The sequence below is a fragment of the Parambassis ranga genome, chromosome 14 (genome assembly GCF_900634625.1).
Source record: "Parambassis ranga chromosome 14, fParRan2.1, whole genome shotgun sequence".
In the NCBI taxonomy this organism is placed as follows: Eukaryota; Metazoa; Chordata; class Actinopteri; family Ambassidae; genus Parambassis; species Parambassis ranga.
Genome location: NC_041034.1, coordinates 8,290,303 through 8,535,921, shown reverse-complemented (window position 1 = coordinate 8,535,921; position 245,619 = coordinate 8,290,303). Strand labels below are relative to the sequence as shown.

At 42.3% G+C, this 245,619-nt stretch overlaps 29 protein-coding genes, 2 long non-coding RNA genes and 4 other non-coding genes across 60 annotated transcripts; 17 read left to right on the top strand and 18 right to left on the bottom strand.

Annotated features, from left to right (window-relative positions):
• Positions 1–16,305: 16,305 nt before the first annotated feature.
• On the bottom strand, positions 16,306–26,413 carry LOC114446681 (salivary glue protein Sgs-4-like). Of its 12 annotated transcripts, none has more exons than XR_003671770.1 (9): positions 26,273–26,413; positions 25,803–26,123; positions 23,435–23,578; positions 22,157–22,375; positions 20,585–21,626; positions 20,229–20,372; positions 20,044–20,186; positions 18,205–18,963; positions 16,306–16,500 (listed from the first exon to the last, which is right to left on the bottom strand). XR_003671770.1 is itself a non-coding variant. In XM_028422396.1 (7 exons), the coding sequence occupies exons 5-7, from the start codon at positions 20,621–20,623 to the stop codon at positions 18,384–18,386; spliced, it is 948 nt and encodes a 315-aa protein (XP_028278197.1). In that variant the 5' UTR covers positions 20,624–21,626; positions 22,157–22,375; positions 23,435–23,578; positions 25,803–26,123; positions 26,273–26,413; the 3' UTR covers positions 17,510–18,383. The 12 variants fall into 12 exon arrangements, 1 of the variants encoding a protein (XP_028278197.1); XR_003671767.1 differs by having other exon boundaries at positions 20,044–20,372; positions 20,585–20,970; positions 21,330–21,626; XR_003671761.1 differs by having other exon boundaries at positions 20,044–20,372; positions 25,803–25,988; positions 26,056–26,123.
• LOC114446684 (uncharacterized) lies at positions 25,533–26,017 on the top strand. The gene is made up of 3 exons (XR_003671771.1): positions 25,533–25,571; positions 25,694–25,750; positions 25,941–26,017. It is a non-coding gene; the product is annotated as an uncharacterized LOC114446684 (long non-coding RNA).
• A 1,306-nt stretch (positions 26,414–27,719) lies between the features above and the next one.
• On the top strand, positions 27,720–31,237 carry LOC114446680 (spidroin-2-like). 2 transcript variants are annotated; one of them, XM_028422394.1, is made up of 11 exons: positions 27,720–27,801; positions 27,879–27,920; positions 28,078–28,528; positions 28,618–28,629; positions 28,712–29,173; positions 29,344–29,391; positions 29,510–29,575; positions 29,702–29,737; positions 29,905–29,928; positions 30,130–30,195; positions 30,690–31,237. In XM_028422394.1, exons 2-11 carry the CDS (start codon positions 27,882–27,884, stop codon positions 30,731–30,733), a joined length of 1,248 nt encoding a protein of 415 aa, XP_028278195.1. In that variant the 5' UTR covers positions 27,720–27,801; positions 27,879–27,881; the 3' UTR covers positions 30,734–31,237. The 2 variants fall into 2 exon arrangements, with proteins under 2 accessions (XP_028278195.1, XP_028278194.1); XM_028422393.1 differs by having other exon boundaries at positions 28,709–29,173.
• A 2,181-nt stretch (positions 31,238–33,418) lies between these two features.
• LOC114446679 (LIM domain kinase 1-like) lies at positions 33,419–40,479 on the top strand. Its single transcript, XM_028422392.1, has 15 exons — positions 33,419–33,689; positions 35,594–35,732; positions 36,355–36,464; positions 36,614–36,784; positions 36,877–36,982; positions 37,054–37,325; positions 37,404–37,593; positions 37,687–37,773; positions 37,864–37,995; positions 38,086–38,145; positions 38,228–38,293; positions 38,415–38,601; positions 38,822–38,877; positions 39,015–39,172; positions 39,368–40,479. The coding sequence occupies exons 1-15, from the start codon at positions 33,646–33,648 to the stop codon at positions 39,927–39,929; spliced, it is 2,340 nt and encodes a 779-aa protein (XP_028278193.1). The 5' UTR covers positions 33,419–33,645; the 3' UTR covers positions 39,930–40,479.
• Positions 40,480–42,787: 2,308 nt separating this feature from the next.
• On the top strand, positions 42,788–46,530 carry LOC114445784 (septin-5-like). The gene is made up of 13 exons (XM_028420994.1): positions 42,788–42,833; positions 43,128–43,150; positions 43,761–44,126; positions 44,247–44,343; positions 44,424–44,510; positions 44,614–44,737; positions 44,827–44,961; positions 45,038–45,155; positions 45,251–45,352; positions 45,439–45,535; positions 45,631–45,793; positions 46,253–46,355; positions 46,459–46,530. The coding sequence occupies exons 1-13, from the start codon at positions 42,788–42,790 to the stop codon at positions 46,528–46,530; spliced, it is 1,533 nt and encodes a 510-aa protein (XP_028276795.1).
• Positions 46,531–46,930: 400 nt separating this feature from the next.
• LOC114446083 (max-binding protein MNT) lies at positions 46,931–58,454 on the bottom strand. Its single transcript, XM_075353429.1, is given in 8 exon segments — positions 46,931–50,162; positions 50,275–50,467; positions 54,420–54,531; positions 54,652–54,693; positions 54,783–55,374; positions 58,185–58,326; positions 58,328–58,397; positions 58,399–58,454. Coding segments are annotated over 8 exon segments (2,025 nt in total). The 3' UTR covers positions 46,931–49,344.
• A 3,696-nt stretch (positions 58,455–62,150) lies between these two features.
• Positions 62,151–71,409, bottom strand: LOC114446397 (lissencephaly-1 homolog B). Its single transcript, XM_028422029.1, has 11 exons — positions 71,232–71,409; positions 67,492–67,780; positions 66,431–66,515; positions 66,278–66,352; positions 65,909–66,115; positions 64,915–65,083; positions 64,521–64,623; positions 64,124–64,352; positions 63,753–63,854; positions 63,524–63,680; positions 62,151–63,413 (listed from the first exon to the last, which is right to left on the bottom strand). Exons 2-11 carry the CDS (start codon positions 67,521–67,523, stop codon positions 63,340–63,342), a joined length of 1,233 nt encoding a protein of 410 aa, XP_028277830.1. The 5' UTR covers positions 67,524–67,780; positions 71,232–71,409; the 3' UTR covers positions 62,151–63,339.
• Positions 71,410–72,362: 953 nt separating this feature from the next.
• Positions 72,363–80,764, bottom strand: LOC114446481 (clustered mitochondria protein homolog). The gene is made up of 29 exons (XM_028422125.1): positions 80,717–80,764; positions 79,487–80,493; positions 79,193–79,332; positions 78,932–79,103; positions 78,701–78,841; positions 78,490–78,620; positions 78,246–78,400; positions 78,011–78,136; positions 77,772–77,919; positions 77,439–77,531; positions 77,107–77,325; positions 76,789–76,964; positions 76,390–76,701; positions 76,192–76,307; positions 75,955–76,056; positions 75,768–75,868; positions 75,534–75,686; positions 75,306–75,368; positions 74,985–75,232; positions 74,822–74,906; positions 74,585–74,738; positions 73,764–73,903; positions 73,566–73,646; positions 73,351–73,476; positions 73,134–73,255; positions 72,938–73,031; positions 72,718–72,852; positions 72,567–72,640; positions 72,363–72,480 (listed from the first exon to the last, which is right to left on the bottom strand). Exons 2-29 carry the CDS (start codon positions 80,478–80,480, stop codon positions 72,363–72,365), a joined length of 4,719 nt encoding a protein of 1,572 aa, XP_028277926.1. The 5' UTR covers positions 80,481–80,493; positions 80,717–80,764.
• Positions 80,765–82,914: 2,150 nt separating this feature from the next.
• On the bottom strand, positions 82,915–86,301 carry ccdc92bb (coiled-coil domain containing 92Bb). Of its 2 annotated transcripts, XM_028421437.1 has the most exons (4): positions 86,169–86,301; positions 85,762–85,910; positions 85,635–85,682; positions 82,915–83,989 (listed from the first exon to the last, which is right to left on the bottom strand). In XM_028421437.1, the coding sequence occupies exons 2-4, from the start codon at positions 85,889–85,891 to the stop codon at positions 83,280–83,282; spliced, it is 888 nt and encodes a 295-aa protein (XP_028277238.1). In that variant the 5' UTR covers positions 85,892–85,910; positions 86,169–86,301; the 3' UTR covers positions 82,915–83,279. The 2 variants fall into 2 exon arrangements, with proteins under 2 accessions (XP_028277238.1, XP_028277240.1); XM_028421439.1 differs by lacking the exon at positions 85,635–85,682.
• Positions 86,302–86,833: 532 nt separating this feature from the next.
• LOC114446036 (F-box only protein 40-like) lies at positions 86,834–90,416 on the bottom strand. Of its 5 annotated transcripts, XM_028421434.1 has the most exons (10): positions 90,171–90,416; positions 90,031–90,088; positions 89,615–89,656; positions 88,952–89,498; positions 88,352–88,881; positions 88,062–88,241; positions 87,729–87,970; positions 87,480–87,611; positions 87,118–87,391; positions 86,834–87,046 (listed from the first exon to the last, which is right to left on the bottom strand). In XM_028421434.1, the coding sequence occupies exons 3-10, from the start codon at positions 89,615–89,617 to the stop codon at positions 86,834–86,836; spliced, it is 2,121 nt and encodes a 706-aa protein (XP_028277235.1). In that variant the 5' UTR covers positions 89,618–89,656; positions 90,031–90,088; positions 90,171–90,416. The 5 variants fall into 5 exon arrangements, with proteins under 5 accessions (XP_028277235.1, XP_028277236.1, XP_028277233.1 ...); XM_028421435.1 differs by having other exon boundaries at positions 89,937–90,416; XM_028421432.1 differs by having other exon boundaries at positions 90,031–90,416.
• A 95-nt stretch (positions 90,417–90,511) lies between these two features.
• LOC114445979 (F-box only protein 40-like) lies at positions 90,512–93,775 on the top strand. 2 transcript variants are annotated; one of them, XM_028421350.1, is made up of 7 exons: positions 90,512–90,593; positions 90,707–90,760; positions 91,004–92,170; positions 92,444–92,730; positions 92,817–92,948; positions 93,024–93,372; positions 93,462–93,775. In XM_028421350.1, exons 2-7 carry the CDS (start codon positions 90,758–90,760, stop codon positions 93,681–93,683), a joined length of 2,160 nt encoding a protein of 719 aa, XP_028277151.1. In that variant the 5' UTR covers positions 90,512–90,593; positions 90,707–90,757; the 3' UTR covers positions 93,684–93,775. The 2 variants fall into 2 exon arrangements, with proteins under 2 accessions (XP_028277151.1, XP_028277150.1); XM_028421349.1 differs by having other exon boundaries at positions 90,535–90,624.
• Positions 93,776–94,958: 1,183 nt separating this feature from the next.
• On the top strand, positions 94,959–99,161 carry aifm5 (apoptosis inducing factor mitochondria associated 5). The gene is made up of 18 exons (XM_028422124.1): positions 94,959–95,059; positions 95,543–95,652; positions 95,900–96,009; positions 96,094–96,138; positions 96,331–96,412; positions 96,523–96,635; positions 96,713–96,799; positions 96,873–96,964; positions 97,139–97,269; positions 97,352–97,467; positions 97,544–97,615; positions 97,709–97,772; positions 98,043–98,119; positions 98,252–98,369; positions 98,513–98,611; positions 98,720–98,795; positions 98,887–98,991; positions 99,128–99,161. The coding sequence occupies exons 1-18, from the start codon at positions 94,959–94,961 to the stop codon at positions 99,159–99,161; spliced, it is 1,632 nt and encodes a 543-aa protein (XP_028277925.1).
• A 1,176-nt stretch (positions 99,162–100,337) lies between these two features.
• LOC114446398 (protein LIAT1) lies at positions 100,338–102,709 on the bottom strand. Of its 3 annotated transcripts, none has more exons than XM_028422031.1 (3): positions 102,660–102,709; positions 101,871–102,029; positions 100,338–101,304 (listed from the first exon to the last, which is right to left on the bottom strand). In XM_028422031.1, exons 2-3 carry the CDS (start codon positions 101,962–101,964, stop codon positions 100,892–100,894), a joined length of 507 nt encoding a protein of 168 aa, XP_028277832.1. In that variant the 5' UTR covers positions 101,965–102,029; positions 102,660–102,709; the 3' UTR covers positions 100,338–100,891. The 3 variants fall into 3 exon arrangements, with proteins under 3 accessions (XP_028277832.1, XP_028277833.1, XP_028277831.1); XM_028422032.1 differs by lacking the exon at positions 102,660–102,709 and adding an exon at positions 102,171–102,233; XM_028422030.1 differs by lacking the exon at positions 102,660–102,709 and having other exon boundaries at positions 101,871–102,164.
• On the bottom strand, positions 102,674–102,745 carry trnaw-cca (transfer RNA tryptophan (anticodon CCA)). The gene has a single exon. It is a non-coding gene; the product is annotated as a tRNA-Trp (tRNA).
• A 3,094-nt stretch (positions 102,746–105,839) lies between these two features.
• On the bottom strand, positions 105,840–105,911 carry trnaw-cca (transfer RNA tryptophan (anticodon CCA)). Its single transcript has one exon. It is a non-coding gene; the product is annotated as a tRNA-Trp (tRNA).
• Positions 105,912–106,727: 816 nt separating this feature from the next.
• Positions 106,728–113,707, top strand: LOC114446748 (uncharacterized). Its single transcript, XR_003671777.1, has 2 exons — positions 106,728–107,040; positions 113,167–113,707. It is a non-coding gene; the product is annotated as an uncharacterized LOC114446748 (long non-coding RNA).
• A 1,636-nt stretch (positions 113,708–115,343) lies between these two features.
• LOC114445889 (trafficking regulator of GLUT4 1-like) lies at positions 115,344–117,369 on the top strand. Its single transcript, XM_028421198.1, has 3 exons — positions 115,344–116,148; positions 116,313–116,439; positions 116,516–117,369. The coding sequence occupies exons 1-3, from the start codon at positions 115,747–115,749 to the stop codon at positions 116,527–116,529; spliced, it is 543 nt and encodes a 180-aa protein (XP_028276999.1). The 5' UTR covers positions 115,344–115,746; the 3' UTR covers positions 116,530–117,369.
• On the bottom strand, positions 117,361–123,179 carry LOC114445888 (Golgi SNAP receptor complex member 1-like). The gene is made up of 9 exons (XM_028421197.1): positions 123,099–123,179; positions 122,285–122,402; positions 122,044–122,119; positions 121,692–121,799; positions 121,497–121,588; positions 120,385–120,459; positions 118,278–118,307; positions 117,965–118,047; positions 117,361–117,760 (listed from the first exon to the last, which is right to left on the bottom strand). Exons 1-9 carry the CDS (start codon positions 123,139–123,141, stop codon positions 117,636–117,638), a joined length of 750 nt encoding a protein of 249 aa, XP_028276998.1. The 5' UTR covers positions 123,142–123,179; the 3' UTR covers positions 117,361–117,635.
• A 1,177-nt stretch (positions 123,180–124,356) lies between these two features.
• On the bottom strand, positions 124,357–125,370 carry cryba1b (crystallin, beta A1b). The gene is made up of 5 exons (XM_028421613.1): positions 125,332–125,370; positions 125,117–125,235; positions 124,844–124,985; positions 124,610–124,752; positions 124,357–124,504 (listed from the first exon to the last, which is right to left on the bottom strand). The coding sequence occupies exons 1-5, from the start codon at positions 125,368–125,370 to the stop codon at positions 124,357–124,359; spliced, it is 591 nt and encodes a 196-aa protein (XP_028277414.1).
• Positions 125,371–129,011: 3,641 nt separating this feature from the next.
• unc119a2 (unc-119 lipid binding chaperone a2) lies at positions 129,012–138,580 on the top strand. Of its 2 annotated transcripts, XR_003671713.1 has the most exons (6): positions 129,012–129,612; positions 135,995–136,108; positions 136,204–136,303; positions 136,396–136,568; positions 136,996–138,138; positions 138,248–138,580. XR_003671713.1 is itself a non-coding variant. In XM_028421205.1 (5 exons), exons 1-5 carry the CDS (start codon positions 129,351–129,353, stop codon positions 137,106–137,108), a joined length of 762 nt encoding a protein of 253 aa, XP_028277006.1. In that variant the 5' UTR covers positions 129,012–129,350; the 3' UTR covers positions 137,109–138,580. The 2 variants fall into 2 exon arrangements, 1 of the variants encoding a protein (XP_028277006.1); XM_028421205.1 differs by having other exon boundaries at positions 136,996–138,580.
• A 31-nt stretch (positions 138,581–138,611) lies between these two features.
• slc13a2 (solute carrier family 13 member 2) lies at positions 138,612–143,773 on the bottom strand. The gene is made up of 12 exons (XM_028421218.1): positions 143,515–143,773; positions 142,826–142,954; positions 142,594–142,730; positions 142,225–142,463; positions 141,979–142,150; positions 141,773–141,895; positions 141,482–141,691; positions 141,285–141,385; positions 141,086–141,201; positions 140,839–141,000; positions 140,618–140,755; positions 138,612–140,108 (listed from the first exon to the last, which is right to left on the bottom strand). Exons 1-12 carry the CDS (start codon positions 143,611–143,613, stop codon positions 139,983–139,985), a joined length of 1,752 nt encoding a protein of 583 aa, XP_028277019.1. The 5' UTR covers positions 143,614–143,773; the 3' UTR covers positions 138,612–139,982.
• Positions 143,774–145,982: 2,209 nt separating this feature from the next.
• On the top strand, positions 145,983–148,943 carry vtnb (vitronectin b). 2 transcript variants are annotated; one of them, XM_028421737.1, is made up of 8 exons: positions 145,983–146,171; positions 146,800–146,916; positions 147,013–147,246; positions 147,457–147,596; positions 147,706–147,862; positions 147,960–148,118; positions 148,204–148,530; positions 148,626–148,943. In XM_028421737.1, exons 1-8 carry the CDS (start codon positions 146,105–146,107, stop codon positions 148,763–148,765), a joined length of 1,341 nt encoding a protein of 446 aa, XP_028277538.1. In that variant the 5' UTR covers positions 145,983–146,104; the 3' UTR covers positions 148,766–148,943. The 2 variants fall into 2 exon arrangements, with proteins under 2 accessions (XP_028277538.1, XP_028277539.1); XM_028421738.1 differs by having other exon boundaries at positions 146,015–146,171; positions 146,800–146,920.
• A 1,321-nt stretch (positions 148,944–150,264) lies between these two features.
• On the bottom strand, positions 150,265–150,338 carry trnat-agu (transfer RNA threonine (anticodon AGU)). Its single transcript has one exon. It is a non-coding gene; the product is annotated as a tRNA-Thr (tRNA).
• Positions 150,339–155,869: 5,531 nt separating this feature from the next.
• On the top strand, positions 155,870–162,879 carry aldh3a2b (aldehyde dehydrogenase 3 family, member A2b). Its single transcript, XM_028422131.1, has 11 exons — positions 155,870–156,038; positions 156,858–157,020; positions 157,111–157,342; positions 159,673–159,758; positions 161,174–161,382; positions 161,475–161,592; positions 161,665–161,806; positions 162,030–162,196; positions 162,295–162,394; positions 162,468–162,706; positions 162,804–162,879. Exons 2-11 carry the CDS (start codon positions 156,859–156,861, stop codon positions 162,816–162,818), a joined length of 1,470 nt encoding a protein of 489 aa, XP_028277932.1. The 5' UTR covers positions 155,870–156,038; position 156,858; the 3' UTR covers positions 162,819–162,879.
• Positions 162,880–164,119: 1,240 nt separating this feature from the next.
• ca4c (carbonic anhydrase IV c) lies at positions 164,120–167,427 on the top strand. The gene is made up of 8 exons (XM_028422123.1): positions 164,120–164,171; positions 165,683–165,730; positions 166,088–166,252; positions 166,340–166,485; positions 166,637–166,729; positions 166,830–166,896; positions 166,976–167,139; positions 167,239–167,427. Exons 1-8 carry the CDS (start codon positions 164,120–164,122, stop codon positions 167,425–167,427), a joined length of 924 nt encoding a protein of 307 aa, XP_028277924.1.
• Positions 167,428–167,643: 216 nt separating this feature from the next.
• On the bottom strand, positions 167,644–171,882 carry asl (argininosuccinate lyase). Its single transcript, XM_028421393.1, has 16 exons — positions 171,735–171,882; positions 171,345–171,539; positions 170,886–170,969; positions 170,729–170,785; positions 170,524–170,621; positions 170,344–170,421; positions 170,175–170,252; positions 170,041–170,093; positions 169,878–169,940; positions 169,673–169,787; positions 169,457–169,541; positions 169,133–169,192; positions 168,956–169,039; positions 168,782–168,862; positions 168,596–168,702; positions 167,644–168,488 (listed from the first exon to the last, which is right to left on the bottom strand). Exons 1-16 carry the CDS (start codon positions 171,747–171,749, stop codon positions 168,341–168,343), a joined length of 1,401 nt encoding a protein of 466 aa, XP_028277194.1. The 5' UTR covers positions 171,750–171,882; the 3' UTR covers positions 167,644–168,340.
• Positions 171,883–172,449: 567 nt separating this feature from the next.
• LOC114446478 (CAAX prenyl protease 2-like) lies at positions 172,450–174,766 on the top strand. Its single transcript, XM_028422122.1, has 8 exons — positions 172,450–172,586; positions 172,659–172,761; positions 173,095–173,178; positions 173,641–173,719; positions 173,800–173,967; positions 174,106–174,177; positions 174,393–174,455; positions 174,546–174,766. The coding sequence occupies exons 1-8, from the start codon at positions 172,450–172,452 to the stop codon at positions 174,764–174,766; spliced, it is 927 nt and encodes a 308-aa protein (XP_028277923.1).
• A 6,998-nt stretch (positions 174,767–181,764) lies between these two features.
• LOC114446312 (endosialin-like) lies at positions 181,765–184,913 on the top strand. Its single transcript, XM_028421835.1, has 2 exons — positions 181,765–182,200; positions 183,120–184,913. Exons 1-2 carry the CDS (start codon positions 181,777–181,779, stop codon positions 184,835–184,837), a joined length of 2,142 nt encoding a protein of 713 aa, XP_028277636.1. The 5' UTR covers positions 181,765–181,776; the 3' UTR covers positions 184,838–184,913.
• An 819-nt stretch (positions 184,914–185,732) lies between these two features.
• Positions 185,733–185,814, bottom strand: trnas-gcu (transfer RNA serine (anticodon GCU)). Its single transcript has one exon. It is a non-coding gene; the product is annotated as a tRNA-Ser (tRNA).
• Positions 185,815–185,945: 131 nt separating this feature from the next.
• Positions 185,946–192,557, top strand: dpp3 (dipeptidyl-peptidase 3). Of its 2 annotated transcripts, none has more exons than XM_028422433.1 (19): positions 185,946–186,029; positions 186,863–186,994; positions 187,123–187,267; positions 187,376–187,465; positions 187,575–187,712; positions 188,007–188,081; positions 188,320–188,410; positions 188,546–188,676; positions 188,894–189,024; positions 189,227–189,285; positions 189,511–189,705; positions 189,779–189,891; positions 189,993–190,085; positions 190,205–190,267; positions 190,368–190,492; positions 190,823–190,943; positions 191,193–191,372; positions 191,773–191,935; positions 192,032–192,557. In XM_028422433.1, the coding sequence occupies exons 2-19, from the start codon at positions 186,870–186,872 to the stop codon at positions 192,172–192,174; spliced, it is 2,181 nt and encodes a 726-aa protein (XP_028278234.1). In that variant the 5' UTR covers positions 185,946–186,029; positions 186,863–186,869; the 3' UTR covers positions 192,175–192,557. The 2 variants fall into 2 exon arrangements, with proteins under 2 accessions (XP_028278234.1, XP_028278233.1); XM_028422432.1 differs by having other exon boundaries at positions 185,964–186,029; positions 186,823–186,994.
• Positions 192,558–192,892: 335 nt separating this feature from the next.
• Positions 192,893–196,177, bottom strand: LOC114446043 (ras and Rab interactor 1-like). Of its 2 annotated transcripts, XM_028421445.1 has the most exons (7): positions 196,027–196,177; positions 195,683–195,763; positions 195,345–195,545; positions 195,136–195,256; positions 194,784–194,856; positions 194,610–194,701; positions 192,893–194,300 (listed from the first exon to the last, which is right to left on the bottom strand). In XM_028421445.1, exons 3-7 carry the CDS (start codon positions 195,543–195,545, stop codon positions 193,036–193,038), a joined length of 1,752 nt encoding a protein of 583 aa, XP_028277246.1. In that variant the 5' UTR covers positions 195,683–195,763; positions 196,027–196,177; the 3' UTR covers positions 192,893–193,035. The 2 variants fall into 2 exon arrangements, with proteins under 2 accessions (XP_028277246.1, XP_028277244.1); XM_028421443.1 differs by lacking the exon at positions 195,683–195,763.
• Positions 196,178–196,492: 315 nt separating this feature from the next.
• rbm14a (RNA binding motif protein 14a) lies at positions 196,493–203,615 on the top strand. Of its 2 annotated transcripts, XM_028421852.1 has the most exons (9): positions 196,493–196,534; positions 197,162–197,341; positions 198,111–198,295; positions 198,382–198,561; positions 198,653–198,762; positions 199,101–199,370; positions 199,453–199,676; positions 199,883–200,260; positions 202,768–203,615. In XM_028421852.1, the coding sequence occupies exons 1-9, from the start codon at positions 196,497–196,499 to the stop codon at positions 202,769–202,771; spliced, it is 1,569 nt and encodes a 522-aa protein (XP_028277653.1). In that variant the 5' UTR covers positions 196,493–196,496; the 3' UTR covers positions 202,772–203,615. The 2 variants fall into 2 exon arrangements, with proteins under 2 accessions (XP_028277653.1, XP_028277652.1); XM_028421851.1 differs by having other exon boundaries at positions 199,883–203,615.
• A 4,566-nt stretch (positions 203,616–208,181) lies between these two features.
• Positions 208,182–229,668, bottom strand: LOC114445805 (phosphatidylinositol-binding clathrin assembly protein-like). The gene is made up of 19 exons (XM_028421035.1): positions 229,056–229,668; positions 219,144–219,286; positions 217,479–217,554; positions 216,977–217,079; positions 216,638–216,731; positions 216,441–216,552; positions 215,869–215,984; positions 214,455–214,496; positions 212,597–212,682; positions 212,023–212,125; positions 211,613–211,737; positions 211,391–211,488; positions 211,072–211,185; positions 210,939–210,969; positions 210,708–210,849; positions 210,022–210,045; positions 209,592–209,648; positions 209,335–209,454; positions 208,182–208,683 (listed from the first exon to the last, which is right to left on the bottom strand). The coding sequence occupies exons 1-19, from the start codon at positions 229,183–229,185 to the stop codon at positions 208,669–208,671; spliced, it is 1,731 nt and encodes a 576-aa protein (XP_028276836.1). The 5' UTR covers positions 229,186–229,668; the 3' UTR covers positions 208,182–208,668.
• A 1,826-nt stretch (positions 229,669–231,494) lies between these two features.
• On the bottom strand, positions 231,495–235,175 carry rab38c (RAB38c, member of RAS oncogene family). Its single transcript, XM_028421396.1, has 4 exons — positions 234,747–235,175; positions 234,109–234,239; positions 233,378–233,515; positions 231,495–232,547 (listed from the first exon to the last, which is right to left on the bottom strand). Exons 1-4 carry the CDS (start codon positions 234,937–234,939, stop codon positions 232,386–232,388), a joined length of 624 nt encoding a protein of 207 aa, XP_028277197.1. The 5' UTR covers positions 234,940–235,175; the 3' UTR covers positions 231,495–232,385.
• Positions 235,176–235,512: 337 nt separating this feature from the next.
• Positions 235,513–240,255, top strand: LOC114445925 (ras-related protein Rab-39B-like). The gene is made up of 4 exons (XM_028421247.1): positions 235,513–235,867; positions 236,476–236,709; positions 238,650–238,920; positions 239,021–240,255. The coding sequence occupies exons 2-4, from the start codon at positions 236,495–236,497 to the stop codon at positions 239,174–239,176; spliced, it is 642 nt and encodes a 213-aa protein (XP_028277048.1). The 5' UTR covers positions 235,513–235,867; positions 236,476–236,494; the 3' UTR covers positions 239,177–240,255.
• Positions 240,256–245,619: the final 5,364 nt, after the last annotated feature.

Here is a 245,619-nt window from a genome sequence, read left to right as displayed (position 1 = left end):
ATATAATCCTGATTACACATAGCATACAAAGAATTCAGATGGTCAATTTGGCTCATATTTTAGTGAAAGTCTTTTTTATTCAGGTGAAAAATAACCCTTTACTGTGATAATGATAAGGTCACTCTCCATTATGCCTCCAGTACTGGGGTTAAAAGTGTACAGCAAGATAGCGTAGCACTGACAGCAACAGCAAAGGAAAGGGTGAGGCATGGCGGACAGGAAAGAGCTTAGCAGCGCTAACATTTGAGTTCAACGTGAAACGGAAGTGAGTCATGCACGCTAATGTGTTTGCTTTCATGGTGGATTGACTGCAGGGTTAATGAACATGTTCCCCTTTTGGGCTGCAGCCAAAACTGTGGAGGCAAATAGACAGAGGTGGTTATCCTCAAGGCCCCGTCTGTTTCTGCCTCCTCTTTACTGTGCTGGTTTTGGTTTCATCTCAGATACTGATGACCAGGAGAGGAAGCATGAAGCAGATCGAGCATGCTGTCACAAAACCAAGGGGCTAAAGCAGCATGTTTGCCAAGCTTTGCTTTGTGATTATAGACTGACGACACTGCTTTGTCTGAGGTGCATGTGAATGCATACTGAGAGTCAAGCCCAAAATAAGTGGAAGTTTTAAACATTTTAGTCTGTTTACTGATGTTGAGGAGTAGTAGTAGTAGTAGAAGACTGGCTCTAGAGAAAGCTGGGGTGTACAGAGTTGGTCAGTTAGATCTCATACCTACTTTAGGTCAGCCTCTTGAGACTTAGCTGCTGCTAGCTACAAACCAACTATTGACCTGTGGTTTTGGTGTATTATCTCAAGAAACACATAATGTACCCAAAGTTGTGTGCTGTTTATACACAGTTCCATGATAACACATAGACAACCCTCCAAGAAACCTACTTCAAGTCAGAGGTCTAACCGTCACTGAGCTCCACTCCTTGACACTGTCACAACAAATGACATCCTGTCTTGTCCTTCACACTCCACTTCCATCACACAGAGCTGTGCAAAGTACATTTGTTGTCACAGCTAATAATTATAATTAAAAGCGACTGTTTATTCCATATTTTGAATTTGCATGTGTGTCAAAGAGTCACTGTGCTCTGTTTATGCTTTGTGGTGAGCACAGGCCTCAGTCTGTGCTCAGACAGACATGAATCTATGACATCATCGACTCTCAGTCCTCAGGGAGAGGGGCATAAATCATTCAGTATTTGCCAAAATAATATTCAGCCCTTATGGATAACATGCTGAGAAGTGAGCCATGCTGTCTGCCTCTTTCTCTCTCTCTCTATTGTAGACTGTAGATGTGATGATGAGTGAAAGTGTTTACTTTTCAGAAATGCCTCCTTGACATCTCTGAATACGTGGATATGGAATGCAATAAAACACAGTGGATGTAGACGCCACAAAATGTTGCACTCAGTGTTGTGAGTTATTACAACCATCATAAGAGACTTCAGTCTTAAAACAAGAAACATATTTTCAGTTTTAAGCTGCATAAAAGCACAAATGCTCAATAAAGACTCACCGTCTCTGCCTGGTCTAAAACATCAACTTCGTCAGCGACCGACTTTTATTGGCTACCACCATGAAAAGAATCAAACACACACGCAGCATGTTTCACATAAAGATCACAGACAAATTGGGGTTGAGTGGAAGGTGTGACACCGACACAGCTGACTTATGTCACCTTGCCTGCAGAGGCACTGTTCATGTTAAGTGCCATATGTTCTATTACAAATGCTCACATTAAACATTATAGTAGGTCATAGGTAACAATATGGTATCACTTTGGCTAATGTGCTGTAAATTAAACATCCATAGTCGGGGGGGATTCAGATATATTCCCCCGCCAGTGACATCATCTCTTCCTGTCTCCGCTGCCAGCCGCTCTGACCCTACACACAGTGCATTCTGTAAGTGAAAACTCCCCCTAAACGGAGCGGCAAACAGCGTCCAAAGCGGTTTGACGTAGGTGATATCCTTGTCAGTACCTGTGGCAGAAACAGGGGAGCTATTCCTGCTCAAGCTGTGTGTCATAATCCTGAACAGAGCAAGGTGTGTGGAACAGGCATGTTATTGTCAACCCCTATGCTGTAAGACGTCATCAGTACAGTGCAGTTTATAACTCATGGTCAAACAGTTTGATTGGGTTTCTTCAGTCCTTAACAATTTAATAAACTGAGAAGGAGAAAGTCTGAATGACAAGAGGGTTATTCCTTGTTACAGAAAGTCTAGTAGTGCTCAAGGACTTCCTCACAGGCGGTTCATCAAGTACTTAGGGACTTTATTTAGTACTCTTCCATGTAGTAGAATGTGTACACTGTCTTCTTAGCTGTGTAGTATACATATTTTGACAGACTACTGTTATTTCAAACTGAACTCATCAAATAGTAAAAATAGACAAAAGCCAGATTTGACCGGCTGATCTCATGGGCTAAGGCTTCGGTCATTATTATGACAGTCCTTAAAAAACACTTTGACGTGTAGTGTTTCCCTCCAGCTTTCTCAGCCACATCTTTCACAAACCATCGATTTGCACAATTTGGCCACATACACCAAGCAGTGGATGTTACCTTGCTTCACAGTGAGAACAGACAGTTTGTCCATGGGGGACTGGAGCCGCTGCCGTCAACAGGTAAGAGAAGGGGTACACAGTCTGTCACAGGTCTGAGACAGAGAGACAAACAGCCAGTTACAACAGAGTACCACATTAACATAAATGTCTTTAGTATGTGAGAGGAGGCAGTGCTAACCACCCCACCATGCCACTTATACATTTAAAATGCAGACTAAATAGCAGCAGAGTGACATTTGTTAGCCTTAAATGGCAAAATGATTTTTGCAGGTCACTTGGCAACAGCAGAAACACATGACTTTAAAGGTAGGGTAGAAGATTTTGAAAACTCAGTGAGTCTGCCAGATTTCGAAAGTAAACACATGCCCCTTTCTCTCGGAGCTCACGCCTCCCAATCACATGGACACGCATTACCTGAAGACTGTGATGTCAGCCATCATGCACGTACCTCTCTGGTGCGTGCAGAGCAGGAAGAGAGTGACAACCAGCCAATACTCCGCGCAGGGTCCACCCGGAGGATTGGCTGATGTTTTTAGCATTTTATAGCTTCCACAGATGATTAATATTCTTCGTTTTAATGCGAAACTGCCAAACTAATTGGTTGCTATCTGATTGTAAAGAGAAGTTACACTAATTTAACAAAAAGTGCATCAGAATGAAATCTCCTACCCGACCTTAACCTTTGATATAGTAAAACATGTGGAAATAAGAAAGTTGTAAGCAAACAGTGGATGAATTGAACATCTGTGTTGACCATACTAAGTCAGCCTGCCATGTGGTCCTGAACAGATAACGTACAGTTGCTTATTGCAGCTGATATGGCAGTTTGAGAGAATTGAGGCTGAACCAAAGGTAGAAAAATGTAGCCAGACTTCTTAAATAACTTCTAAATAACAGCTTTAAATCCAAACATCAGTCTTGGTTTTTATTTTTCGGGGGAAGTGTTCTTTTAAGTGTCAGTGGGAATCCCAGCGACCTCCACATGGATCTCTATCACTACACATTACGACAGAGAAAATGATTGAATTAAACAGTGATGGAGGTAGTACACGACAGACATTTCCCACAGTGCAGTGAGGTCATGGCTTTTTGGTTTGTAGCCTGCAGAGACCTCCACAGATAATGGCGCTTTATCTCTAAGCACATAAAGAAAAGACAACTTCAAGTCTCCACCGATTTGTCTGCTCTACAAATAGAAAACAAAAAATACTCATGGAGTGCAGAGGCAGTCTGTTTAAAGTGATTATTGCAGACAAGTACTAAATCAAGTATGAACAGCTGGGTCTCATCAGGCTTCTGTGTGTGGTTAAACAAAAAAAATCTGAGTGTTTGCATTAAAAACCACTGTTAATCTCTAGTATACCAAGTTCTTAGGAAGCGACCACTACAGAGTTCGTCTTTACTTCTGCTTTCTCACAACCATCTCAGAGGGGTGGTGGCCTGGTCCCTAGAGCAAGCTGCCATCCAACAGAGCATCATGCAGGTGGGCTGCTGAATAATTTATATGCTAAACCAATGTTTATGGATGTTAGACACAAACAATCTAACGTCCAATTGAAAGAAAGTAAAAGAAGCAACGCTAAGACACAAATTGGCTGCAACTAAACAACATCCCTTAGCATAGGTATGTATGCTGTATGTCAAACCAAAGTTTCCACCCAGGGAAGGAAGGCATTCTGTCACCATCTATGATTAATGGCCCGAGCCAAGCAGACAGCTCAGATAGTCTATAAAAAGATTACAGTAACTTTATTAGTCTTATTTTCCCTCTTGCTTCTAAGAAACAGCCATCAGCACTAGTCATAGTTTCAGCATTTAGGTCACAGCTTAAGCTGCCAAAATGTCTCCACTCAACATTTATATCACGGCTGATTCTATGTATGGTCAGGAGAAGAGGACATATTGCAGGTATGCACCACAAGCAGAGCTCATAAATCCTGCTGCCAGCACATGAGTGGCAGCTCAGTCCGGCTGTCTTACTCTCCGCTCTCTGCTTTTCTTTTTCAGACTCTCTCCCTCTCTCTCTCTCTCTCTCTGTCTCTCTCTCTCTTTGCAAAGTAAATAAATTCTCTTGTTGTATTCTGGACCTGATTCAAAGATCAGACACTTTACAGTCATGGCTGTGGCATGCACTGGCAGCGCACACATGTGACATACACAGCCCTGCACACACACACACATCCATGTGTAGAAGACAGGGGAGTTTTGTGTTTACTGTCAGGGTTTAGACAGGAAAAAAGATAATTGTAATTACTGCATTAAGTACGAGTTTAACCCAGTTTATGATCACATCATTAGTTACTGTTTTAACCCCCAGGGTTAATGACACACTTTCTCAACTTTTGACAGCAAAAAAGGGACGCATTTACTTTTGTATGCACCCTTATTGTCTGTTTAAAGCAGCTCATAGATTAATTTTCTATCTTAATTAATTTAATTTAATTTTAATCTTTTTTATTAATGTTATTATCACAATACTGAATTGTGATAATGAACTTGCTCCTGAAAAACCAACATGATGGAAGTAACGTGTTTGCAGAGGCGCCCAGGTCAGTGTTGCTGTTCTCACACATAGCAGCATCCTCTTACTCAGATGCAGTCTGGCTCAAACACAGGGATGTTATGAGGGCTGTAAGTGGGGTAACCTTTAAAAAAACAGAGCCAGGGGGTGGAACTGAGACTTTTGAAAACACTTCCATTTAAGTCACTTTTGTTGAAATTCAGTTAGTGTGTTGGCCTTTTATCTAAATGTACTTATACTGTAGCTTTAACTGTGCATGCAGCTGTATCTCATCGAGTGTGGACAAGGTATATTCTTTGAATATAGACCTGATGCCAAAACAGACAATATGTTTAGCATTACTTACAATGGTTCCATACACAGGGTTCCACCTCAACCTGTGTGCAGATGTAAGCATGCAGGCTGGCACACAGACTGCATTCCCACAGCACATTTTTTAAAGTGAGTGATACAGGCATTCCATCTGTATGAACACATTACAGCTGCCCCCTGTTTGCTAAACCTGCCAGCCCAACTGAAGCTGTGGTGGTCCTGCTCTGCTGTATGACATTCATTTAGCATCACATGTTTCTCACTTCAGTCCCATCTGAGTCGTTTATTACAGATTCTTTTCTAGTGTGAAGTCTTGTTTTATCTTTCTCACAGTAGTAAGGACAACAATAAAACTGAAATCCTAACAGGTTTCTGTGCCAACTAAAATGTCTCGGCTGAAGCTGGCTGTCGTGCACCAATGATGCATGTGCTGTATTTGAGTAATGTGTTCAATCTTGGTTGACTGTATCCGATACGCTGGGACACAGTGTGACTGTGCAACATCATGTGTGACGGACCCACAGGCTGTGCCATCAGTCCGCTGCAGCCATGGAATTTAGATGGAATTAATCACAGCGATAAGAAGCTGACACACGCAGGTCACATGGTCTGCATGAATCCACACAGTCAGCACCTAGAGTGTGGGTCTGTAAACATCAGCACTGGTGAGAGGTGAGAAGATTGTTGTAAAGGACACATTGGTAGGACCTCTGTGCCAATTAGTCAATTATAACAGCCATGTTATTGGTCAATGAAGGAAATATTAAAAGTCCAAGCCGTCACCTCACGATGTCTTGTCTAACCCACAATCGCACACAATGACACACAATGACACAATCTTCCTGATAATACTGTACATGTTGGATGAGCTATCAAATACTGTAGCTAATACAACGCTTCCATGATGCCACCACTGCTGTTTGGAGTCCCTGCAGGAAGATCCAGGAGGCTCCAAAGGTCGCAATGTACAGCTGTCACTAAAAGGGAACGTATCAATACAGCCAGAATTGTTTTTCAACCAGGCTGTAAACATGTTTTGTTCTGCTATAAAGCCATTTTGACATGAGTCTCTAAAGATTGACTCATTTTGGGAGCCAGCCCCTTGTGGCTGTGGCATGAACTACATTCTACTCGCCTGCAGTGCTAGTCAGTGTTTTGTGTTAAACACTGCATGCTTAGGCAAACTGTTTACTGTAGAATAAATCCAAAATGCTTTGTGGAAAATGTGTTTTATGTTTATCAATGGCTTAGCATCCTCCACCTTGCTACCACCTGACTTGAAGTGGTGGCTTTTGGTCCTTAGAACGTGTACCTATGATTTTCTTTAAGAAAAAGCATTGGCAGCAACACCCAGTAGCCAATTTGCTCCCACATATTGTTGCAGTGACTTCTGTATAATAAATCGAAATCTACAGTACAGCTCTGGGGACAAACGGAGACAAGCATGGCTACATTTCTTTTAGAGCAGTTAAAAGAGATGCTAAGGTCTGAATATTTGCCTAATATGTTTAAGTAGTGTGGTTTACTGCAGGTCTGCACTGCACAATTACAAACAAAACTGGACTTACATGTTCATTACAGCATGTTAGTAGTGTGACATCGTGCAGCACGGTGAACCTCTCTGACCTCCTCATGATTTTACATTCCTTGGTGGTCATACCCTGTAAAAACTTAATAAAACATCATGAATCATTTTTAGACAAGACTTTCATGACTTCCATTGGCAATTACTAGCTATCAGATATCAACGCCTGCCTGAAAAACAATGCAATTTTCTGTATCAGTCCTAATGAGGTGCACCACTTGTTCACTTGGAAAAGGACCAGGACATGTGTTTGCAGGTGGTGTGCATGCAGTCTGATTGGCAATTTTAGCACCTGACAAAACGGAGAGAGCCAGGGGAGAGATGAACATAAATTACTCCAAGCATGCTTAAGGTGAAAACTGTGTTAGACTCAAACATACACACACGCTATCGCTGACTGTGTCCTGACTTACAGACCTAACCAAAACAAACTGCACTGTATCCACCATCTCTCAGACCGTAACTAATTACAGGTGGACTGCAGTGTGAGATAACTGATAGATGTGAACTGTGTCTGCAGAGGTTGTGTTGAGTTTTCAGTGTGCTTGCTTAGAAGCTAAAGACGCTATCAGATCGGGCAAGATGATAGATGAGCCCCGCTGTCTAATTGGAGGCCTGTGATGATGTCAGCAGGAGAATGAGCTGATTTCCGTGTCATAATTGCCTCCATGTGGTCGCTTTGGTGCTGATGTTGTGGTGATGACAAGAGACGGACTCATCATCAGGGTGCTCGGCTGAGTGATTCTCAGTTAAATAGGGAGCGGAATGACCTAAGATTGCATGATGGGGGTTGCTGTTGCTGGGGTGTAGCATTACATTTAACACATTTTGACCCATGCATGACAGTGTTGGCACTGGGCGTATGTCAGCTTTATGCTGTCTCCCACTGAATCTGGAGAAATAAGGAAATGAATGGGAGGCTGTGTCAGAAATAACTGAAAGCATAAAAAGTCTTAAAGAACTATTTAAAAAATATTTTGGTCACCCTAATTTTCTGAAAGAAAAGCTAAACTTCAACTTAACTTTAGAGCTAATGATTATTGTGATGTCATTCTCTTTTGAATGATGGAAGTATATTTGTTGAATTACTATAAAAAGATTGTGGTAATTGGCAAAGGTAAGAAACCAGTTAGCCGGACAACAGCATCTAAAGCAAAGATCTCTGTATGTGGCTGTATCTGCTCTTCACTTTTCTCGACAACTCATGTCAAGTTGTATGTCTGGCAAGAGGTGAAGAGTTGACCTCATCATTCCACTTACATCAGTACGCCTGACAAAAGTTCAACGCAAAACATCTGACGGTGAGAGTGACACACACACACACACTACACTAAAGAAACTTGGCAGGAAATGGTGTTCTCTCGTTTTCCTGTCCTGGTATCTGAAATTCAATCTCTGACATCACAGAGAAATCGCCCTGTGATTTATGCTGAGTTCACAGCCGCGCTGCACAGCATGTGTGACTTTGACATTCTATCAGATACTGAAACTCAGATCTCACAGTGAAGCCAGGAGTAACACACACACAGTGTTCTGACCTCTTAGTCCCCTCACTCTTCTCTGCATGACCTCTGTGCCCAGGTTTCTCCCGAGCCACTTGTGTCTTTCAGTTTTTTTTGTGTTCTCTCGCTGCACACTGATGGATCGTCCCTTCATATGTCACAGTGCTGCAGTGTTTATATAAGGCACGGCTCTTGATTTGGTGTTGTTTTGACCCTCTAGGGAGGAGAAGCCTCTCCCCTCTGTGCCGAGGGTCGCTGTGAGTCATGGGAAGGGGCCTGCTAGTAACGTGCAACAACACTGTGTGTAACTCATCTGATGTGACACTCCTGCTACATTTTGTGATATAAAACATGTGTGATTAACTACCTTTTGTGTGTCAGTGTGTGAGTGTGGATGTATGTCTACATTAACTTTTTTATCTGTGCATGACTTTAGGGGATTGTAAGTGCCCCATGCTATCATGATGCAATTCTGCCTCAATGACTTAATTAAAACACTTAAGCTAATGCTAACCATTTTTAGTTTAAATGGTCGTCAGTTTAAATTGTCTGCCTCATGTGGGATTGCTCGTAACTAGGTCATACTTTAAGTTACTTTTTCTCTGTTTGCTGATCTGGAGATGAGCACTTTGGTGTCAAATGCAGTTTGAAATGATTGTACAGGGGTCCTCTGAGAATACAGACTACTACCGGTATGCTTGTCCTAAGGTCCACCTCTCTTCATAGTGAATTCCAGGCCTAATAGACAGAATGGGCCGAAAAACATCACAACACCAGAGGTCTTAAACAGTACGGTGAGATTAAACATCTTAAGTAGTTTCTCGTGTCAGATGCTGCATCCAACACAGACTCATCAGTAATAATGCAAACTGCTGCTGATCAAACAGAGAAATATCAGAACACTACCACCACTCTGTCCGCTGGAAATTTTAATTTAATAACACTATAACATCACAGTGTTTCTGACCTTTGACCTCTTAGACCACTTCATCAGTTTTTCCTTCCTTCCAGGAAGACGTGCATGCCACCACTGATCATGCCGCTCTAGTTCGTCACGGGGCACTGATTGGCACGAGCGACTCTTTTTCCAGTGCACAGCCTGACAGCTGATAGATTGGATTGGATTGTTGTGTGAACAAATTGCAGAAGAATTCAGCTTTTTTGCCTTGTAACTCAAGGGGGGTCATGAGACATCACGCTCAGAAGAAAACACTGGCCAAACAAATGACAAAATCTCTGGTATAAAAAATGACAATTTATGCCTTGTAAAGATTTTCATAATGCTCTGCAGGCATCTAAAAAATATTGCTGCTACATTTCACAAGGGAATAAACGACCTCATAAATACAATAATTGTTGCACACCTGGCTACACAGCACTTATAAAAAGCCAACAAGCCTCACTAGGGATAAAACGCTACAAGCCAATAAGGCCACCTGCTGACTAGCACTGACAGTTCCAGATGTTACACTTGATAAGGAGACAAATACCTCCCAGATGGATCCATAATAATGGCTACATCCCACTGTGCAGTGAAAATGACTTTTCTTCATTACAGATCATTATGTGCAACTCTCTCATTGGCAATGTCAGCGTTGCCACTAGATTTGAAGGTGAAATATTTTGTTACAGATCAGTATTATTCAGACTGACATTCACCTGCAGTCGAGCCAATTTATCAAGCCAAACAAGCACACATCTGAGAGAGCACGCCTGGTCTGGCCTCTCCATCTCTCCCTCCCTCACCCAGAGGGGTAAATCACCAGTCTGGATGGGGGTGAGTCGTCCTCCACTTCACACACGCCCATATATAGGCAGCAGACGTTAGGTAAACGTAGGTAGACGTTAGGTAAACTCAAAACAGGCAGTACTCAGTCAGCTGCTTTATTTGTAACACCGATACGCTTCTGTGAGTTGGCAAAGTTGTGGACATGTTGGCACTGCGGGTCAAGCTGCGTGGATGGATGTGGGAAGTGGACAGCAGGTGGATGAGAAAGACCGGGTGTGTCTGTAGTCATGATGCCTGTCAAAGTGTATATGAATCACACTGTTACTGTTACTGTAGACACATAACCAACATTCACACCTTAACTTTGTTGGCAACGTGGCCTGGATTTCTGTGCCCAGTTTTAAGAGAGGTAATTCCTTCTTATTCCTCAGGGACCAACAGGCCAAATGCAGGCAACATGATGTCACGTCTACGCGTTTCCACTGTACAATAGAATTTGATAGCAGCACTAAAACGACTCTACCAATATACATTTTGTAGCTCTTGTACCCACAGTTAAATCAGAAGCAGAGACAGACATACTTTACAGAGTATGCAGGTATCAGTTCCTCCTTTTTATACCTCTCTATCTTTATCTAGTTTAACTTTAGGATATTAAAGAGAGTCTGTTAGAAAGTCAGCTGCTGCGTTAAGACGTGACAACACTTCCGTCATCCTCTCACATTCGTGCCTGAGTGGAAGCTCAGCGTGCAACTGAAAGGATGCAGAAGCATGCCCTGTCCATCACAGAACTAATAGGCTCATATTTACAGGTTTACACGCCACCTCACCAGACCGCCATGCCTGTACCTGAATTGAATTAATTCAGTGTTTAAGAAAAACACTGAATTAATGTTTCTCTCCGTATTTACATACTATGCAGGTGTGAGCATAATTATGTTACCACAAAGGACTGACTGTAGTGGAGAGTAGCATTCAGAATGAGTAAACGTGTAAAGACATGTTTTTTCTTACTGTAAACACCGACAGTAAAACAAACCGACTCCTGCTAATACTTTCTTTGTTTGTCTTCTGTTCTCTTTGTTTTTCGTTTTATTGTACAAAGGCCTGAAGATGTTACGGGAGAAAAAAAGGTACTCTATAGGTTTATACGTCATGTTAAATGTATCACATGCAAAAGCACCATATGGCTGACATTACAAAGTGTGTCTGTTTATATGCAAGTCTTGACCTCACACATGAAATCGTGAGCAAAATAAATACATATAGAGCTCAGAATGTACTTTTCCTTCTCCCCTCATTCTTCGTTTAATATTACTCCAGTATTATTTCACTGCATAACTATGTAGTTCCATCAAAGTTAAACACAAAGCATACCAGGTCTGAAAACTGAGCAATAAAACTACACTCTAAGACCAATTATGGGTGCTCAGGTAGCACATACACTCCCCTTACAAACTTGTGCAGAAATACAAATATACAATACACTCATTTACTAACTGAGCGATTTTGGACAGAGCTAGGAGCCAAAGGTTTCTACATGATCACATCACACAAACATTTGCCACTTTTAAGACTGGTGAAACTCAAATCAGCCTCTGCTGCTGCATCACTCAGTCAAACTGCACTGCAGGTGGGTTTGATCAGATTTCTTTTACCTCTCTGCTCCAGAAGCAGCAGCACTGGGTTTGCCCTAACTTAACCAGGTGTTGCCACAGGTTACAGAAGCAAAAGAAGGATTTTTATAAAGAGCTATAAAAATTGGCGAGTAGCAGTCACTTGGTAGGAACATTGAACTGTCTATACCAACCTCTGGCATCTCTGTACTTCAATGTCATTAGCTCATTTACTTTTTTTTTTTCCAGGCCCATCACCTTCATCCTTCAATCCTGCCAGACTCAGACATCGACACTCAGGACCTGGGACAGGACCAGCCAGCCCAAACATGGAGAAAAATCTCTGCATTACTGCTAGTCAAAATAAAAACACCGATTGTTTCCAGGTATCCTGACTTGTGTGGCAGCTGGGACAGCTGGACATGAAAACAAAAACGATTTGTGAGTTCATGTTACTAACGAGTAAGTTGACAGGTCTGACTGACACCTCCCACAGAAAACCTGGGTAATTACAACACCTGTCACATGCAGCTACACTGCATGCAATCAGGTATCCTGTACAAGACAGTATGTTGTTACTAAAGTTAGGAGGCTAATGTTAGCTACTGTTATACAATAAGGTAAGGTGCTTGGGTGAGATCATAAACATATTATTTGGATTTTTTAATGCAAAATTTGTCTTGAGTTCACAGGTTACAATCAACCCAGAAATTTGGAGAGTGTGTACATTTCTTTAAATTCTTAAAGCTTTAAAGGTGATATTTTTAACAAAAGGTAGAACACCACATGCTTGAACTAACCCTCACTGTAACATTTTTGCCTGTTCTTTATCTGCTCCTTCCTCCCTCCCCTTTCCTGCCTCTCTTTTACTTTGCTGTAAATCTTTGGTGACGCCTCGCCTCCCACAGACGAGTCTTACTCAAGCAGAAAACATGATGATCAGAATGTATTCACCTATTTCAGGTAATGTTTTTAAAAAACAAAAAAAAAAACTTAGCAGTAAACTGATATTTGCCAGACTACCCCCCACCCAACACACAATTAACTACATCACCACACACCACCACCACCTTTCAGTCTCACGGTACCGTTTCATTTCTAGTTTCTAGTTTCTTATGAAACCTAAGTCATTAAAAGTTTATTTTTATCTTAAACATGACACTGTTTGGGAATCAAGACACACTGGAAAAGTAAAGCAGTGACCTCTAATTTTTACAACTCGCAGACTTTCTTGTCACTCACCCCTCTTCTCTCTTGCTTTCTCTTACTCTCTCCCACCCTCTATACTCTCGCTTTTTGGCAGCAGGGAAGCATATAAATGCAGCTATACAGTCATTGGGGGGTTAGGACAACCCATTTGCTTTAATGAGGTGAACCAGTGTGTTTTCTCCCTCCCTCTCCCCCCCTTTTCCTTGTCTATCTTTCTCCGTGTGTCTCTTAGCCAATTACACTCTGGCCTGTTTTGCATCCCCCTTTTTCTGCTCTCACTCATTCTCCCTCCTTTTTTCTGAAGGCCTTGTTTAGTCCTGATAGGCTTGCTGGGGATAAAACCTGGAGCTCAGGAGGGGAGAGGGACATTTTGGAGCAAGATGGCACGAGGGACGGTGGTCACATACCTACATGGAGTTCTTCTCCTGGCTCTGTGGAAGCCCTCACTGCAAGGAGGTGGGTGTATCTTCTACTGCATGTGCATGTGGTACTCAGCAGCACCTGTGGATCAGGTCTCACATTAAATTCATGTAGCAGAGGGATGCAGCAATTAAGATACTTTCTTAACTGAGTGTTTTCTATTAAACTAAGAGCTACTGCATGGATGATGATGATGATGATGATGATGATGAGCTTGTGTAGGACTGAAGCCGAAATTTGTGCAATTATTATTCACTTTTTTTTCTAATATGCACACTTGCAAAAAAGGTCATTTATTCTATTGTGGCTTGCTGTAAAGTGACAATGTTTTTTGCAGCATTGTAAATGGGTCAGTGACATCATCAATGTTTATCATCGTCCTGATAACAAAATGTTGGCAATTAAGGGATTCCAGAACTTTCTGTCTATGTGTGTAACTTCCCATGTTGCATATTAAAAAACACTCTTTATGTTTTAGGGATGAACATATTTAAGTCGGCCATGTAAACATGTATTATAAGACTGACACTCCTGTGACCTCAACAAGCCCAGGTGTAGTTCTCATCTCGGCTTGTTCTACTCTTGAGGCACGAGGTCTGGACAACAAGGTGATAGTTAAAGCTTTTAACAAGGTGCTAGACGCTATTAAAGGTTCTAATTACAACCATGTGTTCCAGACATCCTTTTCTCCAGATCTCTTTTTGTTGTCTTGTCTGTTGGAGCTGCAAGTTTGTTATGCAAAAGATTTCCTTCAACTCTGGGTTGTGCTGGTTTAAAGGTTTGTCCAGGCTGTTTTTATTTGTGATTTGATATTAGTACAAGGTCAGGCTGAACCACTGCACACCCACAAGGGAGTATAGACACATGACATTGATGGTCTATTTTCTTTGTCATTTTGGCAAAACTTAACTAGGGGAAAAACACACACAATGCACCAGGAGGTTTGGTCTTAATTACAAATAATGTAGTGCTGATAGGAAATGAGAGGTAAGAGGTGATAACAGGATGTCATAAACAACAGACCCCAAAGATACTGCAAGACACTACAATACTCAGTGTGACATATTTAATCCTAATTACAGGATAATTTGGGATAAATCCACAATTGATTTATCTGAAAATGATTGACGGCATGCAGTCTCTACGCCGTCAAACTGAGAACAAAACCCATCAACCAATCGACCAGAAAATTACAGACACATTTTAGTTTTCACCACAAATGTCAACCTGCTGAGGTAGGTGTAAGAGGAATCACCATGTCATGGGCCACGGTTTGATATGAGCAGAGTAATAAAATGCATTATTTAGCAATTATATCAGAAACCTCTCCAGCAAAAGCAAACATACCCCTAGTGAATGTTTGATTGTACCTCCAAAAACAAGAAAAATTTTTTGGCGAGAGCATGTCCTGCACTGTCCAGCAGGCAGAGCTGCATGACCGAACAGTTTAGTTATTTACTGTGTGTTGTTAATGCGTTGTACATGGCATTACTCTGAGATCAGTAACCCACATTCTTCAGGAATCCCTACAGACTTCTTCTTTTCACATCTGGACTGTGGGATCTTAAAAAACGTTTCCTTTTATAGTTGTTCTCCTCTCTGTGTGTTTCTATTTTTAGCAGTCATGATTTGTAGAACACAACATAGGTGCAGAAAAACGTGAGAATCATGACCAGAGCAGGATGCCTTTCAGATGAAGCAGTGTGCGTTATCAGCTGCAGAAAAAGTCAAGACTCTGAGCCCAGCACTGATAATCGCTGTACACAAGCAGGCACACAACTTGACACACACACTCTGTCTCTCTCTCCTGAGTGGCATCTAATCCTATTTGTTAATCTAATCCTTGTTATGTAGATAAATTTAATGGGTTAAGTGCTGGCAAAGGGGAGAAAATGATGCCTCGTTAGCTCTGGCTGATGACTCATAAATTCCACAAATTCTGTCATCTGTTAGGACACAATGAAAACACTTTTCCCCAATTAACTGTGCATACACCACTGATGGAGAAAAGTGTCAATTAATTTCATGAACACTGGAACACAATTTCAGCAGACTGGGTAAGATTGAAGTACAAATCAAATCTAAACTGGCTCTGTTTGTATCAGGTATATACATACCAGCTGGTGGTGCAGCAGGAGGAGGTGGAACTGGTGTAGGAGCTGGTGCAGGGCCTGGAACAGGGTTTGGACCAGGTGGACCTGGAACAGGATTCGGCCCTGGAGGAGCTGGGGCAGGATTTCAGCCTGGTGGTGGAGGTGGACCAGGTGGAACTGGTGTTGGTCTAGGAGCAGGAGCTGGTGGAGGTAGATGTTATATGTCAAATACAATGGCACACTTGTTTGAATGGTGGAGACACTTTTTACATGTATCAGTATATACAGTACAGTATGTATATGTAGCCATCAGCATTCCTTTCAGATGTAGCTCAGATGAAAAATGATACCTTTACTCTAATGATTTTGTCATCACATATACAAGCACTGCATTTCAAATTTTCATTATCTTTTGTTTAAATGACATCAGATACTGGAAGAGTTCCAGGTTACAAGCCAGGCAAAACAGAAGGCATGTTACAGATGATGAAATCCTTATGTTGCTTTACGTCAAAGAAACAAATGGGACTGTGTTTGTATATGATGTTTCTGTACTGATGGCTAGTCTCTCTACTATCAGAGTGTGTTTTCACCTTATAATTATCGTATTCCTTTGGTGCTCAAGGACCTGCAGGGTTTGGGCCAGGAGGAGTCAGACCGGGAGGGGTCGGACCTGGAGGACTTGGACCAGGTGGAGTTGGACCAGGAGGAGTTGGACCTGGTGGAGTTGGACCAGGAGGGGTTGGACCAGGTGGAGCTGGACTAGGAGGGGTTGGACCTGGAGGATTTGGACCAGGAGGATTTGGACCGGGAGGATTTGGACCTGGAGGATTTGGACCAGGAGGGGTCGGACCGGGAGGAGTAGGACCAGGTGGAGTCGGACCAGGTGGAGTCGGACCAGGAGGTTACAGACCAAGCACCTTTGGTCCTGGACAGGGTGGGGCTGGTAAGAAAAATAGAGCGATTTATATGTTTACACCATCGGCAGAGAAAAGTTTGCAGATTTTTAACATGTTTCCTGTCATCGCTGCCTTTTAACAGGTGGAAAACCTCCAAAAACAGGTAAGACCCTCTGCCCTGGCTGTGAGTACTAAAATGGAGATTTAAGATTGTGTGAGAAAGAAGCTTCTCAGCGACAACATTATAAAGAACACACAGTGAAAACTGTTCCATAATTCTATTACTATGCAACTTTAGGAGCTGGCTATGGTGGTCTTGGAGGAGGGCTGGGTGGAGCTGGTCCAGGTGGTTTTGGACCAGGTGGACAAGGTTTGTCAATATTCATCTTAAATTTCCATTCCTGGGAGGACTAGACTAACAAAGTCAGGATTAGTTAAATGTCAATAAATGTTTGAATTTAGCACAGGAATGATTTATATCGGATAGTATGACTGCTGACCAAGAACATTTGTCCACCATTCTGGTAATTTAGTTGGTAAGATTCATTAACACAATGTATATTATGTTATTATATATGTTATGTATATTTACGTGCATCATGTGACCGTCACAATAAGGGGAAGTCCTCTGCACTGCAAATATTATTCCTGTGGTCAATTCAATGCAGCCGGATAAGGACTGCATACATGTACCATTATTTCATTTCCTCATTACCTCAAGGTTATAAGCTATTGTTGGGGGCCACCTAATCTCACCCACACACATATGCACACAGAGTGATAAAGCATAATGTATTAGGCATGGTAAGCCTCTGATAAAGGACGGAAGTCATCACGTCAGTCAGAAAGACAGATTTGCTTTGGAATTTCAGGCCTCTCTGTTTTTCATCCCCTAAATGTGTAAGGTGTCTACACAGGATGAAGAATGTTGGTGATAACATCCAAATGATTCTTAGAGGTTAAGCCTCGGCTTTGTGGAACCTTTTGAAATCCACCCATTATCCTGGTGGGTAGAAAATAGGTCACTGTAAGCACAGGAAAAAGAGTCACATGTCATATTTTCCAGTTTACCAAAGTTTGGCCATCTCAGCCAAACACACTTTCATCCACAGCAATGTACAGTTAGTGTGTGTGTGTGTCCACAATAAAGAACAGGATGTAAACATCCAGGCAAAGGGAGGCGCAGAGGTATAAATACAATTACATTTCTAACTAAGCATAACTACAAATAATTACAGTTGCTTATATTACCTCACAGGTAAAATACAAACAAGAGACACAGAAAGATTCATGTTATTCACACAGTCTTCTGTTTCCTCTCTGCAATCATGTAAATATTACCAACATAACAGTCCTAACATACACACTTCAAATAAACACCTTCACACAGAACAAGTTAATCCACATGAGGTTTCTGTTAGGTACATGTGTTAACAGTACACTTTGAAAATTATGTTGCAGAGAAACACAGTCAGTTGATCACTGTCCGATCCAGAATTTGTTGCATGAAGTTTGCACCAACCAATTTTAGCACCAGCCCTTTGTGATTCTCTTTTTTTCCTACTCACTAGGATATGGAGGTTTGGGTGGAGGAGTTCTTGGAGCAGGAGGCCTTGGCACTGGCCTAGGTCAGGGAACTGGAACAGGGTACACTCCTGGAGGTAATTTTCCTACTATATGTTGCCCTCTCTGCATAGCTTATGGATCTCATTGATCCTCATACTACGTTTTTTCAACAACATGCTTACCTTAAAGTGAAACTAAACAAAGCTGTTTCCTGATGCAGGTGTTGGTTATGGACCAGGTGGTGGTGTTCAATACCCAGGAACTGGTGGAACTGGTCCCAAACCCCCCAAAACAAGTAACTACTGATTGTATTAATAATCAGCATTTCATCGCTTTAATCACTGAAATTTGTTTCTTCGCTTCAGGTGGTTCTGGAACATCGCTTGGGGGAACAGGTTATGGGCCTGGGGGAACAGGATTTGGGCCTGGAGGGACAGGTGTTGGGCCTGGTGGTGCAGGGTTTGGACCAGGAGGAGCAGGATTTGGGCCTGGTGGTGCAGGGGTTGGGCCGGGGGGTGCAGGATTTGGGCCTGGTGGTGCAGGGGTTGGGCCAGGAGGAGCAGGATTTGGGCCTGGTGGTGCAGGGGTTGGGCCGGGAGGAGCAGGATTTGGACCTGGTGGTGCAGGGGTTGGGCCAGGAGGAGCAGGATTTGGACCTGGTGGTGCAGGAGTTGGGCCTGGGGGTGCAGGATTTGGACCTGGTGGTGCAGGAGTTGGGCCTGGGGGAACAGGATTTGGACCTGGTGGTGCAGGAGTTGGGCCTGGGGGTGCAGGATTTGGGCCTGGTGGTGCAGGAGTGGGTCCTGGGGGAACAGGATTTGGTCCTGGTGGTGCAGGAGTTGGGCCTGGGGGAACAGGATTTGGTCCTGGTGGTGCAGGAGTTGGGCCTGGGGGAACAGGAGTTGGTCCCAGTGGTGGCGGAGTCAGTCCTGGTGGAGGTGCTGTGCCAGGAGGAGGTACAAGAGATAAAATTATCAATATTATACCATATATGTATTCTACCAAACACAAACAGTGATATTTTTCAGGCATTGAATATAAATTCTGAACTCCAAGGATTGATAAACAGATGAATAAAATAGTACGTGTTGCTACTTGGCCTCCTATGTTGCGTTACTAAAGTGACATGTTTACATGTTTCAGCTCCATTGCTCCCACAGACTGGAACTACTGGGGGTTTGCCAGGAGGAAAGACGGGTGGCAAAGCATCAAAACAAGTTCCAGGTACACTATCAGCTCAGACTATAATTAATAAAGAAGGCTAAATTCTAAGCATGAGTTTTGTATCACAAAGGCATTGGAATACCTGGACTCTATCAAGGTGGATTTGTACCAGGTCAAGGTATGTTGTTTCCAGCATGTGATCACTGTGAGATTGTGAGAAAAAAGTTCTCACAGTGTCTTCCCATCTCTTCTGGTGAGGTTTTGGGGGTCGTGGTGTTCTCCCTGGAGTGGCTACAGGATCTGGACTAGGGCTTCAGTCTGGTAAATGTGCTCTATATTAATAGATCCAGTAACATTATGCTGTCCATGTTTGAAAGTACAGTGTTGCTTAATTCCTTGCAGGATCAGGAGTACTAGGTCAAGGGGGTGTTGGACCAGGAGGAACAGGAAGTAAGTGTTATAAACTCCAAAACCTACAAGCTGTAAAATATTACAAGACGTTTACTAATAACGAATGTGCATCAGTATTTTATATAAGCTTACATCTTACATTAGATGGTCGTGGTCAGCAGCTGCCTGGGGTTTTTCGTGGATACCCTCTAATCTCACCAAAATCAGGTACACAAGAAGCCAACCATGTACAACAATGTAACACTTGTGTGGTGCCTTGATTAAATAGAGACACGTGTAATAGAACAATTTAAAAAATCTATTTTTTTTAATTACAGGGGCAGGAAAATCAAAAAATCCAGCCAAAGCTGCAGCTAAATATGGTAAAGTCTTTGTTGCAAAATTAACAGGCGTGTTGCATTATCATCATCTAACAAGAAACTGTACTGACATTTTCATACACCTACTCTTTTTCCTGAAGGTGGCACTGGAGCTGGGGCAGGTACACTTGGACAAGGAGGTGCTTTGGGGGGCGGTGGTGTAGGACTTCCTGGAGGAGGACTAGGCAGCACACCAGGATTTGGAGGAGGAGCTGGAACAGCAGCTGGACCTGGATTCGGAGCTGGAGCTGGGCCTGGGTTTGGAGCTGGACCTGGATTCGGAGCTGGAGCTGGGCCTGGGTTTGGAGGCGGAGCTGGAACAGCAGCTGGGCCTGGATTTGGAGGTGGAGTTGGACCCGGGTTTGGAGGCGGAGCTGGAACAGCAGCTGGGCCTGGAGGTGGAGTTGGAACTGGCCCTGGAGTAGGCAGCAGCATACCTGGCTTAGGTAAATTCCTATTATTGTGGAAATTGAACATGATTCTTAGTTTACAGAAAGTGTTTACTCTCCGACGGTGTTTTGTGGCACAGGTTATGGTCCAGGCTCAGCCAAAGCACGCAAATATGGTGAGACTATTTGTATTTTTGCTTTTTTTTTGTAAAATACCAAAAGCCATGATGAATACATACTAGTGTACACTCAAACTGTTTTCCAGGCACTGGAGGCATTGGCACAGCTGGAGGACTCGGAGACGGAAGACTAGGTGTAGGGCCTGGCTCTGGAGTTGGTTTTGGTCCAGGTAGTGCTGGTATTGGCCCAGGTGGTGCTGGCACTGGTCCAGGTGGTCTCGGGTACAGTGCTGGTGGTGCTGGCACTGGTCCGGGTGGTCCCGGCTACGGTGCTGGCACTGGTCCAGGTGGTCTCGGCTACGGTCCTGGTGGTGCTGGCACTGGCCCAGGTGGTGCTGGCACTGGCCCAGGTGGTGCTGGCACTGGTCCAGGTGGACTCGGCTATGGTCCTAGTGGTGCTGGTATTGGTCCAGGTGGTCTCGGCTATGGTCCAGGTGGTGCTGGTACTGGGCCAGGAGGTAATTATAAATCCACATGTTTACAGAAATTTAGCTTGTAATTATGCAACATAAAAAAATTAAGAAAATAATAATCAGAGGCTGAATTTTGTGAAGTAATGCAATAGACGCGACATGTGTATTTCAGGGTATGATGCCAGTGCCAAAGCTCGTAAATATGGTAAGACTTATTTTATAACTGAACAACTGAAGGTAACTGAAGGTTATGTTTAAAAATATGACATGCTGCTCCACTCATACTGCAGGCATGTTAAGTGGGGCACTGGGAGGTCCAGGCACAGGTCCTGGAGGGGTCAGGCCCGGCGGTTTCGGCACTGGTTTAGGATATGGACCAGGTGGAGTTGGACCTGGTGGTGCAGGTACTGGCTTAGGACCAGGTGGAGTTGGACCTGGTGGTGCTGGTACTGGCTATGGACCAGGGGGAGTTGGACCAGCTGGAACTGGACCTGGTGGTGCTGGAACTGGCTTAGGACCAGGAGGAACTGGACCTGGTGGAGCTGGACCTGGAGGAGCTGGACCTGGAGGTGCTGGCACAGGCTATGGACCAGGGGGAGTTGGACCTGGTGGTGCAGGTACTGGCTATGGACCAGGGGGAGTTGGACCTGGTGGTGCTGGTACCGGATATGGACCAGGTGGATTTGGACCTGGTGGTAAGACAAACAAGACTGCATATATCTAGCTATAGCTAGATATATCTATATATCTAGCCATATATATATATATATATATATATATATATATATATATATATATATATATATATATATATATATATATATATATATATATTATTATATATCTATATATCTAGCTATAGATATAGATATATAGATATATCTATATATATCTAGATATAGATATAGATATATATAGATATATCTAGATATAGATATAGATATATATAGATATATCTAGATATAGATGTATAGATCCAATGGCTAATTGAATATATATATATATATATAGATCCAATGGCTAATTGAAAAATGTGTGTTTGCAGGTTATGCTGGTGCCAAAGCTCGTAAATATGGTAAGACAGAACAGAAATATTTTGTGAAATGTAATGATCTCCACAATTAAACTGTAAATTAATAAAATTTGCATTAGCAGACAGAAAATATAACAGCTGTGATGACAGCGCTTAGATCCATTATTCCTAAATGTTTGTCACTACAATCTAGTTTAGGTTCAATCATCTCTTGGCAGGGGTTCCTGGAGGTGCTGGAGGTGCCCTGGGTGCAGGAGGACTTGGTGGAGCTGGGCCCGGGCCTGGCCTCGGAGTAGGAGCAGGGGTTCCAGGACGAGGCACTGGAGTGACGACTGGTGGTGGACCTGGATTTGGCATCCCTGGGACACCTGGTTCAGGTGTTGTAACAGGAATTGGACCAGGTGGCTTTGGACCAGGCGGTACGGGAGGTAAAAAAAAAAGAGAACAACAACGCATTAAAAATAATTATTCACTCGACTTCAAAAAAATGCTTGAATTATGTAATCATTGTTGATATAAAAACTGTGCAGTCCAGACACCAGCCTTGTCAGACTTACAGGACTAGACCTGGTGGTATTCACAAAAACATTTTGTCTTTATGTAAGCAGCAGGTGGTTATGGTGCAGGAACTGGAGGATTTGGACCTGGTGTTGGACCTGGGACTGGTTACGGAGGAGGTTATGGCGTTGGACCTGGGGCTGGTTATGGAACAGGTTTAGGAAGCATTTCTAGTTGTGTTCAAGATCAAGTTTTGTCAAAGCCACAAGACTCAAAGTCTCACAAGTTATTTGTTATCAACAGGTTATGGACCAGGATCAAAACCCAGTAAATATGGTATGAGTGTTTTCTCTTTTAATCAATAAAACCAGATGGACGGGAAATCAAAATTCCAGTAAAAGTACATTTATTTTCATATGATTTATTCAAGGTCAAGTTGGAGCTGGTGCTGGAGGTGTGCTTGGGGGTGGAGCAGGACGAGGTGGGACATGGTTGTAATAACATTAAGCATTACAAGCAGAGAACATTTGTTTTCAAAGTTAATTGCTGATATTCTTTCCAGTCATATCTAGTGTATCATATGTAAAATGTAAAATTAATGTAAAACTTGTATAATTTTATAGGTACTTATGGACCAGGAGGCTTTGGGACAGGTGCTGGAGGTACAGGTTGGTGTTCAGTTGTGCCTTTTAGTATAGAAGTGTTTAATTATTGGTTATGAGATGACATCTCTGAATATTAGTGGAGTTGCAATCCTGGTTCTGTGTCTTCGATTCACTGGTTTTTGTTTTTTTAGTTGTTAATTCTTATCTAGTGTCTTATTTGCTGTGATCCTCAGGCTATGGCACAGCTGGATCTAAAGCTGCTAAGTACGGTAAGGTGTAGTTGCCAGGACTCTTTGTCAAGTAGAAATTATGCACACAACAGATGATAGTATATATAAATACATATATATAATAGGATTACCTGGTGGAGTCACACCAGGGACAGGAGCAGGAACTGGAACTGGTACTGGCACTACAGGAGCTGGTACAGGGACCGGCACTGGTGTTTCAGGGAATGGCACTAGCACTGGCAGCGGTGTAGGAACAACTGCTCCCAGTGGTAAGTCTGTTTTCAAGATTATAAATTCATATTTTAATTGAATATTGACATTTTATTTATGAGTAACCATCTACCTCTGTTTGTTTAGGAGGAAGAGCTGGAACTGTGGGAGGCACACCAAGTCCAACATCTGAAGGTATGTGTGTTATTGTTTGATTTTTCTACCTATTGAAAACAGTTGGGTTAACTGAGGTAAAATGATTACCTATTACCATGAAAGTCATTTCTCTTCTTTACGTGCTGCACTATTCTGAAATCTCAGTCTTTCTAACATTATTCCAGCTGATGGCAGTGCTGGTAGTGTGATAGAGGGGTCTGGCAGTCCTGGAGGAGATGGTGAGTGAAACTTGGAATCATGAGAACATTTTTATACCTTGAAATCATCCTCATGTTTTATGCAGTTGGCATGTGACAGCAATTACCACAAAGATTCAGGTCAAGGGTTGTAATGATCAGACGGTCACAGGCGGTGCTGCACAGATTCCAGGGCCAACACTTTTTACAAACATTTTTCCATATGGTATGGTATGTCCAGTTGAAATATGCTCCCCACTGTGAGCAGGATTTTATATTAATATTCATGCAGGAAGTACTAGTGTAGCTGGCAGACCAGTGGGCACAGGAGGTGATGGAGATGTCCTGGGTGGAACAGGAATCCCAATCATTGGAGCAAAACCAGGTATTTGTCATTCGTGCAACAGTTTCGAAATATACACAAATACAAATGCTGTTTTTTTTTGGCTTCTGTTTAATTCAAAGCTTTTCAGGGAATATTAACTTCTGTTAAAAAGTGTCATCTTATCTTCTCACTTTTCCAGGCATTAATGGGTCCACAGTTCCAGGTCAGAGATGTTGCATGTTTGTTTGCACAATTATTACATAAACAAGTAGCTGTGTCATATTGATTGAGGATGTCATGTTGGTCTTTTTATTCTTCACTTGCCCTATCATACCCCCAAAACCATCCCGCAGAAACAGCAGTATTTCTTTTGGTGCAGACAGTGCCACCATGTGGCTATGGCTATTAATGAAGCACTTTTCTTTTTCCACAAATCACTTCATACATTTTACATTGAAAAAGAAAATTACCCCAAATCCAACAAACAAAATTGAACAAAATATAAAAAACTTGAAATGCCCTTCAAATATCATTATAGTATACTCATGTTATATACATTTTGTATTTGAAAGTTTAATTTATATAATGTAATTCTCCATAATTCCACCATAAGACTCAATTTATCTCATAGTTCTGTGCTCACAAACCTGGACTAATGCATCATCACAGGTGCACTTCAACCTTTTTTACATTAACATGTACATCTGTGGTCGTATGTAGGTTGCTATGTGTGTGTATATAAGAGTTTTTATACTGTGTATTTATTGTCACTTCTTTTGATACATGTTGCTACTACAACCTAATGATAAATTAATTAAATCTTAAGACTGACAATCTTGTTGCCACATCCTACAGGTGCAACAGAAGCTGCCCCTGGTAAGTAATAGAAACACAGTGAGAGCTTAGCTTATTTTATTTAGATAAATTACATTTTGAAATGGCATGATAATCAGTGGAATGGCAAAATGAAAATAGCACCACACACTGCGTGGCTGTCTCACATAAAACGGATGCATGAGCACGAAACATATTCAAAGAGCATTTATGTTTGAGAATTGAGAGATTGCCAGGTTTGCAATAAAATCTTTTTTTCTGTTATTATAGTTGCTGGTGGGCCCGTACAGCCAATTGGTATGTAAACCTTTACAGTCTCTAAAAGTAAAGTTATTGGTAGTGTTGATTTTTCTGACCAATATTTATACTATTGTTTCAAACAGGTGGGGCAGGCACTGGTGAGTGTCATTGGCTCACACACTTTTCATGTTACTGTTGGAAAAGCTATTGTTAATTTTCAATTACTTAGTGACTGTCCCTGGCTTTTGTTTCCTTGGTTTTCATTCTCTCTCTTAAATTCAGGTGGCACAAGACTTCCCCCTGGAGGTGAGATTTCCTACCTGACACTTATAGCACACTGCACAGCAATTTTACACCTGTCATCTTATTCGATATTAAGAAATTTAGTGAATTGATTTCACCCTTTTTTTTTTACATGATGTTTGCAGGTTCAGGTGGAGATCTGAGTGGGGCACTACCAGGTGCAAAACCTCTCAAACCCCCAGGTATATCAGAAAAAAAATAAGATAAGCTTCACATATGTGTGAAATCACTTACCACATCTCCTGTAACATTGAAGTGATGTAATATATCCAAGGGCGTAGATTTAGCATGGACGAAGATGACGCTTCCCCACTTTGGTTAATTTTACTTCTATGCTGATGACAGGTCTGGTCTTCTGATCTTTGTCTGTAGGTGTCCCCAGAGGTGACACACCCGGTGAAGGAGATGGAGAAGAAGGGCCTGATGGAGAGAGGGGTGGTACAGGAGGCACAAGTGGAAGGGAGGGGGGAGTATCAGGGGGTCCTACCAGTGCAGGAGGAGCGGGAGGTGTCTCAGGTGGTATAACAGGACCGGGTAGAGGAGACAGTCCTGCAACTGGAACAGGAATTGGATCAGGAGGTGCAGCTGGTGGAGTAGGAGGAACACCAAAACCACCTAAAGGTATTTATATTGCTATCTGAATGTATAAAGAAAATTAAAAGGACCAAAAGTTTAATATTACTTTTTAAATACAGAATATGGACCTTTTGGTGGAGTTGCAGGAGGAGCTGGAAGTGGCCCTGGATCAGCTGGAGGTGGTCCAGAAGGAGTGGGAAGAGGTCCTGGAACTGTTGGAGGAGGACCAGGAGGGGCAGGCTCAGTACCTGGAGCTGGAGGGCCTGGTGGAGTAGGAGGAGGAGTCCAAAAACCTGGAAAAGGTGAGCTGCTTTGTTTTGGTGCCTAAAATACAGGGCGATAAAACAGTGACAAAGATTTTTATACTTTTTCCATCACAGGTTATGGTGCTGGAGGAGCTGGACTTTTACCAGGTGGAGGTACTGTATGCTATCTGATACTACCCACAAAATCACTGCAAAATCATCACAAGTTACTGCAAAGAGATGTCCTTAACAACCTAAAACATTTAATTTCCTTCATATTTCTTAGGTATACGATACCCAACTGGAGCTCGCCAAGGTGCAGGAAAAGCAGGCAAAGGTTCTATAAGCTGTCATACGTATCTCCTCTTATAAAGCTCAGCAGTGAAAGAAATTACATGACATAGCCAGTGTTTATCTTTCCACCAGCATATGGGGCTTTTGGAGCAGGAGGGCCTGGAGGTTATGGAGCTGGTCCTGGCGGCTTTGGTACTGCTCCAGGAGGGTATGGTGCAGGACCTGGAGGTTACGGGGTTGGGCCTAGTGGTTACGGCACTGGACCTGGGGGATTTGCAGGCCAAACTGGAAGCAGAGGTGCTGGAGGTGGTCCTGGAGGTGCTGGGACCCTTGGAGTTGGAACTGGCCTAGGAGGAGTAGGCAGTGTGGGAGGAGTAGGAACCAGTCCTGGTGGAACTGGAGGATTTGGAGGAGGTGTGGGGCCTGATGGTGAGTTGACATAATAATTCAAATAAGTATGTTTAGTTTGACTAAAAAAGTGTACCCTTAATTTAAACAGACTGTAACTGGCTGATTGTGTTATATGCTCCGTTAACCAGGTTCTAGATATGGCACAATTCCAGGATGGGGCACTGGCACTGGAAAACCACCAAAAAGTAAGACAAGAATAGACACAGAAGTATTTATGGAGAGAACTGAAAATGAACATTATTTGTTTTTAGGTTATGGAGCAGCAGCTGGTGGAACCGGGGTTGGGCCTGGTGGCTTTGGCACGGGACAAGGTATTGGGCCAGGTGGCCCTGGTGTTGGTACTTATGGGCAAGCTGGCACTGGACCAGGTTTGTATGGGCCCAGTACTACAGGAACAGGACAGGGTGGAGTCATGACTAGGCCAGGTGGTTTTGGACCTGGAGGTGCCGGCACAGGACCAGGCAGCTATGGACCTGGTGGAGCAGGAGATATTCCCGGAGGTGCTGGCACAGGACCAGGCAGCTATGGACCTGGTGGAGCAGGGGCTATTCCAGGAGGTGCTGGCACAGGACCAGGCAGCTATGGACCTGGTGGAGCAGGAGCTATTCCAGGAGGTGCTGGCACAGGACCAGGCAGCTATGGACCTGGTGGAGCAGGAGCAATTCCTGGTGGTCAAGGATTAGGTACAAGAAAACCTCCCAAATCAGGTATAATGATCTTGTATTAGAAGGACATTTAATAACCATGTTATCAGATGTATTCAAACGGGTAACTCCTCTCACAGGCTATGGATCCTCCTCACTGGGTGGAACTGGCTATGGACAAGGTGATTAACAACTGTCTGTAAAAATGTACAAGGAGTTGTCTAATCATTACACACGTCTATCATGCAGGAGCTTTGCACAGCTCTGTTTGAAAAACAATACCAAACACTACTGTTACACATTTCCTGATAAAACCAATGGCTCTTTTCCTGGGTGCAGGAGCTGGACCTGGAGGAACTGGTACAGCACCTGGCAGATACGGGCCTGGTGGCTTTGGGCCTGGAGGCTTTGGACCAGGCGGCGCTGGCACGGGAACAGGTGGCTTTGGACCAGGCGGCGCTGGCACGGGAACAGGTGGCTTTGGACCAGGCGGCGCTGGCACGGGAACAGGTGGCTTTGGACCAGGCGGCGCTGGCACGGGAACAGGTGGCTTTGGACCAGGCGGCGCTGGCACGGGAACAGGTGGCTTTGGACCAGGCGGCGCTGGCACGGGAACAGGTGGCTTTGGACCAGGCGGCGCTGGCACAGGGAACAGGTGGCTTTGGACCAGGTGGTGCTGGCACAGGAGGTTTTAGACCAGGTGTCACTGGTGGTTTTGGGCCAGGTGGTCCAGGGACAGGATTTGTACCAGGGGCCCAAGGATTAGGAAAAAGAAAACCTTACAAATTTGGTACGTAAGGATCATGAGTTAGGTGATACATGAAAGAGGTGAGACACCAAAACATTGTTTAACTAAAAACTTTCATCTTCTTTTTCCAGGTGCCAGTACAGGTGAGCATGTCAAGATGACAACTGCTTTTTAAAAAATGTGCGTGGCATAGGACTGTACTCTACATGTCATATTTCTCAGCAGGAGTTCTAGGGGGAGGTGTAGGAACTGGTCCAGGAGGAGCTGGTGCTAGACCTGGTGGTTATGGTCCGGGAGGAATTGGGACAGGCCCCTCTGGGACTGGGGGAACAGGCCCAGGAGGTGCTGGAACTGCTGGCTTTGGACCAGGAGGTGCTGGAACCGGTGGCTTTGGACCAGGAGGTGCTGGAACCGGTGGCTTTGGACCAGGAGGTGCTGGAACCGGTGGCTTTGGACCAGGAGGTGCTGGAACCGGTGGCTTTGGACCAGGAGGTGCTGGAACCGGTGGCTTTGGACCAGGTGGTGCTGGAACCGGTGGCTTTGGACCAGGTGGTGCTGGAACCGGTGGCTTTGGACCAGGTGGTGCTGGAACCGGTGGATATGGACCTGGTGGTCAAACAGTTGGGTCAAGAAAGCCTCCTAAAACAGGTTACGGTTCATCGTTGGGTGGAACTGGCTATGGAGCAGGTAAAATTCTCAAAAGCATTATTGCACACTTCTGCACAGTAGTCCAAGTTAACTGTAAAAAAAAAACTGGACTGCGTATCAGGTCTTCATGACCTTTCTGGGAAACATAAACATTGTGTTACTCATCATCTACAAGATGTAATTTACTCAATCACACCTATGTCGACCAGGTGGTGGAGTAGGAGGTCTTCCTGGTACTGGAATAGGAGGTACTGGAGGTAAATAAACAAGAACACATGTAATATTATTGTGATTTGGAGCAGAGCTCATACCAGATTATTAATTTGTAAAATGTGTGATACCAAATGCTTGATTTAGCTACACTTTCCTGTTCAGGTGGTGTAGCTGGAAGTACTGGAGGAACAGGCCTAGGTGTAGGTGGAGGACCAGGTGGCTTCCCAGGTCAGGTTTAACAAAACAGTAGAAAAATATAATATATATATATATATATATATATATATATATATATATGTAATTTAGTTTAAGACAGTATTCCTTAAGACTGTAATGTGTTCTATGTTCCACTAGGGGGTACTGGTGGAGGGGCTGGTGGAGGCTATCCTGGTAAGACTTTGAGTGCATAACACTAAGTACTAAAGAGAAAATTCTTTTATCATGAGTCAGCATAATTATTTGTGTTGGCATATTCCCATTCTTGTTGCTCTGATAACAAAAAAATATGTGAAGCAACAGTTGTTTATTATGACTTTTTTCTGGTTGTTGTTTGTTAGGATACCCAGGGGCTGGGCAAAAATGTAAGAAAACCGCTTTATCCTCTGAAAATATGCACGCTTCAGTTATCTCCAGTCATTTAGATATGCTATACACAAACAGTACATATATGCCATCCTCCATAATTTCCTTGTTTGCAATAAAGCAAAAGATTATTATTTCTGTGTTTGTTAAATTATCTGCATTATTACTTATTTTTTTTCTTTGTCTTTCATGTTCTTCAGCCAAGGCACAGAAAGCAGCCAAATATGCAGCCTTGCAGGCCTTACTTGGAGCAGGGGGCTACAGAGGTAAATAAAATAATAACAAATCAAAAACATATGCAGAGTATTGTTTTCCAGTAAGCCTTGTGTATTCACAATAACTCACTCAGACACATTTCAAAACAGTTACACATGCATACAGCCTGTTGTCACATTTCCCTGGTTGCACAGTTCTCTTTCTGGCTTAAATGTTGCACGATAACGATATAAGGCAGTTTCTGGGTAATTTACCACCCTCTTTTATACACCGATAGAAAAATGGATTCTGCAGAACGGATGTTAAAAAACTTGCTTCATACCACAGCCACAGGAACTTTGTGGCTGTGGTTAATACAAACTGAGCCTGCCATCTGAGTTAATGCTAGTGGGAATCTAAACTGACCAAAACTGACAGTGTGTTGTTAAGTGTTGTTTTGTTCAGCATGTGATTTCATATTAAACTTATTGACTGCCTTAATCATAGTGTATCCATAGAGAATGTGTGTTGGATATCAAGTGAAGAATAATTCTTTGATTCTTAGGTGCTGGCTGTCAGGGTAAATACTGCAGTCGAAGGAGGAAGTGAGAGACCTACAGACAGGAAGTGACCTCATTAAAACAACAGTGGTGCTATCACATGATCCCAGATTGTAAATGTCATACCTAACCATAGGAGCTAAAGTTTTAACACATTCCATGTTATATTTTAATTTGAGTATGTTCTCCACCTGTTAGCATTGTGTTTCCTTAAAAGAAGGTGAAAAGTGGTTATATTAATCTTTCCAAAAAATTAAATTAAGAGCTGTATTGTTACATGAACAACAGAAGAAATGGCACATTGCAGGAAGGTGAGCTCTAGTTCCAAGGTTGAGAATCACTAACATAAAACTATTGGGGCCAAGCTGTATGAAAATAGTTGTTTGTTTCTTGTTGCTGCGTTGAATATCATTATTGTGTTCCTGTTTAAGTACCAGAATCCTCTGGGTTAAGACTGATACCAAGGACTCCCTCAGGGCAGCTCCTTCAGACCTGTCTGCATGCTGACACACTGTTTAAAAAACATTTCACCAAGGCTACACTTTTATCCAGTTAGACTGGATTTTTTTTTTACTTTGAGCAGTTAATTCACTGTTTTTAGCTTTTACATCAAAGTTCAAACACTTGTTTCCAGCAATGCGCATAGACAAAAAGACAGATGGCTGCTTATTTGAGGAATGATGAACAGAAGGGAATTAGAGTGTTCTATGGTATGGTGTTTTGACTTTTGGCTATTAGCTGATGCTTCCAGCAGCCTCTGTTGATGTTAACTAAAGTCATGCTGAAGGTCTTCACTCATGAGATTATTCCACTCTGTTCAACAACATTAAAAGCACTGTTATAACAATATGAGTGATATTAGAGGAAAAAGAGGGTTAACATGCATTTTTGCTCATTGCTGGAAGGACACTGTTTGTCATGTGGCTTAGTTTTACCTTCTACATAAGAACTCAAACTAAATGTGAGGTAGTATGACATGAATACATGAGTGCATTGAAATAACATCTGAGGAGTACTTATTACTGTGTTTTTCTTCTTTTGATGTACCTCCTTTAACACTGTTGAAAAAAACGTTTTTTAAATTATGCTGAGAAATCTATTTAGTCTCATTTTACAAATTCAAGTGCATTAATGCAATATGAAATATTTGAATTAGTCACTTTGTGTGCGCGTTTGTTACAGTTGTTAAACTTTTGTGTACTAATATGATGAATATAAATGCTCTGTTTTGTACATTGTCCTTGAATGTGCGCTGAATCACATTGTAGTCTGTGATGTCATAAGGATAAAACAAGAGCAACTGAATCTCATTTTGCATTTCAGCTCACATTTGTGTCTCTAATGTGTAGCTCAAAATGTGTTTTTGACATCTGTGTTTTTGATGTGGCCTATGAAGAAAAGTATGCACTTTTGTTTGTACACTTTCTGACAATGCTCTCTGAAGTAAAGAGATGACCAATGACATTTGTTCATGATGTTATTTTTTGCAGCTGGAATTATTTACTGTGTTGCACACATATAAGAGCCTGCATACAGAGGAGGGTGTAGGCCGTAAACTGCAACTTGAATAACCACAAGTTAAGCTGTAAAGAAAAAAAGGAAACAACAAGCTGCTACTAGGTCAGTCCAGACAAGGGAGAACAGGGGTTAAACATACATAGCTATTTCACACTTTTTTTTGTAAAACTGGGCTAGGGGTCGCTTAAACTCTGCTACTCTGCTGACTAACTAGTAAGACTAGTAGTGGCAATGTATTAAAAAATCCTGTCAGTCAGGAACAGCCTATAAGGACGATGAAGCTACTGAGTATCTTGAGTCAGGTGAATGTGGGATCTTGGCCACAGAACAGTGTCTTCTGTCACAAGGTCCAAATGATTTATGACAGCAAAACCGGATACCTACCTAAGGGAGAGGACTTAACATAATTTAACATGAGGACTGTTACACAGCCCCACTACTTGAACAGTGCAATCAATGAAGATTCATCACATCACAACAAGGCTGCCCTATTTCAAATGCAGCCACAGACATGTGCTCTTTGGTCGCCCAGCAATAGGTGGATCAAACCTCACTCAATATTTAATGTACACTGGCAGTTTTGACCACCAACAGAATACAGCAGACTACTAACTGAAATCAATAATTGGATCAACAAGTCCTGTCATTTGTCATCAAAAGACATGTGACAGTGACAGAATGAGATTAGATTATCTAAAACCTAACATCATGCATAACACCTCTGCTGTGATGTGCATGAAGCTATAAATGGACTGGACTATAGAAAAAAAAAACATGTCCTAACAATGTTTATTACTGTGGTGTCAGTTACACTAACATGCTTAATCCAATGGTCTAAACCTCATACCTAGCAGTACTAATGGTTTTGTTGTTGAGCTTTACCAGAATTCTCCCCTTTGTTTGTGTGATGAATAGAGAGCTTTACTGTTGGACATTGTGGTAATTGGGGCATTCATAAAGAGATTAAGCCTGTGCTGATGAAAACATTTCCCATCAGAATTTCAAAACACACACTCACTAGCACTCTCACACCTCCTCCACACCCATCTGGATTCACATTTAGCCCTCTTGCTCTTGGTGGACTCTGCAGACATGTGTAACTATATCTTGTCAAGGTCTACATACTAGAAGTAACAAGAGGGGGAGGGCGGAGCAAAAGTCTATACTGGGATAGGTCTGTTTCTCAGCCCCCAGCAGGGGGAAGCTGGCCAGCTTGTGTCAGTGGGTCAGACTTTTTTTCCTTCACACTGCTACTCGGCACAATAGATAGGGGAACTCATGACCACAGGAAGCCTTTGAACAAATGAGAGAGAAGCAGAGTAAAGGACTAAACGACAACGCCTGCTACCGGTTACAGCAGATAGTCTGCTCTGCTTATGAACACATGCAGCGAACTCCTTTCTTTTAGGGTGGATTGTGTGATCAGTCAACTGTCAGGGCAGGATGTCACGACGGGACCAGAGGTTTCGGAGAGGAATGAAGGGACGGTAAGAACCACCATGGACATTAATAATGAGTGAGATATGGATGTGTTAGTGAGAGTGAGAGAAAGGAAAAAGAATACAAGCAAATTGTAGCTTCTCATCTGCATGCACAACTTCCTCAAACGGTCCTTCATGGCAAATACGCCCAAAACCCCCACTTTCACATCCACTGAGATTGTAAATGTGTGAGTACTTTATGAAACTGCAACAACAGCAAGCTCGGCTGGTTATCTAAGGTAATTGCGACACAACCTACATTTAGTCGTATCCTGTCTGATTTAACATTTATACAAGAAGTAAAATATGGCTGGGGTAACATCTCTGAAACAGTCAGGACAGGACAATGCAATAACATCAAAGCAAATATTTCCCATCAACAAATGTTTTTAAAAGGAAGTCCAGCAGGACAACACAAACAGAACAGGGAGGAACTGCTGCACTATTAGTGACAAGAAAACAGAGGTGTAAGAATGGATAAAGACTGGACAAATGAACAGAAACGTGACGGCGAAATGTGAGCAAACACAAGGGGAGTGAGGATAAATTCTTTGGATATAGTGTCTGGGCTGAATCCAGGGCTTTCTCAAGACCAGATGTCTAAAACACAATCACAGATGGGACGCTTCCACATCCATTGCCAGCAGCACAATAACAAAGACAGGAGGTCAAAAATAAACCTGCAGAAGTCTCATCGTTTCATTACTTCATTATTTCCTCAACACTAAATGAGAGGCAGGTCTAATGGATCAGTAAAGGCTGTAAAAAAATACTCACATTTTGCATTTTTCTAGGTTTTGCATTACCAGCAGCAACACAGCCATTTCAGTAGTGGGTGAATTGTCACAGCAGAGACACTAAAGTCTGACAATTTACAAAACCACAGCAGTAGTGACTGATCAGTACCAACATTTACAACGTAAAGTGGTACAAGAGTGGGATCATGGTTATAATTACAAAGGTTTTAGGAGAAACAAATATGTCTGAGTAAAATGTTATCCTTGAGCAACCTCAAAGACGACGAAGGAAGTCTTTTCCTCCTATTTACCTTTTTATTGTTAAAAAAAAACAGCATGACATTTGCAGTTGAGGTGGGGAGAGAGGAAACATGGACCAGTACACAGTCCAGGAAGTCACCTCCCACTCCGGTTGTAGCACTAGAGAGATAAGGAAGCTGGGCTTTTATTGTACATTAGATATTATTCTGTTTCAGACAGGATGTCACTATAGGTTTAGAGGATTTAAAGGACTGAAACTAAAATGCTGGAATGGTCTTTGGGTGTTTTTAAGTAGCAGTTTTCATCATGTCTGCACATCGTTTAGTTCTCTTGTGCAATTCTGTGTCGGTGTGCCAATGCGGAGGCCACATTAAGTTAGTGTTTTTTGTGAAGACATGTGACTGCCCAGTAAACCTACATGACTAGTCCTTTTGTAAGAAGAATTTCATTTGGCTGCTGGCAGTGTGTGCTCTCTGACACAGTGACATCAGCAATCTGACATCTATAATGCATTGCTTCACACCATCCCTACAGTAACTGTATTTCCTCCAGGCATGTGTTGAAGAAACAGCAGCAGCTCAATGTCTGCACTTAGTCTCCACTAAAAGCATCTTATTCAACACAGGAGGAAAAAAGGAGTAGGGTATCAGTGAAATAGTATACTATGTGTTAAAACAAAAAACTGACGACAACAATTCAACGTCCAACTGACCTGGAAGTGCGAGCCTGTGTGTCACAATCTAGCGGGTCGACTTTCTTCACAAGGCTCATGTGTTCCATCACCAATGAGGCTCATGTTACTTCACTTTAAATGCCACATGCCTGTGATGCATGCACCATCCTATGGCCTAATTTAAATCTGCATTTCTCTTGTTCATCATTGTTTAAACAAGAACCTCTCTTTTTTGCCAGGTGCTCTGAGTGTGGCTGCATCCTGTCTCCCTGGTACTATGAAAGAGAGGGACAGCTGTACTGTAAAAAGCACTACTGGTCCCGTTATGGAGAACACTGCCATGGCTGCAAGGAGACCATCTCAACAGGACTCATAATGGTATCATGAGCAACAAATAGCACAAATGAATTTATGCAAAGTACAGCATAGTAATGTGCAGGACACAAACTTTGCTGTATGCAGGGGTCAGGACTGAGGAAAGCCTCACTTCCTGATCAGTTTTCCCCTCTGCACTGATTTTGGCTAACATTTTGTTAGAATTAGTCACAACAGAACAGTTCACTTGAACAAACAGTCCTCAGCCGAAGTCTGTTCTTTCTCTTTCTATTTTTAACCCCTAACAAACAGATTGATTGTTAGTGAACTAGTTTAAAATACTCACTTTATTGATCATTCAGAGCAGCTTGTTGTTTAAACTGACAACTGTTCAGACATCCAAATGTACATTTGTACTATTAACCAATTAACAATCAAATACCACAAGGTGAATGCAACTACTACAACTAGTAGTTCCCCCCGATATGAAAGCTTCCTTTCCCCCGCCTTTTGAGTCTCAAACTGGAGGATATCCTCTGAAAAACATCCTTCATCCAGAAGCGAGAAACACATGCTATATTACAAAGCTCCACAAGCTAACTAAGCCAAACGTCCTCTTGCAAAAATAACATTAACAACAATTTATTTGCTTGGCTTTTTCCACACAACCTCTCTGCATAAACAGGTTGCTGGAGAGCAAAAGTACCATCCAGAATGCTTCACTTGCATGAGCTGTGAGATGGTCATCGGAGACGGAGACACCTACACGCTTATCGAACGCACCAAACTTTACTGGTGAGTAGGATGCAAAGGAGAGTATATTAAAAATTATTTATAATATTATTAAAGCTGTTTTACAGCCTTATATTTAGACACTTTTGTGAAATTTCTTTGAGTCACTTTGAGTTTCAAAATGACATTTGTGACGGGATTTGTCTCTGCAGTGGCCACAGTTTCTGTCAAGGTCTTGTATCCTCTGTGAGGTCAACTTCTTCACACACCAAAAGGCCCCATATGGTGGCTCTATTGTCTCTCCCTCCTCACGTAGGCCGATGTGGCCTGACTGTAGCCACAGATGTCAGCCAAGACAAAGACCCTGTTGTCACTGTGACAGAGTGAGTTTATAGAATTCTGTATTGAACCAGCACTAACCTCCACCTATTCCTTATATTCAGTCTTAAACCTTCAGTCTGTAATTTTGTAACAGGTTAGATTCAGCTGTCCTCACTTCTGACCTGCTGTCCTCAGTCCATGGTGGCGATCGAGTACTAGAGGTCAATGGCATCCCAGTTCGTAATATTTCTCCAGACGAGGTAGGCTTCAAACCATTCAGCAAGTTGGTTATGAAAAGAATCACAGTCAAGGTCAGTTTTCTTTCCTCTAGATAAACCGCATAATCCAGGACACCAGCAGACCACTGCAGCTGACTATTGAACACAACCCGCAGCCTCGTCATGATGTTCCTAACTTAAACAATCCAACGGATAATGTCAGCTGTCCAGAACCCTGTGTGTGTGACAAACTTGCTTCATCCAGGAAACTCCCTAGCCTAGAGGAAGAGCCGAGTCCACAGGAGGAGACGGATGAACAACTTATGTTGAGGCTCTCTCCTACTCAGCACCAAGACACCACAGGAAAGCGATCCAGAAATATAATGTAAGTGCCGACTGTCAAAGTTGCCTGGATCTCTTAATCTTCTCCTTTAGTCTGTTTAAGAGTTGTTGTCTTTCTTAGGCGCAGCTGTAGTATAGATAAATGTCCTCAGTCCCACGGAGCGCTGTCACTTTCATCTCAGAGGAGAGACATGGTTCGCTCAGAGTCTCTTCGTGTCGACCCTGGAGATAGGACCCACCGCATATTCAGACCTTCAGACCTCATCCATGGGGAAGTGCTTGGAAAAGGCTGCTTTGGTCAGGCTGTTAAGGTAGCCTACAGCAATTCATTTCCCCAATTAATTGTTTTTCCCTCACTGTAATGGGAGACTGTCAAAACATCTGATCAACTTGTCGCTCTGCAGGTTACACATCAAGAAACAGGGGAGGTGATGGTGATGAAAGAGCTAATAAGTTTTGACGAAGAGACACAGAAGACATTCTTAAAGGAGGTAAGTGGTAAACAAAGCAGAAGAGGGCAGGTATTTGATGATGCATTAGCAAGTGCTTATTTAACCTAACTTTCTTCTTAACTGTTACAGGTGAAGGTGATGCGCTGTTTAGACCATCCCAATGTGCTGAAGTTCATTGGGCTGTTTTACAAAGACAAACGAATACATTTTGTCTCTGAATACATCAAGGGAGGAACCCTACACGAGACTATCACAAAAATGGTGAGTTAAAGTCAGTTTACAGTTTAATTTCTCCACATTTGTCGATGAGTACACATACTCAATATGAATGCCACAATATGGTTCTTGTAGGATAAGGATTTCCCCTGGAAAATAAGAACTGGATATGCCAAAGATATAGCAGCTGGGATGGTGAGTATTTCTGTCCAACACAGAAATGAAAAGATTAATAATGTACAATCTCTTCCATTGTAATGCAATCTCTCATTTACAGGCATATTTACACTCAATGAATGTCATCCACCGAGATTTAAATTCACACAACTGCCTTGTCAGAGAGGTAAGCAAGCGTACCAACCACATCCATCAAATAAAGTCTGAAACAAAAGCAAGCGCACAGCTCCTTCATTAAACACACTAACACATTAACACACTTCTTTATCTCTCTCTGTTTGGGATAGAATCAGTCTGTTGTGGTGGCAGATTTTGGACTGGCCAGACTTGTGATGGAGGAGAGGAATCAAAGCAGAACATGTTCTCTGGAAAGGCCGGTGAGGGGGACGCTGTCAGAGCTCCGCAGGCCTGACCGAAGAAAGCGCTACACTGTGGTGGGAAACCCCTACTGGATGGCCCCTGAGATGATTCACGGTGAGTGCACACATTCAAATTCAAAAATCCTTTTAGTCCCCAGGGGGGACCTAAAGGTTGACATTGTCAGCTTAATAGTAACATTTTTGTTTTGTAGCCTGACTTAAATTTGGTCATTTGAAATTGAAGGAGACACAATAAACATTGGACTTCTGCATTTACATCAGTAAAAAATAAATATAAGATTCACATTTTTCGATATTCTCTGTACATCTCTCAGGGAAAATCTATGATGAACGTGTGGACATCTTTTCATTTGGTATCATGATATGTGAGGTAAGAACATCCAGACAGATTGATTTTAAAAAATTAAAATGACATGGTTCAAGAATAAAAATAAAGTAATTATTTATCCAATTTAAAAAAATATATAAACGTTTTACAGCCAAGTATCAATCTCTGTGTCCTTTAAGATCATCGGCAGAGTGAGTGCCGATCCTGACTACCTTCCCCGGACAAATAACTTTGGACTAAATGTGGCTGGCTTCCTGCAGCACTGCCACCCTTCACAGTGCCCTTCTGCCTTCCTGCCGGTGGCTGTCCTCTGCTGTGACATGGATGCTGACAAACGGTATTGCACAAAACCACCACAGCTTAACTGTAACTTTATGTCAAGGAAATGGAGGCTATGTGGCAATTTAGACTGTGACGAAGTGCATATGTTGATTTAAAACATAAACGATTCAAACCATTTTAACTTTAGTTAACAGAGAACATGTAATGCCTCACACTATATCTCATCACTTATCACTTATTTGCCTTTCAGTCCGTCATTTTCAAAGCTGGAGGAATGGCTGGAGAACCTGCTGATGCACTTGGACATCGGTCTGCCTGTGCTCTCTGAGCTAGAGCAACTCTGTAAAGCCTTCTGGCAGAATAACAGCTACCAAAATCACCCTCTGGACCAGGAAAACAGTCTTAGTTCTAACGAAAAAACCCAGAGTTCACTGAGACAGAGTCCCAGCCCGAAACAATGTTCAGACATGGATGCAAATAATTACGTAGAGCCTAATCACATTACATCGAACCAGCAGAAAAACATCACAGCTGAGATTCATTCAAATGGGGAGCAACACACACACAATGTTCTTCAGGGGGAGACTGAGCCACAAGACATGAACCAGCCATGTTCCAGGTCTACAAGCACAGACTTGTGTAAAACAGGCTCTGAAACCTGGGAGCACAATGGCGTAACTAAACAACCAAATGCCCAGGAAGAGCCCTCACAGCCGCTAAAGGTCAAAAACCCGCTAGGTCTGTCAAACAGGCCCAGAAGGTCAGGCAGTGCAATGTGGGACAGTTCTACAGAGGACAGCTCTTTCCTTTGACTGCTTAATCGGACAGGACAGGATTTACAAAGACATGTGTGCCTTTTTAACCAACTGGAAGACAAGTGGAAGAGTCTGCTGGAGACTACGCATGAAAAAAAACTTCAGAGAGAAGATTTATATGGGATATTTTGCATGACAAGCAGCAATGTTTTGTGTGTAGCTTAATAACAATTGCATCACGTTGCTCTCTGAACCAGTATTAATAAGTTTGCACCTAGAGCCCAACTGATACTGGATTTAGTTGTTTTAATTTAATACATTTGCATTGTTAAGTGTATTATCGTTTAAGTAATGTGTCAGTGCCCTCTCCTGGACAGGGCAACACTGTTTATGAATGACCTCAAACACAGCTTTGGCAATTCTGTCTTACAATATGTCTTTACTTACTGCCATATATAACAACTAGCCAATTTATCAACTGGGCTGAAGGTTCAACTTTGTCCATAAGCTGTGAAACACATGTCACTTTATACTTAAAGCTACATTACATTATTTATCAGAATGTCTTACTAAAGTGTAGATAGAACAATAAAGAGATATACTCTTATTAAGCTTGTTTGTGAAAACGTATTCAACTTCAACCAATTCTGTGCTTCATTAACCAGCTTGAAAAACTCTCAGGTTGGTAAAAACACTCAATTGTTCTAAAAATCAACAGAGATGTTCACTAGTCAATTCTAATAGGTGCAGCTAATGTGGCTAAAGCCACTCAGCTAACTGTAAATTCATAAATTCGTAAAAGAAACACATAAAGAAAGAATAAAACTGTTGTCTAGTATGTGTCTTATTTACTATTTTATGTTCAAACCAAAATGCTAGAAGATTATTTTTTCATTTGTTGTACAAAATTGATTAAGTTAAATTATGACACATTGACACTTAACTAGCTAAAGAGGCTATGGTTCCACATAATCACAAATATCAATATAAAAACTAAAATTGAGTTACCTTAAACTGCATCCACAGCTAGAGAGACGATTTGTGTGCTCACTGTGTAGGAAATGCTGGCTTTTTAACCATGATATGTGGTTAAAAACACAACTTCTGTCATGGATACATGGATATATGGATTTACAACTTTTAGCTAGCATCATGACAAAACTCACTGTTTTTACACCGCTGTATTTTGTGAGGTTTTACCGGATATAGGCCTACTGGCTGAAGACTCAAAACCGAGCTGGGTTACCAATAAATCCTCTTCCTCCTCTTCCTCCTCAGTGAAGTCCTCCTTCCCCACCTTGCATACACCTGTCCGCTGTTTCCACCGAGCTCGCGCTGCTCTTCTTCTTCTTCTTCTATTGAAAACAAAGTTGACCAAACTGATGCTGTTTTATATAAATAAAAAAATTCATCTAAAAAATAAAAACTACAAAAACTATATATCATAGCATAAATCATTTGGGTTGTTTTTATTTTGTTTATTAGAAAATAGTTTGCAGATAAAGTGATTAGGAACGTTATCATTAGCTGATGAACGTCTGTCAAATTTGAAATTATTTGGCTCCCTCTAGTGGCTCATTGAAATTCTGCATCTTTTATACCGTCTACTGTTTACTTTAGTGTCTGCCAGGATATGCAAATAACAGGTTTCTGTTATGAAATTCTGCGATGAAAATTGTGCAAAATTCTGAATTTAATTCAATTCAGTGAATTAAAATTTAAATTGACTTCACCCTACAGGTTGTTGAATTGAATTGGAATTGAAGTTTATATTTTTTACTACAATTACATCTGTACTGCAGAGATTGTTGGATTCTCTGCTTCTCTATAGTGCTGTGCCCAGACCTCTGCCTTCAAGGCTACTTTGCTTTCACGTGATATGTCAAGATTCAGGATTTGGACTTGCACAAGCAAATGAGAAATAGTGTGATTAGATGGTCTTTGTATTTCAAAGAGAGCAGGGTATAAGGTAATACAGTATATGCTTGAAGTGGTGAGTAAAGTGTAATGTATTACCGATTGATTCAGAGTTCCCAATGAAAATACATGCCCTGGTCATCAAAATAGAAGAAAGATTACAAATCTGGAGATTTACCTCGAGGTGCTGTTTGGAATTTGAGGCCGCATTCAGACCGGGCAGTGCAGTAGTTGCAGATTTCTCGGTGGTTTCCATGTGTTGTGGGAATTAGCTCACCAAACTGAATGAGCACAGGTGTCCTGTTATGTGTGTTGTCATTTTGCTGCAATTACAAAAATCAAAAGTACAAACCAGCTCTGGCCCTCAATAAGCTCATTTCACTAGAGTGTACTCCAAACAAAATGGCCTAAATGTTTGGACAACGTTTTGAAGGCTTGGATACAGCACAGTACTCTGGGAAATGAAGTGCTGTCCTATCATTTTCCACAATTTTGACTCTCACTCAGGCACTCTGTAGAGGCCTTAATCACTTTTTGGCAGATGGGAAAACAATCCTTTATGTGGTGTATTGACCCTTTAAAGATGTGTTAACAGGTACAGATGGGCTGGTTGGATTATAATCTGTGAAATATCACAGACAAGAATGAAATGAAGTCATTCTGAGGCAGAATGAAGTATATGCGCCGACCCCACCCCTCATTAATCGATCTTTATCACTTAATATCAGATGGAGCGCCAGATCACAGATAACACAACAATTATGTAGTGAATGAGATTTTATTTTACCGAGTAGTTCATGAATGAAAATGTCGTTTTTTGAATGGAAGTCAGTTGCTTTGTGGAGCCAGCCCCTGTCGGCAGAGAGCTGTACTGCAGCTTAAATCACTTCCGCATTGGCCTCTTTTTTTTTTCAGCCCGGGTGTCTGCCGCTTGGCCTGGACGCGCTGACCCGCCGTCCCCCTGAGCTGCAGTCAGGTTGTAAACCGGCAGCAGCAACATGGAGCACATGTCCTCTCCGGTCAGATTTCGCAGCAATAGAAAAGGTAGGTCTGTTAAATTACAGTTCTATACAGCCAGGCTGCATCAGTGTATGTTATTTAATATTACTATATTATTATATACTATATAATTATTATTCAGCACAGATATATTCCTGCACGGAGTTGTGTTTACGTATGCTGCTGTACATGTTATTTACTCCATTTCTATCTTAACTGTACGATACACACTTGTTTATTTAGTTTTTTCACTAGCATAGCTCAGTTTAATGTTATTGTTTTTAGGAGGATATAGTAACTTTATAATTCACTAATTTCCCCCTTTCTGTTGAAAACAAGCTGCAACTTTATCAGAAAAGGAGGTATGACAAGTGTATAGAATAGTAATTGTTAGATATAGTGTTTGTTAGAACCTGTGTGTGTGTGTGTGTGTGTGTGTGTGTGTGTGTGTGCTTAAGAGTTAAGTCCTCCACCCCACACAGTCAGAGCATTAGAAGCTGGGTTAAGCCTGCTGCAAAGGTTTGTGGGTAATGAGAGCTGACAGGTAGAGAGACGCCAGATGAACCCTGATCAGGCCAGCAGGAGCGTGGGCCGTGCTGTTGTGCTGTCTTTAGACGGGGTCAACACAACATGTTAGTGGAGGCTGCTCATGAAGAACACATGGTTGAGTGTGGGGTGAAATGTTTTACATAAATGAGTATATTTTAGTGAGTACACCCAGTGTTTACCTGACGTCCTGCACCGGGCTGCCTCTGTCTCTGTGTTCTGCCTGGACAGATGGGTGAAGGCCTGTGTAATGGTATAATGGGATGACAGGTCAGATCTAATCAGTGGAGAAAGGGTGTAGTCAAACACAGCAGCAGAGGACATGCTCATGATACTATCCATGTCCAAATCCAAATCTATCCAAATGATTGGTTAACGAACAGATAAAAGAAAAATGAAAGATCACCTTTCTGTCTTCTGTCCTAGTTGGCCAGTTTGTCCATAAAGCACCAAGAGGACATGAACTTTCCTTACGCCATGAGGGATCTGCCTCCTGTCGCTCAACAGTGCTCATCACCAGGCCACCGTGAGGCAGACTTAACTGGGGCGGCGACCTACAGCAGGCTCCACAGCCTTCCTGGAACTCCCCCTCCATCCCGTGCCTTCGGATGCCACCCCGGAGGCTCGCCGACACTCCCTCCCAGACTGAATCACATAGCGCTGGACGCAGACTTTCAGCCTATGGTGCTCAGGAGGCAGCTTGTCTCTCAGGGGTCTCTGGACTCTCCACTCAGCCCATCGTCACGTCCACGCAGCCCCTGGGGACGCTTTGACCCCTATGACTCTCCAGAGGTAGGTTTCTTCCAAGTTCCAGGTTACATTTGGACTGCATCTATGGGGAACTGAATAAAACCTTAAAATATACTCCTGTTAGAAGCAGCATTTGCATTAATATGTAAGTGTTTCCTCCAGGATCAGGACAAGGAGTACGTAGGTTTTGCCACATTGCCAAACCAGGTTCATAGAAAGACTGTGAAAAAAGGCTTCACATTTACACTGATGGTGGCAGGTGAGTCTTTAGTGGGAACACTTAGTGGCAGGATTCACATCATCATAAGCAGTTTCTGATGATAACATTCTACTCCGTAGGGGAGTCCGGCCTTGGTAAGTCCACATTGATCAACAGCTTGTTCCTCACGGATCTCTACAAAGACAGAAAAGTTCCCAATGCAGAAGGTGAGATCCGTTTTTATGTTGCAAATAATAAAACATTAGCTCATATCTTTCTGCTGCACAACCTGATGCTTCTGCTAGAACTCCTTTGTGTGTGTGTGTGCAGAACGGATCAGTCCAACAGTGGACATCATCAAACACACCATTGGCATTGAGGAGAAAGGAATCAAACTGAGGCTCACCATCATAGACACACCAGGGTTTGGAGATGGCGTCGACAACACAGAAAGGTGAGGTCATCAATATGTGCCTGCTGTTGTTACATTAAATATTTGAAAGTTACAGTCTGGCTCACTGATATGACGTGTGTTTGCATTAGCTGGAAGCAAATAGAAGACTACATCGACCAGCAGTTTGAACAGTACTTCAGAGACGAGAGTGGGTTGAACAGAAGGAACATCCAGGACAACAGAGTCCACTGTTGTCTCTACTTCATCTCTCCATATGGCCATGGGTATGCTGGCGTGCTTTACTTCTTCACATTGAACCCTTTTGGCCTGTTTTTAAATGTTTGTGTTTCCTCTCATCAGTCTTCGGCCTCTGGATGTGGAGTTTATGAAGGCCTTGCATGAAAAAGTGAACATAATTCCTGTTTTGGCCAAAGCTGACAGCCTGACACAAGCAGAGGTGTGCAGAAAGAAGATGAAGGTGTGTCTCCATGTTTCAGATTTAACATTGTCTTGTTGTAGTTTAGTTCTTTCCACATCAGACTTTACTGTTTCTTTTATGTTTTTGTTCCTCAGATCAGGGAGGAGATCAGGCAGTTTGGGATCAATGTTTACCAGTTTCCTGAGTGTGACTCAGATGAAGACGAAGACTTTAAGATGCAGGAGCAGATACTTAAGGTTGTCCAGCCGATTGGTTATCCTGTCATTGATGGATCATGGCATTTCATTCACTGACAGTTTATTGTTTTGACTTCCGTCTATAGGACAGCATCCCATTTGCAGTAATCGGGAGTAATGTTCAAGTGGAGAGTAAAGGTCGCAAGTTCAGAGGACGAATCTATCCCTGGGGTGTTGTAGAAGGTATGACAGTGGATGTGGAGATATTTAAACTTAGTCCGGCACATTTGAATGTGATAAAAATGTTACTCATTGCTGTTGCTTTTTGATGTTACCAGTGGAGAACCCAGCTCACTCTGACTTCTTGCTGCTGAGGAACATGCTGGTGAGGACGCACATGCAGGACCTGAAGGACGTGACGCGGGAGACGCACTATGAAAACTACAGAGCCCAGTGCATCCAGAACATGACGCGCATGGTGGTGCAGGACAGGAAACGCAGGTGGGAAGCACACTGATTGGTGATTGGTCAGAATTCTGTATGGTAAAAGCCGATCTCAGTTTCTTCTAAGAGGGGCTGTGTGAGGTGATAATCAGTGTTATTGTTATTGTTTTATTATGTATTATTCTTAGAACAAGTTGAAGGTCGGGGACATCCAGATTATTTGAGATAAGAATGTCTGTTTTTGTTAATGGAGTCTGGTGGCATTTAGAGAACAATGTGGCAGCTGCACGTCTCTGTCAAGATGGCCGTCTGTAGGTTGACCTTTTTGTGAGATTGGCAGCCTACTCTTCCACAGCCGTCCACTTTTTTGTCAGTACTCCTTCTCTAACCAGCCACCAGTATGAAGAGGTGCCTCATGCAGCCTTACTTAAAAGAAACTGAAGTATGCTTAAACTTCATGCAGAACATGTATTACATGTGATGACTGAGACTCACCTGCATGTATGTTGGCTTTAGTTTGTTAGAGAGACATCGAGAGGGAAGTGAGTCAGAATTCCCTTTACCTCTGGCCATCGTTGACACTGAAAAGGAGAGACTCATCTTTGAGAAAGATGAAGAGGTATGTTTCACTCACTCACTCACTCACTCACTCACTCACTCACTCACTCACTCACTCACTCACTCACAGAGAGTCACTCTATGATTTATGTCTCTTTTTGTAGTTGAGGAGGATGCAGGAGGTGCTGGAGAGGATTCAGGAGCAGATGCAACACAGTCAAACAGGCGGCTACTGATTCTCTCTTAATTCACTGTCAGACAAGAGGAAGAGGAACACAGGGAGGAGGGCCTGACGATCAAGGAAACTAGGTCTGTTTGCAGTTAGAATGGCTGGAGTCATGACTTAGCAAAAAAAAAAAATGTGAATATTATTATATTCAACCAAAGACAGAGTCACCCTCTTCCAAAGCTATTACTTTAATTACAAGTGATTTATTGTCGTTTCAGGAGGACTTCTTTATTAGAAACATTGGTGATGTAACACTGCCATCTAGTGGTTGTTGTAGGTATTTAACTTTTTCATGCTTTGTGACTTGACTCCTGATTTTGTATGTTTTTTAAGGATAAATAAACTTTAAAAAAAAATCTGGTTTATAGCTTTACTCACAGACATTAACACAGGGGCAAGATATGTTGTAAATGTAATAAGATTTATTAAGAATTTTTTATTATTTCATCAGCATATTTCTTCATCATTAATATGTTTTATTTATCACCATCATTGTTATCTTAAACAGTGGACAGTTAGATCTAAAAGGCAGCCCAAAGTGTACAGGCGATATATAACTTAAAACTTTCTCCATAGGGAAAACATGTTTTTATATTCATATATAATATCAATGTAGCATGAGGTCCAAGATTCTGCCCACGTTATACAGTATTGTACATGGTCCCAGAAATAAACATGAAAACAAAACCTTTAAACGAAAGAAACTAAAACGGCAATCTACATGCAAAACAGAAACCAAAAAAAGAAACGAGCATTTGAAAATTTCAAAGATACATACACTCATATGCCAAAACGTGCGAACAATCACAAATTTACAAAACTTTCATACATACGTACAAATATTACAAAACTCAAATTCATTAGACGTTATTATGCTGTCAAGGAAAGAGCAACAGCTTTTGTTTCTTTTTACTTTTTCCCACTCTGTCTCAGCTCAACTCACAAAAAGGAAAAAACAAAAGAAAGCGATGACAATAAATCTTTGTCTCTTTCATTCGCTCAATGTGTACGTGTTTCGCCAGAGTTGTCACAGTGTTCAGGAAAACTGAGTAAATAGGCACACACGATAGCACCCGAACAGGCTCATACCATAAATCACCTCTGTGTAGAAAAATAACCTGCTAGCACACACACACACACGCACATACACACACACTTCATCATGCACAGGGCAAACTGGATAACCAAAAAAAACAGAGCCATGCTACAGGTACGATAGGATTAACTATAGTACAGAATATAAAACATATTGGATACAGTCACGTGTACAGACATAACATACAGAGACAGCAGAAGAGGCAAGGAGCAGATTCACACTGACTACATACACTGATGGGAGAGTCTGGTGCGACATGTACTGTGTAGGCTGGCAAGAAGGCTGTGAGTCTTGTTCACATAAACATACACAACATGAAGACAAACAGAAGTGGGTGTCGCAACACATATTCCTCTTTGAAAAAAAAATATTTTCTGACCTGGAGCCGCTTTAATAATTTTCCAGTCTTTTTAACATTTTTTGTGCATAAATCCAAACTTTCTTGACCAGTCTTAATCTCATCGTTGGTCCAGATGTTATAAAAGCTTTGCAGGAGTGTGTGTTGTGCCCCAAATGTTGTGTGCGAGTAACATCGGTATGAGGTCGGGGGTGAGGCAGCAGAGGGAGCTGTTGGTTTAGATTGAGAAGAGGAAGAACGCCTGTATTTTCCCCACATAGTGTGTTGAGGGAGCTCACATCTCTCACAATGAGTGACAGCAGAAAAACAGTCATTGACGGTTTGAGAGCAAGTTGCAATAATTGTCTGTGTAGATGCTTATTCAGTACAATGAATCCAAACAGCCAATATCAGGACCTCTGTTGGAGTTTTGGAATGATTCGGGCAGGTTTCCTGAGCGCTCAGTGATTGGAACTGATTCAGTGAAATTACCTCTGAACTGTAGCACTGATTTCTCACCGTGACATCATTTCTATAGGTCTTCAATCTGACAGCAGAGTCTTTGAAACAACCACAGATAAAGGAACAGGTTACCACATCAAAGCTGGCATAAATATTAGTAACAACTCAGCTCAAGCTTGCTGCAGGTTCATGAGATGGCTTCTCCATAAGGCCAGCAATAACAGACTCCACTGTATGTTCCGCTCAACTTGACTGTTTTGACATGTTTGGACTGGAACCAAAGCAGACGTGTTTCTTTACTTCTGTCTTTTTAAGTGAATCCAAAATGATTACTGCATTATCATCGAATTGGCTTCACCTATCAAGTGTTATGTCTGAGACACAGCCTTCTCTCCTTCTGCTCTCAAGCACATCAGTGACATTACTGCTCATGAAAAAATGGGCACATACTGTATCACTACGGTAACAGCCCAAAGACAACCCTCTCACTCACTCTCTCATGCGATTTCCCCTCAATAGTTGAATGACTAGTTAAGGTAAGTCCTTGATGCCTGAGTGTGAACAGCTTATTATGTTAGTGCTTCTGGTTGTAAAGGAAGGGGAGAAGGAAGGAAGGAAAGAAGGAAGGAAGGAAGGAAGAAAAGGTCAAACCGAGTTCCTGTCTTTGCAGCAGACAAATGTCACAGTCTTGTTCTTACAAACAATGGCCTTACCCACTGACTCTACTTTAATGTTATTGTTCACAAACTAACAGAGCTGCGACCAAAATATCTCAGAGGATATTCACAAAATGTCCAAAAAAGTTGATGCTTTTTCTGTAAGTGTCTGCCAGAGATTCTCTGCTCTTGATTATTGAGAGGAGTATAAATGTTCAGCTTCTCCCATCTTCTATCCATGAGTCCATCCCATCTTTTTTTTTTGCTTTTTCAGGCCAGTTTGAGTGTACTGACAGGAAAGGTTGGGACTGTAACCATGGTCACAGGGTTAAGGACAGCAGCCTGTCCAACTAGCTGGGGGTGGGGGGCCAGCACTGCTGTGGGTTTTCCTAGTGATGGGCTCCCCTGGCTCACCACAGTGGCGCTGTTCACCTGGGGTCCGTTAGTGTTAGCTTGAGGATTAGCCTGGACGTGCGGCAGGGTATGGTGGGTGATGGTATGAGTGATGTGGCCCACCATGGTGGGCTGGGAGACAGACACGCCCTGGGGATAGAGAGTTGGGAGGTGGGATGTCAGGGGAGCGCCCAGGTGAGCCACCGGGTGGACGGTGATGTGTCCGATGGGCTGGGCGGTTATTTGCTGGTGTGTGGCAGTGGCAGGGGCACCTGGAGCTGCTGTAATTGGTTGAGGGTTATTGGCAGCGGGGCCAGGTGAGGGGGCAATGTGTGTTAGGTGTTTGTGGTTGGTTGGAAGGGCATGATTAACAGCCTGGATTACTGAAGGGTGGGAGACAGCTGCGTGAGCTATGACAGTGGGCTGGACCTGCACAGCTGGGGGCTGAATGGGATGAGATGATGGTGGCGGACCTGGGGCTGGAGCAGGGGCGATAGCTTGAGGGGGAGGAGGACCAGATGGGGAAGAGGTGGTGAGGACTCCAGAGAGAGGGAGAGTGGCGTGCTGGATTGACAGGTGAGGAGTGAGGAGCGGCTGAGCTTGTAAGATGGGAGGTGCTGGTTTGGGGAGAGGCGTGGGAGCAGGCGGAGCAGGAACCTCCTCGTCTATGTCCTGCTCATAATTGTCTTCTCCTTCTGCAGATCAGAGAGGAAACATTTAGTCACTGATATAATTCAATAAATAAGCAATAGTGTTGCGTGTCTACACTCAGTTTAATGCTTGTGTAAATACTATTGTTTTTTTTACCTGAGGCGGTGGATGTAGAGGCCTGGTCGTCCTCTGGCTGGATGGTCTGACGGAGGACTCTGTCGATCTCCATGACATCCATACACTGGCTGAGCTCATTCTTTAGCTCAGCAAGCCGCTGCTGTGTAGCAATCTTTTCTCTCGCCAAGCGCTCCATCTCATGCTCATACTCCTTCTCCTTACGCTTTAATGTCTTTCAAGGGGAGACACAAAAAAGCAGAGTACACATAAAAAATACAGTTTCGCACAGGCATATTTATTTAAATGAATGAAAATGGTGTATATATATTACACCTCAGCCACAGATGATCTGATGCACAGTTGTGTCACAAATAGCTCAGATACTGCTTTAAATACAAAAGGAAACAGTCAGTGTACCGTGTTAATGATTCCAGATCATTTCCAGTGTAAAATGTAGCCAGATTATTGAGGTTTTCCTTGCTCTAGTGTCAGAAATACATTCTAGGCTGTTCTCATTGTTTTGACTACATACAGAGCAAGCTGTGCTGAGAAGACTGCTTTACAGGAGTGTAATGCAAAGAATACAACAGTACTAGATAATGCCAGAGTTGTATGTGTATTACTAGACTTTTTCGATTGTTCACAGAAGCAATCTTATACAACAATTGAAGATAAATGTGATGTGGTTGCATTGGAAAATACACAAAAAAGCCATTGTTTTGCAACGGGTCACATGATCGCACACATTCTTTGTGTTGATTGCAGAGCAGTGTTTCCAATGATTCTAACACTTGCTAGGTTTCCTTTTTAACAAAGACGCCTATCCTTGCTAACTTTAATCAAGGATGCTGTGTAATTAAAAAACTCAACATTATTTGTTTCCAGGGAGATAAGCAGATGATTATTATTTATTTGCTAAAAGAGTGGACATATTTTATGTGACACAGAGGAAGAGCCTTTATTGACACCTAACGGCAAAGGAACACAACAAAAAAGGACACTTCCCTGTTTTGGTAATGGCATCAGCAGAAAGTGCCTCATGTATGGTAGATGCTATGAAGCTGATATCTGCTTTAAGTATGCAAAGTCCAGACAGCTGGTATTTCAACACAAAAAAGACCAGCTTTCCTATTTGTTTTTAATACTACCCCAGATTCATACACAGCAGGAAGACATGCATGTAAATTCAAATGTCCACATCTAGTTAAGCTCCTCCTATTTCCAGGATGTCTTTGTTTTTAGGTGGGAGAGTCTTGCTGTGTATTATCAACAGGTCAGTAGCATTTTTTTTAATCGTGTCTAAATAATGTCTACAGCACAAACTAAATATGTGTGCCGATTAAATTAGAAAAACAAAAAGAAAAGAACACTTAAGAAGGTTTAGAACAGAGGAGCAGTTTTTCCAGTCCCACCACACAGTCTCTGTGACCCAATTTCTGTGTGGGTCAGCTGACTCATGTACACCAAACAGTACGACAGGCTAAAGACATTAACACAGATTACTGGGGAGGAATGACGGATAGGGAGGAAGGAGAGTGGAGGTACAGGAGAAAAACAGGAGGGCCCATGAGGGTGAGTTGGGAAAAGAAGGGGAAAAAGGGATTACAACATGAAATAAAAATCAACCTTAGTCATATGTCAAGTCACTTCCTCACTGAAAACTAGAGCTCCAGTTTAGTCAACACAAATAAATGCTTTGCAGAAAACGGTTTCCAGACATTCAAGTGCAACAAAAAGAGAAAATAAGGCTGGAAATACAAGAGAGAAGACATACAGGCCACATGATTGTACTACAGGACACTCACTTCAGTGAGCAAAGCTGTTTACTCTGCAGGCACGTGATGGCCTCACACGCGAGCCCACTCTCCTCACCACTTCTGTCCAAATTCTCAGCCCTCTTTGCATCACTGCTAGTGATGCAGGCCTTGTGGAGATCACCTAACAGCTCAACATGTCTCATCCAACACCCTCCCTTCTGTGTGGCTCCACATGCAGCGCACACTCATTGAATACATTTACAAGACTTCAAGACTAAACACAACACTACTGATACACATATAGTCACAGTGACTAACCAATATTCATTTAAGGCTACCTGGATCAAGCTGCCCACACAAGCACAACATCAATGGCTATCATTTCAAGGTTCTGCCTCATAAACCCAGACTCCATTATTCTTGCAGTAAATCGCCAAGGAAACAGCTGCCACCCATAGCCGTTTCCTTGGCAACCTCATCTGTGAGGATTTGGCTGCTTGAGCAGTTGGTTTAAAAAAAAAAAAACATAAGGAGCCACCTAATTGGGTGGAGCATAGGGGCAATTACATATAGGGAGTGATGTGTGGATGCTCGCCAGTCAGGTGCTTTGGTACATACCCAACCCCCCTCTTTTCCTGCTCTACGATTTCATCCCACACTGCTTCTCCTCCACCCACTCCCTCATCCAGCACTCCCTCAACACCCTTCCCCCGTTCCCCCCCTCCTCCTCCGCTTCATCTATGGTTTCTTTATCCTTCCTCTTTCAACATGTCTTCTCTAATAAAAAAGGTGATTATTATCAAGTGTGATGACATTTGCCCTGACAGGTGTCTTTAGCTTAATCACATATGTACGTATATATGTGCATCCGATATGAGGAGAGCGCTGACAAAAAGAAAACGCCGCAGGAATTTCTGATAAAAAAATGGACGAGGTTCTCAGAGCTCCTACAGATGTTCCAGCATCCACAGCCACTGAGTACATTTCTAATATAAGCAGAATTTGATTGGTTTAGTCTTACTATACTCTTCCTTCTCTCTCTCTCACACACACACACACACATACACACACACTTCCATGCAGACAGCCACAGAGGAACTACAGTGCCCTGGCCACCTGCCGCCTGTTGCCATGGTTACCTAGTGTTCTAAAGGCAAGCGACAGTGGGGTGACACAGGACAAGACAAAGAGGAAAATTAGGTTGAGACGGACAAAATGCTGATAAATCTGTTGCAAATCTGCATCGAATGGGTGAATGCTTCCCTTAGCTTTATGCCTCCGTCTCACTCCCTGCAAAAGGTGCAGAGCGGATCGGACAGGGTTGAGTTACAGTGACGTCATCGGGCTTGCGCTAGCCATGTGCTCAGATCTCACATGGCTCAGGAAGAGGGAGGGAGATGGAGGTTTACAGGTTTACATGAGGAGAGGTGCCGAGGAAAAAAAGGAAGGAAAAAAGATGGGCAGACGGGTTTATATGCACCGTGGTCTCTTGGTTATAATTATGTTTTTAAAATATCTGTTGCACATGTAAAGGTTTTCATTTTATCCCAGTTTTAAAAAAACCTGGATACCGTACCCTGAGTGGGGTACTGTGACAAAAACCAGGATACTATGGTATGTAAACACTTTACCCTCCTTTCTACAGATGATCAAGGCTGTGGAGCAGAGACATAAAGTCACCCTTGCATGCTTTATGCTAATAGAAAAAAACATGTAAATACAATTTCCTTAATATGATCAAAGACTACAAACGCATGCAAACCACTTATTAATCACCATTAATATTGTCTTATGGCCTAATTATAGCTCCTTCCACTGAACTTGTGAAGTTGTGAAGCTTCAAAAAAATCCACTACTGCATTGACAGCAACCCAAGGCTTCAATTCATTACTTCTAAAGTGGAGAAATTCTCCCTCATCTACTGTTGCAGACTGAAAAACTACAATGCTCTTGCATCTTTTCATTGTTTTAAGCTCTTGTTGTGACAGCCACTCCTTTCTTCATTTAATGCTTCAGGCACAAAATAACTACAGGCCAGAGGTAACCAATATTTCTACCAGTTTAAACAAACAATTTATTATAGCTTCTCGAACGTAGTGTCATTGCATTGTATAGTTGTATAGAGTCAGAGAACAGTGTTTATTCACAACTTTCTAGGCTGACTCATTACTTTACAAATGACATATCATCGTCACAAGAGACCAACCAACACAAAATGGTTAACAACACAGGCACTGTGTATCGGTTACACTGGACGAAAGCCTGCACCATTACCAGAGCTCAACCAATCAATTTAAAACCAGGAGAGGTGAAAATGCTAACCAGGAAATAACAGGGAGCGCGTTGCATCCACAATATAGTGGAGCAGAGAGCTACATTATAGATTGCTGGGGAAAAGCTGAATAAGGGAAATAAAACCTTTCATACCTGTATGTAACGCAAAGCACTGCGAAGCACACTGAGGTTGGACGTTTTCTTCTCATCAACATTAGGAACATTCTTCTTCAGTGTCTCAAAACACTCTTTGAGGTGCGCTCGCCTGAAAAGTCAGACGCGTCATGCTTGTGAATATTCACTTGGACTAAGAGGTTAAGCAAGATGTTATTTAAAGAGACCTCCAGACTCTTTTTTCATGCTTAAAAACGTAATAAAGACTAACCTGTTCTTCTCCAGTTTATTGTGCACCTCTCTTGTCCCTGCCCTGGAAACAAAAAAAATACATCATCAAATAAACCACAAGCTCAGTCTTCCATCAGCTTTATAACACACAGAAAACACATGCAAACTAACCCTCCGGGTCTCCTCTTTCCTTCCATCCCCCTCATGTCCTCCATCGTCACTCCATTAGGCCGCAGCTGAGATGTGGGTGGAGCTTGATGAGGAACCAGTGCTTGTTGAGAACCAGGGCCATTAGTGCTGATGGTGGTCGGGTACTGGATCTGAACCTGAGGCTGTGAGTGGTTAGGCTTTACACCAACCACTGGCTGATTTGTGTCTACCTTCACCTGGGAGGCACACAACAGCTGACGAGGTGCCGGCTGTTGCTGCTGCTGCTGTTGTGATGGAGAGGAAGCATTCTTGGCTGGTTGAGTACTGTTAAGAGGTGTCGCCGCTGCAGCAATTGGCGTCGTAAGTGGTAGAGGTGGGACCGAGGGTGTTGCGGTGACAACAGGAACCATCGGGATGACAGCAATGGGGACTTGGGACGGTGGGAGAGAGGGGGGCGGAGGGGCAGGTGGGTGATGCAGCTGTTGACAGTGAACATCTTCACTCCAAGTGATATGGTTGGGTTTGACTGGCTGAGGTGGTGAGGTCACGAGTTCCACATGTCTGGCCTCAACCTCTCTGTTGATGAGCTCCTTCTCTTTGCGCTGCTCTTCCTCTGTAAGCAGTAAAGTAAAACAATGGTAAACACCATAGAGAGAAAACAGGATTAATTGTACACTGTGTCCCCTCTGTTCAGCCCATTATGTGACAACACTGAATGCACACCAATATTGAACGAACAGAATGCTTGAGACCTATTTTGCAAATCATTTTTTTGGGAATTTTTATGAACAGAGTTTTCCTAATCTGAGCTCCTTTGTTGCTGTGTGAATGTCACATTGATTATAGAGTGAACATCTCCACAGTTTGTGCACACAAAAACACACTAAACGAATGATGTCATCTGGGAGTCAGACAGTGGGGAGGGAGAAATAATCACAGAAATTGTGTCTGCGCCTGTTTCCTGATGGGACTGAACACCCCTCAGTCTGCCCTTTGAGTGGACCATTCCAGCACTGAGCATGCTCTTAGCCCTGCTCTACGTCAGGGCGTCTGACCAACAGCAGAGGACTGTTGTCAAGAAGCCACGGGGCAGGGTCAACGAGAATTTGGCGCCATGACAACATATAAAAGAAGCACTGTTGTACTGCAAACAAAACCCAAAAGAACAAATATAAAAGCCAATCAGTATGCAGTCACATTAACATGCACACATAAACACACTTAAGGATATGAGTGAGTAGTCACTGCACACTGTTGCAGCCTCACTCAAAGTAATGTGGAAAGCCCCCAGTCACCATGGAAACAGCAACATTAGAAACAGAAGATCCCAGGGATTCCTCAAACCTGCACGACACCAACACACAGCCCAGCCATCTCCAGCAAAATAGAAACTCCGCATGCCAAGATGCCTGACTGTGTGTTAAGTAACACATTCATTTGTTCTCTACATGAGACAGCAAACCCTTAATGAAGTTCCTATCAGTGTTCATAACAGTATTAATGGTATTATTATTCATTTTTTTACAGCGTGTTGGATGTGTATTTTCTTTGATCATTCAGTTCAGCTGGATTTGTTGCATGAGGCTTTAAGTGAGTCTGGTCTGGATAAAATCTTATCAGGGGCTGTCTTGAATAAAGACATTTTGGTGCCTCCCTCAAGGCCAGGGATAAGAAGTGAAAGCAGCAATTCAAATCTTCAAGCAGAACAATTCTGAGTCAGGAAAGCCTGAAACAGACCCTGAACCACAGCATAAAGAAGTGGAACAATTGGTTGATAAAAGGATTGGATGAAGTACTAAAACTGAAACCATTTCAAAACTTGCTCAACTGCTTTGCAGATTTTTCTAAGGAACAAAACGTTTCCTGTGGTTTGAGATTCTCTAGTTTGAGGATTCTTTGCAACACATATAAGGACCGAGTATTTTAAAGGTTTTGCACTTTAATTCCAACAAAACCGAAACAGGAGACGTGTGTAGTGAATACTTTCTTTATTATAGAGAAATTTAACAATAATCTTGTTTCAAATGTTGCTATTGTTTTGGTGCATATGCCCATAAAAATTCAACAAATTGTCAAAAAAAGCAATAGATAAATAAAAGTAATAACATCCGGTACGACCCAAATGGTGCATGTAACGCTTGTAGTACAATCCCGACACACACACAAACACACCATGCTCCAGATTGCCAAGCGCACGCAAACGTAAATTACATAACTTCTGCATTGAGAGAGGCTGGGCTGGGATGGGTGAGTGGCGGGGTGTTGCCCTACTTACCCCCCCTTTCTGTCTCTGCCTCTGACCCACCACTGTCAGTAGGCTGAATGAGAAGGGCGGGGACGAGGGGGGAGAGAGAGAGAGTGTGTGTGTGTGTGTGTGTGTGTGTGCACGAAGGTGTGTATCTAGGGAATTGAGGGGGGTTGATGTGCACGTGGTCGCTGTGGGCGGATCCTAACACACGGTAGGGTAAAGTATAAGGGGGGGAGGGTGGGGGTTGGTTTGTCTGACACGTCATCAAAGGGGGATAACACACAAAAAGCAGACCCCCTGTCTCCCCCTTTTTACCAAGCCGCTGATCATTATGTCGTAGAAGACATATCGTTTAAAAAAAAAACTACAAAATCAAAGCAGAGGTGGAAAACGTGTTTGTAAAGATCCCGCGCGGATATACAAATGGGAAGGGGAGAGCGCGTGAGGGCCCGCCCCAGTGTGTGTCATAAGATAGCTGAGCAATGTCAGGGTATTATGTAAAGAGCAGCCACTGCTCGCCACCGCCCTGCCGGTGCTCGACAAACAAAAAAAACTGGGCCAAATCGATTAAGAGCAGCTCTTTTGTAACCAATATCAGCGAAACTCTGCACAAATGATCATTTTCAGCACCCATTATAAATATTTCTTTGAACAGGTTTCAGTATTTAAGTGCATATGGTGTATATATAAAGTGCACATGCAGTTTTAGCTGCTTCATCAGTTTTATAGGAGAAATAAATGGACTTCGGTTCCTGACAGGAACTCCTCTGCTCTGTCTGACACACACGCACACACATGCGCGCGCGTACGGTGAGTCACTTGAGTGTTGAAACTGTGACACTCTCACACACGAGAGCGCGCAAAGTAGTTCAGATAAACAACTTTAGCCGTTTCCGCATTAAAGGAAGACAGCATGTGCATTAACTTCACACTGTGGGTCCAGTGATAGTTTGCAGTAACTGTTTTCTCTCTCTCTCTCTCTCTCTCTCCCAGGCAGGAACCCAGCGCGATAAACCAAACCTACAATCGCTTCCGTTCCTCATAGGCGGGTCGGTTAAAAATGCAAGCACAGCCCAAAGATCGGTTCCTTTAAAGTGCAGATCAGGATTTTGTTCATGTGGTTATTCGGTGTCATGTGCGTTCAGCACGGTGTCCCGGCCTGCTGCTCTACTTACCACGTGTGATCTGTTGTTGCTGGGCTTGCCATTCCAGATATCTGGCCGCCTCCAAAAGTGTATCGATGCTCATTGCGCGTAAACCCTCACGGCAGGCGACCCGGTGGCTCGGGACGAAAGGAGGAAAAAGACCGAGGGGAGAAGGTAGTGTCCCGGTAGTAAGTGCCGTGTGCACGGTTCACACCCGCACAGCCTTTCGTCCCCTCGCGTTTCTCCTGAAAGTGTTCTGGCAATTTTTAATCCGGCCAAACGGAAAGTAGATCCTCGCATACGTAAAAAATAGGATTGCAACAAGATGGCGATGCGAGCACGGGAATACACACAACAAGGCGAGTCGTGTTCTCGTTAAGGCCCGCCCCTCCCGGATTTCTGCCCCGCCCTGTTACTACGACCTCTCACAAAACCTGGCGACCGCATCACTCCCTGATTCGCCGCGCTGCCAGTCTCAGCCTTTCACAACTCACAAAATTAATATAAAACGGTCGAAACCTCAATTAAAAACGCTGCTGGAACAATATGACCTTTAGCATTTTTCAGCAAATTCCAATATTTCCGTGAAATGTGAGGAAGAAGGAGTCCGGGTTTCTGTCGCCACACTTCCGTGTTTTCGTTTCCGCCTCTGGCCCGCAGCGCATGAAGACCGATCAGACGCCAACCAGCCAATCAGCGCTCAGAACAACAAGGCATGGTGCTGGTCCACATGGGCACCCGCCCGGCCCGAGCGCGGCACATTTGCATGGCGAGAGCGTGACTGGCCACCCTGCTGTCTCGGGATCAGAGCTGCCAGTCAAACACCACGGGGGCGGGGCTTATTAGTGTATGTGGGTGAGTGCTGAGGAGAAGCAGCTGATCACAATGTACTCTGTGATTATTTAGGAGGTTGGTGTTAAAAGCTTATTTTGAGCCCCATTGCTACTACATTTAAAAGTATGTGAGGATCCCTCTAACTTTATTTGCCAAGTCTATAAGGTGACAATGAGAACAAAAAAAAAAGAACATGTGAGGTCTATAATTTGTTGTTTGTGCTTTTTACATATAAAAACAGTTCAATAGTTGTTCCTGCCAGATAACTGCATTATTTTTATTATTGCATGTCTACTGTTTGTGCCTCACACACACATAAGTAATTGCTGCATCACAATGATTCTCTGCAACTACCTGTTCCATCCCTTTTGTGTTTATAGGTCCACTTTTGAATATGGTGTTTTTCATGCTCTAACACCACATACTCTTTCACATGATAAAAATATTAAATCTTATTTGTGTGTATCATAATTTATGGTTTATGTCACGATTATGTGTTTGTCTGTATGGATGCACACATATAGCTGCATGGTAACAGTCTTTGATTGGACCCCGCTCAATGGTATATATCCTCCGCACAGATCACAGGTCTGACAGTCTCAGCCAATCAAAAGCAGTGGTTCAGAAGTACATTACAGCTGGCTTTGCCATGCGGCACACACTGCCTAACACCATCATGATGCATGGTGTTAACTTTTTGTATAGGGGGGAAAAAAACTCATCATGATGATAAAGACTTGCGAGGGAGGGTCATTTTGCAACAGGCTGACACATCATGACAGCATCTATGAAAGAGGATGAATCAGAAAAGGAGGAGGAGGGATGAGAAAGCTGCACCACATGGTAAGCACATGAGCTACATGAAAAAAAACTCTATAGGGGTGTAACTCATATACAGAGGGGAAAAAATAGGAGGGTTGCTTGGAGAGACAGGGAAGGTGGGAGGGATGTGAAGAAGGGACGGGTTGACCCAGTTAGAAGTGCTGCATCACTAGTAAATCTACAGACAAGAGACAAAGAGAAAGCAATGCAACACAGGGGGAGACAGATAAACTGCACTGTCAGAAGTAAATGTCCAGTTGTCACAAAAAAAATCACAATCAAAACCCTTTTTTGTGATCTGAATGCTAATGAAGCCCAAAAGCTCAAACTTTCATTAGCACCACTGTCAAATAATAATCAGTCAGTTTTCTAGGGGAAAACATTAAAACTGTGAAACTTCAAATCTTGGATTAATCTGTGTTGAACATTGACAGTGATTCAGAACTCTTGTTATTTATTGTACAACCCCCGTCTGATGTCTGGAAAAGGAGATTGGAGAAAAACAAAAAAATAAAAAATAAATGATTTACTCTCTGCAGCTTCCCTTTAAAACCAGTATGTTCAGGTTTATTATGTTTTCCATGACATTCATGTGACCACTGATCTCTCCTGCATAGTGTAAGGAGGCACTTCTTTTTTTCCTTATAGGGACATGAGCCTCTCAACATTATGTCACCACTAGAGAGCGCCACATGCTATAATATACCCATCCTTCAAAATCTCCCCGTCCTCCATTGGCTTTGCAGGGATTACAATGCTGATCACGTAAACTATAGTGAGACTCATGTAAGCTATACTGGGATGACACACAAACCTATATATTAAGGCAGACCCTGCAGCCGTCTGTGAAGCCGTCTGCGCTGGAAAAGCTCATATCTAATGGCACCTGTTAGTAAATAAAAGCTATATGAAACCATTCAGTCCTCTCTGAGGGAATCAATACTGCAGCATCTGATCCGACTGATCTATTGTATACACTGACCTTGAAACCTCTTAGCACAACCTTATCACAGCAGCTTATTAGAATCAGCCCTGGCTTATAACTCTGCAGCTCCTTTCACTTTCTCTCTGTGGCATAGATCAACAGTCAGACAGAGAGCAAAATAGGTGACCTCTAAGAAATATAAATGAGACCCTGTTTTGATGTCTTTGGTTTGCATGAGGGAGAAAGTGTGCACAAGGCATTAGGGAGAGGTGGTGGAGAGATGTAGGCCAATGTTTCTACTCCAGTACCTCTGTTAAGAAACAGGAGTTTCAGACGGCCAGAGATTTTATTATCCTTTTATTAAGTCCCATGAAGCCACTTCTCACTTCTCTGTGCATACTGTGTTCCCATTCTTATTACGCTTTTCCTATGTGAACTTTGTGCTGTAATCACTTTCCTTTTTGGAGATGAGCGTGTGTCCTTGTGCTGCACCACTCCCTGTTTTCTCCACCCTTGCAGGCCTGCAATGACGGAGCAAGGTGCGGTGGTTGGTTGCGCTTGCCGTTCTGGCAACTGTTGCCAGGATACCGCAGAGCATAGAGAAAGAGTAATGGCTGGATGGGTGAGCGAGTAAGTGTGTATGTGAGCACAGAAGTAGGCTGGGGTACCGTACATAATTGATAAAGGGGCCTGAACTGTCCCTGCTGCCTGCTCATGTCGTTGCCTCTGCCGTTTGCTTTTAGCACAAGTACCTGGGCTGTACCTGAAGAATAAACATCAGTGAGCTCACACATTATATCACACCTCCCTTTGTCTTGCTACTATATCCCTTAAATCTTACTGTTCACAACTTTCCTTAAATTGCCAGGGGACTGATATGTTCCTCATCCGTTTGCATTAATAACAGTCAGTGGTTCCTGCTAAGGCAGAATTTGCTTAAAGATGCTATGAGGCCAAACACCAGACCAACATCTGTGCAGCTGAGCCTGGCAGTTATACATAAATAATACTTGCTGTCTAGAGCAGCACTTTTTCAGATTTTGCATGGTGACCCATTTCTTTCTTAACTCTTCAGGTGTGATGAGCCAGTTTTCAGACTAAAGGAAATTTAACAATGCCAAAATGTAGCTTTGACTGTCAGAGTGGCACTGGTTTAAAACACCTGAACCCTCACTACAAACCTCTCACTTAACAGCCATTACGGATATATATACAAAAAACTGCAGAACACAATTTCCTTGTTGTGCAGTCACACCTTCCCTTTCCTACAATAGGCAAATGAAATGATATCAATGTGGACTGGAAAGTGTCCTGCAGTATCTCTCCCTCTGAAATGCTGAGGTATTAAATTCCGTCTCACTTTCTGAAGTCTCACATCAACTTCTTTCCTCAAAGGAAGCACACGAATAGATGAGTTATATTTACAGAATTTTTATTTCAATATGTTGCAAACAATGACATCCAGATATATTGATACACAACTTTTACTGTGCGTGTATGTGCATTTGTGAGTGTATGTGTGTGTAAAGAGAGCAGTGAGACCACAGTAAGCAGAATGAAAATCCCGAGTGAGGGAGCCCTCATTGGGTTATAACAAGGCAGAGATAGCGAGCAAGAGGGCACTGGGCAATTCTCTGGGGCGACAAACACACACACAAACCTCATAAAAAGATGAGCTGACATTTTCTTTTGTAAAACACACTTTTGCTATGGGGCATGTGCCTATGCTCTCAGCAGCGTATGGATCATTAAGGTCCTGTGAGTGTCTACTAGAAAGCTTGTAGTTTTAAGAGATGACGTTGTATGACTAACCACAGTGGGTGATAAGCTTTGCCACTTCTTTCTCTGACCGTCAGAGCAGAGATGGCTGGGGGATTCTCCTGTCATAACATACAAACACACACACACAACATATGCACACATGTACACGCCCACAAAACTTTATGTGATTCAGCTAGGGAGCTGCATCCTGCTTTTATAGTATCTTCAGCTTGTTATCATTTTTTCCTGGACAGCTTCCACTTTTTCATCCTTACTTTCCTCACACCTTTTCCATCACCAACCACGCAGTGACAGACCACAACAATGGAGGCATGGAGTACAACAAAACTAAAAACCTAAACCCCTACAACAAGGGGTACCACTGGTTTCCGTGCACTGTCAGTTTACCAGAGTCTACCTGTGCCAGCACACACAGATATTTTACCCTTTGACCCGACGGGAAGTCATGACAACAGTATGCAAATTTGCAAATTTAACAGTATAGAATTTTTTGTTGGATTCACCATGCAAGGATACTTCTTTTCAGAGTGTGTTTATGTGTCAGAGATTGCGTGACATTTATTAAGCGTACCCTACATCCAGAATAATTTACACAAAAGGACAATAGTCATCTTATAAGGGCTGGACCAATGTAGGGGGAGGAGGGAAGAAGCTGGGAGAGAGGAAGGGGGTCAGGGAGAAGGTAAAGAGCCTTGGTCAACTATGGTTTGGAGTGCGAGAGTTGAGGGGATGGGCTGAGCTTAGAAGGAAGGGGGTGGTGTAGGGTGAGGCTATAGGGCTGCTTTTGGGGGTAACAGGACAGGGCAAGAGATGGAGACAGTCTCAGCGGCACTCCCAGACTTTGACTGTCTGATCGACACTGCCCGTCACCACGTAGGGAGCAGTCTTGTGGAAATCTACAAAAAAGGAAAACACGTGTTATGTTTACTACCAGAAATACTTTTCTTCAGCTCGGATTAAGGTCATACAGATGCAGAAGATGCTAAATGAATCATTAGCATCTTACCCAGAGAGGTAACAAAGTGTTCATGGGCACACAAGGTCTTCATGCAGCGTTTGTTCTTGTAGTCCCAGATCCTAATGGTTTTGTCGTCAGCACAGCTCACTATGAATCTTCCTCCAGGATGAAACAATACCCCACGCACCCAGTTGTCATGTCCCACCTAAAGACACAAGTCTGATTAACCTCCACACACCAGACTCATAATCACCAAGACAGGACTTATAGTACTCACCAGAGTCATGAGGCACATCCCAGTGCTTACATCCCACATCTTAATTGTCTTGTCTCTAGAACCAGACAGAAGGAAGGGGCCAGGTTTTCCACTTTTCTTGCTCTGAAAAACAAAGACAAGAAAAAAAGACTGTTACATCACAATATTTCCAGATTTAATATCCATCACCCAAGGCCGTATATGTTAGCACACTAAACTTAAGACAGCTACACCAAAGCATATTTTGAGTCAGTATGCCAACATTAGGGCTTATATCAACACTTTGCTATGTGTGAGCACAGCCTTAAAGAGCTGCTAGTAAGTCTGCAGTCTGAGCTATAAACATAGGTGCAGATATGTATATTCAGTGGTTAAGTACCAACCATATTTACCTCTGAGCCAGTGGCTTCCAGGACGGTGGGGTGAGCACTGTCAGGGGCCCAGGAGATACACTCTACCACATGTTCATGTTCCCGCAACTCAGCTTTGCATTCTTTTGAGGCAACCACCCAGACACGCACAGTCTGATCATTGGAGCAGCTGGCTATCAATGAGCCATCCTGATTGGGACGCACCATCCTCACCCACTCCCTATGGCCTGTAAATGTCTTCACACAATACCTGCAGATAGACATATTGTTACAGTATCAAATACCTGTTTCAGCACAAACTTTAACTAATGTTAAAAGTGAGGGTGATAATTTAAATAACTGACATCAAAGGTGAAAAGGAAAACCAAAAAAAAGTTTTGTGAGTTTAAGTATATTAAGGTAAAGCAAAGTCACTTACCCAGTAGCCACCTCCCACATCTTCATGGTCTTGTCTCTGGAGGCAGACACTATGTGATCACCATTTGGCATGATGGCTACGGATGACACATTGTGATCGTGGCCTGAACAACACAATCAAGAGTTAGCGTTACTGGTCTGAATTCATCTAAAACTCAATGCAAGTTTTCTGCATGAAAAATAAACTCTTTTCTTAGAAATAAGTTAACTTCCTAAAGACCAGCCTATGTCATTCACTCGTTGTTCATTATGCACAAAATCCAGGATTACACAGACTGAAATAAGATTGTTACATCAAGAATCAGACTGGATATAGCCAAAGTTTGTGCATTAGTTACCAATTTTGCAGGTGCTACTTTACTGTAACTGGGGTTATGTCTGTAAATGCTGCTTACCGTGCATTGTTCGGATGCATTCAAACCCCTGAAAGTCCCAAAGTTTGATGCTCATGTCAGCTGAACATGAAGCCAGCAGCTTTCCTGTCTGGTCGAAGGAGATGTCCTGCACAGAGTCTGTGTGGCCTTTGAGGGTGCGCTCAAAGTCTCCTGCTTCATAATCCCAAACCTAAAATTAAAGACAACAGTCAGCAAAGGACCGCCAACCCCAACTATCTATAATTGCAAAAAGGGACTATGATATTGATAAAAAATAAAATACGATATAACATATAATAATATTAGTTATAAGTAAATAAAACAGTGTACTTGTGCAGTTTAATCAATAGGCTTTAAGACAGGGTTTAAGAAAAGAAAAAGAGCCCAGTTGAAGGATTTTCAAAATTTCCCATGGTGCTGTGCACCGGGATTGTTGCCTCTAACAACATGAGCATCAGCCCATCTCTACATAGATGAGCAGTGACAAAGCAGAAAAAAAAGAGAGCGAGGAAGGAAGGAAAGCAGAGAGGGAGGAGGCTGAGGGAAAGTGTGTTGAAGCAGAAGCACTGAGGATAAAAAAGGGAGAGCAGCCTCAGATCTGCAGTATAGCTTTGATCTAAAGGGTCAGAGCTGCAGAGACTACGTTGTGGTGCGTTGAAATGCTCCCAGATTCTGTTTATAAATGATGCTGTGCATACATCCTTCACTGTGCTTTAGGACACAGACATTTTCAACGTGGTGCCCTCATTAGAAAACACACTAAAAAAAGATAACATCTTGTGATGAACATATAAATGCATTAATTTACTGGGGTGATGCTAATTAATTCTTGAAACGAACTGTAGCACTGTACTTTGGGGCTGCTTATGTACAGCAAGGACATCAAGCTACATGTAATACAATCTCTTTTAAACCTGTTCAATTTGTCACATGAAAGTAGTGCTTTAAACTGAATAAACATTGTGAGGGCAGTACTGTATCAGATATGGTTATCAAAGTATAAACAGAAACACACCTTTATGGTAGCATCCTCAGAAGCTGTGACCATGACAGAAAACACAGGGTGGAATATGACGCGTGTGACTGGAGCACGGTGACCACTCAGGGCATATCTCTCTGGGGGTCGGGGGATCCATTCCTTGGGATCTCTCTTCTGACCCACTGATCCTCCATGTGTCATCTCCTCCTTTGCCTCATTCAACTTTGACTCCAACTCCATCACCTGTAGTAACGCCACATCAAAATACAGGGAAGCAACAGGTTTAGAAGCTCTCAGCATATGTTTGTTCCCATTAAAAATGAATGCCATGATCAAGAATGAGCATCTATATACAAACCACTTCAGACAAACTTCAAATATGTTGCATGAATAGAGATTCTTTACCTTCTTCTGTAATCGAATAACTGAGGTCCACTTCTTTTCCAAAAGGCCTGCATACTTCTTATCTACCTCTTCGTTCTATAAAAAAAGGAAAGGACACTGAATAGAGATTCACCTTCCTTTTGGTAAATTTTTTGTGCATTCATCTTTCCTCACCATATCTAATTCTGCTTCTTTCTTGAAGGTGGAATAGGCTTCCTCGTATCCATTGGAACGAAGATAGTCAGCTATAGCCCGGTTTCTAACAGAAAAAGCAAAGAATAAAGTATTTTTTTAATTCTCAAGTGATACAATAAAACATATCAGCTCCACCTTAACACTAGTTCCTCCTTAAAAGAATAGTAACCACACCCTAACAGATGGGCACTTGGATTCAAGTTTCACAGTTCCACTTCAAATGTCAGTCAATTTGAGCATGTGCCAAAACAAATTATAACCCTTCATTGGAGAAAACAAAATGTAAGAACCGATTCACTGTGTTTTGTATTGCTATGGAAACCAGAGACTCGCCACAAAGACAGCACTGAACACTGAATGTGGACGATGGAAAGAGATGGCAACCCACAAAGACATGGAAATAAAGATTACGTACAAACTTACACTGACGAACATACACATGCATAAATGAGCAGAAAGGCTCTTTCTTTGAGATGAGGGCTAAATATTTCAAGAGTAATGGATCTAAATTTAGGCTACAGGTATTGGCTACTTCGAACGACTGATAATTGTAACCCTGAAAAGCTGTTACAGAATTTGTGCCATTTAGACTGAGGTGGATACTGGGGTGCAGCAGTTACCACTGCACAACACTGCTCACATTAACCAGCCATCTTTTTTGAATCCCTTACCCATCCCCCTCACATCTTTGCTCCTGTCATGTGGGTTATGAAATATTCACTAAGTAGCTATCAACTGAAGCACCTTCATGCTCACACCTCCTCATACTTACCTCATTGTATACAATTTATTGTTAAGGAATGCAGTTTCTCACAACATCTGCATTAACTTATTCTGGATGAACTCATTCCTGATTTCTCTCAGGAGGAGAAAACATGTGATGTACATCCCTTTCTTGTGGCTTAACTTAAAAAAAAAGCCAGCACTTGAATGAAAGCACTTCTTTTTATCAGCACTATGTGTGTGTTAGTCTGCATATCTGTTCTGGCTTGAATGTGTAATGAGCCTGCATTCCCACATATTTACATCAGGGCACTCACAGTTCATCTCTTTGTCTCTGTGACAGCACCATGGTGGCTGCCGTACTCTCCCTCTCGGGGAGGTGAAGATGAGGTGATACGGGAGGGGAAGGTCTGACTGGGAGTGTGTAGTGGAGAGGTGTCCGATCCCTCAGTGATGTTTGTCCTTTAGAGACTCAGAGGTGGCAAAAAGAGTTCCACGCAGAGGGAGGTGAATCTGGAGATACCAATGTCAACCAACTGTCAGGACGAGGATCTGCAAGTATCCACAGTAGCCCGAATCTCACTCACTCATCAGATGCGCCATCACCTAAAGAAAGAAAAAGAGTTGTGATTAAGAAAAGAAAAAAAGAAGAAAGAAGTCAAATGCTTTGGCTGAAGCAGGTACAACAAAAAACTGAAACAATGTTATCATCCCAATAAATAAGCACAGATCAACAGTACCCGATGAAAAATCAAAACACACCATGCAGCGATTGTGAAGCCAATAAGAGTATTCACTTCCTGAGCCTCAACACTGATGGCACCTGGGGCCACAATAGCACTAAGCTGCTTAAACAGCTAGACCAGACAACCTAGAGTCTGTGTGTATGCTTTCAAGTGATAGAGACCACAAGTCCTCTGTAAAGCTGACAGTGCAATGTAAAGAAGGGACTGGATGGTAGCTAAAAGGATTAACTCCAGACATGGAGAGGACTTCAACAGCACCCTGTCCTTGTCTGCTTGCATTGTTCTTGCCTGTTCCGCTGGCCAGAGTGCTTCAAGAAAATAAACAGTTAAATGATGCTTCATTGGAAATTGGTCCTAATATTTTATTTGTACACATACAGGTGAGTAATCTCTTTTAGAAGAAGCACTGCAGCTCCAGTAGACAGAAAAGCACATAACAGGCAAGCACCTGAAATAACCGAGAAAGAACTCCCCATACCTGCAAACCTGATGAGTAACTGAGCTGACAAGACAGAGAAAGTGGTTTTACCTGAACCTGAACCAAAATAGCCATTTGACCAAAGAGAACAACCTCCAAACTATTACATAACCAAGAAAATCTTTAGCTTAGCTGCCTGAGACTTGAACTTCATCAATAAATGCCTTAAAAAGACCATAAAGAGAACTGGTTTGAAGTAACTACTGACTGTATGAGACCCATTTTATAACACTAAAAAGAAGTCTAGCAAGAGTCCACCAGTTATCAGTTAAGTGGTTATCTTGGCTCAGTGCTAAAATGAGAGAAGGTGATCAAAGTCATAAATGACAGGTACAAGGTCCAGTCTATAAGTCATTATCAAAAGGAAATAATGCTGATTGCTTTGCATGAAAATACACACACATCAAAGGAAGAGGAAATCCAAAATGTTTGTAATGCCATCACTGAATATGCATTTCACTTATACAAGTCACCTCTTACGCACAGATTCAGTGTTTATTCAAGGCTATAAATTATTGAACTTAAAGGCACGGTTTAGATGTAGTAATTAAAGTTCAAGGCTGGTGAAAGAAATTAATAATACTAAAAGATGTGAAAACATTTAAGAAATCGATCTTTAATTTTCACTTATGGGGGAATTAGGTTTGTCTAATTTTTACAGGAGAACATAAAAAGCCAATATCAGACAATGATCACATAAACCAGCAAAAAATCTTCAACTAAGGCAGCCAAGTCAGTCCTACATACGGTTTGATAAATCAATATTAAACCTAATGACAAATCTTGTCACCATATTTGACTGGCTACAAGTGTCCACATGGAGATTCCATATGTAACAAGAAAATCACATTTATTTTAGCTGCCAAAGGAGAAGACCAAGAAGGAGACCAAAACATCAATCAAAAATGCAGAAGCCTCCTGTGCCTTCCTAGCTACTCATGATCACCACACCAACAAAACAACATGGATACTTCTCCTGCTCCTTCAAGAATGAGCAGGTCATAGTGGTCCAAACAGCAAAATAGACAGACTTGGCTCCCATCAGGCAACAATATCAGAATGTGATGTCAGTTGTGTCTTATCTGTCTTTTTGACTGAAGTTTTTAGTTTAAAAAGTGTGATGTATAGGTGTGACACATACTCACTCCACAAATGAACCTTGCATCATTCCCCAAAACTTGTCACTTCTTATGGGTGACCTTCAAGACAAACCCTGCCAAGTCACTGCTAGCCCAAACTAAATCGCAGCATAATGTTAACATACTAGTCAAAATTCATTATGACAATTGAAATTGAAAAGTTAGGTAGCCCACAATACTAAGATTTAATTGTGTGAAAGCTTAAAGACACAGTAACTTAGCCTTAATCAAAATGTTCTTCAGTATTATCCAAAACAACAAAATTTAAATGGAATATAAACCCCATTGATCTTTGATTTTGTATTTCCATCTGTAATATTGTGAAACATATATAATAAAAGCAATTATAACCCATATAAAACAAAATGAGTGGCAGTGCAGAGAAAATTATTCCTGATTTACACCCTTCACTGCATGTTCTACAGCATCATCTTTTGAAGATAAATATATAAGGAAAAACATGCTGAAGTAATCAGAAAACGAAAAAAGCAAACAAAATTTTACAAAACCACATGCAAGCATTTAATGCTATGCAATGATGCCTATGCAACACCAACTCGTTGGAGAATATTGGGCATGCAATTACTAAGTAAAATTTAACTTATAAGACTATTTATAGAAAAAGTAGTGTGAAGTGAAATCTAAAGAGTCCTGCTCATTGTCAGTACTGCGTACTGATCCCTTCAGTCGCCAACCTGAAGACAATTCATCAAATCTACCTTGCATAAAATACGAAAATAACCCACATTTGCTAAATACAGCTGTAATGTTTTGGGGAAAAAAACATCTGGGTTCAAAATCTGGCACGGGTGACGTCTTTTTAAGCTTCTATGGCCACAAGGGCAAAGTTGCAGCAATGGCTCAGCAACGCCCTTCCCAGCTAACATTAGCTTAGCACGATAACGTAGACGATAACAGGAGCTGTCAGTTTGAGCACATCAGATTATACCACATAAGGTTAACATACCAAAGCCACAAAGGACGTTGGTCTATGCCAATATATGTATATATAACGTTACTGAAAATAGGATGATAGTAACTCTTAACAATATATAGGGGAAGAGGATATACAACCCAAGTTTGATTAACGTTATGGGGGTGTTAGTTCACCATCCCAGTGCAAAACAACACTAGTATATCTGTTTATTTACACAGTGCATACGGTTTCAAGTACCAACACGACAAACGCTAAAAAATTATTTCAATTTTTGCATTAATGATGCATTTCCCAGTAACACCAGAACACTTCTATCCGCTTCTGAAAAATATGGCAGTAGGCTGATAGTACCAAAGTTAGCTTAGCGGGCTAACATACCACGTTAGCTCACCACCATTCAACTTCCATAAATAGGCGTAGCTAACGTTAGCCAAATGCCCAGCTGGAGCTCACAACAAGTGCCTCGTTTCCAGACATGTACTGACCGAGAAGCGCAGTATTGGGTTTAGGATCACAATCACATCCAGTAAAGACGACTACTATCACACTTACAGTTTATCTGGCCACCTAACCGCTAAATCGATCCGCTTATCTAACGCAAACTTTGCTGCTTAGCTTAGCTTAGCTTGCGGCCTCTCCGCCATTTTGAGATAGGAACGGGAAAGCGCAGACACTGCAGGCAATTCGTCGTCAAAATAACAAGTGTTTCTAAGTGACAAAACAAAAACATATAGTCGCAGAAACGCTACAAACATACCCATTGACAAATGTAGGTTCTCATATCCTCCTCCGGAGTCTCAATATGCAACAGGAAACACTGATTTTGTTGTAGTATTATGACTTTTCACATCACCCAGCACGGACGGTCAGATTTTTCTCCTCTTGGTACCACCGCAGTTGCCCGGCCCCAGCTAACGGTCGCGATTGGTTATCGGCGGCGCGCACGTTGAGGTAAGTGGTGGCGCGCAGCGTGCACATTTCACACTTTTTATTAAAGGAAGAGTACACCATAAATAAAACCTACATACACTATTTGTATTCTAAAGCGAACTGTACAATTTTACCTAAATGGGATGTACAAAATAAGATAAATCATGCTACTGCTCCATAGATAGTGAGTTAAACAACTTCCTGTAAAATGTAACAAAATCTTCAGTTGCTCGGCACTTACTATTATATGGCTATTTTATCAAATTCACAGCTTCAAGTTGTGTTTATGTTTGGGGAAATACATAAAGCACAACAGCAGTTTTCATGAGGTACCAGTTTCAGCAAGAAACCATAAAATGCTCAAGTTTACTGTATGTCTGCAGTCAACGTGGTGTTAATCAGACAGTGGATCAGTACACATCCATAAAGAATCCATGAAATTACTTTCATGTTCAGGCTCAAACAAATCATCTACACGTGTTTTGAGAAATGATAGTGGCAAAAGTGTGACACCCAGTGGACATAAAGGCAACTGAATGATGAGTATGCACTCAAGAAATGTACATATTTTATTCTTGGTGTATGTAGTTTGTAACGTAATGTGCTTTTCCATTAATCAGGCAGTATAATTGGTTATTTTATTTAGAATGCAGCAAAACAAACAGTGTAGTAAAACTGACAAATAGTTATATAGTTAAACATAACTGTCATCAAAGCTACGAAGTGCTGAGGTCATTCATGGATTCTAAGTGTTACTGCTAAAGTTAGAACATGGTTTAGATCTTGCTCCATTCACTGTTCAGTGCTAAATAAACAACAGCAGAAAACACTCCTTAAAAACAAGACGGCTGGAGCTGGGCAACCTACTTATTAATGCCAACATTTTGCTTGTTTTTCATTTGAAATGGCCCCATTGTCCACAGTCCAGGTGTCCTATTGTAGGTGTCCTGTTCAGGGTTCAGGGTTGCTGTCTGTTGTCAGCAGTCCTCGAGCCATTTATGTCCTCTAATAACCGATTTTCCAGCTCTTCCACTTTAACTTTCACCTCAGTCCTCAAGTCTGCAATTTCTTTTGCACTAAAAAGAGAAAAAAATCAGACAATTATCATTTTATACTTAGATTTGATCAGAATTAGCATTACGTTTTATTCTTCAGTGTTTACCTAAGGGGGATCAGAATGATTCCACATGTCAGGTTGAGCTGCTGGAGGATTGTAGGAAGGCTGGGTGTTGAAAACTGCACAGAAACCTCAATAAGATAAAGCATCACACAAGCAAACATATTTATGTTTGTTCACTGTTTAGAATACAAACCTTTGGAGGCGGGATACAGGCACTAGGTGTGTTGCTGTAGATGTGGTTGAGGGCTTTCTGAAGGATCACAGCCTGCTGTGTGAGCTTCTTCAGGTACTCTGAGCTTTTCTGGGTGTTGTCATGGTTCTCACCAACCTTCATATGTGAAACAATGAAGTCTGTCAGTAAAGATTTAAGGTAACACCAGCTAATATAGTATTCCAACATTTTAAAAACATACCTGACTCTTATATATGGAAAAAGCCTCCTTCTCGTGCTGCAGAGCTAACCGGAACTCTCCCTTACTCTCATACACAGTGGCGATCACATGATTACTGCACAGAAGCCAGACATGAAGAGGCAACCGTTATGAAAAGGGAATGAATGAATGGAGCCATGGCCGTGGCTTCTGATTAGAAGAATCCAAGCAAACATACCTGTGTGCATACTTCAGTGATGTGGCACCGTGGTATTTTGAGGTTAAAATTAAGGCGTTATGTAGAAACTTCAGGGAAAGCTCATATTCCATCAGTCCATGAAGTACCAGACCAAGCATACTCTAACAATGGGTGGAACAACAGGGACATTTAATGACCGATTTTCAGCACATGAACTGAACTAGCATAGGTATAAATGACAGTGGACCCTCTTTACATCCAGCAGTGCAACTTGCGGATGGTCTTCTCCAGTGACAAGCAAGGTGAGGTGTCGAGCACGGTACAGCAGCTTCAGGGACGTCAAGGGCCGTCCACCAGCAAAGCAGTACAGGGCCAGATAAGTCTGAATCATAAATAAGAAATATACTGACACATGAAGATAATTAACATACCGATATGACTGAGGATTGATGAAAGTGTAATGGAACTCACATAATCCTGTATGGTCTGTGGATGGTCTATACCTTGTACTCTCTCTGTACACATAACTGCCTTTTCCTGGTGGCTGAGAGCCTGTGAGACATACACAAGTTACTGCAAACATGGCTTGAAAGAGTGTGTGTTTTGTGGGTGACAATTCAGTTAAGTACAACATGAACATGACATGAATGAACTATAATGCATATTTACATCCACACTGTCCCCCAAGATGTAGCTGATCCGTCCCAGCAGACGCAGGCACATGCACACATCCTCATGTAGGACCCCGCATACGCTGCTGAACAGAGTCAGGGCCTGACTGATCAATTCATGGCCATCTTTAAGAAGCCCTTCAATCAAACATACAAACACTAATCACAAGCACTGCAAATACAGGAATTCATTATCCCTGTGACTACATGTAATATTGTGTTAAATGCCCTAACAAAACAGACAAACTGTATAACCTGGTGTTTTAAGTGGGGTCATGTTTGGAGTTAATTTGAATGATTCCTGATTGACAATGCAACATAATATCAACTATATAAAAACTGGTCATATTTGCCACAAATCTACTAATGGTAATAGGGGGCAATATCTGTAGTCCTAATATAGATTTAAACAGGTGCAGTTTCAGCCTTTAAAATACAAAAATCATCTCCCTGGTATAATTCTCGTACATAGAAGTGAAGTGAACAAACTCTTTAGTATTGCATTGTTTGTTTTTACTTCCTCACATACACAAGGAAGTTACATTCCATCTAAAAAGGATGTTTAAATGTAAACCACACCAAATATTTTAGTTAAGAACAAGAACAATACAACATCCGTTTTTGTTGCTGTTGCCTAGCACCAGTGTCCTACAAACGTGCACACTGGTATTATTTTACTTCCCAAGGCAATAGTATTACTAGTAACTAACTAATATGTGAAATTTTAAGATATGTTAAATTTTTGCTGAGTCTGTTCCAGGTGTAATGCAGATTAGCCACTGTGTGCTTTGAGTTTGCAGCAGCATGTTTGCCTCTCACCCTGCTGTATTGCCGCCTGTGCCTGTTGGACCAGCTGTGTGGCATCAGTTGATGTAGGTTTGAGATGGTGAACCACAGGGAACATGTTGACAACATCTTCCTCACTAAACACCGGCCTGTGTCGAGACTCAAACACATACTCCCTCAACTGTACCTAAATACAGAAAGAATTAAAAAGAGAAACAACCTGGCTTTAAAGCTATATCACTATAAAGAGAAGCAGCACAGATGTCTGACCTGTATGCCTGTCTTGATGGCAGTCTCTCTGAGTAGGGACATCCTCTGAATGCCGTGCTTTTCTATGAGTTCATCTATACTTTCACTGAACACAAAGAAGACAACAGTGTAAAATAATGCAGCTAACACCCAGTCACACACACACACATACACATACACGCACCTATCAATTGTGTAGTAATAATAATCTTGAGCTTCAGACCGAATCTTGCCCCAAAGCTCGCCAGGAGTCACTTTAGCCCACACACTGTCTGTCAACAAGGTGACTCGACTCCCATGACACCGCCGCCGGCGACTCCTGCGACGAGAGAGGAGCTCATCTGAGCAGGTGTCAGGGAGACAGGAGGAGGAACCCAAGAGGCAGTTCAAGAAGTGACTGACAGCTGCAGAGAAAGCTGCAGGTTCAACATCCTGGGAGAAAATAAAATGTACGTTAGTTGGATGCTAGAGAGTAAACTACTAATATTTGACTTAATTGGAGCACCTGTAGGTAAGTCTTGAAGATGTGTTTAACGCTTCTGATGACGATTTCACTGATAGAAATTCTCTGTGAGAAAACAGACAGACAGTTTGTGGCTTTTCTGGCATCAAAAATATGTTAGCGAAAACCTTTATTTGTTTTGACTTAAGCAATTTTAACGATTTTTAAGAAAAAACTAAAAAACCTTCTTTCTAAAATTACTGTACATGCATCATGTTGTTTTTAATGTACCTGTACGTGGCTGAGTCTCTCTCTGTCTTCCATCTTGTTCAGCTCCATGAGTACAGAACCCAGATATCGTACATTCACACCCCGCTGGTGCAGCACTGAAGTCAGGGTAGCGCCATCCATTGGCATTGCTGTATGGTCAAGACAGTCCCGCAGCTACATCAAACAAACAACACACATCTTCTGAACATTCTGCACATGATAGAGCTGAACATTATTGCTCCACACACAACTCACTACTGCTGGAATCTGATGAGACAGCAGAAAAGCTGCAGCATCCCACAACAGACGTCTCTGCTTCTGAAGATCCTTGACACTCTCAGAGGAGAAACGAACACCTGAAGGATACAGACAAAGATTTAGCCTTATAGTCTGATATTTAAAAAGAGAAAAAACTTTACGTGACGTTTCACACAAGTTTCACCTGGAGAGCAGACATCGGGATTAAAGCGGATGTCAAAGCATGAGTCGCTCACTGATCCTACAGCTTCACAAGCTTTCTGGACCACTTCTCGTCTCTGTAGTTCTACAAAAGTAAATTATGAATACATTATTAACATGCTAAATACAATCAACAAATATTCACCACTCATTCATGAGTTATATTTGCCTTCCTTAAGCACCTAATTCCTTAAGCATGTTAGTGATTAGTGTCATTCACCCATGTCAGCACTGCCTGTGGTTTCAGTCCTCAGCTCTTCGCTGTGCTCTGTGGTTTTATCCTGTTCTTCCAGCTGGCTGAGCTCGTGGGACACTATCTTCACAAAAAGCTCATACCTATAAAAACACAAGACAAGAGAAATGTAACATCTTGTCTACAAGGCTCAGTGTAAACACTCACCGATCTCATCTTCCTCACCTGTACTGGATGAAGGCCTCTATCAGCTCTGGTCTTAGGCTGGCCAGGCTGTGAGGATGTAAACGTGGGCAACCAAAGTTTTGACACTCCTTTGGTGCGTCATCCCTCATCCCTTCTGTCTTTGAGTACTGGAAGTTCAGATCCGGAGGGAAGGTGCGCAGAAGGTCTAAAATGTATGGTCGGCCATCATTACCCAGGATGCCTATGGTCCCAATGCCAGAGCAAAGCTCTATTGGGCAGTCGTTGTGGTCCAGCACCTGGTGTCGCTGGATCTTAAGTGGTTTACTGGCTTTATCCAAAAGCTGCAGAAACCTACCATACAAATTACATCTGATCAGCTGTTGATTGAGATCTAAATAAACTAAAATATAGGACTTCAAGGTTTGAATGTGTGTTTACCTTGGGTGTGTAAACACAGTTTTTCCATTATCATTAGAGCCATAGACTACACTCTGCTCCTGAGTCTTCTCCAGAATCCCAGGAACAATCGTCTGAGCAATGACACGGATGCCACGATAATCCACCACAGTTGTCCCAAGTGTGTGCAGCCCCTCAATGTCTGCAGCTGCGTAAGCCTTTGAACCAAGAACAGGCGTTTCTGTGACTGATCTTATAATGTGCCCATACAGCTGTTTATTCCTATATTTCTTACATAACCGTACAGATCTACTAAACTTTTAACCAGACCTCCATGCTCATGCTGTTATCACTGTGTACCTGTGCTCCTCTAAGGTCACAGATGGCAGCAGCGTGAGCAGCAGTATTGCCCCCTAGTGGCTGGTAGTGCGCAGACATATCAAACCCCAGGCTAAAGAAGAGGTTGTTCCACACAAACATCTGCATGTGAGGTAACTCCCCTGGATTTAATGGCATGACGTTGCCATCAATAATGGCCACAGCGCCTCGTGTAGCAGCAGCAACAAAATCACTGTAAGTCTGGAAAGACAGAAACACACTTAAGTCCCAAAACAAGACAAGTAAGATCTTAATATAAAAGCATATGTGAGTCTACTTCTGCAAATCCTAAACAGACATAGAATAGGTCTTACTTTGAATATGCTCCTCTCTCTCTGCAGGCGCTCCTGAAGCGAGCTCCTGGGGAGTTCCCTGCATCCCTGCAGCTCCTCATTCCAGTCCCGACTCTGAGGTCACAATGCACAACCAGCATCAGCATCTTTTCACTACCAGCTGTAAATGTAAAATGAAATCTTTATTTTTGTGGACAGATGCATGTGTTTTCAGCTACACTATTCATTATGAGAGATAATTAACACATTTGTGCCCTAAGGCAGCAGGACTGGGTTGTCATCTTTCTCCACCTTATTCAACAACCTTATATTGTTATAATTCTATGCATTGTTTCCCTGTTTTGTATGTGCAACCTGCCCAGCCGTGTGCTCATCCTGGCCCATGCGAGTGGTGTGTGTCTCCTCCGCTCTAACACAGTCTAGTGTGTGGTCTCCATGAGGGGCGATCCAGGTAAAGACCTGAAAAGGTGCTGCGATCCTCTCATAAGGGTGCTGCTGAACTCTAAGTCACATGACAGAAAAGAGTTTTCTTGTTGCTGTCAAGCTTCACATACTCTTTGAAATTCTGACAGGACTGCACACAGTTTGCTCACCTCTTCTTCTGCAGGGTGCTGAAGTTTTTTTTGAAAGTAGGACTGACTTGACTCAGCAGATCCACAAGAGAGTGGCAAAGGATTTTGGGAACTGCAGGTTTAGGATTGAAGTTGAAAGCAGTTGACCTAGAGGAGTGGGAGAATAACATGAGCATTTACAATTTTTTATCATCAAAAATCAATTACAATATGTAGAACATCAGGGAAATCATTGGTGCAAAATCTCAACACTCACTGGTTGAGGTAGAAACCCCGTGTAGAAGATGTAATGTTGAGTTCTTTGTCCTCCATTGTGAGGACATTGAGATACATCAGGTCCCCATGCATCTTCCTGTTTCCTGGAGGAGGATTCCAGCTGCTCATGGTCAGGACCCGCAGACACTGTAAAGGCTGCAATTCGACTCTTGTTTCACTATTACTGAACACATGTTTAAATATTAAATCAGCCATACCAACAATTATAAAAGTTAGTCTCTCACCTTCCAGTCATCTCTGACTGGCTGCAGAGGAGCAAGTGGCCGATCCTTACATCCAGGCAGAACATATTCTGGGGGGCTGCAGTCAACAGACTCCTTCTCAGATGTTCTCCTCTTCCCGCCATTTTCACTCTCTGAATATAAACAAAGAAAATATTGATGTTTCTCAGACAAAGTTAGATTAGAAAGCAGAGACATTAGAGAACGACATTACCTCTGTCTCCTCTGGTATAAAAGGTGAGGTAAGACAGTGAACTGCAATTCACCCCATTGTATGCGTCAGCAGGGTCGAGGCTCCTCAGAAGATCACGTACGTGCCTGAGGTGCAGGCGAGCATCACGCACAGAGTAACAATCTGCAGATAGACAGGTAAAGCTTAGTTTATTTTAGATAAATTATAAATGTAATGCTGTATATTGCACAGTGAGGTGAAGTTCCTTATTACCTTCTACCACCTTGATGAGTGCTCCATTCTGGATGCCTGGGATGGAGCACAGTTCTGTAAGACTATTGAGTGCCGTGCCTCCCAGGTGAAGAGAAAAACAAGTGCGATGGCAGGTAATCTCATGATCCATGAGGACCTGGTGCAGTTCTGCCACCAACATCTGGCCAGATACCTGAGCGCAAAGGAAGGACAGAGAGCTGGACAGGAGTGGCATAAAGACACAGTGAGGTGTCTTAAAGAAAATAATGACTGAAGCAGCACCTGGAGTTCAAAACTTTCAGCTCCAGGAGACTGAATTCTCACAGTGAAGCCTGTCTCTTGGAGATTCACTATGTCCTGGACGGTAAGTTGTTTAGTTTCACCATCTTCCTCTGGGATTTCCTCAGTTTGACTTAGAGGTGCTATAAAAGAACAAATATATGGCGTTACAATAAAATGTCATATATTACATTACATAACAAATCATTACATTTCAATGTAAAGGAATCTATCATTTCCCAAAATGTTTATCTAAAGAGACAATTAGAACATATATAAATAAACAAATTCACACACCTTTAACATGTGGTGATACCAGAAAGAGTCTGTCAACAAAAAACAGGGTCATTTGCTTCCTCTCAGATCCTTCTTCGTCTTCCACTTGCAGCCCTAAATCCTGCTGCAGAAGGATCTTCTTGTCAACCACTTCCTCTTCCTTACACTGAATACGCTCTGCAGTTAAAATGGACTGATCTGTGCTGTGATCATGTATGTCTGCCTTGCGTTCAGGCAGCATCACTGAGCTGCACTCTGATTCTATTCTTTGTTGCAACTTGAAGACCTGCTCTTCCTCATCAGGGTTCTCCTCTACTAACCCAGTGTTTCCTAAAGCAGTGGTCTGTTTTTTCGCCTTTTCTGGTAAATGTAACTTTGCAAAAACATCTATGTCAGAGCAGATTTCAGAGTCCATCCTCTGCTTTTGTTTCTTCAGTTTAGCGTCAGTTTTTGAGCGTGTCTTTAGTGATGGTTGTGCTTGCTCTAGTATGTCATGTTCATCTTTTGTATTTACTTCTCTCTCCACAGTCTCTTTAATGCGCTCCGGTATTTCTGTTTGTGTCTGAACCTCTGCCTGCGACTCTGTCTGAGTTTGAACCCCCATACCGATCTGTGTCTCCACTTCCGTCTGTGTCTCAACCTCAGAATAACTTCTGTCTCTTCTCTCTTGTCCTTCACCTTCTAGCTCACCCGCCCTCGCTCCTTCTGCCTCTTCCTCCTCAGACACCAACAGACACACCATTGGCTCCACCAGCGTCACTTCTCCTCCCGGGTTGCTGCTCAGGATGATGTCAGGAAAAAGGAAGTTCTCTGGTTCGAGGGCCGGGTTTGTTATGGCTAACATGTCCCCTGGCAGGCTCGGCGATTCACAATCACTGTCTTCGCTGGATAGAAGAGGGGATCTTTCCACCTCACCTTGGACTGGTGCATCCTTACAAATAAAGTAGTTTGACAGTGTGTGACAGCACTGGAAGATGTTTCCCATAGTGCCTTTGTCCATGAAACAGCAATACATCTATACAGGTGACCTGAAGGAGAAAGAAATTACAGTATTCAGGTTTTTGACTCAATTACTGGATCCAGTGAAACTCTTTCAATATTAAATGCATCATTTGTTTTAATTAGACAGCTAAGTATGAATAGAGAAAGGCTTTGTCACTGTCACGTGTGTTTGTGTGGCAAGCAGCTTAAAGCTTTAGACAGCTGATGACAGGATGATTATGAAGTGTTCCTGCAGCGGTGTCACCTTACACTGAAAAGGCCTGGAAAACCTTGGAGGCCAAATCCCGTCAGTGTAACTCTGGAACAATGTTGAATGTAAGGAAATCCTGGAAAAGAGGTAAACAGCTAGAGTGAATTTTAGAGTCTTAAAACTGCTATATAGCTACATAAAACCAGCAGAAGATCTAAAAACAACATATTTTTATATGTAAGTAACCCACCTTATTTAAACTCATGACAACACAAAAGTGCAGCAGAAAAATGTGAGCAAATAGTCGAACAGAAAAAAAAACTAAAAATACTATGTAAAAATGTGAGTCCTACCAGCCAGCGTGGAAACAGTCTGTCAGTCATCTTCTCCACCTTCTTCTGCTTTTGATCCTGCTGAAATCACACAGCTAAGTTTCCCCGGGTGTCTTCAGGAGCTCACCTGTCTTTGCTGAAAAACCACGCTACACAAACTATGTGTCAGCATGTGCGTGTGTGAGTCTGCCCTTCATGGGTGTAGAGGAACAGTGACAGAGCCTGCAGGCCCTCTCCTCACTCACATAGTACCCGTCCAGGCCCAGAAGAGGGCAACCTTTCAGCAGCTTGTGATGTAACTTCCTGTATTCAGACTGGTCCAAGCATTCTCTCTATCAACCTTGAGCATGTGCAGATGGTGTATAAATAGAAGCAGCAGTAGCAGCATGAAGTCTGCCACCTGTGAAAAACTACACAATGCATGACACAACACAACCACCTCCTCCTCCTCAAATACAGAAAAGTGCTGCAAACAAACCTCGCCGCTTTGCGTCACACACTTTTTGGCATGAGCTGGAAAGCAGCTCTCTGGTTGCCATGGCAGCACTGCAGGGAGACTATTGACATTCTGAGCACGGTCACCAAGACAACTGTGGGAACATTCTAGAGAATGGGACATTTGCTAGGAGACATCTTGCGGGATCCACTGGTAATTTAGTAGTTTGAAGGTTTGTCTTTGATTGCACTGCAATATTTTTAGGTCCACTAATGTTGCAGTGGGGCTCTCACAGCATGTCAATTCCTAAATTTCAGTGAGACTGTGTCATCACAATCCTGCATGCCTTTTCAGAACTTTCCTAACTCTATTTTCATTATGTCAAAACAAGCCTAAAGTCTTTAACACAGCTGTTTGTGTTCCATATGATTGTACACATTATGTCGGCTGTAGAGTTCTTCCTACCCCTGCAGAGTACAGTCATAGATTGTACTCCCACTTGGTGCTGTGATGTGATGTGATGTGAAAGCTTATGTTTACACTTCGAATCCCACAACTGATCATTTAAAAACAATATATGATGTGAGATTTTATGCAATTACACATAACAATTACATGACACACATGCCTATATTTTGTTATTATGTTAATAATTTAATCACCGCTTTAATGAAATTAAATGCTTAGTTTGAACATGTCCTCATACCTATTTTAAAATATTTATCAATGGCTAAATTAAAATGTTACCTATAGTTGTCATGCTAGAAAATCGAATCACTCACTGAACAAATTGTCAAATTACTAATAGATTAATTAATGGATTATGAGTGTATTTTATAAATGTAACATCAGTGAAATGTAACACATGGTGTAACACACCTGCCATTAAACAAATAAAAGACAATATGAAAACACAGAAACTAGCTAGCCTCTCTAGCCAGTTAGCTTACCAGGTTGTGGTGGCTACCAGACAGTTCAGGGGGAAATAAATTAAACTTCTTAAATTAAAATTATTTTACCTGCTTGGTTGATTATAGTAGGTGGCAGTTATGCATGTTGTTGGATGCCACCAGCGATAGTGCTAGATAGAAAAACAACACAAACCGGCTAACAAGCTAGTAGCACAATATGTTGCTAATCTTTGACCAACCTTCACCTCCATCATCCGGCACATCCTCATGGCAGCAGAGTTGCAGTTAAATAGACACACCAACCACACCATGGCGTTACAGAAATTCAGTCAAATAATACTGCAATACAAAAAAACTTTTTAAATTTGTATAGATATATATATTTTTTATGGACATTATGAAAATAGCTACTTCAGTTTCATGTTGGCATCATGCAGGCATGTTTATGGGACACTGTTACAACAGAAACACACAACATGACCACAGAAATGCTGTTTTGCCCTTGCTAGGCACATTGCATGAATTTAATAAAGTGCAAATCATACAAAATGTCCCTAAGCTTTCTAGAGTATCTGCCTGAACCTGGAGTGCAGTGAGAAAATAGACTGAACTGTAAGGTGTCAGTGTTCATAGACCCAGAGGCAAGGCTGCTAGTTAAAGGCAAAAGCTGTGATCAGCAGTGTTCAAATCAAAAGGCATCCATATAAATCTTCAAACCTTCCTATGAACCATCAACGTGACATTAATACATCTATGTGTAGTTTGGATCACACACACACACTCTTGTGCAACTAACTCTAAGTATCTCTCTAAGTCTCTAAGTATCTATCTCACTTCCTGAACTCTACAAACAATCACATGGTTACATCTCTCATTTTCTAGAATAACTGCATCTGATGTTGGCCGACACCTCCTGGAAGACCACCTAATGCCTCTGTCTTTATCACAGAGCAGTTTCTCCCTCTCCTGCGCCCATGTCCACCCTCCGGTGCACCCCACTGTCCTCTATATCTTCCCACTCATCCTCTGTGTCCTGCATTCTAATTGGGCGGTTCAAGCGAAGGAGGCGGTATCTAAGAGGTACTAAAAAGAGGGCGGGGTCAGGCATTGGGTGTGGCCTCTGCGGTGCTGTCACTCTCTCCTGCGGGACACAAGCTCTGACTCTCTCCTCCCTCATGCTAACACGCCTCCTGTGCCTTGCTTCTGGTTGGATGGGAGAGGCCGGAGGAGGTGGAGATAAAAGCCAGTCCGAGCCCTCCCCTTCAGCATCTTCCTCCTCCTCCTCCTCCTCATCTTCTTCCTCTTCCTCCTCTTCTTCTTCCTTTGCTCTGGCCTCCTCCTCTCCCTCTGCAGCAGACTCTGCGCTTTGCCGCTGCTGAAAGAGTTTTAACCGTGCGGAGTGCAGCTCATGGCAGAGATTTGTCGTGGTATCATTCTGCCGCTGCAGCTCGCGGCTCAGCAGTGTGATCTTGTGGCTGCGACGTTTCAGCTCCTCAAGGAAACGGCGCTCTTCTTCCCTGATGCTCCTTCCGAGCAATGACGCTCGCGCTCGGCCGGCCCGCAGCTCCCCACGTGCAGCGACCATCATGCAGTGCTGTTCCTCCAGGAGTCGCTCTGCGGCCTCACAACGTGCCACCAGCTCGGCTTCCTCCTCTGAGAAGACATACAGAAACACACTGTTCACCACACACACATATCATCAAGTTTCTTTTACATTTGTGCACTTATTTTACATTTTACACCATTTTGTTTTTCTTCACTGACTTCTTTATATTTGCAAAGGTGTTGCAGGTGTTCGTGCCCTTAAAGGTAGGGTAGGAGATTTTGAAAACTCAGTGAGATTCGAAAGTAAACACACACCCCTTTCTCTTGGAGCTCACTACAAAGCCACGCCTCCCAATCACATGGACATGCATTACCTGAAGAAGAGCTGCGGTCTGTGACTTCGGCCATCATGCACGTACCTCTCTGGTGCGCGCAGAGCAGGAAGAGAGTGACAACCAGCCAATACTCCGCGCAGGGACGTCCCGGAGGATTGGCTGATGTTTTTAGCGTTTTATAGCTTCCACAGATGATTAATATTCTTCGTTTTAATGCAAAACTGCACTAATTTAACATAAAGTGCAGCAGAATGAAATCTCCTACCCTACCTTTAATTAGGTGAAATAAACATCTTAATATAATTGTCTGCAGTTTGCAATGTCACCACTAGGTGCCAAAAATAGCACACTGGTCCTTTAAATCCTGCAATTGCTGCCTGTAACTGAAATTCTACAGTTACGCATAAACTATATTTATTATGGCTATATAGAGTGATGATAGTCAATACAGCTTAATAGTAATGTATAAGATCTCTCTTTCATATAATAGACAAAGCCATCACAACACGATAGGCAAACCAGGCAATTGCCTAGGGCCCCGAGCATGAGAGGGGCCCCAAGACGGACGGTCAGTTAGTCCCACCATTCATACAGCTGTTTTGGCCCAGCGACACGTTCACCGGGCCCTGTGACCCAGGGCCTGTGTCCGTGCTGCTGTCGCAGCAGAGAGGGCTACACCTCTCTGCTTCGAGTAGCAGCATTTTCAAAATAAGGGATGAAGCTGCAGTGATGATCCTGCACTGTGGACAAACTTAATAATAACAATACTAGTCATCATATCTTGTGTTGTCAGTGGTGGAGTAAGTACTGAATTTTGGTACTTAAGTGAAAGTACAATTACCCAGCAAAAATATACTCAAGTAAAAGTAGATGTGCTACATCAACAATCCTACTTAAGTAAGTCTTAAGTACTTACTTTTAATTTCCAAGAGTTTAAATCGAGACAACTGGACTCAAGGATTGTGTTTTTTGAAGGCGTTTCGCCACTCCCCCAGTTCAGTAGAACTGAAGAAGCCGCTTGGGGGGGATACATAAAAAATACATGAAAAATTACTTAAGTACAGTAACAAAGTACAAATACTTAGTTACTTTCCACCACTGAGGACAGTCTTCAGAGAGTACATATTTCTATGATATATTTTGATTGTGTTGTAAGTTTTTATATTTCCTTAAGATAATATTTTCATGTGTGTTGCACATTATTTAAATAAAAAGGTTGCTTATATAATCATCACTGTACATGTCTTTGTGTGTGGGGCGGCATTTCTATAGCCCGTAGGACCCCAGTGTTACCTTCTTGCCCAGGGCCCCTATAATGTCCAGCAACGGCTCTGATAATAGATAGTCATCCTTACACCATTGACATCTCACTCCTTCTCTGCATCTCAACATCTACATATCAGACCGTTGTTTCTTACCTGCTGTGTTTCTGTCAGGAAACCTGGAGTCCAGCTCACAGCTCAGCTCTGCTCACAGACAGACAGACAAAAGATAAGACAGGCTGACACACACAGATGCAGAGCAGCAGGTCACCTGTGGACTCACCGTGACAGCGCCTCTTCAGGTGTGTGATCTCTAGTTGCAGGCCGGACAGCATGGCCAGGTGCTCCTGCTTCAGGAAGGCGATGCCCCTCTCCACACTGGCCACCTGCTGCTCGAGCCTCCCGGCATCCATGGCTGAACCCCTGCACAACCTGCACACAGACAGCCGGCCCTCTGAGGATGCACTTTGAGCGCACAGATTTGCGCTGCGAGCGTCAGTCAATTTAAACAAAAATATATTATATAGCTGAGCTGCTTAAAACCTGTGTGACAGTGCTTACATGCAACATTTATATTTACCTTCTCAGGTTATATTAGAACGCCTTTCTCCTGTTTAGTATTATTCACGCTTTTCTAATTTCTGCACGGCATCTACCTGCATTTCATCCCCATCACTGACAGTGGCCTACCGTGATACTGAAGCGGTCTTCTATCCAAAGCGTGTCTCATGGATCCTCGTATTGCCCTGGTTCCGTGTCTCTGTCCTTGAGGCAGTAGAAATGCAGAAAAAAAAAGATCCGCACCAAAAAAAAATCTCCAGTCTGCAGGACCCTCGTTCCCGTCTTTGCTTTCGGGCGATCTCTTTCACTGCTGCCGCTTTTTCTAACGTGTGAATGAAATCCTGCAGCAACCACAGTGGAAATAACCTCCTCATAACCTTCTGGTTATACGTGGAGCACGGTGCTGTATTCACAACAAAGCAGCAGCAGCCTGGTATGAGAAGCGATCAGTGCCACCGAGCAGCAGCAGGAGGAGGAGCTCCACGGCACCAGCTGCTTCCAACAAGGCAGGGAAGCAGATTTTATTTGATGCTACAGAGCAGATAACATTTTATTTTAGCCTCTTACAGGCACCAGACCCCATTAACTACATCAGTAATTTAACTATGCAGAGCACAGCAGTTAGGGATCTCTGTAACTCTGATGTCTCATCATTTTGACATGAACAAATTGGAAATGTACTAACCAACACTTACCTCAGGATTTACTTACAGAATGACTGGCCACCACTGTCATAATACAACATTTATTTAAATCTAGACACAGCAGGCAGAACAAAGAGAGAATTCCTTTTTTCATTGTTTCCCTTTGCTTCCTGTGAAGTGGTTGATGAGGCTCGGTCTCTTCTGGCTGCATCCTTGTTTCTCAGTCATCCTTGGAAGTGGAACAGGTTCACTGTGTCTAGAGGTTTCATAGTACGGACAGACTTTAAGATGAGCTGATATCGGAGGGACGTCAGCCATACGCCAGGAATCCACTGAGGAAAACGAGTGACTGAACTCCCACACCTGAAAACAAAAATTAGTCAAAAGGAGAAAAAATATGGATCATATCTAGAATTGGATTTAATATTTCTCACAGGCTTGGCTCTCCACTTTGCTCCTCCATGTGAGTAAATCTTCCTCTCCCAGCGAAGAGTGACCATCCCTCTCTCCTGCAGCAGAGACCAGCACACCTGTCTCATGAGCTGGGACACCAGAGCAAGCTGGGACAGGGACAGGCTGTCCAGGAAACTGGCCATGTGGCACAGCACCTCATAGGGTAGCGAGCTCAGCGAGTGCTTAAAGTCTGTGTTCCTGGCTGAGGTATCACCTGGTGAGGTGGGGCGCAAGTTGAAACTCCTCAGCTGCTGACTGTGGGGAAGAAAAGAAAGTAAGGATTGGTCTGAACCTGGTATTTTTTCCAATTGGAGGCATGACAACAAATCAATCATGAACACACTTGTAGGTGACAGTGGCCTCAAACGTGGAGGGCTGAAACCTCCTCTGCCTGTAGGTGCATCCTAGATACGCTAAGGGGCATCTCTGCTCGAACCACCCACTCAGACTCATCTGGATGTCACTGTGCGCATTCCTGGAACAGATGAAAATGCAATGAGATGTTCCCAGTTAGTTGTATCATTATGTTGTATCCAGTAATGAACTGCTGTTGCACTATCATTGGAGAATTGCCGCTCCCTCAAACACAGACCTGAAATGTGTGCCGTACTCCCTGCGGTGAAAGGTGTGGCCGCAGAGGAAGCTGAAAACACTGCTGGCTCGGTTATGTCTGCTGTTCACGCTCTCTGCCTGCAGCTGCAGTTGAAGGTTCACCGGTCTGTCCACCATCACATCCGCCAGCGTCGTCTTCCCTTTAAATGGAGCCGAGCGGAACAAGTGTGTTTGCGTTCCTATGTCGACGTAGAGCCCATCCGCACCTTTGCTCTCACTGATCTAGCAACAAGTCAATCAGAATGCCTGATGAGTTCACCAGTTCTAGCATTGTCCAACCCCTTTGATAGTTTGTATATAGTTTGTTTTTTACCTTGTGACCCATGACTTCCTTCTCAGCATAACCCAGTAAGGTGGCTGCTGCTTCATCAGTGTACCAGTCTTCTTCGTTAACCCCAAGGTCTGAAGTGTCCACACTGCAAGGTTGGCTCTGAGCACGTGCAGCCGTGTCATACAGATGAACCCGCCGTTTGTAATGATAGCTGTCAGGAACCTGACAGGATTGAATGTAGAAAAAACATATTATTTTACAGGACGCCAAGTGATAACCAATCAGGACTAACTGGTTTAAATCTTGGAATAATTATATCTTGCCATCAGCACCTTGAATGAGCGCAGTGTTTGGACTGGAATTGGCTCCAGGCTGCCGTAGACAAAGTCCTTCTCCCTCGGTGTACAAGCTTCGATTTGCCCAAAGGCAACCAGCATGCGCCCATGATGCACCACATACATGTTGTACTCCTGTGGGGTAAGCTCAGTCCTCAGACGCTCTAGCACGCCCTCCTGCCATGGAGCCTGCCCAGTCTTACTTGTGTCTTGTGGAAGGGGGAGGTTTTGGGCCGTAGCAGAACCATGATCGTCCTTTGTGTTTTTGTGGTCTTCGTGTGTGTTGTCATTCTGCCTTTCAGCCTCTGTTGGATCTCTGTCACTCTTGGACTTCCTCTTCTCACCAGGTTTTGAGTTTTGATTGGGATTCTCCAGGTTTGCCTGAGCAGCAGCACAGCCACCCCTCTCCTTGCTGAACATCATCTCAGACATGTTGTATTTCTCTTTGTTAAGGCTTGAGCTGAGCCCCACTCTGTTCTGTCCAACTTCTTCAAAAACATTTTGAGACTTGCTGTTTTCTGGAAGACCTACAGGAAAAGACATCAGGTAACTTGTAAGGTACTGTGGTTTTTTAAAATCTAGTTAAATGCTTCTCACCTTCACAAGTATCTGTTGCTGCAAAACCATTGACTGCTGTTTCCTCTTTCTTCTGATCCTCTTCCTCCTCCTCTGCTTCCATCAGCTCTGGATAGATTGGCTTCATTTTCAGGCGGCTGTACAGGTCCGACTGATCCACCAGAGCCATGGCGAGATCCAGAGACTCCCCCTGCATCTCACCCTCCTTCATCACATTCTCCTGCAGGACTTTGTTGCTGTGTGGGTGTGTCTCATCCGACAGCCAGCGAAGCCACTCCATGGAGCAACACACCACACTAGCCGCACACACCTGGAGGTGAGCTGCCTGTGAGGAGCGGGGCAGGTGGACCGGGCAGCCAAACTCAGCATTGAGACAGGGCACCCTCACATTAGGGCAGAGCAGCAGGTGGTCCTCTTCCTTGCACAGGTGGAAGAGAGCTCCACAGTGCAGACGGCAGGGGATAACTGCGCAGCTCACAGAGACCTCCACCCGAGCCCTGCAGCGCCGGCTGTAGCAGGAATCACAGTGGACATGCTGCCGCACCTTGGAGGCTCGAGAGCGGTGACTCTGATTGGATCAGGAGTCAACCAAGACCAAAGAGACACAATGAAGTTTAGATGATAGTAACACAGCATAATTAATTCTTACTCTTTTTAATACCAGTGTTGAAAATGTAGACGCACCATTTCCACGTGACTTCTTAATCTTATGCTTGTGTAATCCTGCTAGAATAAAACAGAACATTGTTTAAATGATATCAAACTATATCAATTAGTACAGGAGTGTTCCAAGTGTGACAACAGTGAGCCTGGTAGACAAAGTGTGATTCAGAGGTAAACAGAAGGAGTACACTACAGCCTACAGCTGCTCTCTGAGGTGCTGAATAAAGTCAGTAATCAATGACATAGACATGACAAACACAAACAAGACAGCAGCACAGAAATGAGACATTTTGTATCAATGCAGCAGCTTTAAAGCAAATATTATTATTACAAATTCACTTACTGAGGAGTTTAGCTTCTTTCAGTTTAGCTCACACAGAGATGAGATGATTAAATCAATTCACATTCAAACTGGAACTCACAGACAACAGTCTTACCAAGCTGTAGTTTTGTCTCTTTGCTTTTATAACCTTGCTTTTGGTCCCTCTGCTCTCTCTTTGAACGAGTAGGTTAAAATTAGCCAAGTAGCTCCAACAGGGGTTCAAGAGGAGAAATAACTCCCTCCTCAGTTACTCACTCTGCTGCAGTGACTTCAAGCCACAGTCTCCATAAAAACTCTCAGTCTTGACATTCAGGAGCCAAACACCTGACAGAAGTTCAGTCTGTATTATCTGTACTAAAGCACACATTTTAAATGCTTTAGTTACTTAAATCCCCACTAGAGGACAGTGGTTGGATATTAAATTAGTCTTAATCAGAGTTTGCAGAAATCAATTGTCAGCTGCACACTCAGAATTAGAGCAAAGTCAGACCTGCTGATGTGAGTGGCTGAGATAGCTGGTAACCCAAACCATGTTTCTGACCACCTGTGTAACATTTCTCACTGCCCTGCTCTATTTATAACACACACAAAATAAACACACACACAGACACTTGGTCTTTAAAAGTATAAGACGGAGTACGAGCAGCGTGTCTCTCTTTTTTTCCAGCTCATACAAAGGTCGGCTCACCTTGGGACTGTTCTGCCTCAGGGGCTGTTGATATTCTGCAGTTGTGTGTTTGCGGATTTGAAGTGATTGTACAGAGACTTCACAGTTTCCTCTTTGTTTGCAGGACGGACATTCAGCTTGAGATAAAGACGCTTCACACCTATATATCTGAAGGATGGTATGGTTTTACTATAATAAATCACATTTGTATTTGTACATATATGTAATATGTATATGCATACAGTATATAGATGTTTGTTTATTTGAACAGTAACATCATGAATAAGGAAATCATGAATAACATGATGTTATTCATGATTTCCTCATTTAGCCACTATAAATGGTAACTGGTCATGAAAATATAGTTGTATTTGTTATATTAATTGGATCTTTATTCTTCCCTCACCCTGATCTAATTCAGAGTCACCGCTCCCGAGCCTCCAAGGTGCGGCAGCATGTCCACTGTGATTCCTGCTACAGCCGACGCTGCAGGGCTCGGGTGGAGGTCTCTGTGAGCTGCGCAGTCATTCCCTGCCGTCTGCTCTGTGGAGCTCTCTTCCACCTGTGCAAAGAGGAGGACCACCTGCTGCTCTGTCCTAATGTGAGGGTGCCCTGTCTCAACTCTGAGTTTGGCTGCCCGGTCCACCTGCCCCGCTCCTCCCAGGCAGCTCACCTCCTGGTTTGTCCAGCCAGTGTGGTGTGTTGCTCCATGGAGTGGAACCGCTGGCCTGCCGATGATGCACATTCTCATCTGAGCAAAGAGCTGCATGAGAACTTGATCAGAGGAAGAGAGCAGGGAGGGTGTCTGAACCTGGACCTGGCCATGGCTCTGAAAGACCAGGACCGCCTGTTTCACTCCATTAAGATGAAGGGACTGTTTCCTGAGTTGATCCAGAGTGTAGAGGAGGAAGAGGAGAAAAAGAAAAAGAGGAGGAAGGAAAAACAAAAGCAGAAAATCTTGGAGAAGAAGGGAGCAGAAAAAGTTGCCTGGGAGTCTTTTAATTCGTTTAACATCCATACACCTGTTAATAAAGAGGAGGAGGAGGAGTACGATGACGATGATGACATTGAGGTTGAACAGGAACTAACTCAAGAGGAGAGAGAAGCAATTGCCTCTGAATCAGGAGTGGCTGCTGACCTGTTGGCAAACTACAGTGCATGGGAGCGCATGTTCAGTATGGAGATGGGCGGCTGCAGGGAAGCTGGGGTGACAGCTGGTGCAGGACAAGGCAAGACTAAAGAGAAGAGGGAAGGCCTGGGCACGGTAATGGAAGAAGGCACAGAAGATACCTGTGTGGGTGCAACTGCAGCAAACACCTGCAAAATGGCAAATAGTTCATGCAGTGGTTCCTCCATATCCTCCTCCTCCTCCTGTCCCAGTGTAAAAATAAAGAAGAAGAAGTTTGTGTATGGACACGTGGAGCCGATGAAGATCATCATTGTACGGACCTTTAAAATCCCAACCAGTTACTCTGCAAGGCATGGCCGCATACGCAACCCTGGCTTCTACAAGAGAGAGAGTAAAGCTGTGGATACCAGTGACCTGGGGGTGGCGCTAGAGGACATGCCAGTGTGGGACGAAGTTCAGGTGAGGCTACCACATAGATGTCAGGCAAATGTTTTGATGTATCAAAAATCTGTGACGACAACACATCCCCACACAGGCACAGCACAAAAGGACGCGACTGTGTTATCTCATAGAAAATCTTGTGTTTTCGGAATTTAACATAGATTTACAGTATTACAAGCAAATTGTGTTTAGAGGCTATACACAAACATGGCATGGCCTGTCATAATCTGTTCACCAGCAGGAAGGGAAAAGACCAACATGACTTCACGTTGTGTTTAATTTGCGTCTCAGGCGTCCCTGCTGTGCTCCCTGGAGAATGAGCAGAGGGGTCACCTGATAGCAGAGAGCGTCTGCACAGACGGCCTGCTGCAAGATGAAGGCACGCAGACCTACAACTTCCTGTCCACTCCTTTCCATAGAAGCACATCGTTGGCCGACTTGACCGCTAGAAAACCGCTGGAGTTGCACCTCCAGCTGCAGGTGGAGAGCGTCACCAGCCGACACCACAAGGCCACCTCAGCCTTCACCTTCCTCTGTGGACATACCTTCCAGCGGAGAGAATATGGCAAGCATTATAAGTAAGTGTTCATTTGAGAGGGAACAAATCTCTTTACAATCTCAAATGAATGGGATGATAATCTGTTTTTTAATGATCAACATGCAGGAATATCCACAGTGACATACAGATGTGTGTGAATGGATGGTTTGAGCAAAGATGCCCCTTGGCGTATCTGGGATGCACCTACAGCCAGAAGAGATTTCAGCCCTCCACGCATGAAGCCACAGTTAACTACAAGTGAGACAATAAACAATTATGAAAATAGATGTGTAAATCATTTTGGTTCAATATTGCTGTATCATCTTTTTTTAGTGAGGATCTGGGCTGCTTCAGCCTCCATCCTGCCGTCCCTGTCTCTCTGGATGATGTCTCCCAGAATTCCATGAGCACAGCAGACTCCTCTGCTGCTCCCAAGAAAAGAGGAGTACGTGGTGGTGGAGGAGGAGGAGAAGGCAAGGACTCTCTGAGCACGCTGCCTTACGAGGTGCTGTGCCACATGGCCAGTTTCCTGGACAGCCTGTCCCTGTCGCAGCTAGCTCTGGTTTCCCAGCTCATGAGGCAGGTGTGCTGGTCTCTGCTGCAGGAGAGAGGGATGGTCACTCTCTGTTGGGAGAGAGAGACCGACTCACATGGAGGAGCAAAGTGGAGGGTGAAGCAAAGAGTAAGTCCTGAAAAGCGGGCACGCACCATCACAAGTATAAAATATGAACATTCAGGCATGCCTCTCTCTCTCTCTCTATGTTTCTGCAGGTGTGGCAGTTCAGCACTTTGTTCTCTCCTGTTGACACGTGGTGCTTCCGAGATGTGCCGCCCATGTCAGAGCACCTGAAGGAGTGTCCTTACTATGAGAGAGAGTCCAGGACAGAGAAGGTTCAGCTGCCTCGTGTCCGAGCAGAACTCCAAACCCACAATACAAGCTGCAAAGGTCCCACTCTGGTTACCTTGTTCCAGCACAAGAGAATCATGATGTAGAGAATCTGCTATTAAAAAAAAAAACAGGATGTCACTAATGTCACTACTTCTTCTGTCCACTGTCCGTGAAAAATAAAAGAGAAACATGCATAGTTTGTTTTGTTTTGTAACACTGAAGTTAACATGCTATAAATGAATAAAGCCAGAGAATATTTGGTTATATCTGATTATGTCTGATCAGGATATATCTTGTTAAGTATGGCTTTAAAAATTAAATATCTGGACTATAACATCTAGAAGATATGAGATGAACATATTTATTTTGCTTCCAATAATGTAGACTTTTTTAGACATTTATTTCTTGTGCATTACAGGATAATAAGAATAAGAATATTATTGCCTAAAAGTACTGATATAAAACAAGGAGACATTTAAGCAATAATAATAATAATAATAGCTCTGCCTTAAATTAAGTTGACACGTTCACATGTGAGTTGGAACATTTTTAAATTCAGTGCAGTCCATTGCCTACAGTGGCACAACCCACACCCACCATAGTAAAAGAGTAAAAAGAAAGTGCTAAAATGAATATAATATACCTGAAGTTAAGTGCAGTTTGATTTGTTCCTGTTTTCTTGAGTCCCCTTTCCATCCACTACCTGTCTCATGCACACGTGAGTTTTAATGATTTCTGATCTCTGTCTCTCCATTGTTTTAAATCCTTGTGCTGTGTATTGCTGAAACTTGAATCAATGAATGAATGAATGACTGCAGCCACCTCTGGTTTTGTAAGTGCGGCTGCGGCTTTGTCGCCTGTCTATTCAGCGTTCGGCCTCGTCAGCCTTTCTATATGCTGCTGTTGTGAAACACAAAAGGCCGCCATCACCTTTCTGTGCAACAATAACAGGGCTGGACAGGAGTGGCCACAGCACCGAAACTCTTCATTCACCCCACTCACAAAAGTAACTTTTTTGGTAATTTTCCTTTTTTTTCCTTTTCTTATGCGAACCATATTGTGTACTTTTCACAGCCTTTGGGATTGGGGATGGACCGGTTGCCGTGGATATGGACTCCCATCATACAACTGCTGAGCAGGAAACAAAGTGACCTCAGACCTCAGCTACTCAGCAACTGCTTCCAGTAGAGACTCTGACTGACTTTTGATGTTTCTGGAGGGCGTCTGTGTAAAGTTTCTGTGTGGTGTTACATTTGAATCAGAGACATGTCTGGGACCAAACCAAGTGAGTAAACTGATCCTGTTTTCTTTATCACCAAAAATGATCTGAGGTGAAATGACCTGTGGAGTTTGATTTAGTTTGATGGATTTGTGTGGAAATGGATTGTTTAGCCCATCAGGAGTCGCCAGACTCAGATGAGGACTCCTCAGAAGAGCTGACAGAGGTGGTGTGTCTGGAGTCAGACCTGCAGGATGGACAGTAAGGGCCCCATTTCTATTTATATAAAGTTATCCGTCCTGCTAGCATCTCTGTGTAGCCTAGATAAATGTTAATGTCAGCATGCTAACATCCTGTCAGAAAAAAGTTAGCATCCTGATGCTTAGTAAATGGAGTTTAGCATGATCGCATGCAAACATTTGCTAATTAGCACTAATCAGGGACAGCTGATGCAGGCAAACTGGGAAATCTGATATTTAGTATTCCCATGTTAATTTTAAGGCTAACGGGAACTGTGATGATAGCCTGTGGTCTCATTTTATAAAAGGTCTTAGCATTGTTGCTAAATACCTAAGCTCAGCCTTCTGTCAGAGTGGATGTAATGCTGGCTTTACTTTAACAGCTGACATGATGATACATCTGTATGAAGGATGTCCAGTGATGTTGATTTTATCACATGTTTTTGAATACTATTATGGAAACTTTCACATCTCTCTCTCTCTCTCTCTCTCTGTGTTATCTCAGGATGATGGAGGTTGAAGTGGGACACCATGGCGTGCTGCTGACACGCAGCGATGGCAAATTCAGTGCCCTCGGCAACCAGTGTACACACTATGGTGCTCCCCTCAGCAAAGGTACAGACGCAATGTGACCCCAAAACCATTTACTAATTCGATCCGAAAAATCAATATATCCCTATAACCAATCACAAAAATTGGTTTTGGAAATAGGTAGTTAACAAATATCTACATGATTTTAGTCTACATCCAAAACTATACTGTATGCTACCCTGTAATGTTTCTGATACTGTAAGACTGTACACAGTTAGCACAAATTAGCACATGTTTTGTAAAGAATGTGTGTGTGTGTGTGTGTGTTCAGGAGCTATTTCAGGGAACCGAGTGCGCTGCCCATGGCACGGCACCTGTTTTAACATCCATACTGGAGATCTGGAGGAGTTTCCCGGCATGGACTGTTTACCTTGTCACAAGGTACAAATCAGAAAAATACAGACTGACATTCATCTCATGAGGATTTTTGCTATCATTCTAATTGGTTGTTTTTCTTTGTTGAAGGTCAAAATTCAAAACAGTAAAGTGTACGTGACCATAAATAAAAAGGTAAACGTGCAGACTTCTCTCCTACACTTCATTTAATTTGCTTTTAATTATACATTTTGTGCAGCACCGAACCATTTCAGCTCTATTTTCTTTTCTTACTGGGATTTCTGTTAGAACCGGTAATGTGACATCTGTGTGTTCACTAAATCTTCCCACTGAACTTCTAAAATGTGTGTTTTATACATGATTCAGACCCTTATGCAGGAAAAAAGATTAAAGAGTATGGGAACTGCAGTACCAGGAGTTACTCACACTATCCTGCTGCTGGGAGGAGGTAAGTGTGGACAGTAGTGTGTATGTAAAAAAGAATCGGTGTTGGCCACAACATGCTTCCTCAGTGTGTGTTTGTGTGTGTGTGACGTTTGTGACTCTCTTTGAGTGCAGGTGCTGCATCACTGATCTGTGCTGAGACTCTGCGGCAGGAAAACTTTGGCGGTAGAATCCTCATGGTCAGCAAAGATGAGCTGCTACCGCACGACAAAACACGACTAAGCAAGGTGCTGCATGTCAGTAGGGAATATTTGTGTGTGTTAAATCATTACTTCAGCACACACACCATGCTGGTATCTTACAGGTAATGAATGTAGAGAGTGACAGCATTCTCCTGAGGAGGATGGAGTTTTTCCATAAGTACGACATCGAGGTGTGGCTGCGGAAAGAGGTGAGTGCTTCTGACTGTCGTGTGTTCTGTGTGCGCCCTGGCACCCACCTGCTATTTATGGATGTGTTTGCAGGCCCTGTCTGTGGATACAGACAAGAAGACGGTCACCTTTGATGATGGTTCAGTCCAGTGCTACGATCAGCTTCTCATCTCCACAGGCTGCAGGTACAAACACACAAACACACCATCTAAGGTTATTGGAGGCACAAAATCCAGGAGTGTAAACAGTTGTCATTTGAAAAGCGTCTCTCCTGGACATTTCTGTAACTGCATTTTTTTTGAAGGCAGTGGTCACTGCTGCAGCATTGCCTTTGAACAGAGATGTGTCCTGTCCTTTAGAGCGAAGGGTCTGGATGTGCCTGGCATGAAGCTGGACAACATTAAGATGTTGGAGACACCAGAGGACGCCCGGCAAATCCACGCCTCCTGCATAGGCTGCAACATTGTCCTCGTGGGAACCTCTTTTGTTGGTATGTGTTGCTAAAAATATGCACATAGTATTTTAGGCTTGTGTTGTTCTCTATAGCATCTACTTTGCTGCTTTTTCCCCAGGCATGGAGATAGCATCTTACATGCTAGACAAAGCATCCAGTATCACAGTGATTGGCAGCAGTGAGATGCCATACCAGAACACACTTGGTCCTGAAATAGGCAAAATGACTATGATGGTAAGTGAGAGAAAGAACACTACTGTTCTTTGAGCTTCCACAGTGACTTACAGTTTAAACTCTGATGCGCCTGCAGATGCTGTCAGAGAGAGACGTGAAATTCTTTATGAATGATAGTGTAACCGAAATCAAAGGCATGAATGGAAAGGTAATACACTGTGCCAGTTTGAATTATTACACCATCTATAGAGAGTGACATCATATTTGAATGTGAATGTCTCACTCTTTCTTCTTCTTCAAGGTGAAGGAGGTTGTGCTTAAAAGTGGAAAAGTTATACCAGCAGATGTTTTGATTGTTGGTGTTGGTAAGTGCAGTCATTTCATAAACAAATGTGTAACATATTTTACCTTTGGAGGCAGATGCAGTCTCGTGGCTGGAGATGATAAGTATGGCTTGACTTATAAAAGCAGAGTAAAGGCAGGCAAGCAAACAAAGCACAGGAAGCATAGCTGTTCATTAGCACATTAGCTTAGCACATTTCCTATTCATTTACAATGCATAATGGGTAAAATAATTCTGACTGCTTCAAAACCTCCTGAGCTGCTTTTCTCTCTCATGTCCTTTCTCTCTTCAGGCATCATCCCCAACTCAGAATTTCTGCAAGGCAGCAAAATACAGATGGACTCAAAAAACTTTTTGAAAGTAGACAAGGTCAGCCAATAAACTCATAAACATGGCGTTCCGTGTTTTAAAGTGTGACCATGACTCTTTTTTTTCCATCCGATCTAATGTTGAGTTCAATGATACTCTGCACCACTTCCCACCTGTATCTCCCTCCTGCAGTACATGCACACTAACATCCCTGATGTGTTCGGTGGGGGTGACTTGGCCACGTTCCCATTGTTGATGGCCAATGACCGGCATGTCAACATTGGACACTGGCAGATGGCACAAGCACATGGTAACGTACAGTGTAAATGTTGTCACAAAGTTCTGCATCTTGGCTGTATCTGACAGACTTCTGATAAAATGATATGTGGATATTATCTGGAGTGATGATGCCCTTACATATTAATAATATTGTTGCTTTGAATTGGTGTGAAGGGAGGATAGCAGCTCTGAACATGCTGGGCAAATCCACTGCACTTAATACAGTTCCTTTCTACTGGACCGTCCTAGCGGGTCATACCATTCGATATGCAGGTGAGCAAACCTTTTTTTATCCTAAACATAAGAGACAAATGTCCTATTATTATCATAATAGGACATGATGCGAGATGCCGTGCTTTTGCTTTGTGTTGCTGTGCTCAGGCTATGGGGAGGGATACAGTGAGATTGTAATGAAGGGAAAGTTTGAGGACAGAAGATTTCTGGCGTTATACATCAAGTAAGTTATGACGAGCAACTGCAGAAAAAAAAAATACAAACACCTGTACCTGGGTTAGAACAACTCTTTTAAATATGTTGTGTACTTGTAGGAATGATGCGGTTATTGCAGCAGCTGGCCTGAACTTTGATCCGGCTGTGTCTGTAGTGGCTGAGCGGTTTGTATCTGGAAAAGTCATCACAAAAAAGGAAGCTCAGTACGTAAAGCTTTGTCTTATACATTTCCTATTATACTGCAGTGTGGATTTGATGCATCACACAGACTCCTGGATGTGGAAAATATGAGATAAATCTATACAAATGTGTATCTATTGTTCTCTCTCACTTTAACAGATCAGATGACCTCAGCTGGCTCCAGCTGTCCTGATCAAACCTACTGTCTGTACAGTCTCAACATGCAGTCAACAAGTCCTGCTGTCTGTCTCCTCATCACCACAGCTGTCACTCTGGACACAAGGAGAGTGTACATCTGGACTAAAAGGGTTCAATCTGAAGAGACAGACATCCCTGGTGGAGTCACAGAGCTCCAAACTGTATGTCATGTGAAGGGAGGGGGGGAGTCCACCATGTCAACAACATATACCTCAAATGGATGCAGCTTCTGGGACATTTTTTTAAATCTTAATATATGTCATTTTCTTTAAAAACTTTCCTCAGTATGCTGTTCATATTTCAAAAGTGGCGTACAAGCGTACAAACACAAGTGACTTTAATGCCCACTGTGGACAATGTTCCAGTGAGTCGGAGGGGTGGAGGATTAGGAGAACAGAGGGGGGGAAGCGCACGGCTCTTTGACAGAGATGCTGAAGCAGGCAACAGCAACAAAACACACCAACAGGAACAACGGGCCTCCGGCAAACAGCAAACGAAAGCACCGTGACAAAACCGCCACAAAAGAAATGCTGCGTTTTGTTCTCTCTTTTCTTCCCCCATCGGCCTCACTGCTGGTTTATCATTGTCTTTACTCCACAGCATATTTTAGGTTTGAAGGTGCTGATAGTTTATTTTCTGTACTCATGTCGTATGTAAAAGTTTTTCCCTAAATTTATTTCTTGTGCAAAATGGCAAACTGAGTGAAATTATGATCCACATTTAAACATGTTTCATACCGTTGCAGTGTGAATGGAGGCTACAGATCAAATCTCTTATTTTATATTACAGAGTGAATATTTATCATGATATAAGACATTTTAACATAGATGGACCTTAATTCACACCATATTTATAATTACCACGGTAACCAGCTAAAATCTGCAAATCGGAAGGCTTCTGTAACACGACCACCGAGGAACAAAGGAAACCTCTTAGAAATAAAAGCTTTGTTATCAATGCAAAGTGATCCCTGATGCCTGTGAGAGAAACAGTGCTGGTGTATTTGTCTCTTTGTCACTCTGTTCTTGCATAAAGAAAATCTCAGGCACAACTCTGCTGTCTTTTGCTTTCACTTTTCTGCCACCTGCTGTCCACCAGTGGTAGTGCATTTGCAGAATCATAAAACAATGAAAGTGTAGTGGTACACCTGTAGTGTGGGGTTTTAGGACACATAGGAACAATAAACAACTGTCTACAAACTGTTCATAAAGGTAGGTCTGCAATTATACATGATTTTTTTTATGATTCTAGATTTAGTTTAGACAGAAATAAGCACCTCACTTGCCTAATTATGATAGGCCTGTACTCCATACGCACTCTGGTGGTTGTATTTCTGGGAACTACTTTATTTTGACACTGTTGTCCCAAAACAAAACGTAATGTGACCCCTCTCATCTCATTTAACCCTTCAGCTCGCTGACAGTTGAAATGAAGCCCTGATTATGTTTCACTTCTGAAAGGGCAACTTTGGGTCTTTTCTGGAAGTGCTACATAATTTAGGAGCACAGGTTAAACTGTGCAAATCCTCCATTAAGTTTTTAACAGGCTCATTCAGCAGAAGGTGACAGCGGCCACACTCTGTACCTGACGAAGATGACGAATGTTTCTGTTTTGAGGAGCTTATTTTGTGGTCAATGCATTTCAGGCTGTTAAAAAAAATCAGCTTGAGATTAGTGTAACTTGCTTCAGTGTGTGTTCAGTGATGACAGTCACTGTCGGTCAGATTCAGACAAAGCCTTTTTCACTTTGCTCTCTAAGAATAGTCTGTCTCAAGGCGTCCTGTGCTTCTTTTAACAGAGCCTCTCTGTGTGCGATGTAACGCTGCCTCCTCCTGGATCTGTATTCCTCCTGCCTCTTAGCCTCGGCCTGGGGGTCCTGCAGCACTCCCTCCCATCTCAGGCTCTCCTTGGCCTGGACGCACAGCTCCGTCTCACACCCCTGAGCTTGAGCACCACTGGTTTTTTGGGTCGTCGTCAGCAGCGACGATGATTCCTTGTGGGGTTTTTTGCTGTTCCGGCCACTGCCAGTGAGGCATTCCTTCTTACATGTACCTCGGAGTTTGGGAAGCAGCAGATTCTGAGGGGGCAGCAGGGATATTGGTGAGGTCTCAGGAGGCAAAGCCGCAGCCAGTTGTGTCTCTGTAGGAAGGAAGCAATATAAAAATGTAGACCCCCTGCATACCAGCAAACACAGCAGATGGCTAATGACCTATTCAGCCCTGCAGAGAGTCCTCTACCACTGCTGTATTGCTGGCCTGAGTTTGAACTGGCAAGGTGATACTACAGGGTCAGTTTAAATGTTTTCCACTGCTCACAGCAGTCTGTTTATTAAACAGTATATGATTTTAATGTATCAGTGGAAAATAATGGTTCACTTATTTGTTTTTCACAGGCACACAGATGACCCACTTCTGCTGGGGTGATCATTGACCCTCAGTCTTGGACGAGCACAATGTGACATTGCAATTTTTACATTTACATATATAACAAAATCAGGACCAGGAAATTCGTTTTTCACTTCTTTAACTAGGTTTCAATCGAAGTGAAGATAAAGCGAATGAGTATTAAAGGTTTGAAATAAACATTGTAACTGTTAAACAAAAAAGTACTTCTGTTGCAAGAGTATAACATTTTACTGGCAAAGCTTTCATGCAGATATGAATGTTTGCATTGAGGTGTCTTCCAGCACTAAACCGTGTATTTACCTGAACATTCTGGAAGAGCAGTGTTTTTCTTTCCTTTCTTCTTTTTCTTCTTCTTCTTCTGCAGAACCAGCTTACAGTGTTTGTCTTCTGGCATGATGATGATGATGATGATGTTTTGGCACACAGCTACTCAGATCAGATGAATCCGATTAGACAAGACTGCAAGACAAATGAATGGACAAAAGAAAAGAAAGTTGTGGCAGCGGTAGCTCTTCAGTCCCGAAACAAAACACATGTTCGAGGTTTAGAATAAAAACGTTAGTCCCAAACAAACAGAAAGTGAAAGATTTGAGATGCTACAGTGCTTCTTTTGATGTTTCCGTCTTGTTCCGGACCAAACAATTCCACAATCACCGTTGCTCAGCGAGACGTCTCCATGGCGACAGGACACACCCTCTCCGAGCAGCAAAAAAAAAAGGTTAATCGTTTCCATTTTGGGTTAGTACCACGCCGAATTAGGTATACATAGTTAATATATGACGTGTATCATGGGGTGTACGGAGAACTAACAGTGAATTACTCTGATAAAACAGAAAAATAGAAAACATACGTAATCTCAGGCATGTTCTGCAGCGTTCCATTTCCTGCCTTATTAGTGCGTTCTGCGTGTCGTCATTACGTAACTGTTGATTGTGCGTCATGGTTTATATCCACCCATAAAGTTTATGTTCATTCATAAAACCGTGCGCACGCTCCGACTGTCTGCACTTCACAGCCAATAAATCTGGATTTTAAAGACATTAATGCGTAAGGACCACTGTAAACACGATCGTCATTAATACATATTACCTAAAGAACTGTCATGACCCCGACGTGATTTGAACACGCAACCTTCTGATCTGGAGTCAGACGCGCTACCGTTGCGCCACGAGGTCTCATGAAGCCCCACCACACCTAGAAGTAATTCAGATAATTTATTAGACTGTGAATGTAACTATACTTTTTTAGTTACATACAGTATAAAATCAAATACAATATATTATTGTCAAAATCCAAAGACTGTGCTCTTCCTTTATCCTTTATCACTTAAAGTGCACCAGAGGTGATAACATGATTTAAACACACAACCTTTAAATTAGATGTCAGACCACTTTCCACCACAACATTCAAAATCTAATATCTGCACCCTGACATACACCACATGACACTTTTAGAAGCATTACTTACAATACAGTGACATTTTGAATGGCAACAAAATGGCCACCTGGACAAAAAAACAGTGAAAATGGTTGGGACAACCTTTGTTCACAGCTCATCCAGTTTCCCTTTTTAAATGAGGAATAAAGATTAATACGTGCCACTGGTGTACAGCATTACTTCCATACATACATAGACTTTTGGTCCTAAACCAGCATTTCCTCACACTGTTTATGTGGTAAAAGTGTATCCATGACCCCACCGTAATAATCTGAGCACATAACCTTCTGATCTAGAGTTAAAAGCCTGACCGTTGCCCCCTATGATCTGTGAGTCTGAACATTACACAGAGGAGAACTGGAAGCTACACCACAGAAAACAAAACTGTGGGAACTCTGACAGTAAGTTAAACAATGAGCTGAAACTGTAGCAGTTCTCTGTGGGTTTTTCATTAGAATATAATTAGTCATGTGCTTCACTATTAATATTAAAACATTAAAGATCACAGCTTTTAAAGCAACACTACGAAGCAAAATCATCATCTCTGTTTTATTTTTTTAAAATAAAAGACATTGCTGGTGATTTTATTGTGTGAAATACATAAAGCTGCGTGCTAAAGCTGCTGTTTCAGGAAGTGAACGCTTTTTGTGAAACCCTTTTAAAGTGCTGCATGAGAACTTCATGTGACAACTTCCACAGCATGCAGCCTGGTATGTGGCAGGGAGTTTCCATCCTGTTCCTGTCCCACAGAGCTGTACTGTGTGTACATACACACACACAGCATGTATGCACACACACACACAAACAAAGCTAAATGTATTAAAGTTCATACATTCACCGCCATCATCTGTGAAGTCTGACCTTTCTTATGTGTGTTAGCTAACTAAATGAGAGGTTTGGATGCTATGTTCTGGCTGCTGTTTAAACGTTCATGCACTGCTGCTAAGAATAGCCTCAAACAAGTCTGTCCTGCTTCTGCATTTCCCTTCCACACACATCTGAGCTGTTCCAGTAAGAAATGCAGGAAGAAAGAGGATAAATCATCCTGCTGAGTCAGAGTGGACACGTAGCATTTATCCTCACAGGAGTGACAAAGTTCACAGCAGCATGCAGACGTGATACAAGGAGCTTTCAGAGCTGTCTTCTTAAGTGACAGAGGAGGCAGTTAGGAAACGACATCAGACTTTGCACATTAATACAAGTATCATGATGCATTTTTTTTGTGTGTGATCAATATCTCTGTTGTTGATGTGACTCACATGCCTCTCCGTCTGGTGTGGACATCATGACACAAACAAATGTTTATCTGCAGTAAGTGCATCTGTTTGGACCCCACAGCCAACTGTCCACACTGTTTGTAAACACAGCAAATTATATTTTGTCTGTAAAATAAATTTCAGTGCAATCAGGGTGAATGTTTTACAGAAGAGGCCATTTAACCTCACCGGTGTGCCTGCAGACACTCAAAGTATGTACAGCGGTTTTCAGAGATCATCTTACAAGCTGAAGTGGTAAATATGTCGAGTACCAGACGCAGAGAAAGGCTGATTCTCTGAGCTGAATTTGTACCTGGAAGTAATGTTCTATAATTACGGTATGCGTGCTGCATAGCTAGCCAAGCCCTAACCAAGCACCAGCTATTTAACTGGTGACCTCATAACAAACGACTGCCACGGCATGTGACAAATAGGACAAGCTACACACACCATGTAACAAAAGATTATATTGACTTTATATCAAATCATAAATATGGCTGATGTTTAGTAACGAATACCCCTGATTCATAATGATTTCCACCCCTGCATGTGCCCAAAGAGGATGGTGTGTCTGAATCAGGAAGGAATGAAGGTTGGAGGCGACCGGCAAGCAGTGAGCAACTGAATCATGACTAACATTTACCATGCTAGTGTTTGTAAATCACGTTCTGTGAAATAGATCTGTTGAAATAAAAAGGGAGAGACATGAGAGTGAGACAGTGCCTTTGGTTTTGTGTGTGGGTCAGGTGACAGTGAGGAAGCAACCTTAAAGCTGCAGACTGACAAGTCCAGTTTCATAGGAGAGAGGCAGGAATAATAGTTTAAAAAAAGAGGCACCGGCCTCATAGTCTCTGCTGCGTGAGTGTCTTTGTGCGTCAGCACCGAGAGGGCAACAAGTTCACTTCGACCTGCTGATGTCTCTGGAGGCCATTTGCAGACACTCATGCTGTCCTAATAGCAACACAACTTGGTGCAATTAGTTGTACAATTAAAGTGAAACCACAACAGATGACTGGTTAGCATACTATATCATTCATAGATGATTAGTATTCTGCCCTGGACTTATCCAGCTCTACACGGATGCAGTAAAAGCTCACATCTTGGCTGGAATGATGCAGTATTCATTGGGTAACTGAAATATAGGATGTTGCCTACACAAAATGCTTATTGACTTAGTAACATAGCTCCTCTAGAAGCCACTGAGTATAACAACAGCTGCGTCCAGCTCATCTCTACTGCCTACCATCATCATCCTACATTACTTTCTCAGCAGCATTAATTGTTTCATTGATGTAGCCTAGCACAATGTGCTGTATTGCTGCCAGCTAAAATAAACACTGAAAGCAATCCATACCAGTACATAAGGCTAGAGCGACCATCGACACTACTTTTCATGGTGCACTGCAGGGTAGATTGAGTCCATAGTATGGGGTTTGATACAACATGTAGTGGAATAGTGATTAGAGGCTGATTGTGGACACACTCACTATTGTTTTTACAGCTCAGTGTGGAGGTTAGAATAGAACAGAAATACTTTATTCATCCCAAGCTGGTAAATTTCACTAAAGAACTGTCATAACCTCGACGTGATTTGAACACGCAACTTTCTGATCTGGAGTCAGACGCGCTACCATTGCGCCACAAGGTCTTAGCACAGGGTTCCAGCCGTTGGCATTTCGGCAGGGCCAGGTGGGCGGGTTGTCTCATGAGCAGGTAGGTTGTGATCTGAGATGGAATCTGTGATATCTAGGATGCTGTGATATTAACATTTTAACATCAGTGGAGACTAACTCGCTTTCGTGGCCAGCCTCAAGTGGCAGGGCAAGGAACTGCAGTTTTTGGCACTAACGCCATTACTCAGCACACACATATTTTAGTGTGGTTAGAATTAAAAAAAGAAAAATGTTGTTTAATGTTTACAATAATCCCACTGGAATGTATATATAAAAAACTCAGTACAGTAGAAATTAGCCAGCTGTTCTTATTGTTGTATGTTTCTTTAAATGCTGGCATCAAGTCTTCTGCTTTCACTGCACCACATTTTAGAGGAAATATTTACTGTGCTTTTCTACATTTATCTGACAGCTTAATGTTTTATATTTAAGATTTATTTACATACAAATGAAAGCAAATGTTCATAAAAATTTGCATAGTATATTAATTTAACAGATAATGAATGATAATTTTTTTGAAACGTGAGCATTTTATTTATTTTGTATTTATTTCGAAGTACATTCTTGTAGTAATTGTTACTCTCACTATGTTTTTTACTTTGGTTATGGACATGAGTGCCTCCTCCTCCAACTGTGACGGACTATTTATCGTCTGTATGATTTATTAGAAACAGGTTAATCTGCTGCCTCATGGCACGCTTACAGTCGACCTGCGTCTACACGTCAGAACTCTGACGTGTGCTTTCAACGTCATTACGCTGCCAGCTGATCGGAGTGGGAAGCCGGGTGTGTGTCTGGTTTGGGCGTGTGTGTGTGTGAGAGAGAGAGAGAGAGGAAAAGCAGGAGAGAGAGAGAGAGAGAGACGTGGGGAGAGGGAGGACCGGGGCAGGAGTTGTGTAAAAGCGGCTGAAGTCCTGCAGCTGCTGCTGCGCTAAAACAGAAAGGCTTCAAACACATGAACGCTGTCAGACGTCAAACAGATCCACAGACACCGACACACCCAAGTGAAGGTCCGGGGACTCCGCTGAAGAGTGGGCGAGGCAGTCTGAACTCTGCGCTGGACCGTGTAGAGCGGACAGGAGCGACCCGGCCCCGGTGGTCAAGGTGGGGCTTGTGTTACTTTCCCTGTCCGTGGGGCTGTCTGTGTGTTTCTGCTGGCTAAATGCTTATTCCTGTCAGCGTGATTTAGCCCGTGGCGGCTTGATGACCCAGTTTGCGTGAAAATGGCAACTGACAAACCGTCCTTTACGCGACTTTAATCACCTAAAAATCACACCTGTGCGTCAGAATTCTCAGTTTTCTGCACAATTTATGTTGGCGTCGTCTTGTTCACCGCGACATATAGCCTATTTGATGTTATAGGAGTTCTGGTTGAAGGCCTGTACGTATGTATGTGCGTGTGCGTGTGTGTGTCAAGGCCCACTGAAACAGTGGAGCTCATAGGATTTAATGGACAGCCTAAAAAAAAATGATTTTGGTTCCCCCACCACAAACTGCAGGCTTTTAATGTACATTTATATGATTGACAGACTGTGTTAAAGTGTATAGTTTATAAGTTATGTTAACAGATAATTAGCAGCATTAAATGTGCATATAGATACAGCTGAAACACACAGACAGCCTGTTATAACTGCCAAAAATCTGTTTATATATGTTTAACCTGCTATCATGACTGTCTTATAGCACATTAAAAAAAAAGGAAACTCCAGCCTCCATTTTATTCACCATGCCAAATGTTGGATTTACAGGCTATAGCAGGATGCGGTCTAGGTCTGCATTTATATAATCCAAACTTGTCAAAAAGTGTCAGCCCTCAAAGCTTCTTAAAATGTGCTGAGTTCATGTTAGGCCGAAGAAAAAGCCTGTGCTCAAGTAGGGGATAGGTGAAAATCAGGATGATGGCCGAGGCCGAGCCATTTCTCAGAAATGCACTGACACCGGCAGTCATCTGGCAGATCGTTCCTAATGAAAGACACGCTAATAAACACAAATATATCTGGATGTTTGTAAGAACCGGTTCTTAAAAGCAGGTGATGTAACAGAGAAGGATTTAGGACTCCCTGTCCACTTTAAGTCTCCTCATTTCACATATGATTATTTCCAGTCTTTTATAGTTCTGTAAAACATTTTAAAAGCCTTTGTGTATAAGTCATGTGTTTGTGGGATAAATGGTTAGACGAGGGGGGAAAGCTGGCTGTAGTGTACGTTACATCGATGGAGCCTGTCTTACATAATTGTACAGCCAGAGTGTGCCGGTAGGAATGTGCAATAGACTGTGTCACGAGCTGCATTTGTGCCATTGCAACCCAGAGCGTGACATAAGCCACCCTGTGAATGAGGATCACATGGCAACGACAGGACGTCAGTAAAAAAAAAAAAAAAGCAACTCATCCTCTCTGCATAGGTTATATGCATCCAGGGGGGAAAAAATAAAATAAAAGCTGCCTCCGCTGTGCTGCCTTTATTGCCCACATTTGCAGAAGTGAAGCCATATTGCTCAACTTGGGTCACACCCTTCATTCCTGTTGCGTGCCTTGTCAAAGGGGAGGATGGGGCAAGACGGGATGTGTTATGTAGGTTCATTTAAAAGAAGAAGAAAAAAATCGAGTTCCTTCAAAGGAAATGTCACCGCGTGCCTGAGGACAGGCTTACAGGCCTCATGCAGCATATTACCATTCCCCGGCAGCGTCATGAATTCAGAATGGCATTCAGCTGTTCCTCCTGGCAAATAACACAACCTACACCACTTCTTTGTCATGATCTCGGGGTTAAAGTCAGATAGCCTTTAAAGTCCAGCAAACAGCGAGCAGCAGAGCATAAGAAGAGGCTCTGTGCGCTGTGATCGGTGCTGCCAAAGCCACCGCCCTTTCCCTGTCTTTGTCCCCATTCCCAGTCTAAAATGATCAGTCTATATTACAGACTACAATCTGGGGCAGTAAACACTCTCCAGCTGGTCAACACCCACAGCAGAGGAATGTACCTGAGTGGAAATATGTAACTGAACATTTTAATTAGCATGTGTCTCCCCTCACAAGGCTGCAGCAGCGATATGCAAATCATACATTTGCCTGTGCGTAGATTCATGAGTGACGGTTGTATGGCGCAAAACCAAATTCAGACTAGTGATTGTGGTATCTTATCTCTTCTCCATGTGAGCTATTCTCACACAATAGTGTGACCCTAAACATGGGAAGGTCAGATGAGTGGGCTGAGAGCAGAGGGAGAGGTCTATCTGACCTGCCTCCTCTTTTTTTCTCCTCCTCGTCTTCACCTTCGTTTGCTGCTTGACAAGCTTTCCAGCTAGCTATGTGCATCTGCAGATGTACGTCTTCCTGTTTGAGCTGCCTGCTGCCCCCTGATGTAGCTGCGTTTCAGGACATATACTTCTACTCTTTATACATATTGTTTCACATTGTATGGATACAATTGGTGCATTCTACATTGTCCCAACCCAGCGCCTGTCATCTGTAGCCCCCACTTGACTAACAATGACAAAATAGCCGGTGCTTTATCAATCTGGAGACACCTCACCTTCATCGAGCACACCAGTCTGTGTCATCTGTGCATGCTCAGAGGATCCATCATGAGGATTGTAAAACCAGTAAAGCACTCTACAAAATACAGTTTAAATGACGATGAACATCCTGGTACTTAAAGTATTTTCCTGGCATATTAAATAGCCAGATGGAACTTGTAACACAGAACCATCTGGGACATCTTGTAAACAGTTTGGAAAGAGAAGGCACTTTCAAAAAAGACCTGGCAGGTGTTTGGATGAACCATCTGCCAAACTTCAACCAACTTCTCGTTGTTTTACCTGAAGTACCCTCATAGGTCCGCACAGGTCGACCTGCTCTTAGCCTAGCCTTCATTCCAGTTCAAGCCAGACAACATCTGACCTACACCTGCTTAGCCTCTGAATTCCCATAATCCTTCATTCTAGGAGATGGAGAACTAACAGACACTAAGGCTGCCCAAGAAATTAGCCGTAAAGTGTTTGCTTCTCATTTACCCTTTTATTATCAGTTACAGCTGAGGGTTGATAAGACAGTCTCGTTAAGAGTTCAAATGTTTGCACAATACGGGGTACATTTGTTCCTATTTCTTGCAGACATCCTGCCTGGTCAGCTCCTGTGTGTTTTATCCTCCCTGTCGAGATGGAGAATGCACGTCTACAGCCTTAGATAAGCCCAGTCTTTTGTGTATTAGACCGTGTTATCTTCTCTTTTTACACTGTTGCCCCGTGTATAAAAGCCTGTCTCAAGGTCTTCCACACTGCTTGTCATGTGGCCTTGCGTCTGCCTCCCCTTCTTCAAAGAAGCAGACCGAGTGAAATAGAGGCAGCAAAGGGAAGGCCAGGGTCAACCTGACAGTTTAGCCTCGTCCACTGCAAACCAGATGTAGACAAGCAGATAGAGAGGGGATGGGTGAGGAGCAGAGAGAGAGAGAGAGAGAGAGACGGAAAAGAAGGAATGGCGGAGACTGTGTGAGGCCACAGCAGCCGGATGGAATTTCTAACATACGCAGCTGGAATGTGAGGAATGCAGGACAGTCTGATCTGACTGAGAGAGGGTGAAGAGGACAGACAAGTCAGAAAAGAGGAAGAGATATGGGAAAGAGTGGCACAGCAAAAAGACCCAGGCCTCCACACTGCCTGCCTTTGTGAACTTAAAGATACAGTCACTGTTTGTGCAGGGAGTGGCACGCTATGGAACAAATAACTAATTCAGTTTCCGTTTGAGCCTGTGGCGGTTATAACTGTCAGTGGAGGCCCGCGGACTCGTACTGTCTGTCCTCCTCTCTGACTTCATTCAGGCTAACAGTAGCATGAGTGAGAGGAGTGGGCGAGCACACTTTGATAGCGATTAATGATGCCTCTCTTTTGCTAAAGTTCAATTGCTTTTGCTGTTCACTTTTCATCAACATATATCTACAGTGGGAGATTGGTTGCCATGACATTTGATGCCCTGGTGCCCACCATCCTTGTGATGGCGAGCATGCTGATCAGTATTCCTACTACACATCAGCATACCAACATTAGTATTTAGCTTAGCCTGAGAAATAAAGAACTAAGAAATTCAGAAGTGGCAAAACCGCAGTTCCCCATGTGGCCTCTGGGGGTATCTCAGAAAACATGTCAAGTGGGAGTACGACATAGTGGGTAACTTCCCTCAAACTTTCTTGTTTAAATACTAAAGTTAAAGTTAAGGCTTTCAAGATCCAAGATGGCCATACACAGAGCAAAGGCGATGTCATGGTGGCTCAACAGTGGTAGTGCGCTCTTTAGAATTGAACTAAATAGCTCAAAAAGGTATTATGTGCACATGATGTGTGAATGTGAAGTCTATCGGAGGGTGTGGTTCACACAGCCACACAAAGTTGACACAAAATTGGAGTGAAAGAAATTCATTTTTTTCTGCCCTGTGCACTGGGTGAGCAGCTGTCACAGTGCTGCAGCCTAAAGTGTGTGACAGCAGCTGGCAGCACCAGCAAGTGCCACCGAATGTCTCATTTTAAATAAATAAACTTGACTGTTTACAAAAAGATAAGCTGGGGCTGTGGAGGTCAGTTGCATTGGGACTGTAAAGCAGCAAAAATGTCAAACAAAGCTGAATACTGATCCTGACGAGCGAGAGAGAGAGAGAGAGAGAGGGGGGGCTTGACCAGGAGCAGGGCGGACTTTAACCGGCCAGGCAGAAGAGCAGTTCACATCCGGGTTATGAGCCTCAGACCTGACTGCAAACTCCACTTGATTATTTGAAGATTTATGAGAATTGAGTAGAACAAATACATTCTTAGAGAACATCAGTGACAAGTCAGAACAGGCAGCCAGGGCCTCTGCTGACTCACCCACTTTAAGAATAATAATTGACATGATGAATTTGTCAGGTGTTGCAGGCACACCCTGAGTTTTTCCATATTCATTGTGCAGTGACGCTGCTGCTGACGTCAGCGCTGTAAAACCCAGTGAGTGTAAAAAAAAAAAAATGCATGATTTCTGCATACAACTGAAACATTTTCATAAGTCCTGTTGATTGTGACCCCTCCTTCCCCTCCCTCTCCCCCACTGCTGTGCTCTCAAATACCTGAAATTATTCTGGCTCTCCTTACTGCAGGAATGTGCAGCATGTGTTACTCATCGTCCCCAGGAGAAGTGGAACATGTCCTCAATATCTCGAGATCAAGATTACATTCTTGAACGCTGCTTATGTGTGTGTGAGAGAAATTATTTTGACATTTGTTTACTGCAGCTCTGGACAATATCCAGTTGCAGTTTTTCTGTATATTTGATGCCATCTTCCTTTCTGAAGAGAACAGTCTGTTCTGATGGGTCAGCTATAGTGGCCTCATCAGCTCCTGGTTAAGACTGATGCATGGAAATATGAGGCATAATTTCATTGGATATGGAATTAATAGTGCAGGAGGAGTTAATTTTTGTTTTGTCAGGAATGGGCAACTTAAAATACCATTAACTGTGGTCAAAGATTTTCCACACTCATCTGGCTCAAGAGAAACAAACACCGACAGAACAAGCTTCTCCTCCATTTTATGGTCATCTATACAAGTGATAACTTGACAACATGTTTTCAGCTAAAAGCACTTGAAGCTGCATATACTCCTAAAAAAACAAGACACAGTGTGAAGAAAGCCAGGCACAGTGGAGCTTGGAATGACATGCTAATGTCACAGTGCTAAAACTGGCATTAACACAAAGTACAGCCCAAATCTGTTTGCTACTGGCCCTGTGTAAACAAAGCGTGTTCTAAAGCCGATCAGGTGTATCTACAGGTTTTTAAAACACTTCTGAGAGGATTTCTGCTTTCATGTACAGACTGTCTATTCAGCTTCATCTTCTCTTGCCTGTGTTTTGTAACCACGGTAACTGACCGAAAAAAAAACAAAAACTTTTTAAGAGTGTTTTTCAGGATCATAAATCAGAGAATATCTAAGAGTTTCTTGGCTGGCAATGTACGACATGCAGAGGCAGAGTAGAGCTGCTGATGCATGTACCCCTCCTGGTTATCTGACGCATGATCTTGTGTGCATCTCCCCAGGCGTTCTTACATATCAGCTCGTTTCACCCACTTACTCACAGCTGATTGCACACACTCTGGCTCGACTGCACCCACTTACTGTATGTGTGTGAGTGGCTACCCGCCACCTCGTGCCCACGCTTCAAGAGAAGAGGGGAAGTTAAACAATCTCGTCTTCTCTTTTTTTTTTTTGCAGAATTATTGACACCTAGCAGAAGAAGGAAGGAGAAGGAGTTGCTGATTTTGTGGCACGTCACTCCAGGCCACCTGATTCCAACTCTCACGCTCGCTGGCTGACTCCCACTGCTCCCTCACCCTTGGCCCCAAATAGCTGACAGAGTGCACAGAGCGGTTCTTCACTGGCAAGCTTTATGTTCCTGTACACATGCTAAAGCTGCCAGCTGAAGAACTGCTCTGGTCAGCCCTGACTCAATAAAAGGAAACGCACATTCTTTGTGGTCAGCAACTGTTGTGTAAATTTTTGATTAAAATCATCACAAAAACTGCTTAAATTGTGTCAATGACATGCTTCGGATGCATTTTTTATTGTTGTTACCTGCACAATAAAACACCTACCAACACTGAAGTCTGCCTTGTCCAAAAACAACACACTCAGAAAAAGGGACGCACACAAAAAATGCATCACACCTAATCACTTCTGTCTGGTGATCCTACAAACAACAGTAAAGATCAGAGTATATTCAGATGTGGTTTGATTAAAAAAAGTCTCAAGTGAACAGGTCTCAGTTTCTTTCTCTTGAAATATGTTCTTACATAAACACATCAATAAGCTGAAGGCAGAACTGTGTAAACCCAGTTAGACTGCTGTTAAATATAAACCAAAGGCAGACAAAACACACCTAATGCCTGTTCTTCAGGACCTGAAGGCATCCCTGCTTCAAGAAATTCCTTCACAGCTAGTGTACTGGTGAAGTCACACTGTCGACAGGTCTGGATATGAAGAAGGATATGAAAAAGGTAAAGGTTAAATGATTTTATAATATAAATATATATGACGTGTGTCTGCAACTTTTTATAGGGGAACAAATGAAGCCTTTGGGGGGGGGGTATTTTAGTGGCTTAAGTGGAAAAAAATGAATGATTATAAACAGGCTGTAGTGGCTTTTTCATGCTGACTCAGACAATTATAAGCAGGGTAAGATGAAGTAAACTAACTTCTGGGTCTTTCTGGGTATTTCTCAAAATCGCCACTAGATGGCAGAATACTCTGCAAAACAAGTTAGAAGCGCTCTGGCAGCTCAGAGGGTTTTTATTGATTTATATATATATATTAACTTCAGGGTTACAAAGAGGGGCTGTCCTGAGATTTTATCCATATCCAACAGTTATTAAATGAGCCAGAAGGCCCACTTTATTTTTAATAGAAATAGAAATCATTATTTTATTGTCCTGCTCTTTTGGAACAACCATAAACAGAATAAGTCACAAATTACAGACACCATGTGGAAATGTATGGCCCGTGGACAGGTTTTTGGACATTATATATAATAATATTCTCTCTCTCTCTCTCTCTCTCTCTATATATATATATATATATATATATATATATATATATATATATATATATATATATATATTATTATTATGTTATAGGATTATATGGAATTTTCTAAAACTACAACAGTCAGTAACAATAATTTAATAATACAGTATAACTCAACATATCTCATGCAGACACTTTTGTCTGCACAATAATACTTCTACTTTCAATAGTTCTGCTGACATTCTTTTTCTAATGTGTCACTTTATCAGAAACACCGTGCACTTGCTGATTCGTGCAGTTATTTAATCTATAGCCTATCATGTGGCAACAGTAGATACAGATCAAAGACCATATCCAGTTCCACTCACAAGCAAAAGTGCACAGAAGAAGTCAAATGGTCTGAAAAGCTTTCCAGTAGAATTTGTCTTCAGTTTCAACTACATGGCTCCAACAATGGACACATTAACCTTAAACCTCAGGGCCCCAACTGACTCCCACCCACCACACACTACAGGTAAATCCTGCCTCTCCCATAAACGTATGAGGAGAAATATAATATGGCGCAAATAACTGGATGGCTCATCCGGGTCTGACTCCCCTGAGCATTTTCCCATTTTATCCATAATGGATGACTGATGGAGACTTTTATCAACAGGTGGGAAAAAAATCTGGGAACACACTCATTTCTGAACAAAGGTTCAAACCTTTGAATACACAGCAGGATCTGAGTCAGCAGGTCGTGTATGTGTTGAGTGCCTCGTGGTTCCGTGTCCGCCTTACTAACTCTCCACCTCTCTCTCTCTTTCACGCACCCTGTGTGGTGTCCTATGTGCTGATCCAGCTGCTGCCCCCGCGCGTAAATGGAAAGCTTTTACGCACCGCGCGTGTTCACTTTAACTTTTTTTCTGCATTGTCACCAGCCTCGACTGATGCATAAGTAGGTCTGAGGCACCGGGGATGCGGTAATACCTCACTACATAATGCAGGGGGTGGGGGGTAAGAGGCAAGGCGTGCGTCTGGACGCTCACCGCCAACTAAACGCGAGAGGGACCCAGACGTCAATAACATCTCGCTCATCAATAAGGAATTTCGATGAGTTAGATTGCTTAATTAAATAGGCAGCCTTGACGGTACTCTCTGAATTTATATTATTAAATCTGATGACCCCCCACGGAGAACATCTGAAGGAAGACTCCTCAGCATCTCCATCCTCAACAAAGCGGCTCGGCCAGAAGAACAATACGACTTGGAGATAATTCTTATCTTTCAGTGATGGCTATCAACACTGATGCTGCCTTTGGGAAAAGCGCCCTCGGCGAGAGGGAAGTTTCCAACCTCACCGAGTTCCAGGACACAGAAAAGCTTCTGAGCGCCACGACCACCGAGCCCAGCGGGCAAAGCAACATCAAACCCTCCGACTCTTTCTCCCTCAACATCAGAGGGAGCGTCAGGTCCCTGGACGCTGAACAGAACGGACACAGATCACCGCTGAAGTCTGGCTCGATTGGGCAGCTGCCGACCCCACCCAAATCCGCGTCGCGCCTCAGCCTGGGTCCCCTGCCCTCCCCGGTGCCACCCGGGTCCGCACCCCCGAGTTACCTGTGGCTTGCGGTGCTGGCATGTTTCTGCCCCGCGGTGCCGCTCAACGTATGCGCCCTGTGGTATGCAAATGTGGTGAGTGCTCCATTTATTGAACTTTCTACATAAAGGTTATGTTACTCATTGTAAAACCTGATTTTTTTAAAAAAACCACTACAGGTGTTTTGCTTGTGTTACCTTTAAATAATTAATGTCTAATCTCCTCCCTCTCCATTTACTTCCCTTCCCTTTCCCGTTAGTCGAGGACTGTTCTCCAAACAGGAGATATGGAAGGAGCGAGGAAGTATGGGCGTCTATCTATGCTGCTCAGTTTTCTGGCAATGCTGCTGGGTGTGGCTGTAATCATCATCACAGTGTTTAAAATAGGTATGGAAGAAAACAAGCACTCAAGCAGCAGTATAATTCTGTGCACATCCTGATCTCTCCTCTCTCTATCCCTCAGAAACGCGGAAATGAAGTGTGGGTGATGGAAGGAGTTTCCAGTCATCAAATTTGCACAGAGGAGAGAAGAGGAGGCGGCGGAGGACGGACAGTCATTTTAAGGAAGAAAAAGCACAAAATCTGAGTTGAAGAGACTAATATAACCTATTGTTATGGTATGGAAACTAAAAGAAGGTGCAGGTGTTTCTCTTTTTCCGGCAACACCCCACAAACTCAGGAACTGAGAGGGAAGGTGAAGGCTGCACACACTTAGTGTAGTAGTCTGCCTGTAGAAAACTTCAACTAATCATAGTCCAAACTATTGGTGCACTGATGTACGTACCTGCCTGACACACAGACAATTGGACGGCAAAACATATATACTAATTAAAAAAGATATGCTACAGAGGAAGAAGACAACAGATAATCATCATCATTATTAAAATCTGAGTTCAGACAAAAGGTCTCGGTGCACCTCTAGTCCATAATGTTGCCACTGCCTGCCCTGTTCCTCTTAATATCTGCAACAATGTATGGATTGACTTTTTCATATGGTTTACATGACGTTTTAAAAAAACAAAACAAGCGTGTATATTTATCGTAGCGCCTTTCTGCAGCCATAGTGTGACATCTTGCTTTGCGTGCTAACATCATAAACCTGAAGTGATTCCTGTTGGGACTCTCATTATGTTTACAATATACTGCAAGATATGAGCAGGGATGTTCCACTCACTCCCTCCCACTGTATGCACCGATCTTGGCACTCTGATGTTTAATGTTTATACACATTTATACTCTTATGACTGGTTTACTGTGCCATAGTTCTGCATGTCCGAAATAAATTTGAATGAGCATGAACAACCTGAAAGTGAGCTCATTAGTTTTATTTAAGAAATATTGATAGAACAGTAAAATATGGCTGCGTGCATTTACAAAGAGGGCATGATATATATACATTTCCACATGGAAATGTCATTATGATTCAGAAAATAAATAAACTCTCCAATCAGAGAGATGAAATTCTTTCATTTGAAGAAGTGTTTGAAGGAGAAATCAGAATAAAATGACAAAAATATGAAAGCATAAAAACTATATGTATTGGCAACAGTTGGTCCGACTTACAAAGTATATTTCCTTTTCCTTCAGTGGAAAGTGTAGAGCAACAGGAGTATGGTGCAGACGCCAATCACCACACCTAGAATTAAAGAGTCCCGCCTTTTGCGCAAATTGATTTTCTGGATGAGACTGTTGATGGCAGGGAAGCGATCTGAGTGAAAGAGTACGGTGAAGGAAAAATAATTAAGGTCCGAGTTGGGCTTACCCCCCTGTTCCTTGCTAAGACACAGAGAGCAGCAGCAGGTCTACTTACACAACCAAGATAAGCAGAAATAAATGAAGGGTTAAAAAAAAAGTGAACAAGAAAACGATTTTTAACACCGAGAACGTCATTCAGTGATAAAAAAAAGGATACTGGCCAAAGTTGTGACCCGAGTCTGAATGGACTTCAACATCCCACGTTGAAATGTGATGTTCTCTTTGGTAGCCATGGCAATACTGGAGGGAGAGACAAGCCATATGGGATTTAGCAGCACAAAAAAAGGCATATAGTCATCTTCACAGCATCACATTAAGCTGTTTTCTGCTGATGAGCTAAAAAGCAGAGAGATGAGAGGAGGGTGTGTTTTAATAGACCTGAACGTGCTGTGTTTGCTTATGACGTGCGTTGAGTGAGTGAGAGTAAAAAGGAAAAGCCGGAGGAGAGTGTATGGAGCAATAAAGCTTACCTTATTGCATTGTCGATAAGACTATCTGAGCTGTGAAATGGAAAAAAAAAAGGAAAACTAACGTCAATTCATCCTTCATCAGTTAAGAGTTACACTTTCAGATTATTGTGCGACGTGTCAAGAGGAGCTCATCCTCTGATTGCAGCCACAGAGGACAAAGTACTAAGTAATGAAGGACTTTTTGGGAAAATCAATTAATGCCAATTAATGTGTGTAATATACCAAATCTGACACACATCTCAATATTAGAATGAAGCTGTGCTCCCTCTGGTTCATTTTGTGTGCCGACGAGGAAAGTCAGGCACATAGACAAGGTTTCTGTTGGCTGCTACTGTCATCTGAGATAAGTAGCAGACAGAAAAATGAAGTGTTCATTCCGAAGCTGTGCAGAGCATATAAGGGCGGCAGCAGCAGCAGCAGCGTGCATCCTGTCGGCCTCCACTGGAGACCAAAAATCAATACTGTGCTTTCTACTTCCTCCATCTATCCATCCACCTCTCCCACTGTCTATCTGCTGCTGGCCTCTGCTTTTTTTTCTTCCTCAGCATCTTACTTTTGCATCTGCTTTTTGAAAAAACTTTCTTTACACTTTGTCTGTGGATGCTCTCATTCATCCAGGGCATGTTCTATCCAAGAGTTTAAATTGAGGCAACTGGGCTCTGGATCTGCTGACCCATGCAGTCGTTAGGTATAGAAGTTTAAAAAGCACACCTGAATATCTGGATATTCTGTATCTTCTAGTCTAGTGTTTGTTTTAATCCACGATATTACGCAAAATAAAACCCCCTTCACACAGGCATTTATGTATACCACTGTCTTACATGTAAGTGTCATCAGCGCTCCTCCCATCCCTATTAGCTCCCCTTCCTTGTTGTGCTTTGCCTTCATAGACTAAGTACCAGTAGTAGTTTGTCTGGAAAAGATTCAATCATTCTCCTAATCTGAGCTACACAATGTTAGTGTAACAGTTATACTGTATGACTTCAGCTTTAGACAAGGTGTCAGATGTATTTCAGTTTACACAGTTAATCTAGATTGATATTAATCTACATAGACATAGATATATAAATACAGATTTACACAAACGTCTGTATGTGAGGGTGTAGTGTAACATATCCCTATGAGCTCCATCCACATACAAAGGCCACAGCATGGGAAAAATGTGTGACTCTGCATCCATTGCAAATTAAACATCGAACCATCGGGCTGAGCGTCATTACATTACTGTGTGTAATCAACCTAATGGGGTTAATGGTTTCTAAAATTCTGTTATTGCAGGGTTGAATATGGTTTAGAGAGAGCCTTTGCTAATTGTATGGTAATGTGACCACAAGTTTAAGTTATGGAAAATGGAACATATTTAATTGTATCAATCACAGTGCAGCAGTCATTAACACGATGGATATCTAGAGGCAGCTGACATCACCCAACATATAACTTACTCATATGATGGAGAGATGCTGAGGCAAAACCAGCACAGCACCATGAATTTACTGCTTATAATCTTCATTTGATTACTGTCTATTTCAGTCTTGAAATTACAATTGTTAAACTCTTTGCCGTTTCTGTTTATATTATTTACACATTAACCTGCAGCTATCCAAACTCAAGAACATGACAGACTGCCGTAACAAGTGTCTTACAGCTGCAGTGATGGAGAACAGCACATTTTTTTCCTTTTATCATCTGTCTTCATTTTGTCTGGATGCTACTGTCTCAATTTCAGCAGCACCACCAACAAAAACACATTTGAAAAGTTGCACTGAAGAGACGACTGGTGCTGGCAGTTATAAGGCAAGATGAAACTGTGTAGGCTGTGAAATTATCTGATGTCTACTCCTCTACAGCTGATAGTTTTTATGGGTAAAACAGCAGCATTCTTGTGCCTGCCTACATTCTGGAAGGTTTCATCCTTCTTACAAGAACAGCTTATTCCTGGATTATTGCAGCACATACTCAAGCATGTTTTACTGCTTTTTCATATTCCTAGTTCATATGTGAATTATGTCATAGAGCACAAATTTTGCACTAAGAATTGAAATGCTAAAAAAAAATGGAAGGCACTAAACAAGGAAGAATTTCTGGCCTATTTTAGTTTTTCTCTTACTTTCTTAGATGTTCATGCTCCTTTAGGAAGAGTTCCGTCCTTCTGTTATTCACTCCTGAGCCACTCTTGTAGGATCTAAGTGAGAACACACAGTAGACAGAAACATTAAATGCAAAGGGACTGAACTGTAACAAACAAATAAACATTATTTAGGCATATTTAGTGTAGTTGAAATATAAGCTGAATCTCTCATATATAACTGAAGTAGATGTTCATGTATTTTACCTTGGTTACCATCTTATTTTAGCATATTAGCATTTGCTAATTAATCAGTAAGGAGTTTGTCACTACTGTAAACGTGACCAGTCTGAAACATGTATTTCACTCCAAGAAACTGATGCCTGAATGCTGATTATGTGCTTCCTGTGTTAAGGCTTTTAAGTAATTAGCTCTGCTTAACCCAAAGCACAGTCCTCCATCTCTTATTTACCCCATCCCTTTCCTCTTTAGGCTGATCACCAATACAGTTCATCATTCATTATCAGTTCTTTATTCCTTCAATCTCTTATGTTTCTCTACACATCTCTTCTCCGTGGGAATAATTAAAATTTCTTCTCATAATTTCTGTATTCAGTCAACATCAGATCAGGACAATGTCTCTCCTTTAGTCTGACTGTCTTTGCTCTCCCACTCTTCCCTGATGGAGCATTTCTCTCTATTAGACAGGGAAGATGTAACCACTCTCCCCGAACTTTGGCTAAAAGACAGCCTTGTGGTTTGATTTACTGTAGAAGGCACTTTGGAAAGATATCCCCAGAGAAAGAGAGGGATACAGACAGAGAGGGAAAATACAGATAAAGAGAGAGAGAGCGAGAGAAAGAGTGAGATCAGCTAACAGGAGGAGTTGCCTCTCATTATAGAATGAAACATGATAGAGGGAATGGAGAGTGTTCAAGGGTGGGGGAATGTGGAAACAAACAGGACATTTCTGCCTCCTGTTGGTTAAAAATAATAACAACAGTTCACAGAGGAGAGCGAGAAGGAAGAGAAAGGAAAAATAATAAAAAGTGATGATCAGAAGATAAAAGAGGGATATAATCAATTTATGAGGAAAAAGATGACTGTGCTAATAAATGTCCTGTAAATGTCTCAGGAAGTCTGAAGACACTTACTCAATGTCTCTGTGGATGGAGCCCAGTAGGTCCTCTCGCTCTCGCAGGTTAAAAAAGTTGCTTTTGGTTTTGTGGAACTCATGAGTGTAGTCCTACAAGATAGAACATTATAAACAACAACATATCAGAAAAGAAGTTTATTAGCTACAGAGTGTTTTTTTTTACAATGAGTAGTAGTGTAATAGTAGTTTGTACCTGTAAAATGTCTCTGTGTCTCTGTAAGGTGTGCATCAATGCAGCGTTATGCAGAGAAGCTCCAGGGGTATGTGTGTATTCTGCCATTTTGTCATTGACTGCTGTAAGCTGCCAAAAAAGGATCAAGTTAAAACCGTGCAGCCAGTAACAGGGGCTTATTACGGTAGTCTAAAAACAGCTTAGATGAAGTTTAATAACTTAACTTAAAAAAACAGTTTAATTATCAGATTTTTTGTTAACATAAAATGTTTTGGAACATTAAAATCTAGGAAAATATGATTAGCTGGCACTTAAAATCAAAGATACCTCTGCAACAAAAACGTTTCATCACCATGTGTCATATTTGACTTACACTGGCCAGGAGCTGCTCCAGCTCGGTGGTCATGGCCACGAGTATACTGTCTTGAGAGGAGCCAAGAGAATCAGACCTGATTTGAAAAAGGAAAGGAACTATTAAACCGCAAGGTTATTATATTGCTCTATGCCTCACTAATGTATAAATGTTAAATCTGTATAACCTGCAGGCAATCATTATTACCATATTCTGACATACATTACATATGTTAAAGAGAAGTAAGGAGTGTTCTGCTGACCTGCTGTCTCTTGTTTGGTTCTGACTTTTGCTGCTGCTATAGCCGGTGCAGAGCTTACTGAAGGAAACCAGCTTGAGGTCCAGCTCATTCTCCAGCTGTCTGGCCTGCTTACGCAAATCTGAGTGAAGAACGAACAAATCAGGGCAAACATTTCCATATGTGGACAAATTACTGGACACACACACAAACGATAGCGGAGAGGACAGAAACAATCTGACTCAGGTGTGCAGTGATGGCATTTGAATCAGCAGATATCATCACACATTGTGGTACAGGAAGAACAAGGAAAACACTATTTGATCATGTGTGTGCCAAAAACCACTCATCTTCACAATAATTACAACAGAGTCTATGCTTAATGAATGTAGAAGCCGATTTTATGGACAGCAATGAATGAAAGTAAGCGTAGCCTACTGTACACACCCTGTTAACACATAAAGACGATTACTTTAAATGCCATCGCCTTTTTTTACGTTTATTGCTCCTTCAAACATGTAGCCGAGAGTAAAGCAGATGTTGCTAATACTTGTTTTACACTTAAAACAGCTGTAAGGACAACACTAAACACCGTTAAAGGGTTAGGGTTAGGGTAAAGACTAGTAACAACTGACTTTTAAATGTTCAACTTCGTCATTAATGACGAGAGGCTAACAGGTTAGCTGAGAATTAGCTAAAGATATTACCTCCCCGTAGATATAAAGTTTATTTACGTAACGCACAATGTGACTTGTTCAATGGGTTTGAAGTGAGTCAGTGAAGAACAATAAACGATGAACATGTAGTCAGTCGCTTTAGATTAAACGCTGCGATTTACCTTCCCAGTAGTTGCTGCTGGACGCCATGTTTGTTGACAACATGTCATCAGCAGCCGTCAAGAAGAAACAACTGTCGCACCTCTCCGTCCAACCACAGCGACATCTAGTGGTTTCCGGCTGTATGTGTCCCTCTCACTGTTTCTCATATTTCTCACACCCTCGCATCTGAAGCAGTTTTTTCTAGCAGTGGTAGAATGTATCTAAACTTAGTGAAGAACTCCTTATACTTTAAATATTTTAATAAATATGTTTCCCCCCTGCTGGCTGGAAATAATAAAAATAAAGACAGATTTAGCATAAACTTAGTCCTTGTCTCTCGCCAATTATATTATAACCTTTAAGGTTTGTGGTGACCATTTGGGGTCCCAGATTTTAGGCAACCACTGAAAACTATCTATATGTCAACCGCATGCAGCAGTAAAAGGATGGCTTACTGTTTGGTTTTCCCTGGTCTATAGAATATATACACATGTTGTTCTTAAATAACATCTTAATCTGTAAAGTAATCATTTCTTGTCCATATTTTTGCCTAAAAAAAGCTAATAATCTTGTGGGATGGTATTGTCCTGATGTCTTAAATTCGGAGTTTCTCACCCTTATGGTGGCTTTAAAAAGTAAACATGTTGAACATTACTTTACTCTAAGGATTTGTGCAGCATACTTTCATTCACACTAACTTCGTTTTGCAGATTAAATTAATTTTAATGTTTTTTTTTAATCAACAAACAAAACACACGTGTGATTGAGGTTCATATGGACATGGTGAATCTCTGTCTGCTCATTCTCTTTATTCATCGTCTTGAACACAGGCAGTCATATCACAATAACAGCAAGACTGGTTGTTGTGTTGATGTAGAAGACATTGACGATGATGATGATGATGGTGATGATGTCATCAGTGGTGGAGATGGAAAAGAGCAAACCGTTGTCACCGTTCTGCAGCCCACCTCAACAGATGAGGCCTCTTTCACACTGAATCAGCTTTTTTTCTCTCAATTCTGTCATTCCTATTTTCTGTCTTTCTTACATTTTTCCTTTCTTTTATGATGCTTCCTTTAAAAAAAAAAAAAAACAAAAGTGCTATGAACAATTGACGCCAGTGAGCACCTGAAGTCCAGTCCCGAATCCTGCTTAGACTAGCCAAAGCAGCGGAACTGGGGAGATGGAGGTTGCGGGAAAGGAGGAGGAAGAGAAGGAGGGATGGAAGTGCAGGAGGAGGGAGAGGAGGAGATAAGATGTGAAGGTGGATCCCCTCTCTCAGTGCTGGATTCTCCTGATGGACTGGATCTGGGGAGTCTGGGCGTGGGAGCCAAACTCACGGTAACACTTGTACTCTCCTCCGTGACAGTCACACTCCATGATGTACTGGTGTCCACGGTAACCAGGGTACTGGTAGCACACAAAGCTGCAAGAATACAACTAGCTATTTAACACACACTCACATAATCAAGGATGCACAGATATTTCTCCCCAGTTTGTGTGTGTGATGCTGCTGTTCGGTCAAACTTACGCTCCACACTGAATCTGCATGGATCCAACCTCGTTGTTCATCCAGCCCATGGCCTGCAGAGAGGGGTAGTCATCGCACATCTCAAAATGACGACCCATCATGTTCTCCATCTCGAAGATGGTCATGCGGGACTCCTTGTGGTTCTGTGCAAAAGAAGAGAAAAGAGGTTTAGCACAACTTCAGATGAAGCTAATGCTAATTGAGAGCTGGTATAGTGTCTCATATTAAACCTACAGCACAACAGATGGGCCTGAAGGAGATCATCCTCTCAATGCGGTAGGAGTTGCTGCCGCTGTAAGCCTCAAAACGAGGGTAGTCTCCCTTCTCCAGGACAAACTGCTGGCCACAGAAGCTGGAGTGCTCATAACCCACCCAACTGCAGGGAGACAGACAATCACCTTTTGATGCTCCAGAATATCAAAATAAATGTTTTTTTTTGTTTTGTTTTTTTTTAAACAGCCACAGCATTTCCAAAGCTTTTTGAGGAGAAGCTGTGTATATACGTACGCTCCACACTCCACCTTCAGGGAGCGAATGTTCTCCATTCCACACTCCATGATGTTCTGGCAGCAGGCGGTGAACTCCATACGCCTGCCCTGGAAGTACTCCTGATCATAGACAGTGATCTGCAAAGCACAAAAGAATGAAGAGCCATTACCTTTTTGCATGAAAATGATGCAGTGTTGCGTCTTTGTGCTGCTTGCTGTAATGCTTATTCTTACCTTCCAAGGGCCCATGGGCATGGGGTTTGTCAGAGCCATGTTGTCCTGTATTTCAGTAGTACCTGTGGTGAGAAAAGACAGGCGGTCAGGATGGGGATGGAAAAAAGTTGCTGAAAACACACCTGTTTATTATTCTGTCTGCTCCTCAGGGTGGTTTTAGCATTCTACTCCCAGGTTTCTTAAGAGAAACCTCAGTATAAACATCCAGCATCAAGCTTCGTTTGTCCTTTTCTTGATTAGTTTTAACATCCTTTTGGCTTCCCTCCAGTGAATTCCCTGCTGTTCATTGATATATTGCATGAAAGGCTCACACTGCATTGTGTCCACAGACTTGTGAAGCTGCACTGTATTGTTACCTAATGTTGACCTACCCAAACTGGTGAACTATGTGTCGCGGGGTTCCACTGAACAGTCTGCAGAGGCAGCGTGTGCGGGGGTATATATACACCCACGGGGCATCAGGGGCCGGGGGAGAGGCTCGCCTGGACTCATGTCAGCACTTTGCTTTGGGTAGCCATTGTTTTGTTGTGTGGGCCACAGAGGGGTTAACACACTAACACACAGCAATTCATGCAAACACAAAGAGGGTGCACAGCTGTACTGCGTTACCTCTGTAGTATGTCTAAAGAGACAGGGCGGCACCACGTTAGTGGATCTATTATCAAATACATGAAAATGCACTTTTGAAATAAGCTGCAGAAATGATTTCAAAGTTCACACAGGAGGATCAAAGGGCCACTTTAGTAATCAATTACAGCCATTACATAACATTGGCATTCATGAGTGAGAATGTGACACTTTGTTTTTGTTTTTCAAAAGCCATGCAAGGCCAAGAAGCACAATGCTTAAATACATGTGGCGTAATCATATCATTTTTTATTTTTTAGATAAGCTGCTATTTTAATGTTTATTATTTGTGTTTTTGTGTTATATATATTTAAAAAAAGACACACAACAACACTACTCATTTGTTATTTGTTAGTTGAAAAGTGTCTTCTTTCAAAAGGATTTTATTAAACGTCCTCTTTCAATAATCACAAATAATCCAGAGGTCCAGTGCCTGCAGAGGAACCTGTTTATCATATAAAAATGTTTAAAATGGCAGCAGTCCATCATGCTATATCCCTGTTTTAAATTGTGAATGAAGGTACCTGTTGCTATTTTTGGAAAATGTGTACAACTGAATCAATCAACAATAAAGGTTAGCAGGGGGCAGCGGCACCACACTGAAAGGCCTCATTGGCAGGTCTGGCAGCACTTTGGCATCGACTGGTGAGCTGGATTTGGCAGCTTCACTTTGTAGTGAGCACTAGAGTATCCTTATAGAGTAACCTGTGTGAGCCTGTTATTGTTGCTATTAAGGATTTGATTTTGATAGCATTTTTTATTTGTTTTTTACGATTTATGTGACTTTTTCTAAACATCAAATTATTCAACAACATGTAGTGAAAACAGTGAGCAGCTGGTAGGTACGTAACTGAGAGTTCATCCTCCTCTCTACTCTAGCTGCACTGAACAATAAACATTTAGGAATGGCTTACTGAGGTCAGCACATTGCCTAGACTCTCTGTCTGTGTGTATGTGTGTGTGTGTGTGTGTGTGTGTACGTGTGTGTGTGTGGAGGTGTCATGTCCATCCTGATTAGAGCAAGAGAGCAAGCCACTGTACACTCATTACAAATATCACCACAATAAGTGGTCTTTATGAGCACATTCCTGATAAAAGTGAACATGTTTATGGCTGATTGTGCAGCGTATATGTCTATCTGCCTGTGTGTGTGTGGGTGTATGTGTATGTGCGTGTTTCTGCTGATGATAGCAGCAGCAGCTCAGACATGACAAAGGGACGAGCAAGCTCAGCAGGCCGGTGTGAAGAGCCACAGTGACCATATAGCCGCACGGCTCTCAGTGTACAGACATCGCACACATCCATGACACAAAGCCTCGGCTTCTTCTGTACTAGTTTTAATAGACGGCTGCAGGTAAATACTCTGCAGCACACACAAAGATGGGGACAAAAACGGCCCACAAATTATTATTCTGAGATTTTACCAGCTGGGTACGTCTTGACCATCTTGAAAATCCTTTTATTTCCTGAATCTGGAAGGACTCTGTGTGTGATTTTGTTTATCACTCTATGAATGTAGTGAATACAATTTTAAACTTATAGTATCAGAGGCAGACATCATAAAAAAAACAGTGTAGTGATAAAAACCTTCCAGGAAAACCTTCCGTCTATATTTGCAAACCTATTGTGCTGTAAATGCAGTCTGCCTCTAGGGCGCAACAGTTCCACATACTGTACACTCAGACCTTTACTGCCACACATTTCCAGAATCCTCGCAGTCTCAAGAAGCCATGTGCCCTGATACAGTCTTTACAGAGTGGCCTGAAATCTCTGAATAGTCTTAATGTCTATTTTTTAACTGACACTTTTTTTTTGGTCACGGCTGCTGCTACAGTCGGTTTGGCCCTGTTATCATCACACACAGCGACACTGCGGAGCGTGTGATGGAGAGTCATGTGTGACTGAGATCTCTAGTGAGTCATGCAGAGACTTGACATGCATCAGTAGAGAGTGAAAGATAGACAGAGAGGAATAGGATTATAGAGGCGTTTCCATGCTGTGGCCTCCTTAACGTCTCCAGCTGGGTTAAAATGATGTTAAAATGTCTGATAATAAGTTAAAATAAGTAAAAATGACAATATATATTAATACTAGTTAAAAGTTCAAGATGACAGGTTTGGACACTGTGTAGTTGTAGAGTGGATTTATAAAAATAAAACACATTGGATGCACTAAATAAATCAATCAAAGACACACGTTCCAACACAATGACCCAAGACAGGGTCATTTAAACAGAGGAAATTGTTATTATTTATTTTGCACTTTTGTCCAAAGGAAAATTACAAAGAGACAATTATAGAGAAGTCCCAAGTAAAAGAACAATAGTCTACCGGTGGATTCAGGTTGATTGAAATGATTAGGGTAAATCCTAGTTGAAGTGCAATTGAAACAGGAGAAAGAAGAACCCATACAGAGGGGGTGGCAGGAGGAGAAGTGACACTACGCGCCTGTTCGAAGTGGCACACATTTTGAGGGGAGAGATGGGGTATCCTAAAGATGCAGAGGGGTGCCCCCATAATGCTCGGTAGGCCGGTCCACCATCAGGGAACTAAAACTGAAACTACCCCAGATTGTCGGATGACATTCTTTGGAGGAGCGCAGCTGACGAGAAGTAACAGAAGCACTTATGAGAGCACTTAACAAGGTGTAAAACACAATGCCAGAATGTATGAAGCAATGAGATATAGGGAGGTATATTTCATCTTTGTAGTGAATCTGGATGGCTTCACATGACTTCTTTGTGTAGTAAATGAAGTGAAACAGGTAATCAAAAAGGTCAAAGGTCAACTTCACTCTGACATCAGGGTGTTCTGTAAGCTCAAAGTCTACTGACAGATAATTGATGGTAATGCTGTTGTGTAGTGTAACCTTTTATCATTTGTAAGATTAAATGTTATGGTAAAGTTAATCAGCTGCTGGTCCTACAGATGGGGTGCGCTCTGGTCCCTTGTAGCGCAGACTGTGCGCAGAAGCACTCGCCGCTCTCTGCGCTGATGAGACGCCCCCCCCCCTCCCTTCCTCCTCCCTCATTGACAGCCTCAGCCATCTGCCGCCTCTTTTTCAATTTCAAACCCCAGATTATTTTCCACAGATGTCTAGCTTCACTTGACACAACCGACACCGCGTCTCAAACAGCAGCTGCGCAGGAAAGCAACAGAGGAGAGCGCGCTCTTCGCACACTGCGCTCAACCAACGAGAGCAGGGGTCGTTTGCATGCAGCCCGTCTGCTGCGGAGACAGACTGTGGGATCATAAAGACGGAGGGGATTTGAATTAAGCACCGGATAACAGACAGCAACTCTGCATCCTTCGGCGAGGGAGGGAGGGAGAGAGGCAACTGTTTTGTATCTTGGAAGCCCAGGGTTAGGAGAGGGGGAGGAGGAGGAGCGGAGAATGAGCTATTCTTGTACCAGCAGAGGCAACAGCCAGGACCCATCAAGCGCTAAGAAGCCTGCCGGTAGTAATCCAGGCAGAGACACCGACAGCGGCACAGACAGCACCGGTAACGGCAGCCCGAAGCAAACGGCGGCGATGAAAGTGAAGAAAGGATGCAACTCGACCGAGGTGGGGGTCCCGGTGACCACGGAGGAGGACCTGCTCGGCAGCACGGTGATCACACCGGAGGATGTTCTGGGTTTACAGAAGATCACAGAGAGTAAGTTGATCGCTGCTTGTTGAGTGAGAAAGAAGGTTAAAGCTTCAGAAAACATCACAGCTCCTGCATGAGTCATGTATCACGTCATTACCGTGTCCCCTGATTTATGTAATCTATACAGGCCCCCAGTGAAACACACGAGGATGCATAAGGAGCTGAATGCTGCCAACCTGTGTACTGGTGCAGACATTCTCTGGGGGCATCTCAGTAGCACTTTGACCTGTGGAGGAGTTGTTGTGTGGAGGTTAACACACAGTAGGTGGAGGATGTTTAACAAGTGCAGGGAAGGAGTTTCACCAAACCTCCTGTAGCATGTCTTCACTAAAGGATCATTTGAGTAGAAAGGTGCAGGAAGGAGATGCTGGGTTGGGAGAGATGGTCATGATTCAGAGCAGCCTGCTTGGTTTCTATCAGTTCACAGCACACTACAATGTAAAAACACTCCTTTATACAACATACTTGAGTTTAGGGAAATACTTTTTGTACAAAAAAGTGCACAAAACACACATTATAAAAACATCCTTATTAATGGAAATTGTTTCTAAGGTGACCCCAATAAGTGTCAGACCTGGATGAAGAGTGAGTGTGTTAGTGAGTGGTGTTTGAAATGAGCTTTGTGTAAGTCAGTTGCATTATTCCTCATTTCTCGTCATCAGTATCTTCCAGTTATAGGTCCCTCACTTTGTTTAAAGCAGTCACATTGATGAAGAGGTTTTCCTAACTTGTTTGTCCTTTTTGTGTGCAGTATGTCGAAAAGTGCTTTAAAATTAGCTGCTAAAAGTCCGAGAAATATAAATCATACTGACTCTGTCGTCATATAGTGATATGTTGCATGACTGCGTTGTTGTTTTTGATGCTTTCATGTTTAAATATCATTTCGCTGTTGTTAAAGGTATTTTTAACATCACGTTGTTAGCTTATAATTAGTCTCCGCCATGGATGAAACCACAGCTGAACAACAAAGAGCTAACAACATGTCAAAACGAGCACTAATTGCACATAAGTTTAGTATTTAAGTAATTTCACCACACTGCTGGCTGCACCACGATTAAAAATCTCCTAATTACATATAGTGCATTACTTAATGCAGCAGTTTTGTTTAATTATGTCACACCTCTAAATCTCCAGGAAGCTCTTATGTGCACAAGAACACACCTTCAGTACATCTATCACCAGCCCAGTTAGCTAACAGGTGGCAACAGGGCATCTGACTATTTAAAGGCCAGTGTAATACCTGACTTACACAACACTGTTACATTACACACTGAAGGAGATAACATGCAGGCATGCTGGAGGAATTTCTCATGGTTACTTTTTGTTTTATTTAAAAAGTGTTTAAATGGAGCATATTTATACACTTTGCCTATTATTAAATGTCAGCAAACAAAGAATTGTTTCTACTCCGTCTAAACTACATCCTGTTGACATCTGATAATCCAATTTCTCTTTCCTCTATCTAAGATGATACAGGAAGATAAAGTTATGATGAGTCCTTATTTGTCTCCAACATAAGCACGGCTTACTGAGCTTCTGGAACATCCTTTGGCTTTCACAGCCACCCAAAAAGTCTGGCACTTTCTTTACCCAGTCCATTATTAGAGCTTTAACTGAGTGTCCCAAGGAGCCAGTCGGTGTGGGATGGAACATCCACAGGGGGACATGAATATAGTAATAAATCTGTCTCCTACACCATTACCTGTTATGGTCTTGGAAACTCTCACTTTGCCATCTTGAAGCGTCATCGCTGGAGGCAAGAGGAGGCATGTGTGAATCACCACAGCAACGTGGATACATGCTTGAATCACTACGGCAACATGAAGCATCTCCCCATGGTTACAGCCAGCGGAGCGTGCATCTCCCACATACTTCCTTCTTTTCTTTCCTCTCCTCCGCTGTTTGACAGTGTAGGTGTTGTGTCACATGTTTGAGTACATAGACAGAATCTGACACACACAAACACACACACACACAGTTATTGGTGTACAAACAAAGCAGGAAACAACCTGAGCCGTCTCCTGAGAAGACGCTGAAGCTCTTGTGTTGTCTGTGTCTGTTTTTTTCCCTCTAGTGGCTGAAATTCCCTCTTAAAGTGGCATGATGCACGGATACACTCAGAACAGTTATGGAGCTGAGATGTTTCACAGCATCAAAAAGTAACTTCACTTTGTGTCTGATAAGTTGTCAGAACAGTTTTTTTACTTTTGGCTGGGTGCATTCTCTAATGTAAATGATCTCTTTCATGTCTGGACTGCAGTTTTCACTTTCACTGTTACCAGTAGCAGCATGTCTGCATTAGCTTAGTAGAGCTGAGCTTTTATTAGCTGATTGCCATCAGCTGCTTCCAATCTCATCATTCAGGCAGGTTTACAGCACAGACACTTACTACTGGTACTCTAATCATTGCACTCTGCACACAGCAGACCTCATCTCCTCACCTTCTGGACATATCTGTGGATTTAACTGATGTTCATTTGTTAATGCTCTCTCAGCTCCTATATAACATACATAATGTGCCACATGCACATTTTAAGTGTTTGTAACGAGACACAGATTTGAATATTATACAGCTTGGAGGCTTGAGATTTGTTACTGTAGTAATACAGATAAATTTAAAAAGAGAAACTTTGTTGTAAATGTTATAAACAATGTTTGGACACTGTGTGTTGTGACACCGTGAACACTACTTTGACATTGCCTGAGTGTCTTTAATAGGAGTCACAGTGGTGAGACACAAACACGTCTGGCCTGCGACCTGTGATATCTTAGGCATGAGTGTAGAATAACCAAGTGATGATCTCTTAGAATAAACTCTGTGTGAAAACCCACAAGGTCTGTTAAGCATCCTGAGCTCAAATAACCCACATAGGCCCTGCAGTCCTGCCGGCCTGTGCTACTTTATCGGCGTGCTGGTGCAGATCTGATGCAGTTAAATGCTCTGTACTGTGAAGTTAAATGGGGTAGCAGGTGATGAAACCAGGCCAACTTTATTTGCTTGTCAAGATCATTATAACACAGCAAAGATGGGGCATATAATTAGGGAAGTCCTGATACAGATATCACCATTCTCTGACTTTCAGATGCTTCTTTGTGTCTTCAGACATTCTGTTAACTGATGCATCCATGTGTGAAGTCCCATGAGCCTCCCTCAAACCAAAGCTCAGACTCTCGATGTTGTCTTTTCATCCTGCCCCTCATTTTAAACCCAGTTTGGACACCTTGCTGCTGTCGCAGTGCTCTTACATTCTACATAAACTCAACTTACATTTAAGAGAGGATCATAGTAAGGATACAATGACTGACTGAAGTCTGAGTGCAGGAAACTGTGTCCATCCTACTTCCCCTTTCACAATTCTAAGTAATTATAAAGCTGCAGACTAATGATGACACGGCTTTTGGAGCATTTTCCGTCATTCCGTAATTTTTTGCAGTTTTACCAGAAAAATCTAGTCTCCTTTCTTCATCGTCATTGCACACACCTGCATCTCTTTCAGTGCGTTACCCCTGCCCCCTCTCCAGTGATTAGTTGGATTTGCCTTCATATGAGAATCTAAACCGGATTAGTCCATGTGAGCTGTGTTGGGCCTTCCTTCTCCCACCTGACCAGTGGATCTTCACTACAACATGAAAACAAAGAGCTTGTCTATATTGTTATACCATGAGAGACTTTTTTATGTTGTTTCCCACTTCAGGGGGAAATTAAAACTAAAAACTTCCACCGAGTATGGACCCTCCAACCTGCAGCTCAAGTGGGACACATTGAACTAGATCCTGTTATCAGTGTCAGCTGTTTTATTTTTGCCAGCCTGTGCGGTGTGTTTGTGAAGCTTCAATATGTGGTAGTGATCATAAACCCTGATACTAGAAGTTTCAGTTCCGTCCTGTCCCAGTGTTAACTGGGTGAAATGCTAAAACAAGCTCAGATCTGAGTATTTTGGCTGAATCTGGGTCATATGTTGCAGAATATGTGGAACTGTGGACCTGACCCAGTCTGACTCTGAAATAGGGGTTTGCCTGAATTGACAGGAAGGATGATGAGTCAAAGCACAAACTATAAGACTTTTCTTGTTTCACTCTTTAAATGAATAATTAATCAGCCCTTTAAATGGTTCCAAGCAGTCACAGCATGAATGGGTTTGTGTTCATGAATAAGATGTCAGTCCTGGTTCATTTGGTGACACCTGTGGTTACAGGATTGACTATAATGGTGGCGCAGCTTCATGAAGAAATCGGTTCAAATAATTGGCTGTTTGCATCATGCCAGCTCCGTGCCTCTGCAGCAAAAGTAGCTTTCCACAAAACAGCAGAAATCTGCCTGCTTTATCGGATTCTTTTAAAATCCCTCCTTTTATTTGTAGTTGCATCAAAGGTTTCTGCAGTAGTCATGTGTATTTACTTTATTATCTGTTGTATTATGATTTGTTTACTAATGTTGGTTATGTGCTGTAACCCCAGATGCTTTGAATATAGACCTATTTTCTGACATCAAGTCGTGATTATGTTTTGTATCTTTCTGCTTAATTCAAATTGAGCCAGGACTTCATCAGTTCTTCATCAGTCTGGACCAAACTAGGACCAAACTGCACCCTTAGTCTGAGGTCACTGCACTGCTCAAACGTGCTGACTGTGCAGTTTGAAGAAGTGGTTTGCGAACCAACTTCCTGTTTCCAGCAGTAGAGTGAGCACTCAGCTTTGACTGCTAATAGTCATCTCAGCCTGTTGCATAATTCCGCTCGGACCGCAGTGACCAGACACTTCGCTTTGAATTCACATAAATGTGATCATGCACACACTGAGCGCAGAGGACATGTTCTGTCTGGAGGTGTTTACTATCACAGCCCAGAAGGAGAGCTGACAGTGATGAACTGGACACTGCTGTCAGCCTTAGTGGTTTCTAGCAGTAACTTATCCTCAGATGGCTGTCTGTGTGTCTGTGTGTGTGTGTGACCCGAGATAGCAGACTGCATGTAATGTACTACAGACACCTCAAATTTTATAAGGCAAAGTGAGAGCACACCCACAAAATAGACACAGACACACACACACGTGACAAATCCTTTGTCTGTTATTGAGCCTAATTGTCCTCGTGGGACTTAATTAAGAGGCTCAGAGGTAACTATTAGCACTAGGTTAGCAAAAGGGTGGAGACAACAACAGCTGTGGTACAATAGTCTGTAATTTACACGTGCAGCGCTCACACACATAATAAAGCAGATCCCACTCCTTCCAGGCACAGATATTGTAATGTTATTAATTAAAATGACATGGCTGCCTCTGCTGTGGTTGGTTGTTGGTCTGTTTTGTTTGAGCAGAGGCTGTTTGAATCTTCAGGTGTTGTGTGGCATTAAATGGATCTGATGTGTTCAGAAGAGCCGACCTCAGCACTCAGACTGACAGAGGAGCAAAGGCATCACAGTGCCACAGCGAATCAGATCAGCTGTCAGGGACACTCACCTCCTGCAGTAAATGGAGTTGACAACATGCTGATACTCGGGGGTATGTTTCTTCTTCAGGGAGACTTTAAACATAAAAAAAAAAACACAAGGAGTTTTGGGGGATAATCCTCCAAGGGGTTATGAGCATAGAAAAAATCAGAGTCCAGCTCGGTAACATCCTGATTGTCTTCACAATCTCTTTAATTCCCTAGCCTCCTTCTGGTACCTATAAGTCTCTATAAGTAACAGCTTGTGGGCTGAATGGACCGTCAGAGCGACCATCACTACAGACTGAACCATTCCTGAGACAAATGTGTCTCACCGACTTACAGATGTGGCTGACTTCAGATAAACAGGCAGACAGGAATGACATGGAGACACTGAACACACCTTTACTGTTTTTATAAGTTCACAGTTTGACTCTCTGACCTGCAGTGATCCATTCTTAACGCAAAAGAGCAGCGGCGGCATCTATCCATGGTCTCACTTCTCTGTGGAGACGATGGAGAGATGTTACCAGTGCTATTGGATCAGGCAGGAAGCAGGAAGTGTCTGCTCTGCTGGGGAACTCTAATAAGCACTGACACTGCCTGGTAAGGGCAGGAAGGATTAGGGGTGTAAAAATAACTCCTCTTTCCTGCTGGAAGCTGCCACTGCATGTGTTTGTGTTGTATTTCTGAGGAAAGCGCTTCTATAAGACAGTTTTTCATAAAGATTAACATTAAATATGCACAAAGGAAGATTTTTTACTTCATTAATCTGCTTGTGAAAAGTTGAAAATTCTTTGAATTAAACAGGACATTGGTGCTGTAGTTTAGTTTAAACACTCTTACTGCTTTCAGTTCATCCATAGGGAGGACTGAAGACATTTTCATACAAGCAATTTGTTCAGATAGGTTGTGTGTAATCTGTAACACTCCATCCTCTCTGTCTCTCTCTCCCCCCTTCAGATTATCTGTGCAGCCCAGATGAAAATATTTTCAACATCGACTTCACTAGATTCAAGATTAGAGACATGGAGACCGCCACAGTGTTGTTTGAAATCACCAAACCTCCGTCCACAGGCGAGTCACTCAATGACGCAATGACTTCTAAACCCTGCCTGTTGGCACACATGGCTGCGATGTCCCCGTCTAAAAGAATTCTGTCCTCTCTTCAGATAAAGCAGGGGAGAAGAAGGACATCGACCCAAATGCTGGCCGGTTTGTGCGTTATCAGTTCACCCCTGCTTTTCTGCGACTCCGACAAGTTGGAGCCACGTAAGTTTATGACTCTGTATTTAGAGAATGCTTTGGTTTGATGTCTCACTCACCTTCCTCTTGCTCTCTCTTTGTGTCTGTATGTCCTTCAGTGTTGAGTTCACGGTCGGAGATATGCCCATAGAAAACTTCAGGATGATCGAGAGACATTATTTCAGGGATAAGTTGCTCAAAAGTTTCGACTTTGAGTTTGGCTTCTGCATGCCCAGCAGCAAGAACACCTGTGAACACATCTACGAGTTCCCACCTCTGTCTGAGGACGTCAGTAAGTCTAAACACACACACAATAGAAAACAGTGAGGAGAGCCTGCAGTTCAATCAGCAGCCTTAGTGCAGCTTGTCATTCAATGTGAAAGGTACAGAGGTGGAACAGTAGGGTTTTTCTGTACCCCTCTCTAAGTGCACAATAACACAATCAGGCTTATGTTGCCTCTGTTGGTCTGCAACCCTTTGCATCTCAGACAAAGATTTTAAACACATATAGACAGACACAGTAGTGCTTTGAGCCTATCATCAGTATGCTAATATGCTCACATCCGTTGTTTTCATTGCATGTTAGCATGATAGTAAGTTAACACTGTACAACTGTGGCCGCAGGGAATGAGATTATCTATCTGTGAGCTACAGCCATCCAGCTGACATTAACTATGTAAAGCAGTCTCTAAGCAGTGATGTTGTGTGTCCACTCACAGTCAGAGAGATGGTCCTTCACCCATACGAGACGCAGTCCGACAGCTTCTACTTTGTGGACAATAAGCTGGTGATGCACAACAAGGCAGACTACTCGTACAACGGCGGGACGTAGAGGCGACACGCTGGCATGAGAGACAGGTGGATTTACGGACTGACCTGAGGGACGATCAGAGCACACTGGAAGGGGTTAACATCCTGTCAATCCAGCAGTCTCCCTCTTTCTCCCTTTCTTTTCCTTTTTCTTGTTATTGTTCTCCTGTTGAGAGAATAATGTCCAGAAAACGCCCACACAGACGTGTCAGTTACAGTCAGCATCGCTGTGGCGAGGTGTAAACATGATTAACCAGCAGGTTGAAACTTTTTAGAAATGTCAGATGTTTTTTTTTTCTCTCTCCAACCACGTCATGAAGTGAAGAAAAAAAAACTCTGAATCTTCAAATGTTTTTTTTCATTTACATGTTAGAGTTTAGGAAGAAACCTGGCATCTTAAAATGTGTGTTTTAGGACTTAAGTAACAGTTTTGGGTAAAATGATTGCTCAGATTCAGTGTGTGTTGCTCTTCTGTTTGTGTGTGGGGGTTTGTTGTCTTTTGTATGACTGTGTGTGCGTGTGTCGGTGTGAAGCATGCATACTGGTCTGATAAAAAAAAATAATTTAAATGTCAATAATGTGATTTGAAAAGGTCAAATAGATTTCCAAAAACCTGTTAGCAGATTTTCTACACAGTACTGTAGGTACTTTGAATCGATCAGACTCACATCCTTCTTTATGCTTTTTGTTCCTTTTTCTTTTTTTTTTATTTCTGGAGTCACGTGACGTGTATTAACCTGAAGGGCGTATGTGTTTATTGCATTTGCTCAAAGCACAACATCTTTACAGAGCCAACGATGAGGAAACTTGTAAAGGTGACCTGATATAAAACCACAGATGTACTTTGTGCAAGTACTGCTTCATTCCAGAGATAAAGAAGCTGTGTTAAACTTTGTGAAGCTGCACAGAGTGTGTGTTAACGTTAAAGTTTGTTGTTAAATCTTCATAAGAGAAGAAAAGGGAATAAGTCAGGGAATGTAGAAGAAGAAATCACCCTTAAATCTATGTTTTGTTTGTGTCCATGTCTTCTCATTCTTGATGTTGTTGACACAGTCCAGTGATTTGGACCTGAATGTGTTGCTCTGCTGTTGTTTGGTTGTGTCGGGATGCCTCTAAACTACATCCTGACACAACCAAACAACAGCGGAGCAACACACTCAGGTCCAAATCACTGGACTTTGTCAACAACAACAAGAATAAATTGCTCCATGGAGCATCTAGTTGGACGGACATTACTTGAATGATTGTTTGTTCGGTTCCCTTGTCATTTAAATCTGTTTTGTCATTGTTGCAAAGCGTTGAAATAGACGAGCCGGGACTCGGATTGGACTCAAATCAGAAATAAAACTGAACCAATTTTTTGTCAACAAATTGTAACAGAGACATGTAGAACAGATTTATATATGACTGATTGTGACTATTTGTGAAAAGTTTCTGAAAACTGAACATGTTGGTGTGACTGAACAAAAGTGAAATAAATTAAGATTTATGGTACATTTTTTGAAATATCACCTCAGGAGTCGTCTTTGTTGTTTATAAGTTGATGCTTTATTTTCACAAATGGCTCATACATTACATTTAATGTGGGGGGGGGGGGGGGCACTGTGGAGCCATTCTGTCTCCTCTGTTCTCAGTTTATTACATTCACCTGTGATAAACACAATAAAAACTGACCTCCTCTGCTCTCACATTCAGTTGGCAGCCTATTATCTCACAGTTATCTCTCAACCAACGTTTTCATCTGTACTCACTGTACACTATTAATGACACCTATTGTAGGTCCGCTTACTTTAAAAGCATATCTCTGTGTCCCATGTTTGACCAGCATGACTCAGTTAAAGGAAAAGATTTTGCTTATTATGCTTTATGCTGATTGATAACACCGGGTGACACTTAGCTTAGCTTTGCATAAAGACTTGAAACTGGGAAACAGCAGCCATCGCTGCCGCTCAATGTGTAAATGATCTAACGCTTCCGTAATCATGCATGTACTGTAAGACATGAAAGTGCAAGAAGATTGCCAATAGCAGTGAAATGGATAATTAGCTATTAGCACAGCATGTGGCTACAAAATCATATGGATTGACTGCAAACAGCCTAGCATAGTCTGGTTCATAATAAATCCCATTTTGTTTTTTGCACAGAGCAAATGAACAATATGCAACATGGTAATCAGTGAGCTTTGGAGATGCCACCTGTTTCCAGTCTTTATGCTGAGCGGAATATTTACAATAATAATAGTAATACAGAATTCATCTTTACTCAAAAATAAAAAAAAATTCAATATAGGATTTTAGAAAATCTGCTTTTTAGTTTAAAGTTTCAAACTTACAAGATAAGAAATACAAAGTGTCAAACAAAAGGCAGATAAAAAACACAAATACCAAAATAGTCCAAAAAAGGACCATATAATAAGTTAAATTAACTGATACAATTAGTTTACATTCATTTTCATTTACAATTTGTCTGTAAACTCAGAAAAATCACTTAAAAAAATAAAAATTAACACCTAACATCGTCTGTCAATGATAAACCAATTGATATGTTGTCGACACATTCTGGGACAACGCGTACAAGGAAATGACCTCATGTTTTTTCTGCTTTGTTCCATCATGGGAATGACATAAGGAACTACTGAGTCTGTTTAATAACAGCTAACAGTCTGAGAGCTGTCCTCAGAGATATAAATCCTCACAGCTTTTTAAAACATTTATCAAGCTTTTATACTAATGTAAATTAGTTTAGAATCAAAACTTACCTTTTTAATGTCTTCTTTTTTTGGTTATTTCACATTTACATTTCTATGTTTTTTCAGAGCTTTTCATACTGGTTTGAAAAAACTGCAATGAGGTTTTCTTTCCTTGCAACATCAGAATCCTGATGCTGTAAAACCAGTTCAGGGTTTGGTTGTGTTGGTCCACGCAGGGAAGGTCCCCATGTCAAACATGACATATCCCCAGGTGTTGATGCCCAAATTAATGGTGAGGATTCCAATGATGTTCAGTATGAAACCAGCTCTCACCTGAAGAAAAACACACACACACATTCCAATCAGTGTACAGCAAAACAGTTGTTCATAACTAGAATCAATTAAATTACGTTCAATCAAGTGTCCCACATCTGTTTAAATTGGCCTAGGTCATGGTGAAGTCCTCTAATATACGACCTGGAAATCCACAAAGGATTTTAAATGTTTTAGTCTATCTCTCTGACTCCTGACTGATGTGGATTCACTTATAATTAAAACAGAGCTGTGCCACACCATCAGTCTCTTTGGCAGTGTGCGTGTGTGTGTGTGTGTCTCTTTCTCTCTGCTTGATTGCAGGAGTACAGACTGTCAGCTGTTCATCATCCAGCTCGTCAACAGATAGCTGCTTCCATCACAATCATGCCGTTGTATAAAGTTGCTTTCTTTGACCTGACCTGCCTCCTTCCTCTGCACCCGTCCCACTTGGGACACCCAGCTTTCCTCATTCTCTGTACATTTTCATGTTTCCAGTGCTAATAAGATGTAATGTACATGAATCTCACCATGTCAATGACTTTGAGGTTTCCGAAAGAGAAGGCGATGGCGTTGGGTGGTGTGGCGACGGGCAGCATGAAGGCCAGAGAGGCAGCGATGGTGCATGGCAGCATCACGTACAGTGGGTGTATTCTAATAGCAATGGCCTTTAAAAAAAACATAAAGAAACACTCAGAAAGATGCAAACAGAGGATGTGAGTGCATGCAAACAGCTCTGAGTTCCGCCTACCATTGAGGCCAGAATGGGCAGGAACAGGGTGGTGGTGGCTGTGTTGCTGGAGCACTCGGTGAATGTTGCAATAAGCAGGCAGAGAATCAGCGAGATGGCAAAGGGGGGGATTTTCTGCAGCGGTGTTAAACTTTGTCCCAACCACTCAGACAGACCTGAGACCTGTAAACATACAAATAATCAGAAAAAAAATCAAAAAGTCTTGAAATCCTAAAAAGAAGAAAACATGGAGTTGCTGAATGATTACCTCACTGCCTGCAGCCAGAGCGAAGCCTCCTCCCAGTAGGAGGATGATGTTCCAGGGCATCTTCTCGTGGACCACCTGCCAGTTCAGCAGGGTTGGGGGAGACCTCACCAGTTTACCTGTGAGACCCAGATGAAGCCTGAGCGTGAGTTTTAAAGAGCAGTGTGCAGCTCAATCATAATTTACAGGAACATCAGATCACCTTCGCTGTCATAGCCGTAGCCGCCCCCCCCAGGCAGCTGTGAGGGGATGACGAAGAACAACATTGACATTAAGATGGCAACAGTTCCATCCGATACAAACCTGAGAGACATGAGATGACATGACACAGTTTTCAGCTCACAAACGGTACAAACAGAGTCATACCAAACATCTGGAATGAGACAACATGAGACTCACGCCTGCTCCTTATTGAACAGCAGTGTTGCCCAGCCGTCAATGAAGCCCGGCTCCCTGGTGAACCACATGATCACAAGCACGACGAAGATCACAAGCACCGCCACCTCAGCAAACTTCATGTTCCCCAGTTTCCTGTACTCCTCCCTCATCACGGCATACGCCTCCCTGTCTCTGTCACTTTTGCCACCACAGCCAAATGTCTTCTTAAAGCTGAGGAGGGAAGCAGAGAAAAGATGATGCAGGGAGAAGACATATTGAGAGAGAAGAGAAGAAGAAGAAGAAGTTTCTCACTTGAAGCCCAGGAACATGAACTGAAGCCAGAGCCAGGAGAAGATCAGCATGAGCACCATGTTGGGGAAAGCAAAGCCGAACCAGCTGGCGAAGTTGATGACATCACCGTTCTCAGGGAAGAGCCTTCAGAGAAAGAAAAATAAGAGGAGGGGCACAAGCAGGACCTGGTCTAACATTTGATCTGTCAACACTTATCAATGCCTCACTTGTCAATTTGACCCTTGAGGATGAGGTTAGGGGTCGTGCCGGTGAGTGTGGCCGTGCCTCCGATGCTGGCAGAGTAGCACACACTCAGACTCATGCCTTTGGTCAAGAGGTCGTACTTTGCCTCCAGCTCTCGTCTCTTGGCCTCCTGCTGAGGGTTCCAGTCTGCCACATCTACAATACAACAAGTACATTTACTGAAGAGGATACTTTCCAGAAATCCATGTGCAGACATTTGTTTGACTTACAGTCCTCCTGTGGTGGCTTTTTATTGTCTGTGATTTCCTGCTTTATTTGTTTAGTTTCCAGCTCAAACGCGTGGTTGTCCTGGGCTGCAGCCTGGAAATCTCGTTCTTCTGCCCGGAGCTCGGTGTCTTTCAGCTGCTGGAGCACGGCGTGGGCGATGGGCAGCATCATGGCTGTGGTGGCTGTGTTGCTGATCCACATGGAGAGGAAGGACGACACGGCCATGAAACCCATCATCAACCTGCATGAGGAAAGTGAAGGTGATGTTAAGCCTGCTTTTTTATTCATCTTTCTTTGTTTTGATTTTTGGTTGCATTATAAAAACTATGGCAGATGAACACAGGTGAGCTGCATCATGAGGTTGGTCTTACAAGGAGGGACGAACCCCGACCAGCAGCAGAACTCGGAGGGCGATGCGTTTGTGGAGATTCCAGTGCTCCACAGCAATGGCCACCAAGAGGCCGCCAATGAACAGCATGTTGGAGTCTTTTAGGTACTCGATACTGACCTGAAACAGACCAAACAGAGGGATCAGAATTGTACTATTCTACTGTCTTTTTCTCATTTTGTGCATATGTAACACAATAGGGTCTATCCTCTCACATCTCCAGCCTTCATGATGCCCATCATTGGGAAGAGGACGACTGGCAGCAGGGCGGTCACAGCCAGAGGCATGCACTCTGTGCACCAGTACAGAGCCATGAGGATGATGGCATAACCGCATCTCGCCTCCTGTAAAATACAATCACGCGCATTTAATTTGAACACAGATGCACAGAAGCAAAGAGACTCAGTAAAGCACACATCATTTTTTCATGTCCTTTGTCTTATCTCCCGCCTCTCGCTTTAAAAGGCAGTAAGACTTTACAGATGCAGATAGCAGCAACCCTTGATCACAAAACAGTTTGTTATTTTCCTGCCAAGATAACTTTTTATTAGTGCTCAGTAAAAGTCAAAGAGACTGCCCGACACAAAACTTTCCACAGAGAGTCACAGTGAGTGCACAGTGAGGCTTAGCATTAAAATGTGTAAAAAGCCAGAGTCTCACGAAAGCTAACCTAGTTGACAACTGAATGTTGTTTTCTTCTGGATGTTAACATTGATTTAACACACAAGTTCTGGCAATGAAAAGATATCAAACATGCAAAGTTTTCATTTCACCAACATGAAGACAAGCTGGCAGATAACTAAACAGTCTGCATTCAAAGTTATCTTCAAGAGGAATATTTGTTTTTACATAATCTGGTGCAATCTGAAACCAGTTTTAATCTGTTGAACACACACAGACTCACCGATGAAGGAACAGCAAGAGGAAGAGGTAGGAATACGATTGGAGTCAACACAATGATCAAGAAGTTTCTGTGATGCCACAACCAGCTGAACCAAGACATGATGACTTCTGAAGAAAAAACTACCAAACAATGAGGACAGGACAATGTAGACAGGAAGCTTCTCAAGACAAACACAAACAGTCCAAGAGTGAGGAGAAGGCAGGTGAAACAAAAAAAACAACAACAGGTGAGCTGACAGCAGGAGAAGTGCTCCACAAAGAGTCACTAAAGGTAAAGAGACTAAAATGACTGTGATTCACAGTTTATATCTCTGGTAGCATATCAAACATTAACTCGGCAACAAAAGAGACCATAATTCTTGTCAGAGAGGCAGATGAAGGTATTGGGAAAGAGAGAAGAGCAGCAGTAAAGTCACAGAGAGGGGGAGGGACCCAGGGAAACAATAGACAGCTCCGTCAGGGTTTTACCAAAGGTCATTAGCTGTTCATGCACCAGTATGTATGATCAGCAATGTAAGGTCTATAAAAACTGATTTTCAATTTATTCAGTTATCAGATAATGTGTCCACGATGTCCAAAGGATACCACGAAAACATTCCTCAGATGAAAACATCTGCTCATTAAAATATATTTAACAGGTGTTGCTGAGTTGTTTTGTGTGCACAACGTTTGACGTTTAACACAGTCATATTTACTGTCTAAACTAGAAAAATGTAATTTTATGTGAAATCATTGCTATAGGCCTACAGTCTGTCATGTTTGCTAACGAACTTAGTATTTATATTTTTATTCTGTACAATTTTTTAGTAGGAAAGCTAACTTTTACACAGTATTCATGGGCAAAAGCAAGCTTATTTCAGAATTTTTTTTTTAAAATCTAATTAAAATTTAAATTTACACTATCTTTCTTTTAGAAATATTTTTCATTGAAAGTTTGTCATTAAACTGTTGAGATCTGATATATCCTGAAACCTGAACTTAAAGAAAATGGAATAAGGCTTCAGGATGGGTCTGTATATGTTATAATAACTTATTCCTTTACTTCATCTCTCAGATAGATGAAGTTATAAACTTATAAACACTAACCTATGACACACTTGATATTTTTCCATCTTACATTGACCTGTGGGACAGTTCAGGGATGCGTCATCATTTTAGAAGGAAGCAAAATTGGTTCACATTTAATAAGAACAATAAGTCTTAGCTGCAGATTTTATGACTCATGTGTTACACTGAAAAGCTCAAAGGTTTGGGGATCAGTGTGCTCTAAACGCTCGCTTCCTTTTCATTGCTGGTAAGACAGCTGACTTGTTTAATGACCAGATGCTAGTAAAACACCTTATATTTACTTATATTTAGACATTTTACCTTTTTGATCTTTTTGAGAGAAAGAAAGATGTAAAACGCTCATTTATCTTAACGAGCCTTCTTAAAGTCGCCTTTAGATTACATGTAAGTCTCCAAAATGGAGAAAAAGCCATGAAGCAACATCCAACAATAATGTGCTTAACCAGTCTCTGAACACAATAAAACAATTAAAAAAAACAATAAAAACATTTAACTACACTTTGATACATTGATACTGTCTTACTGTAATTAGAACAATAAGATTGAAGAATAAAAGTATGTTGTATGTTGTGATAAAATCTCACTTCCCATTGCCATCCCGAAAAAATTGTAATTGATAGCTAACACCGATCTTACAGCAATCTGACTTTTTACTGACTGATAAAAGCTGCAGACAGCCAAAGTCCGCTGGCCCCAGTGTCCTCAGCTGCACTTCACAATAGATATGTACAGATTTATAAATCTGATGTGTGATTCCCAACATCCAGCTCAATCTAACTGCAACAATTAGAGTCAATCAAAAAAACAACTAACAATGTTTAGCAGATGCCTGGAAGTGGGAGCAATAAGGAAGAACTGACGTCATTTAAACATGTCTGCATCTCTTCATGGTCATTCAGAAACGTTTGTCATAATCCAAAAAAAAATTACAAATATTTTAAACCATCTTCTACATTTTGCTCACATCATCTCTGCTAATATATATATATATAAGGAGTTATCAGGGCTAAATGAGGAAGAATGCCACCATGTTTGTTTTAGGGTTGTTTATTTACACCAGAGATCAATAGGGGGAAAAGGCTGCCCTGGTTACACAGTGTTTGAGCACTGATGCCTGGTCCTCACTTTCCAACATGCCTGGACAGAAGTTACAAATCCAAATCTGCCTAACAAGTTAACACTATATAATTTCAACCATTTTCTGCATTGAGTTAAATAGACATCCAACTATGAATGTTAAAAACCGTCCTCTACCATAAATGGACTGTGTGTTTGTGTTGTCCCAGGATGATGTTTCTGGGACAGACGGGGCAAGAGATCATCAGTTTAATGATTATCACTGCTGAGTTTTGACCAATCAGAGGAGAGGATGCCTCAGGGTGAGGTCAGCGGCTCCTAAAAAAAAATCTATTGATCATCTGCACACAGTGCTGCACCCCAAAGTGGAGCACTCAACATTCAATGGTGGGAACAAGCTGTGACTGAATAAGATTTTAAAAGGTTTTAGTGGGATATTTGTCGACATGAAGCCGGTGGTGGAGGTCCTGCTGGGCCTCGTCCTCCTGCTGGATGCCACTTTTGCTGCAGAAGGTATGATATCACAGAGCGATACAAGGACAGAGACATTATTTTGGACTACTTATTTGTGTTCTTATGAACAGAAATGTGATTAAACACAGAGATTTAATTAGCTATCCTGGCTTGGGTTATATTTAAGTCATCTACAATGATTTATGTAAATATTGTGATTGATTAAATCCTGAGGAGGTCAAATTTAATATTTTAAGGCAGGGGTCCAGGCCAGGGACTCTCAAACTGATAGAGAGATAGAGCAAGGACCCCCTAATATATATAAATATATTGTAGTATTGTTGTATAAATATATTGTATATTGTGTTGTATTAAACTGGGCCTAGTGTTATGCATAAAATACCTTGTTATTGTGAATCAGTACTAAGCTTTTCAAATTCAAACAGGTTCATATATATAGCCGGATTTTGTGATCCACTGGAGACTGAAAAACCAGCACAGTAGCAAAAAATTTATTAAAATGCTTCTTTCTGCAGCATCTGTTTGATACATATATATATATTATTTTTATACTTATATTTTTGTAGTTTTTTGCATCATAAATATGCTTATGCATATATAAATGTAGCACTTGAACTTGTATGGGAGGATTTGACACTGTATATGTGCCTGTCTTTGATGCACACAGAGTCCTGTGTGGGTCGCTGTGGCTCCTTCGACCCGCAGATGAAGTGTCAGTGTGACTCCATGTGTGTTTATTATGGAAGCTGTTGTGGAGACTTCTACACCACCTGCCCCAAAAAAAGTCAGTATGTGTAACAGTGACTTAAGTTTTTTTGGATCTTTAAATTCAACTGATGCCTCATTATGACACTAAACTCTGCCCGTGTTCTGCCCTCAGTCGCTCGAGGTGACACCTTTGAGGAGCCAGAGGAAGCAGCAACGACCGAGGTCACTGCAACTGTTGCAGCAAGTTTGAACAGTTTAACAGTTGCACCAACCATTCCTGTCCCTCCTTTACCCGGTACCACACATGAGCCCACACCGACTGTAGAAGCAGATGCAGCGCCGTGCAGTGGCCGAGCTTTTGATGCCTTCCTGCAGCTGAAGAACAGCTCGATCTATGCATTTAGAGGTGGGAAAAGTGGATTTGTGCCTTTGTCAGGTGTTGGTCCACAGATCCAGAATGAATCAATAATTCTTTAAAGGGGTTAAATCCCCTTACGACTATACAAAGAACTTCAAGTAGCAGCGTTTGAGGGCGTAAACAAAAAAAACATCCACTTTGTGAATTATTCTGCTTAAACAGAGCTCTTATGTCATGTTCTGCCATTCCTTCTCCAAGGTAAATATTTCTTTGAGTTGGATGACAAATCTGTGCTTCCTGGTTACCCCAAGCTCATTGAGGATGTGTGGGGAATGCCTGGGCCCATCAGTGCTGCATTCACACGTATCAACTGTCAGGGAAAATCCTACATCTTTAAGGTAAAAGTGAAGCAAACTTCTAAAAACACATCCAAGTCTTTAATTCAGTGTGTAAACCTCTGCAACACACAGCAGTTTTATTAACCCTCGCTTTACATTTTACACTCAGGGGAACAGGTACTGGAGGTTCGAAGGGGACGTCTTGGATGAGGACTATCCACGAGAAATTTCAATCGGCTTTGATGGCATCCCAGATGACGTTGATGCTGCGTTTGCTGTACCAGCACCAAGCTACCAAGGCAAAGAGAAAGCCTACTTTTTCAAAGGTACATCAGGGACATTTCTAGTGTCTATAATTGCTTTAAATGTGTGGAGTGGGATTCATGCAGTGGCCCTGAAACTGTGATTTGTTGCTCTCTTCAGGGGACAAGTATTATCAGTATGAGTTCAAGCACCAGCCGTCCCATGAGGAATGTGTCCACATGACCAGGTCCTCCAAGTCGGTGCTATTTACACAGTACACAGACCTTTTCTGCGATCAGACATGGGAGGACCTCTTCACAGAACTCTTTGGAGGCTCAGGTAAAGCTCGGCTGTTTGTTTGTATCTAGGTGAATCTCTTATTTTTCCCTGTCTACATTTATTGTTGTTCCTTCTTCTTGTGCAGTGAGCAGTGACAACACGGGTCCCCGCTTCATCAGCAGGGACTGGCACGGCATCCGGCCCCCGGTGGATGCTGCCATGGTGGGACGAGTTCACCTCAGTTCCAAGCCCACGCCACCTTCTCCTCCACCAGTGAGGAGGCGCAGCAGCCGGAGGAGGAGGCCCAGCAGGAGGCGCCACCAGCGAGGAAGGCACAGCCGTTTTGTGCTTGATGATTTGTGGTCGTATGATGATTGGTTTGACTTTGGTGACTACAGCAATATTTTTGAAGACAGCACCACACAGGATGACAAAAGCACCCCAGTTCAAAATGTATATTTTTTCAAGAGAGGTATAAACACATATGGAACCATTTTTACATATCATCAAAAAGATCATGTTTACATTTCCTCCTTGACAATGCTTATTTTCTGTTTTTAATGGCAGATAAGTACTACAGAGTGGGTCTGCAGACCAAACAAGTGGATGCTGTCACCCCTCCTTACCCCCGATCCATTGCAAAATACTGGCTGGGCTGTAAGCGTGAAGAGGCACCTGATGCATCAAGGGCAGAGAAGAAAAGATAGGCCAGCTGATGATGTAGAGGAATCCACTGTGGTTTAAATGCATGTTTGTGACTACGTGAGATTAACAATAATAGTACCTGATATTTCTGTCGTTTAATCATTTAGTTCATGATAAATATTTCTGCAATGTCTCTGAGTGCTGAAAATATACCTGATTTAATAAACTTTAAAAGTTCCACTTTGTGAGCGCTTTATTATTCCATTCCTGTTAGTGTTGATAATGTTATCAGTATGTCATTTTATCAACAGTCTTGTGGGTGGATGAAATCCTTTAAATGACCAATGCATCAAGTGTTATAGGTACATTTCCACTAAGCTTAACCTTAACTTTAAATGCACCTGCACATGCACACACTGCCCTCTGGTGGTCAATATACCGTATTTATCTTTAGAATGAAGGATTGATGTGACTTGTCAGACTGACAAGTTATTCTCTTGATAGAGGTGCACCATCTGGTGGGTTAAATGCTACGACAGAAAAAAAATCACAATTAATATAATTGTAAGTTTTGTTTTTGTTTGTTTCCCTTTTTAAGACTTGTCTGACTTTTGTGCAAGACATTTGTGTCTATTTTGACGTTTAAGCTGGATCCATACTCCGCGAGACAAAGACATTTTTCCCCCCTGCAGAAGTTACGCCCACAAAATGACGTCATTTTTTGTCTCTGACCGCCCGCTGATCCGTACTCCTGTGCACAGGGTCCGGGCCGAACTTTGTCTTTCAAGGCTGTGCGGCAACCATGCTGTGATTGGTCGGAATTTATTGTGGGCGTGATGAAAGTGGAGAAGCGCAAGAGCCTCTCCAGGTATATAGGTAGGTATATAAACAGCACTGATTCAACAGATTTAGATAAGACCATACTGGTTTTGCATGATGAGCAATAAAAGAAAAAAAGAAAGGCAAGTAAGGGTGATTTGTCACCAATAACTCCAGACAGCCATTCACACATACCAGATGGTGACTGTTACCATTCTATATACTCCTACATACCCGGGCATAATAGGCTCGTTAACAATGTCTGGATATCTTTGCTATTGTTACTTTTAATGTCGCATCTTCACAGCTCATCACCGGACAGTTTGAAGTATCGCAGGCACATTGGAACACAGTAGATGTGCAAATGTGGTCATAAAGGCACAAACACTGAATCTTTGCTATTGTTACTTTTAATGTCGCATTTTCACAACTCATCGCCGGACATCTCACGCTGTTGCAGGCACCCTCTCTGTATAATGCCCTCTTGCCATGGCACAAGTCCTTGTGGTGTGTTAAAAAACTCAGTAAAGTCTTTCCTTATAGTTTAGTGGGCGGGCCGTATGAGGAGTTCTGCAGACATGCGTCTCGCGGAGTATGGTACCTCAGTGCGGAAAAGACCTTTTTTTGTATCTCTTACCACCCGTGGAGTGCGTTCTCCGCTCTTTGTCTCGCGGAGTATGGAAGAGCCGTTTCACAGGTTTATCTCTGTCGTCTGTAAATTTGTCTGATACAACACCACAAAAGGCACCGCTGGGATTCGAACCCAGGATCTCCTGTTTACTAGACAGGCGCTTTAACCAACTAAGCCACGGCGCCACGTGACAAGCCGACTCAAAAACAGCGATTATAAGAGACGTCAGACAGTACGAAAGGCTAGATAGAAATTTGTTTATTTGCTATACTCTGCTATACTCTAAGTACATAAGAATATCTGAATAGTTCTATACATGTTATTCTGCTATATCTATTTACAGTGCAGCTATATAACTTTCTATAAAATATGTACATCATATTATACGTCAGCCCAAAAGATAATCAATCATTTCTGGAGAAATTTCACAACTCGACAGATTGAAGTCACCCATCAGGTCCTGCAAACACAGATCCGACAAGTCGTCCATGGACTCATCACTGCACGTGAAGGTCTGGTGGTCCAGCTGACCCTGGACGGTCTCCCTTGGCTCAGGATATCCAACTTCACTGCAGCGGCTGCCCGCAGGCTGGGATCCCTGTGAAGCGCCGAGGAAAGCCTCAAAGTCCTCATTCAGATCCCACTCACAGAGCCCCCCGTGAGACAACACGTCTTGGCAGTAATCAAAGTCCGTGGTTTGGTAGTAGTGGTCTTGTGGGGAGCAGGATGCAGATTGAGTTGGGGATGTAAGTGTGGCCTCGCTGTCCAGGATTGTGGAGAGCCTGGTAGACTGGGGTAGACTTGGCACTGGGTAGCCTGGAGGAGACGGCAAGCTGGGAGTAAGAGGGAAAGAATGAGCCATTTGTGGGAAAGCTGGGCTGGGTGGTTCCGGGTAGGTGGTCTGTGGGTACAGGTAATCTGTGGAGGGTTTGGAGGCCTCTCTGGCTGGCTTCTTGCTTTTGAAATAGCGAGCACGTCGATTCTGAAACCAGACCTGTTGAAATAATGAAAGAAAGAACTGTGGTTAGCCCACCATTCAGTGAAACACTCTGGTTGACCAATTACGCAACTAAAGCGCGTGACATACCTGAATTTTAGACTCCGGAAGTCCAGTAATAGAGGCAAGAGACTGCTTCATTTTAATGTCCGGGTACTGTGTGACGGAGAAGGCCCTCTCCAGCTGGCTCAGCTGCGCCTTGCTGAAGGTGGTGCGCTTCCGGCGGCGCTGAGTCTCAGGGCGCATCCTGTGGGGAGCATCATGGTGCACTGAGGAAAGAAGAAGAAGATGTTATTGTGTGATCTCCAAATTACATCTGAGTGGAGAAATGTTTGGCAAAACTACAATCATGTACCAAACTGATGCTTTCTAACCAACCAAAATCATTACTCACCTCTGGATACCTGTGCGTAATCATCCTCATTGTTCAAATCCAGGTTTGTAGCAGTCCAGTAATGCCCCGAGTAAAACATGTCAGCAGAATTACCACCAGTATAATCCAATCCGTATGCCATTATTATTTCCTTTTTCCTGAAACACTAAGCAAATGATCTCCTTATGTGCCTTCCAGGTGAGTCTCCTTGACACTGTGAGCACTGTGAGTGCCAGAGGTTTTTATACTTCGGGTGCAGACACAAAACGACCCCCCCTGTGCCCCCTCCCTCTTGCACATCACACTGGATGTTGTCAGTCTTGACAAACGCGTGCTTTTGATGTGGCGCACACCTACTAATGGCCGTCCTGCTAATATGTGTCTGTTTGATCCCAGATGACCCATTAATGTGCCTATTTAGAGCTTATCCTGACCTGGTTAGTCATGTGACCTTCTGCCGAGTCTAAAATAATGAGTTTGTGTCATTTTTTAAAGTTAACACCACATGTTTTTTTTTGTGGGGAAATGCAAATAATCTTATTTTGACCATGTAGATGGAACTTCAGTTTCAGAGACTTTATATGATCCAAAAATCACATATCTGTGTAGTCTAAAGCTGATTCATGGCAACAACAAGCTTCTCTGACACTTCAGTCTGTGGCACATCCTCGCTGCCTCCTGGTGCGCATGAGAAAAAACGCAGCGTGTGTGTGTATGTGTGTGGTGGAAGTGTATTGAAGAGGCTGCAGGAGTGTGAGGCTTCAGTCAGCTATAATGTGCCGAGGTGACAAATCTGGCTACTTTTTCTTCTTCCTGGTCGGTTGCGTTTCCACCGATCGAGACATCAAAACACCGGATTAGACGCAGAGTCCAATGCACAAGCAGTTCCCAGGTTAGTGCCAGACTCACAGTGTTGGTTGTGGACGGACCAACGCAAACTGGATTTAACGTTACAAACAGCAGACAGAAGCAGATAAATAAATATCTGTTAAAATGTATCAGAGTTTTACTTTTAATTTCAGATTATAATCAGATTATAAACCTACATTTTGTCAGCAGAGATGCACCTTTGCAAGGAAGCCAATGTTGTGATCACGTGGTCTAAGATGAGACATTAATCTTGATGATCGCGTCTTTAGCACTGAATTATCCCACACTGACTCCTGCGCACAGGAACAATGGACCATAACGATCCTAGAACTCAAGCTCCTGCTGACCGTAACATGACTGACATCAGGCCAACAGCCCATCGATACTGGGCCTATAGTCCAAACAATGGGCATTCGAAACCGGGTCACATGCTGCCATGACAGCATGAAGTAAGTCCAAAACAACTCGTTCTGACATCTGGAGGTTAGACATGAAAATGAACCATCAGATGCCTGTGGTCAAACTAATAAAATAATAAATAAAATGTAATATTAAAATATTATTTATTTAACATTTAGAAATTCCACTGTGGAACCTGCACATTGGGCCCATAATGGCAGCTCATTGTTAATCCATGGATTAAGATACATATGTTAGTGAAACAGTATTAAATTTGTAGTTATAATATGATCAGTAAAAAAAACCTTAGACCCTGCTTTGGATAAATTAATATTAGGTCAAACTTCTACCTTAAATTTTGGCACCATGATTCCCTCTGTGACAATGATCCATCTGATTCTCCTAAAATAACAATATTCCAACTCAAGAATAACATATAGACCCCAAAAAGCTACATGATACAAAGTTAATAAAAAAGTAAAGTATACGTAAATAAAGTTAATAAGAAAATTATTTATTATTACAAACCAGTGCTACAGCATAAACAGACTGGCACATGTCCCAGCATGTAAATAATGACCCTCATACATAATCATTCAGTTCAGGCATTTGTGCCCTTCAGTTCATGTTTTTGGTCATAAACATTATTTCAGCCAGTGTTGGGAAGGATACTTTTAAGAATTATTCAGTTACAGAATACAGATTACATGTCCTGAAATGTAATTTGTAATGTATTCCGTTACATTACTCCAACACATTCTGAATACTTGCATTACTTACACATTGAATTAAATGTTAAGTGATTGACTGCAGCAATCAGCCCCTGCTTACAGAGGACCCTATAAAACATTCAGTAAAACATGTCCAGACTGTTACAGCTGACTACATTCACAACAGTGTTAGAGGAACAGAAACAGAATGACGTCAAAATAATTTTAAACAAACAGCCAAAGGTCATTTTAAACCGTCATTTAAACCGTCTTTGAATATGTACATAAAACCTAAAACAAACAGTCTTCATTTTACCGTGAGTAAAACTACCTGACTGCAGCCACATGTTCCTACTTAAATGTTCATCAGCATCAGTTTTGGACAGTTAGCTAGAAGCTAACAGCTAACTACTTCACAGATATGTAAAGTAAAGAAGTAGGAGTACTTCACTACTGTACTAAAGTATGTAAAGGCTGGATCTGTACTTTACAACTACAAAAACTACAAGGTTTGGTGGAGCTGGTTTATCAGTGGGTTTGCTGCAACCACAGAATGCACTATATGGACAGAAGTTTGGACTGCGTAAAGTAAAGAGTACCATTATGCTTTAACTTGTACTTTTACTTTTAATACTTGAGTACATTTTAAAGACGACAGACTACTTTAATACTTAATTACAAAAATATTGAATACTTTAACACTTCTACTTGAGTATGATGCTTCCAGAAGACTTCTTCTTCTACTCAAGTAATTTTTTTTAGAGTATTTGTACTTTTACTCAAGTATATGGGTCTCAGGTACTTTTTACATCTCTGCTAGTTCACTCGTTCAAGCGCACCGGCATGATTGAGGAGCTTTATAAGATGGCACCTTCACTCTTCATCCTCATCCTCATCCTCAGACTATGAACCCCATCTGTCCAGTTGACTGACATGGTCCAAAAACTTTAGCTTTGATCAAAGATTTTGTATTGACGGTAAGAGCTCTCACTCCAATGACCCCTCATTCTCATACAGATGTACATAACCACCCAATGAGACAAATTCAGACATCTGCTGTGAACACAATCTTTGTTACAACGAAGACAATGATTTTTATGTGACTTGTTTTATCCACCAGAGTGAATAAACATGAGAAAGTTCCCGCTGATTTCAACACTGTAACTGTATTCTAATATCCATCTCTTTAGACTGTAACAGAATACAGTTACACAAACTGTGTATTCTAATTATGTAACACTAGTTATTGCTGTGTAAACAGTGTATTTTTCTTCATCCTTACTTCCTGCTCTGCATGTTTATCAAGCTGAGGTCACACCGAAGTGGTGTGTGATGCGTCTTTATTTTGTAGCTGCACTGAATCATGCCTCCTGCTTTCCCTGCACAGCCGGCTGTTCTTTTATCCAAGGCCAAGCTGGACTCACACTCGACTTCTATTTCTCAGATTTTACAGCACAGGGAAACAGGCTGAGGAGTAACCCCTCACCTGCAGGCACATGGATTTGGCCCTAAAATCTCTCAGGCTGACAGGAAATGTGGACAGAAGTTTCCACATCAAACAGCAGGCTGAGGATGGTGTTTGTGTATTGTGAGGGAAGGAGCGAGGATGTAGGTGAGGGAGAGGAGGGCAGAGCGTCATTCACACCTGAGTGTCAAGCCTGATTTCTTAAGAGAGGAGTGTGGACACAGAAGAGCAGTGAAGCCTGTGTGTGCACACCTGAGTGTGTGAGGTATAAACTGAAGCATTCACACACACACACACACACACACAGAAGGACAGTTTGTGTATTGTGTGCCTTTAGAGTTCACAGTTTGTGGAGTCAAAATAAGAGCTAAAAAGTCACTACGTCTGTTTCTGATTTGATCTTTTAGAGATCAGTCACATTATATTTTTATGATTTTTCCAATAATCTAAATTGTGTGGTGTAATAAAGTCATTTATATTGATTATTTAAATGATTTTCTAATGATTTTGAGGAATTGTCATTAAGCATGATGAAGGGGCCACTTTTAGTGATAGTTTTATTATTTTCTGAATTTTCACAAACCAAATAATCTGGCTGTTTTATCCACACAGAGGAAGAATGAAGGCCAGTGTCTCTGCATTCTGTAACTTTACAATACATTTATGTGGTTATAATTACATCTCAACAGTGTTTCTTTGCCAGTGATATTTATAGCCCAGGCACATGTTCAGATTATTTTACTGGATATTTAGGGACCAAAGCGTGAGCTGCAGCATTTCTAAACCAAGCGTTTGGCAAGCTTTGACCTGATGGTGGCGCTAGAGGAAACAGTCATGGGGTCACTGAGATCACTGGGTCGCTGTTGTTGAGGCATTTCCGTGAGGAGCCGAGCTGAAAAATGAAGCCAGCCTGGATGAAGTGGTCCGGCCCCTGAGGGGGGTGTGACCTAACGGGGAAGGAGGGCTGCTGGTGCTGTGCCGCTGTCATCGTAGAGCTACTCTGCAGCGAGTCATCTCACCATCCGCACGGAAAAGGACCTCAAGAAACTAACTGCGCCTGAAATTATAAAGGTAAGAGTGACGTAAGAGGCTGTAAAGTGTTCGCTCAGTTCTTATAAAATCTCAAAAGTCCACGCAGCGCAGAGCGGAACCGCGAGGAGGAGACGCAAGTACACAGAGTAATGAACGACCAGCAGGCTGATGTGGATATAACGCCGCCGCTGACAGATAACAGATTCTCTGAAGTTGTTACAAAGTAATCTCGATTCGTGTGAAGGGTAACAATGACAACAGAGTACCCGGATGTTGTCGGTTCGTTACTGCAGCTTTAACTCTGACCCAGTACAGCTGTGCTGTTACTATGGAGGTGACCCTTCCTGCTCATATTACAACACATTGTTTCTCCAGAACAGCAGCAGGGGCGTCAACCAGGCTGCATCACAGCCGATTCAACAATTAGTCCTAACCATGGACGTGTATATGTGGTGGATCTTTTATTCAATTAAAATACAATAAAGTAACATAATGTTTAAAAAAACGAAGTTCAGAGAAGGAAGCTTACCTCATAATTCTGCCTCAAAATGCTTTTTTTTACATAAATCCTGAAAATATACAAAGATTCTTTTCCAAAAAAAAAACAACAAAGAATCCAATCCACAGGAGGGCATGGGAGAAATCAAAGCCACATCTGAAGCTTATCAAATATCTAAGCTTATCAATTTTACAGCCTGTTTTAGACAATTGATGCAGTTTTTGTGGCATTTCTGTTTTGGGTCGTTCAGCATTCAGGCAACTTAGACAAGTGTTGACCTGCATGTGTATGTAACAACAGCGTTATCTCCTTCTACTTTAGCCCTCAGAACAGCAGACTGAAACCATTTTGATTTGCAGGATGTCCCGGGAGCAGCAAGCAGTGGCTCGTGCCAGAAAAGCTTTTGAAACAGGCAGGTCCAAACCTCTAGAGTACCGGATCCAGCAGCTGAAAAACCTGCAGCAGTTATTCACTGAGAGACAGAAGGAGATCTCAGATGCCATCAAGAAAGACCTCAATAAGGTGAGCAGGAATCCTTTCGGGTGCAGTGTATACACATTTAGTATAGAGAGTCTAGGAACTAAAATCTTAGACTTCTGTCATCATCCTTAGAGTGAGGTGGGGACACAGCTGTATGAGACTCTGGGTCTGGAGGGAGAGATCGGCCTGGCCATCAGAAAACTGAAAGAGTGGGCAGCCCCCCGAGCAGTGGAGAAGAACCTGCTGACGCTCTCGGACACCGTCTACATCCAGCCGGAGCCACTTGGGGTGGTGCTGATCATCGGGGCCTGGAACTACCCCTGGGCTGTCACCATCCAGCCACTCATTGGAGCCATTGCTGCCGGTACTGTACTCATGCAGCAAGTGTGTGTAATGGGTTTGAGAGCAGTGTGTGTGTGTGTGCACATTTCTGCCACCAGTGGTTGTTTTAAACACACTGGCTGTAGTTCTGTGTCCATTTGCTGCTACATTTGATTTGAACTGATGTGATATGTGTCTCTGACGGAGGACGGTATGTAACTCCTTCTTTCTTTCCTTGTTATTTTGTTACACTCATCCATCTTGTGATCATAACCACTCCAGTTCCCCTTTCATCCAGGCATTACCCAATGTCTCTTTCAGCTTGTGATTAGTGGGTCAACGGTCATTCTGTAATCTCTACACTGCAGTCACTAAAGCAGAGTTTTTAAGATTACCAATAGAGTCAGACAGGATTTCAGTCATGGCCCTCTATATATTCACTTCCAAAGCATTATTGTAGCTGAGGCAGACTGAGTAATGAGCAGCTGCAGGTGGGCTGGTCAGTCCTATTTCAATTGGATGAATCCTGGTTAGATTAAAACTGCAGTAAGTGTTTGCACTGCATGGACTTTGTGCCAGCAATATCAGGTGTTACACAAACGCCTAGATCAGCAAAATGGGTCAGAAGTCTTCTTCGTCGATTAGCTGGCATAAGATACAGATTAGAAAATAAAAGTTTAGGTCAAAGGCAACTGTCAACACTCCACCAGACCTTTACAGTTTTTTGTTTACACACAATTTCTAAAAAGCATGCCTCGTATTCTCAGAACTCTACACACAAATCCAAAAAAACCACACAATGGGCAAACCCCTCAATTCTCCTGCAAAATGAATCATTACATTCTAAACAATGTTATTTCTTCTTAAAAATGGGATTGTGTTTTCAAATGACACACAAACCATCATATGAATAGACATCTATAAGAACCAGCTCAACACTGATGTGCTCAGTGTAAAACACTATGATGAATGGAAAACACTTCTCCATTCATCATAATGACTTGGGCATTTTTTTGGTTCAGTGTTACACTTACTACAGACAGTACATACATAAGTGTGTTGTAAAATATTTGAGAATATTGTTTTTATACTCAGAACACACAAATGCAGGGTAAAATGTTATTTTATTTTTCCTGCAAAAACAATGTACATAATGTACATCCCATTTCCATCCCCAACCAACACAAAGTTGCACATGAACTACATACAAAACAGAAGTATTTACTGTATACAGTTACAGTACAAAAAACTCTGCTGCATCCTCCCTGGCCACAGCACCTCATCCACATCACAAGCAATGCTTTCCCTGGCCAAGCAGCAGGGGAAATATCGCCTAGCATGGCGAATCCAGCCATGAAAAGCATCAGCTGCCATATCTCCACATGCGTCCTCCATAGCTTGGAGAAGAGGTATACGCGTTTGTGGATTTCGGTCATACACTCAATAGGCTTGAGGAATGGAGAATATGGAGGGAGATAAACAACTAAAAAGCGTGTGTTGGCAGTGAACCAGTTACGAACCAGAGCAGCCCTGTGGAAACTTACGTTGTCCCAAATGACAACGTACCTGAGCTGCTCTGGGCCATCTACCTGATCCGGTGGAACGAGTGTGTTCTGTAGGGTGTCCAGGAATGTGATCAGATGGGCGGTGTTGTAGGGGCCAAGGGTAGCTACTGTACTACTATACTCATTGAGTACTGTGTTGATATGCAGTACTGCCATTTTCTAGTGAGAGTACATACACCAATCCATTGCTCCAAAAACAGAAGGGCTCAGCTGTTGCTCGCTTTTATGCTAAAGCTCTGATTGCTAATTGTTAAACTGTGTGATGGGTGTTTGCCCTTGTGATATTTGAACAGCAGTGTGTTCCTTGTGAAAACAAGTTCTCTGCCAAAAGCAGAGAAATGTGTGTACTGTTTTAAAAAAACGGTTTGTTTTAAAACTGCAATTTGAGTGTAAAGCAGGAACTGTGCTTGTAGTTTAGCAGAATTGGTTCAGGGGGTTGGTAAATAAGTTACATGTTGTGGTCATTGTGTCTCAAGTACCAGAATTTGTGTGTAAACAATTAAGAAAAACTGTAACACACCATAGAGCTTCAGTGGTCCAAGACAAAAAAGGGTCGAAAATAAAAATATCACTTTAGCTTTTGTGTAGTCAAAGCTTAAAATCATCATCACTGAGCTTCTTCTTAATCCTGAAGAAGAGAGAGTTCTCTCATGGTGCTAAATCAGATGGACAGGGTGGGTGTTGTCATTTTCTCAGACACCAGTTGAAATAATCTGAAATAGAAATATCAGTAAAGGTGCTAACTTTGGCAGAGAGAGATGTATGGGAGCTGATGTGGGAAATAATTTCACTGTGTCTCTTGTACCAGGTAACGCAGCTGTGGTGAAGCCCTCTGAGGTCTGTGTCCACACTGCAAAGATCATGGACGACCTGCTGCCACTTTACATCGACAAAGTGAGTCCGAACTATACTGTAACGTCACAAGGACAGCCTCACAAAGGCTCCTACTGAGGAGAATATGTGTGGGGGAGTGAAGCTGTAGACCTACATTACAGTTTTTGTCTGATTGCCTAAGCACATTTCTGTAACTATTGGCTATTTGTGCAAAACTCTACACACAAATAAAAAAACTTTACACAAAATCAGCAAATAATTGTAGGCCTCTTGCAAAAGCTAATACATCTTGCTTAACTCTTCAAACCTTTGTAAAAATGGTATTTTTGTACCAAACAGTTAACACAAACCATCATATTACTAAGCACACAATGTGCCAACTACACACTGATGGTATTAACTGAAAACACATCTGGCTTTTGCTTTCTCTGTGCACAAGGTATCTCCATTTGAGGTCAAACTTTTGTCATAAATAGTTCTATAAACACAGGGATTCAAATTATGAATGTTTATTCACACACATCAAAACAATCACAAGAAAACAAATTTCACTGAAAGAGAGAGAAAATCAGTCTAGTCCATATCCTCACATGCCTCCTTCCAGATGCTGGATGTCTAGCAATTCTGTGGAGTAACAGTTTCAGTTTTACATGTACAGTATTGTTGTTTTTCTCATTAGAGTATGGTACTACTACAAAACTTAGTGTGAGGGAATTGTACTAACCGATTCTCATCAATATATCCTTATGATGCTTGCTACAGTGTAGCGGCTCAGGCTGACCCTGCTGGCCAGCTTCCCTCAGGGTCATTCCATGGTTGATCACATGATCCACTATTGTAGCTCCGATGACAGTAATTCTGTTTCTTCTTACCCTTCCTCCTTTCTCTTCACCTCCTCGTCCTCTTCCACTAAATTCACCTCCTAGTCTTCGTCCTCTTCCTCTTCCTCCTGCTTCCTCATGTCCTCATCCTCCTCTAATTCTCACTCTTCTCAGTCTTCTTCTCCCTCCATTGTGCTCCACACTGAAGATTACCTGTGGCTTATTTACAGTGCTCATGCTGATTGCAAAGTGAACTAATGATGTAAAACAGTTTTCACATGTGACAGTGTAGCCAGACAGTTGGCAAAATAGTGTAAATACCAGCCATAAATGTGTATTGTTTTACTAGGAGTGTGTTGATCATTTGGAAGTTGTGTGTAAAGCAGTGAGTTGTGTTTATAGTTCAGCAAAAAGAGTGCTGTGCAGGGGATTATATTTATACAATTGCAAATTGTGTGTTACAAAAGTGCAAATTGAGTGTAAAGCAGTGTTTTTGCTTTTAGTTTTGTAAACCCAGTGTGATTTTGCTATAACTATTAATAGTTTTAGAAATTGTGCTATAAGAATCACTATTAGTGTTTAAGCATTCAGAAAAAACTGTAAAACTTGTAACTTGTTTTGTGATACACAAATGTGTGTGTGTGTGTGTGTCAGGAGCTTTACCCTGTTGTAACCGGAGGAGTTCCTGAGACCCAGGAGCTGCTGCGCCAAAGGTTCGATCACATCTTCTACACGGGTAACAGCACAGTGGGCAAAGTGATCATGGAGGCCGCCGCCAAACACCTGACGCCCGTCACTCTGGAGCTGGGCGGCAAGAGCCCCTGCTACATCGACAAGAACTGTGACATCAGCGTCGCCTGCAGGTCAAGAGGGACGCAGAGTTCAGCATTCACTCATTCGGATGATTTGTGTGTTATTATCTAACTGTGGTCCTTCCTCTTCCACTGTCATGTAGACGTGTCACCTGGGGAAAATACACTAACTGTGGTCAGACCTGCATCGCTCCAGACTACATCCTATGTGAGCCCAGCATCCAGGACCGCGTCATCCAAGAGGTTCAAAAGTCCATTAAGGTACTGAAGACCTGAAACAATTCAAGCATGTCAGAAATGTTTCCTCTTGATTCATTTCACTTTTCTCTGCAGGACTTCTACACAGAAAATCCAAAGACCTGCCTTGACTACGGACGTGTCATCAACCAGCGGCACTTCAAGAGGATCATGGCCATGTTGGAAGACAGCACTGTCGCTGTAGGAGGAGACAATGATGAGTCGGACTGCTACATAGGTGATTTCTGTTTTTTTAATGTAGGAAATAATAGATATGAGACAATAACTCTCTTGCTCTTTTGCAAATGATTCTATTTTGTCTTTCTTAAACCTTTATGGCATTCAGTGTGAGCAGCAAAGTAAGAATTTCATTGTACAGGGAAACCAGTTTCCTTACTGTGCATATGACAATAAATGCTTTGAATCTTGAATCTTGAATAAAAACGTGTTCCTGTGTTCAGCTCCCACAGTTCTCAGAGACGTGAAGCCTGAAGCGAAGGTGATGCAGGAGGAGATATTTGGACCTCTGCTTCCCATTTTGCCCATCAGTGGCCTGGACGACGCAATCAAGTTTATCAATAAGGGAGAGAAACCTCTGGCTCTTTACGTCTTCTCGCAAGATGATAAGGTGTCTACCAACAGCAGCACAGCTGAAGGAGGGCAGCTTTTATATTCAGATTAATGGTCAGAGACATTCATGGTCACCACATTTTTTTGTTTCTTAAGGTGATAAACAGAATGAGGGATGAGACCTCCAGTGGAGGACTGCTGGCCAACGACTGTCTTGTGCACTATTCTGTCAGCTCTCTACCGTTCGGAGGAGTGGGTGAGTCAGATGTTTGGCACCAAAAAACAAATCAGTGTTAAGGAATAACACTTTAGTTGTATTTCCTGCACAGGAAACAGCGGTATGGGCTGTTATCATGGCAAGTTCAGCTTCGACCAGTTGAGCCACCTGCGCAGTTGTCTCATCAAAAAGCTGAACATGGAGGGCGTGAACAAAATGCGTTACCCACCTCACACACACAAGAAACTGGGCTGGGCGCGCTTCTTCATCCTGAAGACCGTAGACCTGGGCTGGGTGGGGCGGATGGCGCTCTTAGCTGTGCTGGCTGTCGTGGCTGCTGTTGTGGTACAGGTGAGTAAAAATGCTCATTCAACACAGATCACCTGTGAGAAGTATCTTTGCTTGTTTTGCAAGCTGAAAGCCCTTTAATTTTTTTTTGTTTTTTTAGAATTACCTCAGTTGAAGACATCCCGCAGCTTCACGCAAAGCAAACCTGCCATTCCCTTCACTCTCTGATGAAGAAAGAACAGCACGACTTTCATCACGTCACATACACATGTTACTACATTAATCAAATCAGCATTTTGCAGTAATACAGGGAATGTCTCAGAAGTTGCCTTAATCGATTTTAGTAATGATATAATCCAGAGATGAAGGTAATTATTTATTTCTATGTAAGGCACTTGTAATTTTATCCACTACATTTTAAATTTTATCAGATTTACAGACAGACAAAACACTTTTTAAACATTCAAATTCATGCAATAAGTGATTTTTAATGAAGGTTATTTTATTATTTTACCAAAGGATAAATGAAAGTTCATATGAAGGACAGAGAAGATGAAGTTTTGATTGTGTCTCTACATTTCCATTCCAGTGATGGATCAACCATTCATTTTAATATTCAACCTGAAGCTACTTGAGCTTTTCCTGCAGCTCTTTGTTTTTTTCAGTGTGTGTCTGTCGACATATTCAGTGTTTGGTCCAAGTCTTTCAGACTCTTGAGTTGATTTCAGATCAGGATTATATATGAAGGAGTGTTGTATTTTCCTAAAAAAAAACAAAAATTATAATGCATATCAGTTTGATAATCTGCTTTTAAATGTTCATATTTATCACAGCACACGAGGAGGTTTGTAAGAACTGAAAACATATTTCTACAAAAGAAACATTCAAATAAACATATCCATACATGTATCTGTTTTCATCTGTTCTTACATCACATTTATTATTTCATCCAGTGTGAGTGTACCCCTGTGTTTTTATTACCAGAAGATGAATAAGAAAGGGAGTGTCCACCAAAACGATCAGATTTTTCCAGTTGCCATCTTGTCCCATTATTTTGGTGAGAAGCTAGTAATCAGTGTCTCCCCTGAAAAATATAAAGATTTTAAATGTGAAATATTTCTTCGTATTGAGAAAACTAGTGAATAGTCCTTGTGGAATTCACAATGGTTTAATTCCTGTGTGTGTGTGTGATTGCACTGCTACACAGAATTCAGGTGAAGGTTCAGAGTCTGATGGAGGAAGAAGCTGCTGTAACAGGATTTCTCCACCAGGTGTCTGTCGCTCCTCTTTCACACACATGATTACTGCCTCTTGCTTAGTCACTTTTTCTTTCCCTTTTCCTTGCACACACACACCTTTTGTCATACCTATCAAGACCCTCTCCCTCCCACCCTCAAATTCTGCCCAGTCAGTATGTGAAAGCAGCTGTAATTTGGTCTATTAGGATCTTGTCCCGTCTCTGTGCTGGTCCTGATCATGGGTTTTTCTCTCTACCTCCTGACTCTATATTTACTCTCTCAGTGCACAGGTAAGAAACACACTTATATCCAGAGGCTTACAGGACTGGGATGACACACTGTCAAGTTTGTAGTTTTTAACCTGTTCTCATGTAAAACAAATGAGTAAATTTTACTTTTTTTATCAGAACATAATTGTGGCGACTCTTTATTAAGTGAAAATAATTTAGTCATCGTAGGTATGTTTCAGTTATTTTCATCACTGATGAGTTGTATTCTGACTATTTTGACATAAAATGCCATAAAGTGTTAAAATGCTAGTTAAAAAAAAGCCCAAAAATATTTCTAATGATAAATATCTGTTAAAAATAACATGAATTGATGGCTCAGAACGTTTGGAAAAATATTTTTCTGCTAATTTCCCAAAGAGATACTGAACTTTTAGTTTTTAAAAGACTGTACTGCCTTTTTTTAAAAAAGTGAGAAAGCTCATAAAATTAGCAAACTGGTTCATTGCTGCCTGCTTAACTTGTCATCTGTGAGATTAACAGTTGTCTTTTAATTGTACATTTAATCCCTCTTGGATACTGAATAGGAAGCACATAAAAAAACAGGCTAATTCTGCAGTGTTCAGTCTGTCACACGTGTATGAGCCAGGTGGAGTAAAGCCAACTCCACCTGTGCATTGTTCTCAGCCGGTGAGAACTGCTGTCCCTTTTCAAAGAACGGCATTGTGGGAGACAGTCGGGGTTAATCTGTGTTCCTATATTAGCTAAATGGTTCTCTATAGCGCCTTTCATTCCCACACGCTGGAGTCTCATTCACATCTGCAACACAATACACACAAACACAGCACAACACACTTAAATGACTTCATCAGCACCTGTTGGATGGACACATTCAATGCAGTGGTGTAAGGAGTCGGATAAAGCCAGACATCCACTTTACACTGGATGCAATCAGTGTAATAACAACCACTCCTGCAGGGTGCACAACTGCCCTGTGTGAAAGAATAAATCTCTCTGCATCTCGCTGTCAAAGATGGACAACGACTAGCAAATTACTAATGACATTTGTTCCAACAAAACTGTCAGAAAAGCAATCATCTCTGTAGCAGCTTTCTAGCTACTGCGATGAATATAGGAGCACTCTGCCAAATTAAAGAAGCCATTTAGGTTTCATTTTAACCCCATGTGTTCAAAGTGGTTCAGTCTGGAAAATCCTCCTTTAGAAGTGCACTGAGCTGGTCAGACTGCATGTGAAAGCTGGCGTGGAGGTCACTGAGTTCTCCGACTGTACTACTAATCTGTGACAATTCTGTCATAATATACAGACGAGTTATGTTTAATAATTATCCTAGTATGTATGTGTGACTTCTCAAAGTTCAGCTGCACAAACACATCATGTTGCTGACTGAGAAAAAAACACACATTGAGGCTATTAGAGCGTGAATGTGACATTAATTAATACTCATTAACTGCACAAAGACTGATTATTAGCCACAGTATTAGGGAACTGCATGCATGTGCTGCAGTGTTTGTGCAACTTGAACTCTGAAGTGATGTTCTTTTTTTTTCTCCAGCTCAGTGGTGTTACCGGAGCCAGTACTCCTGTGATGACACATGCAGAGGTAACACCCCTCATACTTTCAAGAGAGAAACAAAATGGGGAAAAAGGGGAATTTATTGAGATGAAGTTGGACTTTTAATTGATTATGTGTCCAATTGGGCTGATAATTTATCACTGTGACCTACAAGCTATTGGAGCTTGTAGCCTGATTACCCTCTACAGAGTCAATGGAGGCCATAAAATATCAAATGAATTCTTAGTGGATCCATAGTACGACACTTTTTGTTTGGTTAGGGAAATACAATGTAAAAGAAATGTGAACGGGTAACCTGTTGGAGTAGACCTCCTGACAGGCAGCACTGTGTTCAGTCAGTAAATCCTACCATGTGATGCTGCTGTTGATGTTTGTGTTGTTCAGACCCGAGCCACTGGGCTGCTCAGTTCCCCAGCTGTGGAGGATTGCGCCAGTCACCCATCAATATCGTCACCAGCAAAGTGCACATCAACAGCGCCCTGCCACCTTTCACCTTCACCGGTCACACCCACAGCATCAACATAACAGTGGAAAACAAAGGTCACTCCGGTACTGAAGCGCTCTCTTGCAGAACTTTTTGTTGCCTCATGATAAATATACCTGTTTTGTTGAAATGAGATTGTGTCCTTCCTACAGCTCACTTTGTTCTGCCGCAGTCAGTCCAGCTGACTGGAGGAGCTCTGCCTGGTCAATACAGGGCCAAGCAGTTTCACTTCCACTGGGGAGGAAACGGGAGGCCGGGATCAGAGCACACCATTGATGGAGAGAGATACCCCATGGAGGTACAGGAGCCACATCTGACTTGTTGCTATGGGGATTCAAGTGTTAGGCTACAAAACATTCATTATTTCACTGTATTTTGAATTTCTCACCTCAGACCTGACTCAGCCAGTCAGAATGGAACATATTAAGTCTCCCCCTCTCTCCATACAGCTGCACATAGTCCACATAAAGGAGCCATATGGCTCTCTGGCAGAGGCAGAGCATGACATGGCGGGTATAGCTCTGCTCGCCTTCCTGTTTGAGGTAACAACACTGACAAGTTTTCATCCTCATGATGCGTTCTTCTCCAACAACATAGACAGATCAACATTAAGATTGATACTGAAATGTTTCCTCCACGCAGGAAACAATAGACGATCACCCTCATTTGGATGCTGTAATCGCTGCACTGGGCCGAGTACAAAACAACGGTAGTTTTTGCTAATTAAACATACATCAGACACCCAAATATGAAACCCCAATGATCAATTTCTGTCTTTGCTTCCTCAGGCAGCAGCACTGTGATCCCAAACTTTCGGCTCAGTGACATTATCCCAGCTTCAAAGGACCTTCACAGTTACTACCGCTATGTGGGCTCCATGACAACACCGGGATGTGAGCAAGCAGTGGCCTGGACAGTTTTTCACAAAACCCTGTCCATCAGTAGCCGACAGGTGAGTGACTTCTAACACAGCAAAATACATAAAAAACACTAACGTTACCGCAGGTTGTTACATTTGTGTGGCTCCTTTACTTTTCCCCCTCCTGTCCAGCTGGATGCAATAGTTAAGCAGTGTCGATTCTGGACGGGGCAGCCCATGACTGACATCTTCAGACCTACTCAGCCTCTGGATGGCAGAGTTGTGTACTGCTCCAAGGCAGCTACGTCTCTGACAAGTGTGACCCACTTGTGGCTTGGTGTTTTCCCACTTGTGCTTGAGACAATGAGTCTGATACATTGACACTGAGAGCTGTATGTATAAATGCATCTGTGTAAGTGAAACTGAATTTTTCTCTACATGTTTGTATGGAGTACCCACAGTGTCACAGTGGGATGATGTACTGATAGTATGACTGTTTTTATATTCACTTATATATAAAAAATCATAATAACTCTGACCTGCTTTTTCTTAGATTTGTGGACAGTTGTGTGATGAATAAAAATGTAGAATTAGGGGTTTGTAGTTTTTCCTTTATTTTTTATACAAGCCTTGGGACTCCTACTAGTTTTTTAATTACTTGTCTAATTACTTGTCATGTTCATGTTTCTTCTGTGTGTTGTTCAGATGAACAAAGTATCAGGTAATTAAGGTATTTCCTTAAACACATTGTACATTTGTTTATTTGTGGGGAAACCTAATGAATTCTAAATGTACATAACCCCATGAATCGTCTCCTTTCCTGCTAATATTGATCCTCTGTGAAGTGGTAAATATTTCCAGTGGCTTTAGACAAATTTTAAGTTAGAGAGAATTTAAAGAAGATTTACTAAAAACAATAATAATGACTAGAGACTGTTGTCATCAAATCATTTCAATTGAAAAATTAAATGTCAATAAATAATAATAATAATTTTTTTCTGTCAAAGTATATCTTGTCTTGTCTTGTCTGGTTAATGCTCATTTAGATGCTTTTGAGGAACACTGTAACAAACACTCTTTGGTAACACTAGTATTTTTACACTGGCCCGGTCCTTTGTAACACATACACTTGCACATGATCTGTGAGAATCCCAATTTTACACATAATCCAACTCCAGAATATTTTAAAGGCGACGTGGGTTTTCTATTGTAAATAATTCACCTTGTCTGACAGTTTATACTCATTTAAACTGTGGCAGTAAACCTGATTCAAATGGTGAAATATTGGTGGAGGTCACTGGGTTCGTGTTTTTATCAGCCAGTTCCTCAGGTGCTCCACCTGTGCAGTGACACTACACTTGGCTGTGCCTCCAGGGGCGCTGTACTGCTCCACACTGCTCCTGTAGTCCCACACTGAGGAGACGTCACTTTCCAACAGAGGGCTGAAATTACAGAGCAGATACAGCGAGAGAGACGCAGACAGGATATAAAAACATGAGATAAAGAGGATAAAAGGGGAGAGTTCAAACATGCGTGTGAGACAGGCTACCTAACAACGCTCAGGTCTTCCACAGAGAGCTGATTCAAGGCCATATTTCTGGATTCAGCTGCGAACACAACTTTGCCTGATATACCATGGGCCTCTCTGAATGGCACCTGCAAGATGGGCAAAAACTCAAGGAAGGAAACAACATGAATAGAACAATCAGACAATAACAGTGTACACTGTACTTACCCCCTTCCTCACAAGATAGTAGGCCAGATCAGTAGCCAACATGTCAGGACTGAGGGCAGCTTCCATCACACTCTGATTGATCTGAAACACAGCAGAAACAAACATGTCCTGACCTTTCATGCAGTGTTTTTATTTTATTTTTCAAAATGTACAAATGTGAACTAGATCTCAGACCTTAAGAGTCGACATGACCCCGGTTGTCACCTGCAGCACAGCCAGAGCAGTATCATAGCAGTCAAACATGGCCTCCTTATCCTCCTGAAGAAGGACAGCAAAGAAAAAGACAGAAGTGAATTAAAGAGGAGCACCTATCACATGAAGAAAATGCACCAAAAAAAGGCACTTACATACCTGCAGGTCTTTGTTGTAAGTGCTGGGCAGGCCCTTCAGTGCCATCATAAAACCTGCACACTGAAGTACAAAATTACAACAAACAATGTTTGATGATAAAACTGCAATAAGTTTGAATGTGCTTCATCCACAAAGCTCTGCTGGACATTATCATATGCTGTAAGAGAGCACATCAATGTAGTGAAAATGTTATGTTTTGCAGAGAAATATTTCTAGCAGTTAGTAGAGGGAGATAAAGCTTATACTTTAAACACTTCAGTGAGCCCATCAATGAATAAATACTCAGAAACCTGAACCAAATGTTTCTTTAATCAGAGGTCTTACTCTGCCAAAGACACGACCTGCTTTGCTCCTGATCAGCTCCAGACTGTCAGCATTCTTCTTCTGTGGCATCAGACTGCTGCCTGTGCTGCATGCAGACACACAAGAGAGGCACATTAAGTTGTTACGCAGTAAGATTTCAAATAAAGTGACAGCTAAGAGTTTGTTTATGGAATACAAAATGTAATTTAGGTGCACTCATCAAAAACACAAACTGACCTGTAGGCGTCCGAGAGCGTGACGAAGGAGAACTCCTTTGTGCTGTACAGCATCAGATCCTCGGCCATCTTACTGAGATGGGTCAAACACAACGACGCCCAGAACAGGAACTCCACTAAAATAAAAACACATAGTAAAGCAGAGTTAATGTATTTTAATGCTTGGATCCATTTATGTAGAACAGCTTATTGACATGTTTACATACCAACAAAGTCTCTTTGGCCTGTGGCATCCATGCTGTTCAGACTGATGTCATCAAAACCCAACTCTGCAGACCCACAGGAGGATGTAGAAATAGTTTTAAAATTACGTTTCATAAACAAATAAGACACATGTGAAAGAAAATATTATCAAAAAAGCAACCTCACCTTTTCGCAGCATTTCCCTGTCAATGTTGAGCGGCGTCCCAGCGATAGCACCACTGAAAAAAAAACAGAATTGCTCACACACATCCGTAAGTGATCATGCCCATACTTTTGTATGGAGCGTGTTCACAGCGTACCTGCCGAGAGGTAAGATGTTCACTCTTTTCTTAATCTCCATAAGGCGATCCACATCTCTGCTCAGAGCAACAGCATGACTGGAGAAAGAGAAAGTCAAGAGGCACATGGCACCGTCTGATATGAAATGTGGAAGATGTGTACCTGATATTTCCCTTCATGCATGGTCACCTTAGAATCCAGTGGCTCCATCTGATTGGCTGAGCCCTCTGCATGTGGGTGTATCCAGGAAAAAGGACGTCAATTTCTCTGAAATGTAAAAAGAATCGACAGATGACACCACAGGGCCACTATTAAAAAGTTACACAAGGAATATGTGTATTTGTTTTAAGGAGTGTCTGTTTGTCTTACACTGCTGCACGCTCCACCATGGTAGATACAAGCTGGAGGGAGGTGTCTGTCAGGGTGGTGATGGCGTCTCGCAGCCACAGCCTCATGTCAGTCACCACCTGGTTGGACAAAACACACAGACACAGTCAGAGAATGTTTTATTGATAAGTCCTTTCTGATAAATAAAAACACAGGCTACAACAGGTTTAATTCTGTGAAGACCAACCTGGTCATTTCTGCTTCTGCCCGTGTGCAGCTTCCCTGCAGGTGCCCCAATCAGCTCCTGAAAAAACAAACAACAAACAAAAATTATATTATTATATTATATTAAAAAAAAGTCAGAACAAACTGTATTCTAATATATTACCTAGGCTCCACCTCACCTTTAGCCTGCGCTCATTTGCAGTATGTATGTCTTCATCTTCAGGTTTGATCACAAAAACACCTTTAGACCACTCTTCAGCAATCTAATGAATAAAGTGATATCTGCTTAAATAAATACACTTCAATTCAATTTACACTGATATAAACTTTCAATAATTGCACATAAACCTTTTGAAAACTAGGCAGAATCATCAGTGTAGGGTGTATGTTTTTACATCAATATGCTGTGTTATATTGTTTAGATAATGTCACTTGCACTGACAAAGCAAAATAACAACATGTGGACTGAAGCTGACTGGCTGCTGACACCAGTCACATGATGAAGCTGAACACACACTCAGCAAAATGCAGAGGAATCCTGCACCATGGCACATTCTCAGCTGTCACCTATTAACCCAGTCAGTGTGTGTGTGTGTGTGTGTGTGTGTGTGTGTGTGTGTGTGTGTGTGTGTGTTTACCTGATCCATCCCATGTAAGATTTGCTCCATCTCCTCTGTGCTCACCAGCTTTGCGTTTTCCAGAGCTTTAACATAAGCCTTGCTACCTCGAATGTCAGCATCCCACATCCTCTGGTCATAAGCGATGGATGCATTAAACCTCTCCATGATAGGATCCGTGTCTCCCACGAACCGACCTCCCCATAGTTTACTTCCCTGGAGCGGCAGAGAGGAAAACGTGAATATTTTGCAGCTAACACACACATTGGATCTTAGATAGTTAACCGTTAGCTAATGTGTCTGCTCTCAGTGGAGCTCACAGTTTGACAGCCTGTTTTTTTAGCGTCCAGCTGGGTGTTAAAACAACAACACGTGGACAGCAGCGGTGGCAGACGTAAACAATGACCTTACCTCTGTATTAGCCATATTATCGATGGTTGCTAACAATGCTATTCTAGTCTGGCGTGATGTTTTGATATCTTCAGTGAAAGTGGAAAGACAGCAGATAGTGTGATACTTATTTATGAGGACCAATGCTGTCTGTGTTCAGTGAGCGTCGAAGCCACGCCCCTTTTTTTCTTCTTCCTCTTTTAAGTTTATCGGCGGTTGGCAGCCATTTTGCACGGTGCATTACCGCCATCTACCGGACTGGAGTGTGAACAGCAGATTCCACGGGACAAAAAAAGACATCTAAAAGTTATAATTTCACCAAGAAGAATTCTATTTAACCTCCCTGGTGGTCTAGCAGTCCTTTCTTTTCTTCTTTAGTTGGTGGTACCTCTGTCCTTGCATACCTTCAGTGTTTACACATGTTTTACTACTCATATATTTCTTTAAATTATAGTGAGCAGTGAAGCCTTTTTTTCTTCATAATACACCAAAAACATATAATCTCTCAGAGGCTCTGTGGTGTCTACCAATGCCCTGTATCAGTCTGGGGATGTGCGCTCGTTCATAAGATCCTTGCACGGCGGCATTAGAGCTAATCAGCTTCTCTTTTCTAGGATTTACTAATCAGCACAGACACACTACACACAGCAATGAACCTCTGCTACTCCGTTAGCCATCACTTACCTTAGGAACCTCCTGACATTCTGATTGCAGATAACAAACTGTTAGTTCTGTGATGCTGGAAGCCGGCCATGGCCTCATAGGGCATGAGGAGCATGCCCATACAACCTGTTGGGTGTGTGTGCTTAGCTGCTTTCTGCTGGCCTGTCTCTACGTTGGCAGTTTGTACGTGTGGAGGAGCAGCTTACCGAGGTACAGCTACAGCCACCTGTGACAGCGGTCTTTGACTTCAATACTAACCTGAAGCTGTTTGTATGTGTGCAGGGACCATCCCAGCGTGATAAAGCGTCGCTGTGTTAGTGTGCTGCTGGTCTCTGCAGCATCACCTGCTTTGGTAAAGTCATGGATATACTGGGCTGATGTCAGAGTGAGTACACAATGACCTGAGCTGGACTGTGACCATTTTGTGTTCCATTCAGAATACAATACTACGCTGCCTTATGTCACATGTCACTTCATTTTGTAGTTTCAAGCATGTTTTTACTGCTATAGCTTTACATGACTCAAACAGCACACACTATACACAAGTCTGCAAAAACATCCATCTTCCAGGTCAAGAACTCTTATCACTGTGAACATTACGTCACACAGGAAGGTCAAAGTTCAAAGACAGTCAATCTAAAACTGATTCAGAGGAGACAGAACCAAATGTGAGGGTTATGTGCCACTCATGCATTCTGCTCTAACTGAATTCTTCCAGGTGGACGTGTCTGTGTGGGAGCTGATGGGAGTTCGTATTGAAGGTTTAATTCCTGCAGCCATCTTGCCATTACTACTAACAGTGGTGAGGATTTAATTTATTAATTAAACCCGTGTCTGTTATTTCCAAGGAATGATTTGTGTAATACAATACAAGAGACTCTTAAAACTAAAAACTTAATTTCACACTAGAAAAAAAACATAACAACATAAAAGTGAAGCCATGAATTAAAATGGCAGCCAATGAGTTTTATGGTAGATTCGAACATAACTCTGTAGATCCTGTTTCCTTCATATAGCATTTTATTAATGCTACACCAAAGCAATTTTGACGTTTCAGAGATTCACTTTCCATTCCCACTATGCTACAGAGCGGCTTTACAGCTTCCATGAATTTTCTGTACTTTGCAAAGAACTCTCATGGGAACGTTTAAACCACACGCTGAAAAATGTGCCCTGTAGTTTCCATTTGTTCCTCTTTAATCTTTTTTTATTTACTTCCTTTGGGTGTTATAAACAACTTATTTTATTTTACCCATCCATCCAGGTTCTTTACATTGGCCCCCTGGTTCATTCTGCTGTGGATGACCCCGATAGGTTTAGTGAGGACCTGCGTTTTGCACTGGGTGTGTTTATTTATATAATACTTAAATGTTATGTCGGAGGAATTTTTTACGTGTGCATCATGGAGTCTTTATTTTCCCAGATGTTCAGTCATGGCATCTGTGTGTGAGAGATGTAGTGTGGCTCAGAAACCAGGTGGTGGCGCCAGTGACGGAGGAGCTGGTGTTCAGAGGGGCCATGCTGCCCATGCTGGTGCCCTGCACTGGACCCACAGCTGCTGCCTTCACAGCTCCACTCTTCTTTGGTGTTGGTACGGCACATTTTCAGACTACTGATATCAGGCATATAATAGATCAGTGCTTTGATGCATTTTGCTGCCAAAATAAATGTTAGTAAGAATTGATTGTTAAATGGTTTTTACTATGGTAACTTCACTGTCTCATTCTAGCTCATTTCCACCATATCATTGAGCAAAGGCGCCTTGGCAGCGATAGTATGAAAGTCATCCTTCTTGTAACAGGTCAGTACACTTACACATTTTTTATTTATTGAAGTTATAAACTTTGATGTGACAGGTGCAGGACTTTCCACATAGTGACATGCATTAAAGGAGCATTTTACATCAGGCTACATCCTGGTTGTGTGTTTAGAGATCTCTGTAATACAATACAAAGATGTCTTAAGCATGAAATTACAGATGAGTATGATTATTGAATGTTCCCTTTCCTCTCACAGGGGTGCAGTTCTTGTACACAACTGTGTTTGGTGCCTTTACAGCCTTTATCTTCATGAGAACTGGTGAGAAGACATGAACAGCACATGTACCTGCTATCACTACACTAGCCTGCAGTTCATGCCTCATTACATCGGTCTTCTTGCTTTCTGTAGGTCACATTGTGGGGCCGGTGTTGTGCCACTCTTTCTGTAACAGTCAGGGCCTTCCGGACATCAGCTCTGCTCTCAAACACCCTCAGCGTTCAGCTGTGCTCTTCTCATATCTGATGGGAGTACTGTTGTTTCTGGTGCTGCTCTTCCCGCTGACAGACCCCTTCTTCTATGGTGCTATTCCCATCTGCAGCCTGGCTCCCGCTTCTGTGCCTGTATGTTAAATTAAGTGAAACCATATAATCTCCAGCTCTTAAAACTTTATCTTTGTTACTCTGGATTTTTATTTTGTCTTAGATTTTCACATAAAAAAGTTTTTTTTAAAGAATGTGTCTGTGTGTGTGTGTGTGTAGGTGGGTAAGCATGAGAAGTGAACAATTTAAGCAGTTTAGACATTTCCTGCATGGTCAAAAATATTTCCTACTGTATTGAAAATCAACACCAGTACAACTTTTCCTGGCTGAGAGGGGGAATGAGACGTGTGTGTGTGTGTATGGTGTGTGTGTGTGTGTGTGTGTGTGTGTGTGTGTGTGTGTGTGTGTGTGTGGCGCTAAGAAAAACAGATGAACTGTGAAAGTGAATGAGTGAAAATGGAAGGCAGTGGAGGAGACAGCAGCAGAGAAAGACACAGACAGACAGAAACGCTGCTGCCAACAAACACAGAAACGGAACCAAAGCACAGACATAGTTATGTAAAACTGTGTTATTAAAGCGACAAATAAGGCAATGAGAGCCAGACTTAAAACAAAAGGTCTGAAATTAAAAAAAATGTCCTTTAGCCAGATGCAACAAGAGCAATGTGAGGAAGGAGGGGAGGATGAGGGGAGGAGGGGAGGATGAGGGGAGGGGAGAGAAAAAGAGTAGAAAAGAAAGAAAAAATGGAAGGGGAGGATGGGGGGGTATGAGGTCAGTGTCTCTCTAGGGAAATCAAAAATGTCGAGTGGCTGAGGGTAAGAAGGGCAGGTCACAGAGAGTACATGGAAATGACTCGAGAGGTTAAAGGTTGTTCCAGATGATTAAGATTTAGGAGACAGACTGATGTGTCACTGATCATAACTTTGTTTACATCACTCAGTATTTTCACAGTTGGTCAGCTTTTAAACTGTGGTCTCATAAAAGATTAAGCTTGTTGATTTTTTTAGTCTTTCGAGTTGCACAATGAAATTGATGCACTTCTCATCTGTATGATAACAAAGTGAGAGCAAGCAGGTATAGGTAATTTAATAAAAAATTGGAAATAAGGAGAAACGTTGGCCTGCCTCTGTCCAAGTGTAATAAAAGCCACCTACAATACTAAAAAAACAGTTCTAGGTAATATGTGCCAACACAACTGCAAGCATAAAGCCTCCGTGAAATCAAATGTGGTGTTTCAGCGATTTCATTGATATGCATGACACAATATGGCACCTAGAAAGCAGTGTTTTAGAGTTTTACTTGGAAAATTCAGATTTAAAAGGATCTTATTATCATGCTCCCTTTGTTTTTGAGACGTCTGAGGAAAAAAGTGATCAAAACAAGTCATATTTTTGAGTCATATTTCTGCATTTAAAGTCACAAATTGGGGGAAGAAGTAATATATGAGCACTGTCATAAATTAAACTCTCAGCATACATGGGCTGTTTGATGTAAGTGATCCATGAACACATACACCAGTCACTTCCAATATCTCCTGGTGACAAAGTAGAATTTATCTGTTCATCGCTGGGAAATGTTGAGAAAGCTTTACAAGGATTAAAGAGGCTTTTCCCCCTCAAATCAGCATTTACTCAGGGATAGACTGATGGTTCCTCATCATGCTGCTTCTCTGCTTCGCTTTCATACATTTCAACTCAGTCATACTTGGGATCATTCCAGTACAACAAGTCTTCAGCTGCTGGCAGCTGAGAATTTGAAGATTAGGAGGACATTGCTGCACTGGATCAAACTTGACAGTAGTTGTTGTAGGAAACAACTGTATGACCTATTTAATACCTTATCCAGCCACCTTCAGAGAGTATAAGGTGGCCCCCACCTCTGTAGAATAATAGAGAAGAAGAAAATAAGACGGTGTGTACAAGTCTGCAAAAGATTTTAGCTTCGCCTTTAGGGAGTAATTTACCTTTTTTTGTTGATGCTGAGTCAAGCAGTTTATGGTTTCTCTGCTCTGAAAGGAGGCACAGAGTGAAAATTCAAGGTCACATGGGGGGATGTGCATGTGTGGTACAAAAATGTCAAGTTTTAATGAAACAAGGCTGAAGAGAATGGGAGGAAACGGAGCAGAAATAAGTCTGGTGGTTTAGCTCAAAGCTCCGTCTGGCTCTTTGTTGCTGTCGATTCTTTGTGTCCTGTCCCTTTGTGTGTGTGGATTCGCCGTCCTTTCTTCTTACTGTTAATGCATTTACCATCAAACACACACACACACACACACACACTGCTTCTCTGGAGGAATATAACAGTATCGTGAAAGACGGTACAAAGCAGTGTAATGTGTCTGTGCTGTGTCTCTGTGTGCATGGCTGTGTCTATGGAAAAGCTGAGCCCATCATCTGGTAAAGGAATAATCTGTCAGGAATTGTCCTCTCCCAGCGTTCTGTCCTCTCTTTCTGACTCTCAGCACTTTAAAGCTCTACTCTGCTTTTTTTTCTGAGGTTTGTTTAGACAGGGGTGATTCTTTATGAGCAGCCACTTGATAACGCATCCATCATTGTTACCTGAACCTTCTCCTATAGTCATGCTGTTATCCTTTGTAATTTCTCCAAAGCAGACAGACGGAACTTGGCAGGGTCTTATCTCGTTTTTCAGCAAAGTAAGTAAATGAAGGAACTTATCAGATTTTCCAAACTATGCTTGTTCCTTGAATCGCTCGTCTGGAGCTGGAGCTGCTCCTGGATATTGGTGGGAGGCTTGGTGTTTGTACTGGGCTGCTCCCAGGTGTGAACAGGAGTGAAACTGTGCATGAAAGAAAGGAGGACATGGCTAAAAAGGCATGAACCAGTAAATTATTTTCTTGTTAAATGTTACCAACGTTACACATTAGAGATTTAATGAAGAGTCACCCGCAAACTTATCACCACTAAAAATGTCCAAACATTTTTTTGGCTGATGGATTCAGTAACCATAGACTTCAGCTGGCAAAGATTTATTCCCTCTGGATTTAACAATTTGATATTCTACTCAGATGTTTGTGGTAAAGATTTGTTGACAGTCTGGGTGTGGAAGAAGGGCATTCATGTCTGCTATGAAAGATGAAACATATGGACTTTGTGGAAGAAGTGGATAAAAGTATCGTCTTTTTCCTCCACAGAAATCACCAGGAATGCCTACAGTTCATTATTTAACCACAGAGGCTGCTGCTAATTGCTTCAGTGTGTGCGTATGTGTGTGTGCTTGTGTGACTTAAGCCACTAGTGGTTGGGAAAAATGAACAACTGACGTGTCCTGCTGTATTTGATATGGCACAACCTCTTCAATAGGCCTGAATGGTGCGAGTCTGTTGAACCAAAAGCAGAGGAAACGGCGGCACAGTTTCCCCCACCTCAGCTGTGAAGCCTGGTGACCTCAGGGACAGAGGCACGGGCTTGCTTTGTTTAGTTAAGAGCATATAAAGCAGAGAAATATGTTGCTGTTAAAGTGACTCTGTGTCCTTTAGTTAAGACATTAAGAAGCTTAGACTGGCATGAAGTTGGTGCAGTAATGAAAAGGTCAGGGCTTACTTCTCTACATAATTCCTATGCATTATTTCACAAATTCTTGCACAAAACGTTAAAATTTTCTTACTGCTCCTTATACCTGGAGGTTGTCCTTGGCTGATCTGCTGCCCTCTGAGCAGGAGGTTTATAGTCCCGGTGGTCAAGGGCGCTTCAGTAGTTGAAAGGACGGGACGGCTGGGGTCTTTATCCTCAGCGATCCAGCCCACCCACTCTCTATTGGCACATATCTAGGATTCAAATGAAGATGAAAGCTTTTTTTATCTGATATTGGACTCAAGTGTTTTAAGCTTAACTTGATATTTTATCCAAACACCTGTGCTCCAAAGAACAAAACAAAGCAGACAGTTTCTGTTTCTTAAATGAACATCACCACCTGAAGTAAAAGTCTGACTTTTAACTTCTAACTGCAACCGATCCGTAGCTTTAAATCATCTTTTATAGGTTACCTGTTGCATAAGGGAGCTAATGCAAGCATTTAGCTTAAAGCAACATTGTGATGAAGTAGAGCTTTCAACAGTACCAGTATGGCTGCAGACAGTCACGGCCCAGACACAACAAGCATTACATCACATCACTTGGGATTAAATTAAACAAACCACAAAGGCTACAACCAGCAGCCAACTTCGACATGGGAATGTGGCACTTATTCATCATTAGACAAGGGGAAGGACTGCAGATATAGAAACTGCAAAAGAAGAATAATTTCTGGGTCAATCTCTGCCGCACCATTGTGAAAATGAAAAGGGACATGTGCCCTCTTGATTTTGTTGCTTCCTGCCTCTGTCATAGCTGCTTCTCTTCCTGTTTCTCTGATACCAAACTCTGTCACTGACAGGCTCAAAAAAGCTGCCAGCAACGATGAGAGACATCCTGAAAAAACCTAGGGTCACAGACAGTCACTGACATTGGCTGACCATCAGCTCAGTGAGTCATGGTCTATAGCCTAGTTAACACGCTCCACATGTTTTTTTTCAGTCAAGGCAAAGTGCCTAAACTGCATCATCAGCCCAAAAATACAGTTTTTAGTGGTCACCAAAGAACATCAAATCAAGAACAGAAATGGAGAGGCTTTGGAGCTGGAAGGTACAGTTCAGCTGCCTGGAAGCTCGAAGCTGAGAAAATATCAGAGCCAGTCATGATATGTGGCAAGTGGCTAGGAGTCAAGGAGACAGTAGACAGTAGGCTGTGACCTAGGAGGCGGCAAATCAAAACTCTGTATGTTCCATTAAGAGGCCTTTGGATTGGAGGATAAGAGCAGTCTGGATACACTGTGTGGATTAATGTGAATGAGGGGAATTGGGAGTGCAGGACTATGGAAAGGAGAGGTTTTGTCTGTTCTATCAATTACATTTCTGGAATGTGTCTCCGGGGGGCGTGGCTGTCCGAGAAGGAGGAGGGGCCAATTTGACTGAATGATAGAATAAACAGACCAAGAGTCGGGTGGGTTTGTGGGTAAAAAACAGTTGACTGCTGATTTAGAGAATTAAAGAGAGGTGGAGAGAAGATAAGAAGGGAGGAGAGCAGGAGGATGCAAGAGAGGAGAGACAAGGGGGGATGAAAGAATAATAAAGGAAGAGAGCTGACGATGGGGGTAGTCCAAGGAAAGCAGAGGAGGATGAGGAGCACGGAGGAGAAGGAGGGGGGGGGGGTCACAAAACCAGAAGGCTCTTTAGGTTCTCCGGGTTCCTGAGGTTTTATGTTCTCCCACTATTTCCAATGGTTGTTACATAACTGGAAAAGACTGCTGAATAGTAAGATTGTATATACTCTGTCTGCCAAAACCAACAGCATGGGCAGCCGACTCATCTGCTGTACACAGAAAGAACAGAGGACTGGACACACACACACACACACACTGGATGTGGCTAATAACTTATTCAACAGCACATACAGCATGACTTTTCCATCCCATCATCCTTTGTTAAGAGGCAACAGCTGCTGAAATCTCCCTGACATTTTTAATTTGGCATTAAATGGCTGTTCCACGTCAGCCCTGGAGGATTTAATAATAACATAAAGCTGACTAAATTGTGTTGTGGCAGATCCCAGTGTTTGCATGAAGTTTTATTGTTCATCAATTTAAGTAGTTTGTGTAGTGTCAACCAGATTTAGCTCCTTGAATCATAGAGCAGGCTTCATTCTTTATTTTTATTTTTTTTTTTGCTCACCACATGCAAATGAACAGATCATATTCTTCCAAACTCAGACTTTTCACAAGGCGGACAGATCATGTGACAGCAGTGGAGGTACCCCCCAGTCACTCATGTGCTCCCCAGCTACTGAGAGGTCAAGCTGATGCACATCTGGCATTTCCTGTTTCCTCTCTTCCACATGCCCCCAAGTGGTAGACACACACACACACACACACACACACACACACACACACACACTTAGTCATATACTTGGGCATTGTCTGCACCCATATGAAGTTTATTTTTATGGCATTAAAAGTGCACTCACACACAATAAGTTCAACAGGTACAGCTGTTCCATACCTAAATGTTTCCATTGGCCTGTTAAAAGCTCCACCTGGTATGGACTTTGGGAAAGATGTTAAAAGCAAGTGGGTGGGGGCAGAGAAAAAGAAAAAAAACCACTGATAAAGAGAAGATGAAGAAGAGGACGACTAATGAGACAGAAAAAAGATAGTTAGTGGAGAAGAAGCAGAAGAAGAAGAAGGCAGAGGTCAATCTGTATCTCACAGAGCTGACAAACACTTTCCACTGATGCTGTGCAGCATGCACTGCTTATAAAGGCGGTGTGTGTGCACAGACATAGGCAAGCCGGGGGACAGAATGGTGCCGTATGGTTTTCATAACTCTCTGAGGGTTTTTCAATTCTCCAACCTCAACCCGCTACCCCCACCCCCGACCCGTCAACCCCTCCAGCCTTCCCTTATACACTCACATACACTTCACCAGCCCCCTCTTCCAAAAACACACAATTCTTTTTTCCTCTACGTAGCCTGCCCCCTTTTCACCTCCCCTCCCACCTCCTCCTCTCTTTCTGAGGTTCAGTCAGAAAGCCAACTTTGCAGAGGCAAGAAAACCCCAGCAGGACCAGATACAGTGCAGGGACTCTGTCAATGAAATTCATCAGCTTCATATGTGGATTCTGTTTAACTTTTTTGGGGGATTTATAGCTGAAGGGCACATTTCATTTACAACTTTTTAAAATTTGGACTCTTCTGTTACTTCTGTGGACTGTACTGGACTCAACTGGATGTCTATTAGACTCCTGGATTCATATATAATATAGTAGTTTCTGTTGATATCTGCTGTTCTGTGTCAGCAGTATTGATATGAAAGTTCATCTATACTGCACTCTAAGGTAAATAGATGTCAGTTCAGCACATATCTGTCAGATTACTTTGAATCAAAAATCATTTAGACAAGATTATTTATTTAAAAACACAGAATTATTAAAAAAACAATCAATTTTGATCAAGTTTATTTGGATAGGAGTTTTTTGTTATTTATTCTATAGCAAGGTTTGGATACTCATTTGGATGTTGATTTAGTTTAAACTTCATGTCTCGGTGGAGGATGCAAAGGATCATCAGGAGCAGTAGCTGCAGCAGCAGCAGCATGAGTCTCTTGTGTGTCCTGTGGCTGCTGGCGGTCTGTCTGGCTCCTGGAAGCCGAGGCCAGAAGCTGAGGGAGGCAGATGTGGAGCAGCCAGCAGGCACAGCTCAGCTTGCAGAGAGAGATGCAGTCTGCCACCAGGAGGGATGCTACGCCGTCTTTCTCCAAAAGAGGACCTTCAGGGAAGCTGGGCGGAGCTGCCGGGAGCGAGGAGGCACACTGGCTACGATGCACAACCAAGAAGCAGCGGGTGTGGTCCATGATTTGCTATCGGCCATCGAAACACAAGGGTCCAAGTTGAAGCTTCGCCTTTGGATCGGTCTGCACAGACCGCCACGCCAGTGTTCATCCACCCGACCGCTCAGAGGATTCGTCTGGGTCACAGGCAAAGTCTCACCTTTTGACCTTTTACTTACACCTTACCTGCCATAAAAATACCTTCTGGTCATTATTATGAAGCACTGCAGTTAAGCCTGTCTCTAATGGAAAACCTGAGTCAGCAAAATGTGGCTTAATAAGCTCAGACATCCATCCATGGTAGCTTATTAACTACTAATTGGTTCTATTATGATTTCTATCTTAACATTGTACCAACATTGACCAGTGCTATTAAGACTTGCTTGATTGATACATATGGACCAATAACACAAAATGACCATGCTGCTCTGCAACAACACTTAAGTCAGACAGTCAGACTGTGGAACGTGTGCCAGCCTCCAGAGCTCTGGGCTGGCTGGATGGTTATTGCATTAAGTACTTTTGTTTCACAGAGACAGATCTGGTGGAACAGTTCAATCCCTTTTTGACCTCACTGCTACCCCTGAGCCTGATATAGTCATTATACCAACATTAACCACTAAAAAACAGATGGGCTTTTTATCACCTGAAGTGTCTGCCATAAAGGATTAATAGCTTATTTTGCTTGCCCTCATCTGTCATAAAGAATGGGTTCAAACACATCTTCAAGAGTTTTCTTGAAGGTGTTTCGCTGCTCATCCAAGCAGCTTTATCAGTTGGATGAGCAGCGAAACATCTTCAAGAAAACTCTGCAAGTCCAGACGCCTTGCTTCAATCTTCTCTACGTATGATGACCTGGATGACTGAGAATCTTCATCAACATCTTCCTCTAAAGCTTTTTAAAATGCTGCTCCCTAATTGTTTACAAGCTGCCTGGAAGCAAACCAAGAGTGGGACAACAGAACACTGTGGTTGTGGCATTTTAAAGCAACTTTGTGGCAGATTGAGTATTTTAGACTTTGGCGACTCCTAGTGGTAACATTGTCCTTGTCTTTGTTTTCCAATAGGAGACCAGGATGGCCAGTTTACAAACTGGCTCCGTGAAGACACTCCTGGGACTTGTGCAGCCCCTCGTTGTGTGGCCATGACTGTCTACACTTCCGAGAGTGAACGTGAGAGCAAAGAAAACTTCCAGTGGGTTGATGGCTCCTGTGCCCTGCCCCTGGATGGATATGTGTGCCAGTACAGCTACAAAGGAATGTGTCCACCTCTGCAGGACGAGGGTCATGGTCCAGCTGTTTACACCACCCCGTTTCACCTTTCCAGCACCCTGCTAACTCATGTCCCCTATGGGACTGTGGCTGCTCTGCCTTGCCCTGCAGACAGCTCAAACCCAGACGATCCTGTTGAGGAGACAGTGCTGTGCATGGAAAGAGATGATGAGACGGTGGGCTGGTCCAGGGACGCCCCACTCTGTACATCCAACACAGCACCACAGAACCAGGACTGGTGCAGCGGGGACCATGCATGTGAGCAGTTCTGCCAATCCACTGACACATATTACTACTGTTACTGCAGTGAGGGCTTCATACTCGATGAGGACGGCTACAGCTGCGATCCTGACCCCCTCAAAGCCGACCCACCTGAGCTGTCCTCTGACTCTGCTAGCCCCACAGAGCAGTCCCAGAGAGTAGAATGTGTAGAGATGGGTTGTGAGTACGACTGTATGGAGACGCCTCGAGGCATCCGCTGCACGTGCCCTCCTGGCTATCAAATGGGTCCAGATGGACGCAGATGTTCTGATGTAGATGAATGTCAACAGCAACCATGTCCACAACTCTGCGACAACATCCCAGGCACCTTCAAATGCACCTGCCACGAGGGCTACCAGGCATATGATGAGGGTGAGTGCATGGACGTAGATGAGTGCCTTGATGAGACCAGTTGTGAAGGCATTTGTGAGAACACAGTGGGGTCCTTCAAGTGCCTGTGTAACCCTGGCTTTGAGGTGGGCAGTGGAGGAGAGTGTGAGGATATAGATGAGTGTGGTGAGGAATCGCCATGCGAGCAGCAGTGTCTCAACCTAATGGGAGGATACGAGTGTTACTGTGACATCGGCTATGACCTACAGTCAGACAGAATATCCTGCCAGCCGTCGCCTGACGATGAAGAATACTCCACTCTGACCCCTGACCTCAGCGACTCTGCTCATGCCTCTGATAACCATGATATTGACTGGTCCACCTCAATTACCCCTGACCCCAACTTTGAGGCTGACACAAACTTTGATGTCACCTGGGTTCCCCCTGACACGGCTCATAGATCCGACAATCACCTTAACCAATGGGATGACCTATCACCCAGGCAATACCAGACCGCCCCATCCCCGACACAAAAAGACAGCACAGACAATGAAATCGGTAATCAGCCTGACGGTAAGACAGGAAGTAGAGATGCTAGTGACAGAGTGGGAGCTGAGACTACACATGGTTCAGCTGTTGGACCAGGGGAGGCGGACATGCCCACGAAGGACAGTACAGAGGACACCAGCAACACAGCAGAGGCAGAGGGTGGATCTGCTGCAGGCAAACGGAAGCATGACAAGAGCTGGCTGCTCGTGGCTCTGCTGGTGCCTCTGTGTGTGTTCCTCGTAGTGATGCTCGCTCTTGGGATTGTTTACTGCACCAGCTGTGCTGTGGATAAAAGCCTTAGCTTCTCGGGCTGCTATCGCTGGATACTCCCCACAACGCCTCCTGACAGGAGGGAGGGCAAAACCCAAGCATGAACCCTAGAGAGAGAAAAAAAACACACACAGATGTGTTCAATGTCCAGATGTCTTTTAACATTTTTGTGTGGTGCAGGACTGGTCCTAAAACAACCATTTGGATATAACACAGCTGACTGGCTCCCCTATTCTTTAAGGAATTTTAATCTTTACTTTTGCACAGCTTTTGTAAATAATTCACTCTCTCCTCCTGTTTCTAAAATTCAATAAAAACCAAGAAAATGATTAAATTCTGTGTGGTTTGTAAGCCTGTATTGTTAAAACTAAAATAAGGTTGAACCAGCGGGATGAATTAAACAAAGTGTGTGGAAAGAATTTGTGGTTATAGTTTTATGACTCCATGCGTGCAAAAAAAAATTAACACATTTCAAGGAAGGAGTGTACCAAGCTGCCATTTTGTAACGTAAACTCGCAGCGATAGCAGCATGGCGGCTCCATCACTGCCCAGAAGACCAGGAAATGTTCGGTAAATCAGTAAACTGCTTACAAGGTGTGAATAAACAGAGCCACAGAGCCTAACTGCTAAGATAAGATACGCATTTACAAAAGTTAAGATATTTATTTTTGTCTTGAAACTAGCAGTCAAGTTAGCACCTGCTAGCAAATTTAGCTTTGTTTATTGGTTAGCTGTGTTGTACAGATTTGCTAAATGTTTGCTGAAATATTTTCATAAATCTGATAACTAAATGAGTAAGTACTTAGGCTTGTAATAGTAGCATATTCATAATATTGGGTTACTGAGCAACACCTCAGTGGAGTCATTCAGTCATACAGCATTACCACTTGGTTTTACTGAACAACGCTTTCCTTTTCACACAATCACTGATTGTCGTCGTTTGTAACATGTGTTTATGATCAATAAAGAAAAGTACTTTGATTTGTCTGTGGGAAAAATCGACGAGGATGGGATTCGAACCCACGCGTGCAGAGCACAATGGATTAGCAGTCCATCGCCTTAACCACTCGGCCACCTCGTCAGACGTGCCCTTGTGGTCTTCAAGTCGATAAATATTCATACCATGGTCTGCTTGGGAGAGTGGCCTAGCTAGTTGGTGATTGGTTACATTTTCATGTCAATCACAATATTTAACTCACGATTGGTTGTGGGGAGGGCTTAGCGCTGAATGAATACAGGAAGTGAACAGCGTGAGACTGCATTTTGACGTTCGCCGGAGCTCCCAACAAAATTAAGGTAACGAGCCTTTGCATAGACTTACACAAGTCGAGTTTGTTTTAAATGCAAGCCAGTCATTAGTGCCATGCAGTGTATTTGAGACACAGTGTTTTGGTCGTAGAACTTACTAGAGTGTTTAAATGCTCATAGCTTTTAGCAGACACCTTAGCATGCACACACGCTACAAGCTAACATAACTGGGTTAGCTGTAGCCTTAAGGCTATAAATGTTTTCATAATTTTCTTAACATGAGCTTTGAGAGTTGCCCTGCTGGCAGTGGGCTGCTGGGTTTAGGTTGTGTTTTTTCATATTATAGACTCCTCATCATTGACTTACTTCTTTTTTGGGAGAAAGTGAAACAGAACATGAGCTTGAGTTGTTTTAACTGACTGGTTCCTGTTAAATCTGTGCCACGGGCCGTTAGTTCAAGGTTCGCCGACCAGCACCTGCCTTCTAAATAGCTGGATCACTAAAATCTAAATAATCTCTTAGTTTTGTGTGTCTCTAAAAGCAAAGGTCAACTTTAGCTTTTAATTTAATTCATAATGAAATACCTTACTTGAATGTGTGTAACAGTATACACTCTTTGTAATATTTCAGTGCATTTCCTCTGTGACTGTTTAAAAATTAGTATCTGTGTTTGTTCAGCACAAACAGGTGTGTAAATACTTTCTAGAGCCCACGCTTCAAGAGTTCCACTTTCATCACTTTGTCTGACACTTTTGCAGACTTGATACCTAACTCTTTTTTTTTCACTTTATTTATTTGTCTTGTCCATCTATTTTCTCTTACTTTTCACTGTCCTGCCCAGTCTGCCAATTCAGTACTTTATTACTGGTGTTAAATCTCAGACTCAATATGGTGGACTCACAGTACTACCTCCCAAATGACATTGGAATCTCTGCACTTGACTGTGGCGAGGCCTTTCGTTTGCTCTCACCTCAAGAGAAGATGTACGCCCACTATCTGTCACGTGCTGCTTGGTATGTAACAAAGCAAGTTCACATCAACACTTTTGAAATAGTGTAGCGATCCTAAATAGAAACAGAATTAAAATGTTGAGTTGCAACTCTGTTGATTGAAAAAACATTTGCCTTAACATCTGTCTTAGGTATGGAGGTCTGGCAGTGCTTCTGCAGACATCCCCAGAGTCTGCAAACATCTTTGTCTTGCTGCAGAGAATATTCAGGAAGCAGACGCCTGCACAGCTGGAACAGGTCGCCACAACAGTTGGACTTAGTTCTGAGGAGTATCAGGTACAGTAATCTCACATTCTTTGTCAGCTTCTCTTGATGTTTTGACCCTTTAATCTATGAACACACATGTAAAGATGCAATATTTTCCTCTTTATGCCTGACATTTAGGCCTTCTTGGTGTATGCGGCTGGTGTATATGCAAACATGGGCAACTATAAGTCTTTTGGAGACACCAAATTCATCCCAAATCTTCCCAAGGTAAAAAAATAAGCCAATGTAAATTTGATAGAACGTGCATCAGATAATAAACTAGAAAGGTCTCATCATCTATTGCTCAACTGTTGCTGAGATATTTTTGTCCATGCAGGACAAGCTGGAAGGTTTGGTGAAGGCCAGCCAGGCTTTTCAGGAGCAGCCCACTGAGATGGAGGCTCTATGGGACAGCTGCTCATGTCTTCTGTACTCCCTGGAAGACAGACAAAAACAGCTGGGGCTGGGCGACAAGGTGAGACCAAATTTTTCTTAGTTTGTTGGTTACCTCATGTGTATTTATGAAAATCTATTGTGTTGCACAGGCTGGTTAAATCTTAGAAATCTTAGAGGGCATGTATTTGTTCTGCATTTATATGCTCAGGCGTCTGTGCTTAGCCTGGAAAGTTTTGTTCTCTCTGTCCCGTTTCCTCCCCTCCCATCATTTTTGCTTCTTTTTGAGCTCTTGAAGGAGGCTAACACTGCTGCGGCACTGTGACCCGTAAGGGAGAACGCATGGCTTATTAAGCATTTTTGTGCATTTCCTCAGGGAATTACCACCTATTTCTCAGGAAACTGTTGTCTGGAGGATGCTGAGCTGGCTCAGAAGTTTCTTGACTCTAAAGTAAGCAAACTCGCACATCAAACAAATTCTATTATTCTAATATATTCTACTATTCCAATCATTGTGGTTTGCTTCTCTTCTCGTAATAACTTATGTTCTATTTGTGGTAATCCTTGTTATAAATAATGTTTATTTACAGATGTGTCTTTTACCACTGCCCCTTTATTTTGGTTGCAGGATGAGTGATCACTGGGCCTTTCATGTATCTTTGTGCCATGTTATTGTGGTTTCTTTCTAGAAACTGTCTGCTTACAACACCCGTCTGTTTAAAGGGGACAATGGAGGAAAAGTCTGCTATGAGGTGCGCTTGGCTTCAGCTGTGCAGAAAGGTCAGAACACTTACACTGGTGACATACAATGTGATCATGTGATGTCAGAAACATTCTAGTTGGTGCACGCATACATTGTGATTAGATTTTGTTGGTGTTGATGATTAAACCAAAATCTTTATTATTACCTTGCAGACTGTGCAGTGGATGGAGAGTGTGAGTCCTGCTGTGGTAGCTTCAGCTTTGAAGACAAGGAGTTTACAGTAAAGAGGGGTGACTATAGTTCACTCATGGAGAAAGTTTGCTACTATCTTCAACAAGCACTGGTGAGACAGCAAGAAATAGTGTTCCTATAGCCATTAGATATTTTTCTGCTTCAATATGTATAATATAATTTCCCATTTAAGACATATGGGATACATCTCGTACTCAAACTCTTAAACCTTTTGAAAAGCCTGGCTAAGATATATTTAAATATGACATCTTCTGGCCTTTTCTGGAAGAATATTTTGTGGTAACGTTGTGTTTACAATGATTTGGCAGGGCTGTGCTGCCAATGAGAACCAGAGGAAGATGCTTGAGGAATACATACGCAGCTTCACCTTTGGCTCCATTGATGCCCACAAAGAGGGCTCACGTTACTGGATCAAAGACAAAGGCCCCATTGTTGAAAGGTGGTTACAAAATAACGCAGCTGTAAAAGTGAATGACTTCTCATGTCAGCAGCACTCACTTCCTTATAGATGTAGTCTAAATACTTAGTGTTTCTTGGTGATTCACTTCCTCAAGAAGCCCATTCTGACCTTTGTCTTGGTGTTGAATTCTGCTTCCTTCTATTAACTTCTGTAACCTTCCTCTCTTTACCTCTCCTCTCAGTTATATAGGCTTCATAGAGAGCTACAGAGACCCATTTGGCTCCAGAGGAGAATTTGAAGGTAACTGTCAAGCTGAACATAAACAGTGATTCTAACAAAGTTTATTGCTACGCATGCTGTGCTCCCATGGGCCTCTTCAAGTTTTATTGCTGTAGTTCAGAGCTGAGGAGTTTTCTGAGCTGCTCTTAAATCCAGTATCTGATTTCAGCAGTCATTATGTTGGTATTAAAATAACGCAAATGATCCATTCAGAGCCTAGCTGTTCAACTGTGATGTCATGTCTAGGTTTCGTTGCTGTTGTGAACAAGGCCATGAGCGAGCGTTTTGCCAGCCTGGTGAGTTCGGCCGAAATCCTGCTGCCTGAGTTGCCCTGGCCCCGAGAGTTTGAAAAGGACACATTCCTTAAACCCGACTTCACCTCACTGGACGTTCTCACGTTTGCCGGGAGTGGAATACCAGCTGGCATCAATATCCCTAACTGTATGTACACTGTCCTGTTTATGTTTTGCATTTTTAATCCCATTTGTAAACGGTGCTTTACTTCTTTGTTTAGATGATGACATCAGACAGTCAGAGGGCTTTAAGAACGTGTCTCTGGGCAATGTACTGGCTGTTGCCTACGCTACCCAAAAGGAAAAACTCACCTTCTTAGAGGAGGAGGACAAGGTAGTGCCTACAGCAACCTGACACCAACTCCTTCGTCTCTTTCACACGTTTATGACCATATGTTCTCTTAATTTGTTTACTCTTGCTTTTTTCATTTTTAGGATTCGTTCATCAAGTGGAAGGGCCCATCATTTGAGGTGCAGGTCGGACTTCATGAGCTGCTCGGTCATGGAAGTGGCAAGCTGTTTGTCCAGGTCAGTGAAACATACATTATGTATTTCAGCAGCTAATTTAAAAATGTGGATTTTGCTTTCTTAATTTATCAGGAAATTTGGAAAATAATCATTGAGCAAATGTTGGTTTGCTTTCCTAGGATGACAAGGGCAAGTTCAACTTTGACCAGACTAAGGTGAATAACCCAGAGACTGGAGAGCCGGTGAGTTTGTTGCCTCATGTTGTCTAGTCTGGAAGATTTGAGGGGGATTTAAAACAAGAGAGAGAGCATGAAGATAACTGTACTGACCTACATCTTTCAGGTTTCCAGTTGGTATCGCGGCAGCGAGACATGGGACAGTAAATTCTCCACCATTGCGTCCTCATACGAAGAATGTCGTGCTGAGTGTGTCGGACTTTATTTGTGTCTCAACAAGCAAGTGCTCAGGTTTGTTGTGTATCATCTTTGCAAATCTGACCAGAATGCACTCCAGCCTTTGAAATGAAAATGGTAATACATCTAAAATTATCCAAAGTTGACACATTTCTTTAGCTGGGAGAGTATGCTTATGTGAGCCTTTTGGGAGCCATAACAAAATCATCAAGTGCTTATTAAATGAAAAACAAACAGAAGAGCCAAAAGAAATATTTCAGGTTTTGTTCGTTTGGAGCTTTAAACTGCTGCTTAGCATGCTCTTCTCCCAGGGCTGTTGGTTTTAAAATATATCAGTGGTGACATTTTGAAAAAACAGTGAAAAACTGTGCTGCTCTGTCTCAGCATTTTTGGCCATGAAGGACAGGATGCAGAGGACGTGGTGTACATCAACTGGCTCAGTATGGTCAGAGCCGGACTGTTGGGCCTGGAGTTCTACACACCTGAGAGCAAGAGCTGGAGACAGGTATGCTCACTGAGTAACTCAAACATGTGGCCTCTTTTGCATAGATGCATGTAATTTGTGTTGAAGTTAGTATATTCACAGTGTTTACAAGACAAGTCAACATACAGGACATTAGGAATGGGTTTCTCACAACCCGACAGTCTCATTCCTGTATGTGTATGCTTATAGTAAGTCTCTGTGTTTACATAAGTGTCGGGAAATGTATACAGTGCATCACATGTGATGTGGTCCTGTGTCTGTTTGGGTTAGGCTCACATGCAGGCCCGATTTGTGATCCTACGAGTCTTGCTGGAGGCTGGGGAAGGCCTAGTGGGCCTGGAGGAAGTAACGGGACAGGATGGCAAGCCTGATGCACGCATCACTCTAGACCAAAGCAAGATCCACACTGTGGGCAAGAACGCCATCCACAGGTTCCTTTGCAAGCTGCAGGTATGTTCCATAATTAGCCAGCTGATTTAGAAGTAATACTGAAAAAGAACACTTTGACATTAATGGTCATTGCTTTATTAGGGTGACTATGGCTCAAGTGGTAGGGCAAGACACTCACAAAAGCATGCTATATAAATAACTTAAAGAGCAGCAACAATGAGTTGATAAGCTTTTAGTCTATGGATAATTAGCAAATGAATACATACAATTTTGAATTATTTGTCAAAATTAGAAACCAATGAAATAACAGTTAAAAAACCTCAAAGTTAAGTGAATTTTACACTTGTACACTGTCAAAAACAAACTATCAGTGTGCCAATGTAACACATGAAAATCATTAATCGTGTCGCCTTATTGATTTCATCCAACTTAATATTAACCCAACTCTCTTTCTTTATAGGTCTTTAAGTCTACGGCAGATGTGGAGGGAGGCCGGGCCCTCTATGACGGTTACTCTGCCGTCAGTGACAGTGGCGCTCATAACTTCCTGCGTCTGCGGGAGACGGTGCTGCTGAGGAAGGAAGCTCGAAAGATGTTTGTTCAGGCCAACACCAGGGTCAACGGTATGTATGGAAGCTGAAGCACACATACAAACTGCTTAACTTAATCTGTGTGTTTTTTCATGTCACACTATCAACAAACAAAATCTCTTTTTTCAGGGGACAGTGTAGAGCTGGTGGAATATGAAGGCAGCGCGGCCGGTTTGATCAGCTCCTTCATTGAGCGTTTCCAAGACGACGCAGAGCAGCTAGAAGCCAACCTTTTGGAACTGAACAAAAGAGACGCACCCTGCTGGTGTTGATGGATGCTCTGTATTGTATGATTCAAGAACTAAAATTGGCTTTTTTGTTATATAAAAGGCAAAATGATTCTCAAAATAATAAAAACTTTACAATGATCCAAATATTTTTCAAAGACACTTCTGATAGAAACTGAATGTCACTTTCATACTTCAGATAAAGCCATAAGACACAATAAAACAGACTCGATACATTTTTTTTTCAACTGATGTTAAAGTATGCTGCTTTCAGGTCTGTCTAATTACAACTGTCGATCAGATACAAGTAAATGAGCTGCCTATTAATACTCGAGATTTACCATCACTGCTGTACATTTTTTAAAAAAAGTGAGTGAGATTTGTCATTTAAATAACTCAATTAAAACTGGTGTTGAATATCAAACATTGGTTTGTTCCAGAATTGTTTACTTGAAGTTGTTTTTTTTTAACCATTAATGCTTAGCATTGATTATTTGACAAGTTTAGCCTGCTATTTGCTGACTAAGCGGCAAAATAATACTTGCCAGATCCTGAAGTACTTTGTTTTTTTCACACAAATAAAAACTCTTAACTGCATTTCTTGCAGAATCCATGAGTCTTATTTTTACTAAATAACTCACAACATGGCCCAGACTTTCAGTACATTTTAATGACAAAAATACAATAAATATACGTGCAGAGGGCACCTGTTCTGGTTTCCCATTTTACAGTTTTATTGACTGTAACTGCAGAAATTAATCATACACTGTCAATTACAGACAGCCCAGCTAAAAAAATGAAATACTGACTTAAACAGAAACACATGGCTCCCTGTCTGGTTGGATTAAATTTAAATTAAGATGACCTAAATTTAAAACTGTGTTCGATTATTTCACATAATGTAATTCAGTTACAGTCTGAGGTGTTACACACTGGTACCATTGACTGTTTGTCAGGCAGCTGAGGTGTAGACTCTGTTCCTTCCTCCAGACTGCTGAAGGAGCTGCAGCTCTCTGTGTCATTTAGAGATGCTGCGTTCATGTGTAAAACCAGATCCTTCTCCTGCTCGTCCCTCTTTTGGTGTCCACCTTCATTCACACCTGCTGCTGCCTCCTCTGGAGCAGTGAGGGTATTGCTAGCCTGCTCTTCCAGCTGAGAGAAGGACGGGGAGGTGAGGGGAGAGAGAGAAAAAGGAGCTTTGGGAGAAGGAGATGGGGACTGATAAGGAGAGGTGGAGTCATGTGGCAAAAGAGACAGGGGAACTTTAGAAGATAAAGATGGGGACTGATACGGTGAGAGGGAAGGAGAGGCAGCAGGAGAGACGTGGGGAGAGAGGGATGGAGACATTTTGGGTAGAAGAGGTGGTGCCAAGGGAGAAACAGATGGTGACTGGTAAGGAGAGAGTGATGGAGAATGGCAGAGACTGATCACTGGACAGGGTGCCATGTAGTCCGAGTCATTTGGAGGATTCTCCATTATTGTTGGTAGCTGAGCTGTAGCCATATCTTCTTCTTCGATTCCCACTTTGTTTATACCCGTTTTGATCTGGCCCTGCTCCTCCACCTCAGGCTGGAGGTGAGAAGTTGTTGATGGAAGCTGCACTTGGGCCTCACTGGGTGAATCTTGTGTCTGTGTCAGAGGCTGAGGTTGGGTGTCTTTTGTGGTTGGATCACTCTGAGATGTTTGAACTGGACCCTCGCAGGGTTGAACTGTTCTCTGCCCTCCTGTGTGGGCTTTACATCTCCCCTTCTTTGGCATTAGAGGTGGAGGAGGCGGTGGAGCGAGTGGAGGTGACAGCAGGGTCGATGTCTCTGTGGAAACCCGGACCTTGACACTGCGTTTGAACATCCGGCGTCTGGCCAAGGTGTTCTGAGACTGCAGGAAAAGTGGGTTGATGAAACAGAGAGCGCCCTGGCCGGAGCCACAGTCCAGCTCTCTGGGGCTACGCGTTGTAATTGGACAAAACGTGTGGAACAAAGTGGAATTGGGATCGGATTGTTTGGTGGCAGTGTCTGATACAGGCGTGTTATTGAGCTTCTTGTCTGACTCAAGCTGAGGAGAGCTTGTCTGTGGTGGAGCAGTGGGCAGGGCTGGCTCTGGCTTCTTCTCATCTTTGAGAGGTTTTAGGGCCTCTCGTGGTCCACGGACATTTAAGTGGGAGCTCCAGAATTCTTTAACACAGTAAAGAGGTTTTTACTATTGCAATATATTTAATTATTAAAATGTACAAAAGTATCTAACTTACTAAATGCAAAATATGAGCTCAGCAAAATGTGCCTAAACAAAGGAAGTCATTTACTGAAAAAAGACACCTGCACGTATTTTCCCAGTGTTTATGTTTGTTAGCCAGCAGCTGGGAGGGTAATTACTCTATGCAGTGGATAACATGTGTAGGCCTTTTGTAAAGTATTCCTTTAAGGCTGAGGTATTTGAAGTTTAAATTACAAAATTTGCTGGCAGGAAACGAGGAATTCACCAACCTATTCCCATATGTGAGATGGACTCCAGTTCCTTGTGCGATGTTGCCTTGGCAATGGCTTCAGGAAGCTCCAGCGGGAAAGGTAACACATCTCTGACACAGATATACATAATTTTTTGTAGATCAATAAATTGTGACAGTGATTAAATATGAGATAGAAAGAAGAAACAGTTACCTGCTGACACAGTAAAAGGAAATTAGTCTTGGAAGATCTGGAAAACTGATGGCCGATGTCTCCAGGGACAAAGCTGAGGTCAGAAAAAAGTCAAAGGCATCAACAACGTAGGTGTACTCCTGTGATGTCTTATTTATTGGGATAGTTGCGCCCATGTTACTTATAATACTTTACATACTACTACCCTAATAGCGAAGAAATTAGACCAGAAACTGCCATGTAAGTACTTTAAGACAGACAAACATGTTGTCTTTGAACTGAAATTGTCATATGTACATAGAAACATTCTTTCTTTGTGACTGAGAAGGGGAGATCCACACATACATAAAACAACTGTATCTTCAGATCTTACTCTTATTGGAGCTTTCCTCCCTGATGCCAAACTGCTGAACAAACGACGGCACACTGTCATCCGCCAAACGGACGCACAGCACGTTTCTCTGGGATGTCCGAGACTTCCGCACCAGGAATGTCTACAGGACAACATTACTGGTTACTAGGTAAGTGCTTGAAGGTAAAAAAAACACAAAATGAAAATAAACTGGACTGTGTGTCTCAGACCCCAGGAGGCTCCCTTTGCAGTATGTGCAGTGCAGTGGCGGGGTTGATTGACAGCTGTAGCCAGACAGGAACTGTAAGGAGGAGCCGGTCCAGCACACTGATGCTTCTCAAGGAGCCCCGTTCACGGTGATGACCCAAAAACTTGCGCTCCGATGGCTGGGTGGGCTCTGGGAAATCATACAGAGGTTCTTGTTGTGCCATCTAATAAACATAGACACAAAAAAACACATGGTTAATAATTGTTGTGCACTTTAAAATGATCATGCAGACACATGAGTTTATTATATGTCTGAAAGTCAAAGACAGGCTTCTCCTCACACACAGTGAGAGACGCTCACCTGCGTAATAAATCTGCCTGGACTGGGACAGCAAGTCCAGACTTGGTAAAGTGCAGCAGCTCAGACAGAGCTTAATTAAATCTATGGGAGGCAAACCTTTGAATTATAGACACACTAGCAGAGCACACAATCAGCACAACATGTTATTACTTATTAAAAAATAAAGACAAACGTCTCTGACACAGGTGTGTCTATTATTCCGGACAGTCTACTCTGGATCCACAGCATTCCTGTAAAACGTCCACATTTCCTCCTCAGTCTCTGCTGCGCACAGTCTTCCTGATCCACAGCCACACATTATTAAGACACTCTGTCCACTTCTCAGTTCCACACTGTGTAGCTACCTCTTTGCCCAGTTGTTTGTTTTCATCCGCCGTGGCTCCGCTTCATGATGCCATGTTCCATGTTCTGTTCTTCCACCTTAACTACGATGAAAACTTCTTCCACTTCTTTTCCACTCCAGCCTGTCATGACGTGCGCAGACCTGGAGATGCATTTGGCTCCTCCTCCAAACCCACCTGATCTCACCTGCTAACAAATCATTATACCGCCTGCCATGTGCTACACTCACGTGTCGGAAAAATTAGCAATAGGATTATAACTTACTTTGTTGCAATAGTTTAGCTATTATCTGTAGGTGACAGACCCCATCATACAGTATTGTTGGCATGAAAACAACATGTGGGAAATATTTGTGTCTGATGTAGATACGATTTAGTGGTTTATGCGTCTCCTGAACAGTCCATGATTTTATTGAAGGTGAAATTGCTCCCCCAGTCTTGCCACCGTGAATCACGAAAAACCGGAACCGGAAATGACGTTTGAAATACAACAGCTCCAGGACCGCGTTGGGTAAGGCATTTGTGTACTAAGCTTGCACAATTAAACCAATTTTTACTACTTACACTGATTTGAAAACACGTATTTGATCCAAATATATAGCCTATAATAGTTCATGGCAATGAATGGGCTTTAGCTTTTTGTAGCAGGCGTTTTCAGTCACTCAGATACAACGTTAGCATTAGCTAGCATAGCTAACATTAGCTTCTGCTACATCGTTTAACAAGATGGCCCGTGGTGTCCGGAGTTATTAGATAACTGCCGTTCGGGTATCTTGTATTACAGTTCACTATATAAACATCTATATGTCATTGTTTGTGTTTGTGTTTGTTCTGTATGTTGCTAGCTAACGCAGCAGGTTTACACGCTGCCTTTAGCGTAATTGGTTCCATTTTCGCCGCGAAAATGAACGTTTTTATTATCTTCTCTGTAACGATACATGTTCACGTCTGTATATTTAGTGCTTAATAGTCGTACAGTAATCTAGGTTGTTAATGTAACTACATCTGTAATATCACGTGATTGGAAAAAATGACAATGTTGGGCCTGTAGGGATTTAGAAAAAGATTCTGTAAACTAATGCTAGCTAGCGCCACTCCACAGGTATGAAACGTAACCAAATGTTGTTCACTCCTACAGATGCCTGGCTGATACAGAGATGAGCGGTGAGAACGTAAAGCTGTTTGTGGGCAACCTTCCTCTAGATGCAACTCACGACGAAATAAATAGACTCTTTGCTCCGTATGGAGAGATCAACACCTGCTCTCTACTTAGACAGTATGCTTTCGTTACCCTGAAGGGAGAAGGGGCGGCATACAAGTATGTAACTGTGCATGCTATTATGATCACTGTTATTGGATACAATGCATTTATTTGTTTTTCAGAAACAGTTTTGCATATTTTAGAGGTGAAGTTCGACTGGATTTTTCCATCCCAGTCATTATTACAGTATCAATGCAGAAAGTTAGTTAATTCATCCATTCATTCTGGGGAAAAAAAAAAGAGTTGGCACCACAGATGCTTAGTGTGATAGTTAAATGCTTGCATATCTCTACACAGTGTGTGCAGTGAACTGATATAGACAGTGTAAACGAAGTGTTTGTCTGGCATATGCAAAAGTATATTACCAATAACAGTACAGAAAGGAATACCTACAGTAAGGTGCATCTGTGTTATAATGCAGCAGCATTACCAGAAACTGTATGATGCTACAAAATGAAATAACTGACATTTTAAAACCTTGTGCAGCTTGGTTAACCATTACTGTCTGCATAGTCGATATGTACATATTCCATAATTGTACAGTTTTTATGTACATACTCCACAGTAGCTCTTGTTTTCAGTCCAACAGTTAATTTTGAATTCTGTTTTAATTTTAGTTCATTCTGCTTAGTACTAACCTATAGTGTTTCTCTATCTATCTATCTATCTATCTATCTATCTATCTATCTATCTATCTATCAGACTCTAAGAACTGGACTGTACTTTTTGCTAGAATGGGAGTTGATTTGCCTGTTGATATTCTGTTAAATGTTTTATCAAGTTATATCATCCAGCATTTCATTGCTTTATGCTGTCGCTTACGCAGAGCCATACGGCACCTTGATGGCAAAGAGTACAGAGGTAGACCCCTCGTGGTTGAGGAGTCACGGGCACGACCACCTAACTCCATTAAAGTGTTTGTGGGAAACCTCAGTGCAACATGCTCGGCAGAGGACTTACACGGACTGTTCTCAACCTTTGGAAGAGTATTAGACTGTGATAAAGTCAAAGGTGAAGTAGAGATGTGTTTATTTAAGTAAGATGTAAAAGCATAGACACGTTACTTACATGGATCTCCCTACTTGTGGACTCTATAGCCAGATTGTGTTCAAATGTTGGCTATGCATTTGTGCATATGGAGAGGAAGGAGGAGGCCACGGCAGCTATTGAGGCTCTCAACGGGACCACATTCAAGGGGCGTCAACTGGCTGTAGAGCTGTCCAAAGCCCAGCCTTTGATCAACCAGATCGCATCAGGGAATTCAGATAATCCTACAGGTGACGTAACAGCAAGTGAAGTTACATGGTTTTGTAAATAATGTACTGCAACAACTTATGTTTTGTGTTTTCTGTTACCCTCTGCTTGCAGGTGGCAGAGAAGGTCTTCTTCCCAGACCACCTCCTTCATTAGTGCATCACCAGAGTCAGGCAGCTGTGCTAGCTGCAGCTGCGGCTGCTGCCGCTGGGCTACCCATACAAGTAAATCAATCTTCTTACAAAGTGTTGATGAAGAGTCTCAGTCATCCAGGTCATTTTCATTTAACGGGGTTGAAGTGAGGCAACTGGACTTGTAGTTTTCTTGAAGATGTTTTTCTGCTCCACCAAGCAGCTTCATCAGTTCTGTTTGAGGGGAAACCTCTATACTTACCTGTGTTGGTCTGACTGTGTGTCTTCTTACAAAGTGTTCTATATTGGGAAATTTTTATTGGTTAGCTTTGAAAACTGAGACAGTTGTAAATGATGTAAAACATGTAGACTAGGTTTTCATATTCTTGTTTTGTTGTATTTGGTTGAGATTTCTAAATATTTCTTTGCAGGTTCAACAAAGTGTCCATAACTCATTCTACAACACCACAGCTTTTGACCCCACCTATGCTGCTCTGAAGGGCATCTCAAGTTCTAAAGGTGCAGATGGGGTCATATATGGTGCTCTTGCCAGTCAAGTGTATGGATCTGTTGCTGACCAAGTCTATCAAGATATGTCTAATCATAATACCCCAGCTGCTGTTGAAGAGGTAGAGCCTCCAGCAGATCCAACAACGCTTTTTGAGGCAGCAAGAGCCAAGTTCTTTCAGGAGGGACAAAAGGTGTGTTACCATTTGAGTAAAGTGTACAGTCAAGTTTCTCTGTGTTTTATACCTACATTTACTGAGGTATATTTATTTGAAGGTTCTGGCAGAGCAGCAGGCAGGGAAAAAGGCAACATCTACAGATAATGAGCGGGACCGCAGCCCAATAAGAGGAAATCGAGCCCCCCTTCTCCCTGACCCTGTACCAGGTTCCTCCGCTGTACGACCCAAACGGCGTGCACTGCTGCCAACGCCACCTGGAGTACCTGAAGAACCCACAGCTGCCACCACCACAACTTCTGAAGTGTCAGATCCCGTTACTAGGTACATATAACAAATGTTATTGTAGGATAGCACAGAAGAAACATTAAATAAAACGGCAATAATGGTTTATTTACATAGAACCTGCTAAAGACAATGATTACATGTTGCTTTACAAATATATTAAACTGTTTAATTACTTCCATTTGCCCATTTTAGAGGATGATTATGGTGCTTTTTTGGCTAATTTTGTTGTCTCTGTGCTCCAGATCTTACACAGAGTACTACCAGCAAATGCAACAATACCAACAGTATCAACAGTACCAGTACCTCCAGTATGCCTACACCAATCCTCCTCCACCACCCCCTCCACCTCCATCGGCCACCGCCCAGGCCTCCTCTGCAAACCCTGCACCTCCAGGGACATACACAGCACCTCCCACATATGCAGGATCGGAAGCCTATCCACCCCCAGGAACATATGATGCTACAGAAAGTTACAATGCCACATCAGGGAGCTATGACAGTTCATCTGGGAGCTACGGCGCCTCAGCGGGCTATGACACATCTGGAGGCTACGGGGCATCCGGAGCATATGATGCATCAGGAGCTTACGCAGCACCAGGAAGCTACTCCACATCCACACCGTATGAGCAGACACCCGCACACGGGCAACCCATGCCCCAGCATCATGATTACCCTTACCACACGCCAGAACCCCCTTATCGATAGTCCCAACCCTCCCCTACACGCTCCTTACACACTGCAGATGTGTGTGTGTGTGTGTGCATGTGTATTTACATAAGGGACAGTTTAAAGAGGAAAATCAGAGGGAGCAAGGTTGTAATTCAAATGTGCTTTAAATATGAAGTATCTTCCCCTTTCTCTATTTTGGCTTGCATAGTCTCTTACTAGTCAGTGGATGGCTGTTGAGTGGTTGTTAATCAGTTGGCATGGTGTTTGGACATGAGAGAAGGGCAGGTAATATTGGAATATAGTTTTTTTTATAGTTTCTGTTTGACGTTACAGCTGGACCCTTGATGAATGTTAAACAAGCTTAAACAATGGCTAGGACAAGTTTGACTCAGAGTTAGAGGACTGGATTAAGGCCTTTCATATGCCCTACTTAAAAAAAAAGTGCACCTAATTTTCTTGCTGCACTCTAATATTTTTCAAACCTCATGGTGACGGTACAACACAAAATAAACACTATCAGTTGAGGAATAGCAAGTACCATACATAAATCTACACAAACATAACTTGCATCCTGGCATGTATGTTCACCCATTTATGTATCAGTCAGGTTTGCTGGAAAACCATCACGAAACCATTCATTTTAAAGGCTACAGTTATTGATACAGACTCCAGTTTCAACTGCATAATGATGGTAAATCTAAGGCCACATATGTAGGCTCAGAAATACTTTTCGTAGAGTATGTAAAAGGCCTCGGTTAGAACTCATTTAATACACATAGCAGCACGTGGTGATCAACACAGATGAAGAGAACTGAAGAACCTTAATCTAGCTCAGAAAGAGACTGTGTTTACCAGATTGTATTATAAAGATGTTTCAGCTGACAGATTCTTAAGTGGTGACTTTTTTTTTCGCCCCAGATATACATATCACAAATTGATTTGCTAATAGACGATGTAGCGTGCCACTCATATTATGGTGCAGCCCATTTAACTCTGTAGCATTTGAATTTGGCATTGGAAGTTACTTTTTGTTTTCGGGTGACGAGAGAGACTTTAAAAGTCTGCATTCATTAGTAGAGTTATAAACTTGTGTCTGAGTTGTCATGTCCTCTTTAGTGACTCCTCATAATTTATTCTGCGTGTCCTAAAGGCTACATAAACAAAATTGAGCTGAAACAAAATGAGGAGTTCAGTTTGTTGATGTTTTGGTAAAAGGTTAGTTTTTGCCTTGTCACAGAACCTTTTTAGTATTTTTTTTCTAGCATTCACAGTTTCTTTCTCTTTGGATTTTATGTCTGTGAATAGCAAGGTGAATGCATCCAGTTTAAAGCAGTTGAACCCATTTGTTTAATACATGTGCTTTTTTTGGTTTTGTACATCTGTGAATTTCTAAGAGCCAGGAGGAATGTCAGCAGGTGGAGAGTGGCCAGTGATGTCAATAGACGTTGAACATCATAGTTGAACTTCATATTGTTTCCTTGGCATTTTCTCCCATTAGCTTTAGTTAGTCTTGTCAGCTGCTGTCGTGCCTCGGCTCTCACTGAATACATTGACAGTTTGGAGTGAGAGTTAAGCTAGTTTTCATACTGGAAAATTCACAATTTGGTGTTTGTGTAGATACAAAAAAAAGTACTCACAATCAACATTTGGTAAGAATATTGACTGTTAATGAGATAAAGATGATTGTATCTTTTCCTTCAACACTTGGAGATTGAGTAGCAAACTGTAAAGAGGCGACCCATGTTTTTGTATGGCTGGAAGGTATGACTCTGGAGCTTGTATTATGTAGTGAGTAGTGTCGAGCCACAGTAACACAAATGTGTGAACAAAACTGCTGTTTAAATCAGATACTGAGAATGGAATGGAAATAACAGTGAGAAACGTGTTCTTCCTAAATGCAGTGCAGTGGGGTGTATCTGATGTGCAGTGTAGGGGTATTTACTGAGTGGATATGAGGTGCCCGTGTCAGTGCTGCAGGTGATATAAAGGTTGTTTTGGATTTTTTTGAAGGATGCTGATTTTCCTGGGCAGCAATGAGAAGGGCTGATGACCTTTCCTTTTCTCTCTTCTGATCACACCAGGCTCACACACCTCATTTTGACGCACAGCTAAGATTATTGGCTTTCATTTACATCACCCCTCCAACAAGTCCATACTTACATGCAATTTTAAGTGGATTCATTGCATATCATTAATGCAACGCTGGCTACACCTACATATGATACTAATGCACACCCTATTCCACCTGTATTTCATGATAGTTACACAAATCTGTTGTGATTGTGCCACACATTAGGTACTCATTTTATTTCCTTAGTCGGCACCTGAACTGAAGGTGATAGGTTTAAGTGACACATAGCCTCCACATTATTCCACCTTTTCCTATGTGAACTGTTAGATGCATGCCTTGTTGTTGCTGCTGCTCCAGCCACCTTCTTCCTCTTGCTGATTATTGCAGCTAGAGTGGGAGGGAGCCAAACTGAGCCCTTGCCCTGGACGTACGCCACACGCAGCTGTAGCAAGGGATGGGGAAAACAGCAGCGTTAGGCCTGAAACTGCTGTGGACGATGGGGTGCCCCCCCTCTAAGGTAAACACTCAGACCACACACTCCTGCCCCCTCCCAGAAACACGCGTACACATTCACAAACACTCGCACACAGTACAAATACACCGATGTCCATGCTTCCTTTTTCTTACCTGCCTTTAGGATTTTTCAGGATTTCAGATTTTTGGAAATAAATCTCCCATCATTTTTAAAAAGAAGATGATGACCATTTTTTCCTGCATTTTTTTTTTAATTATTTTTCCCGTACATTTCCCCCAAGCATACTCTGCTCATACATTCCTGCTCCCACTTGTGACCACTCAACACACAATCTTGTGAGGACATTTATATTACCTTTAGTAAAAATGTGCAGTAGGCAATTTGGTGTTAATACATCCTGTATGTAACAGCCATGTTGCCGAAGAGTACCAGGCAATCGCAGCCAGGGCCGGATTTAAGACATTCTAGGTAGGATGGATTAAGTTTTTGTAAATGTGCCCCTTGCGGCCACTTTGGGATTAAGTGCCTTGCTTAAGAGCACACTGGTAGGCCCTCCATTTCAGAGTTGAATAACCTGGCTCAGGATCGGTTGCTGGTTCAACGCTCGACCCCTCTCCCCCCAACCCTCACCCCCCGAAAAAAAAAGAGTTTTGATGACACATCCAACTTGTATGAATGACATCGTACGTAAAATTCTGCCATGTTGTTTTAAATTACATTTGTCCTATGTTTAATTATCAATAAATGAATTTCAACTGTACTTTTTCTGTGTGAATGCAATGCCTTTAAAACACTTCAAATAACTCTCTTGGAGCTCAGCATCAGATAACATTTTATTTAATTTTATTCCAAATAAAAACATCAATCTATGCTCTTAAAATAAAAACCAATAATCTCATAACATTTGAAACCTGATGATAATTCAAACACTTTACAAAAAAGGAAAGTGAGAAATAATCGAACATGTATGACTTCACTCCCTGCTAACGTTTTCATGGACACTTGCTGAGTTTCATGCCCTCAACAACGATGAACAGTTTACAGATGGACACTAGGGCACTGATGAGAGGTGTGGACGCGTTATACGCAGATATACTGAGGTAATATGATGAGTAGGCCTATGTGCCTAAATGGAGCATAAAACTGCAGAGACATCAGGTGCCTTTCAAGGGCATAATGACATGGAGATGCAGCAGTTTCTACTCTGATAGCGTAAGTCTGGTATTCAGCAGCCAGGTTACTGAATTAGCTCCAGCAACACAATGAGATGTGTCTTTCTAATGATCTCTATCTGCAGGTCTTCACTCGATAAATGCTTTCATTTATAACCTATGTCCTTGTTTTTCAAAGCTTAGAGTGTAGGTAGAAGTGTGTATGCTGACACATTCTGAAATGAGAAATTCTTTTTAGTGGACTTGTGGGCCACAAAGTTGTTCCTAGCCTGGGTAGTATGGAAAAACGTTTCCACATCACATTTACTCGACCTAAATGATGGATTATCGTCTTGTGTTATTTCCATCCAGAGCTTGTTTTTTCACCACAGGAACTCCATCGTGTACACAGCCTGTTCAGCTGTTGTGTTTCCATTGCGCCGTGGGACCCAGATGGATCTGGAGGTGATGTAATTAATCACCTAATCAATATAACTCTTATCTACTACCTGTCCTTCCCTAATTTCCCTTTCTCCCCCTTTGAATGTTGGGATTTTTTGTTGTTGCTTCTGTTAGGTTTCACATTATTTAAAAGGTAGTTTTTTTACCTCAGGATTTAATTAGATGCAATTAAGCTCCACTGTGTATACTGTAGGTATCTATGGATGTCTCCTTCAGGTGTTTTCTACCTGAAAGAGTGACCCTGAAAGAGTTCCTTTTGTAGTGGAAATGTGTCTGTGGTCAATGCACACATGTAACGTCTGCTATTGATCACTTTTTGATCGTCCTTGTTTTAACAGAAACTTTCGTGGACACTTCAAGGATTCCTCCAGCAGAGGATTCACCTTATTGTGATAGTCTGTGGCTGTGGGTGTTTTAGGCTTGCATCGGTGTGTGGAAAGTTGTTGCAAAATTGTTGGAACCCCAGATAAAAACTTTTATAGTTTGCCTAGTACTGTCTTTAATTTTAGGGCAAATGGAAAGTAAGAGTATATTTTTGTAACTATTACTACAAAAGACATGACAAACAGACATTGAGATGCTGAATATTGTTAATTTTAAACCCAGATTGAGTCTTAAACACATTAATCTCAAACCCCACTTGACTACACACTTTCTGGCCTGCTTTGCCAACATTGCTTATAACAGAGTTGAAGCTTCTGGTGAACCCACACCTGGTTCCAGGAAACCAGTGTGTCCTTCAGTGAATGACTGAATAATGTCTAATTGATGGCAACAGACAGGACAAGACTGGGCAAACACATTTAAAAACACCACACAATGTGGACCAGACCATACACATAATACAGTACTTAGACTTCCAATCACTACCTCCCATGATGCTGCTGCTGCTGGCATAGTATGAAAAAGGAGCGAGCATTCAAACACACGTATTGAAAATAGCAACGCTTTAATAAAGAGCGATTTTACAAGACTGCAATGTCTAGCTAGCTAGGTGATAACTGGCATTGACATCCATGGTGTTTTACAGAGATACAAGTTATGGTAACTTGGTTTGAAGTTTGATGGGTTACTTGCAAGTTGCATGTCTGCATGCGAGGCAGCCTTCAAACAGTTACAGACCCTACATTGTAAAACAGTTGATTATGAATGTCAATGAATGTTCATGTCAAGAGGTAAGTAAAAAATCTCATGGAGAAATTTCCGTAACATTTTTCCAAACACGCCGGTAAGTGAGAGTTCACACAATGGTCATGCTGTTACCGGGCACACAAGCCAATAAAAAGACGACACTTAATCATGCAAAAAAAGACAGTTTCTTTGTCTGTAGAAAATAAAAGAACCAAAAAAAACATCTTTTGAGTTCTGATATCATCCATCCATAGTGACCTTGAATAAGAAGAAGCTGCGCTTTGATGATGACTTTGGTGCAAAAAAATGTTCCTGTTTTGAAGAGGACAGACCCTGTCCTGTCCACTTCCTTGATGAAGACACTCTTGGTATATACCAGTTGTGATAGTTTACCCTTTACCTCCCTCTCCCTCCCTCCTGACCCCCTCCCCTCCCCACCCCTTCCTCCTCGAGATGGACACAAACATCACAAACATTAACCCAAAACCCGCCCACCCATCCCTGGATGATGACACCTTCAAAATACAACCATTCAAACACTGATACAGCAATAAATTGTCCCACATACAGTACGTCATCCAATGGGGCTTCGATCACTTTACAGAGAGAGCACGTCTAAAAACACATGAACGGCATTACCTATATACAGAGGACACAGTAACAGTCAAAGAGGTTGGCCCAGGATGGAGCAAGCTGTGTGTTGTGGGAGTGAAGTGCACCTTGAAAAAGAGCATTCTGCTGACGGAGAAAGACAAAACCACTGGAACGGGGACTAATGGAGGAGGGTGATACGACAAGTTTTCCAAAGGAGATACCCAGATGTCAGCTGACCTCAGAGAATATCTGCCTGCTCAGTGGTGATTCCTAACACAAGTCTCTCTCTGCTGGTAGTTGTCTGGTAGCTGCAGGGAGATTTTTTTTTTTGCGTAGCCAGCAGTTACAGTTGCTCTTGTTAAAAATCACCAGCCTGTGCAGCTCCAACTGTCTGCAGAGGTTCGCCTCAGACTTCACCTTAAGATTCCAGATTGTGATGACTCAGGGCATTGTGTTTTTTTTTTCAGCAGATGAGTGTTTCAAGAGCCACCTTAAATTTATGTTGTGTTGTTGTTGTAGAGACTGAGACACAAGTCACAATAACACTCATTGCTAAGTTAGTACACGCTACCTGCTCGCTAGAGAACCCTTATCTCTAACCGAGGAACATGACCCTGTTTATCTCTATGGGAAGGCATGTGCACACAAACACACATACAGTACATGTACATAGAACAGACACAATCAATAGAAAACGAATTCTTCCCCAATCGATTATTGCCCCTTTCAACTGTACATCCCAGCATTGATTTTAGGTTTTTGTGCAGCAGAGCATTGTCCCCTCTTCGAAGGTTTGTGCTATATATATATATAGATATCATCTGACTGTGGGTCTAACTCCACCTGGGATCTGTTAGAAAATCCACATTAACATTTAATGTCTTATTAAAGCCTCCCCCATCACTGGCTGTCCAAATTAATCTGTACGCCGTCACTGCAGGTGTTACCCTCAGTTACTCTCCAAGGGCTCTGGCATTAATTTGAGACCTTTTGCTGTCCTGTCCATAAACACCACCTTAACAAACCCTCAGCAACATCATCTGTTCCTCCAGGTGGAGGTGAGACATCTGCTGCAGTCATTACCCTAATCCAGTTTTCCTGAAGTGAAAAGAATAACAGGAGACTTAATTTTTGGACAGGATGAATGCTGAGGACAGGGAGGGTGTCATACAGTTGTGGGAGTTCTGATTGGCTTGACTGAGATCATCATGTATGTCCACTCACCTTTCTGTCTGACTCTCAGTGCATTTCACTACTGTTTTAAGAACAGTACAGATGTAAGAGAACAGCTTGTAAAACAAACCAAAAAACTGATTTCTATGCAGAAACCTGATGTGGACACACACAAAAAAATGCAACACTACAGCTGAAAAAAAGCTTCTAAACAGGATGGTTGGGTGGCAAAGACAGTAAAAGAGGTTGAATGATATTGCACAGCTGTAGAGGAGGGAAAAATACACAGTGTGTACAGCACATCCCCAAGTAGCAAAGTTAGTGTCAAAGTTTTGTTTACATCCAAATGCGATGCCCGGGTCTGGCTCAGTGCTTTCATCAGTTAGTTCCAGTGCAGTAACACGTTGATACCTGGCAACACAGTAATGACATCAGGTACCAAAACAGAAACACACACTCACTCACACACACACACAAACTACATACCTGCCACCCTTGCTACATCCATCCACAATCACACAAAGCGTGCCCACAAATCATCGCTTTACACCACATGTGAAGTTGGCAATTAAGAACAAATGGAGCTCATAAAAACAGTAATGTCGCAGCACGCTGAAATGTAGAAAAAAGGGACACACTCCCACACACGCATTCCAATCAATTACTTCTGACATCAGGTGATGGATGACACGCAACCGGGAACCAATCTGACCAAGATGCTAAAATCACCTATGCACAAATACACCCTTGGCAAAGTTCACATTGAGTAAAGTGCCAGCAAAATCCAATCAGAGAAAGAGACGTGTGTCCTCCAAGTTTGATTCAGTTGTGGGATGGAGAGAGACATGGGTAAGCCTTTGTACAAGAAATTATCAGTGCGAGGGGAACGGGAAGTGGCAACAGAGCTCCTGCACTTCGGCAGAGCTGTCAGTCTTCGTAGCGTCATCAAAGGTCATAATTGCCATTTGAACTGGCAAATCAAACAGAGAATGAATGGGACTGATGCGGAGCCTTGGGTGCCCCGGCACTACAGATTGAAAGACAGAGAGATCAGTAGCCACATGGAGAGAGAGGAGAGGAGATTAGAGGGTCAGGTGACATGGAAACTGACATCAGCATTTCATCTTGTATCCACCTCTCCTCCTTCCTCTCCTCTCCCTTTTCCCTCTCTGCCCTCTTCTTTCTCTCTCCTGCACTGGATTTGGTTCTGGATTTGTGTTCACCGTCGACTCTTTCTCTTCCATCTCTTTCCTCTTGCCTTCTCTGTCTCTCAGCTTTGCTGCCATGGTTACAACATCCTCCCTACATGAAGTGCATCTGCAGAGGATGGGGAGGAGAATCGAGAGTAATTTAGTTCAACAAAACACCTCATCAAGTGCTCAGGCATCTATTGACAAGCACATTACCTGCCGCAGTGCCAGGAAAACAGCTTCTCAGGGGCACGAGTGTTCAGTAAGCAATTACATTACTCTGTTATGAATAATTGGTCAAAATCTACTTGATTGTTTGCTCTCCTGGAACCCTTGTAGCCTTACCGAGTGATGATTACTTGCTGTGAAAAACAACCTTTTTACACATCCTGGTCAATTTTAATACTATATGATTCATCTTGTGTCTTCATTGGTGCACTGCTTGAACACTCACTAATCAATCCTTCAAGAACAGCTGTGGCTGTGACCATGGCTGTAAATCCTTACTGTATAAAGCTTTAACATTTAAAGGCATCCAGTTTCATTCGTGATGAAAATATTTAAATATTTCCTGCTAGTCTTCAGGCACGACTATCTAAAGAAAGCCACAAGCTGAGAGAAGATTTATATTACATGTCTGTGGAATTAAATATAAGACTGCATTCAGTCGTTTAGCAGTTACCATCTAGTTAAATCATTTTAATCCAGTAAAACAGCAGATTGTGTGTGCTATTTTCTGATATGCTGTGCCCTTAATGCATTAATGTGTTTGTGTTACCTGTGTTCCTGGGATGGGTCCAAAAGGATTGGTGGGTCTCAGGACAGGCTGGTTGTACATGACAGGCTGCGGGGGCATCATAGGAACACCCCCCATCTGATGACTCATCTGAGGAGGGAGCTGGTTCACAGGTGAGTGAGAAGGTGAGAAATAAGACAGGACAATGTGGATGAAGACAGAGAATTTAGTATTTATATTAAAAAAAAATCAATGAAATATTTCTGTATGTGTGCAGGACACTGGGAGACATTCCTCACCATTCCATAAACAGGCACTTGGGGTGTCGTCATAGGAAAAGCCACTGGTGCTGGAGCCTGTACAGAAAAGCAGGAAGGAACAAAATGTTCATTCATCTTGACTTACAGATCGATCCTGGTAATCCTGCTGTTGTCAGCCTCATGTTTAAAATATGTATATGTGTTCAATGCCTAATTCAGCATAACAAAAAGAGCTGCAACATTTTAATAAGATGGTTTGAGATGGCAGATTCAGTGATAACAGAGAGGGATTTGTCATGGCAGCACAGTAATCACAATAATTCCCCTTTCCTCTTTATAATTCTTGTAGTGTCGTCAATACAAACAGTCATACAAACAGTCATACAAACATAATAATGTGTCACAGTTAGAGATGTTTAAACAACGAAGGCAGGTGCAAAATAAGAAGTAATGAATTGAACACACTTACATAGCCAGTATAGATCATCCCATTCTGTTGAGCATTACAGGAAAAAAAGACATCAGAAAAAAAAGTTATAAGCCAGAGCTTTTCTTATGTTAAGTCCAGTTTACTTTATATTCAAGTCGTGCCCCCAGCTTTCCAGACCATTTACTGACAAAATAAGCAGTTTGAGTTGAGAGGTCAATCATCCCAAAATTAAAAAGATGAAACCAGATTGAATGAGATTGACATGAATAATATGAGTAAAGCACAAAGGGCAAGGACACGTTTTAGAACTCCTCCTTCAAAAGCCAGAAAGTTACATTTAGCCAACAGGTATATTTGATGAAAAGTGATATAAACATTAAAAAAATGACAACAGAATGATGGATGGCACCAAATTAATACACAATATAACACTTATTCCAGTGACAGTTGGGTGGTTAGAAATGAAAGAAGCTATCCAGTCGAATGTGGAGAAGGGTTGTCAAAAAGATCAATATTAGTCATCTTCATTCATTATTATTATTAATAAATCTGTATATCTGCAGCAGTACTGGAGCTGTAACTATGTTACTGTTATTGACTATCAGTGTCTTTTTAGTCTTTGCAGACTAAGCCCATCTTTGTGTGGGTGGACCTCCTGAAGAAAAAGAAGTGGAAAAAACAAACATCTTGCTACCACTTAAAAGGAAATGTAGCTTTTAATTTACCATCTGAGGGACGGGCATGGGTGCAGGTGCCATGGGATGGGTGGTGTGGGTCCAGTTGGTGCTGGTGCACATGGTCTTTGACTGCCAACCACTTCCTCCCGTGGGCTTCTTCTCGACCAGTTGACTCCACTGGAGCTCCGGCCTGATGCAAAACGAAAACAAAAAGTGAAAGAGATAAGAGATTTGGAGAGTGAAGGTGATTTGAATGGTTTATAGTTTGATATCACTCACTTTTTAGCTGGTGTCCCCCCAAACTGCAGGTCTGATAGAAAAGAAGAGCATCAGTTGAAAGCAAGCGACACACGCAAAAACAGAAACATGAAAGTGAGGAATAAATATCTGCAAAGAGACAAACTGTACTCACTGCCAACAAGGTTGGCTAATGAAGAGTCCAAATCATTTGGCAGCATTTTCCCAGAGTGCAATGGGGCTCCTGGGCTGTGAATTTGAGTGGGCGGGGAAGGCTTTAGCAGGTCACCTGATGTGCGAATGTAACCATGGTAACATGAAGGGAGAAAAGAGGGGAAATGAGTCAAAAGTATGAAGCAACTGGCCATCACTGTCACGGCGCATCTGGCTCTAAGTGTGTGAGTGGGAATTTATTTACACGCTTGGTTGTACGTTTGCATGATTATATGAGTGTGTGTGTGTGCGTGTGTGTGGGGTTGTGTATGCAGTCCTACCTCCCCAGGCATTGTTATTGTTGGGCACAGTGTGTGTGGTCTGGATGGGGGTGAAGTTAGGCTGCAGGGTGAACAGCTCACTGGTCAGGTTTGGCACACTGCAGGAAGCAAAGTGAACATAGAACAGGGTGAAGTTGACTCATTTAAAATGATAGAAACCAGCAGCCATCAAAAGGCTTCATTTTATGTGGATAGCATTTTTCCTGCAGGTGTTGGACTCACTGATTGTTGACGGGTACATTGGAGAAGAGATCTGTGGCTCCTCCGCTGCTGTTGGCACTGCCCACTGACTGGGTGCTGGGTGAAACATTAGGCGTCTGAATGTCAATCACCTTATGACCATCCTCCTGCATAGAAAGCATGAACAGACTGTAACTCATTGGTATCCATCATGAACTTTGTTTGGAGACATTGCTTCTGCTTTTGAAAAGCTGCAATGTCTCGATTTGAATGCATCTTTATTTGAATGAGAAGTGCAGTATTTAGACTCTCGGCAGCTCCTTCACTGTATTAATGCACTTTTTATACTTATAAGAGTAAATCTACCAAATCAAAAAGTGATATTGTTGTTTCACCTCAGTGCTGTCTGGACCTATCTACACTTATGTATACTGGAGCTATGGATGTCTCGCCTTGTGTTGCTGCAGTCGGTTGTCCTCTGTCTTGTCATCCATGCGACTGAGAGAGATGCCAGTGCTAGAGAGAGACGACACTGCACTGGACAAGGTACTGGATCTTAAAAAAACACACACACACATATATATTTGCAAACACTGCAGAACTTACACAGCTGTGCTTTTGCTTTATATTGTTTGTCTTTGCTGTTTTTACTGAGTTGCACTTTATATTGCTTAGTAGACTTAAGTTTATTTTAAGATCTAAGAACATCCAGCCTCACGAACAGCTGTGTGAGGGTGCGATGGATGACTAGTTCTTTGTAGTGGGGCCCCTGTCATAGTGTCAACCTTTTTTAAATAGTCCACTTGCACCCATCAAGCACCACTTATAGCATTTTTGATATAAAAATATATACCTTCCCACATGGCTGCAGATCCAGGCTTGTTAAGTTTAAAATACTGGTACTAGCTATAGTAAGTGTAGCACCAGAAATCATAAGGAATCCCAATGATAGCTGGAACAGTTTTCAATTTATATTAGGTGGCTGGTGCAGCAGATCTGAGTAGCTCCTTTGTGATTTGATCCTACCTGCTGGCGGTGGAGAGGTCCTTGAGCTTCCTGCCCTCCAGAGAGGCTAGATGCTGCTCCAGAGCCTCCAGGAGAGAGCTGGGAGCCTGAGAGGGGCAGGGGAAGGTAAACGGGGATGGGGTTAGGGGAATTAGATTAGAACTGCAGACAAGTTGCTAAAGTGGGACACATATATAACTGTCTTTCACCCCTCCCCTTCATATCTCACACACAAAGCAGCAGCAAAATTAAGAAATCACCTCCAGATTCACTTTCTACTCTACCACAGTTCTTTGTTCTTTTTGTTCTTTTTCTTTTTTTTTCATTTGGTTTCATCAGGTTTGGTTGACCAGCATGCAGACATTAGCAATCAATCATGCAAGCGAGTCCACAGTGGGACTGACAGGTCAGGACAGAGCAGAGCATCGTCACTGCAGGGCTCCAGAGCAGAAACACAACAAACAAGTCTCTGAACCATCTAACGAGCCCATGCAGAGGCCAGCAGTGCACAACAAACGCTCTCATACACACACATACTTACACACAGGTACACTCAAAGAAAATCACAATCCAAAAATTTCGAGTTAACCCATGGACTCCACTTTAGGCCAAAAATCTTAACTATTTGTTTTTATTATTATTTATAATATTATTTGATTTTGAAGCATGTAGTATGAACCTGAGAACCACTGGAAGCCAGAGAAGTTAACTCGGTCAAATGAAAACCTCTGGCGAAAAACCAGGTATACACATAGAGCAGCTGGCCAGCACTTGGTATTGGAAAACAAAAAGGATGGATGGGTTCGTTTGGACCACATGTGATACCACAGTTTTCACCCAGAGCTTTACATTTAAGCACCAGAGAACACAATGCAAACACAACAGGCAAAGAAAAGATTTCTCATATACTTATTTTAAAGGGGAAAGAGAGTAAAATGCGAATTCTGGATATCCTTCTTCAGAGAAATCTAGAATATGCTAAAAGTTTAAAAGTAAAACAGACACATATCTAGAGCTCAGTAAAGGCATGGGTCACTATGTGGTTGAATAAGGGCATATAAGGTCTTCATAAGCACTACAAGCATGACTCTTGTTTAAAGAAAACGTCAGCCCTTTTCAGTTTGGTTTGCCACATTGTAAACATCCAATTATGCATCAACTGAAAAGGATAAGCTGCATTCGAGGCCTTTAGCATGATATGCAGTACTTATGATGGCGTTATGCACACCTATCCAAGTCATATTTGCAGAAACCTATTTAATAGAAACCATTCGCTGCTCTCCCCACAGCTAATGCAAAAGGGACGTAATCGTTTCAGGACAAAAAATGATTTGAACACTGCTTATATGTGTGAAAAACCTATTTCATAACTGACTTATTTATATGATAAGCTGTTGAATCAACAGACAAGCCTTGATATTTAGACTGGGAAAATGCCAGAAAAGACTGCTGGAAAAATTCAGACAGATGCTAAGCCCCAGTCATGGACATCTAAAATGACTCTACTTTAAAACAGGCTTTTGTGACTCAGCTGCTTTAAAAATCTTACCTTTGAGTACAAAATTTGTTCTGTAGTGATTCAGATAAGAATAACATGTAATTCCTGAAATAATTCTTAAAGATTATATGATGGAAAAAAGGCTGTTTTGAGGTCTTTATTGTTTCCTCTCTATTCTAGACTGAAAAGAAGACAAAGCGCAGGAATTAAGGAGAGTGAAGAAGAGAGGAGGAGGACGGGGCGGCTGCAGTGTGGGCAGGTCTGTAGGGTGAGTAGGGAACGGGAGCACTTAGAATGAAGCATTATGGGACTGAATTGACGGATTTATATACTGATTGACTGACTGGTTGATTGACTGATTGAGATGAGATGTAGACTGACCTGTGTGAGATCGGGGCTGTCGCCCTGATCTATCCCAACTCGCTGTGTCACAAAAAAGGAGGGAGGGGTAAGGGGGGGTAGGAAGGGAGGGAGGAGGAGGAGGAGGGAGGGAGGGAGGCAAAATCAAAATAAACCAAATGTAACAATAAAACAAGGGGTAAACCAAAAATTAAACCCAACAGACCACAGAGTAAAAAAAGGGAAGAGGCGTGTGAAAGAGGAAGAGGAGGAAGAAGAGGAGGAGGAGGAGGGAGAAAGAAGAATCAAACCCAAGCATTCATTACTTCATGCAGTGGCTGGAAAGGAAAACAAATAAAAGACAACAGAGGAGGAGGAAGAGGAGGGGAGGGCGCATGCACACGCATACAAACACCTATATATATTTATACACAGTAATTATACACACATACACACTTATAAACACACACACACACACACACACTGAGATCTGGAGACTGGTTGGGAATGAATGCCGAGCACAATGACTGACTGAACAGGCAGGGCAGAGAGGGCAGACAACAGGTCACGTGACTGTGAGGTAAGAAACATCCAAAAGGGAGACACTCAACTAATGTTGACTTTGAACAGAAAGAGAAGGAGGGACACAGATGACATACAAACAGACAAACACACATTTTGTTAGACAGGTAAAATGAATGGGTCCTTAAAGTCAACGTTAGTCTGTTTATTGTTTTCTTTGGATCAAGTGGCTGCACCCCAAACCTTCTTCCAAATGGGAACGAAAACCAAGCAGTGAGAGAGCCGCTGGAAGATGACGCTTTGCAGTCTACAGAGAATAAAACTGTTCATGAAGCCTTGCAAGGACTGCAGTTGTTAACTGGTTAACAGCCAGTTTTTGTTAAAGAAAAGGGGTGGAAATTAAACAGGAAGAGAAAGAGATAGTGACAGAAAAAGAGCTTGCTTGAGCATGCAGTGCAGGCATGTGAACAGGCAGCGCGCGAGGGGTCCCTCAACTGGAAGCTCTACACGAGTAGCTCTCTGATAGGCTAAGCCATTAAAAGGTTGTCTTTGGAGTAACCCCCTCCCCAGGTCAGGGCAAGAGAAGGACAGAAACAGGAGGAAATCTAGATGCAAAAAAGAGACTTGGAAGATTAAGGAGAAAAAGCTCCAGGGCGCTGATCTGCGGTCACTTAAGGTTTGAAAATATTGACCGTAAATCAGTTACCCAGGGTAACAGAAGTCTGGAGCAATTCTCAACAGGTTGAAATGGATTTTCTCTGCAGGTTATATTCTTCTGAGTGACAGGAGATAAATGAGAAAAGGTCACTTAATATATTTTATATGACCGCAGAGGAGAGGAGGCCGTTGAGATTCACTCCAGACAGATATTCCCATCCCGTCTCTACTGCCGTTTAATTCTGAGCTTCCTCCTCAGAGGACCAGCGCGACAAACAGACGTTACCTCTGCCACTTTGAGAAACTCAGACAGTTTGGTCATCCTGTTGAGGAAGGTCTTGTAGAGCTCCAACGCTTCTTTGCACTGGTTCTTCTTCATGTCAAAGTATTTCTCTGTGTGTCAGAAAAGCAATTTAATTTAGTCAGTGTTCACAGCGGTCAGAGGAGAAGATAGAAAACTGCATGGGGCCCCAGGCTGCAGGGGCATCAGTAATATTTTATTATTAGAGTGTATTTTGCTATATGCAGTCCAACAATCTGTCACTGTTCTGATTTATTCGTCCCCTTTGAGGGTGAAATGAACTACTACCACTACTGACTGAGAGTCCAGGGGACTATATAACCTTGACGCTCTGTTCTTAGCCCCTCACACCACACTGACTTAATAATTAATGGAAGAGAAGAAGGTGATCTTTACAGTCTTTAATTGGACTTTGAGAGACAGTAGGAGGAAAAATTGATTTCTTCTAAAGAAGGGTTAAGTGGAGTTGACTGGAGTCCTGTGATCTTGGCTTCAGATGAACAGATGGAGACAGATGAACTCTGTGAATCTGCTGTGTCGTGCTTTACCTAACATGTTGATGACGCCCTCGTTGTAAGCAGCAAACAACCGTATGGAGTCTTTAAACAGCAGCATGAACGCTGTGTTGATCACTCCGTTGGTCAGCTCGTTGGAGTTTGGCTGGAAGAGAGGTCAGGCCGTAAAATGTTGCAGTGACTGTGCGACAGTCTCGTATTTAAAGAGGTGTCTGAAGTCAGATGTTTACCTGGAAATCCAGCAGTGCATCCAGCTGGTTCTGAATGATGGGGAGAGTCTTAATCAGCTTCTCTGTGTTCATGGTGCGCATCACACCATCAGCTCTATAAAAACACACAGGAATACACATATGCAACACACACACAGGACTGATTATTATGCCTGTAGACTATGGTGATGATATGCACTGAGGTTGACACACACAAACAAAACACTTCCCTCGTCAGCTTAATACCCCTAATTATTTTGGCACTACTTCCTTATTTGGCTGCAACACTCTTTGCATTTTCTATTTTGTGGTTGCTGTGTAGCAAAACACAATGTGTGTATGTGTGTATGTGTGTGTTACCCTCTCTTCATCTTGGTGAAGTCCACCGCTGCTAGTCTGTAAGACATGGCTTTTTCATTCAGGTAGCGGCTGTAGCGTCTGATGAACGTTGACATGTTATACCCTGGAGGGCAGAGAGGGAGCACTGCAGTTAGAGACAGACCCCCTAGATTAACAGGTCATAATCCCTTTTATTACGTGATGGACTACCTTGTTATTTGGGATCAATCGCCAAATATTTCAAAGCAGCTTGTACACCACATTGAGATTTATGTATTCATTTTTTTTTCCTTTTTGAATATTTAAGTCTCACAGCATGAGTTCCCATTTCCAGCAACATTCAGCTGCCTTTTGTACCAAACAAAGAGAACATTATTCACTAGCTTTATTTAGTCCTTTAAAATAGTCCTCTGAATAGTGGCTTATTGATAGTGTTAGAGCCAGGAAAGAGTCCGACATAAAGTCATTTTGTTAGACGTACAGCACTGCTGAGTCTACAAACAGCCAAACGGCATTAAATCACCTTGTAGTGCAGCCTTATCTAGAAAGTTGTTGAGGTTGAAGAGCGTGTTTCTGGAGGCAAGGTACTGCATCAATCTCTGATAGAAGAGAAAGAACAGAGGAAAAAAAGAGTTAGTGATTTTTGTCTTCCTGGGCTCTAAGTAATGTCTGCACCTGACACACCAGCAGAGTGAAGAGTTCATTTGTAGCGAGAAGTTTCACAGCATTGTGTAAAATCAAAAGTGATACAGTAAACTCACACAGTGGACAACCAGCAGGGGCTAAAGTTAGCACACTTTAGGTCCACTCTGTAACTCACATTGATTACCTAATAGGTTGAAAGAATGATTAAGATCCGATCACATAAAAGTCTTGACAGAAGTATCCATACTTACTCCAGCACCTTGTGTGGAAAAGAGCTATGATGCTAACTGTGTGCGCCTTTAAACCAACCCGTTTTTAAATCCTGTTCAAAAACACCAGGCTAAACACACAAGCCCTCCTGCCAAATTTTCAAAAACCTCGTGTCACAAAAAGCTTTGCTGTTGGCATGTTTTGAGAGGGTCATCATCCCTGCAGTAATCGTTGCCACAGCGTTTCTTTCTGGTCTCAGCATTTAACATGTTTGATGTTTTGGTTGCTGCTCTTGTAGGGAGAGTGGTGGAGAGAGGTGATTTGTCACACTGGCCATTGAAATGTCAGCGGGATACTTCATCAGTTCTTGTTGTTGGACAGTTGGTAGATATGGCTTAAAAGAGCCTCGCTGGCTGAGAGTTGGAGAGAAAATGCTTCAACCTAGTCAGTAGTATGACAGATCAATAACTCGGGCTGGCTGATTGGAAACCATCCACATCGGTTGTCTCTTATGTTTGTGAGAGAGATCGTAGGGGCAATGTCTTTGTTGTTTCATCTTTTTTGGTCCTTTTATCTTTTCTGATATTACCAGCTCTTTTTAATGCCTGAGTCAACACACTTATTATTTCTCATCTTTGTTTTTTAAGCTGAGATCAACCATTGTGACATCAAAAAAAGAGAATTTGTTTAAGAACTGAGGCAATAAAATAAGAGGAGTGATTAAAGTAGAAGCAGTCGATTTTAGAAGTTGGTCCGATCCTACATTTACACATCATGTCCAGATGTAATCCTCGCTCAGAAAATGATGACCACTGAGGTCCTTCTTCATCTTGGTTAACAGTTAGAAGCCTGAGGGTGTCCGGCTACATTTTCTGGACGTCAGCACAAATGCTAATGTCATTTTCTCAGATTTCCACTGACTGATAGTGACTTCTGATTTTCAATTCCCCAAAACTGAAAAAAAAACACAATGGAACTGATTTCATCCTCTGCATAATTACTTAAGAGTTGAACTACATGTGTTAAATACATCTCTCCACAGGGCCACTAATATATTCAATTCAATTTCATTTTTTTCTCTTTTTACAATCAAAACTGTTGAGCCTGACCCCAAACAATTTAGGCAGTGGTAAGGAAAAAAACCCTGAGGAGCAGCAGGGTCATAAGGGGGGCGGGCGGGCCATCCTGAGTAGAAAGGGAGAAGAGGAGGTGGATGGAACAGAAGGGAAAACTTTGTGTTGCAGTTATTTATATAACAGCTGGAACAACATCTGTTAGGTGTAATTGTTTGCTTGAGCTGGACGGATGTTTACAGTAGACACGGTGACCTCACCTCGTTGCCGTACATCATGAGGTGGTGTGTGGTGATGAGCGCTTTGAAAACCACTATCCAGCTGTTGCTAGACGTGCGCTCCAGCAGCGTGTCTGCCAGGTGGGGGATGCTGACGTTCAGCTCATTGGTGCAGTGGATCAGGTCTAAAAGACACAAAGTGACAAAACAATCAAACGTTATGACCATGAAGTGAAGGCACAGGTTCAGTTTCACTGAGGCCCCGTTCACACTGGAGAAAGTCATTCCAGCTAGAGAAGGATTGAATCCAGATAGCCTTTAAGCTGGATACACTCAGACTTATTTTCAAATCTGGCTATCACACAATCCAGTTTAACCCGGTTTGTTCGTTGTCCTCCAAACCGCTAGGTGGTGCCTCGTAATATACAGTCTGTTCAGGTTGCGGTAGGACCACGTGTGCGCATGCGTCATGCATTTTCTTTCATCCCATGTCGCTCGTCCTTTCGTTGTTTTCGGTTCAAACAGCAGTTTATTCCTTTGTTGCCCTGTCGAAAATACACTCAGGACAAAGCTGTCATAGTTCGACGGTTGTTTACATACGCCTTTTGTACCTGACCCGGACACTGTCCCTGTGAACTCGGAAGTATCACGTCACTAACGAGATTTCACTAGCCAAATTTGCGTTCAGACCTCAGCCAGATGTAAGCCAATCTGGCTATATCCACCTCCAAGAGATGAATTAAAATCAATCCAGATATATACGGATTCACGTTATATATGATTTCCCCAGTGTGAACGGGGTCTAAGAGTCCAAACCCTGATGTGAAAAGTAGCAGCCACATGCCTAAATATTTATTTGGCATTATTATTTGTATTCTTAGAGTGCTAAGAAAAAAAAATTCTGAATCGATGGAATAAGTTAACGACAATTTTGATCAATCACATCAACTGATGCATTAACCCTCATGCATTGTTCGCAAACACTACCCTAATGTGTTGTTCGGGGACAAAAACGTCCCCTAACTTTAACGGTTTTAAAAATATATTAGATAAATTTTTTTTTGAAATTTTTTTGCATAGACCTTTTAATTAACTTCAGTTCTAATCAACAGTAGTGAAAAAATCATTTTCCCCCAGGATTTTAACCCTTTAATCACCAATTTTATGAGGGGTGGTGCTGAAAATTGAAAAAAAAAAACACAAAATGGCTCATTTTTAATAGAAAAGGTGAATGTGGACTGGATTCTTTTGAACCTTTATTACAGTCTTGGTCATGTCAAACATCAGTAAAAAAATTGACTTGATTGCATTATTAGTTTTTGCACAGCACTGGATTTTCTTTTTTTCTCCCTAATGTGTTGTTCGGGGACAAAAACGTCCCCTAACTTTAACGGTTTTAAAAATATATTAGATAAATATTTTTTTGAAATTTTTTTGCATAGACCTTTTAATTAACTTCAGTTCTAATCAACAGTAGTGAAAAAATCATTTTCCCCCAGGATTTTAACCCTTTAATCACCAATTTTATAAGGGGTGGTGCTGAAAATTGAAAAAAAAAACACACAAAATGGCTCATTTTTAATAGAAAAGGTGAATGTGGACTGGATTCTTTTGAACCTTTATTACAGTCTTGGTCATGTCAAACATCAGTAAAAAAATTGACTTGATTGCATTATTAGTTTTTGCACAGCACTGGATTTTCTTTTTTTCTCCCTAATGTGTTGTTCGGGGACAAAAACGTCCCCTAACTTTAACGGTTTTAAAAATATATTAGATAAATATTTTTTTGAAATTTTTTTGCATAGACCTTTTAATTAACTTCAGTTCTAATCAACAGTAGTGAAAAAATCATTTTCCCCCAGGATTTTAACCCTTTAATCACCAATTTTATAAGGGGTGGTGCTGAAAATTGAAAAAAAACCACACAAAATGGCTCATTTTTAATAGAAAAGGTGAATGTGGACTGGATTCTTTTGAACCTTTATTACAGTCTTGGTCATGTCAAACATCAGTAAAAAAATTGACTTGATTGCATTATTAGTTTTTGCACAGCACTGGATTTTCTTTTTTTCTCCCATTTTGTCCCATAGACTTACATTATAAACACACTTTTTTTGACTGCACAGCCATGGCACTAAATAATCATGCATTCTTGATTGTTGGTGGTTTACCCTGTTGGTAGCAGGTAAAATTTGTGATTTTTACAGTTAACAACTTAATTACCATATTAACCCTTTACCTGCAGGCCTGTGCTCATGTACTGTAGTTTCTGGCTTGTATATGGAGTTATAGGGAGTATTTTAGCACATAATTGTGTGTCTACACACTGTGTGTGTATGTTAGAGAGGAAGAGAGCCATTTGCACACTGATCTTGTTGTCTGTGAGTACACACAACCACAGAGTCTTCATAGTAAACAAAAACAAAGAAAGTGTTGCTATGCACGTGTGGCCCTTTGATGTCTACAGGTGCAGACTAAACAAAACAAAAAGGCAAGTGGTCTTACATGTGACCTTGTGGTCATTTGATGGTGAGAAGAGCAGAAAGCAACATGAAGAGAGGATTCACTTGTGCACAATCTCTGGAAATGATTGTGCAGCCTGGCTCTATGAAGGGCCAGGCTGTGAAGCTGTGAAGGCTGCACAAGTAGATCCGTCACTTGTTCACAAGCGAATCCTTCATTCGTTCACAAGTGAATCCTTCACTCATGCACAGGTGAATCCTCTCTTCATGCTGCTTGCTGCTCTTGTCACCATTAAATGACCAGGAGGATGCATGCAAGTCCACTAGTGTTTTTGTTTTGTTTAGTCTGAACCTCTCAGCATCAAAGGGCCCGGCACTTACTTTTAGGGCTGCAACAAATTTACTTTACTTTACTTTACTAAACTACTTTTAATACTAATTTTAGTAGGGGACTAAACTGTAGATTAGATTTGGTTAGTCAATGATTATTTATTATGTTATCAAGTTATCTATCTATGGTGTCTATTTAGTAACATGCACATGTACGTATGGTCGTGTGGAGCGCAACACACCATGGAAAAGGGGCACTTAGACCTCACTTAGACTAATTCAGTGATCTCAACTGAGACACTAACCTAAAAGTAAAGTCACTCTACTGGAGGACGTGTTTTCCGAAAGCTAAAAAAAAAAAAAAAACAGCTATTTTACCCATCCACAACTTCAGACGCCAGAACTCCTGGATGTTTTCATTTTACATGCTTATGCATTGCCGTTGTACGTCTGAATTAGGTACACTTCACTTACTTAGTAACTTTATTTTCCTGACTTTCCTTCCCTGACAGTGTGCAAATGGCTCTCTTCCTCTCTAACATACACACACAGTGTGTAGACACACAATTATGTGCTAAAATACTCCCTATAACTCCATATACTTAAGCCAGAAACTACAGTACATGAGCACAGGCCTGCAGGTAAAGGGTTAATATGGTAATTAAGTTGTTAACTGTAAAAATCACAAATGTTACCTCCTACCAACAGGGTAAACCACCAACAATCAAGAATGCATGATTATTTAGTGCCATCTCTGTGCAGTCAAAAAAAGTGTGTTTATAATGTAAGTCTATGGGACAAAATGGGAGAAAAAAAGAAAATCCAGTGCTGTGCAAAAACTAATAATGCAATAAAGTCAATTTTTTTACTGATGTTTGACATGACCAAGACTATAATAAAGGTTCAAAAGAATCCAGTCCACATTCACCTTTTCTATTAAAAATGAGCCATTTTGTGTGTTTTTTTTTCAATTTTCAGCACCACCCCTTATAAAATTGGTGATTAAAGGGTTAAAATCCTGGGGGAAAATGATTTTTTCACTACTGTTGATTAGAACTGAAGTTAATTAAAAGGGCTATGCAAAAAGATTTCAAAAAAATATTTATCTAATATATTTTTAAAACCGTTAAAATTAGGGGACGTTTTTGTCCCCGAACAACACATTAGGGGGTAAAATTTGCCCACAGTGTACCGTTGACCTATGAAAAATTTTAAAATCATATTAACAAAATTTATGTAAAATTAAGCTTATTGAGGAAAAATGATTCAATTTGTCCACATATTGACAAAGTTATGGCCAAAATAAACAGAAAAATTTCTCTCAGAGGACAAAAATGTCCCGAACAACGCATGAGGGTTAATTTTGACTGACTCAGTAACGGCATCCAAATCTGTAAGCGATTGATTGTTTAATCATACAGACACACAAATCAGAACCAGGCTACTATATCACAAAACCCGTTCTGTGCGTGTTACAATAAACCTACTAAAATGTTAATAAACATCTCATCTCACAAGATGGAGACGTACAAGGACAGTTCTGCTCTGTCAAACCAACTCAAGGGTCACACATTAAAAAAACTGCCACATAAACAGACTGATGAATAAATGATGATTTTCTTTCAGAGCATCTTTGTTAGCCGCGATGGACTTGAGATGACCCATAACGTTTACTCTCTGAGAGCCGCATCCAGAGTGTAAAACGCCCATTCAAAGCAAATGTGGAACGCATTTCAAAAGAAAATGGCTCAGTGTTGAGCTGAGCCGAATTCAAAGGTCTGACTAATGGCAGGCTGAGTGTTTTTCAGATGAAAATACTGGCAAGTTAAAACACACACAAACAGGGTTTAGCATTTTTAAAAGGCAGTAAAAAAAATGTATATTTACTAAATAGGCCATTTAGGATTGATCGAGAAACATACAACAACCAGGACAGCTTGTAGGAACGCTGCCCTAAGAGTTCTGCCAAAGATCAAAATGTGAAGTATGTATGGCATCCATGTAATCACACAGATTTGCAGAATCCTAGTAAATGCTACTTATGTGTCCTACACAGTGCATTCCATACAGCATAAATCTGCAAATCCATGACTGATTCCATCATCTGATTCCAACCTGTTCAACAACTTTATCAAGCTTAGTTGTCTTAACATGGGTCTGTGCTGTTTGTACAGTAAAACCTTTCATACAAATGGTGCAGAGGAGGATTAGGATAAATAAATGGACTTTTTGAACAACCTCTTTTCCCCCAAAATTAAAAAAAAAGGATCTTAGAAATAAAAATCTGACATCCATTTTTTTTCACGAATTATTCGCACAACATTCTCACATATCTGAGAAACAGATGATAAACTGACTTTCTTCTTCTTCAAAACAAGGATGGAAAGCTTAAAAACAAGCAGCAAAATCAACACTTAATCATAATAAAAGAAGAAAAGGAAGAATGTTGTGGGAAGCGAGTCAGAAAACAGAGCTGAATAACAGAGTAAACTTCAAGCAGTGCGGCTCTGATGCAAATCCTTGGTCTGTTTCTCTCACAGGATCAGAGGTTATCAGGGTTTATTCCAAAGCTCTGTGATATTTTCTGTGCCCACCATACCAAGGAGTCTCAGCTGAAACCATGGTTAAATGTCTAATGCACGTCAAAGGCACCCGATGATCCAGCATCTGACGCCTCGGTCCTGTTCAGCTCCACGTTATTTGGTTACTTTTGAGTGCGAAAGCCTGTGCAGGACCAAGACGGTCAATACTACGTGTAACAATATTGATTATAGTTCATCTGCTCATCCAGCTTTGCCTACTATGAATTATGAACGCAGTCAGACTCTCACTCATGCTGCACTAATGTCATGACATTTGGTTCCCCTGCTCTAGGGCCAAATATTAGTCAAAGGTCTGAACACTTCTGATATCTGAAAGCCTGCAAACAATAAACCCCTAGAATGATTCCCAAACCAACAAATCTTCAAAATTCACATCAAATCAACATTAATGACATTCGTAACCACACCTATAAATAAAAATGTCCTGGAACTGAACAAATATGGCTGCTTATTCAATATCGGCCCACAAGGTGCAAGCAGACAACTAGAAACTGTCGTTTTTTTGGATATAAAAAGTCACTTTTTTAACATTTGTGAGTACACAAGGGTCTGTTGGGGATATACTATGACGTCAAATGAATCATAAGTGAGTGTAAACAAGGCTCTGCTCAAGAGTCTGAACCAACCAATGCAACTGAGCATGCTCCAGAATACCAAAAACAGCCAGTGAGTCTGAACAGAGTGTGAAGATGCAGCTAGTGAAGTCTATCACTACCTGCAAATCACACTAAACGCTCAGGGATAACACCCAAACGTACTGCTGTGTATGAATGGATCCCTCCATCAAGTAATGCAGTTAAACCACATGTCTGTGGTGATCTACATCCACATTACAGGACTGTAGCAGAGAAAAACTGCAAAAGAGAACCACTAAAAAAAAGCCTATTTACCTCAAGAGCTGAGAGCAACAACACTTCAAATACATGCAGCACTCATTTCTACATAATAGAAGTTTTTCAGACTGATATTTCCACACTCTGATCAGCTCTGTGTGGTGATAATACATCAGCTAGGATTTAGCCAATCAGGTGTGACAGCATTAGATAGCCGGTGGTATGTGATAAAGTATTGATTGTGTGACTGCCAGCTGGAAATATTGATAAGCTGCATTCCAGCTGAGAAATAACACAGATCAATAACATAATTATTAAGCAGATTTATAATATTAAAGCTTGATCGTACTAGTTGTGAAACACTTGCTATAAAATCCAATAAAAACTTTATTCAATGTGTTTTAAGACCTTGGCTTCAGTCAAATGAATAATATTCAGTGCGTGTAATTGCACTGCAAGATAAGAGTGTGTGGGTGTATCCATTCATTCCTATGTGCATAACTGTCCTGTCAGGGGAGCCTGAGGGGAAAAAGCATCTCCTGCTCTGCCTGTTGTTTGCTTGTCATCAATTCTACTTTCGAAACCAGATCACAACACAATTATTGTTGCTTTTTAAAAAACATTCAAGTCACTATTACAACCCTGACACCCACAGAAATCAAACGCTGAATAACACTTGTGTCTGCGCTTCGAGGGCAGAGGGTCATTTTGGGGCTGATTACTATTCTACCAGCCCCATTACTCTGTCTGTCATGCTCATCATTTGCTGTGGGTAGTAAATAATCAGCATTCACCATTGATGTCAGCAACCAGACTGACAAGGTCATGACACTGTTAAGAGGAGCGGGGAAAAAGACCTGTGCTTGCTGACTCTGAATAGCTCCAGTGACCAGCGGTACATTTGATTTAGTATGCGTTGAATTTGTAGAAATGGCAAAGCAATTCATCTGCTCTTTGTGCTGTGCCTGCTGAGGATGGATCAATATCAACCTGAGTATATTTTAAAGCTAACTAAAATGTCGCCTGTATTCATCAGAGCTCTCAGTTTAAGGTAAACAGAATCAGAATCGCTGTCCAGGTGAGCATTTTCTCTTTCTGATTACATTAGGAGAAATCTTATTTTGAATGTGGTTTCCCTGCTTCACTTCAGCTTCATGTTGTTTTTACTCACTTTGATTTTGTCCTGTTTTTTTGGTGTCAGTCCTGCTGAGGCCTTTTATAACTGATCCATTATTTAAAGATGCCAAGGCCAAGCATCTGTCCATTTTTAGGAGCCTGTTTACCAGGAGAGTTCAATCAGACTCTTAAATGAAATGATGGTTGCATAAAGAATCACAGAGCAGAGATCACCCACAGTCCTAAACAGCTGACTCACTCCAAGCTCCTTTTAGAACTGTTACGTTTACTCTTTGCGTTCACTGACCTCCTGATCACAGACACACCTCCGTCGCTGTAAGGTGTCTCTTAGCCTGACTTTCTTTAACTTCCACAGGCACCATTGCAATATTTATGCATTTAGAACAAACCTGATGGATAAGCTGCACAATGTTTGCTATCTATGGCCCTCCAGGCCTTAAGGTGGGGGAAGACACTTTGTTAGTGAAGTGTGAGAAAGCAGAACAGGCTAAAAACAAACATATAAATTCTTGCCTATAAATTGATAAACCCTGACTATAACAGCTCTAGTCTCACTTTCACTGATATCCCAAATAATACATGTCCCTAAGCATCAAAAACAAACACAATGAGACTGTGTTGTAGTTGTAAGTCCGTTTGAGGCACTGAATCCTGGGTAAAAGTTCCATGACTGGCCACCCACAGCATTATTATAGGGGACTGTACGTAAGAAGGTCCATATGTGATGAGTGTAGATTGGATTACATTGACTGGACTCAGGTCAGAACAGAACAGATGTCGGCCTCACTATCACACCTAGTGTTATAAACTGGTACTGCGTGATATTCATATAAAGCTGTTATTTATTCAGCTTCTGGTGGTGATTACTAAAAAAGTGACTACAAATCTTTCGATTAGTACTTTTAAAAACTGTACACACCACACTTAAATGCCAGAGTTGCATGTTACACCATGCTGCAGACAGAGAAGAGTGGTCCTCTTAAATTCTAGCAACGACCAATTCAACTCAAACTGCAATCTACCATCTACCAGGATGAACATATATATATGTAAGTCGGATCAGTAAAAAAACAAAACCCCCAAAATAAAGTGACCCATTCCCTTTTTTCTTTAGTGTGGTGGTGCTATTAACTGTTTTATAATCCTTACGACAGATGGATAATTTGTCATATAAATGCTCTGCTTCTATTTTCCGACTATCCGCTCTCACCCTTGAGATAAATGACATTTACCAGTTTCTGAGAAACTCCCACTCATGACGGGTGCTAAAGGTGCAGACCCTTTACCATGAAACATCCGCCAGGCTGCACTGTGTTCTCACTCAGCTGTGACTTTATTCCCAAGCATCAGTCAGACTGATCATAGAGAATATACATGTAATCACTGTAACTGTTTTCATCTTTACTGCCACAAAAGCTGCAGCATGAAAACATGCATGATTCACTTTTAGAGCCAAGATTACAACGAAATAAAATCTGCACTTATTACTTAGACTGGCGGTCTCGTACCTTTTCAAACAGGGTGTTTCCTGCTTTAGAAGCTGCCTTATCTTTATTTTGAAGCACCCGGTGGCATCTCTTGTGAATGAGCCCAGAATTCCCAGTGTCACCTCTGCTGTGGACACGACTGACTAATCCACTGCCAAACTTGCTCGGCTGACTGGCTGGGTGTGCAGCCGGACCACTGCCTCTCAGGCTGTTTTGGCTTCTTGCCTTGTGGTTCCTGATTTATCCACATTTCCTCTCGATTAGCCATCTTGCCATTTGTCTTGTCCTGTCTGTCTGTCTGTCTGCCTGCTTGCATGTGAGTCTGACTGGCAGCACTATTGATTAGCCATGCTCTCTATCGATCATGTCAAGTAATTATAGTGAGGCAGAAAAGCCACCTAACCCAACAACAACCTAATAATCGCAGGTGAAATCTACATGTGAGGAAGCTCCTTCTTTTTTTCCTCTGTGTGAGATAAATGTAACACACACACACTCACACGCTCCTCAGGACAAGCAGCAGTACATTCATTAATGATAATGCATCAAACGGACATGGCAGTGAACTTGAACGTGCAGATTACAGAGATGAAGAGGAGAATGTTGGTGATGCTGCACAATAACGCACATTCTGTACTGAAGTGTCTCCAGGGGATATAGTGCTGCTGCTGCTGCTGCTGATAGTGCCGTTAATAATGGATAGGCCTTACACTGTACAGAGGCTGGTTGCAATATGATGATTAGCCTATACCAGAGTGGCCTATTTCCCCTGAATGACACACACAGATACTACCTGGCTCTCTACCCCCCCCCCTCCTCCTGTTGTCTCATATATTACAATTTACAGCTTGCAGTAATGTTCACACACATTGTTGTGGATGCTCTGCTGCGTAAAACTCATTTTAATCTAAGGGAATGTAACGGTGCCTAATTAAAGAGGCTGGATGAGAGAGAGAGGGGGGAGAGAGAGGGGAGAAAAAGGGGGGAGAGAGAGCATAATAGATGCTTTTTATACAAGCTACCCTTTGTGAGCATAGATGCATGTATACAGGCTGTCTATAGAGCGAGCAGGTGATGGTATGGCTTTAAGGCTGTAACCTACAGTCAAGGTGTTTCTTCTTGGGTCCGCTGACTTCATGCGTCGTGGCCTTGCAGACGGCTTTGCTGATGGCAGACCCGGTCATGCTGTGCTGCGCGGCGGCGATCCGGTCCGTCAAAGACTGTCCCGACATGTTACGGAGAAGGAGGAGGCGGTAGTGGTGGTGGTGGTGGTGGTGGTGGGCGATGAGGAGGCAGCAGCAGCAGGCGGAGGAGAAGTGATGGTCGAGTCCGGGTGGTGGGGGGAACCGGGGAGGACGATCAAAATGTCTTTAGCGGTAGGGAGGAGGAGGAGGTGGTGGAGGAGGAGGGTAGTGCCCTCTGCGAGAATCGGCCGTCTGAGCAGGAGCAGCAGCAGGAGGAGGTGGTGGAGGAGGAGGAGGAGGAGGAGGAGGAGGACAGCAGCGTACACCGACGAGGTTCCGGTGGGAGAATTCATGCGGCGTCCAAATAAAACATAAAGCTGTCACATCCAGAGACTGAACAGCTGCAGAAATGACGAAGCTGCGTAATAAATGTGGAATAAAAGCGGCCTGCGTTCAAAAAAACTGCTCGGTGTATTAATATATGTACAGTGCGCGTTAATGAATCCCTGAAAAAGACGCTGCCACAACAACGAGACGCCGGCGTCTGCACCAGAACGTGAAATAATGAAAAGACCGTCGCTGATTATGAGCTTGTTAGATCTATGCGGCATCCCCCTTCACGACTGAAGGCTCACGTTCAAAGGCGGTATCACACAGCAGCATTGTCCTTTCCACCTTTCCCTCTTCTTCAGCCGGTTTCTCCTCTGACTATGATCCGCACAGCACCCCGCGCTGGCTGCATCCAACCTCCGCTGCTTTGATTTTTTTTTTTTAAATCTCCTTATACAAAAGGGTGTATGGTACTACCCCTCTGATGAGGTTGCCGATAGGCTAATTCTGATTTTTTTTTAAATGTCAGTCAAACTTGTACGTAAAATGGCAGTACATGAATCAGGTGACTGGGAAGGAGGGCGATTGGGCCACTTGTCGGGTCCGGGGGAGGGCATCTTAAAGCAGAAGGATGCCCCAAGTTATTTCAGGAGGGCGGAGGAAAGTGCATCAGCTGGCGCGTCACCTTGGCGCATATGGACGGCTGAATCTGTGACGTTCAAACTCAGACGCACGTAGGACAATCCACGGTGATAACCATAAGATGTTGGATTTGTGTGCTGATTCTGCTGATTCATATATATATATATATATATATATATATATATATATATATATATATATATATATATATATATATATATATATATAAAAATTTAAATGGATGTGTTTTACAGTCATAGTCCAAGATCTCCATGTTTGAGCGTAGGGAGCATTTAGCGCTTTATTTGCAGCGTCCTATAATTGAATCTCTACATTTTAATTAAATATTTATTACGGTTAAACATAACGCAATGCATCTTAATCTCTGTAGCGATCAATAATTTATTCATTTTGTTGTTAAGGCTATTCATACCTTAGCAGGCTATTAGCATAACAAAACAAAACAAAACATCCATCAGCGATCGATGCTACCTACCTAGCTTTGTACAGCTAACTAGCTAACAGCTACCTGTCATTATTTAGCATTTGCTTTGTACAGTTACATACAATAGTATTGGCTAAAATCTGCACTTTTTCAAATTTGGATATATCGCGTTAGTTTAGGAAGTTATATGGCTAGCTAGCATACTATCTAGCCTAGCCTAGCAGTGTCTTTAGCTTTAACAAACGGGCTTAGTTAGCCAGCTAGCTAGCAATAACAGAGCGACCCTGAAGGGGTCCGCCATTGATTACTTTTCACCATGGAAAGCAATTTTGCCAAACTAGCTAATTTATCAACCATAATTTCAATTAAATAGATGCCACTAAATCGAGACCATTGATTACTTTACAGCCGGTAAGTAGTTTGTGTTTGTTGTTAAATGTGAAATTGCATATAGACTGCAAAATCTTACTAAAACATACAAGCTAACATTGGTTTAATTTATCACTAATCATTAAATTACATTGGACATATAAAACCTTCAGACAGCTAATGTTCTTGTAGGGACCCCTCCCCCAGCTATTTATTATGATTTTGATGTGTTTTTTATTGACTTTTTTGTTCAGCCTTCAACATAAATTAATTACCTTCAGCACCACGCGTATTTGATTAATCTACTGATTATCTTGTTTCCCCCTCAAAATAAATAAATAAAAGAAAAAATGGATTTTTGAGGGTTTTGTGTCTTTTCCTGAGGACATTTTTCATTTAAAGAATGAATTGTGGGATTTTTAAGTGAATCACATGTCTGACTGATTTAGTGCAGTCAATCCATACAGTGCAGTGGCCTAAATGGCACAACAGATAAATGTTTTATTGCATGGAGTCTGGTCCACAGAGGATGCAGTTACAAATGCGTTGCATTACATGGCTAAGCTATTACACAACAAAGAGAGTGACAAAACATATAAAGCAGATGCCTAAATTGAAAACATGGAATTTTAAAATAACACTCGAGGCGGACTCGCAGTCTGAGCTGTTGTCACTGTGCATTAAAAAAAAGAGCAGCACACACCAAGAAAAACAAGGTTGAGGAAAAAGTAGACCTTGTAGTGTCAGATCTGTTATGACAGTTATTTAAATGTATGTGTTTTGAGTACAGTATTTTGCAGAAAAAGACAAGCTGAAACCACATATGTAATAAAATTTAAATTTAGTGCTTAACTATCTCAAAAAACACAGTTACGATAACTCTCTGTCCTGTAATAGCCTTTAGGTTTTATCAACTAATTTAATGGTCTGTTTAATGGACTTAACTGTTAAACTGCCTGTTCTTCCATTATCTACACAACATTTATGTTTATTTCTGACTGCAGGGGATTCTTCTGTGGTTTCCACGGCAGCATGCACAAGCTGATTTTTTCCAGTCTCAGTGTGGTAGACAGTAGTTCTACAGGTTAGCAGGTAAGGATGCATGATGTGTATTAATGTTATAAAATAGATTCATGTTATTGTAGGGCTGTCAATGTACAACCGTAATGTAAAAATGTCACCAGCATTGGACAGTTTTTTTGTAAAAGTTAGAGGAAAAATACTGCTGGGAGCTGTCAGTTCAGCCCGTGTCACTGTCACAATGTCAAATATATTCATAGCAAAAAAAAGAAGCATGCAGGATCTGTACATATTAAATATTGCATGCACCGTTTTTTTTTAAAGTCCAGAAGAAATCTTTTTGAAGATCGGCTGGGACTGTGCTTAAAATGTCATCCAAACCTTCTCTGTCCTCACTTATCACTGTGAGCAGGAGAATTCTTTTGACTGTTCACTTCATGGTTCACCATTTTGCACATGATGAGCAGTTGAGGTGATCCTTTGTGGTGTTGGTGTATCCAGACAGGACGAGGGAGCCGGGGTCTCGCTCCATGGCCGGGTTCTCCTCGTTGGACAGGATGTGCTCCACCAAGCAGCGTGCTGCCTCCTCGATGTTCGTGTTTTCCTGTGAGGGGAAGCAGCAAAAGTACTAAAATCACGTTCTTTACATCCACATTACTGGTGATGACAATGCTGGTCTGTATAGACAGGAGCATGCCATCTTCTTAATTCCACCATTTATCTCTCTAATGTCGCACTTGTATCCAGGAGACCTCATCAGGAGCTGTTATTTGTTTTCAGTTATTTTTTCATTAGATCAATTTCACTTGACATTTGATTAGACAGCACAAAGATACTTGTTTAGGTTTATCTGTACTGTTACCAGTGTAACAGCTCCTGGCCCATCTACATTCTGATTTGCTGCTGGAGCCTAATGTTACAGTTTTCTGTAAACTGAAAGAAAGAGATTTTCAGGCTTTCCTCCAGCACCATTACTGTGGCATTAATGCAGGAAAATATTTTAGCCACCATTAGCTAATGGCTAACAGGAATGCAGTTTGTAATGGAGCATATTAGCTGGTGACCACAATTACCTGAGGCCTTAGGAGCTATTGTTATCCCTCCTTCTTTCCAGTCTGAATGTAAAATGTTGACACACACATCTTACTGCCTGTGTGAAGTCCTGTCTGGCCTGTCTGCCGAGCCTTCATCTTCACTAACTACACTGCTCTCTGTGCCTTGCACTGTGGTGTGTAACTCATTAAACAGGCTCCTGATGAGAAGGAGAAAGCAGAGGTCTAATTCACACCACACTGACCATTCCTCTGCTCACCTCTCAAAACACAGAAAAGCTGGCTCGAACTTTTAAGCAAACTAACTTCATTAAAATGACATTTTAATTATTGTTTTAATGATGCTGATCACTTCTAACATCCTTCCTTTCCCAACTTGTACCTTTGCAGAGGTCTCAAACCAGCCGACGAAGCCATTCTCCCTGCAGAAGGAGTCCAGTTTGGGCTGCTGGGAAGCCAGGTGATCTGATTTGTTAGCCAAGAGAACAGCTGGAACTGGCCTCCCATGGTTCAGAGTGACCTTAGGTAAGCAAACAGAGGGGTTACATGGCGATAGTGTCATATATAGAATTGATTGTTTGTGACAGTCAAGTTGAAGGATAGGCAGCTGAAACAAAATAAATGTACAATAATACTCTGATGGGTTTGGTACAATAACAACCTCACCTTCAATTACAGAACTAAGACACGCCCCTTTGGGTGGATTTGAGGGCATCTTATATTTTATAACACTTGTTTATGTAAAATTATGATCTTTGTAATCATTAACGGGGGAAAAAAAACATTTCTATTGCTTCCATGTCATGTGTCAGGCTCTCCACCATGACTTTCTGTTTCTCAAATCACTGATCACTGTCACTGCGATGGATAAAAAGCTTATAGAACACACTATTATTAAAGGTTTGCTGACAGTTCTTGCTGCCTCTAGGTGGTGCTATGCCAGACCTACTGATAAAAATTCCTCAATTGCACCACCTTCAATTCTGCAAGGAGTCTGAAGGCTGAATCAGTGCTGCATGGAGCTTTCATTAGTTTTGTTGTGTTGCTGCAGTCAGGCATTAATTGTTTTACAATTTTCAAAGCGACAATCTGTGTGTCTGTGTTGTGACTGACCTTTGAGTCTAGGTCATCCTTCCACTTCAGCACAGCATCGAACGTAGAGGCCCTTGTCACATCAAACACCACCAGTGCACCTACCGCCTCCCGGTAGTAGACACGAGTCATGTTCCCATAGCGCTCCTGTCCTGGGACGCGAGGGCAGCCATCAGACACATTTATGTAAAGTCACCTTTCAGCCATAAAATCAAATCAACCCACAGCACGGTTTGTTAGTGACCAGTACAAGAGCGTGTCTGTGTGAGTTTATTCCACAGTAGTCGCCATCATGTGACTTATATTATGAGCATGGGATCACTTGAGTCACAGCCAGGCACAAGACCTACATTCCTCAACCAGGCAACAAATGACAGGGAGGGACCCCGGACACTGGGAGAGAAATGTTTTATCAGCTCACGATGGTCTGTCAGTGAGACGTTAAAGCACAGAAAGCCTGTGAAGGTGTTTCTGTATTCTACTACAGCAGTCTGTGCTTTCCACAAATTCATTCACAAATCCTATTCATATAGAAACTTCAGATTTTCAGCTGATGAGTTTGAAACAAAAGGTTTTTGTTTCTACACACACATACAAGTGGTGTTGTATCAGCTGATCTAAAAGCTTGGATGTGTGTGTGTTGTTAAAGTTTAACAGACCTGCTATGTCCCACAGCTGCAGCCGGATCACGGTGTCATTGTCCCACTGCAGCACCTTGAGGGCGAAGTCCACCCCAATGGTGGCTCTGTAGTGCTGGGAGAAGATCTGATGGACATACCGCTTGATGATGGATGTCTTTCCCACTCCCAAGTCTCCGATGACCAGGACTTTGAACAGAAGCTCCTGCTGCATGGCAAAAAAAAAGAAAAAACAAACTCCTCGAAGGGTTACGAAGCTGATATACACGTACCACAGCAAAAAGTCATGGCAAAAAGACAGGCATCTGTCTTAAGTGATTTTAGTCCTTTATAGTGGAAGAAGGAGCAGTCAGTATCACTGGAGTCCACTGGTCCTGTTACATAGGCCAGCCTGGCTTCACTTACTTCACAGCTGACTCTCAGCTCCAGAGAGCAGTTCCAGCTGTTAATAGCTTGTGGTGCATTCATGTGCACCTCGTAAACATCAGTGTCAGGTACAGGTCAGTCCTGGGATAAATACTGAGGCTTGTACTAAAGTCAAAGCAGAGTTTAAATGACTTAAAGTATCACAAAAGAAAAAGGAACATACGCCTTTATTACTATGGATTGCATTACTATTTTTATCATAGTTATTATCCATTATCTTACTGGTGTTGTAGCTCACTAGAACTAATTTAAATTTATCTAGTTTATGTTGTACCAGCACTGATGAAAAAAAAAACAATTTGTCTCGTGTGCTCATTTTGTTTTTACTGCTTTTTTGTCCTACAGCCCTTGAATGCAGCACTTTCAGAATGTGTCACTGCGCCGCTGTGCATGCAGTTACGGTAATGGTGCTGATGAGGGCGAGGAAGAGACGTGTGTGTGTGTGATGCTGCTGCTGTTGTGTCCTGCTGCCATTTCATCAGTGGAGCATCGTGGAAACATCCAACAGTTCTCTTCACATACAGTCACAGCTCAGCTCATCTTTCCATTCACACACCCGACAGGCTGCTTTCAGCCTTTAGGAAGGCTGTTGGTAAACAGGAGACAGAGATAACATACTGCATCTGCAGGCATCCACCACAGCTGGACACAGGAGAAGACAGGATTATCGATATGGGGCTTGTTGTTTACTACTGTACTGAGCTGTGAACTTTAAGGTAGGTCATCATTTACTTTTTCTCCTGAATGCTAACCATGTTTCCATAAGGGGTGCTTATTATACCAAGAGGGCTGGGCCCTGTGGAACAGTTCCCTTGTTATGGGTGTCACTAGAGGCCTCAAAGGCAGCACAGTCTCACCTCTATTAGCAGCTACCCCTTCCTCATTTCCGTATTCCTTCCAGGCTTCATTGTGTGTTCTTGCTGTATAACAACCACTCAGCAATCCACATGGGGGCTGACTACGCCACTGTTTATTGAGTTGGCGGGAGTGGCCTCCTCCTTCCCTCTCCCTCCCTCTTTTCCCTCAAATTAGATCACCCAACTGTAAATCACATGGCCACTGCTGAGATGATCTAAACCTATTCTCTCATCCTCAGCCATACTCCAAAAAATGATCTATGTGATCTAAGCATTCAGTGGTTGTTTATTTACGCTGAACAAGAAGCTATGTAAACAGCAGTTTGTAAAAAAAACATTCTAATTTTGAATCTGTTTCAATATTTTATGAAGTAATTTTAATTTCTTTGTATCTTTTCAGTTTAAAAGCATTGCATAACTGGTTAAATCAGTCTGAATTATAGCAGGATGTTGTATTCATGTTACAGACTTTAATTTTTTTGCGACATGGAGACAATATGGCTGTACCAGTTCCGTCTGATTGTCATTGGAGATTCCACCGTCGGCAAGTCGTGTCTGATCCGGAGGTTCACAGAAGGCCGCTTCGCCCAGGTGTCAGACCCTACGGTGGGGGTGGATTTCTTCTCACGCCTGGTGGAGATCGAGCCAGGAAAAAGGATCAAACTTCAGATCTGGGACACTGCAGGACAGGAGAGGTTCAGGTACAGATGGGGTCTCTTGTTCTTAGTCCACCATGATGTACACACATTGCCTTATCTTTAGCCTGCTCCGTTTTATCTCTATCCTTGCATCTGTAAAGGACACTATGATGATCGACATGTTCCTTTATCACCATTAACAAATCGAAGCATGCGCACTAGAAGGCCACAGGTCTTTCGTCAGCTGAAAATAGATTTGTGGTTTTCAGTAAATAGTAAACATGAAAGCATTTGTTGGGAACTACACTCAACAAAAATATAAACGCAACACTTTTGTTTTTGCTCCCATGTTTCATGAGATGGACTTGAAGATCTAAACTTCATTCCAGATACACAATATTACCATTCCTCTCAAACATTGTTCACAAATCTGTCTAAATGTGTGATAGTGAGCACTTCTGCTTTGCTGAGATAATCCATCCCACCTCACAGGTGTGCCACATCAAGATGCTGATCTGACATCATGATTAGTGCACAGGTGTACCTTAAACTGCCCACAATAAAAGGCCACCCTGAAATGTGCATTTTGTTTCTGCTTTATTGGCGGTCTGGGGACTCAGAACCAGTCAGTATCTGGTGTGACCACCATTTGCCTCATGCAGTGCAACACATCTTCTTCGCATAGAGTTTATCAGATTGTCTATTGTGGCCTGTGGAATGTTGGTCCACTCCTCTTCAATGGCTGTGCGAAGTTGCTGGATATTAGTGGGAACTGGTGCACGCTGTCGTATACGCCGGTCAAGCACATCCCAAACATGTTCAATGGGTGACATGTCCGGTGAGTATGCTGGCCATGCAAGAACTGGGACATTTTCAGCTTCCAAGAATTGTGTACAGATCCTTGCAACATGGGGCCGTGCATTATCTTGCTGAAACATGAGGTGATGTTCATGGATGTATGGCACAACAATGGGCCTCAGGATCTCATCACGGTATCTCTGTGCATTCAAAATGCCATCAATAAAATGCACCTGTGTTCTTCGTCCATAACAGATGCCTGCCCATACCATGACCCCACCACCACCATGGGCCACTCGATCCACAACATTGACATCAGCAAAGCGCTCACCCACACGACGCCACACACGCTGTCTGCCATCTGCCCTGAACAATGTAAACCGAGATTCATCCGTGAAGAGAACACCTCTCCAACGTGCTAGACGCCATCGAATGTGAGCATTTGCCCACTCAAGTCTGTTACGGCGACGATCTGGAGTCAGGTTAAGACCCCGATGAGGACGACGAGCATGCAGTTGAGCTTCCCTGAGACGGTTTCTGACAGTTTGTGCAGAAATTGTTTGGTTATGCAAACCAATTGTTTCAGCAGCTGTCTGAGTGGCTGGTCTCAGACGATCTCGGAGGTGAACCTGCTGGATGTGGAGGTCCTGGGCTGGTGTGGTTACTCGTGGTCTGCGGTTGTGAGGCCGGTTGGATGTACTGCCATATTCTCTGAAACGCCCTGGAGACGGCTTATGGTGGAGAAATGAACATTCAATGCACGAGCAACAGATCTGGTTGACATTCCTGCTGTCAGCATGCCAATTGCACGCTCCCTCAATGCTTGTGGCATCTGTGGCATTTTGCTGTGAGACAAAACTGCACATTTCAGGGTGGCCTTTTATTGTGGGCAGTTTGAGGTACACCTGTGCACTAATCATGATGTCAGATCAGCATCTTGATGTGGCACACCTGTGAGGTGGGATGGATTATCTCAGCAAAGCAGAAGTGCTCACTATCACACATTTAGACAGATTTGTGAACAATGTTTGAGAGGAATGGTAATATTGTGTATCTGGAATGAAGTTTAGATCTTCAAGTCCATCTCATGAAACATGGGAGCAAAAACAAAAGTGTTGCGTTTATATTTTTGTTGAGTGTATTTTCCCTGGGTATGCGGTTTGAACCAGTCTCTCACAGCATCTCATATACGTCTGTCTCTTTAGATCAATCACCAGAGCCTACTACCGTAATTCAGTGGGCGGCCTGTTGCTCTTTGACATCACAAACCGCCGTTCCTTCCAAAATGTCCATAACTGGCTGGAAGAGGCCCAAAGCCACGTCCAGCCCCACAGCATCATCTTCCTGCTAGTCGGACACAAGTGTGACCTGGAGGCCCAGCGTCAGGTGACCCAGCAGGAGGCCGAGAAGCTGGCAGGGGCCTACGGGATGCGCTACGTGGAGACATCGGCACGAGACGCTATCAATGTGGAGAAGGTGTGGGTGATGTTTTGTGATTTGTGAAGACAAATGTGCTTAAAAGTTCTCAGCAGTTGTATGAACTGAAGTTTTTTTTATTTTGCTTGTGGTTTTTCAGGCCTTTGTGGAGCTGACAAGGGATATCTTTGAGCTGGTACGAAGTGGAGACATCAAGATTCAGGATGGATGGGAGGGCGTCAAGAGCGGATTTGTCCCCAACACTGTCCATTCTTCTGAGGAGGTGACCAAGGGTAACCGGCAGTGCTTCTGCTGAGTGACCTGACTGCAGCGTGTGTGAAGTACTTACACAGACTCCATTTTTAGATGATCCCTGTTGCTGCAGCCATTTTTTTTCTGACACTACCATTTGGGTGCCTGCTCACAGCTCTGTCCAAACAGGAGTAGAAGCACAAGCAGCGTCCTAAACCCTCACTCTTCTGTGTGCATGTGTGTGTCTAACTTAACCAACACCTTAGCTTTAGCCCACTTCTGGCCTTTTCCTGATATGTACAGTTATACTCCATGTCTAATAAACGGATGCTGTCAGCGATGAATGAAATCAGTGAAGCCAAGCCTGAGCCACACCTCCTCCTCCTCCTCTTCTTCCTCCTCCTCTTCCTCTTCCTCTTCATGGAGCCTGTATGGACTGAATCCAGACATGAGGCAAAAAGATTGTTTGCACATCTGCACTGGAGGAATATGAAGTATGAACCAAAGTTTGAGATTTGTTTATCTAAAGTTTGCACTGTGAACACATTCAGTGGTACGTTCAGTGAGGCCTGATCATAGCAAGGATTTTCAAGAGCATGGTAAGTTTCCACTCTGTTGATTTACTGAAAACATGTATAGGTAATTTATTGCAAGAATCTCAATGTTTCTTTTCAAATAGTTCCAAACATGAATGATAATTTATCCATGTATAAATAAGTTTGGGACATACTCCTTACTGTAACAAATATTTGATTAAAATATTACAGAACACCTTCAGGTCATAATCTCTCATAATCTCACAACACATTTTCTGGACTCAATCATGCCCAATAATATTTATAGTTTATTTTAACTTGAAATTTCCAAAGAATTAGAATATTTTTGATATGGTGTAAATAATCCTTTCATTTCTCACCTGGAATCTCATCAGAGAGCACTGAATGAACAGAGAAGTCCTGCCAACATGTAAAAATGACAGAATGTTGGTGAAACTTGAGATAAAACTGTAACTGTGCAGAGGTAAAGTTTCTCTTTCGAGTGCCTTTTGGAGGAAAGAAGCAGAAGCACACACTGTCCACTTCCCTGTTTATTGATACAACTGTGTGTTGACCCTGTAAGGTGGCAGGAAACACACACTGATATCACATGACACAACTTGTACATAATTTATTTGAAACCAAACCCTGGTGACTGATGGCTGTTGTAACTTTTGGACTATTATGACACAAATAATAAACACCTGAAAACATTAATAAAGATATTTGCTGTGTGACGATTGGAGTTGTGCTGATGTGTGCATGAATTAAGGGATGGGTAAAAGTCTGGCATTAAAGTGACCACTTGGGGGCAGCCATAGTGTATTGACAGGAGGGAAAATGTATGATTAGTTTGATTTCTGCAAGGCAATTGTTCTTCACCTTCTTTATTTTTCTTCTTTCTGTTTATTCCTCTGTGCGTTTTTTTTGCGCAGTGTATCTTCAGCATACATTGACCGATTTCTGCCATTCAACTATCAAAACGTTCATCTCATAGAAGACATTCCGGGTCAAATTCAAGGGCTGTAAAAACATAAACCAGATCCTGTGTCTCTATCCTGCTCTCAGGCCTGCATCTTCTATGTGAATGAGATCATTTTCAGACTGTTTCGAAGGAAAACTGGTTTGGGATCTGATGGTGTGACTCTACTACTGACTTGAGGACCAATTTAATTATATTAAATTTAATATTAATATAAATGTTAGGTTTGATTGAATGTTGTTTTGTTTGCATTTTAAATTATAATTTATTTTTCTTATTTTTTTGCCCAGTCCACCTGATGGTGGGATCAATAACTAATTTATTTATTTATCATTTTATTTTATTTCCCCGTACTTCATTTCAGTCCCGGAAGTTGCAGAGCGACGCGTTCAATGCGCGCAAGATACCGCGAGCGACGCATTTCCTTTCGTCAGACGCTAGGTCATTAGCAGTAGCTGCTCCTCCCTCACAGGAGCTGCAGCTCTGTCGGTGTGGACAGACGCTGTTTTAGTTCAAGCCTTTAAACGTGCTCATAGGTCATTAGCAGGTGTTTCAAAGTGGAGCTGGCAGAGTTCTCTGATGTTCAAGGTAAGTCTCTGACGTTTGACTTTTAACTGGGACTAAGTCGTTTGGTTTCTAGGAGCTTTACTCATTTCTGCCATTTCTCTACAACATGTGGGGACATAAGGCCCGTTTGGACACGGCATTAATGACTCTGTCCAAACTCTGGAAGCTGGAACTCACTTAAAGGTTAGAGGTGCCACTGCGAGCTACGGTAGCCGCTCAGCACGACTTAATTGTTGGCAGGTGTATTAGCTTGTTAGGCTAATTTTGAGTGTGGCCTGTTCCTGATGTTTATACCTTTTATATACTGCAGTGTTTTTATTAAGTTAAGTTCCACCAGCTTGGCACAATGATTCAGTCCAAACTCTAAAGAGGAGCTAAACCTCACAGACACCTCAGGTGATGCCTTGAATTGTTAGCTTCGTTAGCTGCTAATGCTATTTAGCGCCGCTTAATTGTTGTCAGGTGTGTTAGCTTGTTAGGCTAATTTTAACCCCGTGCCATGGATGTTGGCCTGTTCCTGGCTTTTATACCGTGATATAATGCCATGCTTTCATTAAGTTGGCAAGTTTAACATGCATTAAATAGGGTGACGCTGCACAGGTTTCTGAAGCCCTCAGGGCCCAATTATTGATCCCATATTCTTTTTTTGTCTATAAATAAATTCTCTGGTAATTCTAAATCTGGTAATTAAAGAAATTAGGCTTTGAACCACAACTCTAATCCACTAGTTAAGGGGTAATGTAAGTTTGAGAATTTAAAATGGGGGGGAAATTGAATATTTATGGGGTTAAAACTGCACTTCTCTCACTGGCTGCTCTGTTGGTGCCTAAGTCATTTCAAGCAGTTTAATTGTGCACACTGTTTGCATGTTAGTGGCTTTTCAAAGTGGAGCTGGCAGCGTGGGGAAGCAATACACAACTTTCCCAGGTTTTGAAAAGACTAGGGCACTAACAGACTGGCATCAGCAGGTTATTTTTATGAGGGATCACAGACTACAGGATTTGTCAAACTGCAGACAGTTTACAAACACACCAGCTGGTGGCGGTAATGTGTCAATGTGTTTGCTAACTGCTAACAAAAAAAAGGTAGAAAAAAGTTTGGATCAAGTAGTGGAGGAGTAGATCATTGTTTTGATATTCCTGCTACTTCCCATCATCATCTCTTTTCATTGGCTGTTGACTACTAGTTTGCACTTAGGTGGTGATGAGTTCACACTGCTCGACTTTATCCAGACTCAGTGTGAGAAATTCAAACAGATTTGAGTGCAACTGAGGTCTGGTCTGTTTCCCCTCATGCTAACAGATTGTGGTGCCTGACAGCACATGGTTACTGTCCACAACTAGTGCAGACTTTGCCTGACGGGGAATTGTGGGTAAAATTGTTTAGTGTGCCCCCAGTTCAGTACTCTCTGATGCTTTACATTTAACTACTAGGAAGTAGTTTTGGTTTCCATGAGCTTCAGACATCTTAAGAGGCTTTTCTCTCTGCCACAGGTGAGGACATCAGACGAGGGAGCTCCACGGTGTTCGAGACGTTTGGAGACTGTCCAAACCCTGAAGGGAAGCCCTCACCTAAAGGTTTTTGTGAATTTGTGAAATTTAATAAATACAAGTGAAAACTTACCAGTTTACTTTAATGTGTGTAAATAACACAGAAGTTGTACAAACAAGTGTCTTCTGTGTTTTGAGTTTGACACAAATTTTATAATTGCACATTGAAATATCTGAATTTGAATTAATCCTGCTTCATAATATAACAGCCTAATGTTCAGTCAGTAATGTGCTGTTGGATGGTGCTGGGAAGGCTCACAAAGCTTGTTTCCATTAAGATAAACAGGTTCATGCTGCGTTAAGGAAAACAGTTTTAGACATAATTTAGGCTTTCAATAAATAAACATATGCATTTATCTGTTTCTTCAGAGCAGCTGCTTAATGCAGGTCAGCTTAATGCTACTGTCAGACTTCTACAATGAGACAGCTGCAGCAGCTGCTCTGGTCAGAAGAAAGCCCCAAGTAATTTAAAATAAAGTGATGTAGGTTTTGGCAATTAAAAAATATCTAAATCCAGCTAGTGATGGATGCAAGTAATGTGAGTTTTTGTTTAGAAATGCATCTCTGCTTCAGGCCTGCACACTTTTGTTTGATTTACACAAACATGCATCGCTGACAGTAAAAGGGAGCAGCTGTGTCTCACACTGATTTTAAAAACCAGGGCTACATGAATTGAAGAATTGGCTACTGGCCAATTCTTGAAGAGGTACTGATGCCAAAAATCATCATGGCCTGGGGTCCCTGCGTTGATAGATGGCCCTCTGTGGATGATCCTTGCACTCGGACCTGATAAGATAACAATTTTTGATTTTTTTTTTCTACAAAAAACACACAAAACTGAACAGCTTTGCCTACATGTTGGGCAACCTGGTCAAAAAGCATGGACAGAGCCAGAGCAATGACCCCTACTCCTCCATAGGTGACCCTGCTGCCCCCCAGCTCTCCGATCAGGCTCTGTCTGAACGCCGCTTGCTGCTCTCTGCTCATACCCCGCTGCAGGAAACCATATCGATGCTGCAGTGCTGCTGAGGAGTCCAGTGACAGGAAGGTTGTGAGGACGGGATCCAAGGAGATATCAGGGATGATGCTGGCATCTCGTGCCACAGAGAACAGCTGGTGGACGGTGGCTGGAGAAGGAAGACACAAACCGCGGCCCATCGGGATCATGGCTGCAACTGTCAGTTTAACCAGTGTGTGCTGAGTGTTATCTCTGTGGCTGTGTCCCATTTCAGGGTCTGCATCCTTCGGAGTGCGCATTTTAAGGCCGCTTACGTCACAAAGCTGCGCGAAGGCTGTCCCAATTCGCCAAAAGTCGAAGGGTCCTTCAAATGCGTCCTCCAAATGCGTCCTCCTTTTGCCTGAATTTGGAGGACGCATCGCTACCATCCTTCGTGGCCTTAAATATCCCACAATGCTTTGCGGGCCTACTTTTTGTCCAATAGTACGATGACGGACCAAGCGAGCGGCAGCGGCAGCGGCAGGAGTGCCGAATTCACATTTAAATGTAAGTAAAGAGCAGTAGTTCGAGAGTTTTAAAATGCTAGTAGTGACAGCGGCATTAAAAAAATGAGTTTTATATTTACAAACATGACGTCCTGTTGATACGAGGCGCTGTAAACTAAACGCTTTGATTGAATGTTGTTTCTTGTTGTTTACTGTAGTATAGTATAAAGTATAGTTCACGTGAGGAGCAATATTATCGTTATTATATCAAACGGTCATTCTGCCTGTTGTCATTTTGTTGTAGGAGGAGCAGAGGGAAACAGAAGAAACCTGACAATTGATAACGGAGGAGATGAGACTGGAGAGGGAGGGAGAGGAGAGAGAGAGGGAGAGGGGGGGGGAGGGAGGGAGAGAGAGAGAGAGAGAGAGAGAGGGAGAGGGGGGGAGAGCAGAGAAAGAACGGACAGACCTCAGCTCATACAGAGGATGGTGGACAGCAGTGATTTTATGTTCTGTTATTTAAATGTTACTTATTAAATTGTATATTAAATCGTTCTTGTCTCTGTGTTCTTAAACTCTTCTAACCTTGTTACATTATGTGTTTCATCACCTATTTATAATTGAAGTAAACTTTTGAACAACTTCTCAGTGGCCACAGTAAATCATTTATTGTGTGTGTGTTGTGTTATGTACAATATTTACAAAGACACAGTTTGAACATTTCTAACTATTTACCAGTGGGCATTATGAAAATGTACAGTTTATTATTTATAAAGATCAGCAGAAAATACTATTCACAAAGAACATATATATAAATGTTTGGCTGAGCAGGAGTCCTTGGTGCTGCTGGACTGGATGATGCCACGGTGAAGACCTTGGAGTCCTCTGGCTGTGAGTGGGACATCATCTGGGGGAGGGGGGGTGCCTGTCTCCTCTGTCCACCACATCGTCCATCAGGGTTTGCAGAGCTGACGATCGGCGGCTGCCATGTTACTAAAGATGTTTTTAAAAAGGGCAAAAATAAAAATAATAACTTCAACAGAGCGGCTTCCAAAGCAGCTTAAAATATGAAAAGCTATAAAATATGTATCCTCACCCTCCAAAGGTGATGATGGTCAGTACACCTCCTCCAGGACAGACAGCTGGTCCTGCAGGGAGCCCCACTCTCCTCCACCCAGCAGTAATTCTCTGGTGCAGTGACAGACCTGATGCTTAATGACACATTAAAGCAGTGGTTTCAGGGTTATTTGCAGGGTTCTTACACATTTAGCTATTTATTTAAAGTATTAAAATTACAAACAGACCCTGTATCAAGTCTTACGATTGAATCAAATATAAATTACATTTAATCATATTTGTCTATCTACTGGTTATATATCTAGCGTTTGCTCAGTAACCGGTATATTAATTATGATCAATAATATGGTTA

What these genes read in the sequence shown, in the direction of transcription:
- LOC114446681 (XM_028422396.1), bottom strand. Translation starts at nt 20,623, where the DNA reads ATGCCTCCAGTGCCTGGAAAACAGTTTGAGTGTACACTA. An exon ending in AACAGTTTGAGTGTACACTA is followed by an intron (nt 20,373 to 20,584) that starts GTATGTATTCAT and finishes TGCCTACTCCAG; the next exon opens with GGCCAGTTCCAACTCCACCT. An exon ending in TGCCACCTTCAGGAAAAAGA is followed by an intron (nt 18,964 to 20,043) that starts GTAGGTGTATGA and finishes CTCCTGGCACAG; the next exon opens with CACCTCCACCAGGACTGACT.
- LOC114446680 (XM_028422393.1), top strand. Translation starts at nt 27,882, where the DNA reads ATGGATCCTCCTCACTGGGTGGAACTGGCTATGGACAAG. An exon ending in TGGAACTGGCTATGGACAAG is followed by an intron (nt 27,921 to 28,077) that starts GTGATTAACAAC and finishes TCCTGGGTGCAG; the next exon opens with GAGCTGGACCTGGAGGAACT. An exon ending in GGCTGGTGGAGGCTATCCTG is followed by an intron (nt 29,738 to 29,904) that starts GTAAGACTTTGA and finishes GTTGTTTGTTAG; the next exon opens with GATACCCAGGGGCTGGGCAA.
- LOC114446679 (XM_028422392.1), top strand. Translation starts at nt 33,646, where the DNA reads ATGTCACGACGGGACCAGAGGTTTCGGAGAGGAATGAAGGGACG. An exon ending in CGGAGAGGAATGAAGGGACG is followed by an intron (nt 33,690 to 35,593) that starts GTAAGAACCACC and finishes CTTTTTTGCCAG; the next exon opens with GTGCTCTGAGTGTGGCTGCA. An exon ending in GACATGGATGCTGACAAACG is followed by an intron (nt 39,173 to 39,367) that starts GTATTGCACAAA and finishes TTTGCCTTTCAG; the next exon opens with TCCGTCATTTTCAAAGCTGG.
- LOC114445784 (XM_028420994.1), top strand. Translation starts at nt 42,788, where the DNA reads ATGGAGCACATGTCCTCTCCGGTCAGATTTCGCAGCAATAGAAAAG. An exon ending in AAAAGTTCCCAATGCAGAAG is followed by an intron (nt 44,511 to 44,613) that starts GTGAGATCCGTT and finishes GTGTGTGTGCAG; the next exon opens with AACGGATCAGTCCAACAGTG. An exon ending in ATCTCTCCATATGGCCATGG is followed by an intron (nt 44,962 to 45,037) that starts GTATGCTGGCGT and finishes TCCTCTCATCAG; the next exon opens with TCTTCGGCCTCTGGATGTGG.
- LOC114446397 (XM_028422029.1), bottom strand. Translation starts at nt 67,523, where the DNA reads ATGGTGCTGTCACAGAGACAAAGAGATGAACT. An exon ending in TGGAAGCCACTGGCTCAGAG is followed by an intron (nt 63,855 to 64,123) that starts GTAAATATGGTT and finishes TTTGTTTTTCAG; the next exon opens with AGCAAGAAAAGTGGAAAACC. An exon ending in GGATGTGCCTCATGACTCTG is followed by an intron (nt 63,681 to 63,752) that starts GTGAGTACTATA and finishes TTGTGTCTTTAG; the next exon opens with GTGGGACATGACAACTGGGT.
- LOC114446481 (XM_028422125.1), bottom strand. Translation starts at nt 80,480, where the DNA reads ATGTATTGCTGTTTCATGGACAAAGGCACTATGGGAAACATCTTCCAG. An exon ending in TTATACCAGAGGAGACAGAG is followed by an intron (nt 78,621 to 78,700) that starts GTAATGTCGTTC and finishes GTTTATATTCAG; the next exon opens with AGAGTGAAAATGGCGGGAAG. An exon ending in CCATCAAGACAGGCATACAG is followed by an intron (nt 74,739 to 74,821) that starts GTCAGACATCTG and finishes TTCTGTATTTAG; the next exon opens with GTACAGTTGAGGGAGTATGT.
- ccdc92bb (XM_028421437.1), bottom strand. Translation starts at nt 85,891, where the DNA reads ATGGATGCCGGGAGGCTCGAGCAGCAGGTGGCCAGTGTGGAGAGGGGC. An exon ending in CCTGAAGAGGCGCTGTCACG is followed by an intron (nt 85,683 to 85,761) that starts GTGAGTCCACAG and finishes GTCTGTGAGCAG; the next exon opens with AGCTGAGCTGTGAGCTGGAC. An exon ending in TCCTGACAGAAACACAGCAG is followed by an intron (nt 83,990 to 85,634) that starts GTAAGAAACAAC and finishes ATGTCTTCTCAG; the next exon opens with AGGAGGAAGCCGAGCTGGTG.
- LOC114446036 (XM_028421435.1), bottom strand. An exon ending in AGCAACAGATACTTGTGAAG is followed by an intron (nt 88,882 to 88,951) that starts GTGAGAAGCATT and finishes CTTTTCCTGTAG; the next exon opens with GTCTTCCAGAAAACAGCAAG. An exon ending in GAGTACGGCACACATTTCAG is followed by an intron (nt 87,612 to 87,728) that starts GTCTGTGTTTGA and finishes CATCTGTTCCAG; the next exon opens with GAATGCGCACAGTGACATCC.
- LOC114445979 (XM_028421350.1), top strand. An exon ending in GAATATGGCAAGCATTATAA is followed by an intron (nt 92,731 to 92,816) that starts GTAAGTGTTCAT and finishes ATCAACATGCAG; the next exon opens with GAATATCCACAGTGACATAC. An exon ending in GAAGCCACAGTTAACTACAA is followed by an intron (nt 92,949 to 93,023) that starts GTGAGACAATAA and finishes ATCTTTTTTTAG; the next exon opens with TGAGGATCTGGGCTGCTTCA.
- aifm5 (XM_028422124.1), top strand. Translation starts at nt 94,959, where the DNA reads ATGGATTGTTTAGCCCATCAGGAGTCGCCAGACTCAGATGAGGACTCC. An exon ending in ACGTGACCATAAATAAAAAG is followed by an intron (nt 96,139 to 96,330) that starts GTAAACGTGCAG and finishes TACATGATTCAG; the next exon opens with ACCCTTATGCAGGAAAAAAG. An exon ending in ATCACAAAAAAGGAAGCTCA is followed by an intron (nt 98,992 to 99,127) that starts GTACGTAAAGCT and finishes TCACTTTAACAG; the next exon opens with ATCAGATGACCTCAGCTGGC.
- LOC114446398 (XM_028422031.1), bottom strand. Translation starts at nt 101,964, where the DNA reads ATGCCAGAAGACAAACACTGTAAGCTGGTTCTGCAGAAGAAGAAGAAG. An exon ending in TGCTCTTCCAGAATGTTCAG is followed by an intron (nt 101,305 to 101,870) that starts GTAAATACACGG and finishes TCCTTCCTACAG; the next exon opens with AGACACAACTGGCTGCGGCT.
- LOC114445889 (XM_028421198.1), top strand. Translation starts at nt 115,747, where the DNA reads ATGGCTATCAACACTGATGCTGCCTTTGGGAAAAGCGCCCTCGGCGAG. An exon ending in CCCTGTGGTATGCAAATGTG is followed by an intron (nt 116,149 to 116,312) that starts GTGAGTGCTCCA and finishes CTTTCCCGTTAG; the next exon opens with TCGAGGACTGTTCTCCAAAC.
- LOC114445888 (XM_028421197.1), bottom strand. Translation starts at nt 123,141, where the DNA reads ATGTTGTCAACAAACATGGCGTCCAGCAGCAACTACTGGGAAG. An exon ending in TCCATCCACAGAGACATTGA is followed by an intron (nt 120,460 to 121,496) that starts GTAAGTGTCTTC and finishes GTTCTCACTTAG; the next exon opens with ATCCTACAAGAGTGGCTCAG. An exon ending in TCGGGTCACAACTTTGGCCA is followed by an intron (nt 117,761 to 117,964) that starts GTATCCTTTTTT and finishes TCTTTCACTCAG; the next exon opens with ATCGCTTCCCTGCCATCAAC.
- cryba1b (XM_028421613.1), bottom strand. Translation starts at nt 125,370, where the DNA reads ATGGCTCTGACAAACCCCATGCCCATGGGCCCTTGGAAG. An exon ending in CTGAAGGTGGAGTGTGGAGC is followed by an intron (nt 124,986 to 125,116) that starts GTACGTATATAC and finishes GTCTCCCTGCAG; the next exon opens with TTGGGTGGGTTATGAGCACT. An exon ending in ATGCAGATTCAGTGTGGAGC is followed by an intron (nt 124,505 to 124,609) that starts GTAAGTTTGACC and finishes GTATTCTTGCAG; the next exon opens with CTTTGTGTGCTACCAGTACC.
- unc119a2 (XM_028421205.1), top strand. Translation starts at nt 129,351, where the DNA reads ATGAGCTATTCTTGTACCAGCAGAGGCAACAGCCAGGACCCATCAAGC. An exon ending in TTTACAGAAGATCACAGAGA is followed by an intron (nt 129,613 to 135,994) that starts GTAAGTTGATCG and finishes TCCCCCCTTCAG; the next exon opens with ATTATCTGTGCAGCCCAGAT. An exon ending in ACCTCTGTCTGAGGACGTCA is followed by an intron (nt 136,569 to 136,995) that starts GTAAGTCTAAAC and finishes GTCCACTCACAG; the next exon opens with TCAGAGAGATGGTCCTTCAC.
- slc13a2 (XM_028421218.1), bottom strand. Translation starts at nt 143,613, where the DNA reads ATGTCTTGGTTCAGCTGGTTGTGGCATCACAGAAACTTCTTGATCATT. An exon ending in GTCGGGGTTCGTCCCTCCTT is followed by an intron (nt 142,464 to 142,593) that starts GTAAGACCAACC and finishes TTCCTCATGCAG; the next exon opens with GTTGATGATGGGTTTCATGG. An exon ending in TGCCCATTCTGGCCTCAATG is followed by an intron (nt 140,756 to 140,838) that starts GTAGGCGGAACT and finishes TTTTTTTTAAAG; the next exon opens with GCCATTGCTATTAGAATACA.
- vtnb (XM_028421737.1), top strand. Translation starts at nt 146,105, where the DNA reads ATGAAGCCGGTGGTGGAGGTCCTGCTGGGCCTCGTCCTCCTGCTGGAT. An exon ending in CACCACCTGCCCCAAAAAAA is followed by an intron (nt 146,917 to 147,012) that starts GTCAGTATGTGT and finishes TTCTGCCCTCAG; the next exon opens with TCGCTCGAGGTGACACCTTT. An exon ending in TGTATATTTTTTCAAGAGAG is followed by an intron (nt 148,531 to 148,625) that starts GTATAAACACAT and finishes TTTTAATGGCAG; the next exon opens with ATAAGTACTACAGAGTGGGT.
- aldh3a2b (XM_028422131.1), top strand. Translation starts at nt 156,859, where the DNA reads ATGTCCCGGGAGCAGCAAGCAGTGGCTCGTGCCAGAAAAGCTTTTGAA. An exon ending in TGAGTCGGACTGCTACATAG is followed by an intron (nt 161,807 to 162,029) that starts GTGATTTCTGTT and finishes TCCTGTGTTCAG; the next exon opens with CTCCCACAGTTCTCAGAGAC. An exon ending in TCTTCTCGCAAGATGATAAG is followed by an intron (nt 162,197 to 162,294) that starts GTGTCTACCAAC and finishes TTGTTTCTTAAG; the next exon opens with GTGATAAACAGAATGAGGGA.
- ca4c (XM_028422123.1), top strand. Translation starts at nt 164,120, where the DNA reads ATGGGTTTTTCTCTCTACCTCCTGACTCTATATTTACTCTCTCAGTGC. An exon ending in CTGTGATGACACATGCAGAG is followed by an intron (nt 165,731 to 166,087) that starts GTAACACCCCTC and finishes TGTGTTGTTCAG; the next exon opens with ACCCGAGCCACTGGGCTGCT. An exon ending in TGCTCGCCTTCCTGTTTGAG is followed by an intron (nt 166,730 to 166,829) that starts GTAACAACACTG and finishes TCCTCCACGCAG; the next exon opens with GAAACAATAGACGATCACCC.
- asl (XM_028421393.1), bottom strand. An exon ending in TCTTACATGGGATGGATCAG is followed by an intron (nt 170,970 to 171,344) that starts GTAAACACACAC and finishes TTTATTCATTAG; the next exon opens with ATTGCTGAAGAGTGGTCTAA. An exon ending in GCAGAAGCAGAAATGACCAG is followed by an intron (nt 170,622 to 170,728) that starts GTTGGTCTTCAC and finishes TTGTCCAACCAG; the next exon opens with GTGGTGACTGACATGAGGCT.
- LOC114446478 (XM_028422122.1), top strand. Translation starts at nt 172,450, where the DNA reads ATGCTGGAAGCCGGCCATGGCCTCATAGGGCATGAGGAGCATGCCCAT. An exon ending in GGACCTGCGTTTTGCACTGG is followed by an intron (nt 173,720 to 173,799) that starts GTGTGTTTATTT and finishes TTATTTTCCCAG; the next exon opens with ATGTTCAGTCATGGCATCTG. An exon ending in AGTCATCCTTCTTGTAACAG is followed by an intron (nt 174,178 to 174,392) that starts GTCAGTACACTT and finishes TTCCTCTCACAG; the next exon opens with GGGTGCAGTTCTTGTACACA.
- LOC114446312 (XM_028421835.1), top strand. Translation starts at nt 181,777, where the DNA reads ATGCAAAGGATCATCAGGAGCAGTAGCTGCAGCAGCAGCAGCATGAGT. An exon ending in AGGATTCGTCTGGGTCACAG is followed by an intron (nt 182,201 to 183,119) that starts GCAAAGTCTCAC and finishes GTTTTCCAATAG; the next exon opens with GAGACCAGGATGGCCAGTTT.
- dpp3 (XM_028422433.1), top strand. Translation starts at nt 186,870, where the DNA reads ATGGTGGACTCACAGTACTACCTCCCAAATGACATTGGAATCTCTGCA. An exon ending in TATCTGTCACGTGCTGCTTG is followed by an intron (nt 186,995 to 187,122) that starts GTATGTAACAAA and finishes CATCTGTCTTAG; the next exon opens with GTATGGAGGTCTGGCAGTGC. An exon ending in TCTTAGAGGAGGAGGACAAG is followed by an intron (nt 189,892 to 189,992) that starts GTAGTGCCTACA and finishes TTTCATTTTTAG; the next exon opens with GATTCGTTCATCAAGTGGAA.
- LOC114446043 (XM_028421445.1), bottom strand. Translation starts at nt 195,545, where the DNA reads ATGGCACAACAAGAACCTCTGTATGATTTCCCAGAGCCCACCCAGCCA. An exon ending in TGCAAAGGGAGCCTCCTGGG is followed by an intron (nt 195,257 to 195,344) that starts GTCTGAGACACA and finishes GTTGTCCTGTAG; the next exon opens with ACATTCCTGGTGCGGAAGTC. An exon ending in CATCTCACATATGGGAATAG is followed by an intron (nt 194,301 to 194,609) that starts GTTGGTGAATTC and finishes ACTGTGTTAAAG; the next exon opens with AATTCTGGAGCTCCCACTTA.
- rbm14a (XM_028421851.1), top strand. Translation starts at nt 196,497, where the DNA reads ATGACGTTTGAAATACAACAGCTCCAGGACCGCGTTGG. An exon ending in GGAGAAGGGGCGGCATACAA is followed by an intron (nt 197,342 to 198,110) that starts GTATGTAACTGT and finishes TCGCTTACGCAG; the next exon opens with AGCCATACGGCACCTTGATG. An exon ending in AGACTGTGATAAAGTCAAAG is followed by an intron (nt 198,296 to 198,381) that starts GTGAAGTAGAGA and finishes TGGACTCTATAG; the next exon opens with CCAGATTGTGTTCAAATGTT.
- LOC114445805 (XM_028421035.1), bottom strand. Translation starts at nt 229,185, where the DNA reads ATGTCGGGACAGTCTTTGACGGACCGGATCGCCGCCGCGCAGCACAGC. An exon ending in AGATAAGGCTGCACTACAAG is followed by an intron (nt 217,080 to 217,478) that starts GTGATTTAATGC and finishes TCTGCCCTCCAG; the next exon opens with GGTATAACATGTCAACGTTC. An exon ending in GGATGATCTATACTGGCTAT is followed by an intron (nt 209,649 to 210,021) that starts GTAAGTGTGTTC and finishes TTTTCTGTACAG; the next exon opens with GCTCCAGCACCAGTGGCTTT.
- rab38c (XM_028421396.1), bottom strand. Translation starts at nt 234,939, where the DNA reads ATGCAGCAGGAGCTTCTGTTCAAAGTCCTGGTCATCGGAGACTTGGGA. An exon ending in GCAGCTGTGGGACATAGCAG is followed by an intron (nt 234,240 to 234,746) that starts GTCTGTTAAACT and finishes CTCGCGTCCCAG; the next exon opens with GACAGGAGCGCTATGGGAAC. An exon ending in GGTTTGAGACCTCTGCAAAG is followed by an intron (nt 232,548 to 233,377) that starts GTACAAGTTGGG and finishes TTCCCCTCACAG; the next exon opens with GAAAACACGAACATCGAGGA.
- LOC114445925 (XM_028421247.1), top strand. Translation starts at nt 236,495, where the DNA reads ATGGAGACAATATGGCTGTACCAGTTCCGTCTGATTGTCATTGGAGAT. An exon ending in GCAGGACAGGAGAGGTTCAG is followed by an intron (nt 236,710 to 238,649) that starts GTACAGATGGGG and finishes CTGTCTCTTTAG; the next exon opens with ATCAATCACCAGAGCCTACT. An exon ending in ACGCTATCAATGTGGAGAAG is followed by an intron (nt 238,921 to 239,020) that starts GTGTGGGTGATG and finishes GTGGTTTTTCAG; the next exon opens with GCCTTTGTGGAGCTGACAAG.